The sequence below is a fragment of the Notolabrus celidotus genome, chromosome 17 (assembly GCF_009762535.1).
Source record: "Notolabrus celidotus isolate fNotCel1 chromosome 17, fNotCel1.pri, whole genome shotgun sequence".
NCBI lineage: Eukaryota > Metazoa > Chordata > Actinopteri > Labriformes > Labridae > Notolabrus > Notolabrus celidotus.
In genome coordinates this window covers 20,462,050-20,712,495 of record NC_048288.1, presented here as the reverse complement: position 1 = coordinate 20,712,495, position 250,446 = coordinate 20,462,050, and the positions used below count along the sequence as shown (strand labels likewise).

The window sequence follows — 250,446 nt, the reverse complement described above, 5'->3', positions numbered from 1 at the left end:
TGCACAAGTAGGTTGCTCAGAGATGTGCCTCTGCTTGCAAGTTAGGTGTGACAGTTTCAGCCGTGCCTGCCTATGCAGCTGCTGTGTGCTGCAGTGTATGCACTACAGCAAGAGACACAGAGAAGCTTAGCTCATCTCCATGGTGACAAGTTGAGTGACAGGACATGTGAGCAAGGACGCAATGGAAAATTGCCAGTTTGCTGCAAAGCCCTCCAAAGGGGTGCATCTAGTGCACACTGGTTTTATGATAGCTCATGTGAAAGCACCTGATATATTTTGTATCTTTGATGGCAGCTGTTCTGGCAGCTTGATGTGATTCTTTGTGTTTTGTCACAGTCAGTCAGTAACATGCATGTGGGCAGCTGGGTGAAAAGGGCTGTTTTTTTTTGTGGTGTTCCAGCTCAGGTTGCATGCAGGGCATGCCGGGGCGGCGTGTGGAAGGACAGAACAGTTGCTTCAGCAGGAAAACGGCACATTCTGACTCAGCCAATTCAATTATTTTCTTGTCCAGATGCAGGTGACAGAAGGGTCAAGTTTCAGTCTTATCTCCTTCTCTTTCTCTTCGATAAACTTTCAGCCCGTCCTGGTTAAAGGCAAGGGATGGAACCCAGAGTTTTTACCCCTCCTGTTTAAAACCTGATGAAATAGAAATCACACCTGGATGGCAACAGAACAGAGACTTACTTTGGCTCATCAGTCTTTAGCTTGGGGGAGAACTGTGGGTGGTTCTGTTTTTTCTTCTCGAGTTAAAGACACTGTTAAACATCAGGTGAGATCAGCATTTTATGCTATGGTCTGTCTGTTTAACTATGGTAGCTCATGTGGCTCATGCTAAACTCTTCTCTGCTTTGGCAGTGGAAGGCACATTAATGTCTTTGGCTTGATTGTACCAAGTATGTTTGATCTTTTGTGCCAGTTGCATAGCCAAAGGAAGGATGACTGGATATAAAGGAAACACTTTATTCCCTCAGTCAGTATCAAAAGCCTTTTTTTAGGTAGAGGTAGACAGAAGGTGTGGATGTATTTTATAATGCCTGTCATGTAGTATTGCCCGGCCGTGTTTAAATGCTTGATTCTTATTGGTCAATGCCCCATACTAATATTAACAGTGTTTTATAACTCAACAGGTAAGTATTGCCAGTACCTGATCCCACGTGTCAAATCTAATCAGTCCACGGAAATGAGTCTGGCACATTCCACCTCAGCCTGTTGACAATGTGGCAAAAATGGTTTGTAAACAGCTTGGAGGATAGTTTCAGTTTTACTTACATGTATGTGGACAGCATTACCTTGAGATTTGTGGTTAATGGCCGACCAGTCACCAGCAAAGAGAAGAGAAAGAGAGAAGAAAAACAGAAATTGTGAGGGAGGCTACAAGAGACACGGAGTAGAATGAAAGAGCTGGATGAAGTATAGTGAGCAGGTGATTATAGTGGATCGGAACCTCTTCAGGGTGAGAAAAGACACCTCCTCCTTCACTGTTCATTATCCTGTACATAACTGATTCCTGTTATATCCATAGGCTGTATGAAAAATGGACGTAGAATCAGTGATGTCACCCATCTGTTCCTGAAGAGCTGTTTTGAAGACAATTGTCGGCAGGTACCATATTGGAAATACTGAACACAGCCTAACTTTGTCTTAGCTAGTGTGAGGTAAAGAGGCGGGCTTTTAGCCTTTTCGCTAACACCTAGGTTTCCCACCTGTCAATCAAGTAAGGTATGCCCTTATTTAGGCAAAAATCGTGACTTTAATATCTCCAAAAATAACGAGTTTTGAAAAAAAAAAAACATACAGTGCGTGATGATAGAGAAATTAGCTCTTCAGATCCCACCGTCTTGGCTGTAAACATTTTTGTTATTGCTGTAAAGATCGTCTTTTTTGAATTGGTGTGTATGTGGTTTCCGGTGTTTCTGCAGACAGCCTCAAGCAGACGCTCGATGAACTGCAGTTTTTAGCACTTCCGCATGCTGATGAAAGGTTACAAAAGTGTGTCAATACTTTGGAAAAGCAAAACATGTACACCTAAAGACTGCTTTGTTAAACCTGCAGAAACAAGGTGACTAAAAACTCTGACTGAAGAGCGTTAGTGTTGACCTAGATTTAAATTTTGTATATTGTCAGAAGCTGGACCACTGGCCATGGCCCAGGTTTGACTCATTTGACTGTGTTTTGGATTAGTTGAAGGCAAGCTTCGTTTTACAGTGTTAATCTGTTTCACCGTTGTCACAGTGGAAGTTTAGGGTCAAATTTTCCTAGCAAAGAGCCAGGATAGCTCTCACCTAGTTCTCACCAGTGATTTGTAGACATCTGGAACCTCACAGATGGATTTACTTAAGATGAAGAAAGAAGTGGTAGTACAGGAATTGTAATCATCATTAATTGCAATATTTCTGAACTTATTGACACACAGGTGTTTTTTTTCTCTCCTGAGAATTGTTGTCTTTTTAGAGCCACACTCTCAATGAGTAAAACAGTGCTTTGTCTTTCAGTTTGGTGCTTAATATCCTGGACAGCTGCACCATGAGTCAGTGTTTTTCGTCTCAGTGTTTGAAGATTGTATCAGCACATTATGGAGAAGGATGCAAAGTATTGCTTGACCCTTTGCCTTTATTTTTCACATCAGTCTGGTAACATTCCCATGAAGAAATGAGGTGGAGCACATTAACATCAAAATCACTCCCCAACTTGATCGCCATAAGGAACATCTTAGTGCATGCTTTGCTTCCTGCCAAAAAAGTTCTGATGACTAATCGCTCTATAGGTCTTTTCTTCATTAATGCAAGTATATCATGCTTCTTTGTCTATCAGCCAAGTTAGCCAATAAAAAGACTTCATGTCAATCCAACTCTTTTATCCCACCACAGTAATAATGTCTTTGTAAGAGCCATCTGCTTCCATGCTGTCATGTCACCGTGGGAATTATCATCACTTTGGCTTTTATGCACACATTACTCAGTCACAGCGTCTTATCAGAAATGATTTGATGCTGCTCTTTCTCTTGTTGTTCTTGTAGATTGAATACATTTGAGTTGCCAATTTGGATCAGACAAAGGAAGCAATTTAAAGATGCCTGATGAGTATAAGGACATTTTCTAGAACAAACCATGAAACATCTCCTAAGTCAGTGAATTTGGAATGTAAACATGGTGAACATTTTTTACCTTTTTCTTCTTGAAGTCAACATGGCCAGGAAGAGAACAGTATGAGGTGAAACAAAGGTGATGACCTGTGACCAAAGCATGTAGTTGAAGTCCCATAACAAACTTGTTAACCATTGGGTTACTGAAACTCTGTCGTGGGAATAGTTACTTGTTTTATTTAAATGCAACGACTGATCTAAGCAAATGTATGCTATTGTTGTCTGTATGCATATAATCTGCATAGAGATGATGTGTTAGAGTATGTAAAGAGAAAGCGTCAACCTTCAGTCTAAAAATATGAGTCCAATGCTGAAGTGCTAAAAACTGCAGTTCATCGATGATCCGCTTGAGGCTGGCTCCGGAAGTACCAGAAACCACATACACACAAATTCAAAAAATCCGATCTTTACAGCAGAAATAAACATGTTTACAGCCTGGGACAAAAGACGAGTTTTGTCTGGATAGCTCATTTCTCGATTGGCACACACTGTACGGGGGGTGATTTTTTTTCTAATGCGGCAAACCCGAAGATATTGAGACTATGAGTCTTCCAATGGTAGGCACAGCTGACTTGATTGACAGGCGGGAACACTGTAGCTGTTGGCTAGGAGGCTCAAAGCCCACCTCACAATCATTCGACAGCAGCAATATGGCTGTCTCCGCCGATTGGCCTCAAAACAGCACATCAGGAACAGATGGGTGACATCACGGATACTACGTCCATATTTTATACAGTCTATAGTAAAGTTGTAAAGTCAGACCTTCACAGTATCACAGGTGATATCTTGGTTGTTTCAAAAATGCAATTAAATAGAATATCAATAGCGGTGTGCCTCAAGGTGCCATCCTCGGTCCCTTGTTTTTGTCCACAGATATTCCGCCTACCAGTCAAATAATCCAGAATTATGTCTATTACCGCTCTTATACAGATGACACACTCTTATATGTCCCTCTCCAATCCCGTTACTCCAGCCTTCCAGATAATCTCTTTGCATCCTCAGTGATATTAAATGTTAGATGATCCAAAACGTCCAAAAATGGGATGATGAGGTCGTAGTCTTTGGTACAGCAAATATTATCAGCATGTTTCACAATAAGATTAATTCCCTGAATTTGTCAGGCCGATGTAAATCTTTGAGTCATTTTTATGTGGATTTGTTTTTTGATGCATGGCGTAACAGACGGTTTGTTTCCCAGAATCATCTGAGATGTTATCATTGGAAAAGGAAATTGGACATCTTTCAGGAAAGTACTCAACAGGTGATTGGATAAACCATGTGCATGGTCGTCTGTTATGAACCATCTTCTTTAGATCATGAGCCAAATGTTCTGAATTCATTTCTCTTATGAAAGCCAGTCAAGTGAAATGCAAAAACATATCTTCATTTTAGGAAGACCTCTGTGCTATTCTTTGCTGTTTTTTAAATGTAGAATCACTCTTTAAGTCAAATAAAACCAATGCTATTGCAGCAATTGTTCAACATCTTAATGAGAATGTTTTTTTAAAAAGCCCAAGCTTCTGAAAGTCATTCCATCTAAAGTACACTTATCGCTCAGTTGCTCTGTTGGATGCTGATTGGTCCACAGCACTGTTGTTGAACCAAAGACCACAACTGGAAACCTGGTGAAAATTGATTCTTGCTTGCTTGATTCACATGATCTTGCAGATGTATATGCCTTGTAAGGTACCTAGGGTTCAACTGAAGAATATGCTCCAGTCATGCTTCACTTAGCTCAAGAAAATCTCCCAAATCAGGTCATTCTCAGCTCTTACTGAGTCACACAAAGTCATACATGCTTTGATTTTTTCTAGAATATCTGAAAAGTGTTTTGCACTTTATTCTGGTGTCCAAGTCCCCAGTAAACTGCTGCTGTTACAGTGGGCTGCTCTCAAAAATATATGATATAACATGCAACTCCTTTGCTTGCCAATATGCACTGGCTTCCCATAATGTTCTGCACAGATCTGATATTTTGTGACCTCGTACTATAAATGACTGACCTGGCTTTTCTCTTGATTAGATGAAGGACTTATTTACTTCCTTTATCTGCCACAACTGTGTTCCTGTAATACTCGGAATTTAGTGATACACTCAACTCACAATCAATAGGATGTGATTCACGATGCTGGATTTATGAGAGGATTTTATTAAGGGTGTAAGTAACCCAGTTTATTTTCAAGCTTCACAGAAAAGATTGCCTCTTAAAACTTTTATCTGTGATGTTTTTATTTTTCCTTTTTTTGTTGCCTTTTACATCAAGGTTACTCTAGTTTCTGTCCAGACAACAAACATGCTTTCGTTGTGAAAGGATGCTGGATATGTTCCCACTCAAAATTTGGGAGTAAATGAAAACAGCTCATAAAACAATTAGCAGTAAAAAAAAAATGTGATGCATTAGCTAAGATTGTCCACTAGTTTTGATCAGCTGACTGCAATTTTTGGCCTATTCTTTGAAAGGCCAACCACATTTTGTCTAGTGTTAGAAACAATGGGCATTCATCACCAATGGCAATATCTTCATCTGCAGCCACCATGTCTGTGTGTCTCTTTTTAGCTCCATAATGCCGTTAAACAACGAAAGGGGAAGGTGGTGCCCTCTGCTGTTCAATAATGTTATCACTCTTCATTTTACATCTCACTGATGTGAATCTGTAAGCCTGGTTTATACTTCTGTGTTGACCCAACGCGGACGAGAGCATAGACTGTATATAAAATGGACATCATCTCGCTCGGCTGGAAGTGAAGCTGCCACAAAAACTGCTCCCCGTAGTGGCTGGCTGCAGTATAGGTCAAAAACTCCATCTCCCCATTCATTTGAATGGGACTGCGGTCAAACTTTAAAAAATAAATACACATCGTACGAATGTTTCTCACATCCGTATGCTGTGGTGATATGTAGCTATTATTTGACTGTTTTGTGTTCAAGGCCACTTTTTTCTGAAAAGTTTCTTCATAAGTTATCAGAGATTAAAAAACGGGGTTTTACATCCGGGTTTGCTTTGATTGGCAGCTGCCGTAGAGAGAAACTCCATAGGACCTCGGGATGGTACGCTGTAGGGTGGAGCTTGTTACCGTGGAAACACACAAATTCCCTACTGCGCAGACTCTGTCTGCAGAAGATTTACAAGATGGCAGCTTTCTGGAACGGGATAGTTTGGCTTCAAAACTGTACAATGGGAAAAGGCGGAGCGACGCTGGCCATTATATATACAGTCTATGGACGTGAGCACTGCATGTTTGTGCGTCGTTGTGTCCTCGTCTCTCTGCAGTACTCTGGCGAAACGCTTTAGGGCAGTATGGCCTCTGATAGTTGGGTCGCTTGTCTCTAGTACCCCTACGTTTTCCGCTTGCTTTTTTACCCCTCAATTCTGAGCGTATTATGTTAATTCAGAGCTGATACATGTTGCAGTTTATCACACAGCAATTATTACAAGGAATAATAGAGAGGAGACGTCAGAGGAAAATAAAAGTACAGCTGATTTAAGGCGATTCCGGAAATGCAGGAAATATTGTGGGCCAAATGTCAAGGCTTGCTGTCAATGTCGTTGCGATGTGGTTAAAGGGATATTTCAGTTTTTTTTAAAATGGGGTCGTATGAGTTACATTACACTAGTGCTCCTGTTAGCCAAAATGAGTGCCGGTGAGCTCTTCCCCTTTTAATGAGAAAATTCCCAGAGGACCGGCAGGCAAGCTAAGCTACAATTCTCTGCGGACGAGGCCGCCTATTTCACGTAATTTCGCTAAAGTTAAGAAATTATGGTCCAGGCACTCATCACGGTGCAAATGCATGCACCAGTAGAAAAAATTGAAGCTATTCAGTTTGCCGTCAGAAACCCCCTTTGTTTTGGCACTATTTTCGGACGCACCTCGCAGACCTGTGTTCTTCCACTGCATGAGCATGGATACACGCCGATCAGCTGTTTGGAACTGCTGCACTTTTAGGATCAAAACTGACAAACTACAAAAATGAGTGATTCTGACAGCAATGATGACATGCCGTTTACTGTGGACACAACGATGTAGGCTACGATATAGGCTACTGTTTAGGCTACGGCGTCAATTCGATGTAGAAGTATAAACCAGGCTTAACACTTTTGAATGGTCTCATCTGGTACTGTAACAGCCCCACCAAAGACTATAAAACACAGACCCATCCAGAACAGACGGTTATGTCCATAAGCCTTGATGTGAATAATCTTGGAGTTGTTTGTTTGTGTTGTGTCTGTTTAGTACGGTTTAATTTTGTGCAGGCAGTGTTATGTGAAGAGATGTAATTTCATCTTCATCTGTTATAGAGTAAAAGGCTCAAACTAACAAGCACTCTGTCACAATAAGGAAGGCAATATTGCATTTACACTTGTTTTGGCTGAGTGTTCTCACTGCCTGTGTTAAGACTACAATTCTGATGCTAGTTTCCCATTGTCAGGATGTCAAGAACAAACAATAAAAACAACCGTCTGTTATCATACTTACAGTCCCGATGCGATTACTCAGAAAAGGCAGCGATAACCACAGAATGTGCTTCCTCACCAGCACAGGAATGCAGATGCTGTCTGTGCCAGTGTCAGGCTTTAGAAACCAGGGGCGGGTCCTGTCATGGCAGCTTATAACTCTCAGCTAAAAAAACAAGTCAAATTGTCATGAAGGTGAGGATAAAGCATGGCCTTAATTTCCTCAGACATATTTCCATGCAAAGTTCACCCACTGCTTATAAATGTGATCTTTTTAGCGAGTTTCTGTCCACTCGGGTAAAGGTGCGAAATGCCACGTCAGGGAGGCTCAGTCCCATCGAAGATGCTGATCACACTGGATGGACACTTAAGAAGATCCTTCTGGAAATAGCCATGCCCCTGAGACGCTGAACAGCTGTTCTCACTCTGGATTAAAAGCCCCGTCCCTTTAGGGCTCTTAAGTTCTCTGAGTGTTAAAAACACAAAGATTTAAAGGGTACGCCGTGGCCTTCTTTGTCTTAGCATAATAGACTGTTGTTTCTCTAGCTTTAAGTAGGGATGTCACTCTCTGATAAAAGACTAACCTTGACATGATGTCCGCTTTGTTTTTTGTTGCCTGAATACAGAGCATACTTTTCGGGCATTAAATCACAGCCTGTGGGCGGGAGGTTTGGTTGTGGTGATGCTTGGATTGTTATTTCTTTCATCTTTTCACAAATCTATTAAAGCTGGTGATGAATCATGTAGTTTCTTTCTCAGCACAGTGAATTTATCGTGATTATTGTGCTGAAAAGTCTGTTGATCAAAGTTAAATAGATAGCAAAAACCTCACTGACCTCCTCTAAGAGCTTGATATACTATAGAGCTATCTTTTCAAATACATTAGTGTGTGTTTAATCTCCAGCTCTCTCACTTTTCATCCGTTTTCTGCTGACCTTTTCATATCTTTCCAGCCACGCCATTCACTATATCCGGCTCTAATGTTTCATACTCATGAAAGTGAAAGCGCTCTCTTTGGCCTATTCTTGAGAACTATTTTCTGACTTCTGACATTTTGTTCGCTTGTCAAGCATGTGTGAGAAAGGAGAGTTAACATAAAGGTCGTTTTTGAGAAATGAATGGAGAAGATGTTTGAAAAGACCAAAAAAGGATGAAACATGACATAGATTTACAATAAGAGTGTGTAGCATACTGTATAGTATCCTGTGGATGGGACTAATCCTGGGTGACTCATCATATCTGTCTCACTGAATGGCTCTGCAACATGAAAGTTTGCGTGCCTAATTAATTATCCACCCTCTCATGACTTTTCTGTCTCTTTAGCAGCGGGATGCTAAGGCTATGAAGAGGAACCAGATGTTTTCTTCTTTTTTATTCATTTATTTCTTATTCAAACCCCCCTGATGAGTTACTTCCTGAAGAGGATATGATAAAGTATGTATGCTTATATCAAAACTGCAGTAGAACTGTAGATGTTCTGATGCTAGAATCAGAAGAGGCCTCTATTGCGGCCTCATACACAAGATCAGGTATCAGCAAACATCAGCAGTTATTGATTAGCCCAAAAATAAGTCAATATGTTTCCATCCAAGCCGTCATGAAAAGCTACATGTTACCACCATGGATGTATTTTGGCTGTCTTCTTTAACTGCTGTTTCAGAGCTGCAAAGAAAATCCGCTAAATTAATTTCACTCATGATTACAGCAAAATATGGAGCAACCAAAGAAGGTTAAAATAGTTGGAGCTTTACCCAATTTTGTGGTTTCACACAAACATTATGTTAGGCTCTTACGTATTGCCAGTTCAAGGTGGGATATTTACACACCTGCTACACCTCCTTGGCAATGTGTTATGCATGTCTGCAGAACAACACGGCAAATTTGTCCCACCTCTGATCTACAGTCGGATCCAGTAGCAGAAGTGTAACTGGGGGAAGGCGGTGGTGATGGGTAGCGTTGGAGGCGGAACATCACTTTCCACACTTGTGATTGTGAACATGTCTGACACGAGACTTCCACCAGATCCATGTCCAGACCGTCTCCGATCTGCTGCGGTCCGGCTCTGTGCGCTCTCGTCCGTCAACACCCATCGGTTGCATTTGCGGAACGCAGCACAGAGCAGAACCGCCGGACATCTGGAGTCATGTGACCGAGGTTTTCATGCGGCAATCACTGAATCAGGATTCTCTTCCTCCTCCTCTCCTCGTCTATGTTGTCTTTATGGTCCTCTGAAAACCTCTGACTTCATGACTCCAGGCCTGCCTCCGCTCTAAATGACATTTTGTTTTCATAGTTAAGTTAAAAACAATCTAACAATAACACAGTGTTTTATTCTGAAAATTAACCAGGTTTTCATTTGGTTTTGGTGCCTGACTTCCTGTCCCAGGCTCCATCTGCTCTGTGCTGAATTGATGTGCCATGCCCTGGCATCCAGCAACAATAGAAGTCTTGCATATCTGATCCGTTGCGTTCCGACCTGCCGGATCAGCGATGCAGCTGGAACACAACTGAACGGATCCAGTGGGCGTTAGCAGATTGACTATAATAGAAACCTATCAGATCCGGTGCTGTGACGGACGCGGATCTGTCTGGTGGAAATTGGCCTTAGGTATGTGGAGCTTCTTAGGTGTGTCTACATGCCATGTCTCATACACTAGGACACCAGGATTTTCCCCCAATATAGAGTTCAGTTTGTACATATAAAGGCGTGGAGACTACGAAACTTTGTTATGACACCGACTCTTTGGCAAACACTAGAGAAACTGTATGTCTAACATGAACTGTCCTGGATTCAAGGCTTCTTTTAAGTTTAAAATTCCTTTTTTGTTGTTCCAGAAATTCTCTTTTAGGTCCAACCTAAAAAAAGATACTGACCTGGTAGTTAGAATTAGCAAACACACTGAATAAAGGAGCTCTATGTAAGAGGTTGGTGTCTCTCCATTAGTCTTAAGCAGACAAGAAGGAGAGAGAGTGTTTTTTCATCCTGCTTTGTTTTAACAGTCAAACTGTATCACTCACAGTGAATATTTGTGATGAAAAAAGAAAAGAAAGGCTTTTTCTTAGGCTCACTTTCAATTGCTTTGTCTGACACCAACCTCTTTACAATGGCAGTAAATATACATTATAATATAGGAATTATCAGTCTTGCGGGTTGTTCTGTTCGTTTTATTAGGTTGTAAAGAGGCATCACTGTTACAACCTATTTTCTATTTTACAACCAGCTAAAAGCTCACAGGGGCGTTAGTAATTATTTTAAGTAGTTATACAGCAATGTTATAGCAGGGATGTTCTAAAGAGACTAACTTCCCATTTGTTTGTAACAGATATTCATAGTCCAACTAGCCAACTATTCTAAAGATAAGAAAATAACAGAGAGCAGTCAACGTTGAGCACAATCTATTCCAATTTTCTAGATAAAGCTACTACCAAACTGCACTGTGCTATGATATGCTATTTGTTGTCTAAGCTTGTTTACATCCAGGTTGTAGATCATTATATCATTATAATGTCACAGCAGTGGAGGATGTCAGTGTTGCAGCTTAGACAGAAGATTTGTTCGCCATTGTGCATTGTAAAAGTATTAATAATTGGTTTAATCAACCAGTAATCCTGGTGCTAACTAGGGATGGATACGAATACTCGAGTACTCGGGTACTTTATTGACCCCATTATTCGAGTAGCATTTTGTTACTCGCACACCTGGCAACATAACTTGAACTCATACAGCGTTACATGTGTGACCATGTGCTTTTTGTTTTCGCCTAACTGAATATACTAGGTAGGAAAATAATCAACGGGATATAAACGTATGATTTCTCCGACCATGGCTTCAGCTTTAGTACACACCGAGACAGATTTCAGCAAAAACAACTGTTTTACGGCAGCTACGGCAACTCTCTAGGAACATATTATTCCCCGAAAGCAAAAGCACAACAAATACAGAACCGTCTGCGACACCTGCGACATGTCAGTTACAAAAAGTGATGTCGTGAAATTCGAAAAAAAAAACGATGAAGTTAATGTGCAGTGCAAGATATGTGGCGTAAACTTGCATACCATAGGAATACTAGTTAAATGCTTAACCACATGCGCTTAAAGCACAAGGAGAAAACAGCGGAGACAGGCAGTCTCGCATCACGTCTTTTGCTCGCCCTTTTAACACACGTCGTTGTGACAAAACCAGAGCAGAGAAGATTAGCCTGATAATAACCAAAATGGTAACTGGAGATATGCTCCTATTAAGTTTTGTGGAAGGAGAAGGCTTCAAAGAGCTGATCGAGTTTGTCGAGCTGGAGTACAAGCTTCCATCACAGAGAACAACTACGAGAGTGGAAAAATGGGGGGAAAAATTATTGTGATTACTCCAGTAGTCGTTCATTAGGTAATTTCAGTAATCAAGTACAAGCATTACTGTAAATTCCCATCCCTAGTGCTAACTAGTGAGGATAACAAGGTTTGATTGTTAGTCAACTGAACACACACAGCTGTAATGTTTTAAGCCTGGTACCAGCTGGTTGTCTGTATCAGCTTACATGCAGTTTTAGATTTCAGAAAGAAATGTAGCATGAAGCAGCACATCATCTCAGTGCAGAATTTCATCCCCTTGTATGTGAAGAGTAGAGATAATGAAGTTCACCTGTTCAGCAGCAACAAGTGACACATAGGCCTCTCAGCAGCAGCAGACACTTAAAGCTTCTTGTTGTCTGCTGCAGCTGAGCCACAGCTCGCTCATCGTGTTCATACACACCAAATCATCATCATTCCCACTGCTGCTGTTTTCACGCCTCCGCAACCAGCTCAGGAGTAAACAAACACTTCTGTCTTGTTTATCGCCATCATAATTTTGGAAGGATCCAAGGCCTCATAATACACAGATGGGAATGTACACTCTTAAAAAGACGACTCCCTTCAGGTACCACGGCTCTCTGCACTGTTGTCATTCATCTGCCCTGAGCAGTGGTCTTGAAAAATTTGCACAACTTTATTGGTGATTAGAGACAATCTGGCTGTAGCCTGTGCTGGTGGGATAAAGAGGTGGAATAACATTCTCTGCATGCTTTCCCAAAGCACTAATGATGCGTGATGCTGGCTCCGGTGCCATAGTTTTTTTTTTAAAGGAGTGAAGGGAACAAAAAATGAGCATGGACACACATGAATGAGAAGTCAAATAGTCTCTGCTTTGATGTTGCAGCGAGGTCATGTTCAAAGGAAAATATCAAGCAGCGATGAGGGGGAGCAAATGAGGCAGTGTTTATATGAGGGAGGTCGAGCACTGATGTTAAATGTTAATCACGTCTGTGTCGGTGTGTGGGTACCTGATTATTAGGCTTATCTTGTCTATCTTTAAACTCCATTCTGGAATCATTGCGTCTTTGGCCATCCAGCTGTGATTTAAATGACTTTACAAATCAATCAAAGATCTGGGTCATACCTTTAAGGTTTGTCTAGACAAATAGACACACGCACTTCAACAAAATAAAACTCCTGTATCTGCAGGCCTCATTGTTATGACTGTGAAGACTCTTTAACCAAACTTTTCTGTCAAAAGAAAAAAAAAATCTGACTTGAACTCATTGGCCTTTTTGAACGTTAGAGATGGGTACCAAACTAACATCTGTATAGTACACAAAGACATGTTTCCACCACAACAACAAGGGTCTTAATTAAGTTCTTGGAACATTATCAACACAAAAAAAGATCCTGCTCAGGGGAAATACTTTCCAAAAGATCATTGACTTTTACTCAACTCAACTCAACTCAACTCAACTCAACTCAACTCAACTCAACTCAACTCAACTCAACTTTATTTTCATAGCACCTTTCATACATATAAACATGCAGCCCAAAGTGCTTCACAAAATAACAGAGAGAGAGAAAACAACAGCAATGGTAAAATTATAAAAGGCATGATTATAAATTAAATTCTTAAAAATAAAATCAACACAGTAAAATTAATATTTAAGTAAGAGTGGAAAGAAAAGTGAAACATAAGGTAACGTTGACAAGATCAGATGAATACAAGAAATAAATAGATAAATACATGATTTAAATAAGATAAATAAATGTTAAAGCAATGATAAAAATGATAATAATGTAGTCCAGGGCTAAAAATGAATATGGAGCTTTTGCTACTGAATATATGTGACTGGTTTGTGTTTTTCTCCATTTGATTGAAGGTACCATTTGATAAAACAGCAGTCATAAAGGAGTATAAGTGTTCATCATATCAATGAGGTGGCCGTGGTGCAAATAAAGATGGATGCCACCTGTTCTCTTTGACTTCATTACTTTTGCCATGCCATGTAAGATTAGCAGTGGATAGTTAAGAAAGGGCTTCAGATTGCAGAGGAAATAAATGATAAGTTTTATTTTTTATTTTTATAAAGATCTAAAATTTTTGATCCTTAAAGTTATTAGTGGGACTTTATTTTTAGCTGACGTTGACTAACACAAATTGGCCTCATGGTGAAAACAAGACACTTGACAACAATACAACAGAGACAAAATGTCAAACAGTTACATTTAGGGACTCCGTCCACTAAAGGCGCATCTCAACCAAGAGTTCCGGGGTCTTTTAGCTCTCAGAACTTCTTTCACCGGAACTCTTGGTCGATGTGCCCCCATTGTTGTCTGTGTTTTGACCGCACGTCCCGGGTGGATTGTGCAAATCAGGCCAGTGACGTATGGAAAAAAAATTATATTAAATACTATTTTGAAATCTTAATAAAAACCTAAACTAGTATGCATTTCCAGAATCTCCCTCTCTGTTTCAACAACTGTGTAAACTCGACAAACACCGTTTCGTTAAACCGAAAGTCCCAGGACCTTTGAAAAGTACAACCCCCCAAACAGGGGCTTTTCAGGGGGGAGATTAACTACCCCTGAACTAAATTTAGACCCTGGTTCCTCCAGTCAAAACGCACGTAGTTCAGGGGTAAAGTCCCTAGTTCCGGGGTAAAGTTCCTGCGGTCGAAAAACGCCTTAACAGTAAAGTCTGGTTTAAATTGCAATGTTTGCACTGGAGACACTGAGCGCTATAAATACTAAATTGCGTTGGCTTTATATTGAAAGAACACTGCCAGTGACTAAAAACACTGTTAGTGGACATAGGCCCTAAGTTGTTAAAGATGTGTTTAACTACTGCAGTGACTGCTTGTACACTTGTTTGTGAGTGTGTTAATATAAGGCCTTGTTGGTTTTTGTCCTTACATCAAGCAGTACTTGCTGAAGTATGTGGTTCTTGGACACAAAATCTACATGAACTCAGCCTCCTAAATTATACATTTCAACATAACTGATAAAGAGATAAGAGATACTAAAAAAACACATGTCTGAACACATCATCTCAGTGACACACTGTATATGATAACCCCCCTCTGATGAGCTCACTTAGCTAAAAACAAGCCATCCGAAACCTCTCATTTAACATTCCAAACATTTTGCTTCACTATCTAATTTGATAACTGAGCTTGTGGATGAGAAAAAAAAAAAATCCTATCCCAGTCAATAACCACAAGCCGCTCCTGTCAGTGTGATATATGGGAGGTTTAGTGAGAGGAAACAAGTGGGTGTTTATAAGTGGAATGGACGCCACTGATTGGTTGCGGTCACACTGAGGGGTTGTGGGAGGAAAGAACACATATAGAGATTTCTGAGAAGTTTTATCAAGCACTCTTTCTACCAGAACAGAACACTCATACCGCCATTATCAAGTCCAACTGATTGCAGCTTTTTTTTATTTCTGATGATAAGAGAGAAAATGAGTGTCAGGATAAGCAGTGACCTACTGCTGTATCAGCTAACGTCTTACAAAAAACTTTATCAGCAGCATTTCTTCATGTAGAATAAGGAAGTGAATATAACTAAAGCTGTGTGTGGTGAAGTCTTTGGCACCTTATTTTCAGGTCAAGTCTAGCTAATCCACTTTACTCCCTAGAAGGTCTCTGAAATACCAGCATGCCAGTAAGTGCAGTGCTGGCATCAGCAAGTGACTGTTGATCCTTTGATCTGAACTTTAATCTGAAGACAAAAGTTTTTTTTTTTTTAATTAAGAGCCTTTTCTGTCAAAATGAGCCACCCACCATATTTAAATCCAGTCATACTCCCTTTTAAGGTTAATCTTTTTGAGTTGAAGAAAGAATCAGACACTTAAAGAAGTCTCTTTTTTTTTCAGAAATGTGAAAAAGAAAAATTGAAATCCCTATAAGGTCTTTCTTTATGATTGATTACAATATTCTGTGATTCTCCATCCCTTATTGAGCATATTGTACCTTTCACCTGGGCTTATCAGACCTCCTCCAGCTTCTGTGTTAGATGTGAGACTGTGATACTTAACAATTAACAATCAAATATGATGTGCCGCCCCCTCTGCTATGTATGCAAAGGCGTGTTGATGCAGACTTGGCTGTCAGGCGCGGCTGCGGGGGCCAGCAGTTGTGTAAGAGATTTAATGGCTGAGCCTGGCGGTCTAAAGAGGGGGCAGCAATCATCAGACCTTTTTGGCAAGGTCAGCATGGTCCTCTGTTCTCAGCTCAGGTTCAATCACTCTGTAAGACAAGCGTCAGAGCCCGTGCTGTATGGGATTCCTTTAAAAAAAAGGGCTTTTAATAGATTTTGTGTCGTTAAGATATGCGTCTCTGTGTCGATGTTGGTTCTTTTTAAATATATTATTACTAAATAAGTACAGTACTTGAGTTTAAGATGCAGTAAAATGTTTCGTATCGTATCTCAACTTTGGGGACAAAAAAACTTGGTGTTGGACCACTCATGCGATATTGTCTTTGTCTTACTTTATAAATATAAAAATGAACAGGATCCACGTTTTCCAGACAAAGACTGTATAAAATATGGACGTAGTATCCGTGACGCCACCCATCAGTTCCTGAGTGTTGTTTACAAGCCCATAATCTTAATCTTAATATCTTCTGAACCGTCACGTTGGAAAAAAATTCACCCCCCGTACAGTGTGTGCAGATAGAGAAATTAGCTATAGAGCTAAGACGTTTTTTGAACCAGGCTGTAAACATGTTTATTAATGCTGCAAAGATCGTCTTTTTTGAATTGGTGTCTATGTGGTTTCTGGTGTTTCCGCAGCCAGCCTCAAGCGGATTCTAGATGAATTGCAGTTTATAACACTTCCGCATGGGCTTCATAGTTTGAGACCGGAGGTTGCCGCTTGGCTACACATATCAGTGGTGTGACATCCAGAGGCAGGTGACAGTGTCGCAAGGGGAAGCACCTGCAGTTGTTGTTTCAAACAAAATGATGAGGCTATTGTTAGACCAAACATGTTGAAATATTTCAATTTGTATATATATTCTTACTTAAAAACAATCAAGCGTTAGGCACGAATTGGACGGACCATCAGACCACCGACAACCTTGGAGAAAAAAAGGAAAAAAATCATCCTTACAGTTTTTCGATAAAATGTCAAAATGTAGTTTGTTGAGCTGTGAAAAGAAACTGCTGTGAGCAAAGTTTACACTCAACTTTTTTTTTTCACAATTTCTAAGGAAATATTGCCCTTATGACTTTTTTGACATGGTGCCAATTAATTGGAGGCGGAGTTATGTGCCTCGTGGCTGTCAGCCTCTTCTAGAATTGAGGAGTCCAAAGTCGTGATGTTGTTAAGACTTTCTGACTATTAAACTTTATGAGAACTAAAATAGAAAGATATAAGGTCAATGTATTTGAAAAGTTTTGTTAATAATTAATGTTGTTTACTCACACACAATATTGCTTGAAAGAAAATACACCAGGGGCCTCATGTACAAAGACTTGCGTGGATTTCCTACTGAAACATGGCGTACGCTCAAATCCTGAAAATTTCATACGCACAAAATTATCCAGATGTATGAACCTGTGCAAAAGGATCAACAGCTGTAGAATCGTGCGTATGCCAGCCATGAAGTTGGCGTGAGTTACAGCACATTTCCACCATCATTTCACTCTTGATACATCTGAACTTTGCCACGTTTTTGTGCGTACGCACCCTTTGTACATGAGGCCCCAGGTCTCCCATCCACCTCTGCAAATAAATAGATGATAGACGATAGCCCATTGACTAACTAATCAACCGACCTATTGGAGCTTGTCAGCCCTACTTAACATCTTGCATTGTATTAGATTGCTTATTATCATATGGATAAGTTAATAAATGATAAACCGTTGCATATTTATGTTGCGGTGCAGTTTATAGAATATTTATTCACTTTGCCAGTTCTTAAGCCTTGTAGTGTTCCAAGTCCAAATTCAAGGTTCATGTCCCAAAATGGTCAAAAGAAAGAGGCATTATCAGTGTGTGTTTGATGCCTGCTGTGTCTATCATAGGAACAGCCTCTTCAGTCTTCCTGCTGTTGTGACCTCATTCTGCACAGCTGTACATTTTGGACCACCGTGGTGGAATGTTTACGCAGCACTTATTTTCTCCTTAAGGCCAACTGAGCAATGTGCACCTCTTATAGACCAGACATACCTCTCCAGGGAAAACTTGGGCGTGCATTTGTGCAGGCTGGTGACAGTTTCAGCCAATCAGAGCTTTAATAGTGTAACCACAGAAATCTATGAGGTAATTTAAAAGAGCTGTTCTTCTTTGTTGGTCTATGTAAGGTTTCTGACAAAAGATTATTTATACATCTTTTTTTTTTAAATCTAGCAATCTATAATTTCTTTAATGCAGGTATTGTTAGTCTGTTATTATATTTTCCAATAAGGATTGTTCCTTTGAGAAATCTCTCTTACTTTTTTCTTCTTCAATTAAAAAGAAACAGACAAAAATCAATCCGAACTTCATTTAACACCCCTGTCCTTTTGCACTTTCTTAAATGTAACACTCACTAAGAGTACACTTAGAAGTTCGACCTTCGTATTAGTACCAGCACTGTACCAAAATGACTCTTAACTTCTCTGGAGGAGCTGAAAGGATTATGTGGTATATGAAGAACTGACCTTGATACAACTTCAAAGTGAGAGAAGTAATGTGACTAGAAGGCAAAGCTGCCCTGAGAGTGAGACCCCTGCAGAAAGGATTGTTGATTGTACTTCATTTCTGAATGTTATGAAGCAGAAAGTTGGGTAGCTAAAGTAGTTTTGCATTTGAAGAATTGATAATGAACCCTGTGTATTTAAACAAATTTCTTCACTAGTGTAGTTAACCCTTTATTTTAGCTCAGCGGGGAGACTCCTAGGATTACTTATACTTACATTAAACCAAAGAGAAGATTAAATCACTCTGAATTGACACGTGACATTCGGAAAGAACCAACAACAAAATTAGGTAAACATAGGAACACGTAGTTAACATGAAACTATTAACAGTTTGTTGAAGTTTAATGTTTAAGTAAAGCAAAACTGTACGTAATGAGTCTAAATATCTACAAGTTACCTTATGTTACATTAAGTTACATAACCTACAAGATATTACCATAGACTGTATAAAATATGGACTTAGCATCCGTGAGGTCACCCATCTGTTCCTGAGCGCTGTTTTGAAGCCAATCGACAGCGGCAGCCATATTGGAAATGTGGAAATCAACCAGGCATAATGTGACGTAAAGAGGCGGAGTTTGAGCCTCCTAGCCAACAGCTCTGTGTTTCCGACCAGGAGTCAAGACAGTCATGTCCTTATTTGGGCAAAAACTTGTAATCTTAATATCTTCTGAATCGTCACGTTCAAAAAAATCACCCCCGTACAGTGTGTGCCGATAGAGAAATTAGCTACATAGAGCCAAGACGTTTTTCGAACCAGTCTGTAAACATGTTTATTAATGCTGCAAAGATCGTCTTTTTTGAATTGGTGTCTATGTGGTTTCTGGTGTTTCTGCTGCCAGCCTCGAGCAGATTCTCAATGAACTGCAGTTTATAACACTTCCGTATGGGCTTCATCGTTTGAGACTGGACGTTGCTGCTTGGATGTTACATACTTGACATTAGCTAAATTATCGAGCTAGTTGTTTGACCAATAGACTGTATACACTTATGGAAGACATGACAGCTCCCCAAAAACAAAGCTAAAAGTTTAAGAGCTCCCCCACAATGGCTGGCTTGGATGTAGCTCATAAAGCCAGCCTCCTCCATGTTAACAGATGGGACATGGGTCCAACTCTAAAATTAAAATATACAACAAATCTGTATGGTTAGATCTCATCATGCTGATTTGTGCAATAGAATCGAGTTTTGTTTATAATTAGTTATTTGATGCTAAAAAAAAGAGGTATAATGAACCATTATTGACAGATGCAGCACCCACAGAGTTCACTGGTAGCAAAGGAGTGCAGGAACATTGAGAGACATAACGTGGACAAGAATCATTGACAATCTTATAACACATTATAATACATTTCAAACCAACACAGAGTCTGTTACACCGTGGACTGTTCCAATGGAGCTGTTTTATCTGTCAGTTAGCATGTACGTTTGTTTTATGAGAGGGACTTGATGTCAATACTGAAGCTCAACCAGCCGATCTCTGTTTTGCAAACTGGCTACAGAAGCATCACCAGGTCAATGTGTCAGCGACTACTGCAGGGGGTATTTGGCTTCACTTCTGAACCAGAGTTGAGGACGTGTTGTCCATTTTCATATGCAGTCAGTGGTTTGACCTGTCTCTGCTCCTTCTTCCTGCCTCCACTTACTCTTTATACTCTGCCAGCAAAACTTACACCTTTGCTACGGTCATAACAACTACAGTTTCTAGAGGTCAGAACCAAACTGTGAACTTAGATTAACTTTAAGGCCATAGATTTTTAAGGGCGGTCTGGATTTTAACTTTAAATAGTTTCAAATGTTTTACAGTGTCTGGCAGCTGCTACTTTTCATTATCTACAAACAGCTGCCAGTTATCATCATTTATTTTCCTCCCTCCAGCAGAAAGCTCATTCAGAAGCAGCCAATCATTGAGGTGAAGAGAAGTTAGCACAAACTTTCCACTGACCTTCAGGACCTTTTAGTCCCTCAACCCGTGAGTCACCCGAGCCCCTGCGCCTGCCTTAGAACTTGACACAGAATCGCGCCCGGGAGTTTAATATCACGGGGATTGTGGGTGCTCCTGACTGATAGAGGTTTGGGGTTGGACTTTGATGTTCTTTGTGCCTCTTAATGAGGATCAGACTCCAGGGTTTTTGGCCAAAGCCCGCACCCCGCCCTCTTCTGCTCTTGGAAGAGGGACAGCAGAAATTGAAGGACCACTTTTACCTCCAGAGGAGGATTTTTTCTCCTCCTCTTCTCTTCACTTCAATACAGCTCTCCTCCCTTTTCTTCCTCTTCATTCTTTAATCAGCCTCACTGGCACCCAGAGCGTCCCCATGTCTCAGTGAGAGTTCATACATTCATTATGGAGTTCTTACCCCAGATGAATCAGGCCTCTGAAGTCTTTTCATCAGCACCTCAGGGGAAGCTTAGAGGTGTGCAGAGGGACCAAGAGAACTACACAGTACAGGAAACTCACCCAAGGGGGTCCAGCCAGCCAACTTCAGGCCAAACCTGAACACTGAAATGTGTGTAGACAAAACTGAGATGAGGCAAAGGGTCAGGGCAGATGTCAGACAGGGGGAGGGCCTGTAAACCCCCCTGACCTGAGTTCTGAAATTGAAGGCCAACAAGAAACATATGTGCGCAGGCTCGTGTTAGCTCGCCTTTCCTGCTGAAAAGACATATTGATGAATTAACTCTGGGAAACAAAGACCCACTGTAGTGTCATTTCTCTCCCTGTTGGCGAGGCATAGTGGACTCCCGGTGGATGTGATTGACTCTTGTGAAGTATGAGCTTATGTACTGATGTCAGTCAGTAGATGCTGAAACTTCCTCTACTTAATGATGCTTAGAGAAAACATTTTATTTTCCCCATAGTTGGCTTTATATCAAGTAGATAAATGTCAGATGCTCTGACAATAGAACAAGAGATATTTGGATACCATTTTTCCCTCCCTGACACTCACCCTGATAACTAGACTTCAGTATGGACTAAAAGAAGTTCCTCACTGATACAATAGCGCATAGAAATGTTCATGGTATCCGCTGGAAAAACAATAGATGCTGATATTTTACTCTCTGCTACCACCACACATTTAGTGCTGGTTATTTACACATGATCATTTACCTCAAACTAGCTAATATTTTTGGTTGGTTAATCAAAGCGTTCATTGACTGGTGAACTGATGATAGATACTGAATCTAGGCATTGTTAGAGGCATATCGCTACAAGTAAAAGTATTTTGGGTCGATGCTGGTATCAGTATTAGTTCTTTTGGCTTATAATGAAACTGATACTAAAATCCAAGTCCAAAACTGAGATCAGTATCAGTCTTTAGAGCCGTTACAGATACTGATATTGGTATTAGAAGTCGATACTGATACCAGTATCAGTATTTTGTGGCGATACGGATACCATGATAGTCTTGTCAGAGACCTACATTGATACCAGTATCAGTATTTTGGGCTGATACTGGTATCAGTATCAGTATTTTTGGCCCATTTTAATACCAGTACAGCTATTAGAGGCTGATGCTGATCTACCAGTATCAGTTTTTTGGGCTAATACTTGTGTTAGCATCAGTATTTTTGGCCGATACTGATACCAGATAGCATCGACTCCTCGACTCGACTCGACTGCTGCGCGACATTGCGTTCACGTCATTCTGAACGCGACACATGGAGGCAATGGTGTACTTGCTGCACAGTCTGTGGCTTTTTGTTGCAGACCGAGCGAGAGAGGAAAGCAAAAGAAGAGCAAAAGAGCACTGATGACGTTTTTTAAAAATGGTGGGTTTGATTCCTGTGTTGGGCATCGCGCTCATGACTCTTCGGTGACGACATTCTCTGACCAATCAGTGGCCGGCAACGTCACCTTTTAGTATCTGCTCAGCTTGCTTGGAACCAGAGCAGAGCAGGTACAAAAGTCTGGTATCAGACACGAGGTACTGCACCCGTGGAAACGCAACACAAACTGAGTAGAGTCGAGTCAAGTCGAGTCAAGTCGAGTAGAGTAGGGCTAAGACGGGCCAGTGGAAAAGGGCCATTAGAGGCTGATGCTGGTCACAATATCAGTATTTTGGGCCTCTTGTACCAGTGCCATCATCTGTTTCACATATTTTGGCTGATACTGGTATTGGTATCAAAGGTTAATACTAAAACCAGTATCAGTATTGGAGTACATTGATTACAATACACTCTACCGTCTGTTGTCTATTGGCCTATTACTTCAGACAGCTGCCTGAAGCTTCTGTCTCATTGTCTTTGCCATTTATTACAATTAAATTCAAGTCAATGGTACTTCAAGCAGAGGAACTGGACTGTTAATTGGTGTTATGGCTATAGAGGAAAGCCATAACGATTTAAGCTCATTATTCCTGTAGCAGCATGTGGACCACAGCATAATGAAGAGAAGAGGAGCCAACGAGTCTGACTCTTGTGTCCTGAGACAAAACACTCTACATCTTGCATGAATTGTTTCTCCACCCCTGTCCCTCACTCATATTGTCTTGCGACTCTCCCTGATGTATTATTACGGCAACCCTATTTAAAGCTGCATATTTAGTGCCCTCGTGTGCCCTTTGTGTCTTCATCACTTTGTGTCTCCGCATCAGATGCTTATCTCTGTCCTGTTTTTTGTCCAGGCCCCGGCTCGAGCTGTTGGCTCAGCAGATCTCTGCTGCTGACTGAAGCCTTGTGTGTTTGTGTGTTGGTGCATGTGTGCACATGTGCCTGCCTACTTGCCTTACTGTGTACAGTCTGAGGACTTCCTGTTGCGTTGTGACGTGGATGCTGGTGTTTGCTGCCACTGCAGTTCAGCTGCTGCTTTGTTCCCGCTGTTGCTCAATGATTACTGAGACTTTTGGAACTGTACACACAGAGAGCTTTAAACACACCCTCAATTAGAGCAGAAGTGATACCTTTTTTTTGTTGAGGCTGATACTGAGTGTATTTGAAGTATTTTCCCCTCTGAATCCACAATGTGGGAAGAGACAAAGAGAAAGTCTGAGCTGGAATATTACCTTACTTCTCTTACTGGGTTTATGCACCAGATCAGTGAGTTTGCAAAGGTGCCCAGACATCACTGTATCTGTAGGTGATAATATTGACAAAGAGATATATCAGTCAGGCTATCATTGTACCTTTTCTCTTTTGAGGTGTTGCATACCTCAGTTAATATCAACTCAGCTGTACATTTTAAATCCAGGATGATAGAGACCAGGGCTGTACGATAAATCGATTTAATCGATTAATTCACATTTTTGGTGTCAGGCGATTTAAAAAAAGAAAATCTAGATTTTCTCCGCAACCTCCTCTGCTTGATCTTTTTTCAGCAATAGCATAAAGAATTTAGTTTTCAAGGAGGTTTATTCTAGAAAATACAAGGGGGTTACTTTTATTTTAACTTTTTTAATGTAATTTTGGTTCATTAATGTCACAGTCAAAGAAATGATTATTTTCATGAGATGGAAAATCTCTTTCAGTTGTACTGTAGCTTTGTTTGAAGCTAGACATCTAGCTGAAAGTTATACTGCTTTTATTACTATTTTCAGGAGAAAAACACAAAATCGATTAAGATAGTAAATTGAGTTTTTTGTAAAAAAATCGGGGATTTTATTCCTAGGCCATATCGCCCAGCCCTTATAGAGACTACAAGGAATATGTATTTAAATGTTTTTCCAATTAAAAAAAGACTATTGATGAATGTATAATGATCTTATACTTCAAAATCAATAACAGTACAAGATCAAAAATCTAATTTCAAGTGGCTTAACTGACCTTTTTATGTGTTTGATTCCTTTTTGCGCCCAGCTTTACATCACAGGGCGCTTTCATTTGTTTTAAACTCACTCCCACAAACTTTCTCATGACTAAGAGTTTGAAAAATCATTCACATTCATGTGTCATCTCCCATCCAAGCATCTTTTGGCCTTCTGCCTTGCAGTGGAGAAAAGCAAGACTTGCTCAATGAGGAATGAAAGAATTTCCACATTAATGAAGATGTGTGGACCGCTGCATGGCTGGCTGGCTTAATCTTGCCTGTGCAGACACAGGTTATAAAGATTTACAGATATTTGAAATTAGTTATTGGGTTTAATAGACCCTGTTTAATAGCACGGAAAGCTTCAAGGATGAGGTCATACTTTAAATAAACACATATGGGTTTTTTTTAACAAACCCCGACCCTGTGAATTATAAGTGACATATTTTTGCCACTGCAAAACTCCCGCCATGTGATCCACATAGTTCAACTCCGTCTGCTTTATAGCACGTAATATATTCCTTATGATTGATGCATCTGTGATGTGGAGTGGAATGGTTTCCACCGGTAGAAGTATGCAAATTTATGGGGACGATAATCTGTCATTTGAAAGCTGTCAGCTTGATTTAGAGACTCAGGCCACGAAAACCTCGTACCAAAATCTACTTTCTTGGCAAGCATGTGTACACACAGACATACACACACAGATACATACACAGACACACACACACACAGATTATTCACAATCCCCCCGTGAGTGCTTAGACAAATGGCATTTTCACATGTTAAAGGTCAAAAATGAAATGGCTGGTGTGAGCATAAATTTGGATACTGTGCAGCTTCTCTGGTAGGGAGGGAGTCATCAGTGTTACTGCAGGTTGAAAAAGCACAGAATTGACTGCTGAGGAAGTTATGCTTTACTGCATTTCAGTTCATATCATTTAGGGAGCGGATTCTTCAGCAGCAGCTTTCAGACAGGAGCGTTTCTTTCATAAAAACAGAGAAATTCTCTCTTGCATTTTTTCTGACACTTCCCCCTCTTTCTAACCTTGAAAGTGGGCGAGCCTTTTTTTTCTTTGCATATTCTGCTTATCCTAACTACAGCTGTTTAAGCCCCCCATTCTGAAGTTCATACATATGAAGAGTTCATTTGCAAAAACAGATAACTCAGTTTTTATACATTTTCAAAAAAACACATTTCTTTTTTATGTAGATTCCTAATAAAGTTACGTTTTAAAGATATTTCTGATTAGTAATGTCGTTTTGACTTAGCCAGAGCCACCCAACCTCAGTTGATTGATCATACCAAAAGCTTATAGTAGAAAAAACTAGGGATGCTCGGATCAAGTTTTATGCTGCCGATCCCTATACCGATCAGCCATGAGTGCCGATCACTGCCGATCACCGACACCGATCACGTATTTTCTGTAAATTTTTCAATTTAGTTATGTTGAGCGCTACATGATCTGGGAAAAAGGAACCATAAAATCACCTTAATTTAGAAATAAAAATATGTTTTTACTAACTTCTTCAAGAGAAAAAATACAAGAACCTTATTTTTCGGGTTATTTGCTTAGCCTTCTGACTGTCACGCTCATACGGGCGGGTGTTGCCACCGTGGGCTGTGTTAGCTGCCGTCTGACTGATGCTGCTCCGGCTGTCTTCTTTTCATTCACTGCCGTGAGCCTCAAAAACTCACCATACTCCGCCAAGTGTTTGCTCTTTAAATGTCTTATTAAATTGGTTGTGTTGAAGCTTTTTTTAACGTGCTTCCCCTGCGAGGTATTTTTTCGTTGCATGTGAAAGAAATGTTTTTAAAAACGAAACATAACAGAGTACAGACATTTTATCGTGTATCAAATACTTTGATACACAGAAGTAAGTTTGAATACCTTAAACAAAAGAAGGTATTTTTGTAGAAATATAAGACATCCACTTACTCCACACTTCCTCAAATTTGTCTTTCTGAAGCTTCAAAGAAAAGGTAACCTGTTCCATTTAAAAAATGTCATAAATCATATCATACCAGTCATCGATAGATCGTGGGGCAGGTTTAAGCCATTTTCTGGTTATTGCTTTCCTGGCAGCTATGCTCAGTATTCCAAATAAATAAATATTTTTTTTATTATTGGATGTGTGGAGGTGTCCAACAAAGAGCTGGTCCCAACTAAAAGTCACATTTTGTCATGTTTGTCAAGGTTCCTTTATTGTACACCTTCATGTCTTGTCTTCCCTGTTTTATTTTGAAATCACTAACCCTTGTCTCTGTTTCAGTTGTGTTCCTGTCTGGTCACACCTGCTCCCTGATTGTTTTTCCCCACCTGTTTCCCATCACCCTGGTTACCTCTCGTATTTAACCTCATGTTTCTCACTGTCTCGTTGCCAGTTTGTAGTACCTCACAGCCTTCGTCCCAGCATTCTATCTTCATCAATACATGACATATTCTAGCCGGTTTTGATCTCTGCCTGCCTTTTTCAACCTTGCCTTTTGCCTCACGCCTGTCTGTTACCTTGGCCTGATCTGACTGCCTTCCTGTGTACTGACTCTGCCTGGATTTTGATTAAGCCCTTTGCCTTTTGGAACTCTGGTCTGGTGTGTTGCATTTGTGTCCGCCTTTCTGTGCTCAGGTTCATGACACATTTGTATTAAACACCTCCCTTAGTTCTTTATGTATATCAAAGGTAAAATGTATCTTATCAACAATCTGCTTTGGAAAATATTAACAAAGACATTTTCTGCAATGTGCTGCAAATCACGATTCAAGCATTAAAATTAATTTATGGGATTATTCAATCTGTTTGAATGTTGCTTTTTTTAGTTCATAAAGAGGCAACAGTATCAATTTCAGTCTGTCATAATATCCAGATAAAAACTTCTCACAGGAACTTTATTTTGAAATATTTGCGTAAATAGACAGGTTTTTTTAATACACCATCCATACTTTGATCTTTTTTGTTCATTGTTTTTTTTTCAAAGAGTAAACAAATGAGAAAAGGTTTTAAAAAATTAGTAAAGCGAGCACAGTAGAATCCCCGATTCCAATATCCACAAAGTAAAACAGGCAGAAAAAATGACAAAATGAAATGTATAAAGACCAGAGTTAAATGAAAAGTATACTTATTTAAATACAGCTTTAACTTTGTGAGTTTGTTTCTCTGCATTTTCATTGTGTAACTTCAGTAGTGTAGTATTCAACTACTTTCATCTTTACACTCATGTTTCTCATAGTGCTGCCCCCTAGTGGCTCAAACCACAGACCAGTTTTGCTGCATTGTTCAACACCTATCACATCTGTCAGTACTGTAATGTAAAACCTGCATCTAGACTTGACTTCAGCTCAAAGAAAAGTCACTTTTACTGACCTAATTTAAACCTTATGTTACCTCATATTTCAAAATGAATGTTACTTTATATTTAGAACGTGAGAATATATTTCCCTCCTCTTTTTTTTTTTTAAAGCCAAGAGCAGGACAAGTCCAAGACTGCAGCTGTTCCTGCACAGAAAAACACCACTGCTCCTCTTCCATAATATATGAGTCACTAAAAGGCTTCTGAAGCTCTTCAAGCTGTTTACATGATGCTTGCAACAAGATCTAACAGGTCCTTATGGTGTGGATTTGTGTGTGGCAGCTTGGGTGGGTGCCTAAATGTGCATCAAATGCAGCTCTGTTGAAGAACAGGTGGGAGATAAGATAAAAGAATAACAGAATATTTGATGTTTCATGTTGTAGATTTTACACTAAAAGGTTTGAGTCTTTTGATATGTTCACCTTATTTGTCTCCTGGGCTGATGTAGATATTTGGGCTGTGGACGTGTAGCTTTTTTAAAATTTATATGCGGAAATGAAAACTGCTCAGAACTGCACTTAGAAATAAGACCTCCTTAATTCCTTCAATTCAGTGTTTGACCGATATGTTAATAAGTTCATTTTGTTGTCACATCACATCTGTCTTTTCTGTCTTTCATGTGTTTTCTTGATATAACCTTATTAAAGGGACCAGAGTGTTTGATATGAAAACAAAAACCATTCATTTACATAAAATCCAGACAGTACGATCTTCTTGCTGAACTTGTCTTAGTAGAGACATGTTTTTTCTGTTGAGTTTTCTTGCTCAGAAATGGCATCAATGTGGCTTTTCTTCTCAGAAAGATGCTGCAGTTGCAGAATTACTCCTCTCAGTCTCCTTTTCTATCTCTCTCTCCTCCTTCTCTCTGTTTCCTCCTGCATCCAGCCATCGAACTCAAAATCAATAAGCCATAAAGAGAGTGGAGCAGCTTTTATTTACATCAGTCTGAATGGAGATAGGTGGTTTGTCTCTCCTCATATCCGCTTTATTCACTTCAGCCAGAAGCTTTCAGTTTCCTTCCAATAACACACTTGACAGGCTGTCCAGATAAGAAGCTAAACTCTCTTTAAAATGCTGTGGCATAAAGGAAAGGAAGAGGCTGTGAGCTTAATGTGCATCCACTGCCTCGGGGTAAAAGTGGATGAAAATATCAGTTAAGCGGTAGACGTTTCCAAACTGTGTCTGGGTTTTCAGGCATGTGAATGCTGACATGCCGATGCCCATTGAGGTGAGGAGCAGGAGTGATTCATAAGGCCACAGGGGGGCCCCAGAGACAAATCATACAGAGCAAAAATTCATGATGACAGAGTGTGGGGCGTCATGCAGAATCCCTTCTCACTGTAAGCTGTAAAACAACTCAATGCTCACTCTTTGGTGTTATTATTTTTTCTGTTTACTGCTCCTTATCTTATGAATCAGGAGAACATTTGAGGTAAACATTTTCTATTTCAGCATCTTTTACTGTAATCCTCTTATGGCTTCATGTTAAGAAGGGGTTCTACTTATTTCTCGTGACAGGAGCTCTCCAAAATGAGATGACGTGACTATTGCCTGAAGCAGTTTGCCTTTTTAGAGGCTTTTCCACTGTATGAGCACACTGACTTAAAGAGGATGCTGCATCTAGTATCTATAACCAGTGGTTTTCTGCCTGTTTAATCCTTCAAATACAAATATTTTCCTGTTTTATAATCTCTCCTGGTTTTGATTTCCAACCTCTAATAACAACTTGCCGTTTATAAATATTCCATCACAACTCTCATTTACATCCTTTTACTGTTTCATAGCGCTGCTGCTTGAGATATTACTGTTTGATAAAGCTTAAACATCTGAGATCTGAGCGTCAGTTTGGGCAAAAGGTAAGGTAGATGTTATTGGGTTGATATTTAACTATGAAAAATATAATGTAGCTTAGCATGTGTTGTCTTAATAAGGGTTTAAATCAACAGTTTCATCACAGTACAGTTGATTCTTGGACAATGATAGGATTTGCTGATATCAAAAAGTCTTTCACAATATGATTTGATTCAATCAGGAGCATACAACTGATTTCAGACAGTATTTTGTAACCATCTAAAACAACAAATTACATTTTACCAAAAGAAAAAATAACATTTGATTTGTTTTGATATTTTTATTGCTTAAACATTTCTGACATCTAAAGGAAAAACATTCTTAAAAACAACGACTTGTGTTTCATAGTGAAGTGTTCTTTTACTTTACATGAAAGATTAAATGGCAGATGTTGCATTCAGCGCTTTTGAAGTTTGATGATGAAAAAAAGTTGTTCAGAGTTGTTGAGCAGGTGACTGGACCTTTGGTAATGCTATTGTTAGCATAGGAGTCAAAACCATGTTTTCTATTGAGGTACCCAGCCAGGTTTTTCATCTTTTAATGACATTGTTTGCATATTGCATCAATCAATCAATCAATCAATCAATCAATCAATCAATCAATCAATCCATCCATCCATCCATCCATCCATCCATCCATCCATCCATCCATCCATCCATCCATCCATCCATCCATCCATCCATCCATCCATCCATCCATCCATCCATCCATCCATCCATCCATCCATCCATCCATCCATCCATCCATCCATCCATCCATCCATCCATCCATCCATCCATCCATCCACCCACCCACCCACCCATCCATCCATCCATCCATCCATCCATCCATCCATCCATCCATCCATCCATCCATCCATCCATCCATCCATCCATCCATCCATCCATCCATCCATCCATCCATCCATCCATCCATCCATCAGTCAATCTTGTATAGCGCCAAATCACAACAAACGTTATCTCAAGGTGCTTTTACAAACATAGGAGGTCTAGACCACTCTATGTCAAATTATGAACAGAGACCCAACTTTAAGACAGGGTAAGACTCAGTCTGACCCCACCTTATGCCATCATGCGCATTGCACATAGCAATATTTAGCTAGTTACAGTGGCGAGGAAAAACTTCCTTTTAACAGGTAGAAACCTGCATGTCTGTGTACCCTTCTTCAGTGAAATTCACTTTTAGGACTAACCCCTTGAGTTGAGTCATCTCATTTTTTGAGGGGATCCCTTCTTTTTGCTGAAATATAAAATATTGCCACATGGCTGTTTTTTTTACTGAGAGAGGAGTGGATATATCCTCTCCTGCTTCTTGGCAGCTGTTGGACCTGGGAGTGTTCTCTCAATCTGTAAAAGCTGATTCCCACAGCATACCGAAATCAATAAATGAAGGAATTTCAGCTTGATAGTGTGTCATTTTTTTGCAGACTGAATATGTAAATGCAACGACTCGCCTCAAATCTCAAAGTTGTTATGATGTCCTTCAAATTTCATCATGACACCAAGAGATTTGGAAGTGGAATGGAGCCAACTTTGAAACTTCAAGTCTTGTTGGTGTTTTATTAAAAACTGTTTTGATTCTGCAGACCCACCTGGATCAGTCGTGTTGCTTTAACTGAAAGTTAATGATATTGGCAGAGACACGGGCCTCTGTCCCCTCTGACCTGGATGATTGGCAGCCTCTCTAGCACGATCAGTGCTGCGTTTACTACGACTTAATGCAGCAGATAATGTGACATGCTGGGTGCCTCTTTCCCCAGGGAGCAGCACAGTGTTAAGACTAATTGGTCCGAACTGTCAGAGCATCTCTTTGTCTCATGTAGACTTCTTCTTCTTCTGCCTTTAGGTCACTTTTCTTTAGCAGTCAACAGCTAGGACTACAGAGGGGACTGGAGTGTTTCATATTGGAAAGAAAAAGCACAGTGTGTTGACCAATTTAAGGTCCAGTATGTTCCATACAGAGATTCAGATTCATGAGTCTGTGAACTAGTAAAAAGACTCTGATGAAATATTGATTGTTTGCTAGGGTGAGAAATTGTTATTCTGAGAAACATGAAAGTTGTACTGTCCTCTCACTGAAGGCTTGCCTCTGAAATGCTTTTCTACATAAAATCCACTCAATTCTTTAAAGATGACGCAGCGATTTCCAAAAAATTGTAGATTAAAATATTTTGTAATGGAATTTTCTCCTGCTTTGTAATGCGTCATTGAGGATGATGGTAAAGCCAGAAGAGGGAGAGAGTTGCAATCTCAGAAGTTTTGTTTTTTTCCTAGGCACCCCATCCTGCTGCATTCTGGTCCCAACATGCTCAGCAATATTGTTACGGATTTGTGCATTTCCGTGGAGCTTGTGTGCCTTTCGTATCAGATGCAGCAGCTGATATTGAGTGAATTTTACAGGCAGTAATGACTCATGATATGGTCGGGAGGGAGCGCTGAGATGGAATGTAGGAAAAGAAACAACCAACCCCTCAGGGCTTGGAAAACAGACTCAACCTTAATCCTGAGCAGAGAGGTACACAGCTCACCCATCCCCCCAAATTTCATCCAACCAAACCCACCACCAGCTCTGTAAAAAAATCTTGGCCTTTGGGTTTACTCTGCTACATCAAGAACCAGACACACAGTAAATCTATAATCAATGTTTTTGTAAAATGAACAGATGTATGTGAAAGGGTTTCATAGTTTCAAATTTACTGATAATTTCCAAACTCTTCCAAAGCTTTAGAACATTACTTTGAAGGTTCACTCTCAGCACTCCGCTCAGTGCCAATTCCAGCTGCAGTTTGCATTTTTTGAAAGTGATGAAACTTAGTCAACCCCTCCCTACAGCACCTGCCAATAACCAAAAGATAGACAGGACAAGGTAGGGAATAGCTGATGAGCATAGTACGAGATTTAACAAGGAAATCACATCTGCGGCCAGTATCAACATGTATGCTCATGCTACTTTGTATAAAGTGCTGCAGGAATGATGTTCATTTGCAGAGTAACCTAAAAGTTAGCATCCCTCAGATTCCCTTCCAAAAAAGCTAAATGAGCAACACGTAACAGGACGAATAAAACATCCAATGTGGAAGACGAAGAATTGTCAAGACTGAAAACAGCAAAGATGTCTGCACATTTGCCCGTTTACACCAAGCGACAACCTCCAGTCTAAAAATATGAGTCCAATGCAGAAGTGTTAAAAACTGCAGTTCATCGAGGATCTGCTTGAGGCTGGCTCCGGAAGTACCGGAAACCACATACACACCAATTCAAAAAAGACGATCTTTACAGCAGAAATAAACATGTTTACAGCCTGGTACAAAAGACAAGTGTAGTCTGGATAGCTAATTTCTCAATCGGCACACACTTTACGGGGATGAATTTTTTATAACCCAGCAATTTCGAAGATATTTAGATGGCGAGTCTTCCAATGAGAGGCACAGCTGACTTGATTGACAGGCAGGAACACTGTAGCTGTTGGCTAGGAGGCTGAAAGCCCGCCTCTTTAAGTCACAAGCCCTCGACGGCAGCAATATGGCTGCCACCGTCGATTGGCTTCAAAACAGCGCTCAGGAACAGATGGGTGACGTCATGGATACTACGTCCATATTTCATACAGTCTATGGTTTACATGCAGCATCCATGTAAACGCAGAAACTGTCATCATAGCGCAGGTCTCTGCTGCTTTGTCCGCCATCATGTAGTACACATTACACTGTGGCTCCCGCAGCTCACTTTCTTTGTCATGTGCTGTCTCCTGATACTCCCACCTTCACCCACCACCCCCCTTCATCAAGCAGGGGAGACTTCACACTGTGAGGGACATGTTTGGAAAAGTTTGGGGCATCGCTCCTGACAACTTCAAGACAATTTCGGTACAGAGGTACAGAGATAAAAGAGGCTCACTTTTTCTTCACTCTTGTCTTTTTTCTTCAGCTTGAGTGTCTTCAAGCTCTCATGTGTATTTCAAAGTAATAATGTTGGAAAACCACAGATTTTACAGGAACAGCATACACAACGACTCGCACCTACACTGGCCTCAGCACAGATCATGCAGAAGGTCTCATTTATAACCTTTCCCCCCCTTTTTTTTAATAACAACCCAAAGACATAGAAGTCAGTTAATTAGAGAAATACCACAGAGGCACTCAGACAGCTCTTGCTGAGTCCACCGACCTCCTCAAATATGTCCAGCAGCCCCTCCCCTTCACACTTATGAAGCATGAGAAGCAACAGCAGAAGTTGAGGGGTTTTACTGCACTATTATATTTCCATAACCAGTCATCCCACTGCTTAACTCAAACTTCTCAGACCCAAAATGCCTCCTACCTGCTTGAAAAGTGAAACATTAGTTGGCTCATTGGCATTGGAAACCGCAGTGTTAGACAGCCGTGGTTGGGTGGCAGTTTTGTCACTCAGGTCTTTGTGATCCGAGCCGGTTTCAACTCCAAAGATAATAATCTTTCTCAAGTTTTTTGAAGTTGAAATTTTGCGGTTGCTTTTCCTCCAGTTCTAGTTTGAAATGCAAATTGATTCCATGGCTGCGTAGTGTGTCAACATTGGGGTTTGTTATTCAATACGTAGACGCACTGTATGATCTATCACATTGCACAAAATCACAGGCTTAATTAGGAAACTCAAATTATATCCATCCATAAATGCTATGTTATTTAAAGCCTTTGAACCACGGCTTTTTTTTTTTTCTACTGCACAGTTAGAACTGGCTCCAAGCCTGGGAGTCCACACAGAGGGCTTTCATTTACTCCCAGCACACACACACAAACACACACACAAACACACACAGACGTACACACACCAAAGCCCTACAACCATATGAGAAAGTTGCTATTAACTCACTCAGAAACCTATGTATACGCAGCCTGTTTTCCATGGTCATCCTTTTTTTAGTTTTGATGTAATCCTCAGCCCTACCATGCTGTTAACATAACAGCCAAACTGATGACGCACAAATATAATCTGGCACAATTCTGATATGTAATCTTATGGAAATGTTTCGTCTTTGCTCTTTCCCTCCTTTTAAAAAAATCCATCAGACATGCAGCGTTTCCCCTGAGGTTCTTAACCCCGCCGATTTTGTCAGCAAACTGTTCATCGGCAAAGTATGTAGGTCAATCTGCTTTGCTCTTTATCTAAATCCATACAGATACGCAGAAGTATGATAAATATTTCATATCCATACTATCAGTGATGGCTGTCGGGTGCTCCGAGGGGTTAGTAGGCGAAAAGGCAATCAGGAGAGGAGAGAGAGTGTGGAGGAATTGATCAGCGCTTGGACTGATGTTGCACATTTTTTCCCCCTCCTAATCCCCGTGTAAACTTCTGACATGCACATCATCATGCCATCTACTTTCAAACTCAGCAGTCAATAAAATCTGGCACCTAATCCTCCTCTTTCTATAATGGGACTTTCAACTGGGATGCTTTGTATGAAATCATCCCTGTATAAACCCAAGCCAGTGGTTAGGTCCATGTGGATTGTTGCTCTTTTATAACGCGTTGCCTACCCTGGACACGGTTGATCCTTTTGCTTGCTGTAATCCATTTTCATGTGTTAAGTCAGTGAGCACGCAATAGAATCCCTGCTCTGTATATCACATGTCTGTTTTGCATGCTGCGGCATATTACACAAGTGTCACAGGTTCGGTGCTCAAACTTAAGTGGCCTGTCTGCACGGTGATTACTTTCCAGAGCCAAACAGTGTCAGCAAAATGTGCTTTTCCAGTTCTCACCGCCTTTGAAAAAAGAAAAACCTGGCTAAAACTCTGTAATGGCTCAAAGCTGTTGTTTTTATTGCCCCTTCTCCTTCTTTGTCTGTCCCACCGACGATGATTCATGCTTTATCGTCTGGCGAAGACAACTGTGTGCTGTAGAGGAAATTTCTCTGGGTTTGACAAAGACAAATATTGGAAGTGGCGTGTCAAAAAGAAGAAATAGTTTCATGAAAAAGTTGTTTTTTTTAAGGACAGAGGGTAAGAGGGAAAAAAAAGAAAGAAAAGCTCTGATCTTCTCTTCCATGCTGCGTCTCTCTCAGCCAACTCGGGCTGTATTTTTTTTCTTGTCACAGCTGATGCCTTCGGTGCAGGAGATCAGAACGGCTCCACTGTGCGTCTCTTGTGTACACACACTCACACACACACATGCTGTAACACTCTCCTCCAATGCGCTCTTTAATTCTCTGTAAATTCCAGCAGTGATTGTAGGGGGCTTGGTGTGTTTTGCGGTGCAGTTTTTTTTTTCTTTGCCTCTGGTAGCATGAACATCTCGTTGCATGTGAGGAGAGCAGGCTGTTTGAAGTATAGTGGGACGAGAGACGGACAGAGAGAAAGATGAAAAAAGCGGAAAAGTAGGACGAGGTGAAGCCGGGGATTGTACCAAAGTGTGGCTTTGAGCGTTTGGCGGATGACGTGAAGCGCTACACACACACACACACACATCTGGAACAGCTTGAGCAGCTGCACCTGAAGACAAGGGCTCCTCTACAAAGCTTCTACAGGCACTTTCTCCTTCTCCTTCGTGCCCTTTCTTTTTCTTTTTTCCTTTTTTTTCTTCTTCTTGCTGTCCCTAAATCTTTCTCTCTCTCTGGTCTCCGCCTGCCTGAGCACTGGGATTGTTACCCGCTGAGCATCAGCAAAGAAGAGCGAGTGAACCGGAGCAAAAGGGAAGGCAAGAGGAAGGAGAGAGAAGGCATACGAGGACAGAAACATGGGGAAGAATTACAAGGCATGAGGTAGGAGAGGAGTTGACAACCATATTATGAGTGCAAGTGGCGAAGGGAGGGAGCAGGAGAAATTTACAAGAAATGACAAGGATGGAGAAGTAGAGAGTGTGAAATACGGGGAGGAGAGGCAGAGGAGGGATTAAGAAGCCGGAATGCGCTGACACTGGAGACCTGAGTTTCTGTTTGCTTTTGGCACAGCACGTCCTGTCACTCTACAGGTTTATCTACACATACACCCACTTTACCAGCACACACACACTCACACACACTGTTTGCTTTGGAGGATGATCCCAGGAGGCCACGCCAGGAGAGGAGAACACCTTCCAAGGAGTTATTAACCCCCCTCATCCCTCATCCTCACCCTTTGCTTGCTTCCCAAAAGTGCCCTCCCTCCTCCCCCCTGGCCTGCTCAGCCTACCTGCGCCAGTCACAACACGCTGGAGCTGCAGAGTCACACAGTCACTCACTGAGAGCTCAGTAACCCTGGATCACCCACGGGGGACACAGCTGCACTCACACTGGCTGAGAAAGACTGAGGAGCTTTAACTGACCTGCAGGATGTCTAAAGCCTCCAGGCTGGCTCGCCCACCCTCTCTAGGGGCCGGATCCAAGCTGCCCTCACCAAGGAAGGAATGCCCGGGCACGGCGGCCACGGTGGGTCGAGCCCGGGTGGTCAGCGTGGGGGAGAAGCTGATGAGGGCAGGTAGTGATGGTGTCCTGAGCAGACAAAAGTCTTTACCGGCTGCTGTGCCACAGGACAGAGCACAGAGCGGGACCACGGCTCAGGCTCAGGCCCTAAGCCAGAGTCCAGGTGAGAAGGGCGAGAACATGGAGACGGTCCATTCCAAGAGCAGGATCGGCCCACCTAGAGGCTCTCTGCGCAGTAAGTAAAGCAACAAACTGAGCCTGATTTGTCTCCAGTGCTTCTTGGGATGTGTTTGGATAAACTTTTATCATCAGTCACTGTACATACGTTTGACAGGACACAGACAGATTTGGGATTCCAGTTGTTGATCTGAAGTCTTTTTTTTGTTTGATGTCGTACCTCTTCCATCTTTTTTTATCTCATCATTTTTCGGTCAGCTCAGCATGTAGGGGGATTAAGCTTTCTCTGCCCGTTTTGGATCCCAATCATTGTGATGTGTACTGTATGGATTAGGTCTTCCAGGGTTATCTTGGATCTCCTTCCTCCTCTGGAGCACAGGATTAGATGATGGAGTTAAGCACTTGCAATTAACCAGCATTTCTACCCCAAAAATAGCATTTTGTATAAAAAGGAAGGGTTAGCTCATTTGGCATCACGTACTAGAAAAATCCAGATTTAGCCTTGTTTTTTCTTTTTGCAAAATGCAACGTTTCCCAAAGAGGTTGCAAAGATAAACTGTGGTACATGTGGTTCTTGCTTTCGACTTCATGCCTCAGTGAGTCCAAAACCCAGCTGCACCAAGGCATTTGTCCCATTGACGTGAATAAGGAAGTGGTGTTTGGAAAACAGAGGTATCATTGGTGTGATTGCTGCCTTGCTTGAGGAGAGAGGAAGAACTGCTCATGGGATTTGTCACTTTCCCACTGCCTCTGTCTCTATGGGGGGTAGATTAAGAAATGGAGGCAGAGGGGTTTAGAAAAGTGGTCTTATCATTCCCTTTTGGCCTTCTCACCGCATTCCCAACTCTGCAGGGCGCCGGCTCCCATGGTTTTGTCAGGTCACTGCACTCTCTCAATGAAAAAACTTGACCAAGACTGTAAGAGTACAGTGCATACACTGTTAAGAGTTTGATTGACACATGAGACACGTCTCCCCCTATTTGTTGAAATGCTTCCTGTCAGAAACCCTTGAATCACACTTGACTGTTCAGCTTTTACTCAAAGACATGAGAGTAGAAGTTTTAAAGGGGGGGTTTAAGTGTGTAGATGTAAGGCTGAGTCAAGTAAGAGAGTGGCAGAAAGAGGTCAGGAATGTGAGCAGGGCATGCTGGGAAATCAACAGGTCCTGAGCTGTGTCTGTGAGTGAATCCCTCCCTGCGCTAAAGACAGGTTATGGGTTACAAGGGGGCAGGTTTGTACTGGAAACCAGATGTTCTGTCTGTGTTGCTTCCAGTCTCTTCTTTACACAAATAAAAGCTGTTTCTGCAGAGAAAGATTCACTTGGTGAGGTTTGGGGGTCAGTTTGCCTTCGGTTCATTGAGTTATAAAAGGGAGCTGAAACAACACAGATAGAGTAAAGCAGACTTTCCGTCTAAAGAGATTTGACATGCGGCTTTTATTGAAACAAACATTTCCTTTTTAAAGACACTCAGAGAGATCAAACCCCTCTATTTACAGTCTAAATTTCTGCCATCTTTTGTGTTTTCTTCCTATGTCCTCCCTCGCTCATCACTTTTCTTGCTCACTTCCCTGTCTCTCTTTCTTCTCTCGTCACTTTTGTTCTTCTTTGCATCGTTCTCCTTCTTAAGTTTTCTATTTTCTTCCTGTCCTCCTGCTTGACAGCAGTTGAATCGCTTATTGAAAGATGCCAACGCCACCAGCCGGTACACATTTGCACAAACCCACAAAAAGAGCATCAAATAGAATAAATGAAATGTGTATTCTCGGCATTCCTTGTGTGCGATTCAAGTGTGAGTTTGGAGAGAGCATGAACAAGTTTGCTTCTTGTTATGGACAGTAGCTTTGAAGTTCTGCGTTGAAAAAGAAGAACTTCAGCAGTCCAGTTTTTCTAGGAACTCCCCATACGGTCTAGTTCCACAGCTCTTTGATATATAACACTTGATTTTTACATGCAATGCACGGTTCTCACCGACTTTCTACCTTGTGCGGCTGAAGTATTTGTATTTTAAATAGGCCAGCACCACTAAATGGCTTTTTTTTTGCAGACTAATGGGCAACTCATTATATTTCTTATAAATACAAGCGTGGAAGATGTGGGGGTTCAAACCAGGTGCCAGGTATCCATCTTTCCAGCTAATGCCAGTCACAGGGCATGACGGCAGCTAAAGCACAGGCCCACAGGCTCGGACAGAACCGATGCACACCGCACTGGCAGACGATGAGAGCGTGTGACAGGTGACATTTCACTGTGTGAAAGCTTCAGAGCTGACTGCTGCTCGCCAAAGGGCCCAATTTCAGTGTTAAAGTGGCAGCTTCCACCTGAAAGCAAAATCTTTCTGACATTTTCCATCCACAGAAGATGTAACATGAGTCTCAAGTACAGGTTCAGGTTGAGCTTTCTTTTGATACTATATGACATTGCATCATACCACTGTTGAGCAACATTTTCTAAGCATCCCTCACCCATCTATGATATTCTTTAGTTTATTAAATGTACTTCAAGGCAAGCATGTTGCTATCCAAACATCACACCTATGTTTGTTTTCATGTTCAGACTCCACCCCCTTAAATTATGAAACATGGTGTGATATAATTCACATGCTGGGACATAACAAAAAAAGGAAGAGAATGCACAGATGTGTCTGCCTTAATGTAGCCGAGCGAAGCCCTCGTTACCTAATGGTTATACCAAACCATGTACGTTTTTTTTCTATGTATTTGCACAACGGTGGAAATGGCTTGACGTGTGCACCATTTGATCCCAAAACAAATATCCTTATGGTAACTCACACTGTGTCGCATCATATCCTATTGCACCATATCGTGTCATATCATAGTAGATTGTTATGGAAAGTTTCATCTTGGATTGGGTCGTATCACACTGTATTGTATCCTGTTGTTTTATATCATATTTCATATCATATCCTTTTAAATCATATTGTGTCATTTTGTTTTTTATCATATCATATGAAACCATATCATATGAAATTATATTGAAATGTAACATAAATCCAATTCTATTATACTTCAGTTTGCCCAAACTAGTATCTTAACATATAATATCCTATTATATACAGTTGTGCTCATAAGTTTACATACCCTGGCAGAATTAGTGATTTTTTTGGCCATTTTTCAGAGAATATGAATGATAAGAGGAAGACTGTTTTTTTCACTCATGGTTAGTGGTTGGTTGAAGCAAAATTTTTATCAAACAACTGTGTTTACTCTTTTTATATCATAAAGACAACAGAAACTACCCAAGAAACCATAAATTATGCCAGGGTGTGCAAACTTATGAGCACAACTGTTGTTTTGTATTGCATCTTATTCATTCGCAGTGTTGTATCCTGTCATGTCGTGTCATGTTGTGATGTACCATATCGTATCGCATGCCATATCCTATCCTATAATGTCATATTGTCTGATTTTCTTTTGTCCTTTCATATGATACTGTATCATACAATATCATATCATTATGTATTGTGTGCTGCCTAGGGCTGGGCGATAAAACAATAACGATAATTATCGTGATATTATTTCTCTCAATATAAATATAACAAATGTACGATAAAACGTTGATATATTTAAACCTGTGATTACACCCCCCAACCACTAGATAGGGAGAGTGTCTTAAACGCTAGTTCCCACGAAGCAGCAATCTGGTCTAAAAAAAATGAGTCCAATGCGGAAGTGTTAAAAGCTGCACTTAATCGAGGATCCACTTGAGGCTGGCTCCGGAAGTACCTGAATTCACATACACATGAATGGTAAAAAGACGATCTTTGCAGCAGATATAAACATGTTTACAGCCTGGTACTAACGACTTGTGTAGTCTGGATAGCTCATTTCTCGATGTGCTCTCACTATGAGGGGGGTGAATTTTTTTTCTAACACAGCAATTTCGAAGATATTGAGATTACGAGTCCTCCAATGAGAGGCACAGCTGCCAGCGGGAATGCTGCAGCTGTTGGCTAGGTGGCTCAAACTCCACCTCTTAATGTCACACTGGCTCGACAGAAGCTAGATGGCTGCTGCCGCCGATTGGTCTCAGAACAGCGCTTCAGAAACAGATGGGTGACGTCACGGATACTAAGTCCATATTTTATACAGTCGATGGTTCCCACCTAACATTGAACATAAAAGAAGTCGGCATGGAACAGCCAATCATGTTGCAGGGTTAGAGATAGGCGGGGCTGAAAGAAGTTTGAAGCGAAATCTAAACAGCTGAAACGAGCGACAGCGACACTGAAGAAAACGTAAAACCTACCAGCTCAAAGAAGAGTGAAAACATGCTCGACAAGAAAGGCCGCCAAACTTCATTAGTAAAGATATTTTGGCTGTTTACTAGACTGCTAAATCCAGATACAAGCTAACAAACCATCTGGTTTCTTCAACTTTGACTCAGGAGAAAAAAATCTGCCTTTAAAACGATATGAAAGAATGATTTGATATTTATCATGAAAATTAACGATACCGACTGATATGAAAAATGTTATTGTGATAACATCTTTTTCAATATCGCCCAGCTCTAGATCTGATTTGTTCTGTTAGTATCGTATCATATCGTATCATATTTTAGTCTTTCCTATCTTAAAACCCCTGGTGTAAATGAATGGATGAATGATTTGTTCTAATACTTTTAAATTTGTAAGAAGAAGAACTTGTATTGTGTATATTGTAAGGAGTTACATGTACGAGCTATAATGATTTAACTTTCCATCACTGGAAAGCCAGATGTTTACACCAACATGGACTACATTAAGTTTAACTTGGCAAGTCTAACTAGTCCATGAAAACATCTGAAGAGATTAAGGACTTAACCTTTCTCTGGCTCTTCTATCAGTCTTTGCAATCTTCAGACTCTCTTTGTGTCTAGATCAACATGAGAGTGTTTCACCTCTTTGGTAACCATATGGGCCCTTTGATCCCATGCCCCGTCGTGCAGGGATTTGTTTTCAAGATACTCTTGAGATAAGTCATCGCTCAGATTTTTTGGATGACCTCAGCTTGTGGTGATTGAGAAGGTGAGTCAATAAAAGAAACAGAGAGTTCTTCGAGGGTTCGTTTTCTTCACTCGCCAAACACATGCTCCAACATTTCCTTTGGTTTTGCAAGATTTGTTACCACATCAGCATTTGCAGAGTTGCTTCAACTTGTTTAAAATGTCAGACACGAGTGAGACATTTTAGAGTGTAATTGTACATGTGTACTTCAATCTGTTGACATCCACGTTGAGTGTGTATATGTGAATCACTGGCAAGAGAAGACTTGCATGCTTCTACTTGCTCATTCTATAGTACATTGTGTTTTCCACAAACACTCACTGTTGAGTTCAGAGTAGTCCGTATCTATGACAGACTTTCTCACAGATGCTGCTTTAGTCCTTTTGGGGGAAAAATGTTGAAGAAACAGCTTAGTGTGATTGGAATGAGTTGGCGGATTGGGATGTGATCACCCGTTTCTTTGACACTGAAGCCAAGAGTAGGGATTACATTAATTGCAGCCTCTCATGACTCTTTAAACCCTCTGGTTGTCTCTCTGTTTTGTTTTTTCCTCTGTGACAACTACTGAGCACACTGCAACAGTTATTTGGACTACAAAATATTCTGCTTCCACATCAAATGGATATCAGAAATGCATTTTGATGACCTTTTTATGCACATATCGGTGACAGAATTGGATGGTGTACAAGTTCCCAACGCATTGTGGAGAGTGTTGAATGGTGTTTTTACGCTGCCAAAATGGAATTCGAGAGATTTTCTTTGAAGTACAAAGACTTACCTTTTTGTGTGATCAAGCCCCTGAGTTAGTCTGTGAGGCAGGGGGTTGATTTCCAGCATAACCCTAATTTTGCCTTGAATCCAGCAGTCACAAACTTTGACTATGTATGATTTTCTCACTGTTATTTCATGTTGTTTTGTCCCTTTGTGTATGATTTAGAATAAACGCTGAATACATAACACTTGTTGCAAAAAAAAGAAGAAGAAAAAAATCTCAATAATATTCAAAATCAGGACAGTATTAATGGGAAATACATCAGAGAAGCTAGAGGCAAATATATCCAATGCAAAATACTTCATAATTACTATTACACACCAACAAGGCTCTATAGTATGGGTTTAATCAAAGACAGCATGTGTTGTAAATGTAAAACAGAGCATGGTACATACATGCACGCACTATGGCAATGCCCCATGGTATACCCATTATGGAAGAGTGTTCTGAGATACAGTATATGGATGAATGGTTAGGATGTGAACTGCCCAGGTCACCCCTTGGGGACAGAAGTTTGGTGCCACAGCTGAGTAAATATAGATTTTGAATATTAACAACTGGCTTCATAACCTGTACTAGACTCACTCTAAGATTCTGGAAGGAGACTCAAACTCCTACTCTGAAAATGTGGAGGGAGCAGATGACAGGAATTGCTGCATGTGAGAAGATGTTGGGGAAATTAAACTCCAGAAACGATAAGATTAAAGAACAATGGGACAGCTTCAGTGACTTTAAGATTGGGGGAAGCAACGTTACCCTGTGAAGAATGTATGGTAATAGCCCTTAATATGTGAATGCAAACATAAATATAAATGTAAATGCCCACTGCTTCCTGCCAACCTATTTTATTTATTTATTTATTTATTTATTTAATCATTAGTATTACTTTTTTTGTTTTGTTTTGTTGCATTTATTTAAATATTTACTTATTGTATCTGATGTTGTCATAGTCCAGCATTTGTTATGTCTTTGATGTTTATTATTCTTGTTTAAAAAAAACCCCAAAAACTCAATAAAATTACTAATTATATTAAAAAAAATTAGGACAGTATTTATAATTTGTTTAGTTCTACTCTTTCATCCTGGTATTTGTCATTTGTCAGGTTTTGAAAGTTATTTATTACTCTTCAACTTTTGAAGAAATGTTTCCTTCAAATAGCAAAAAAATAGAAGTAACAATGCACTGATGTTTTCTCGGCTGTGGGAGACAACTCACCTTTGTCTCTGGCTTATCAATAACTACCTGGTGACTGGAGAGAAGACCACTGAGTCATTAAAAAAGAGTAGGTGAGTTAATGGTGTGTTCACAGACCTGGGGCTCTGTGCTCACAAAGTGAGTGGATGTGAGTCATTCCTCAAACACAAACAGACAATAATCGGGCCACTGAGCAAGAAGAAAGAGCTTCAGTTATGTGACTACTCATGAGTGTGTATTGTAAATCCCCCTGATGTGTGTTGTTTTGGGGGGTTGTAGCTTGGGGCAATGTTGCTTCTTCCTGAATCCTAAAGGCTGTGTCGCTTCCAAAGAGAGACAGTGGAGAGGATTGGCATTGTCTGCATGTCAGATTAAGGATAAAACAAAGGCTTTAATCTCTTTAATGCCCACCCTGACTTCAAGTCCCAAGGTTTTCACTTGTTGGAGTCAAGTGATGTCTAAATCTTTTGCGTATTTACTTTCCAGTGAGGCCTGTTAGTTTGGCTCGATTTCACAGCAGTGTCTTCAAAGCTAATACTGCAAATGTGGCATGAAATTCCTTCAAACCAGACATCTCACTTCCAGATTGTGTTTTCAATGTAATACTATGCATGTGCGTTTTTTAGCCCAAAGCAGAAATGTGGTTAATTCACCCAACTGAGCAATATGAGCGGATGCTAGTCCTCCCTCAGGGTTTCCTCTCTAAGAGTTGACAGAGAAACAATATCTACACCTCCTCTCTTACACCCTTCTGACCCCCAGGCAACAATGGGATGTGGTTTGTTTGTGTGTGTGTGTGTGTGTGCGCGCGTGTGTGTGTGTGTGCGTGTGCGTGTGTGTGTGCAATTCTGTGTTGGTTTGTTTGCTGTGTGTGGCCATGAAAGATTGTGCACATAAACTGCTGAATTCTGCCAATTTTTTTCATTCATAACTTTCATCAGTATTAAATTCATATTTAATTTTGCAGCCAGTGACTATCTGTGAGAAGAGATGTTATACCAAGCCAAGTCAGAATTAGAGAAATCGTCAGAAACTGGCTAGTTTATTCTATTAAAAAGATGAAATGATTGATCTCACTCTCCTGTCTTTGAGCTAAATATGGAGCTGAAACCAGTAGTTTGATAGTGTAGCTGGCATAAAGGCCAGCAGCAAGTAAAAATAAATATGTCAGCTCCAATAAAGCTCAAAACTGTTACTCATTCCTCCAATGTATACAAAACACACCAGAAACAAAGAAGTGTGAAAAAAAGACTTTACCTAGAGAAGTGTTTTGTAACTGTTTCTTGGTGACTCAAAATAACTTCATGATTATAGAGCTTAGGGCAGAGGTCTGCTGGCCTAAGTTAGCACAAAGTCATGAAGTAGCAAGGATGAGCAAGCCTAGGTAGGGTTGCCAACCGTCCCGTATTAGCCGGGACATCCCGTATATTGGGCTAAATTGGTTTGTTTCATAAGGGACCTCAATTGTCTCGTGTACTGACTATTAACTCTCGTAAATTCAGCAGACTGCACTCTACAGATCCTAGATCAGATACAACAACAGTGGTAGATCATGTGCCGATCACACCGCCTGTCATCCAATCACAGGCCCCCTCACGTCAGTTGTATACAGCGCAAATGCGCCAAGTCCTGCCAAAAAGTGTGGAGAGGATTTTCTCTCTGATGGCCATTACATGGTCAGACTCAAGAAGCAGATGCAGCACAGAGCTGATCAAAAATTAACTTCAAATATCTGTAAACTGTGACTTGTCATGTAAGGCTGTGCAAAAGGACAAAAGACTGCTTGAGTCGGTCAAGAGCAGCAAAAAGTATCCATGAAAAAAGAACATTTGGGGAGTCATACTCTTCTTTTGCATTTCATTTTTCTTTTGCCTGTTTTTTTATCTAAAGAGCCAAATTGTGGTTTCTTTGAGGTTCATTCATATGAGGTATTCACATAATGATACAGTAAGGATCAAAAGGAATATACACACTTTTTTGCATTTCCAGTTGAATCATCCATCCATCCATCCATTTTCTTCCGCTTATCCGGGGTCGGGTCGCGGGGGTAGCAGTCCAAGCAAATTGACCCAGACATCCCTCTCCCCGGCAACACTTTCCAGCTCCTCCTGGGGAATCCCAAGGCGTTCCTAGACCAGGCGGGAGATATAATCCCTCCACCGCGTTCTGGGTCTACCCCGGGGCCTTCTCCCAGTTGGACGTGCCCGGAACACCTCTAAAGGGAGGCGTCCGGGAGGCATCCTTATCAGATGCCCGAACCACCTCAGCTGACTCCTTTCGACGCGGAGTCAGCTGAGTCAACTTTCCAGTTGAATCAGAATCAGAATATACGCTGAATTCACACATCATGCTCACACCACCATAGCACTGTGCTCCTCTCCCTTATTTAGTAGTGAGAAAGTTGGCAACCATAAGCCTAGATCATCTGCTTTTATCACAAACCCAACTGCCTCTTACATAAATCAAAGACACAACTGAATAATCTTTTGTCTTGTATGTTTATATCTGCGCAAACTATGTAAAATCAAGGTTTAGAGTGTGGTTTGTGGTGTAGCCAAGCTATTTTTAAACTAGCAGCTAAGCTAAGAGACATCCTTGTGCCTTGTCAAAAAGTTGTCTTTGCAGAACAGCAAGTTGTTGTTTTTTTACATTTCAGTACGTATTGAAGAGATACTTTTTGAACTTTACATGTCTTAGTAGATCTGTTTTCAAACTTTTGACAGAACTAGGCTAGCTGTTGTTTTGCTTTCAGCCTTTATGCTAGGCCTCTTTGCCTCCTGGTTATAGCTTTGTACTTAGCGCACAGACATGAGAGTGATGTTCTTCAAATGTTTTACCCACCATGTCCAACCTCTAACTGCAGTTTTGATAGTTTTAACATCATAGCGCTGTAATAACCACTTTCCATTTATTATCAATGTTTATTTTATTAGTTTGTATTTCTGGATCTAAGCCACAATAACATTTTCACTTTCCATCTGGGAACTGATTTTCCTTCCTTGTATTGTCATACTCTGAGAGACTGAGACAAAGCTGAGACAGTGTTTTCTTAACCACAAGCCACATCAGGCATGAAAGAGAGACTGTGAAATCCTGGGTTAGAAAAGTTCAGGACCTTCTGACCTCCGGCTGACACTTTTAGGCTACATATCTTCTTATGAATCATATCTCAGATAAGAAGAGAAATCAATCACAAGCCCCAAAAGTTCTACAAGATTTGAGATAAACCACAGTTTTTAGGGCACTCCCATGTGAGTTCTTTGTGCTTTATATCATCTGTTTAAAAAAGAACACAGACTGCTACCTTCGTTTTACAAGGTAATGTCTCAGTGAGAACCCGGCAGAAGCATTATCAGAGTTTTAAAATCTCTTACAGGGCAGAAAATTGAACTTTCAAGGGTATTTCTTGAAAGAGCTGTGGTTTATGGTCAGGAAAAGGAACTAAAGGAAACCCAGTCTTGTCTCTATTTATTGTTGAAGACAGAAAACACAGTCTGAGTGTTTACTTCTTGGTTAATCCCTGAACTTTGTAAAGGAAAACAAATACATCACATCCCCGTTCTCCAGTAATACATGTTTCCGAACTTCATCCTGTTCTTTTGTTTGCTTCTTTCCAGCAACAGTAAATTTAATGTCCCCAAAATGCCCTGGTCTGTCCCAGGGCCTCAAAACTCACCAAAATGAAACTTGAATTCTTCATTTTTGATCCAGCTGTTAAACTCAACATGCAAGCATACAATGACCGCTTATATCTGATTCTTATCTTGTGGCCAATTTGTCTCAAAAACCCACATTGCCAAGCCTCATTCTTTCTGCTAGAGACCCATTTCCAAGCCACCATCCTGTTTTTAAGTATCATTTTTCGGCCAGAGAAGCCTATTAAATTCTCACTGGCCTTTTCAATGCTGTGATGCAATTACATGCAGAAAATAAAAGACAGGAAATAAGTTCCCAGACGCCAGGAACAGGAGTTTGTGGTTCCAACAGGAGCAACACATTACCCTTGTGTTTTCACCAATGCACCAGCTCGTAAAGATTATTGATGATGTTCAGCACGTGATAGGAGGGCTGAGCAGGATGAGGCAGTATTAAATCTCACTGATGTATTGGTCTTTCTCTGTCTCTGTCTGACCAGGAATAGAGAGAGGAAGACAGATGAGGAGAAGTTAAAAATGTTGCAGAAACACAGACCTCATACGTACTTTGCTTTTGTATTTCTTTGTAATTTTTCACCTCCTTCTTCAGGCTTGCTATTGCAGGTTTGAGATTACATAGACAGGTACAAGTAGAAACGTGTATGTAATGAGGGTGCATGTGGAATGTAATATGGAAAAAAATAATTTTTACCTACAGTTTGTAGTTACCTGTGTTGTTGTTATGGATGTTTATGGACCCTTCAGACATTTTCTGCTCCCCAGCAGCTGCTCGGTTTTTCTCAGTAATGAGTCCTACATTGTTTACCTTACCTGCTGAAATGCTTGCTTAATTAAAGTACCACTGTGAGCGTCTCTTGTTTAGCAGGGCTGCTTCAGGTTTGCAAAACTGACGCACAGAATGGATAAAGCAACAGCTGCTGTGAGGGGAAAAAAAGTCCCTCTCTTTTTCAATGTCTGTCTAAATATGAAACTGATAACTCAGGCATTCCCCTCTGGAGGCGGAGCTTGTCAACTCTGACAGCAGTTGAAAGGGATAAAGAAAGATCTAGACAAAAAAGGGAACGGCTCCGTTTCCCCCACAGTGGTCCATGTTTGTTTTTGCTTTCCCATCAGTAACAGGTTAAGATATATTTCCATTGGGGTGCCATTGGCCTGGCGGTTTAAGCGTACAGTCCATATACAGACGCTATAGTCGCAGTCACTGGTTCATCATGTCTTCCTCCACTCTCTGCTTCCCACATTTCCTTTCTTTCTTCAGCTGTCCTATAAAGAAAGACAGAAATACCCCAAAATATAACTTAGAAAAAAAAAGTTGCCATTGTAAATGGATGGTAAATGGACTTGTACTTATATAGCGCTTCTCCAGTCTTCTGACATCTCAAAGCTCTTTTACACTACTTGTTACATTCACCCATTCACACCCATTCACTCACTGATGGTAGAGGCTGCTATAGTAAGGGACCATCAGTGTTAGCTAATCTCATTCTAAACATTCACACATCTCTGAACAACAGAGGGAGCAGTTAGAGGTGTGTTGGAATTACCTATGGAGAACTATATGGGGAATGGGAGGTTATGCAAACTAGAACCCAGATCAGGGTCCTGCTCACCCTGTCAGAATTCTCATTTTCAAAACCACCCACTCACTATACATTATCCTGCTTATTACCTGGCAACCATATAGGTAAACAAGTCATATAACTATAAAAAAAAAATGGTACCTCCTAATCCACATCTGAAAACGCTTCCATGGCTATTAGTTCATATAACCTCCTTGTGGGACAAATAAAGATTAAACAGAACATTTTTTACAATTTAAAAAAACGGAACATTTCCATTGAAGGTAACATTAAACGATGTGAGCAGGAATATGTTGTTAAATATTTCTGCCAGTGCCGTTGCATAGATTGCAGGACAGGATCTTGCTCCACTTGGTGATCGTTATTCCCCAGATGTAACGTTTTTCAAAGAGCTTCACATAAACAAAGGAAATCATTTGAATGACATTCAGCAACTATGTCTGTCTGTCTGTCTGTCTGTCTGTCTGTCTATCTATCTATCTATCTATCTATCTATCTATCTATCTATCTATCTATCTATCTATCTATCTATCTATCTATCTATCTATCTATCTATCTATCTATCTATCTATCTATCTATCTATCTATCTATCATCAATCAATCAATCAATCAATCAATCAATCAATCAATCAATCAATCAAACCTTTATTTATTTAGATCATTGAGGGGAAACCCTCATTTACAATGATATCGAGTCATTTACCGTGACATTTAAAAACAAACACAAACAACAATGCATCAAGAGTATCAAAGTCATCAAATAGGATAATATTTTTTTGATTTGGATATAAAAACAATTAAAAGATCAAATAAAACAATACAAATAGAAGGAGGTGTGTGGGATTGACTATAAAAGCACAAAAAAGGAAGGGCCAGTGGTTAAAATGATACAATAAATATACACAGGTTAACCTAGCTAAAACAGTTATAGAGCAGGGTTGAAAGGTTAAAAATTAAGATTCTGAATTGTCCAAAAGTTAAAAGTGCATTTAATTCAAGACGCTGCTGCAACTTGTTCCAGGAGTCAGGAGCAGAGAAACAATAATCAGTTTTTCCCAGCTCTGACCGAACTCGAGGAACATGCAAAAGTAGCTGGTTTGAGGTGTGAGTGGAAATTACTACTTCATAAAGTCAGAAAAATTGTCCATTATCAAATATATTTTGTGAAAAACATAATAGGCTGCTGTCGCTGATTGTTTTCTTTGCTTTTGTAGCTCATAAAGAGGCATCAATACTTTATCAGTGTTTCGTAACCCATTAAAAACTCCTTACAGGGGCTTCAGATAAAAAACAACAAAACAGTTGTATTACTGTTTATTTACAGTGAGATCGTATCTATTCTTATCTCAGCCTCAATGAGAGCCTAAAGCCAAAGTGATCACATACATTGGAGTTAATTATCAGACAGAGAATTAGACTGTATATCACAGTGTTGCAAATCAACAGAGCGGCAGCAACACACACACTGCTTTATTTTAGTACAGTACAGTTCTGATATCAGAGGCTGCAGCATCCCACTGGTTTATAACCATGTGTGCTCTCTAACTGTGTCTAAACTAAAAAATAATTGAGTCAATTTAAATGTACCCCAGCAGAACAGACACACATTGTGCAGTAATTGTCATGTGCCTGGCAGCGCCTGCATGTCACAGTTAACATAATGACAGTGAGACACAGAGAACAAGCTGGCTGTGCTCTGCAGCCATTAAGATCACTGTGACCCCTGTGCACCGAAAATCCTGGTTGTTTGTGCAAGAAAATTACAGGACAAATCCCCAACACAGACACATGCTTCTGTCATTTCATCCCAAATTATTTGTCTGACTTTGATGTTTTTCTTTTACCTTTAATTCAGCAGCTAATGCTACTTTAACATCCCCTTTACATCTCTGTTTTTTGAATCAGGCCTTCTTGAACCCTTCAATGGGGCTGAATTATTCTTATGCCTTGTACAAAGAGAGCACACAGTTTACCAAGACAAATTCCTTGTGTGTTCAAGCATACCTGGCCAATAAAGCTGAAACTGAGGATTCACATATTTAACCCTCCTGTTATGTTTGTTTCTCTGGAACAGCAATAATGTTCCTGGGTCAATTTGACCCAGGGCATATTCAATTATACAAAAGTGTCAGAACCCCAAAAGATCCCAATACACATTTGTTAAATCTAATTTTTAACTCCATTACTAACCATTTAAATCAAGATTTAGTCCATTGATGTTCTTTAATTCGCAACTGATCATGGTTCAATCAGGATAACTCACTCGTTTCTCATTTAGATTAATGTTAAAACTTTTTTAATATACATTGGAAAGCCCTTAATTCAAATACAATAGTTTTACATGACATAGATTTTTGTTTATTTTTTGTTATTTTTTTTTTTTTTAATGAAGTGATGTTGCTAAATTAAAAAGACTCCTCTTCTGTCACATGCTGCCCAGATTTTTATGCTGCATTTAGCTGGTTTGGAAGCCATATATTGCCTAAAATAGGCAAGGCAAGGCAACTTCATTTGTATAGCGCATTTCATACACAAGGGCAACTCAATGTGATTTACATTAAAACATTAAAAGCATTGGAAACATTCAGACAAGCACAAAAGAACACAATTAAAATGACAAATATAATAAAACATAGAAAAGAAAAGGAAAATAAGAAATATATTAAAAATAAAATTAAGATTTGCATTTAAAGTGACTTAAAATAAGCTAAGATAGGAAGGCAGTGACAAATAAAAAAGTCTTAATCTTTGATTTAAAAGAGGTGAGAGTTGGAGCAGACCTACAGCTTCAGGGAGTGTGTTCCAGATATGTGGTGCATAATGACTAAACGCTGCTTCACCATGTTTTGTTCTGACTCTAGGGACTGAAAGCAGACCAGTACCTGATGACCTCAGAGGTTGAGGTGGTTCATACAGGAGCAGCAGATCAGCAATGTATTTTGGGCCTAAACCATTCAGGGCTTTATAAACCATCAGCAGGATTTTAAAGTCTATTCTCTGACAGACAGGATGCCAGTGTAGAGATCTAAGAACTGGAGTGATGTGGTCTACTGTTTTGGTCCTTGTTAGGACTCAAGCAGCAGCATTCTGTATGAGCTGCAGTCGTCTGATGGACTTTTTAGGGAGTCCTGTAAAGACCCCGTTACAGTAGTCTAGTCTGCTAAAGATAAATGCATGGACGAGTTTATCTGCATCCTGCTGAGACAAAATAGACTTTAAAAAGGGTCAATTTGACCCGTGACTTAACAGGAGGGTTAAGGTCTTGTTCTCTTGACTGACACTCCTGTGTAATATCTCAAGGAGCAGACCTGTGAAACATAGAGCGTGTGTGCTACAAAACAGTAAGATGAATTCCTGCTGCACTGGACTGTGTTGTGATATAGCAAGCAGAAATAAAACAGACTTCCTGTCCACATATGGAGTCCCTCATCTTAACCTTCTGAGAGTGAGCAGGTTTCCCCACCACCTCGCTTCGTTTCACCTCACAACACTTCAGTCTGTGTCATCAGAGGAAGTGTGGTTACTTTCCTTCTTTTCATATTAGAAAGTTCAATAGCTCCTAGCATGTAGCGCCCCCAGCTGTACAGCTGACAGGATTTCAGTCTGAACTTGTTTCCGTTTGCCCATGGTGGAGTTCCAGTCCTCCATGAAGGTTTATTCCTCTCATGCGGTTTGTCAGAGTTTTGATTTGACGTTTATTCATTTGATCCCTGCTAGCACAGCTTGTTCAATTACACTGTGACTAAAAAACTTCCCTCTTTTTGCCAAGTTTCTCTCCTCCTAAACATGAAACACAGGGATGGGTTTGACAGCCGCCCTGTAACTCTGAGCATCTTTGGTGCATTCTTACAGCATTATACACTATAAAAAATTTAACCAGGGATCAAACACACATTCCTCCCCCCACCCTCTCTCTCTCAATCTCTCGCTCTCTCTCTTAAATCCGGGGATTTTTTTTTTCAAAAGGGGAATAATACGGTTTGGCTGTGTGATGAAGTCATTGGTAAGACATGCAAGCTTTCCAGCTGCAGCTAAAGCTATCAGGGGACTGACGCAGCATTTTAGCTTTGGCTGCAGGGAAAGAATGAGGGGGATTTCTACTAAACTGATGTTAGCTGCTTGAGTTAATGCTTCACAAAAAACTGAGATTTTCTTTGGCTGTAGATTTGTCCAAACTTTTGGGTTGTATTTCCTGTCCCACCATAGTTATGATGATTTTATCACCATAATTAAAACAATAAGGGTGGATTTGTCATCAGTTTTGGTGCAGTGGAAGCTGGGTGGGAGTAAATTTAATAGAGCATTCAGGATACAAAGATTTAATCCCTTATTTCCACACTTTTGATACTGCTCTGACAGCAACCAGAGCCAGTGACAATGCATTTTAAATCAGATTATTTTTATTGTGCAGGAGTCAATTGTTTGCATCTATTATTTGTTGAGTCTGTTTCTCTGCTGCTATTGTCTCCTTGAATTATACCCAACCAAATAATCATTCAGCCATGATCCTTTGCAGCCAATCGCTTTGCAAGACACCCAGCAGGGGAATGAAGATTGGTTGTGATAGGCATCAGAGAGTCTTATCTAACATCCCCGGTTATGTAATGTTTGATTTCTTATGACAAGAGAAACTAGAGAAGAAGACAATGTAAGGCAGAGCAGGCAGGACCCACTGTCGTGTTACACAACCAGGGGGGAAACAACGAGAGAAATCAAATATGATATGTGGAAACGGGGGCAATGTGTATTTTTGGGATGGACTGAAAGCCTTATAGTACTCAGATTTGATATGTTTCATCTGTGTCCCAGCTTGGCAGCATCACAAGTTCACAAATATATCAGCACATGCACAGGTGTATTCAAACCAGGACAGATAATACGCAATACTTTCTGTGTGATGCTGTTTACACCGTGTGGTTGTGTGTCTGTCCCTGTAGGCTTGTTGTTTTTAGAGAACAGATGCTGAGCTGCTGCTCTGATGACCCTACACTGTCCAGCTTTAATCTCTCCTTAAGGCTCCAAAGAGCTGTCCTCTTGATTTGTCCTGACACTGCCTCAAAATGAGGTATCAGTCGCAATGTGCCAGTCAATACACCACTTCAATAGCATAACAAACAAGTCCAAAAAAACAACTGATCTACTGTGTTGCTGTTGTTGGGGGTGAAAAATTGGTCAGGACAAGCAATCAGTGTTTGTCCAACAGTTTTATATTTATTTGTGTATCACGCTGGAGTAGTATCATAAGGTTACTGTGTTTCAGAACTGAGTTATTTTCCTGTCATTTAAACAGAAATGAATAGCCTGACTAGCAGACTTGTCCAAAGACAAGAAAACACACCCAAAACTTGCAGGTAAGTAATGTCAAATTTGTTTGCAGAGAGGGTGACTAACAATAGCAGAGCTTACACCACCAGCCTTGGGAACTTCCTTCCAGGCTAACGTCCACATTATTGTGCTGGTTACGTTATTCTGACAAGTAGTTATATGCCAGTTTGAGCAGCCTACATACATCAACCCAAACCTAAAGCAGGTGTTTTATCAGACGAAATAAAGGGTGATATTTTAGACCTGCATGAAACTTATGGGTTGTGACAAAGCATTGGTATTTGACGCCTTGGGATTGGGAACCAACTTCCTTACTCAAGAGGCTGACTCAGATGCCCTTTTCCACCGTGGCAGTTTCAGGGCCGGTTCGAAGCCGGTGCTCAATTGAGAACCATTTTTTTGTGTTTTGACTGCGAGAGAACCAGCTCCCGGCCAGGAAAACAGGTTCCAGAGCAGCACCAACTCTTTTCTGGTCTAGAACCGCAAACCGCTTACGTCAGGGGCGAGGGGTGAGGGTTGCCGTGATCAAAGACAAACAAGTTTCTGCCATTTTCCTGCAGCGGAAAAATAACAAGACGAGTAGCACAGAAGTGTTGGTAAAGTGGGGCGCTGGTGGCCTAGCAGTCTAAGCGCCCCACATACAGCACACAACGAGGCTACAGTCCTTGTTGCAGGGGTCGCCAGTTAGATTCCCGGCCGGTCGACCATCTCCTGCATGTCTTCCCCTGCTCTCTACTCCCTGCATTTCCTGTCTCTCTTCAGCTGTCCAGTAAAATAAAGGCAAAAAGGCCAAAAAATATAACTTTAAAGAAGTGCTGGTAAAGTTGGATGAGTTCTCTTCGGGACCTTGTGTGATTAGGAAAAGCCAGGAGCAGCACCAGCAAGCATGCCACGTTGTCCACCATTGTTGTTACTGCGAGGGAAAGTTTCTGGTAGCGCTGCACGGAAAAGCAGTCATGTAGAAGTGACGTCATGGCGTAGCTCCTTCCACAGGCTTGAGCGACTGTAAATACAAACAGGTGCCGAGTTGGTTTGCAAGTTGAACCGGCTCCGAAATAGTGCAAGCACCAGCCCGGAACTGGGACCAGGTTTGCGTTGGTCGAAAAGGGGTATGAGAAACCGTGTTGTCTTGAAAGAATGCCATCAAGACACATTATTCAATTGTTGTTAACTACAACAAGAATAATTCAACTTATGCTTTCAATACATCACAGAAAACACATTTAAAGTTTTGGTTTCATATTATTAATGTACTTAATATAAATCATCTTGACTTAAATACATTTTTGGAGATATAAATTAATCGAAAATAATGGAACAGTATCATTTTTCATGAAACACTCATTATTAATAGACAAAAGTGAAAGATATTCAAGGGTAATACTTTTGCACTCAAAGCAGTGTGAGTCCTGTATTGTGAATTTGATGTGCTGCAGATGTATAGATGTCTTCACACTGACCATATGGAGCTGCACAAATGTTGTAAACGTTAAAACAAAGCAGTCTGAAGGGATTTTCTTCTTTTCTTTTACTCTCTTTATTCTCCAGGAGACAGAATCTTAATTGTGATAGGGACCAAATGTTTCCTCGCGCTGCATATTTCATAGCACATTTGTTTGCTGTTATGTGATCCACTGAAATCTTTTGACAGGCAAACAGGGAGCGCGACTCTTGTCAAGTCATGGAGGGTGTGCTAAGTTGCTGATCGAGGCCCATGGTTCACGATGTGACAGCCGGCAGTTAATGTGATGTGCAACCAGCAAACATCAATTATTCAGTGTTGAAACATTTTTCCAGAGTGGCAATAAAGGGTGCTTTTATCGATAGGCAAATTATGTTTAACTTTAGGGCTGCTTTGTCTCTGAATTCCTCACAGACATGTTTTGCATAATAAATGTTTTGCAAAGCAGATGCAGACTCCAGCTAGCTATTAAACAGTTCCTCATAGAGAAAGCATGTTTGTTGGTTTGTCTTTTGTATTACATAAACCAGCTGATAAATAATTAAGCCTCAATATTTTAGGCCATTCTAAATGCATTTTAATACCAATAACTCTTGTATTACACCACAAAGCCTTCAAGTGCACTTATGGGTCAAATGCAATTCAAGCTTAATGTTTTGTTGCAGTCGTGTTTCTATGACGACTAAAAACATGCATTAACAGTCGTTGATTGCAGTGCTGCAGGTTGAATCACTGAAAAGTGGTACATGATAGACGGAGAGTAAAGAGAGGCAGGGATGGAGTGATGGACTCATGTGGAGCCAGGTGAGAGAGAAGAGTCTGACCCAAGCGGCAACCTCCGGTCGAAAAATATGAGTCCAATGAGGAAGTGTTAAAATCTGCAGTTCATCGAGGATCCGCTTGAGGCTGGCCCCGGAAGTACCGGCAACCACATACACACCAATTCAAAAAAGACGATCTTTACAGCAGAAATAAACATGTTTACAGTCTGGTACAAAAGACTAGTGTAGTCTGGATAGCTCGTTTCTCGATCGGCACACACTGTAGGGGGGTTAATTTTTTTCAAACGCTGCAATTTCAAAGATATTGAGATTACAAGTCTTCCAATGAGAGGCACAGCTGACTTCATTGACAGGCGGGAACACTGTAGTTGTTGGCAAGGAGGCTCAAAGCCCAAATCAGTTTTCAGATTTGAGGTCTGAGGGTTCGTATGAAAGTGGTAGACTGGTCCAAAATCAATCCCTCTGCCTCATGTGTTCCAATCATTGTGTGGTAATAGTTTGATCAAAGCTGTCTGGCATTATTATAAATCTACATATCCAGTTATCCACTACGGCAAAAGCTTCTCAATCACTGCAGTCCTTCTAACATCTATTATCTGCTCTTGTCTTCTGCACTGCATTTGTTCACTTCTCTCTTTCTGCCTCATTATGACACTTTCTCAACCCATCCTGTTGTGGCAGATGGATATACACTATAGAGTCTGGTCTTGCTCACGTTTCTGCTGGTTTTAGGGACGCTTTTCCTCACCACTGTTGCCAAATTTTTCAAATGCTTGCTCATGTAGATAATCTAACACAGAGCACAGACTAGACCAGGGGTTCCCAAAGTGTGGGTCGGGATCACCTGGGGGGTCGCGAGACACAAACGGGGGGTCGTGAGATTTCATCCAGAATTATTTTTTTTTTAAGTTATCTAAAAAAAAAAGTACATTTTACCCATCATAATAAAAAATATAAACAAAAATATTAGCTAAAATTGAAATAAGAATAGAAAATGTAATCAGTTTTCTGCCTTTCTTTTTCCCAGATGACTCCTAAGTTTAGGGTTAGTGAACAGTTAATTATCAAAAGCATCAGTAGAAGTAGGTTAATTCATAAAGGCACAGGAAACAGACACGTGTTCATATAGGTAGGCTCATTTTCTGCCGACCAGCTAAATGAAGCTACATTAAATCACTTTGAGGGACAGTTGGGGTCGCGAGTCTTTGGCAACAATATTTTAGGGGTCACTGGCTGAAAAGTTTGGGAACCCCTGGTCTAGACCTTCTCTTTTTGTAGCATCTTGAGCTAGCCTGAGCTATGATTTGGTGCTTTAAAAATCCAAATTGAAGAAGTCTGGCATCAGTAGTTACCACGTGCTAATTCAATGGAATACTTGTCTTTTTATTTTTGGGCTTTTCATGCCCTCTTTTGAGAGAATAGGACAGTGAGAAGAGTCAGAAAGAGGAAAGGCAGAGGGAGGAATGACATGCAGCCACGGGCCGAAAGTGTGGCTACTGCTTTGAAGACTGCCTCTGTACCTTCTGCACACACTTAAACCACTGAGCTAAACCAGCACCCTGACCTTTGTCCTTTAAAGTGAATGTCCGTGGTTTACTCAAAGGGTATCAGTGGCAACCACCAACACTTGGCAGCTCGCAAAAGCAAAGATCGTTTTAACTGAATCCTTAAAAACCACTACATTATTTTAATTTTAAGATTGATTGAATGTGAGTATTCAGGTGCTTGTAGGCCCTGTAATGTCAAAGCATTTCCTCTGCAGTATGTATCCTTTTGTTCCTCCTTAACTCTGTTCTTAGTGTAACTGACAATTTTACTCAAGGGCATCCTGAGAGCAGCAGCCTTTCTCTAATTTACTTTAGTAAAATATGTATTTATTGTTGTTTTCTCTTTAGTTTTACACGATCACAGAATCACAAACCCTCTTTTTTTTTAAACCTCTGTGCGCCTGCAGTCTTTCCAGCTCTTGATCCGTCTCCCAGCCTCTGTTTCATTATTCTCGGATACCTTCACTGGCCCTCTCTTCCAGCCTGTCATGTCTCCTCCTGTACGTCTGAATAAGCCTGATATCAAAACCGATCAGCTCTGACCGGCCTTCACTACGGAACAATAACGTCATCTGTCCAACCACATCTTTGCGGATGCTGCTGCTTGTATTTAGATTGTGTGTGCGCCCACCCAGAGAGCGGCAGTCAGACAGGGAGGCAGACAGAAACATAGTCATGTGACCCTCTGACCCTGTGTGCTGTGTTCTCTGTGAGTTATGTCTCATTGTTCCTTTCTGTCAACGCAGCAGCCGGACTCATAGTGCCACACTCACTCCTCTGGCCCGGGTCACATCTCACACCTCTCACTTCACATTCTTATTACCGCAGGCTGTTATTAATTTATTTAATCAATATCTGCTTAACTCCCCATCCATTGAAATCCATATAAGCAGGCGGATAAACCAAGCTGTTGCTTCACGTTATGAGCATGAGTTAACTTGGATGTGTTTGCTACAGGTTTAACGTGATGTAATATCTGCATAATGTAAGCATGCTCAAAGTCATTCACTCAGATCTTTACATCTTTTCATGCACTTTTCAAATGTCTAATGCTGACTCAGATACCACTCTGGACCAGAAGCTCCATCATGCCCGTTGGCGAAACTCTCCAGCCTCGCTGTTGAAGATTATGAGACTGGCTCTGAAATAAAGAGCAGCAGCTCACCAGGGCTTTGGAGGATCTGAGGCTGAATATATGTAGAAAGCAGTTTGGTCCACGGACTAGAGGGGAATCTGGGTGGACGGAAGCCAAGGCCTCTGGTGCCTTTTTTTATATGCATACTGTATCACCTTGGTTGAGATGCTCTGCAAACCAAATCCTTTGGTGGGCAAGACTCTGACTCGGCAAAAAGACTCTCCAGCAATACTGTACACATCATTATAAATGCACACAATCTCAAAGGTGTCATTTTTATTTCATAAATGTATTTATGTATGTGTCAGAACTTTTTTATACAATAAATCAAAGCTATAATAGAGCAATGTTACAACCCCAATATGACTGCATAGAAAACTAAAGCTATAAAGGCCATGATGTAGGAATTCCAATTTTATTGTTGCAATTATAAAAAGATACAAAGCACAAACAGGTTTTCTATTACTTATTGAAGTAAGTTTTGTATTAATGATAGTAATAGTACAATTGAAAAATAATGATAATATTAGGAGTGTAGTGATTCTTTTTAACAACGATTTGATTCGAATCACAATTTGTGGTTGCCGATACGATTAAAAGACGATATTGGTTCATTTAGAACGATCCAATCTGAAACGATTCAGTGACTGGAAATCGATTCAGTGACTTGAAATCCAAAAATTCAACCAGTGTGACTATGAAATAAATACCTTTATACTGGGCAGTCCTAGATTCCTGTTGTTTCTTGTAAGGGAGTCGGGTATAAATTAATTATAGATATAAACAAACAAGGCCTGAGGCTTCTGCAGAGCTGATGTTACCTTGCGCTGCTGCTGCAGCGGGAACACTGGTAGAGGTGCCTGAACGGTCGGCGTTGTGTGGAATTACATGGCGACTTAGTAGGTGGTTGGATAGGTTGGTTTGTGGTGTTGCCGTGGTACTTTACTTGACCTTTACCTATCCTACAAACAGCGAGCGACTTATTTAGAGCATCTCCGTCTTTGCAAAAGCCAAAGTGTTTCCACACACTGGCCTGTAATCATTATGGTCCAGTGTGTGTCCAGTGTGTGTGGCTTGATCATTTCTCACTCGCAGACTTCTCCTCTTCCATCTGCCATGCTGTTTTGCAGCCTGAGGTCAGGAAGCCTGAATTGAGTAACATTTAACATCTTTATCATTAAAAGTGCAAAAAAACCACATCAATATAAAGTCTGACGTACTTAAATCCAATGCGTCATTTCCTAGTATCGATACAATCGATTTATTACCTTTTAAAACGATGTTAGATCGATACATGTCGTCCAGAAGGCCAACTTGCCGAGCACAGATCGATGTAGTCGGATCGTAGGAATATAAATCTAAATATCGATGTAGTGGTAGAATCGTTACACCCCTCAATAATAGTAATATGATTAATATAAATAATAAATAATATTTTGGGTTTTTTTCAAGCTCAAGATCAACCCTTATTTTTCAACACATAGATACAGTTAGCGTCACATCATATTTGGGGGCGGGGCCAACACATTTGTTGTCAACAAAGATAAACCTATCCCTAAGTCAGAGCCTCAGCAGGGCCACCCCAGACGAATAGGTCTGGCTCCACCCCAGCATGTTTAACTGAGGTATTTTTCTAACAATGGCAAAATTTCAGTTTGATTTTTGTGAATTTCAGCAGGAGCCATTAGCTACAGCTTTATCTTCTTCATCAGAGTTTGCAGAAACAATGCATCACTGGTAAAAGTACTGCAGATTAGATGACACGATTTCATTAACAGATAACAGAGGTTGTCAAAAGCCGGCTTGTATTCTGTGACTCATCTGTTTCCAATTTGGCGTTTGTGCACAGTTCTACTTGTCCACTGTTAGGATTCTTTTAAAGCTGTCTTTGAAACCTGCAGACATTGAATCTCTTCTTCTGAATCTTCTTGGCTTTTGTGTCACAAGAAGCAAAGTGCCTGTCATTTACTCTCTCATAATCCATGCACAGTCGAGCTCAGTCTCTTCCAGGACAAACAGGTGGCTCATTCACTGTTCGACTGCAGAGTTTCTCAGCAGCAGTCTGGCAGCTCAAGCTGAGGCTCCACTCTGAATAGCATCAGGTGTAATCCTCACCTGCTCCCTCACTGTTAAATCCTGAATGTTTTGATTTATTTTGTCTCCCCTCTTCATTTGTTTGGGTCTCTTTTCAGCCGTGGAAGGATTTAGCACTAAGGGATTAAGAAAAGTGGAATCTGTTTAAACTATTCAGGAAAAAAAAGTGATGTTGAGTCGTTTTTTTCTTTCACATCGAATCATGTTTTCAAAATACATTCAAGCACACATGCCTATATAGTTTCACATGGTCCAAAATATTCAAAACCATTCAACTATTGCTTTATTTGCAGTTCATTGCACCTGCCTCCTGTTATCTGCTCCATAAAGGACTCTTTGCTCTGAGTCAACATCTCTCTCTCCTTCTTCATTGCGTGATTAAAGCAACATAAGAAATAGATGCTGATGCACAAAGCCTCTGCGCTGACACACCTGAGTCACAGAGTTTGTTTTTCTCTTTTCACGTAGCTGCTGCTTTGTAGTAACTGCCGCTTTGAAGTGTTGCTGTTTTGTGCATCTGGGCCCCTAAACAATGAACCACAGCAGTGAATGTCCGGGTCATGTCTGTCAGTGTTGGGATTTTCTGTGCTTGTGTGCATAAGAGGAGGGGTCTGTGTGGGGGAAAGTGGCCCTGCCGTTCCAACACATGGTGCCCAGACTAAACAACAAGATGAATGTTTCCTGAATCCAACCTGGCACAGAGACCTTTCAATCTGCCGGGGTGGCTGGATGGATGGAGTGAATATATTTCATTCAGAGAAGAAGAAAAACAGAGACGGAGAAAAGAAGGCGGAAGATGGATCCTGAACAGGATTTAAAGGGAGCACCACACCAATTTTACACATCTGGCTCAGTTTGCTAAACAAGAGCAAAACTATCAGCCAGTGGGATTTCCTTGTTTTGCAGTAGTGGTTGTCTCGAGTTAGACTTGGGGGGGTACGCATTTTATAGCACATATCAAGCTTTACATTCTACCAAGATTGGAAAGGCGTTTTTCGACTGCAGGAACTTTACCCCTGAACTAAGTGCATTTCGACTGGAGGAACCAAGGTCTAAATTTAGTTCAGGGGTAGTTAATCTCCCCTGAAAAGCCCCTGCTTGGGGGTAGTACTTTTCAAAAAGTCCTGGGACTTTCGGCTGAACGTAACAGGGTTTGTGGAGTTTACACAGCTGTTGAAACAGAGGGAGTTCCTGGGAATGCATACTAGTTTCGTTTTTTATTAAGATTTCAAAATATGGGGTGCTGGTGGCCTAGCAGTACAGCGCCCCACGTACAGAGGCTACAGTCCTCGTCGCAGGGGTCGCCGGCTCGATTCCCGGCTGGTCGACCATTTCCTGCATGGTCCATTTCCCCCACTCTCCACTCCCCACATTTCCTGTCTCTCTTCAGCTCTCCTATAAGATAAAGGCAAAAAGGCCAAACATATAACAAAAAAAAAAAAAAAAGATTTCAAAATATTATTTAATATAATTATTTTTTCCATACGTCACTGGCCTGATTTGCACAATCTAACCGGGACTTCAGCCCGGGGTCGAAACGCAGACAACAATGGGGGCACAGGAACCTTTTAGTTCCGGGGAAAGTAGTTCTGGGGGCTAAAAGACACCGGAACTCTTGGTCGAAATGCACCTAAAGATGTGAGTCGTCTGGGTTTTCTACAAACTCTAAGGCTTTATTTTTCACAGTTTGAAAAATAAATCATGTTCCTTTTTAAGTCCCCTCATTTTTTGGGCATCAGGTATCATGAAGCGTAGCAACCCCTTTAATTAACTTTTGGTTTAGCCCAACTGTTTTAGAAGACAAAACAAAGGTGAAAACTGTTTTTCCCCCTGAACATTTTTTTTAAAATGTGACGACATACCAGTTCAGGATCTCCTATATGTTTAACTTGTTTGTGCAGTTCTTGTTGTGCATTTTTGAAGTATGTCTGGCATTTTGAGGGCTGTACTTTTTTGGTTTAACCTACTTATTACTTTGTTGCCCTTGGTAGTTTATTGCTTTATTTCTCATACAAAAAACAACAGCGCATCATGTGCTGTGGGATGTACGCAATACGGTTAAGTGAGCTATTTTACACTTTCATCACAGAAGAAAGAAAAAGAAAACTGTGTTTGTGCAGATATTTGAGCAGTGCAGCTCTGACTACGTAGGCAGAATGACGTCTGGATGCTGACGCAGTTGTTGGATGTCTAATGTAAGAATAAGCAGAACTCTACAAATGTGGCTGCTGAGAGTATGAATCCAGCACATGTAAATATACACTTGTAACTACGATGCAGCACTAACTTGTAAAACTAATCTAGCTACCATAGAGTTTGTGGTGTGACTTTAAGTGTCGCTCTGAGTGTGAGAAGTAAATCATGCTAGTTAGAATTTCTTAGTTTATTCAACATTTAAGTGCTCAATTCAGCATTTTATCCAGTGGACATAATTTCACCTCAATCCAGAACAAGACTTCTGCCTCTTAAACAGCTTTGTGAAAGTCAAACAGATATTTCAAGTTAAACCCCCCTGACAGTCTACATAGTCAGAGGTTTGTTCTAAACTCCTCCAAGGTGTTACAATCCTGTGATGACTGCCCTGTTAACAAGACTAACAAAAGCTCAGTGTGCTGCTGTCAACCTGTCTCCTCCCACACATCACCCTTCACCTTTGCTAGCCCGCACCCCTTCATCACACTTCCAAGCTTTTTACTCCCAAAATCCTGAAAAAAAAATCTGGCCTGCCTGGCTGAGTTCGGCCGGTCGTTAGTGAAATAAGGAATTAGAGGCTGGGGCTTCTGGGAAAAGGAGTTGAGGTAAAAAATCTTTTAGCAGGCTATGGGAAAGTCGCCTTCTTTTGGAGACAGAGCTCCCATTAGACTCTCTAGGGGGCTATGAGGGACCAAGCCCCATTGCGGTTTGTAGCAACAAGCTGTCGGATTTAGAGAGAAAGTTCTGGACACACCCCCGACTCTTACACGACTCCCCCTTTCCCTTTATCCTAAGAGAGCAGGAAGCCCCCATCCATGTGGTTTTCTTCAGCCTACCAGACTTTCTCCCATCCTGGTCGCGCCTTCTTCTTCTTCTGCTCGAGGAGACACAGACTTCGGGTAGCAGCAGAGACTCCCCCCTCGGTCAGAGGGAACACATACACAGACGTCTACATGTGACAAGCCCCCAAAGCCAAACAATAGCTGCTGGCTGTGGTAGAACGGAGAGTGGAGGGGCAACGGCAGTTTCTTGGATGGCCTGATTGGAGCATAAACAGCAGTCCAGGAAGTGCTGAAGTAAGAGAGGGAGGGGGGAGTAGAGAAAGTGTGCAGATCTGCCGGGAGAGAGCAAAAAGTTTTTGGACCCTGACGGCGTAAGCAACAGTGTTTTAGTGAGTTGTGTCATCCTGGTTTCGGGCCACAAGTTGTTGTGTCAGGACTTGCTGTGTTGCGGAGAGGCAGACAGAAAGGTGAGTAGCTGCATCATGAGGACATACACAAATGTGAAGTTTAAAATGCACAGATGCAAGTACAAACAACAAACTCTCCTCTGTCTTCAGATTTATTCCAAAGGAATAATTTTGCATGACGTAGAGTATGCAGCTTTGTTGTTATTACTGCACGCAATGTCAATTTAAATTCCAGGGGCTGTTTTGAATGCTATATTCAGTGTAGTGTTCTCAGTGTGTGTGCTGTTTGCTGATGGTTCCCCTTGCCTCCAAAAGCTGCTTGTTTTGCATAGCTGTGTTTTTGTGGTGCCTTGAACGGCAGCCAGCTATTCAGTGAGAGAAGTAAAAAAGAAAAGGGGGGGGGGGGACTTCTAATGTTTGTGTGGCTGTGTCTAATTAAGCTAATGGGGGAGATGAGTGTTGCGGGTCAGACCAAGAGAGGATTGAACTTGAAAACACCGGTCACTTTCACAAAATCACACTAACTCCCAGACTTTTCCTAATCTCTGTCCAGATAACAGATTCATTCTTCATGAAGGTGAAGGTAGCTGACTCCAGATCAGTTTTACTGTAGATGTAGCCATGTATGGTGCTGCTCACACTCTGGATCAAATGGATTTTTTAATTTACCCACAGGGGAGATGCTGCATACCTTCTCTCAAAGTGAACATCTATGTCAGTTTGCAACTTCAAAGACTCGTCTTCCTCATGTGTCACACGGATTCATAGAGGCAGAGCAGTAACCTGCAGTAAATAGCGATCTCTTATTACAGGAGATAAATGCCTGTAAGTGACTGACATGTCACCACACTGCAAATAAAGTAGCATTTCAAGTACTTTACTGTCTTAACAAGCCTATTTTCCTGTCTGGAGCTCTCTGACACCACTGGAATGGCTTCAGCTCTTTCCACTGTTGAGTAGATTTACATCTGGAAAAGACCGGCCTGACCCTGCATGGAAAGATTACTTTAGAAATAAACTTAATTCACAAAGATTCCTATGTATGATTTGAATCGGAGTTTTAAGAATCATTCAAAGAGAACAGGAAAGGTCTGGGGTCCTTGAAGCTCAAACAAAGTATGATGAAGCTCTTAGGAGGGGAGTGCGTGATTTCAAAAAGACACTGGGGCATAAAAAGTACAAGCCTATAATTAATGGGCAGCTTCATAGTGAAATGCTAGAAACATGAACCCTTGTTACATTGAGATTCTGCCACTGTAAATTAACAACAGCCTGGTATATACTTCTGCCTTGACTCTATGCTATAGTGTCCTACGTTGCACTGCAATATTCCGCCTAAATGCAAGTCGGCATTGCGATTTCAAAGCTAGTTATATTGACAGTTTTCTATTCCTTCCTTCCTTGTTTGTTGACAGGAAACCATGATGACTAAATCAGATCATATTTTATTGGAGTTGGAGCTGATACATGTTGAGCAACAGTTGATCATACTGCATTTATTACAAGTACTAAAAGAGAGGAGAAATGTACTGTCGTTGAATCAGTGTAGGCAGGGTATGCGATACTGTAAATGTTGTGAATGCAGGCGATACAATAACCAGCGGACCAATCACAGGGCTGTTGCAAAGTGTAGTTACATTTTTGAAGCCACATACTTAGTACAAAGTATAAATCATGCTTGAGTCTTTGTACTTACCCTCTTTGAAGCGTGAACCCTCAGTGCTCGGTGGCAGAGACAAAAGTCCCACCTTAAACAGACTATGTAAAAAGGGCTGAAGTTTAAAGCTCCTGAATGAAACTTCCAGTCTGTGTTCAGTTTCGACGCCCCCAGGGGGACATTTTTTTTACATCTTGTAGCTTTTCTGATCTTTTTCTTTACATGTCAAGTAGGGATGGGAATTGATAAGATTTTATCAATGTCAGAACCATTGTCGATTCTGCTTATCAATCCAATTCCTTATCAATTCTCCTAACGATTCCTGAGTGTTTTTTAAGGGGAAAAAAGGTAGTTCTACAGTCTTCCTCACCAAAAGGAACCATTTTATATTTTCCAAAATGATGTCTGCCCAAGACTGAACATTAACATATTCAACTTGAACATACTGAATGATAGGTTGACCTCATTCTCGGCCGCGTGAGTTCGAACATGGCCCCTCAAGTCTGGATGAAAAGACTTTGAATTTGGAGAGGAAAAATGCTTTTCCTCCAGGGGTCATCGTGGAGGTATTTTACCCGCGCTCTGTGCCTCATTTTCGGCTGTGTGAGTCCGGACGTGGCCCCTTGAGTCTGGAGGAAAATACTCGTGGTTGAAGGAGTTCTGCGTCGCAGAGTGTGTGACGTGTGTTGGGAAATTTATCCTTAAGAGGAATCGATAACATTTGAGGTGTACAATTACGATGGAATTGATCAATTGGAACCGGTTCTAAGTCCGATATGTTTTTTGATTCCCACCCCTAATGCCAAGGTAGTTTTTTCTGATAAAAAAAAATGCTGCTTTCTTTTAACAGTCAAATAAGTCACTAATTAGGAATATTTGCTGTTGAAAATGTAAATAAACTGCTCTGACCCTCTCAGCGGTTTCGGGCATCAAAAATATAGCAATTGCTAAACTAAGTGCTTATGGTCTTGTATGCTTTTGTAGGTCAAAAAGAAAAAGAGCCATCAGTATCATTTCAAGTCCATTTTACAACCCGTTAGAACCTCCTCACAGGTTTTCACAATGACATTAACTTTTATAGAGAGCCCCTGACTTAGCATAGTTTCCATAGCACTGTTTTTATTTTTACCAGCCAGGTGTTTAAGGATGGCTGAGATTTGTTTGGTCTCTTTCAGCAATAGGTATATCAACTTCAGCTTCCCCCCGTCGAGAAGGAAGGTAAACAGGTCGGAGGGGTGGGGGAGGGGGGGGCTCCTCGTCAGAAAGACAAATGATCTTGCACCTTTGCACCCCAGCCAGAGCTCCTGAACCTCATCTTTCATTGCTCGTTTTCAGCACTTTGACAGCTCTAGACTGTCTCTCTCAAGTTTTTCACTGCACTCTGCTGATGTAGCAAGCTGTCAATTTGTCACGAGACCAAAGGAAACTGTTATTAACTGTTAGGCAGTGCTTTGGCTGCCAGTTTAATTCAGCCAGGCTATTCGTCTAAGTGCTAGCATATGAGGCCCTGGCAGAGTTTTTACACACAGTAGCTCCTGTCCATATGCCTCCATTTGTCTGACATCATTACAAGAAGCTAAGGTAGCATTTTGACCACTTGATTACCTGGCTGGACCTCTTTCCTACGTCAGTATCCAGATGTAATAGATCAAAATCAATACCTAACCGAGGCCACATGTATTAGCTGATGCAAATCTGCTGCTGTGCTGTTTGATGGCTCAACTGGACTTTGAGCCTCAGTGGAAACACACCTGGACCAGTGGCATTTGGCAGAGCGGTGCAGAGGCCGGGAGGGGCAGGATTGGAGCTGGGATAGCGGGTGTTGGGGAAGGGGGGGTGGGTGCAGGAGGTCTGACCAGGTGTTTCTCCTGAAAGCTGTCTGTGCTGTCATCCCTCATCGGGCCTGAAGCCAGGTCACGCCACGTCTCATTGAGCTTCAGGGTTTTGATCAAACCTCATTACACAGCTTTCATTTCAGCTCTGATTTGTGGCTGAGTTATGGATATGATCAAGCATGCCCCCACAAAGAACTCTGTGAGGTTTTTTTGCCTGTTTGATGCCTTTTATCAAATTCAGACAAAGAAGGAATGTTTAAAGTACATATTAGTAAGTTATAAGTCATATAAATGTAGAGAATGTGACAGATTTTATCACGTCACTTTATCCCCCCCAAAAATAGACTGTGAAAATCTGTAGAGGTACCAGGCCATATTGAGGTACAGGGTAAAAAAATGTTTTGATAACCTGCCTCCCATCAGAAAACAGCTAACATTAGCACTCAGGCACGTCCTAGCTAACATTTACAAGAAACACAAATCAATAGGACAGGCGTGAATTATCTCTAGATGAACTCTAGATTTGTTTGATTCTGAAGTTAAACACTCAGGATGTTTTTAAACTAACTGCTTGATTTTGGCTGTTAGCTGTGTGGTTGTTGACATCATTCATTTTTGCTTGTTGTTAGCTTGCTAAACATTCTATGTTCACAGTAAAAGTAGAACTGGCAGATGCTGTTGGTCTTTCTTTCTTTCTTTCTTTCTTTCTTTCTTTCTTTTTCTATCCTTCTTTCCTTCTTTCTTTCTTTCTTTCTTTCATTCGTTCCTTCTTTCTTTCTTTCTTTCTTTCATTCTTTCTTTCTTTCTTTCTTTTTTTCTATCCTTCTTTCTTTCTCTTTCTTTCTTTCATTCTATCTTTCTTTTTCTTTCTTCCTTTCTTTTTCTATCTTTCTTTTTTCTATCCTTCTTTCTTTCTTTCTTTCTTTTTCTCTCCTTCTTTCTTTCTTTCTTTCTTTCATTCTTTCCTTCTTTCTTTCTTTCTTTCTTTCATTCTTTCTTTCTTTCTTTCTTTTTTTCTATCCTTCTTTCTTTCTCTTTCTTTCTTTCATTCTATCTTTCTTTTTCTTTCTTCCTTTCTTTTTCTTTCTTTCTTTCTTTCTTTCTTTCATTCTTTCTTTCTTCCTTTCTTTCTTTCTTTCTTTTTTCTATCCTTCTTTCTTTCTCTTTCTTTCATTCTATCTTTCTTTTTCTTTCTTCCTTTCTTTTTCTATCTTTCTTTTTTCTATCTTTCTTTCCTTCTTTCTTTCTTTCTATCTATCTTTCTTTCTTCCTTTCTTTCAACTTTTTTCTTTTGATTCTTTCTTTCTTTCTTTTTTCTATCTGTCTTTCTACCTTTCTATCTTTATTTCTTCCTACCTTTCTTTCTTTCTTTTTTCTTTCTTTCTTTCTTGCTTGCTTTCTTTCCTTATTTCCTTCTTTCTTTCTTTCTTTCTTTCTTTCTTTCTTTCTTTCTTTTTTATATCTTCCCTTATTTATTTATTTATTTCCTTCTTTCCTTCATTCTTTCTTTCTTTTTTTCTATCTATCTATCTATCTATCTATCTATCTATCTATCTATCTATCTATCTATCTATCTATCTATCTATCTATCTATCTATCTATCTATCTATCTAACTCTCTATCTATCTATCTATCTATCTATCTATCTGTCTATCTATCTATCTATCTATCTATCTATCTATCTATCTATCTATCTATCTATCTATCTATCTATCTATCTATCTATCTATCTATCTATCTATCTATCTATCTTTCTTTCTTTCTTTCTTTCTTTCTTTCTTTCTTTCTTTCTTTCTTTCTTTCTTTCTTTCTTTCTTTCTTTCTTTCTTTCTCCAAACATTAACAAAGTGTTTTATTATTAAGTATATTTTTCAATAGAAGATAATATAAAAATAATTTATTTTTCAGTATTAATTTTAAGGGTCAATAATGTGCTCAATATCATAGGTCGGCTCACCATTTCATTCAGAATCACCGCCTAGTTCTTCACACCAAAGTTAATCACAAGCTACTTCTTGTTTTTGAGGTTTATGTAAATGCTGACTTCACTTCCCAGGGTCACCCCTTGTCTTTGAGCACAGTTAAGTGTCCTGGGCTTGTATCACATCAAAAGTTGAGTTCAAAAAGCTGTAAGACTTTGCCTAATTATGTTCTCAGTTCGCTGACTGATCTTGTCCTCTAGGAGGACTTTCAGCAGCTTAGACGTGGAGCCGTCTTTGGCCAAAACAGCTTGATTCTGATAGTGATGGGGGTGAGTGCATGCTGTAATCTGACCAAATCATTACAATGTTAATTGCCTAATTCACCTTGTTAATTGACCTCTTCTTGTGTCAAATAAGCTTTCTTGGAAAAGTTAAGGAACTTTTTTTCTAAACTAACCGTAAGAAAGTACAGTATGAAAGACTTTCTATACATATGCATTGTATTTTTGCATTTTTCTTGGATGTAGGTGAAATTACATTTATTTATGTCAAACGTGTAAAGGGAAATGTGATGTACCACCATTAAATGATTCATTAAGGCAATTATTTCTGGTTCAAGTAATAAGGACTAACTGGTGTCAGCTTTCTCAGTTTATCTTGTATCTCTCGCTCCTTTATTTCATATACACAGTTCGTCTGAATGTTAAAGAAGACAGTTAAACCAATAGAAGAAATCACAAGAAGCAAAAAAAAATCTTCAATCAAACATCTTTCTGTCGCTGAAATGATCATCCCTACAGATTAAAATTGTCCACACAGATAAGGCGTGAAAATGCTAATACGTTCCCCCTGATGTTGTCTTGTTTTGTTGCGCTGTTGGTGAGTGCTGAATACTTACAGTGGATCTCACCATTACAACATTAGCTGAGCTTGTTGTTGTTGTTGGCTTTTCTATAACAAGCATAATCCACAGAGAAAAATTGTGTTTCCTGTTGTGATGTCAAACTCTCTGGGAGCAAGTTGAAAATCTGCCAAGACCTAAAATGACATTGTTAGTTGGCCTCGCTGCAAAGAGTGAGCATGTTGGAGAAGTCACAGAAGGTCAACTCAAAAAAGTGGCAGCCTGTAAAAGCTGTGAAAGATCTGATTAAAGTTTCTAAGAGTTTATATTTGATTCAGGAAATATGTCTTCTAGGTCTTCTTCTTGTAAAAATACTGCCCTACTTTCCCGTATTTTCTCAACTCCCTCTTGACGTCTATAAGTTTGACAGACTTCATTGACTCCACCCATTCAGTGAAGTCATTTGTTTGACCATCTCTTCTTTGTCTGGCAGTAATAAGAAGAGGGGGTTAGACAAATGTTCCCCACCCACAGTCTGAGACGAAGGCGGGAGCGATTCTCAACAGACACTGCTCTGACACTCTTCTGTCCCCATTAAACCCCCCCCCACCCCACCCGACTCGTTTCTCCCAGAGTAAACATCCCCCCTCCTCTCCCATCCGTCCACTCCTTCAGGCATTCTGTTGGACGTGGTGCCTCCTTAGAACACTCAAACAACATACCAGGGCTGTTTTTGTGCTGCAACAGACATGCATTGTGTACACGGAAAGAGTTGTGTATCCCTGTCATGCGTCTCTGACCCGCGAGTAGATTCATCAATGAGAAGAACAAAAAGGAGGTCAGAGAGGAGGTGAAAAGTAATAATTAGTCTCTAAGAATCCATAAACGTCCTCATGTTCTGGCCTGTTAAACTAAATTTGCTTACATCATTCTCACTCCTTGAAAGCGTGTAAAGCACTCCAGGTTTTCTGTCCCCTGTTCACTGTTGTTAATTAAGAAATGTCTGAATTTAAGTATTAAAGCTGCTTAATCCCAATAAATATGGATGAGAGTTCTGTCCTGAGTCCCATTTAACAACCTGCTGTGTCATGGCCTTTTCCCTTAGATGTGAGCCTTTTCAACGCTTTTTATCGACCCAACTGACCACTTGCTAATGAGTCATTAACGTGGCATGAGTTTATAATTCTTTCTTCTGTCTTTTAAACTCAATTCACTCTCATTTAGCTGCAGTCAAAGTTATGAAAGTCCCATTTCTGAAAATACTCAGCAAAGCCGGTGACACAGGATGTTTTGCTTAAGCCGGGCTATTCTAGGAACTGCAGCAATACCTGAGCTCTGGAGTTAGAAGTTTTTAGCGGAAACCTGCCTTCTACTTCTACATGGTGTGTTTGGGTCTGTTTAAAGAAGACCTTCCTGCTCTGGCTGATAACTGGACTCAGCCATGTAAATACTAGAGAGGCCTTGCAGGGTGCCTTAAGTGAGCATCAAACAGAACCATTTCAGGCTAAATGTAATGACACAGAGGTACAGAGAGGGAGTTTCTTTCTCTGCACTGTGTATGGCTGTGTGAATCAGGTTTACTTCAAAGACTTTATTTAAGTAGTAGTAGGATTAAAAAACTGTGACTCTTCTTAATTTCAAATCCGTGCTTAGGTTGATGACAGATTTTGTCACATGTCACAGAAACAGCATTTGGTGGTGGTGAAGTTTAGAGGAAGCAGTACAAGTTTCTGACAACTTACCCAGCCTGTCTGTGGCTGTCAGCTACAGATCCCAGTCACTCTAAAAATCTGTAAAGACTCTCCATAAATATACACCTTAGAGGAAGAATAATCTCTAACTTTTGGGAAATTACAATAGTTTTAGGGAGCATCTCTCCAACAGCAGTAAGTAACACATCGGTCAGGGACTATTCTCAGTGGTGAATTGCTGTGCCAGCTGTAACCTATGGTGCTGAATAAGCTCAAACTAAACTTCACTGCCTTTGTTCATTGTATCGGAAGATGACATGATGACAATGTAACGCTTTTGCAGACATTTGGTGAAATTGTTTCCACACATTTTCAGCTTTTCACTTGTCACCAAACTCTGATACATTTATGAGCTTTGGACGTGAATAAAAGTGCAGAGACAGGTGGACTTTGTTGCTTTATCTTCTTTGACATGTTAACAATTGTCAGCAGATCTTAGTCATATGAGACATCTTATGAAATGGTTTGATTTCAGTCAGGTCAAGGCACCCAAAACTCTTTGGTTGTTAAAACAGGAACTTGGGCGCAGACTTAGCCGAATGGTTAAGTTGCGCACCCATGAAGTGGTTGGCCCGAGTTTGAATTCAGCTTTTTAAATGAAAATTAAATTATTCATTAAGGTAATTATTTATGGTTATTTCTATACGTATGCATTGTTCTTGCATTTCTCTTGGATTTGGGTGAAATTACTTTTATTTTATGTCAAACTTGTAAAGGGAAATGTGATGTACCACCATTAAATGATTCATTAAGGCAATTATTTCTGGTTCAAGTAATAAGGAGTATCTGGTGTCAGCTTTCTCAGTTTATCTTGTATCTCTCGCTCCTTTATTTCATATATGCAGTTGGTCTGAATGTTAAAGATGACAGTTAAACCAATAGAAGAAATAACAAGAAGCAAAAAAAGTCTTCAATCAAACATCTTTTTGTCACTGAAATGATCATCCCTTCAGATTGAAATTGTCCACACAGATGTGGCGTGAAAATGTCAATACGTTCCCCTGATGTTGTTTTGTTGCGCTGTTGGTGAATGCTGAACGCTTACAGTGGATTACAACATTAGCTGAGCTCGTTGTTGTTGTTGTTGGCTTTTCTATAACAAGCATAATCCACAGAGAAAAATTGTGTTTCCTGTTGTGATGTCAAACTCTCTGGGAGCAAGTTCCCACATGTCATTACCCCCACTCTCTCTCAGTTTCCTACACTATCCACTGTACTCTCCTCTATAATAAAGGTGCAAAATACCCAAAAATATAACCTAAAAAAAAAAAAAAACAGGAACTAAAGTTCTGTCTAAGAAAACACTCAAAAATTGAGCACAGTTTTTTACCACAGGTTCATAGAGTTTCTGGGTAAACCATGTCAAACTGGTCTGGTAAGCATGGCTAAGGTTAGCAGAGCTAGCACCACCAGCCTTCAGTTGTCCTTACAGGTGAATGTCCATACAGTATGCCTGTGCTGGTTACACATCGCTTAACTGTTTAACCTGACGCAGCATACAAACAACTTAACTCATTTTCTAGATCAAAATACTTCCAAACTGTGCTGCACAACAAGATGCCATCTGTCATCTGTGTTTGTTTACATCCAGGTAGTGGAGCATTATAGCATTATGGCAGTAGTCATTAACCAGAGCTACAGCCCCTGCAAGAGCTAAGAGCTTTACTTTCTTACTGTAATAAAACAGTCATCTCCTGAGTAAAAGATGTTTATACCCCCCATCCTTTCATCTCGGCTACCTTGTAAGTGGACTTTCCTTCTCTTTAGAGAAGTCACATGACAAATTTTCCTCCATTGCATTCATGACAACAATAATACTCAGTCTTTGCTTGAAATAAGTCAGTAGGGGCGACATGGAATAAGACAGCAAAAGCAAAAATACATTGTGACATAACACTAAATGAATTAAAACTTGGTGTGTTTTCTTGGCGTGATTTGATGAGACGAGGATTTTTTTAGCCTCTTTCCTCCACATCTTCTGGGCCCAGACCACACTGCTGTGCCAATGAGTTATTCCGCCTAAGGCTCCACTCACAGTAATGAAAGCCATCTTGTAAAATCTGACATTTTCTATCATGGAAGAAATCTCTTATACCATCCTGCTAAAACTGGGTACTATGAATGGGCTCAGTGGTGTTGCCAGTGTTAATAAAAGCTAAATATGTTCCAAGTGTAAAAAATATTCATGGTATAGTTTAGCTGCCTTCCTGGCTGAAAATCATAACAGGTCTCAGGTATTTTCCATATTACCCAGTCTGGTGACGGGTTCTTGTGAGAATTTAAAGCCTGAAAGCTCCTTTACAACACATGTGGAGAAACTTAATATTTTAAAGCTTGTCTTTACAGATAATATCTGTATTATGGGGCATTCACATGGTTAAGCAGTCTATCATTACATGTTCCATAAATGGGGCAAAACTATGGCCAGTAATTGGTTTGCCTAGATTTTCCATTCCCCCAAAGATCCCACTCTGCTTCTCCCTCAAAATTTAAGGCCGCAGAACATTCCATGAAGTTCTGAACATTTCCAGGATTTCTTATAATGGCAGGAAGACGGGGGAAACAGCCCCTTCTCATTCACCCACACACCCATCACAGATCCGTCTCCTGTGTCCCTTTATCACCTTTTCTTAGCACTTTGTTTCGAAGTTTCCTTCCTGCCAGGTTTTCCTTTCACAAGTGACTGTATCCTCCCCGGCATCACAACAACAATGCCCTGCTTCATTTCAGCTCTCCAAGATCTGAGACCGCTGGAGCCAATGGGCTGCCAGGCACATGCTAAAGCCATTAGGTGGTGGATGACGGTGGTTAGCCACAGAGGCATCACAAAATAACCTTCTCACTGCGTACATAATGAACCTGAGGGAAGGATTGAGGGTCTGTGTCTGTGTGTGTGCACATGTAGCTGTGTTGAAATGTGGCATGTTGCCTGTCCGACCAGAGGACTGCAGATCATAAAGTAGGGACATCAAAAGGATTAATGTGCCTCATATGTTTGGACACAAGGCTGTAAATACCCGAGTAATCGATCACAAGTGGACAGCCAATAGTACAGTAGCACAACAGTAAACACACCTATGGTGCATTGAGAGCCAGTCCCTCAAGCCACATTTGAAGGTGCCCACATTTATATTGCAGTATGTACAAGTAGCTCTAGTTCCTATTCTGGGGCCACCTTTTCTCTGTAGCCAGAGCAGCGATGAGGTCTGATTTAAAGTTTACTGTTCTCTCTGTTTCTGTTTCTCTAGTGTCTGTTGTAAGATTCTATTGGCTCTATTATTTTGAATGTCGCCCATATTAGCTGTCTCTCTAGCCCCTTTCACACATGCAAATCCCATAGACTGTATAAATAATGGACGTAGTATCCGTGACGTCACCCATCTGTTCCTGAGCGCTGTTTTAAAGCCAATCGACAGAGGCAGCCATATTGGAAATGCGGAACTCAACCAGGCATAGTGTGGCGTAAAGGGGCGGAGTTTGAGCCTCCTAGCCAACAGCTTTGTGTTCACGGCCAGGAGTCACGTCAGTCATGTCCTTATTTGGGCAAAAACTCGTAATCTTAATATCTTCTGAACCGTTGTGTTAGAAAAAAATTCACCCCCGTACAGTGTGTGAAATTAGCTACGTAGAGCCAAACCGTTTTTTGAACCAGGCTGTAAACATGTTTATTAATGCTGCTTTTTTAATTGGTGTGTATGTGGTTTCCGGTGTTTCTGCAGCCAGCCTCAAGCGGATTCTCGATGAATTGCAGTTTATAACACTTCCGCATGGGCTTTATACTTTGAGACTGGAGTGTGTGTATGTGCAAACCCAAATGGTTGAATCTACTTATCCTGACTTTATCTGGACTTTTCCCTCTGAGTCTCCTAGAAAAATGTTTGTATAAAGATGGGTGAGCCATTGTGTGGACACAGCACGTAATAGTCTGAAACATTTACCACAAGCTGTGAGTGGGTGGTGTGATGAGGTCATTCGTGTGGAGCACTGTTTTGCTGCTTTACTGCTTTACTGCTTGCCTCAGTTGCATACCTGCTGTTGGTTTTTTTTGTCTTTTAGAAACAAAAGCTTGTATGAGGCTGATGTCGTTGATTGAGACCATGTATTTGAAGATACAGTGGAAATTTCAGATCTGATCCTAAGTGGTCTCTGCAGATGCATTTTAAGACACATGTTAACACCAGGTGAAATCACGGCCATAGATAGAGACAACAATTTAAACTCACATTTCCTCCTATAGAAAGTTAAAAGACGCCATGTAACCTAAAGTAGATGTCTCTTGGAGGAAGACCACTCGTGCCTTGGGAGAAAATTCAAACTCCACACAGAAAAGTTCCATCAGGCCCGCAGATCAAAACCCACAACCGTCATGCTATGAGACACCACTGTACCGCCCACATATTAAGAAATCAGTTCATATCACTGTCTGCTCGAGCTTCCTCTAAATCTGGCTAAATGCTGCTCACTATCTCCTCAGGCAGACAGATCCCAGCCATGGCTGAGGAGGCTTTTTATTATTAGACTCAGACACATCCCATTTGGTCTCTCAGTCAGCCTCAGACAGTTTGATGGAGGACTCTCTGTGGAGCAGGAGAATGACTTAATTACAGTCAGTATCTCCGGCTGAATTTACTGGGAGTGCATTCATAATGTATGTCTTACTTAGCATCAGCGTGCCCCAATTACAGTGGACCAGAAATCGTGACAGAACTATGAGGTTGAGTTTCTAGAGATGTGACGCTAATAAGGCTTTACAGTAAGTATTTGAAAGCAGGGTGTTAATGATGGACTAATTAATCCTATTATCTACTGTTAACATTGCTGTTATGCATCAAATAAAACTTGTTCCAACTGCCAGTCAAGTAGCATTATTATAAACTGGTATTTCTGACCATCTGATGGATGTAAGTTAGAGTTGTTACTTTATTTTTGCTCTGTTTTGGTTTCCACCGCCTCCTCCCAATTTAGTAGATAGGTAGTGGCTAACTGTGTCCATCTTTGTTTGGTGTTTGGAAGGAATGTACTGCAGATTGATCTGCTGAAAAACATTTTCCTACTGTGGCTGAAATAATAAAATGAATAATAATCAGTTCAAATATTACAGTTGCAGGCCTGAAAACCAAAACAATGAACTTAAAGAGATATTTCAGTTTTTTTGAAGTGGGGTCATATGAGTTACATTACACTAGCGCTCCTGCTAGCTACAATGGGTGCCGGTGAGCTCTTCCCCTTTAATGAGAAAATTCCCAGATGAAAAGGCCGGCAAGCTGGCTATTTTCTCTGCGGACGGGGTTGCCTATTTTGCGTAATTTCGCCAAAGTTAACAAAATATGGTCCAGGCACTCATCACGGTGCAAATGCATGTACCAGTAGAAAAAATTGAAGCTATTCAGTTTGCCGTCAGAAACCCCCTTTCTTCCTGCACTATTTTCGGATGCACCTCGCAGACCGGTGTTCTTCCGCTGCATGAGCACAGATACACCCCGATCAGCTGTTTGGATCTGCCTGCACTAGTGTAATGTAACTCATATGACCCCACTTCAAAAAAACTGAAATATCCCTTTAAAGGTGATCAAATGAAACAATGGATTTTAGACTCTGTGATAACTCTCTTTGGATTCTCCTCAACCATGGACTGTATTTAAATGGACGTTGCCATAGGAATAACACCATCTGGTTTGTGTATGGCCTTTCAAAAGTCTTTAAGGTTATCATCATGGTCGTCACCATCTTGAGAGAGTGGTCTATACTTAGGAAAGCTTCTTATTGTTCCAGACAAACAGAACAATTTAAATTTAGTGGAAAGGAGCTTAAGAGGAATGTGTTTTGTTTTGTAGACCCAGTGAATGATTGAATTTGACTTTACTTTTCTGTGTTGAGCTTCAGTTTGTTAGCATGTTGTTGTAAGTCTGAGCCAAAAACTTGCATCTGCATCACCAAGGGGAAAATCTGTTCTTGGTAGCTTTCCAGAGACGACCAAAAGATTCTCTTTGCTCTGGTAAAAAAAAAAAAGTTTCAATGGAGCAGCTGCACACTTCACTCTTGATGACTGCTCTTACTTTGACTGTCAGTTCTCTGACTCCCATTTCTCTAAAGGATGTGAAGGACACACAAGATTTCTCAAACTCTTCCCTTTAAAGAGTCTTTACTGCATTGCAGCTGCTGGTCTGTGTGTTCCCAGCATGTACACAGTTCAGTACAGTATCATTTCCATTGGGGTAATGTGTCACACAGTATGTCGCAGTAAGCTGGATTCTGTGCTGCTTTGATCAGGGTAGAGTCCCCCTCACTAATCCGCTTGAGCTCTGGATGTTTGCCCAGGACACGTATGTACACACACACACAAACACACACGTACACACTTACACAGTCAAACACACACTCACAAACTCTCTCTCTCACAAATTGTGATTAAAAAACAGATGTAAAAGCCGAGCCAAAAAGATGAAATGGTCTAAATAAATCAGATTGTAACAAACTGACATAACACTTGGATGTGGGGCTACACATTTGTGTGTGCATATGTTTCATGTGCCACTTTTTCTAGGTTAGCTGTGTCATTATATTCACTCGTTGTTTTAAATCTACTTTTGCAGAATTGGGCTTTTGCTCTTAATCCATAAAAAGAAACCTACAGTTTAATGACATCATCCCCACCTGGGTTTTTACGTCTTTCCTCACATCGGTCTTGATCACTGCTTAAATTCTAATTACAGCTGCAGGATGCAGACAGGATTAAGAAACATAAATGCTCCCCTTCTGTCATTTTTTTTTTACATGTCTTTCTAGGATTCATTCATAAGCTCCTAATAGCTTTGGGCTTAACAGCAAATCTTGCTAATAAACAGGTGTGAAAAGATTTCTAATCAGGATGCAGCTGATGAGCGGAAAAAAGGGAATGATGAAAAGATGGAGAAGCAGGGAGGAAAGACGAAACAAGAGGAGAAAAGAGAGGAAGGCATGGAAAGAAAAAAAGAGAGTGCTACTTGAGTGTCTGTCATGGCCCAGCCTGCATTACATCACTGAGATGCTTCAGCACTGATGACATCGTCAGGCTGGGAGGGAGACCGGCCCCAGGGATGATGTCATTAATAACCAATCAGAGAACTCCTGGTCAGTGCAGTCTGGCCAGCTCCTGAGGCTGATATAGTGGGATCTCAAAAACATATCTTACCCTCCTCCTGTGGAGCTTTTGTGCTTTTTTTCCTGGAGTTATTTTTAGACTTGTGCTAAAACAAATATTATTCAGACCTGTTCCAGCATCTGTCACACAAAGAGTAAGCCTAGCATTGTAAATATCAGAGAGCTAACATCTGGCTAACATTATGACATATGAAGGAATTGCTGTGTGTCTATCCACATGAGGAGAATTCTTCTTGACAGTGGCTAAAAAGTCTATTACGAGCCAGAGAGACATACCTGCAGGTCTCTTTGAATCTGGTTTGGCAGTTGTATTTGAAGACTGGTGCATTTGCCTTTCTCAGCACTGGTGCAGCCAAGATATTAGTTTAGTGCTCTACAAATTTATTAAGCCGTTAAAAGTTTACTTTTGTCCCCAGTGCTGTTTTGTGTTTAGCTCTAATCTGAAGAACACAAGCATGAGTAGGCAGGAAGAAAGTCATTATAGGTGCTGCCAAGCTGTTAATGCATATATTGTAAACTGTAGAAATCTAACCTGTGACCTTACAAAAAACATATTGAACAGCCATCACTAATCTTTTATATTGCTTAACCACATATGTAAAAAGAGAATACAGACTGTTGAAACATGGACATAGTTTTTGTGACGTCACCCAATGCTTTCTGAAGAGATAGTTTGTCCAATAAGGGCAGGCGGCATGCTGGAAATGCTGACTTATGGCTGATTTATACTTCTGCGTTGAATCAACGGCATAGCCTACTCCGGAGGTCCGCGTAGCTCCTGTACCTACGCAGAGGCCTACGCACGTAGCTGATGTGCACCTCCTCCAAAATGTAACTACCCATAGAATCAGCGTGGACCACAAGCCCTGTGATTGGTCCGCTCGGAGGCATGGTATTTCCCGCATCTACAGCACTTCCGGGATCCCCTCTCATCGGCCGTGTATTTCATCTTCTCCTCTCTATTATTCATGTTATCATGTCTGTATGATAAACAGAAACATGTGTCAGCTGTAGATTAACATGACACGCTCTGAATCGCTGTGGAAAAGTAAACACAGATCATAGCGAGGCCGGAAGCAGGCGACCGGCTATCAGAGAGACCACACTGCTCCTCAAGTGTTTCGGTGGAGAATTGCTGCACGACACGGACACATCGACGCACAAGTATGTGGTGCTCATGTCCGCGTCAGACAGACGTAGATCTGCAGTAATCAGATTTTTTTTCTATCTGTTTTGCAATTGAAAGCCTATTTTACTGCCTTTGTAGCTCTGTTTTGGTCTCCTCCAACTCCTGAGATAAGTAGTTGTTCTTTACAGGTTACTTTTGTTTTCGCTGACTGTCTGTGAGGCAAAGTTATCGTACAGAGCATTGTCACTGAAAACTGCTGCATCTGGAATAAATACTGGCTGTGAGAATGTCCAGTAACACCAAAACAACAAGCTGAAAGACTCTAAATTGTTTTGTCCTACTAGCTGAAGGGAACTGCTGAGTCACTTCCCTTTTTATGCAGCCATATGATCAATTGTTAATATAAAAATATTGATTACAGAGGCTTTAAAGCAGTGACTTTAGATGTCTCTGTAATAAGGTGCCACTGTCTGTTGCATCCCCTCCTAAATCTTTATAATCCAGGCTGTTAAATTACAGTACAGAGTCTAATAACACAGGAAGACAATATGATGCCAGGTTGCTATTTTATGTGCAGAGTAATATCAATCACTGGCACTATTGTGCAGTTAAAATTATACCCACCACGAACTCCTCTGCTATCCACACACCTTGTGACCTGATCTCCACATGGCTGCCCATTACGGCTCCACTGTGGTGAAACTATTAAACTTTACAGGCACTCACTTCTTCTCCCCCTTTCTCATGGGAAAGCTGCAACATTTCAGTCGCTGCAAACTTAATATAATACGGCAAGTGTTGTTTCTTCTCCTGCCGCCCCCCTGAGGTTGATCACCTGAATTCTTGTGATTGAATTCCTCTATGAAAACATTTACGTAAACCTGTTTTTATGTGCGTCTTATGTGGCCTCAAACTATTAAAATTCCCATTTTACATACAGCCTTGAGGGGAGAGAATGCACTTAGCCTGCACTGTTACACTTAATGCACATTTTTGCATTAAAGCTTTCTCATCTCTTGCTCTGAAAAGGTCTGTCCAAGCTGTAGCACATTCACAAACCTCCCAGCTCCCTCCTCTGCACAAAGACTTGAAGCTTTGATACAGTCCACCCTCTGACCCACACATACACACATCTATAGGCACGCGGATAACACACACAGGTTTCACCGATTAGGACCAGGACAGAGGCTCCAGTGTTCAACACCCCCACTCGAAGAGGCCCATTTCACATCCCTTCACCACCTGCATCACTTATCACCTCTCCAAAGCTGGATGGTGCAACCCGTCTTCATCAGCTCTCTGACACACAGATGTGAAGTATAAAAATAATTCATCTTTATTTTGAAGCCTAATGTCACACGGTGAATTAACTGTGTGACAAATGCTGATTTGGAAATACTTGATCTAGTCGCACATTTTCATTTTCACTGCATGCCTGAGCTGTTAGGTATTAATAAGCTTCAAGTTTACGCTGGTTACACTGTGCTAGCATGCAGAGAGGACGAGGAGAGAGGGGGAGATACACAGTGCAGAGTGTAGAGGCAGTGAGGAACACATGATTGACTGGCTGGCAAAAAAAGTCTGGGGCCATAAGCTGCTTATCGCTATGAAGAGAGTCAATTGCAGCGCAATCACTTTTTAATAAACTTGTGAGAGAGCACGCATATTCAAAGACATTTAAATGGAAGCCATGTGCTAGCTGAACGCATAGTTAACCCGCTGCAGCACCAGAGTTGCTTTAATTTTGCTGCAATTTCTCTTCTTCATCTACATCAGTTTAGAAACACGTCTTACCCTGTTTGATTATCACCTGACAAGACACGAAGGTAGTACCCTTTTCTAGGCCTATTTGTACAAGCTAAGCAGTGTTTACTCTAAGTGCCTGTGTTTTTTTTTTGTATGTATGTTGATCTCAGTGCATTTCCGCTGCATGCTCTTGCACTGATTGCATCGATGCAGATAACTTGCCAAACAGATAAGAAAACATCTTAACAGCAGTTTTAAGGAGGCCTGAGATTTTTTTTGCAACATCCTGCAGGCTGATGGACAGTCTGCTGCAGAACTCTGCGAGCAGAACAGATGTCCACAGTGAAATTATGATCACATGGTCAGAGTTCAGCAGAGGGATGATTGTGTCCTCTGCATGCACAGGCTTTGAGGATCAGTTCCCCCTAAGGAAGGAAGGAAGGAATGGCATATTAGGTCCACATTGCCATAATTGCTGAAGTCTGCATGAGGAACATAATGCTCAGTATTTTGTTTGAAGAGTTTTAGAGAGGTGATGATTCAACTTTATAGCCTGGAGGTTGCAGTTTGTGGTGCTGCCGGTTTATATTGCGTGTTGCTCAGTGGTTGTTGTAGCATCATAATTTTTTTTAAACTGTGTTACCAGTGAAGGTGCACTAAATATAGTGAAGTAACTTTCTCAGGAAGAGAGACAAATGGCAGCTTATCAAAACGACAACCTTTACATCATTACATGGGGCAAACCCACTAAAGCGAACTGTTAATGAAAACTGGGGTAAATAAATGCAATAGACTATACTCAGTTATGTTTCAGCTATATAAAAACCCCACAACAACAAAAGATACTTGTATAAAACGGCATCCTCTCAATAATACCATTAATAGCACAATAAATTGCAATTGCGTGTTTGAAAATATACACAACAAGCTTAACAAAGCAGTCATTCACCCAATCCCGACATCCAGCTTAAAGCATATAAGCACTGAACCTTCACAGACTTAAATGGCTGCAAAAGTGCAGTGGATAAGTGTTTGAGTCCGTGAGGGCTTGAGATGGTATAAAAATGAGGAATGTAACACACTTTCATGACATCACAAAAAAACATAGATTTATGTGTCTAACAGTTCAGTGTTCAGGTATTTAAGCAAACGAACAAAAGTCAAAGGGACATCAGTGTTAATCCTTGGTGAATATTTGACTGAAACACAACGTTAAGCAGCTGTGGCTCAGGGGTAGAGTCGGTCATCTTTCAATCAGAACATCAGCGGGTCGATCCTAGGTCTCACATGCCAAAGTGTCCTCGGACAGGACACTGAGCCCCAAACTGCCAACGGTGTGTGAATGTAATAAGTTGATACTGATGGGGGCTTTACATTGCAGGCTCTGTCATCCCTGTGTGAATGTGGTGTGTGTTGAAGTTGAATAAATAACAAAAGACAACTGTCAAAATACCATATTTCATACTTGCTTTGTTTAAATGTTTTTTTCACACTTTATTTAATACTGATTTAAGATACAAAACTTTATTTACAGTGAGGGGCTGAACAACAGTGTCCTTCATGTCACTTAAGGTGTTTTTCGACCGCAGGAACTTTACCCTGGAACTATGGACTTTACCCCTGAACTACATGCGTTTCGACCGGAGGAACCAGGGTCTAAATTTAGTTCAGGGGTAGATAATCTCCCCCTGAAAAGCCCCTGCTTGGTGGATAGTAATTTTCAAAGGTCCTGGGACTTTCGTTTGAACGTAACAGTGTTTGTGGAGTTTACACAGTTGTTGAAACACAGAGGGAGTTCCTGGGAATGCATACTAGTTCAGTTTTTTATTAAGATTTCAAAATATTATTTAATATAATTTTTTTTCTCCATATGTCAATGGCCTGATTTGCACAATCTACCTGGGACTTCAGTTCACGGTCAAAACATAGACAACAATGGGGGCACAGGAACCTTTTAGTTCAGGGTAAAGTAGTTCTGGGGGCGAAAAGACCCTGGAACTCTTGGTCGAAATGCACCTTTAGTTTGCCATGAACTCTGGGCAAGTCACAGTCTGCAGACATGTGGACTCAGAGAAAGTGTGTAAGTCAACATCAGAGGTCTCACACACTTGATGATTTGACAGCGGAACAGCAATAAGTACTCACACACTTACCGGGGAATGTGCATTAAAGTCTGTGAGTGTGGAGTTTGGGATTGGGGAGGTCAGTCCATTACCAAGCATGAAGGACTATCGCTTCACTAGTGTAACAGGAGAAAAACATCCAAATGAAAAAAAGAAAAAAGGCATCGTTTTGGTTTCTTGAAACAGATGAAATGGAACGCAGGTCCAGTCACAATTTTTTGTCACATATGAATCACTCTCTGGGGATGAGGTGTAATCAAATTCAGAGCAATTAAATATTTTCACACCCAGCTCACTTCAGTGTTTAATCCGAGAAGAAAGTTCAGGCTGGATCATATCAGGTCGACCTGCAGTGAGTCTGATCCCACAGTAAAAGTTCATCATCCAAACTCTCTCAGACTCCTCTTCCTGTGGCTCCTGGGTGGATGTCCTCCACCCATTTGCAGCTGTCCTCAACAGATCCCTCTCATTCTCCCTCCCTCCCCCTTAGGACACCTCCGGCCCTCAATGTTGGCCCAGAGACTGTTGTCACGGGAGACCAGCAAACTTCTGAGCCGATGGCTGGGTTGACTTACACCTACTCTGGCTGTGGGTTAATGAAGTGTACACACTGCTGGGGCTCACTGGCAAACACATGTGCATTTGTGTGCACACACACACATAATTGCACACAGACACACTAACAAACACAGCGGCTCATTAAGCAGCACTTAGTGTCCCGGTTAATAAATGACGAGGGAAATATTCTCAAGCTTATTTCCTTGTGCCAGAAGAAGAGGCACACAAACTTTCTCTTGATTTTCTCTTTCACACTCACTCTCTCACACTATATTAACCTTCTGATCATTGCACAACACGCCTGGAGCATGTTCAACAGCACCCCCTGGTGCGACATAAATGCAGTGCATCTTAAAAGGAGCATCAACTTGTTTAGCAGAGCGGAGGCAGTGGGAGGTGATGTGCTTGGGATTGATCGGGTGCTGATGTGTGTCAGAGAGGGATAGCAGTCAGAGACACGCTGTTTGTGCTGATGAGTGCAGACAGCCAATAAACAGAGCTGTTTGTTTGAGTTGTCCTCAGGCTGTCTAAGGGGGGAGATACTCCTCTCTCCACTCTTCTCCACTTGTTTGTTTAGTTTGTTCGGAGGGATGAGGGAGACAGAGGAGAAAGGGAGCAAATTTACTGATTTGCAGAAAAGTTTTCTTTGATTCCAAGCAGGATTTCAAGAACTTATTCCATTCACAAAGACTTGGAAGTCGTAGTCCATTCACTTGGAAGGGTATTAACTTTTCACTTGAGTTAAAGATCTACAAGTCGAACCCACTGAGGAGAAGCAATTCCACTCGGAGGTAAAGCAGCAGTAAAATCAATTTGCCACACTTCATTGAGTGCAGCTTCAGCAAAGAGTCTTACTTAAATATGCCCGCAGTCTACAGGGGGATTGTTATGTACAGTGTTTAACCTTTTATTTTTGCAATGTTAAGCTGCCAAACGATCTGCTGCTCCAGAACTGTTTTGATATCACATCCGCTCACCCCAATGCTGCTGCTATTCTCAGCGCTGACACCCACACTCACACAGCAGACCACATGTCTGTAACTCATATCTTTTGGCCTGCTGCCTGTCAGGTTGGCAACACTGTCTTGTTTATAAGGTTTCACCCGAGCGGAGAGTCTGGACGGGCCTGTGAATCCATCTCACACAAACACACACACACATTCATACTGTACTTGCCACTGATACACACATGCATCTTAATTGTCGGGAGCATTGCAATCAGCGTGTGTACCGCAGAAATATGGGTGTCTGCACGTCTGAGCTGAGACAGATGTTGCAGTGGTTTGAGCTAACAGGGTGGAGACCACTGGTCATTAACAGCAGCATGGCAGCTGGGAGATGTCTCATTAGGGGAGAATAGATAGAACAAACAGAAATACAGTGGGGAAGTAGAGAAAGCAAAATGTGAGTAAAAGAAGAAAATAGCTGAAGGAGGCGAACAACTTTCCAACAGGTCTGGTTCTGCTTGAGATTTCTGCCTAAATAAGACAGTTTTCCTCGACACATGCATGCTCATTGATGGTTCTCTGAAAATAATACTAAGGAGTACTGTGTAGACCTGCTCTGTGTTTAAAGTGTATAAAGATGTTTTAATGAGAATAAGATGTTTCCCTCTGGACCCTGTGGAGGTGGTGGCTGACAGGAGGATGATAGCATAGCTATCTTCTCTGATGGTCAACATGTCATGCCCCCTGCAGGAGACCATAACAACACTGGGTAGCTCGTTCAGTGACAGACTTCTTCACCCGCGGTGTCTCATGGAGAGATATCGCAGGTCTTTTCTTCCTGCAGTGGTCAGACTCTATAACCAATAACAATAACATCACCAAAACGGACTCAAGTGCAATATTTCCCCAATCCAGTTCATCCTTCTCTTCTTACATGTGCAATACGTCTTTCTACCCATCTTCCCAGTTCTGTTCTGTACATTGTTTATACCTAGGCTACAAGTCTGTGCACATTTTCACCAGGTCATTGGTTTTGGAAATATTTGTAAATGTACTTATTTAGTTGTGTATATACGTTGTGTATATATGTTGTAAGATATGCTTATTTGCTTATCTACTTTGCTGCTGTAACACTTAAATTTCCCCGTTGTGGGACGAATAAAGGATATCTTATCCTATCTTATCTTAATTGGGAGGAAAGCAGTGAGGAGACAGCTGAGGAACAATGATTGACTGGAATTTCATTAACAGTTTGGTGGTGTCAATTTTCTTGCTGTACAAGTGAGCATTGTGGACTTGCAGCTCAGTCAGAAAAAATAGTAGGAGTGGGTATTTTTGTCAGAAAAAAAATCTAAATAAATGGGTGAAAGATGTAAAGAATGAGAACTATGGTGAGAATTTCTGTATCTGAAAAGCTAAGAATTTATTTAAACCACTTTCTTGTTTAAAAAGGAACCGTTTGAACCTTGCGCTCTCCAGACATTGTGAAATCCTGACCTGACACTCGTAGAATCAAAACAAAGCAGCACTGATTCACATCCTATTGGAGGGAAGGACTTCAGGGCAAAGGTTGCTCATTCACAATGAGGTATTTGATGTCTGATTTCAGACATTTAGCCTGAGGCTAAATTACAAGTACAATCCTTCCAATTTTAGAAAAGTCATCTATTCTTTTTATCTTTAAAGGAATCCCTTTCACAAATTCTTTGTCCAATTGTGAGCGAAATTCAAAAGTGTCGACATGCCTGAATGTGTTTTTACGACTCTGACATGGAAAGCCTGAAACAAAACCCAGATAGGAAGTCTAATATTTCCTGCATGTGGGTGTTAGCATAATGGTTGTATGTTTGTGTTTGGATTTTTTGTGGAAAATGTGGCCCTGCTGCATTGTGGGGGCTCATTCTAGGGCTGGTGTCAGTTACCTGCGTGGAAAGACCCTTTCTGTCAGATCAGCAGTCAGTAGTGTTGAAATCTGCTCATTTTTTTCCTCTTGCTATGAGAGAAGGGTCACCTACATAGACTCTCACGCGTTAGCCTGCTACTGAAGCCTGGCATGGTCAGTGTGCAGTGCTGGTTGTGGGCGGAAGAAAGTAACGTGATAGTGAAGGGCACAGAATCAGGTGGTGGTCAGCCTGACACAGGAAGTATGACTGGTGGGAGAGGTTCTTTGGCAGTGAGACACAGAGGAGTCCACAGTTTTCAGACTTGTTTGCAAGCTATTATTCTGATTTGGGTCTTAAAAACACACTGGTATTAAATAACTTATTGCTTTCTAACTATAGAAAAAAACATCTTTTGTAGCTGTCTTGGCTGCTCTCTCAGGCTATGCTAACTTAAGCATGCCAGTATGCATGAACTTTCAAATGAAATTCAAGCCACAGCAAGTCCTGCATACTGGTGATAAATAATAATTTGCCACGCCTATTAATTCTGACGTAAGCATGCTAACATTTTCTAACTGGCTGAACTGAAACTAAAACCTTAAGGTAACACTAGACATGAAAATCTTTGCTTTTTAATGCACAAGTCTCTAGTCCCTATTAGCATCTCTTTGAGGCCAGTCTAATTTCAGTATAGTAGCATGCCAAGAGCAGGAGCCTTCAAATGAAATTCACAATGTCACAACCAATTCTTGCATATTTAGGCTAACTAGCAGGTATAGTACTCATCCTAACATTTACCATTATTGCTGAAATGGATATTTTAGCTTAAATGTGATACTGAAATATAGACATTCAAACTTTTTAAGAACAAAGACAGGAGTTTTTAGCAGTTGTAGCAGGTCTTTTAAGGCAATGCTAAAAAAAAATTCTAATGGTATTTAAGAAGTTTTGAGTTTATTCAACATATAAACATTAACACACATACTGAACCTGTACAGACAATACCCCACAATAACACCACCCACCCCCCCCTGACCAAGAGTACACCCTAAATACAGAGCAACGAAGGAGATTCAAGAAGAGGAATAAACAGAATAAACAAATGACAGGCCAACAGATGGTAATGAAAAAATGAATTTTATATATATATATATATATATATATATATATATATATATATATATATATATATATATAAAATAAAAGGAGAGATAACCTTACATTAAGTTGAATATAGAAATTGACCTCTATTGACAAGTAGTAAGACAAAACCCAGATACATTGAGAGAAATTTTAAAAGATATATATAAACAAATAAATAATGCTATGCTAACTTAAGCTAGCTAACATGATTTTAGCAAGAGTCCTCAAATGAAATTCACAACACGTAGAAACCAGTCTTAGCATATATGCTAACTAGAAGGTATAATATTCACCATACTCTCAGTCTTTGTTTGCAGTATTAGCGTGGTAGCATTTGCACACATCTCTTAACTGAACATCACAGTGTGAATATTAAAATAAAATGTAGACTTTTAAATCAGTTAAAAACATTTTAAAGTGAATGCCTAAACTTAATCTAAAGTAAATAGGTATGAATTATTTGAACTACACTCATTTTAAAGATTCAAATCAGGAAAGGGATTTCTGCAATCTATTTGTCACAATATTGAAATGAAAATCACAAATGTAGATAAAAATCCAGGATCACAAAAGGATTTAGTTTTTTTAACTCATGACTTGACAACATATCAATCCAATTTTCTTCAGTCCTTAACATCCAAAGAGGCATGCTGCTAGCATGGATTAGGATCAAGCCCACTGACAGCATTTCAAAACAGTGTCAGTCACAGTAATCGTTTGCATTATTTGGACATACATGGTTATTACACCAGTGTAATAGAAGCCTAATTCTTTCCTGGCATATTTAAATAAGATCCATTTGTTTGCTAGGCTCAGTTCCACATGAAGGGATCATCTGATACCCAGACCCTGATAACTTCTACATAATAAAAATACTGTCACATACTCCACAGTGGTCCAGTGCTGTTATGTGTCCACATTATGAATGGCTCCCTGTGAGCCCTGCTTTTATTGCACACAACAGGGCTTTGTATCTAACTGCATGCTTATGGGACAGTAATGGTAGAGGAGAGTGGGAGTGCGCTCAGGGATACATTCCTCCATAAATAAGTGAGAACCAGAGTGTAACTGTGCACAGCGGGAGGGCCTGCTCCTCGTAAGACCCTGGGTGTTCATGGGCAAGTGTTTCATGTCTTTCAGCTGAGAGCACCATCATTTACTCAACAACGCTGGCAGCTGTGAAAGAGAGAGCGGCATTCTTGAGCTATTGGGGCGAGACACAATTCACTTGCAGGTCCCTTGTGACACTCAGAGAAAGAGGTCATTTTTGGGGCCTGGAATGCTGACAGTAGAAGTGCAGCAAGGCAGGTTGTTCAAAACCACAGGATGTAATTGTTGGTTTGGAGGAGCTGCTTTAATTATAAGTTTGGGTTTGCAAGGCTGACCTGGTGGTTGTGATAATGTGTGTGTCATTGTCAGGAATTTTGACACTGACACTTACTGCTGTGAGAAAGATGAAAAGTGAGAATTTGCAAAGGCATTTCTGCAGGTTTCAAGTTTTTAAAACTTTATTTAACCCTCCTGTTATGTTTGTTTCTCTGGAACAGCAATAATGTTCCTGGATCAATTTGACCCGTGGCATATTCAATTATCCAAAAGTGTCAGATCCCCAAGAAATCCCAATACACATTTTTTTAAATAAAATGTTTAACTCCATTATAATCAATATTTGGTCCATTGGTGTTCTTTAATTCTCAAAGATAATAGTTCAATGAGGATAACTCACTTGTTTTTCATTAAAACTCATGTTAAAACTGTTTTAATGTACATTGGAAAGGCCTCAATATAAATACAATAGTCTTACATGACATAGATTTTTGTTTATTTTATTTTAAATTTTTATATTTTTCATTTTTTGTATGAAGTGATATTGATAAATTAACACGACTCCTCTTCTGTCACATGCTGCCCATATTTTGATGCTGCATTTAGCTGGTTTGGAAGGCATATATTGCTTAAAATAGACTTTAAAAAGGGTCAATTTGACCTGCAACATAACAGGAGGGTTAACAAAGTTGAAATTGGTTCAGAGTTATATATTGCCATCATTAAAAAAAAAGAGTATTCCCTTATTAAACAATGTTCACAATGAAAATTTAAGCAATATATTTGAGTGAAGTAAGTTAGTGTTTCCCTAGCTTCCCTAGTATCCCTAGTTTGCTTCCAGCAATTATAAATGGAAAAATCTATCAGAAGGGGATGAGACAGGTTTTTTTTTTCTATTATGTTATAGCTGTTGCTCTCACCATCTGCTCATATAGCCAATGAGCTGAACACAACATGTCCAGTCCTGTTCTCAAGGGGTTATTGCATATAGTTCTGGAGAATATAGGAAATATCTTTTATACAGGCGCAAATGAGGCAGTTGAGGCAAAGTTTGTGCAACAAAAAATACAACACAGCTTTATAGACAACTCTTCAATTTGAAAATAACCTGTACTTGAAATATGGGGAACTGATGAGGTTAATCACAACAGCTGGAGTAGATAAGTTCTTCTTATTCACATTTACAGCTATAATCATGATCATAAAAGTAACACTGATGTTAATTGCTGTAGCCGTTAGAGGTAGGCAGGTAGGTCCACAGCAGCCGGCTGTCTGTAGCAACACTCCAGAGGATACTACGAGATAAGGGAGCCCAAGAACTCCTCAGAAGATGGTTAGTAATAATACATGAAGATTTGTAGTATGGGACAAGAATGCTCTTTGATACAGATATAGTGATGGACAGGAGCTCAGTGTGCCAGAACCATAGACTGTATAAATAATGGACATAGTATCCGTGACGTCACCCATCTGTTCCTGAAGCAAATCGTCGACTGGAACCATATTGGATATGCTGAAGTCAACCTAAAGAAATTAGCTATCCAGACTACACTTGTTTTTTGTACCAAGCTGTAAACATGTTTATTTCTGCTGTAAAGATAGTCTTTTATGAATTGGTGTGTATGTGGTTTCTGGTACCTCCGGAGCCAGCCTCAAGCGGACACTCGATGAACTGCAGTTTTTAACACTTCCCTATTGGCTTCAATTCTCGCGGCTGGCGGTTGCCACTTGGCCAGAAGTTCCCTTGGCAGTATAAGCCTATAGCAGTAAAACTCAGGTCTGGTCTTAGCCTGAGTAAGCCTAAACTATAAGTTTTATCCAAACAAGTTTTAAGCCTGTTCTTAAAAGTAGAGAGGGTGTCTGCCTCCCAGACCCTGACTGGTACATGATTCCAAAGGGGAGGGGCCTAATAACCAAAGGCTCCACCTCCCATACTACTTCTGGGTACCACAAGAAGCAGGCCTGTATTCTGGGAGTGTAATAGTCTTCTTATGGGCCAATCTTAAGTTCTTTCAATATGATGACGCTTGACCATTGAGAGCTTTGCAGATGAGAAGAACAATTTTATGGGAATGCAGAGAAGCTAACAGAGAGATATATGTTCTCTTTTCTTTGTTCTAGTCAGTGTATAATTGAAAACATGACCCTGTCTATTGACCAGTTTACTGTCTGCCTATTGTGGCTAAGTGCCTGAGCATGTGAGTGGGTGAAAGTAGACAGAAAGTGGGTGGGAGCAGACTTGTCTCCATATGTTAGACATTATCTATCAGCTGCAGCATTGTGTTTGTTCATGCGCACACCACCACCACTTTCAATTACATGGCCCACAAACTAGGGCATTGATCCCCTCACGTTTTCCGGTAAAGGGATGTCAATTTGTGCCTTTTCCTTGCACATTTAGATCAGGTCACTTACATCAGCAGCTGCAAAAGAAAAAGAAAGATCTAAAGCAGACTGAGCAGCACACATCCCCCCTCTCCTCTTGTGTATAAACAGACGTATATCCGTTACAGACGTGTACTCACTGACATGTTTGCACAGTATATGAAGCCGGAGAGCATGTTTGCAGACTGTCAGGCAAATAGGACAGTGTTGCTTCTCATAAAAACCCAAGAGTAGTAGCAAGCACAAAAGACTGTGGTGTCTCCTGTGTGGTTCCTAATTGGAAACAACACTGTGCCCGCAGGAATGGTGCTTGTCTTAGTGTGTGTTGTGTTGATCAGATAACTCGATCACATATTAGTGTGGCTGCCGTGCGCTCAGAGCAGTTTGCATGTGGCTCAGAAGTAGGTTATGACACATTTGGATGCATGCGAGCGTGTTGTGGGCCTCTCTGCGGGGACACAGTTAAACAAGAGACAGATTGCAGAAAAGTCCTGATGGAGAACAGACTGTGTGGTGTGTATATTTGTATGCCTGCAGTTTGATTGACACCTGTTAGTCTCAGAGTGCAGTTTTAAGAGAGGAGTTTTTAGAATTCCCTATATGCTCTCCATCTTTTCTCACACACATTGACATTCAGTGTGTGAGACCACTCCATGCTAGCAGCCGAGCTTTTAGCCCGAGGGTGAGGGGCTAGTCGCTCTGTGTCCTGGAATGCAGTTGACTTTCTAAATCCCCACCAGTCTATCCTGGGGCTGCGGGGCAGGGCCTATCTCAAGCCCCCTTCTTTTTTTTCCACGTGAGCTACGACTGGAATCTCTAAGCAAGCTGATTCACCCGGCCTTACTCTTTCGCCGTCACTGTTTGTGTGTGTGTTTCCCAGTGTGCAATGGAAGAAGAAATAGCAGATGAAGACAAAGATTGCTCACCCGGGGAAGGTAATGAGCTTTCTGACATGCCACACACAAATGTATTCAGATCCTTTTGGAGGTTTGTGTCTATGTTCTGTCTGCTGAGTGTAATTTGGTTAGCAGTGGGGGGAACTGTTTAGGAGTTAAAAATAGGATTGGAAGTACATGAGACTTCTGCTGTGCTGAACTTGAGCAGGGTGGGGGATTGGGCTGATGGTGCTGGTGGTGACGGTGTTCAATCATGACGCACAACCAGTAAGTGCAATTTTGTTGTTTTTTAATTAGATCTGAAAAAAGTAGACAAAACATTGGATTGATAGGCAGGGAAGAGAAGCTTGGAGAAAGGAATTATCAGGAAGGAACAAATGAGTGTTGAATCATCACAGCTACTAGCATGCTTCTTCTCTGTCCCAAGTTGTTGCACTAGTGTAAAAATGAAGCTACCTCTGTCTCAGCCCCAACATGTCTTTGAGAGGAAAACATGAAATTCCTTTTTCATCTGTACCTCACAGCAAGCTTTCAAAGAAAAAGAAAAAGGAGAGCCATATTAAGCCACCCACCAAATAATGGAAAATCACTTGAAATATCCTCCTTCAACTATCGAGGAGCTGAACTCTGTAAGAGGCCCTTTATTTTCTGCCATTACCCTCTGAAAGGTGCACATTATAGCTCTACCTGCCTGTCTGAAAACAAGGCAGCAGATCAGCTCGCTTTATTGGTTCTTTACCCTCTGTTTTCACACTCGAGCAGCTCTCTTTGCCTCTCCACATCCTCCCCTCCTTTCTTTTCCTCTTTCTTGCAGGATCTCCTTGCATAGTTTTCAGATTGACACATCATAATTGTATTCCCCATGCCCTTGTTGGTTTAAGATAAACTTGGAGAGTGCAGCGATGTTCATCTGCCTTAGCAGGCTGTGTTTATAATATTCTAAAATCATCCCTAACATCATTTTTTTGTGGTAGGAAGTATTTTAATGTGATTGTAATGTCTCAGGAGGTGCCCAGCTGTTTCACACAGTCATCAGAAATAGAAAAAGACGTGTCTGCTCTATGTTTTGAAAGAAATAATGATTTTGCAAGGCTCTGGATGTTCTTACAGATGCTCTGGTTATTGTTTCCAAGTTTCTCTGTTTGAATTAATGGAAATCTTTCACTTTTCTCTCAAAGGAAAAGGGCAGAACAGCTGTTTCAGTTCACTGTTTCCATCACCAATATCGTGCCTGTCACTTTAAATTGTGGCTATATTGCTAAAATGTGAAACAGTATAAATATGAAATGAACTTGGGAGGCTGCAAATCAGATAGTGTTTACTTCTGCATGCTCCTGGAGAGAATTTTAACATCCTTTTGCAAATGAAGTCAGGCAGCTTTCTCTTTCCTTTGCTCCCTCCCATTGAGTATGCAAGAGTATTTTTTCCATTTTGGCGTAGTATCAGGTCTCAGATGGTTGAATTCACCCTGACATGCCCTCTGCATGAACTACAGAAGAATAACATACACACACGCACTTGTTGTTGATGTCAAAACAATCAGCACTGCACATGTTGACCCCTTGTCTCTGTGTCCCCTCTGTCCCCTCAGAACAAACAAAAAGCAACCTGAAGGTAACCTCCCCGGAGGACGCCGAGCACGTAGCCCGCAGACAGGCCTCCCCAAATGGGACGCCTCCTTCAAGAGGGGACGCCAAAGGCAGCCGCACCGTCCCTCGAAGACACACGTTAGGGGGTGCCAGAGGCTCCCGAGAGATCCTAGCAATGCAGCCGTCAGACATGGACAAAAAGAGGGAGGCCTTCCTGGAACATCTGAAGCAAAAATACCCCCATCATGCCTCAGCGATCATGGGCCATCAGGAGAGACTGCGAGAGCAGGTCAGTGGGTTTATAGAGTCTTAAGGATGCAATGTTGTTGTTTGTTTCGACCTCTGGTTATTATTTAGATTGTATTGAACAATTACTTTGTTTATTTTATACATTATGACAGCAAATTCATTTTAAAATTGTCCTAAAAATGTCATTTTCTTTGTTTCTTACTTAAAAACACATCCACATGATTTGTATCTGGTAGCATCTGCCTTTATCGTAGGGCTAATACACATTTGTGAAACTTCTTTACACTTACACTACCGGTCAAAAGTTTGGGCACACCTTCTCATTCAATGGTTTTTATTTATTTTAATTATTTTCAACATTGTAGATTAATACTGAAGACATCAAAACTATGAAATAATATGGTTTTGCCATAATATGGATTACAACAGTAGTCAAATAGGGCTATCCATTGTGTACTAACCCTACCTCTGAACAACACAACTGATGGTCTCAAACACATTAAGAAGGCAAGTCATTCTACAAATGAACTCTTGACAAGGCTCATGTTAATTAGAAACCATTCCTGGAGACCACTTCATGAAGCAGACTGAGAGAATACCAAGAGTGTGCAAAGCTGTCATGAAGGAAAAAGGGGGCTACTTTACAGAATCTAAAATATAAAACATATTCTGGTTTGTTTAACACTTTTTTGTTAATTAAATAATTCCATATATGTTCATTCATATTTTTGTCTTTGGTATTAATCTACAGTGTTTCCAATCATTAAAATAAATACAAATCCTTGAATGAGAAGGTGACTCCAAACTTTTGACTGGTAGTGTACTTGCCCAATACCACAGGGTTGATGGACAAAGTTAGCAAGGTGCTTATATAAAAAAAAAGATAAAGAATATACCAGGAATATAGATCAAAATGTATGCTAATGTCACCGTTATTGTTATGAAGGTAGGAAGTCCTTCATGACAGTTATCACTTTACCACACATATTTTCTTTTTAGTTCACTCCTGCCACAGAATGGATGGAAGGACATAGATATATTTATCAGACTTTTATAATACATATGTCATATGCTACAACTTTTTTCTACAAGCTACACATATTAAAGTAAAGTTTAACATTTAAGGAAACGATAAGAGTAAGCTGAGATACATCTCTTTGAAAAATACGTAGCTTGAGCAAGCCAGTTACCAATTCTTGGATATGGCTCCAGCAAATTATTTTTAATGCACTTTATCTGATTTTATTTATTTTTTTAATTAGGATGCAATATATTGAAGAGTGCATTTGCAAAAACAGATAGCTCAGTTTTTATACATTTTCAAAAAACATATTTCTTTTTCATATAGATTTTTTTTTAAATACCTCTAATTAGTAATTAGTCATTTTGACTTAGTCACAGCCACCCAACTTCAGTTGATTGATAATACCTAAAGCTAGTGATAGAAAAAATATGGTTTTGAAACACTTTTTTACATTTTTTAAAAGTGAGTTATCTGTTTTTGCAAATAAACTCTTCAAAGTTAGCTTTTAATGTACTGGTATATGGATTTTGCTACCTTAATGTAGGGCATACCTGCTAGCACTTCCATTTTACCTGGGATTCTCCCATATTTCAAGACCCTCTCGCATCCCCCTCCTGTTTTGTTGTTTTTTTCCAGAGAATTTCACAGCCCTACAATGTTATTATTAAAAACCCATAAAGTTATACGGTTACATATAGTTTGTATTTTTATCTGTAGATACCAAAGTGGCCCGGTTGTCTATTAGTCACTAATAGCTAGCTGTTTTCCACATGTTTACATTTTGGTTCTAAGCTAACAGGCAGCTGGCTCACCACAGTTTTAACACTCATACATGAGAGTGATGTCAATCCTCTCATCCAATTCTTTGTTGAAATCAAACAAGTGCATTTTCAAAAATATTAAACTAATGCTTCAGCAGGACAATAAAGGTAAAACATGGCGGACACCAGCTAATAAATAACACTCATAATAACAAAAAGTGACCCTTTGAGTGCTTTTGTGTCCACCCTTGGAGTTGGAGGTATTTTTATTGTTCCTCCCAGACTCAGGCAACAGTGCTACTCCAAAACAATTTCCTCTTTTTTTTTTTTTTTTTTTGCCGCAGGTTAAATGTGAAGTCTTTCCTATAAATCTGCCTGTCAGGTTTCCCTCCCACAGCGGGTGAGGAACATTGAGGTTTTTGTGAGTAGGTAGATGAAAACATGTGAACCACAAAGTGCTTTAAATTGTCCATGCAGTCTGAAGCTTGCTCTGATCACCATAATTGCACTTTGCTTATAGATTCAGACTGGTTTGTGTAGAATATGTCTCTGTGTTGTTTGTGAGTTTGCACTGATTATAAAGTCTCCTCATGCCTCAGCATTTTTGAAGTATAACGACGGGGGAGGGTGACCCAGAGGGAGCCACTAGGTGGACATTTGGCTCACCTGGTCATTGTCTGTTTGTTTGCTTCGGGTCAGAGGAGATAAAAAGGAGGGGCAAGCTTGCTTTTGTAGCCAAAACAATTGAAGTAATGGTGAGACTGGCACCGAGCCACAGGGGAGCTCCAGGCATTCTGCAGGAGGGATTTTGTGTGCTTTTCTTGGACCAGCCCACACGGCTCTACCTGCATGCAAAGTTAACCCTTTCCTTTTGGTTCTATTTAATCCAGCTCTGTGGTCATGAAGTCTGTGGATTTGCATAGGTAATGTCAGTCAGCAGGGGTTACAGTGTTATGTAACAACAACCCTGTCTACTTGAAGAGTGTAACTTGTTTCATTATGCAATATTTGATTCAACAAGTCCTGAACAGTTAAAGGCAAACAGAGTGCGTGTGCTGTTATTCTTCACTGCAGAGGAGAAGGAGGAAAGAGTTTGTTGTGAAATGTAGGCAGTCAGACAGGTAAGATCGGCTCCGGATTTTGGGGTGGAGTCAGAGTTGCCATAGAGACTCATGATGTCACCGCTGGAGGGGGTTCAGTTTACGTGTAGGTGCCTGCTGGAGCGGACAGGCTGGGAGCTGTGTGTGAGTGCAGGGAAGCTGCTCTGCTGAACAGGCGATGGGTCTGAAGATTGTCTGGAGGCATGGCTGTCTGTACAAGAAGTCCGCGGAGGAATAGAAACTAACTTTTGAAGAAAACACGGAATAAAAGGGGGAAAGAAAGAAGGTAGGAAACTTTCGAAAAATGTGTTGCTCTTCTTAGCAGTCGGTGAACTCCAAGGACTTTTTCATAAAAGCATTAAAAAGCCCACTGATGCATGGACTTTTGCGCTTTTGCGCTTTTGCGTAAAGTAGGTCGACAAAGGGTGTTGGTGCTGCAGGAGACTCGAGTGCAAGCGAGCAGGTTGCAAGGTGCTGCAAAGTTGGCGGAAAGAAAAATCGAAGATCTGAGCGCGGCTGGTTCTTCAGATTGTCGTGCAAAATCACCTGCAGCTACCCGTTGTCCTGAAGAGATGCCAATTATAATATGGAGCTATAATTACAGAGCAAATTATCTGTCATGAATGAAAGATGATAAAAACGTGTCCTGGCTTGCACGAAGATGGTGTTATGATTGGATGCAGATATGCTTGGATGGACATTTCTGGTAAAATAATTTTGCAACGCTGATAGTTGCTGCTTTTAGGCTACTGCACGTTTTTTTGCAACGTCATTACGTAAAGTTATTATTTTTTAAACAAATCTGAAATGTTTTATTTTCCTAATTTCATTATCCATCAAGTTTTTTTTAAATTTTATAATACTCTGTTTTATTGATTTTTCAATTTTATAAACACGAACATTGGAACAAAATAAAACAAAACACATAGAAAACATAAAAAGTCCCACCCCAAACTAACAGAGAGCGCTGCGCTGTACATATACACAAGAAAAATAAGTACATGAAAAGACGACAGGAGACAGGTAAACAAAGAGCACATACAAGAAATAAATGAAAGGGCAAACAGTCCTCATCTTCCAGGCACAGATGATAAGTTATGTCTTCAGCATGAAGGAGTGCAGTGGTTTCCAGATCCTCCAGAACTTGTCTGGTTTTTGATTAAGATCATGAGTCAACTTCTCGAGAGGAATAAGAGCAGAGATCTGTGATATCCACATATCGTCCGTCAAGTTTTTAATACACAATTACTTTTATAATCTCTCTCTTTGTCAATTTGAATGTGTTGTAAATTTTGCAGCTGTGAAACTTAAAGTGCTGCTGAGTTTCTATCTTCCATCCTCTGTCTCCCTCCTGGCATGCATTTAGTAGGCGTCTTGTTTCTTGAGTTATAAGCCTCTATCTTTCCTTTAATAATGTGTCCAGGGCTGCTGTAGTTATCTGGTATAAAATAAATGTGTATAGTTAAGGCCAACTCTCATACTTTTGCAAAATAGGTTATAAAAAGCTGCAAGATGAAGACTCTTTCTTTTTTCCAGTGTATGAACTATAGAAAATAATGTTTTGGGTCATTCCAGGGTCATAGAGAATTCAGTTTGGAACTAAATGTCCTTATTAACAAGGATTATCTGACAGTCCTTTTTCAGTGCTGGAGTTACAGTAAAAAAACACAAACTTTTATTCCAAGTTGGCAGCTTCTACGACGCTTTGAAGTTCTTCTGTTAGTCGCTGAGATGCTAAAATAAGCAGAGACAGATATGATCTGTTGGTGCTGATTGTCAGTTTGTTAAGACGTGACACTTTCAAATTGATTTGGAATGAAACTCCCTCATATGTTATTCAGATTTGTGGAGTGAGATGCGAGTAGTGGCGGCTCTTCTTGAATATATCATGTCAGGGAAGAAGATAGAAGACACTGTCAAAGAACAGACGGGTCTCGGCATGAATTTTCAGGGAAATGAATGAAGCTCTTGTAAGAGAAAAAAAGATGATTGAAAGCTCTTATTTGTCATAATGTAATATAGGATGTCATGTGTGATAATTTAGTGCTAATTTAAGCAGCAGAAAATGGAATGAAAACAAAACAAAAATGACATGCTTATTGAAGTGTTTGTCATTTTGGTGTCCCATGGAGGTATAATTATTCTGCCGTGAGGATAAACAGCAAGAAAACAAGTCGAGCCACTGGAAGTTATGGCAGCTAGTGTGGGAAAAAACTTTCACACAGCGGTGGAGTGCTGACCTTACAGGAAAGGCAACATCAGTGGCAACCGTGCATTCTTCAGATGTGACAAAGAATTGTCTCCGAGGCTTTAGGTTACAATGGCGGAGATTAATCAAGGTCAGACAGAGGTTTGGAAGATGATACCGCTTCAGTTTGAAGAGTGTGATGGGATGACCCCACTCCACCCAGCACACACGCACACACACTGGCACACATGCAGACTTATTCTTGTAAAAGGTACCCCTCAATTCTTCCGTCTGTGATCCTTAAATCCTCGACAAAAGCGAGAGGTTTAATTTCCTCCTCTCCTCATCAGGCCTTGCAAAGACCTGAATCCCACCCAAGGGAGATGAGATAACATCCCATTGGTCTGACTGCCACCCATCCTCTCACCCCTCTTTCTCACCAGAACAAACTGAACCGCTTGAGCGATCACAGAAACACATACGCACACTGACTGACTTCCCTCCTTCCTCCCGTGTGTCAGTGTCTGTGTGTGATGAGCTGTGACTCTGCAAGGCCAACGGTTTCCCCTGCAGAGAGGACGAGCAGCCATGTTAGGACAGCTGTCTGCAGCTGTGGACAGCAGACAGGCAGACAGACAGACAGGTCCACCACTACAAGCTGTGATAATCCTCAGGCTGCTGAATGCACAGATTACAATAATTGTGTCAAAATAGGTAAACTTTTTTCCCATGCAGCTTTTTGACAGATGCTGACAGTTGTGTTCATGCGTAGTTTATAGTTGTGTGTGTGTCTGTGTGCTGTGCTGGACAATGACAATGATGATTGATAACATAAAGACAATCTGAAAACGTTTCACTCAGGTCTTGAATCACTTTGCTGTGTGCAGCTGTATTATCAAAGCAAATACAAATATGTGATTGGGACTTAGTGTTGGCATATACTTAAAAATACAAACTCTGATTGCAGTGGAGGCCAAACAAGCTGACACAGACACCCTTTTTTTTTTTTTTTACAGTAATTTCAATTCAATTCAATTTGCTTTATTGGCATGAACAAAGACATGTTGCCAAAGCATATACGATTCATACACATAATTACGTATATATACATTACACTTTTTATACGCATTAATACACAATGGTGTCATCCATAAAGCATATCTCAATGTCCTCACTTGATGCGGTATGCTCATAAAACCTTCATTTAAAATCAAACACCATGGGATGGTGCGTCCCTCAGGCTGTGACAGGCAGACACATATTTAGCAGCCAGAGGAGCTGCTGACCCTTCCCCCGGGAGAACTGACAGTTTCTCCTCTGGGGTTAATGTTGGAAAGTTTTTTTTTACAGTGCCTATGTATAAAGCCTATTTCACCATTCAACAGGTGAATTGTGTATTGAGAGACGGTACGGCTTGTTCACATGAAATAATTGGTTCTAATTATGCAAGATCTTTGGACTTTTGCATTGCATCTACACTACCGGTCAAAAGTTTTAGAACATCCCAGTTTTTCACGTTTTTTATTGAAAATTATGCAGTTCAATGTCTTATTGTGCTCTGAAATGAAAACATCGAACACATAAACAATTGCATTTCAAAAGTAAATAATAGAATCAATTCGTAAACCAAAATGAAGTCTAAACTTTTGACTCATCGAAGTAGCCACCTTTGACACCTTTTTCTTGCCATTTATTAAACAACACATTACTTTCTGGAGTACAAGACTGTTCAAATATTGCTCACGAGGTCATGGTACTACAGTGTGTTCCAACACTACTTTCATGCAGACAGAGGGAGTTGTAAGTAATTAAGGAAAGCTGGGACACCTGTAAGAATTGGTAGCACTAACTTTCAAGGCTTGACTAACCTCAATTGCTGCAGAACAGCCGTTTCTTGTCCCTGAAAAAGGCCTTTTCGTATAATTTTGAAATGTACATTATTTTTTTCAGTTTTGGGTTATCTTATACTTTTTTTTTTTTTTTTGTACCTCTGGCAGTTCCCCACTTACCTTTGTACCATTTAAAGATATTCAATGGACGTGAGCTGCTTGGATTTCAATAAAAAAGTGGAAAAATTGGGGTGTTCTAAAACTTTTGACCGGTAGTGTATGCTAATGCTAATGTTGCAGTATTAATGAATATGATTGCACATCTCTGCTGACATTCATTTAATCATTCATTGACTCTTTAGATTCTCATAGAATGTGAGGAACTTTGGATTTCTGTTGATTTTGTTTCCATTTTTTAGGTCAGTTCTCTTTCTCTCAACTCTTTCACCCAGTAAGAAACAACAAAGGCTGTTAAAGCAGAGTGCTGTTCATCACTTTGTCTGACACCTGACCTGCCCTGCAGCAGTGGTTATTGACCAAACGATTAATCGACACATGACAATTTTGAGGCATTTTTTTCATGATCTGTTTTGGAGACTTCTCTTTTGTGTTCAAAGAGGCAGATTCTTTTGATTTGTAAGCACAGTGTGATTGTCCTGGTCAGCAGAAAATTCTCTTTATAGCTGATGTTATCAAACATTTCAAAATGTCACTCTAACAGCGATGTGATGACCTTTATTGCTTTATCCATCAAAGCCAGGCTTTAGGTACATGTTTTTCATGCCAAGTTTGGACTTAAACACACATTTAAAGAGTCAGTAGGGAAGACGATATATGATGATGAGTATACAGAAATCACATGTAATGACTTGACTTCCTGGATTAATACGTTTTGAAAAGATGGCACTGGAAAATGATCACATTAGAATAGATCAGTCTTTACGATTAATAGTTGGGCAGCAAGTAAAAGCAGATCAGCGACATAAATAAAGCATGGAAAAATGATGCGTTTAAGGACATTAACATCAATTAGATGGCTGGTTGCACAATATTTGCACCCTCCCATCAATTCATGTCAAACAAACCCACATAAATCGTGCTGATGTGCCATTATAGGCAGTAAATGTGGTGTAAACTCTCCCTCTGTGTCTTTTTGAGCCATTGCAACATTTTGGCCAGTCCCCCACATACTTCTCCCTGTGGGCTTCTGGCCCTGCTTCACTCGTGCTCCTCAGGACCAAGGTCAGCTAGATAACACTGGCACGGAGCATTCATCAACTCCTTGCAGGAGATCTGACTATAAACGGGGAAAGAGAGTACAAAGAGGGAGTTTTTGTGGCGTAATCTTTTTATTTTTCAAATAGAACCCTAAAATAAAAAAAAGGATCATTCATTCCCTGACACACCTTTCAGAGTTTTCTTTCTTTGGAGTATCACAAGATACGATCGAGTAAGCACACGCAAACGTTTACACCCATGGGAGATTTCCACAACACCTCTTTGTCAGAGGCTTTATGCACCTTGTGTGTGAAATCACACAATCAGACACTGTGCAGCAGGTCTGCAGGAATAACATCTGTTTTTAATCATCGCACCTCCTCCACTGACCATCCACTGCTTTTAATAGCATCTGCCACCTCTGCATGAACACGGTGACACAAACAAGAAGCACAAGGTAAATAGCGGGCATGCGCTGACCTCCCGTTGAATGGGTTTTTTTGTGAAGAGGGTTTTGTTTTTGGGGGTGCTGAACCCCAATAGAGGGAACAAGTGGTTAGAGGAATGGCGCCAATGCTGGTCTAATCCAGACTGTTGTGGGGAGGAGGGGGGGTTAAGCCTCTCGGACAGAAGGCCCTGATGGACCTGTCTCTGATCACGGCTGATAATGAGTCGAGCCAGACAGAATTTTACACTCCGTCTCGAGTGCAGTGGCAGAGCGTTAATCAGACCAGCTAATCAGGTCTGAGCTCTTTTTACAGTGTACTCCTCAGCATCATAACAGAGCTGTATTAAACAGGCTTAAGTAACAACAGGGGCCATCTTTAGTTTTTGTGTTGCTCCTCTGGTTTCAGCAGATAGGTAGTCGTTATGAAGATGCTAAAAAAAGTTCAAATTTCATATCAGATTTCAGAGAATGGAGCTGAAATGTGTCCAGCCTGTTTAACCTTATGCCCTTACATTCTTTTGGGGGCAATTAAGACCATTTGCCAAAGAAGCAGATGCAGCCTGAGAAGCTTCTGTTGAGGACTATTAGAATGATTGTCCTCTCAGTAAACTACCAACCAACTGTGCTGTAGTGATACAGAGGAAGCAAAAGGGTAATGAAATACCAGGTTTAAATTCTACACTATGCAGTTCACATATTGGCAGTGGACTGACTCAGCATTTTCTAAACATCAACAGCTTAGAGACTCCTATATCTTCATCCTCTTGTTCAGCATGCAGCTTTTCAAATCCATGTGCTTTGGTATATTAACATAGAAGACCCGTTAGCATCAGTAGTTTAACCACTTTCGTTTTTGGGAATGCAGACCTATGTACAAAGCATGTAGAAAAAACACAACCAAGCTTTGAATAAATGCATTACACCCAAAAAATATGGACGACAGCTTCATTGTCTGCCCCACCTAAAATATGACACCTTCCTTGGGTCATTGACATGACGTGCATATTTTTGTGTCCGAATCCATTATTTTCTTTTTAAATAATTAGTTATTTTTAAGATATACATCATTTGATTCTATAAAACCTGCTTATTTTCAATACAATCTCAGTACATTCAAATATTGAGATTTATTTTATTTTTAAGTATCTTAAACCCTGAAAATGTCAGGTGGCGCAACCGTCCGAGCAAGTGAACTGACTTAAAACACTTTTAAAAAAGTATTTTAAGAATAATAAATTCAAATTAAAACACCATGGCATGATTTTACATATACGAGCTTTGAAAAAAACACAATTTCATAAATATCAATAGTTTAAAGGAACCTTAGTTTATTTAAAAACTTTTGTCCAGCAATTTGCATGTTCTCTCAAATGTAAGAGTGGCACCACCGTACTCATGGACCTTTTATTTTGAAAGGAAGTAGTTATAATGGACTTCAACATATGAAATCATTCAGAGGACCCCAGCTAATTGCCATGGCTGAGTTAAAAGGTTTGTAGATGTCTCTTAAATAATAATAGAAAAGCTTTTATCAGCTCTGAGGTGTACGGTAACACTTTCCATGTCAGGTAGTACAACCAACCTAAAACTGTAAAAAATATATTTTGTACCTGGCCAATAGAATGCAAAAATACTAATATATTGTTAATTAAAAAATATACTCACAAAATGAAAAAGTGTAAAGCACTGTAACCACTCTAAGGGATACTTACTAAAAGTTTTGGTTAGAATAAATGATAGGAAAGTACATGCATTTGGACAAATATCTGGTTGCGCCACCTGATATATTTTGGGTGTTCAAGTTAAGAAAAGGGTAAAAAAAAAAGAGTTTAAACACTTAAAAAAGCTGTTTAACGTACAAGCCTTGTTAGAACACATTATTCCAGACACAAAAATATGCATTGCGACCATTCTGGAAATACTTTAAAAAAACAAAAACTTTTGAGGCTTATTTGTCAATGACCCATTTACTTGTTAGGTTACTCATCATATCTTTGTCACTGGGAGGAATTGTTTTGGCATTCTTTTGTTTTTTGTTGACACCAGGGATTTGTTTTTGTCTTCAAGATGACGCTAAAATTAAGTCATGTTTGTGGCAGTAAGTACATTAATGAAAAGCAAAGCCAATGTTACCAATTGGGTTAGTGCAATGCACATGTAAACATTTGTTTTGATGCTTAATTTCTCTCTCACATAGTTGCATCCAAACTGCCTTCAGTTTAGATTCATCTTTTTTAGACTCATCTATTTTTGATGGATTGGAACCACAGCCACAACTGTTCATAATTTTAATATATTGGCAACAACATTCCAAGCTTTATGACCAATAGAAATGCTGAGCAAGCAAGAGGGCTGTTTCCCCCCTGCTGCCTCTCTCTCTGCACCTTTGCTTTGCAAGTCTTTGCATGCAGTCCAACATCTGGACTCCACCTTGGGCCAAAGGTATGAACCTCACTTCAAAAGGCAAATGCAGAGACCGAAGCACACCAGGATGATCTTACCACTGACAGTACCAGCTCCAGGCATCTGGTTCAGACCCGATTTTGATCTCCTGGGTTTTATTTCCAGTAGGCCCCTCTTTGGTTAAGGATAGAAGGAAGGAGAGTGGGTGTTGGGTAGAGGAAAGCATGGCAGCTACTTGGATAGGAGTCAGAAAAAGTCATGTTTTCAATCTTTAGGGTACATTTTCAACAGATAAAGGGAGTAGGCTGAGTACGCTGAATTTTCCATTGTAAACAACATGACAGAGACGATATGGAACACCTGGACTTATGCATAAGTGCACAGTGGGAACGTATATATTCTGGCTTCAGCAACTAATGGAATCAGTCATAAATTAGATGATTTGACAGAATAGGAGCATGAGCTGCAATTTATCACAGCACCTCCACCTCAGGTTGATGTAATCATTTGTCTCAACTGTAGCTCAAATTTAGCATTTGTTATCTTTCACTGTATAAACTAGGGCAGGGCATTGGCAAGGATCTCACGATGCATCAAGACGATAAGATAAGATACGACAGGACTTGACACGATGCAATATGATAATATTTGATAGGATATGATACGATCGGATAGGATTGGATATGATACAATATGATTGGATAAGAGAGGATAGGATACAAGTACAATATCATACAGTATGATACGATACAATATGATGTGTTGTGAAACCAAACGATAGAAAGGAGAGGAGAGATACGATCGGAATAGTTAGGATTGGAAAGAATAGGTTACGATACGATATGATATGATACAATAGGAGAGGATACAGTATGATCCAACAGTAAAGGATATGATACAGTACGGTGGAAAGTAGTGGAGAGGATATGACTGGACAGGGTAGGGCCATAGACTGTATAAAATATGGACGTAGTGTCCGTGACGTCACCCATCTGTTTCTGAAGCGCTGTTTTGAGGCCAATCGTCGGCGGCAGCTGTCAAGCGATTGTGACGTAAAGAGGTGTGCTTTGAGCCTCCTAGCCAACAGCTACAGTGTTCCCACCTGTCAATCAAGTCAGCTGTGCCTCTCATTGGAAGACTCGTAATCTCAATATCTTCGAAATTGCAGCGTTATAAAAACAACAAAACACTCGTCTTTTGTACCAGGCTGTAAACATGTATTTCTGCTTTAAAGATCTGCTTTTTTGAATTGGTGTATGTGGTTTCTTGTACTTCCGGAGCCAGCCTCAAGTGGATCCTCGATGAACTGCAGTTTTTAGCACTTCCACATTGGGCTCATATTTTTAGACCGGAGGTTGCCGGCCGCTTGAGTAGGACACGATGGAATAGGATAGGATACGATATGAGAGGAAACGATACCACAAGATACGATACGCATCGTGATACTTCGCAATGCTATGTATTTTACTGAAAAGTGGAGTTTAAAAAATGAATGTGTCATTGAGTCAAAACTATTCAACTTAAAACTTATTTAATGTATTGATGCAAGGGGCGGTGAAATCAATGAAGTATCACAAACTTAAGTATCAAGATACATGTATCAATATTTTAGCACAGCCCAAGTGTTTCCATGCAACCCAGCTATTGCTATGTTTAGTTTAGCTTGTGGGTTTATACTTTGCAGTTCAGTGTCACATGGTGGCTGACTTAACAGGTCCTTCAAAAGCCTGAGTGGTTGTTACACCTTAAACACCAACAGGCACTGTTGTTTATTGACAGTAGGAGCTGGTGGAGTGTCACGACTTATCCCATATGGTTGACTGAGTCATCTCGAGCTGAGAGGTCATGACTGTGTGTGAGCTCTGTTTCTTATTGTGTGTTCTAGAGGTTAAAAACAGGTCAGGGTGGTCAGAAGTGGATAATGAGGAAAAAGCATGCAATACCAGGAAGGGAGAGGGGAAAGAAACAATGATGCGTAAGAAAAACAAGCGTGAGTGATAAGCAGAGAGGTCAAGTACAGAATAAACTGTATCTGACAGTGTTTACATGACATGATGTGTTGCAGATCATGTTTTCAGGAAATGCAGGAGCTTAATTAAACTTCAGATTATTACTGATTATTTGTCCTCTTTTTCCACAAACACACAGGCCCATAGATAGAGACACACTTCTCTGGGAGAGCGGGTGTAATAAATCTTGGGCTCAGTAAAGGAGCGTATGTGGTCCTCTGTGACTTGTTAATTAGGCATGAATAGGATAGCCATTATCAGGCAAACGGGCAACCTGACACTTGACAAAACACAGTGATTTAAAAGCAGCTGAATTCATAGCTAGCAAACAAAGCTGCAAAAACAAAGTAAAAGCATCCTGCCTCCTTTCACTGACATTAGATTACATGTGAGCTCATGAGTGTACGGCAGGATGCAGAGGATGCACGACTCTGATTTCTCCGGAGAGAAGAAGGCCGTCTTTGTCTGGGTGACCACATGCTTGAAGCCACACACACACAACCACACACACACACTCTCAGATATACGCCCCAAGAGGCTCAATTAGACCTGGAAGGCCTTTTATTTTACCTCACGAAGGACGCTCTCTGGAGGAAAACCAGGTTCATGTGAGGACGTGTCAAATATACGGGCGTCCTGAAACATGAGCATGGCTTTGTGCAATGAGTCTACATTGATGGATGCCCTCTTTGTGTTTCGCTATGGGGAGATCCTGTGTGTTTGATTAACTAAACACTTATTGAGATATTGTGGGAATCTGTAAGTGTTCCAAGCTGCAATGTGTCTCACTCTCAATGAATTGATACTAAAGAGCGTGTTCGGGCAGATCATAGCTCTGCAGCCCCGTCAGCAAATACTTTGCATGTGTTTGTTTGGAATGAGAGACAGTGAGCAGGATGGGGGGGAGAGACTGTACGTGAGCACAGACTCCTGGGTGTGTGCAAATCATTGAATGCATGACTGGTAAATGATCTGCCAGCTTTGGTCAAGTCTGGACCTTTAATATTATGTAACACTTTGACTTGAAGGCATGACTAAAACCACATGAAGTACCATGTCAGGAAAACATACAGGAAAAACAAACATCTTCTGTAGAGTTCTTAATATTACCCTGAGAAACTTACAGAAGAATACTTTGTAATGATGAATACATAGGCACTCCTGAGAATTGGTGTGTTCTATAGGGATAAGGATGGAAACTGGTTTAAGGCCCAGTTTGGCATTTTCAAAACCCCAAATCAATAACATTGGAGCTTATCATTACTGCCTCATCAGTCCTACATTGTAATGTAATTTTTCAAGTCAAGTCTCTTTATTTAAATCCAATCACCGGTACACAAACATACCCCAATTCCAAAAAGTTAGCACACTGTATAAACATTATTCTGAAATTGTTTAACTATTTGCTCACGCAGTCTCTCACAGAGTGGTCAAACTCTTCCTGTTTGGGAGACACAGCCGCTCTAGTATATTCTTTTCATACCCAGTCATCTTTTCTAACCTGTTGCTAATTAATCTCAGTAGCGGAGAGTTATTCCTCCAGGTGTTTCTTTAAGCATTTAACAACTTCTCCAGAGTTTTGTTGTCCCTGTACCAACTTCTTAGAAACATGCTGTTAGCATAACATTTAAATTTAGCTTTTTAAATTGTTTTTATAAACTATAATGATTTTCAATTTCAACATTTAGTATGTTGTCTCTGCAGGGTTGAAATGATGCAAAATATCAAATTCTGTTTTGATTAACATTTTGAAACAGCGTCACAACTTTTTGGTATTTGGGTTGTTCCTCAATTATCTAATAAAGTTTTCAAATTAAATTGAATTGAACTGCCAGCCATCAAATGTATTAAATATTAACCCTCATGTGATGTTGCGGGTCAAATTACCCCTTTTGAAGTCTATTTTGATTATATATGCCTTCAAAACCAGCTAAATGCAGCAAAAAAATCATGTGACAGAAGAGGTGTAGTGTTCATTTATCAACATCACTTAATAAAAATAGAAAATTCTAAAGGTAAAATAAAATTAACAAAAATCAATGTCATGTAAAACTATTGTATTTATATTTAGTGCTTTCCAATCTAAATAAAAAAAGTGTTAACATAAATTTTAATGAAAAACAAGTGAGTTATCCTCATTGAGTTAAAAATTAGATTTAAAAAAATGTGTATTGGGATTTTTTGGGGTTCTGACACTTTTGGATAGTTAAATATGCCCCGGGTCAAATTGACCCATGAACATTATTGCTGTTCCAGAGAAGCAAACATAACAGAAGGGTTAAAATACACAAAGAAGAGTTTTGATTGTTAGTTGCCTGCAAGGATGGCTGAACGGGACGAGAGATCAGAAGTTTGGCTCCTTTTTACTAAAGGAAAAGATAAAGAGGAAGCAAAATGCAACTGTGGGACAAAACCTCCATGGCCAAGAACATCAGCACTGTGCTTCAAATTAAACCAAAATGCACAACCTTTGGCTGTCTTTGGGGCTGAAAAAACTGAGGCAGTTTTCAAAACTTCCTACTATACTAGCAGTACATTCTGATTTGGCCAAAATTCAGCATGCAGTAAGTAGTATGTATACAAGAGCAAAATCTGCAGTATGCCAAAACTCCCCGGATGTCTACTGATTCAGGGAAATTTCACAGTATGCATCGGACCAGTCTGCGTCGCGTACTGTTTCCCACAATGCACAGCGCTCGTTCCGCTTTTTCTTTTCTCTTCTTTTTTTAACGGGGGGAACTCAGTTTTTGGGTGCTGTGAAATTCCATATAAACTACTTCTTAACTTTTTAAATCACAAGTGGATGCTAAAGAAGCAGTTTCTCTATCAGCTACGCCGTTGTTTACTTCCTCTTTCCGAAACTGGAAATTCAGTAACGTCAGGCCCAGCATACTGCAACACAGATCCAACAGAAAAGTCATACTACATACTAAATTCAAACGCAGTATGTAATAGGCAGTACCTACTGCCTACTATATTAGTAGGTAGTATGTAGCAGGCCATTTCGAAAGCAGCCTAAGTCCACCTGCAGGATAGTCATCTTCCTCCTTCACTAAAACCTCCCATGGAGAGCGCACTCAAAGGGTAAAGCAAGCCCCCTTAGTTAATACTGGTGATCCAGTGTTGTTGCGTTGAGTAAAAGCTAGATAGCTAACTGAACAAGGCGATTGAAGGTTACACTGTAATGAGTTAATGATTGGGTTAGTAAAATGACTAATAGATTAAGGTAAATACAAACGTATCATGATGTACTCACTTATAACATTAAGAAGGTTTTGCCCAGAAATTTAAGTAAGTATAGTTGTTTAAAGGAGGAATTTGTTTACCCGTCCATACATTTTTTTTTTATTAAGGAAGGAATTACGACCTGTTTGATTTCCCAACATGAGCTCTGATCATCTTATAATATATCATTATCATTAAAAATATATAATATATGAAATTAAAAATACAGATGCAAAGATTTTGAAAGAAAATACTTCAATTTATTTCTCAATTACTAAAAACCCTACTAAATAACAAAGAGGTATCGATTGTGTTATCGATAAAGACTTGGATTGTTAAGGAGTCCCAATAATGGTATCACCATTAAAGCAAATTAAAATCTGAATTCCTAGCTAGAGGGTCTGCTGTGCATATCTTGTATAGGTTTTAAGGATCCCTAAGGGTAAAGTTTGGTCTTATCTCCTCGAGACAGAAGTGTCATCTGTCGGTCTTCAGCCACAGCCTCAAGACGAGGATGAGATCCAAGCCAAGATTTCAAATAAGGATTAGCGGCGGAGCTGCTGTTTTAAGATAAACCGTATTTTCTGGAAACTTTAAAGAGTTTTAAACTTTTTTTCAGGGATCTAATTTTCCACTCACGCTGCTGGAACAGTGAGAAATATTTAAACGCCACGAGTCTTGCAGTGATCCTTCACTCTCACACAATCTCTGTCTGGCACAATGATGCACAAAAAGCACACATTACAGACAATGAGTTTCCCTGGGTGTGGATTGTGTATGTGTGTGTGTGTGTATGTGTGTGTGTGCGTTTGTATTGTGCTGTTGAATAGTTTCAGATGTGGGGCGGTGTATATTGCATTGGATGGAAGAGCTGTGAGATAGAGCAGAAAGGAAAGAGAGCCGGGCAGTACAGTTGTGCAGAGCAAGTGCTACAGGGGCTGAAACAACAGAGGAGGAAGAGACCCTGTTTCCTGTAGAGCGGGGAGTTTCCAGTTTCACATGGAAGTCACTTCTGGAAGGAGACTGTCACTTGTGTAATATGGTAAATACAACATGTATGTTTTTTTAAGATGCTGTAGATCACTGTGTAATTTTGGACATGACTACTATGCTTATATGCGTTTTAATTTCCTCCTTTTTTAAGAGTGGTGTGAGAAAACCAGCTGAAGACAGTGTTTTCTCCTCCGCTAACTCCCATTGGCTGATTTATCTGATGGTTATGCAAAGTTGACTCTAGTAACCTCGCTCTTTCGGAGGAGGGCTTGATGTCTGCCGGTGATAACCGTGACCGACTCATGTATGCGTGAGTGGATGAAATCAATTGGACGGCGTAGCTCATTTGTTGGAAATGTCACAAGTGGTGGAAGAGATAGTCATCTTGCCTCCTCTCTGCACCGGTCAACAGGCGCAGCATTGTGTCTTTTCTGATTACGCACTTCATTTGCGGTCTGAGTGACAGATCTGCTTGATTATATTTTACTTGCCAATGTCATATTGTATTAATGAGATGGCAACAGTTCTGTTTCTGTTTATTTCTGGTAACATCTGACTACATACGTGTGCAAAACGGGCTTTAACTGCCATAACTACTGCACACAGTTTCACCCTCGCTGTCAGCTCTGACTGTGTGGATGCTATAAAGTCATCCACTTTCAACACGCCAATTAACAGGCCAGGCCCATCTCTGAAAGGTCATCTGGGGATTTGGATGAAGGGATTAGAAGAGGAATGCATCAGAGGAGGGGAGGCAGAGAGGGATGTGGTGGCAATGAATGGGAATGGATGACTGGGGGGATTTTGGTATAATGTCATTAAGGCTGGGGGAGACAAAGGATGATGGCCCGTCCACAGACAGCATACGGACTGAGTGCTGACTGGTTGATTGACGGGGGCTTTATACTTCAAAGATGAGCAGAACTGCTGTGACAGAGTTTTAGACTCAAACAGGTGTTTTTGATGAGCTCTTGTACATTGGTGCTATCCAATCTCAATGTTCTCTCTTTTATTTTGACATAAGCAAGATCACTTCTGATTTAGTGTTTTCTGATCTGCTGATCGGCAGAAGTTGGCATCGTCACTGTGTATTTGTTCATGAATTCACTTGAGTCTGGCATTTTGACCATCACTGTGTTTTCTTGGTACCCAACATTACCATTTATGTACGTGCTCTAGCTATTACTACCTAGCCATCTTGTTTTACTGAACTCAAGGGACAACTCTTAGACGATGAGGTGGACACATGTTGTTCAGTCTCTATCCTGAATGAAAGTGCAATGTGCAGCAACTTGTAAATCAGCAATACCACGCCCTTAAAGCTGCTGTTGGTAGGAATGGTGTAAAAAAACATTGCTTTTTGTCTGCTAGGTTTGGAGTAAAGGTCATAATTCCCATCCATACTGATCGGTAAGTGGAGTAATTTGAGACGATTGCGAAATCTCTGCATTTTCCAATGCCTTTGTATCAAGCACTGTTATTATTCCCCTCGTTAACGTTATGACGGACCAACCATAGCTAATCTCCTAGCCTCTGTCCTGATTGGTTAAGGGGCGGCCCCTACTACGTCCTCTGATTGGTTATGAGTCCGGCACTATCACGATTGCACTATCCGATCTGTATTGGGGGGCTAAGAGGAAATCTGGTTGGGAGGGAAAGTGTTGACATTCAAAGTCCCTCTCTCTGAACAGATGTTTACTCTGTGACTACCAACAGTAGCTTTAAGTATACCCTTCTTTGTCATCTATTTAACTCCAGATAGAACAATATTTACAAAATAAATATTATGCTACTTTAAAAAAAATCTTAAAACCAGTGATAGACACCATAATCACATTAAGAAAATGTTTATTTAGGACAATAAATCAACTGAACAGAAGGCTCATTTTCTCATCTATTTTCATGCAATCATATTTTTTTCTTCAACCTATGCAGTTGCCCCCTGCTGGCCGTTAGTGAAAATAATTCTGCATTAGCTTCACTTTTGGAAACCAAAAAGCTACCTCCTCTCCTCATAACAGTCTAAGAGTGTGCTCAAGGACAAAAATACTAAAAGCCTCCTTCTTAAGTTTGAAATCTACCACATGAGGCTGTCAGCCTGAGTGCTCTAAGAGGAATAACATGTCAAAAAAAGACAAGTTAAGTAAAGGGTTAGCAGTCTGCAGAGCCACTGTTTGTTTCTGTGTTTCCCACTCAGATCAGTCCAGGTAATTACAGTTAGCTCGATTTCCGCTCCCCAGCCAGAGCCGAGGGCCAAATTAGCATCTTAAGTGGAAAGATGTGCTCAATTCACCGGAGTTTGTGATTAACGCCACACAATCTCCCACCTCCACTCTCGTGTTGACATTCTTCGACAAGACAATAAGGACGGAGTGAATGAAACTTGTTTGTCTGGTTACTTGTGTGTGTATTGTGTACATAAGAAATGGTGTGTGAATGCAGGTTGTTGTAATCAGACTGTTGTTAGAAGTAAATATATCAACATTCGTAAAAGCTGTCTTTGGCTTTCTTGCCTAGCTTTTAAAACTTGCCGTGTGTTGTGTGATGCAGATTCCTCTAAGTGAAAAAGATGACCAGGAGAACGAGCTGTACTTTTAAGTGGAAGCCAGCTTTAACAAACCAGGTGATGATACAGCTAAGTTTGCTGATTTTATAGTAATATAAGCACCAATCAGTGGGCTTTGTGTTGCTTTAGACACGCTGACACGTTTTTTTTAGGCTGCATTTAAATCACAATCAGTCACACAACAGGCTTCTGGTTGAGCTGCCATTATTCTTAACGATTGTGATTCACCTTAATCACGCCATCTCTGCTCAGCATGTCAACATGTCTATCAGGTGCGAGGTCGGGCTGCAGGATACTGCTCATTGAAATCATGCAGCATTGTCCCTTTAGTTTGAAAGGGCCCTGTGATACGCTGAACAAGAGATGGCTAACAATGAAAAGCACTCTGTACATGCATGCTCACCAGGTGTGGATACAGTGGGAAGTGAACTGCTTGCATTGTAAGAGTGCTGAAAAACCTGGAAGCATATATCAAAGTGATGAAGAATTGAACATTACATTCAGGGGGAGGGGGAGGTAGAGCGTACAGCCTAACCTGATGGGGGTGAGCTATAGATATAGGTACATTTTTATCCTACTTTCTCTTTCCTCATCATTTTTCTGTCTCTCTGTTTATATGTGGGTATGATGGGCTAGCATGGAGGGGGTTGTTCCTGGGACAAGGGAACTAAAGGCTGATTTTTTTTCAACTTCTGCGTTGCCCCTACGCAGCAGGGGCTGACGCGGTCATGAGCACCACATACTTGTGCGTCGATGTGTCCGTGTCGCACATAAATTCCCCGCCGAAACACTTGAGGGCAGTGTGGTCTCTCTGATAGCCATGTTATGTTAATCTACAGCTGACACATGTTGCTGTTTATCATACAGACATGATTACATGAAGAATAGAGAGGAGGAGATGAAATACACGGCTGATGTGCGGCTGATGTCCAGGATCCCAGAAGTGCTGTAAATGTGGATAACACAATGCCGGCGAGCGGACCAATCACAGGGCTTGTGGTTTGCGTCGATTCTATGGGTAGTTACATTTAGAGGAGGTGCACGTCAGCTACGTGTGTAGGCCTCTGCGTAGGTACAGGAGCTACAAGGACCCCTGGCGTAGGCTCCACCATAGATTCGATGCAGAAGTATAAATCAGCCTTAACTGCTGAGCCCCCCCAAGGTGTTACAGGCCTAGCTTGACAAACCTGTGACAGGTAGAGCCCACTTGTTACCCCTAATGATTTTTCAATAGAATCACATTATGCCTTGTGTTTACTTCAGAACATATATCTCAGAAACAAACACACACATGTCTGAGCTTTCTGTTTGTGTTTCTTCTTCTGCACACTGTTTGTCAGACCACTGTTGCAGAAATGGTTTCAGGATGTCCTGGGTCCGGGTCAGATTTTCTGGAACAATGGCCTGACTCACTCATGCACACACTCATGTCTCTCTTTGTATCACTCTTTCTCTCCCTTTCTAACACACACATTTAAAGTTCTTCCTTTTTTATCTGCAATCATGGTTGTTTTACCTCGAATTACATATGACACCAACTAAATGTATTAAAGATAAGTATAAAACTTAAGAGACACAATGTAGTGCCCTTTGTGTTTGTTTGCTGCAACAGAGCAGTTTGCACTCCAGAGCACAGAGGAGGCAAATTCAATTAAATTATTTATAGACCTGCTGTAATATACTCGAATCATGGGGAGTATTTGACACGGGTCCTATAATATGAACAACCTTCTGTCATTGGCTATAATATCTCAAAGACAACATTGATTTTCTTACTCTTTGACACATTAAAAACTTATTTCCAGACACAAATTTCTCTTTTCATGACTTTCTAACTTGTCATATTTCTGTATATCAGCTAATGTCATTGTCTCACTTTCACATTCATCATGTCAGAGTCAACTGTCAGAGCAAATGTGGCGTTTAGAGGGAGCCGCTGCTGAAAAGGCAGAATCACAGGCTGTTTGGTTTTGACCGAAGCCGGAGAAAATCACAAGGGAGGAATGTGTACTGTAGGTGTGAGCGGGTTAAGGCAGGTTTTATGGTGCTAATCAGCGGTTAGCCTGCGGTTTTCACATCTGGACTCTGAAGTGGGAAGTGGTTTACCCAAAGACAGGAAGTGGCTTTTGATGCAAGGCATTCTGGCAGCAGTGCACTGACACAAAATGATGATCTTTGCATGCAGGTATGAGAAAGAGGGTGAGGGAAGGACAGTGGAGTTCATCTGAGCTAACTAAGTGTCGACCTTTGGAGGGGACACCTCATTTGTCAGATGTGGGCTAGTGTGGCATGGTTTAACTTAATTACTCCTTCCCACAGGGAGGCAGAAGGTCTCATTTGCAATTTCCTCTGCGTTTTATGTGACTGCTTCCACTATCTATCTTTTTTTCTGTTGGGTGATTCTTCTTAAAGCGGTCACATTGTGTCTATTCAAACAGCATCCTGAAATTTGGCAAAAGTGGAAAGCTTTTAATTGGCATACTTTCAGAAGAACTACAACTTTTAAAAGAAGAAATAGCCCAAACTTCTTCTCAAATTAAACATTTTTACTTCACAAGCAATAAAATACACCTTGTTTTAACTGTATGCCCTTTGACACTACAGATTTATAACCAGCAGCCTAGCTTATGGCGGCTAATGTTAGCACATTTAAGAAAGCTATCAGTGTGTACAGTGTGATTTTTACCTCTCCAAAAAATAGCAAGTCATTGTTGAGCAGTTTAATGATAAAGATAAAAGAGGTTGGCAAAACTTGAGCCCAGAAAGTTAGCTTATTACGGCTAGCTCAGTGTGGCACATACATTTGAGGCTGGGGAATACAGCTAGCCTGGATTTGTCAGTGTATTATTGCAGGGGATCCCAAAGTGTGGGTCGGGACCCCCTGGGGGGTCGTGCGACACAAATGGGGGGTCGTTAGATGTCTTCCAGAATTTTTTTTTCAAGTTATCTAAAAATATTTTCAATTTTAAATATCTTTTTTTAAATGTATCTTGTTTTCTTATGTTTATCTTCCTTTTTATTTGTACTGTTAATTTTTTTTTATCATTTCTTTATTATTATTATTATTTATATAATTTTTTTATTATTTTGTTCTTCTTTGTTGGTTTTGTATAACTTATATATAATTCGTTAACTTGTGGTGAACAAAGAAATACTGAAAAAATGCAATAAAAAAGTTGAATGACAAAAGTTATCTAAAATTAGTACATTTTACTCATTTATAGTAAAAGATATCGACAAAAATAGTAGCTAAACTTTAAATAAAACCTATATTTTGGGGGTCAAGGGCTAAAAAGCTGAAAGGTTTGGGAACCATTGTATTATTGAACCTAACTTTGTGTAAGATAATGTTCTGTGTATTTTTCAAAATCTCACTGTCCTTTTTAGACTCCATTCTATGACATTCAATACTTTGTGAGTGCTAGACTGAACCTCATTATAGTATATTGACTGACATTTGAATCAAATCAATTTTATAAAATAACATTCCACATTGTACAAGTGCCAAAACTACTACCACTACTTTCTTTTTTACAATTATTTACCATCCTTTATTTACTATCTGATGGCTAAAGTAGTAAATGTATTCATAAAGTATGTTTCTTCATGCAATGAAGACACCTATAAAACATGGTAGGTATCATTGCTCTTGTACAAGGAAGTGTTTGAATACAGTTTCTCCGTCCTCCACTTCGGAAATTCAGAATATATTGGATTACACTGCCAAACTCACTCCGACTTAATAACTATGTACAGGTGATGGAGGAAACCAATATGAGTCAACATTCCCAGGGGTGACTCAGTAGCATATGAGAAGATAGAAGAGCAATGTAGGAGGCCTGTTTGACCCACCAGTGATTATATGCTCATAAATCATTCACTGCCCAGGTAACATTACCCAACACATGTGTGGTTTCAGATGGCATGTCAACTCCATGTGACCCTTGTGTGTGAAAAGGTGACTATCGTTATGTATTCATAGTAGAAGGGCACATTTCTCTTCATGTATTTTTAATCTGTGGTCCTGCATGCTGAGTGTATCTTAATGGTATTACAGGAGGTGAGTGATGGCTCAGCAGTTCTACCTGCTGTTAGGTCGTTGTGAAGGTGCATTGCAAAAACTATGGGATGCTTTGCCTCAGCAAATATTACACGGTGAAGATTGAAAATGCTTAAATAATATTGAAATGACAAAAAATGTAATTGTTGGAATAAGTAAGTCGAGAGGTAAACGTTAGACTCAAAACAAGCTTCTAAGAAGATGAGTGAACATGAACTCAACACTCTTTGTTGGTTCTCTTTAAAGCTGTTGAGATTCATTTGTTCCCATGGTTCCTCTGTTTTCTTTCATGACCATTTTCTTTTTTCCATTTCATCTTCTGTTCGCATTTCTGAGCTGTTTGCTTTTGCTTTTCTCCTCTTCTCCTTTTTCTCCCATCAGTCTTTACAGGACATGCTCTCCTCTCTTCACTCTGAGCTTGACATTCAGAGGTACTTGATGAAAATCCAATTGCCCCACAGAGTTAGTCAGCCTTTTTTTGTCTTATCTGCATCATGCCATTGTGTATGTTTGTGTGCCAGAGTGTGTAGCTATTTTTGCATCTTTACTAACATCTGCTGGGTGATCGTTTTCACAACCCTTGCACCCCCATGTCTCTTAGCGTCTGCCCTGTGTGTGCCTGCCAAGAACTCTTGGCTGCAAGGCTAAACCAGTTCTGGCCATGAAAGTCAACTGCACTTAGTTTTAAAAGCGTAATTTCTTTATTTGTCTGTATGTGTGAGAATTCAAAAGAAAGGAGCAAGTGTGCTTGCGGGTGAGCTCAGGATAACCTGGTGGACCTTGTATCTCCAGCTGCGTTTGCTCCCCAGCACATTATATGTCTGCCAGGGAAGAAGAGCATTTCATAAAGGGCCCAGTGTTCACTGACCTCTCTGTTTTCCCTGTGGAACATATCAGCTTACAGCACTGCACAGTAGCTCAATGGGCTCTGTAGCCTTCTCACACATTGTCTTATTGTAGCTTTGGCTCGTGGATGCCACATCATGCTGGTCAGATTACAGATCAGCTAACTGATGTTCAAATTCTGACGACACAACTCTTTATCTTTTATCAGAGCTTAGGAGAAGTTTCTGCACTCACGCTTCTGCTTTAAATCTGTTTAGCGTGTCATCATACAGGGCTGGAAATAATTGAAAACTTTAGTGCCCTTCTAGTATCATTGTCAAAACAGCATCCTCATTCTTGGTAACCTTTAGTAACAAGACATGCTTGTGAGACTATTGTGAATTGCATTAGAAGTGTGAGCATGTATCATTGACACGCAGTGTGACTACTTTTGCATGACTGCAGTGTTTTGGTTTATTTATGAGCTGGAGTCAAGCTCAAAGTCAACATCAAAGGGGCTTGGGATTTTGTAAGTTTGAGATTGAAATAGAGTGGTTTTCTACTACCAGTGTGGTGATACTGGGTTTCCTTACGTGCTCCCAAGTCATATAGCTAGCTGGGAATATTGGATACCATTGCAAAGAAAGCACGTACTGTTTTTTCAAAGAGTTAAAAACTATAATTGTATGTAGTTTATACGGTTATGTTAATTGTTGTGTGGCCTGGCTCAGTAAACTGGACAAAGTTGAGCTGAGCTCCCAGAAACAGACTGAGCTAGCATAAGCATCCTCTGCTAATGTGCTTATTCACTGAATAGTGCATTTGAAACGCCGACTCTAAATATCAGTCAGTTTTTTTGCATTGTAATCGATTTAAATTCCATTTAATTAATAAAACAAACAAACATATGTTGTCTTTAAATTACTGCTGAGTAAACATTGTTTTGCTAGCTGTTTTGAATGTTACACCCTCTGCTAGCACGTTACATGATAATAACCTTAAAGCTAGTTTTTCTTTGCCTCTGTGCAACATTTATTTTTAGTGTAGTCATTTTTTTTATGTGGTGTAATGTAGGCTACTGTTTAAACAAAGAAGGGACAGATTGATTGAACATAGGGTGATATCTGTCCATTGAGAGGTTTACTAACTCATAACTTATCCACATTTTTTTTATCTGAAGCATTTACTGTAATGGAGTTGATACTGGTACTGAAACAGCCATTATTCTATTTTTCTTAACCCTCCTGTTACGTTGCGGGTCAAACTGACCCTTTTTAAAGTCTATTTTAGGCAATGTATACCTTCCAAACCAGCTAAATGCAGCATCCAAATCTGGGCAGCATGTGACAGAAGAGGTGTCGTGTTCATTTATCAACATCACTTCATCAAAATAAAAAAAATCTAGATTTAAAATAAAATAAACAAAAATCTATGTCATGTAAAACTATTGTATTCATATTTAGGGCTTTCCAGTGTATATTAAAAAACGTTTTAACATGAATTTAAATGAAAAATGAGTGCGTTATTCACATTGAACCATGATCTGTGAGGATTAAAGAACACCAATGGACTAAATCTTGATTTAAATGGTTAATAATGGAGTTAAAAATTTGATTTTAAAAAATGTGTTTTGGGAATTTTTTGGGTTTTGACACTTTTGGATAATTGAATATGCCCCGGGTCAAATTGACCCATGAACATTATTGCTGTTCCAGAGAAACAAACATAACAGTAGGGTTAAAAGGATAGTGGTTTTGTATGAGATACTTGTCAGTCGTAAGTGTTTCCCCACAAGGGATCCTGCTCAGCTCAGCCTCTTCATGAAAACAAATCAGAGTGCTAAAACCAAACTCTCTTTTTAAAGAGTATTTTTAACACTCATGTATTTACTATTATGTTTTCATTGTCTCATCCGTAATTTGTTTCGTTTCCATATGTTTCCCCTTCCAGAGCAGAAGCCCAAAGCACGGTCCACAGTCCAGCGTCGGCGACCAGGTGGACCACCTGTCTCTGGCCTCCCTGGAGTCGTTGGACACCATGTCTGAGGCCGACGCGCCCTCTGCATTCACCCGCGGCAGCCGGATTCGTGCAAGCCTGCCTGTGGTGCGGTCAACCAACCAGACAAAGGACCGCTCTCTAGGTACATTTTAGTTAATGACAAGTCAATTTGTCAGAAAAAAAAAGCCTCATCTGAACTTGTTGAACGTTGTTGACCACAAAATATGAGCTGTCAATCAAAGCCCTGTTTTTCTCTCTAAATCCCAAAACTGACAAAATTTCCCACAGAGAAATCCTGATATCTGCTTTATTAAGAACTCATTGAGAATAAGGCCCTATCTCATATCTTTAATTGACTTTATGAATAGACTGAGGTGAAAGTGATTTGACATTAATCCTTTTCGATAACCTACATTTCCCTGCTCTTGTTGTATTATCTCTCCTTAACTTTAAAACCCTCTGAAATAACTCCAAACCAGACCACGATCTCACCGTCTCACCTTGTTTAAGTCTTTCCCTCTCGCTCCATCTATCTTCTCCACATTCTCTCTCCCTTCCTTCCCTTCTCCACCTCACTCGCTGCTCTGTTTTAATTAGAATTAATTTCCTCTGAAGTGAAAGATTAGGGAATCCATCCACAATATGCCATCGTGTTATTGACAGGATTAGAAATGGGTCGTCTTATCAAACACACATGGTGCTTCATTTGCATCCATATGCAGAACTGCAGGAAGTTGTGAAGAATTAGGCTGCAGCATTAGAGTGAGAGTGGTGGAAAAAGTTTAAGAGCGCTCACAAAGTGAAGAGTCTGTATTTTTTCTTTTAAGGAGGATAGTCTTCAAAGGTAGCTCACAGCTCAGCTTGGCATCTGCTTCTGGATAATAGCAAAGCGTCTTAGTGGCACGCCTTTTGACCAAAGTGAAAATGAATGAAACTACGGGGTGCTACTTCTAAACTTTGTGGTGCAAGAAACACATCTTGCTCTGCTTGTGGAGCATAAATGCCAAATGTGTAGAAAAACACCTCTAAAACATGCTTTAGCAAGCATCTGTGCAAACACACTCTGCACGCATACGTGCTCTGTCTCTCTCTTTCTCTCTTTCAAAAACATCAGGACAAAGCATTGTGACAGTGGGGGGTTATGGTGTGATGAAAGGGGAGGAGAGAAAAAGGGGCACCGCTAAACTACAGTGTCCCTCCCACAGACTCTCACACACACATGCACACACACACAAACACCAAGGCACACACTTCACTAGGTCCCAACGGACATTTGGGGCTTCTTTGTAGGGCTTAGTATCTTCTGTGTGTATCATAGGAGTTGCGATTTCTTCCAGAGCCTCATAAGACTCAGCAGAAAACAGGAAATCCCTAAAACTTCAAGTGTGAGTATCAGATTTAATCTAGAATGTTGGATGAAGAGTATTGTGTTTCTTTGCATTTATTCTGTGGTTCTAATAGAGTATATTTCTGCTTTAATGTTGCACTGTAAACCTCCTTAGGTTTTTCATGAATGCAGAGAGATACTTATGCTCATTTTTTACTTTAGTGTCTGGCGAGACAAAATGTGGAAAACTTTTTTGCTGTGCCCATTTGGTCAGGAAACCAGCTTGCCATTTGCTTCCAATCCTGAGAGAAAGCAGGCGCTCAGGAATGCACAGCTCTTTGTTCGGGCCAAACTATTCAACTTTCATGCAGCAAAAAAAAACTGATTTTAAAAATTCAAATCCTCATAATGCACACATTATCAATGGCACTTTTGTCATCAAACCTTTCCTGTTTAATTGCAAACATCTGCATGAAAAACTAGCCAACCGTTACACTAACTGCTCTCAGGGGAAAGATGAAGTTATTCTGCAAATGGGCACTTTGTTAAGTTATTACTACCTCGAAAGCCAGACAGACCCGAAAGCTATGATAGACTCAGCAATTTTATTTCCTGGATTTGCCCTCTGCCTGTCTCTCTCGGTCTCGTGGAGCACGCAAGATCTTGTATACTGTTTCACTCAACATCTGGTAGCTTTTACTGCTTTTTACTCAGTCCTTTTATGGAGTTACGATTACCAAAACCATGCATCTTCCTCTTCAAACTATCTCCTTTTCACCCTTACAAACTTAAAGTGACTCTGACACCAAGGATTTATGTGTGTAACAACAAATCCTCTCCCCATGCGGTGACATTCTCATTAAAATCTGATGAAATATCACATATAAAATAAGAAGAGGAACATAAACTTAAGTAACTGCTTTGTTCTGTTTAATAAAAGTTATATTCTTGCAACAGATGACCCCTATTAAAATCAGTGCTGTTCAAAGCAATGAATCAGAGACCAGAAATAGAAATGTGTTTTTTTTTTCTTTCCTCTGGCATTGTTTACACAAGTGCAGTGTGGGTGTGTCCATAAATTTGTGTGGGAGACATCTGTTTTTCTAAAGCACAGTACAGAAGCCACACCCAGGGTTCAGAGGTTCAGGCTTTGGTCTTTTTGATGCACAGCTTGTGCAGTTCCACCCCGGGCACACAGCCCTGTGGCGATATTCCTGTCCCAACTCACTCTCCTAGGATCAAGTAATCCAGAATATACAGCGTGCTGTTCTCAAACGTGTGACAGAAGCAGGAGTTGATTGGCAGGTTATTTCAAAACAACATGTTTTACAAGCTGACTACTGACAATCAACCTGAAACCACCACACAAAAGTTTGTATGAGTTCAAAAGCTTGGGGAAAAAGGATTCATTGTGATGACGCACTCAAAATAAAAATAACTGGAGGGGCAGTTCACCATCCACATATTCAGGAAGTGAAGATGATTAATGTGTTATATGTTAGCACACATCAAACGCTGAATTTTTGAGACCTAGGCACAAAACAAAGGAAACTGAAGTGGTTTCAGATAAAGTTAACTATTGAGCCGACATGATAGAAGATTTTCTGTCAATACAAACGTTATATGCAACCCCCCTCAAACTTATTGTATTAACACTGTTGGGTGTAAGGAATACAAACAACCTGTGAGATCAATTTAATGTAACTGTAATGTGAATGAATAACAAAAACAGGATCTATGGAATTAAATATGATTTTTTTTTTTTTTTTTGCTTGTTGTGTTTTTATTTATGTATTTATTTTTATTTTTGGGAATTAAGATTACTTATTATTTAAATCACATAATGTACTGATGTATTTAGACCCTTGCACACTCAATAAAAAAAAATAAAAAAAATGTTATATGCTACCATAACCAATTAACTATAATACAGAATATTCACCGTATTATGTTGTCATTTTACTTACATGCGGCTCACTATCTGCTAAGCTGTGATTTTGTGCTTTAAGTTCTTCACACAGTGCTGAAAGTATTAGAAACAAGGGAGTAAGACTGCACCCTTTCAGACAAATTAAAAAAAAAACAGTCAATCTGTCAAGGATACTTTTCTTGGATTTGGGTAGAGTACCTTGCTTTTATCCATCATCTCCTCGGACAGGATTTGGGCTGCTGTAAAGGCTAGCTGGCTAGCTGGCAACTGAGTCTTCTTCTTTTGCCCCTGATGCTTCTGCTTTGTCTGTAAACTATGAACCAATTAACACACAGTATTACTGTATGCTCATTTTTGGCACGATATCAACATATCATTTTATTCACAGTTATTCTCTTTTTATTGAGATATCTTATCATTATTACACTTTACAATACCTCTTCAAAAGATGAATATTTCTTTATTTTTGTAGTAAAACAAAATCCGTATAAAGTAGATAAAAAAAGAAAAAACAACATAAAAAACAACAACCTGATAATAGGATGTAGTTAACACATCTAGTGAGAATTTACCTTTATGAAAATATATCCAAATACCTCAATTATAAAATCAATATTCTTTTTTCAGTGATATAAATCAACTGGCCCTTCTTTAAATTACACTTTAAGGAACAGACATAAGCCAAGAGACAGGACCAGAAGAAAAGTAAATAAATAATATAAGTAAAGTAAATAAGATAAATAAAGATAAATAAAATACAACATAATAATTTAATAAAATAATAATTGTGATGATAATGACAGCGATAATAACATTCACAATACTGACGATATAACATACATTAACAATATGACCATTTCATTTTTTTTAAAGAATGGAATCATCAATACCGGTTATTGCGACAACCCTAATAGTTTTCATTTACCCACATACTGTAAAACCTAGACACAAATACCAGTGTGTGCCTAAACCAGGCCTGTATTGACAGATGGTGACGGTATAGTTTCATTTTTTTTTCGTTGATATCAGATGCTGTGGTTTAACAGTAAAGAATTGAACATGAGTTTAAATATACACTAATTATTAAACTAACTATACGTTATATTGTAGTTAAATATCTTCACTAGTCGAGGCACTAAGCAACCATGGCTAGACATTATGGAAGTGCAGGGTGGAAGCGCAAAAAACTGCAGTTCTCTGAGTGTCCACTTAAAGCTGGCTCTATGAAGCTCATGTCATGTGTTAGACTTCAACATGGCTAAGAGTTATGAAGGGATTTACATGAATAGGGGCGTGATTGATTGAACTGATTGACATGTTGTAGCTGCGTGCCAGGAGGTCAAATGCCTGTCTCAGCTCCACCTCTTTGCCTGTGTCTAGGTCAACTGAAAGTACGGTTGAGCCAGCTTTTTCAACATGGCTGCCGCCGTCATAAGGCTTCAAAAAGCCTCTTCAGAAACCAATGATGTCATTCACTAAGAAAACTTCCATGTTTTAAACAGAGTTTGGTTTACTCTAATAAGAATTGCACACTAAGAGATTGGGCTTAACTTTTATGGGTTGTTCACTTTTAGAAATACTAACTTTGGTTCCTGGATCATTACCAGAGGCAGCAGTTTAAGAGTAAAAGTCTTCCTTTGTTTTGTAATTGACAGGTTTTGCTGCTAAAGCGGATGCATTAAGTGTTGTATTTGCATCAACACTTCTACAAAGCAAGGGGGGGCTGAACTACTCAGATCACACTTAGGAAAAACAAATCTATGAACTGCTGGTCTTTCATGTTGTGATCATCAAATGTCACTCTTAGTCATGGGGAATATTTTCATGCACTAAAGTGAGTTTATGTCTCACTAATGACCCACGCTTCTCTGCTTCTTCTCCCTGTAGGTGTGCTGTATCTGCAGTACGGAGACGATACCAAACAGATCCGCATGCCTAATGAGATCACCAGCATCGACACTGTCAGAGCTCTGTTTGTTAGTGCCTTCCCGCAGATGCTCACCATGAAGATGCTCGAGTCTCCCAGCGTGGCCGTCTACGTCAAAGACGACATGAGGAATATGTACTACGAACTCACTGATGTCAGGTAATTACATTTGTGTGAGATAAACAGAATTCAACACTGGATGGGATGTTTCATGTAAATAGCACAGCTAAGGGTTATAATGCTCCATAGTGTCAGTCTTGTTTCCTTTTTCTCACTCATGTTAAAACTTTGTAGCTTTAAGTTATACGGAGATGAAGCTTTATTGCAAAATACCTCCAATATACCTCAACAAAGTAAGGAGCAGCCTTTTGATGACTTCCGTGCCTGTTGCCCTCCCTCCTGCAGTGAAAGTTTTGACTCCAGAAAGTTTGAGCAATGTCAGGTTTGACTTTTTGCACTTCCCGAGGTCCTTTTATGCTTTTAAGTGTAGTTTCAAAGGTGTCGTGTGCCATGCTGAGAGTATCATTTACAAGCATGGAAACACACATAAACTATCTTGCTGCTTCTTCTTGTTCTTTGCACCTTCCTGGTTTGGTATTCACTGAGATATCTTATCCGAAACGCAGCACATTCTTTGTACACAGATAGCATAAAGCCATTTGTTTTTGTCTTAAGCTGTAGCATTTCTCCAGAGGATAAAGTAACTTTGCCCTGCTGTCGCTGGAGTCCCTGCCCAAGTGTACTGTGTACTTTGTGACTAATTCTTTATCTGGGCTGTAAAAAAAATGCCCCGTGATCTTTTAAGGCTGGTACAGGTAACCAGGGTGCAACACTGAAGTGAGAGAGTGACGGCAGAAAGAAAGGAGGATCTATTCTGCGTTAATGTAGTCGAGCCACATTTCAACACAGTATTAGTCGATGTTTTTATAGACTTAAGAGATTTAGAGGAAATGTCATATACCAGAGGACAGACTGAGCCTCTGTCAGGGTATGTGCCCTTGGCAGGGCTGCTAAAGAGATCCAGGCTCCTCAGGCAGGATCGGCCTCATTCAGATGGTGATATCTGGACTGCTTTTTTACCATTGGGCACCTCTACCCCCTACAGGAGCATCACAGACCACTCCTGCCTGAAGGTCTACCACAAAGACCCAGCACAAGCGTTCAGCCATGGACCAAGACCTGCTAACGGCGATGCCAGGGTGAGTACTTAACCGACACACAGAAGTGAAAATGACGTCAGCAGCTGCTGTGGGACAACCGGGCATGTTGCAGATAGATTATCCCAGCCTCCAATTCATCTCACTCTCACATCCTGTTTGCACTTAAGGGAAGGAATGTCCCCCTGCCTCTTCTTAATCCATTCAAGGGGGTCTCATATTGTTCTCGAAGGAACATTGCCCGCACACTCTGCTGCTGCTTCCTTAAAGGACAATCAGACTTGAATCTCAGGGCTTTTTTATTTGCTCAGTCTTCCCCCAATATCTGCTTTAATCTCTCACACTTGTTCTGAATCCAAGCATGTTTGTTCCCTGCTGATGTAACAAAACTACCCCCCTCCCCCTCCCCAAAGAGCTGTTTCCTCAAATGTTCCTCTTTATATCCTCCACTCTAATCCGTCTGACCCTTTATCTAACCTGCTGCGTCTCTCTGCCTGCTGCAGCACCATTGTGATACTGCAGAAATGTACATTAACCCTACCCATAATCCCATTTTCACATTCTGTGTGTGTCACAGAAATGTAAGGTGAAATTGATAAAGTCTAAAGGAATGACAAGGCGAACATTATGATGGTATAAGAGATCTTGGTTCAGATTATGTCATGACTTAAAGGCTGGCAAAAATCTCTTTCACTCTCAGATGAGTTGCTGCAGCAGCTCTCTGTGACGGGGGTCCTTCAAGGGGAAGTGCACACGAGACATTTCAGAGAAAAGATGGCAAAACAAGATACAAATGAAAAATTGAAATGTCTATTTAATAGTGCAAATAGTTCAAAGGCAAAAGGGTTGCAAACTGGCAGCAGCAAGAGAGCAGAAATTGTGTGCAGGTGTATTTTCAGGCCATTTTTACAACTGTGGAATTTGCTATATCAGCAGGATTGCAAAAACACAACTTTTACCGGTAAACTGAGACACACATTGAGCGAGGCAACTTTACAAGGGCTCTTGTGCAAACATTGTGGAATCTAGGCCTGAGGTAGAGATAGGCGGAGGAGGGTTGTTGTCATGAAGAGGTCAGTAACTGTTTAACCAGTCAGTAATTGACACAGATAGACAGACTGGAGGTGGTTGTAATATGAAGAGGCCAGGCGAGTGAAGATTTAGAGGAAGTTTGCAGCATTTTTCTAAAAGTATTAAAACATTTTTTAACATCAACTTCTGTTTTAAGGCATGTCTTTTTTTCTCGGTTGCTGTAAAACTTGAGCCAAAACTTTTTTGTTTTTCTTCTTCAGAGCAACAAGAAAGACTTTTTTTTTGTCTTGGCAGCCGCTTTAAATAATGACATAGAAACCCTGGCACTGAAACCAAAAGGGCAAATACAACAACCTAATAAGCTGTACACCTGTTCAAACACTTTATCAGGGGGGGTTCTCTTCGCATCTGTTTGGGCTATTCAGTATCCTCTCGCCTTGTTGGAAAACCAGGCCTCGGATCAGATTCACTAAGACATCCACAGCTACTTCTGTTATCGATCGAAGCTCTGTGGCCAAAAAGAGATGTCTCCGGCTCTGTAAACATCTATCTTATTCGTGTCAGACAAATCTTCAAATCAGACAAATCTGCAAATTCACCCATGCGTGACTTGATAAGTAGAATATTCAGCTGACTATTGGAATAAAGAGGCATTTCCTAGAACTGAAATCCACTCTTCAGTCGTGTTTCATCAAATGAAAGAGCAGAGAAACATTTTGAAATATTAATCCACACTCAGGAAAGGGATTGTGCCCAAAGCAGTGCTTTGTATTTATAGAATAGTAAATAGCGGCTGTCAGACGTGATGTTATGTACACACTGCTGGAGAAGGTGTTTTGTCAACAGCTGTAGTCATTGTCTCATCTTTTGTCTTATTTCTTCAGGTTAATCTAATTAATTAAGGTAATTATCCTGAATTGATAATTGAGTATTTGTTTTGTTTTTCTCAGAATTATTATTAGCTGTATTATTATTATGTGCACAGCGGCATAGGACAGCACATCCAGACCAAGACCCAGCTATTGTAGTGGCTGATTTATGCATGTTTGCACACTGCATCATCTCTATCTTTATTGCCTTCCTTTAAAGCTCTAAAGTTCTTAGATTCGGTGTTTCATCTCCAACACAGGAAGAGATTGGGACAACATTATGCACTCTTACCAGACATGCTGCCCTCATTATTTGAATCTTAGGAGCACAAAGTCCAAGTCCACAAGTCAAATTTATACCAAATGTTTTTAACGCGGCCTCCCAGTAGCCTGGCATGCACACACGTGTTCATTTTCTTGACTTAGCTCTTCTGTTTTGTCTCAAAGCTGCAGTTTATTACATTGCTGAGATGAAAACAGAATGTCTTCATAAAGGGAATGTATTTTATGGATATTTTAAGAATGGCTCATGTCCAGGTGGTGTAACATCTGTTTGTGATTGATGAGTTCTATGTTGGAATTGGCAAAGAAATGCAAAAGGGTAGCTCTTTTGTGTGTGTGTCTGGGTGCCTTGGATAGAGAAAGTCATTAGGGTCTGATGATAGTCTACGGTGGCTCCGTGCGTCTTGGGTTTCCTATTATGTGTTTTTGTTGCTGGGAAGACCAGTTGCTGCCATATTTACGGGTTGTGTGTGCTTTCACTGCCAGCAAGCTTCTTTTTTCCCCTTTTGTTATCACAGCCAAGCCTCAGCCCTTTGTTACTGTACACTTTGAGTAGTTGTTTTTTTTCCAGAACTACACGCACACACCTATTCTCACACACACCTTATTATTTCCTTCACTGTATGGAAATCTGTATCTGCACTGGGGGAGAATACAAATAAAGGTTATACTGAAAAAAGCACAGTGCCAAAACCTGCACCTGAAGTTTTTGAAAAAACCCTGCATGAGGTTTCGACTTGTCTTCTTATGTAGGTGTAACCTATGAGTCATACCTTGGAGGAACAATAGGTTGTTTGTCTGACAGGAACTGAGAGTTAGACATGAAGAAAGATAGACTCTGCTCTGAGTGACACTCCTCAGAACACCACATATCCCAGATCAGACCTATACTGACATTTTGATACAATATATTGGTTCTGCTTGTTAACACACAGTATTGTTTACTTAACCTGCATTTGCATCAAGCTTGACATTGAAAAAAAATATCCCATGCAGTGGTCATGTTTGTAGGTTCGAAGCTGGTAATTTTATCATGTTTTCCTTTGCTAATGTTTGTTGTGGAAGTTTTCTGCTACTGGTGAAGAATGAGACTTTTGCTGGCCGACAAGGTTTTATATTTTCTTTGCAAAGAAAAGGTCGATCAACACATGAGAGGTCAGAATGAAGAAAGACCCTGAACATGGGGAGACGTAGCACAGTATGAGAATATAACATTAGCACAACTGGATAAAATGCATTGTGTTAACTTCCTAGAATGTCAGTGGTTCAGAAATGCAACCTTAGCTAATGCTTGCTACAGTTAGCAAGGATGTATTTAATTGAGATCTGTTTTGCTACTTGGGACTTCAACTTTACATTTTAGACTGAAAGGCTATGTTGTTTTTTTTATTGAAAAGTTATATATTCAATGTAGCAAGCCAACTAGCCAAATAAGTATTAGCTAACAAAGCAAAAATGTGATGAGACACTTCTTGTTTATGTTGCGAAACTCCACACAACAGGTGACTTACCTCTGCTGTGAACCTGTAAAACTTCAATCTTCCAAGTTTTCACTTTTCAACCCCTTTTCTCTAAACAAGTCCCTAACTCCTGAAAGCCACTCTAATTAGGTTTGATTTAGTACATTAGCACTCAATGCTGCCTTGATGAGGGGGTCAGGCTTAAAAACAGTGATCCAAATCAGCAGGCTGTTTAAATAGATCTTGTTGCAAATTAACCAACTACCTCTTAGCCCTGGAGGTGTACAAGTTACTCTTTTCTGTGTATAGTAGCCTTGCGAGAAGCTATTTTCTGGCTCCGGAAAATTGCTGACAGCTTTTCTTTTTTTTGTCCTGGAAAAACAACAGTGTAAACTGAGTTAGATGGATGTTTTTGTTTCAAGGGCAACCACATCCAGACAAAAAGGATATACTGAAAATAAACAGTGGCTGGAAAGCTCAAGCAGTCAGAGTATAATGCAGTCTGATTTATTTAACACCCTTAACTGCATATTTTCTGGACTTTGTATGATTTTTTTTCAGTAAAAAAAAAAAACTCTTTTATGTTTGACGCCTCTCTATTTGCTTTTATGTTTTTCCAGATGCACAGTGAGATGGTAAATGCTGCTCGTGATGGCCCGCACCCTCTCAGACAACCCCCCATGGGTCCCCCCCCACACCCTATGCAAGGAGCAATACCCCCATCTCCTCACTCCATGCCCCCATCCCCCTCCAGAATCCCATTTGGCCCACGGCAGGGCTCTTTACCTGCCAACTCCACTATCCCAAGGGAACGGCTGGCTAATGCCAACCCTCCGGCACGCTCCATCTCGCCGTGTCCCAGTGCCATTCTAGAGAGGCGGGACGTCAAACCCGATGAGGACATGGGGGGTAAAAGCCACAGTCTATCCAGGGGAAATGAGGGCTTGTATGCAGACCCTTACTTGCTCCAAGAGGGAAGGATGAACATGGCTGCCCACGGACCACATCCCAATCCTGGGCTTGATGGACCAGAACACATGGGGGGATTTCATCGTGCCTCCATCCGCTCCACAAGCTCTTACGGAGGTCCCAGCCCCACAGACAGTATTGATCACCCCTCACTTTACAGGCAGAAGTCTAGGAACAGCCAGTTGCCTACTTTGGGCTCCAAGACACCTCCCCCATCCCCTCACCGCATGGCTGAGGTTCGCATGATTGACATCCATGGTGGGCCTCCTCATGGCCTTCCACCTCATGGTGTGCCCATGGAGAGAAGCTCACCTGTGCGCCAGTCCTTCAGGAAGGAGGAAATGACAGGGACCAAGCCGAGGAGCAACATGGGATCGCCTATAGTTGCCGAGCTCCAGGGTCACCTCCAGGGTCCCATACCGCCCGCTGGCGACCATCAGACACGGTAAGACAAGCAGCAGGGGACCAATATAGAAAAAGAGATGTTGGGATTGTTAAAATTGGGATTAAGATTTTGCATGGGAGCATGGACTAACTCTGCATCCCAGTTTCACCCTAACAATGAATTGCTGGTTTCCAGTCCCTTGATCTGACACTGTTTCATCATCCATGACTGAAGAAGAATATAACATCTCTCTCACTGTCTTGAGCATCAGTATGTGCACATTAAAAACAGCAGAACAACTCACAGTTTATACATCAGTTTGGTTTGTTTGAACAACCAGTCCTGCTTATCTGACCTTTATTTTCACAGTAAACTTTGGAGCTTACAGTGTTAGTTATTGTAGCGTATTTAAACTCTTACATAGTCACCACCACCGAAACAGGATAATACCTGGAGTCCCTTTAACCCACTGTTTATTTTTCCATTAGTCTGCTACAGTTGTTCTAAAATCAGTCCCTGTGTAGAGTCTATTCAGTTTGGATAATCCATCAGGTGTTTTGGTTCCTGGTTTAGGTTTGCCAACTTTGACCAAGAGCACATAAACATTGAAAGAGAGCAGGGAGACGCTTGCCACTCAGCCTGGCAAGAATGCTTCTCTTAAAAAGGAGGTTAAAGGGGATATAAGCGCACCATGGAAAATAAAGATAATATTGACAAAGTTGTGTAAGGCCCAGTCAGTCAGTCAGACAGATCAGGTTGGACCACCTTGGCAGCTAAAACCCCCCTCTTAAGAAATTCTCTGGGAATGTGGGAAAAGAGGAATTTGACAGGGAAAAGTACTATACCTAACTTTCAAAATAAACGTTGTCCCAACACTCAGCACTCTCTAGCTGTCAAAAGGTTTCTCCATGTTAAATATGCTGTATCACTGAGGTTTGGGTATTGTTGTTTGTTGTGTCTGTCCATTGTCTGTAGAGTTAAAACCACAGTGTGTCCTCAACTGGCCCCACATCCTCCTTCAAGATAAATGATGACATCTGAGAACAAAAGTTGCTCTCCCCTAGGCTCCCCAAGCCATGATATTGTTAAGCTCCACTATTTACCCGTGTGGTGTTGGCCTTCTTACAGCTATGTAATTTTAAGAATTGGCCTTTATTCTCTTCTAAGCGCTGACACACTTTTGTTTTATTAAAAAAAGCAAGACAACTTGAACACCCTGGTTGTAGACCTTAGGGTTCTTTTCTTTGCTTGAGTCATCCATCTTGTTTACTCCATTGAGACTCAAGCTTTTTTTCTTTCTGTGAAAAGACTGAGTCAAGTGCTGCAGCGCTGTTATAACTCATGAGCAATTGATTTGAGTCAATATTTACTCAGGACATAATTGCAAATCATTTACAAAACAATCTCCAGTGTGTAATCCCATAAAATAACAGCAAGATTTATGGTACTGTAATTAAAAACAATCGATTACCCTGTTACAGCCCTCCACTTCTCATTCTGAGCTCATTTTTTGCTCTGGTGGCAGCTTGAACATCCACCAGGCCTCAGTGATGAAAGTAGAATTTTCTGGTGTTTCTGCAGAGTGCGAATGAAGGCTATGGAGCAACAGATTGCCAGCTTGACTGGTCTTGTTCAGCATGCACTTTTAAAGGGGCCAGACACTAGTGGCAGCAAGGAGCCTCCAAGGTAAGCAATCACAGAGGAGGGCAGAGTGAGGCATTAGGGGAAATGGAGTTTCTAATGAAAGGCGAGGGTGAGGAAAGATAAAGTATTCCTTTTGATGTTGACATGTCAGACAGGTTAAATAGCATCCGTAGGTTTGATTGAATCTGATGTTAAAGTAATCTGCTCTCTAGATAAATGGTTTATGTTTATCTGGTTGTATTCCAACTCTTTGCACTTGGATTGTGTCTGTGCAGATTTTGTTAATGTTTGTTAAACTATAAGGTCTCCTTATGCAATGAATGGTATGTTTCTGTGCTATATTGAACACTGATGAAGCTTGTTAACTTCATTAACATCATCTTAATCGCTCTGGTTTGTCAGTCTTTCCCATCATACTTTCTTGTAACGTGTTTGTTGATACTAATACTAACCTTCAAAGTCTAAAGTGCTCCAAAATACTGTTTTTCCATAACCTTAATCCTGCCCTTAACAATTTTTTTTCTGGCTGCAGTGAGAGACCACCGAAGACGTCATCTCCAGCCCACAGCGCCCATAGCTCAGGTTAGTTTCACTGTAATCCTGTTCCATTTCATTACTTCTTCTTTCCCTAGACAAGAGTCTTAGCGCCATAATGTCTTGTGCAGACAAGCCCACACATCAGTGTCAGTCAACAGTCTGCAATGAGCAGCGCTGGAGGGAGGGAAAACAAAGTCAGGCTTCTGCGCTTGTCATCGGTTCATATTTACTTACAGTCTTTTCGCCTCGCGCATCTAGTTTAATCGGAGATAAGAGGCGCGGGCCAGCAGAGCTAACACAAGCAGCACTTCTTAAAACAAGATGCATTTACTTTTCAAGTCTGCCAAGACTATTCACCAATGCAATCTGTGTGGCCGGATCTTGATGTGATAAAAAGATCTATAACCTTACCAGAGGCAGAAAGAGAAAAACAACACTATTCATCTGTCTTGAGAGCTAATCTCTTGATTTGTGACAGATTTCATATGTAGCTTTCAGAGGGATTTACTTGTCATGTAATGCTTCAGTGACTCTTCACAACATCAGAAATGTTACAGCTACATCAAACATGAGAATTTTCACCCGTTTCCCCCAAATGTGTCTTCACTGTCACCGCAATGCCTTCACTTTTTTGACGGACAGTCTGTCCCCAAGGCTGAAAACACCAGCAGCAGTGTACACTGTAACCTGTACTTCAGGTCCAGGCAGCTGTCAGGTAGTGTGTCAGGGCAAGAGTTTGGGGATTATGAAGACAAAAGTTGGTTCTTTGACTGCCTCAACAGAGGGAGAGTCTCTATGTAAAGGGAGCGTAGAGTACAACATACCCTGACCTATTGTGTAACACAGACTGAGACACACTTTTGTTCATATGCTGGGTGTTTCTAAGATAAAGGGACTGATTGACCAAAACTATTTTATTACTTAGCTCCAGTCTTACCAAAGCAAACCATATTTGTTGATGTTTTTGCCCAACTTTGAAGATATTAAACTTGAGGTGTCTTTTGTGATGATGTCTGCATTAAAAAATGAAACGAGAAGACACAAGTTGCCTCTTCAGTAGGGATGCACAATCTGGATTTCTTGTCAGAATAACCAGTGATTATCTGCTCTTGATGGCTGATAAGATAAACAATATTTATTTTACATTTTTGTACTTTCAAATGTGTGGTTGATGCACACCTCAGGACAAGAAAGGCTAAGATTAAGCAAGCAAAGATGCATCAATATTCTTTACTTACCTGTTTTAACTGATATCGATTGTGTTAACATACACACACCAAAAGCTGCTGCTTTGTATTTCTTTAGTTCGCCTCAGTTGCAATGACGTACCTGAGGCACATGTTTTCCAAGTTGTTAACCTGTTATCCTCTGAAACACTGAAAAAACTTCATATTACACGACTGAGGCTATTTTCACTAGTTGATTAATCGATTAACCAGTCTGGCTGATTAATTGAGTAGATTATTGGCTTCTTTTTTTTTTTTTATTATGTTTTGAGGCTTTTTTTGCCTTTATTGGATAGGGATGCTGGAGCGAGAAAGGAAATGTGGGGAGTAAAGAGTGGGGTAAGATATGCAGCAAATGGTAGAGGCAGGGAGTCGAACCTGCGACAGCTGTAACGAGGGCTATGGCCTCTGTATATGGGCCGCACACTCAGACCACTAGGCCAACGTTGCCCTGATTAATGCCATTTTTTTAAATACTCAGCATTGGCTGATGACTGCACTCATGAGGCTGATTTAAAAAAAAATAAGAACATGTGATGTCTGCAGACACTGCAGGTAGCCTCATCCATGTGGCTACTGTAGAGCATTTCAAATATCCCCTGAATGATAGCACATATTCCCCATCCTAAATGACAGCATATCAAATCTAAAACTTAATATAAATTCAGTTATAATTTTTGGAATAGTGGAGTTTAGTATTGCCTCTGACATAAATATCAGTCATGTTCTTAAATCTAAAATAATCCAGTGTATTTATCTATTTCATGACTTAATTAACTGAAACATGTGACTGGCTAAGATAACCATGTATCTTAGTTTGTAATGTGTATGGTGTGATGGATGTTGTTACTTTTAAATTGTTGCTTTTTATCATATGCAGAAAAAACCTCAACAAAATGATATCAGCATATATATTGGCCATCAGCTGACCTGCTTTCTAATTATTGCATCGGCCGTTAAAAAAACGATAGCGGTCGACCACTGATTTTTACTCTTTTGTCAACTTCTTCTTCTCTGCATGTAATTTTGATTTGCATACTGCCACTTAGTTACTGTGTTGGAATATATCGGCTTGTTAATAAGTTATTAGTTAGTTAATAAGTTATTATAAGTTATCAACTCCACTCTCTCTTAGAAGCCATAGATTGGCTTAATTTAATAGACCAACCATTTGTCAAATGAAGCCTGCCTTCCCTCAGATGACCATCTGATGTTTTCTGATGTATGGTTAATAAAATAAGGAAGGGTCATCAAAGTCAAAAACAAGTGCTGGAGTTTTAGAAAGGACTGAATTAGATTATTACTGCTGTCAGCCATTTAGGCACTCTGACCCAAGCAACAAATATAAGCTTGCTTAGTTTCCATGGTTTCTAGCACTTCTCCGTCTCCAGCGGTGACTAAAATGTCAAAATCAGTTGACAGACATTTCAGAGGTGCAGCTAATATGAGTGCCAGTATATAAATGTGCTTTTAGTGCAGGTGAAATGACAGCCGCAGTGTGTTCAGGCAGTCACTGGGAGACGTTAGGGATATGAAGTCAGAGCAGTGTGATTCCACGTAAACTTTTTTCAGCTGTCATGTATAAATTAGGCTACAAGTTAAGAACGGTCAGAAAGGCTGATAGAAACTGAGTTTTGTGGTTTCGTAATGGACATGTGATTAGAACAAACATTTTAAACGTCTAATGAAGGACACCGTTTTCATGTAAAAGCCATAATTTGTCTTATTACTTCATTTATTCAGGCGGTTCCCCCATCATGGCTCCTAAGAGGAGTGCACCACCATCAGACAAGGGCTCAGTTCCTCTCAAAGCCAACCTTCTGCAGTTCAGGAAGAATGTTTCCGACCTCAGGATGCAGCTCCATCAGATGAGACAGCAGCAGGCAAGACCTCACCCTCCTTCTCCTTTTATTTATTTTTCTGTGCTTGCATCTACACCTTTGCATGTCCCGGTTCAGGTCCTTATAGATCTTTTCCCTTATTTGTGCAGCTCCAGAACCAGGAGGCGTTACGGATCCAGCTGAAGCGGGCTGAGCAGGAAATCAGTGTGAAACTTGCAGAGGCTATGCGAGGTCTAGAGGACCCTGTTCAGAGGCAGAGAGCTTTGGTAGAAGAGGACAGGCACAAGTACTTGGGTCTGGAGGAGTGTGTTCTCACACAGCTCAGGTACTACTGCTCAGAAATGCACTTTTCAGCTCCAGGAACAGTGTGATGTAAAGTCTAAAATGTACCTGTTTGATGTTTGTTCTAGATTTGCTTCCTTTCATGAACGTTTTGCACATATTTAAAAGATATTTCAGCACACACCCATGCAGCTGAATTCAAGGTGCTTCCATTAACTCAAAATACCCAAAAGGCCTCATTTTCATCAGCTCACCTGTTCTTTTCACTCCTGGACTCTTTGACAAGCCAACGCCCTCCAAATTACAGCTCACAGGTTTCTACAGGCAAGCAGCGTCTGCCTCTGAGAGACAGCACACTTGAACAAAGGACTCACCTATGGAGCTAAACTTCTCACTACCTTGCTTTATTTTAATTTCCCTGCTTCTGTTTCCAACAGGGAGCGGTAATTGAATGCTTTTATTTGGATGTTTACAAGGAAGGTCAAACAGCGTTGTCTTAATAAACAACCATAGCAGCTCCTGGAGACTGGGTAATGAACAGGCGGAAGTGAGTGGATTTAGATCTCTGTTACCCTTGGTTTCCAGCCAGTAGTGAGTCAGCAAAACACAGCTGCCGGCACTTTAAATAAGTTTTTGTAATTAGGGCTGCTTGGCTTTAAGACCAGTGGGAGAACTTGGTGTGAAAACCGCTGCCCTCTCAGGAGGAGAACTAAATATATCATGGCCTGTTAGGGCATATTTTGATAGATTTGTAACCCTGTTGCAAAAAGAAAGGTTCAGTACTTACGACTATGAATGTGGGACTTTGTGTAGTAGCTGGTTTGTAATCCAAGGACAGCAGGGCTATAAATGCTTGGCAAAGAAAAAAAACATTCAGGGGAGTACTGATGATAGCGTCCACAGAGCAGGAAAACAACACGCAGTGTTTGTCAAAGTAGTGTGCCATGAACTAACTCGCGTGTCTGCTATCATCACAAGGGCTCAAGTGACAGAATAAACAACACAAATAGAAAATAATAAGAAAGAATGTGTCCAATAAATCCACTTTAACATGCAATGACAGAGCTTTAAACTTATGTAGCAACAAGCAAGATATTGCCAAAGTGGTGCGCAACATTTGATGGAGATTGTGCGATGTAGATATGTTATAGAAGTCATGCCTTAAAGTTACACAGCAGCTGTAGAGGCACCCTTCACTGTAAATCGATACGTTTGTTACAGTGTATGTAAGAAAATATGCATGATGAATACAAATCCCTTGAAGGCTGCATCTTCTATAAACAGTGCTGTATATTATGTAGACTTATTATCACTGTTTTTATCCTGAGGAGGCATTATAACACAACAACAAGTCTGTTTTCTTCGTCCTCATCTGGACTTTCCCGTCCGTCCGATTTTCCCACAGCAGAGCATTTAACACGCGGCCTCCTTATTGCCTTTCTCACTCCCTTTAGGGGAGTTCTCCAAAGGAGTGTTTCTCAAGGGTACCTGGCCACAATGAAACACCATTTTAGTCCCTCTCATGCAATCTAACTCTGCACACAATGTTATCATTTGGCACATTTCCCTGCGGAGCTGCCATTTTCCTCAAGCATTTGGATGGTTGCTTTCAATGCAAGGAAGTGTTTTTTATTTTCTCCACAAAAGGCCTTCAGTCAGTGTGTAAACATTTGTCGCTTGGGGATGAAATCTAATGTGGACTTTGCAGTATATTGTGGAAAGAAGAGGAACCCACATAGAGGACATTTGTATGTGAGTGTTAAGCCTGAGTGAAATATGATCTCTTTATGTATTATGTCCTGAAGTCTGATCTCACCTTTGCCCAACCAACACTACTGTGTGATCAATGTGATAAATGATAGCATCCTGCCCCCTGGTGTTTGTACTGAGTAAATAACAGCCACTAAGTAGATATATGTCACTAACATACACAAAGAAATAGTCTCTATAGTTAAGTGAATTACACAAATGAAGAAATGCAATAATTTGAAACATTTGATTATAACTGATATCCTGTGTTCTTTTCATTGTCTGTGCAGCGATCTGGAGCAGTATGTAGGCTCTCTGCAGAAAGAGTCGACAGCAGCACAGAGAGTAGTGACCCTGAAGGACGTGGAGGAGGGAGCAGTGACTCTGAGGAAGGTTGGAGAATCTCTGGCCGGGCTGAAAGGTGAGGAAACGGACACTATTCTCACTGCTGGAAATGAAATAATGTTTTAGTGGTTACAAACCAGTGACAAAAAAAGAGTACTTTCCAGTGGTGATTCTGAGGGATTTTAAAATAATATCAGGATGGTATTACTTTTTTTTTTAAGTTATATTTTTTTGGCACTTTTGCTGTTATTGGATAGGACAGCTGAAGAGAGACAGGAAATGTGGGGAGCAGAGAGTGGGGTAAGACATGCAGGAAATGGCCATGGCTGGGAGTCGAACCCGTGGCCACTGCAACAAGGACTATAGCCTCTGTATATGGGGCACACACTTAGACTTAGACACTAGGCCAATTGTGGCTGTTATTAAATTAAGTTAAATATTGGAGATAAAGTATAACAGATGAGCAAAAATCCTTAAAATATTTATTTATTCATTTATTTTATTATTATTTTTTTATTGATTATTTAAAAGGACTGTGCATATTAATGAACACTTCTGTAAATATGCCAGAGTTAGCCAAAAGGCTAGTTTACATCCGTAGTTGCCAGATGTTTAAAAGGCTCCTTAAAAAGATCAAGATTAAACAAAGATAAAATAGAATAAAATAAGATCAGAATAAGAAGGTAGAGGAGAAACCAAAACACAAACTAACAAACAAACAAAAAAGAGAAGAAAAGAAAAGTACAAATAGCACCATGGGATTAAAAATGACTAAAAGCTACATAAGGAGATGATATGACAGTCTTTGAGAAAGTGTCCATGGACATAAAATACACAGAGCATGACAATCAGGAAACCGTAATAAGGAAATGTTAAAGAAGACACATGCAGACACAACAGGACAACATTTAATAGTGGTGTACACAAAATAGTTTGCTTTGGCTCCATTTCAATGTCAGTGTACGTCATGTTTTTGTGTCAAATGTATGCAAAGATTCATTTAACTAGTTCAAATACTGTTCAAAGCTCTAAACTCTGGTTATGACTTTAATAACCAATTTTGCCAGATTTTAATTACACTGTTTCCGAGGTAGATCTTGAGCTGATAAAGTCAACACATGATAAAACTAAATTAATTTCCCTTCACTATCAGTCAGTCATTTTGCTTATCTGAAACCTTGGATTATCCTTCCTCTGCAGCTTGATAAGCCAGAGTGTTGTGCTCGTGACCTTCCAGGAAACAATATTCTTTCTCAAAGATGATACATTTTTTAGTTTCTGGATGAATGTGTTTTAGAATAATTGTTTCCAAAGCCTTTTGAAGAGCTACAGAGAAGCAAAGCACCTCACTAAGAGAGTAATCCTCTAAACGTTTCGCTGTTGTGATGACTTATTTAAATGCTGCTCTCAGGCTTTTTCACAGGGTCATATATAAGTTAGGCTGCTGTTAAATTAAGTCTCTGTAATCTCTATTAAAACATAGAGATCAATCAACGATACTATCTGCATATTTCCTTGCATCTTCCTCTAGGAGAGTTCCCGGCCCTACAAACCAGAATGCGGGCTGTGCTCAGGGTGGAAGTGGAAGCAGTCAAGTTCCTGAAGGAGGAGCCTCACAAGCTGGACAGCATGCTGAAAAGGGTCAAGAGCCTGACAGACATGCTCAGCGGTCTGAGAAGGTACGGTGGAAAGATGGAGAAAAAAATATGAGTGGAGATAAAAGTATGAATATAGAGGAGAGTCGCTGAAGTACGGGGGCAGAGAGTGAGAGGGGGGACTTGAAGATGAAAACAAAAAGCGCCCCGCAGAGCTCCTCACACGGGTCTATGATGTGGGAGATTGTACTGTTTGATTATACTGGCAGGACTGACTTCTTCCCATCAGAGAGGCCATTCTGTGCAGACGGAGGAGTGTGTTGATGTACTTCCATCGCCTTCACTGAACTGATAAGTGAATTAATTTGGTGAACACTGCGGCACCTCATTTCCATTTTAATATGTCACTGATACCAAAGTCTTGCTTGGGGTTTCGCTCACTCTCTTTCTGTGACAGGGAGTCACCACGTTACAACTCCAATGACACTGGATTCACGCTTTTCGTGGTGCTCTCACGAATGTATCGTTATTGTAGACTTGTTTGGATTCCGCTCAAAGTGCACCGGGCTCTAATGGTTTTTAGTAATGAGGAGGTGTTAGCAAGTTATCAACTACTCATTTTTCAAAGGGTGATGCTAGTGTTGTCATACAGGGTTGTTAGTATTGGTCTTCAGGTGTCACAAAATCTGTTTATTTTTTAATCTCACACTACATACCGCTGCTGTCTGACAGAAACCTTGTATCTCCATATTTCGTTATTTTATTTTATTTTATTTATTTATTTTGGTCACTCTTTGTGCCTCTCAGTGGGCATCCTGGGGCGGCTGTGGCTCAGTGGGTAGAGTCGGTTGTCTATCAATCGGAAAGTTGGCGGTTCGATCCCTCGGCAGTCACATGCCGAAGTGTCCTTGAGCAAGACACTGAACCCCGGATTGCTCCCTCTGTTGTTCAGAGGTGTGTGAATGTGAACAAATGAGATAAGCTAATACTGATGGTCCCTCACTACATAGCAGCCTCTACCATCAGTGAGTGAATGAGTATGAATGGTTGAATGTGACAAGTAGTGTAAAAGCACTTTGAGTGGTCAGACATACTAGTAAAGTGCTATATAAGTACAAGTCCATTTACCATTACAAAATTTCAGCCAATGGGGGCGCCTTTGGCCTTGGGGTCTAAGCGGGACCCATATACAGAGGCTATTGTCCTCGTCGCAGAGGTTGCAGGTTCAATTCCAGCTTTGATCATTTACTCCACTCATGACTCCCCACATTTCCTGTCTCTCTTCAGCTGTCCTATACATTAAAGGCGAAAATGCCCAAAAATATAACTAAAAAAAAAAAAATGAAAATACAAATTCAGCCAATCAAAAGCATTAAAACGAGCATGCGACTGAATCCCGCTTAGTGTTTAGTTTTTTAAAAACACATGTTTTTTTAGTCTCCTGAAAAGCTGTTGTTTTGGAGATATGAGGTTTCAGACTGACAGCAATGAGTCTGACAGCAAGAGGACTATATTTACAAAATGTGATATACCAATCTGTACTTAACTGTAAGGTTTTGCTTTAGAAAAATGATATCATATCTACCCAGTGTTGTAAAAAAAAAAAGTCTCCAATGAAACTGTTTGATTTTTACTGTTTGTATGTGGTTTGTGACACATTCTGTTCCCTCCCTTCTCCAGAGCTGCCTCTGAGAGCCTTCATAAAGGACATGATTCATCTGCTAATGCCCCGGTGGATAACAGCCCTTCAGCAGCAGCTGCTGCAGCAGCCCCTGTAGAAACTCCCCCAGCATCAGCCCAGCCTGGCCCCACATCAGCCACGCCAGAGCCCCAGAGCTCCACCATCAGATCAGAGGTGATGCCCTCCTCTCCAGTGGTCATCCACCATGTCCAGAGCTCCCCGGTCCACATGCAGCAGTCCCAGCAGTCTGCGGCCTTGACAGCTCAGCCCAGTCCTCCGCTCACCCCGAGTCCCATCCCGGGCAAGAGTCAAGGCCGTGAATCACCAAAGGGGGCAGGCTCAGATCCACCAAGCCCTGCACGTCTGAAGAAGACGCATGGGAACTCGTCGAATAGCAGCAATGGCACTGCCAGCCAGGGTCTTGTTATAGAGGAGCTGCAGAACAGCAAGGACAAGAGCAAAAACAGAGCTATATCCATAGAGGTAAGATTGGACACTGTGGAGCTATCTTCTGGTATTAGTTGTTTAACACGCATTTATTTTGAATGCTGTCATTTCATTCTTTAAAACTCTTAAATTTGTTGTCACAAGATTAAAATCCCCTCACTCAGCATCCTCATAATCACTTTCTGCTTTCTTTTTTTGTCAATTCATCCCAGGCAGCAGAAAAGGAATGGGAGGAGAGGAGGATGAACATGGGTCATTATGATGGGAGGGAGTTTGAGAAGATACTGCAGGAGGCCCAGGCCAACATGATGAAGGGCATACCCAGTCTAGAGGTGGAAGAAAACCCTGCAGTGCCCCCTGTGGCCACTGGAGAGCAACCAGACATCAAAAATAACCCTGTAGAGCCACAGCCAGGTACAAATTGAACACTAAGAAGCACAAATAAGGTTGAATCTTTGAAGTGTACCACCTACACATAATCAATGTATTTATTTTCTTGTCAGAAGAGGCCCAGCCTGAGTCTCCCGCTGACAAAGCAGTCAAGAAGGGGCCTGAGAAACTCCCGAAGCCTGTGCTGGAGAAACCTGCCAAACCTGCACTGGAGAGACCCTCCAAGACTGCCACCAAACCAGCTCCCACTGACAGTTTGAACAAACAGGGGTCTGAAAAAGCCAGCAAGTCCCCACCACCTCCTCCACCAAGGAAGACCTTTAACAGCTCAAGCTCAGGCATGACCACCACACGCTCTGGTGAGGTGGTCTACACAAACAGGAAGGAGTCCGTATCGGCTCAGGTTGGTCTGATAAGAGATTTACTGTGTTCACAATGTAGCTGTAGCTTGTCATGTTATTGGGAATTTTTATGTTTTAATATTTTTATTGTAGAAGCATTTGGAGTGTGTTTGTGTGTGTGTCCTTATTCAAAACTTGCAGGAACAAACCAAACATGAAGTTCCTTTAGCCTCTGTGCAAAAAATCAGTGGGCAAAAAAAAGTGACATAATAAATTAATTAAAATTAACTTATTTCGCATCTTTACAAAGACTTAGATAAGGACATGGATATTCATCTTAAGCCTGTGTGCAGAGTACAAAGCAAGAACCTGGAGGCTACTAGCTTAGCCTGGCATGACAAGGACAGAGGCCACCACCTTTATACTCTGCGCTAGCCCTGTTCTGTTGTTAACTAGTGGATTTTTTTAGCACTGATAAATCATAGAATCAATGAAGTGTTATTGCCGATACCTCTTGCCGATACCTCTTACTGAACGATTGTCACCCTCTCCTAAATTCTAACAGGAGGTTGAGGAAGAAGCTCCACCTCCCTCTCCTCAATCCAAGCCCGCCAAGTTTCCCCCAGAAACCAAGCCGAAGCCAGCCACCCCTCCACCTGTTACTGCTTCTGCGACCAGAGAAGAGGAGGATGAAGGGGACAAGATCATGGCAGAGCTTCAGGTTAGATGCATATACACACTCACACACAAACAGATTCTCTCGATGTCGACAAACGTAATCAGCGTCTACTGATTTCTGCATTGCTGGAGTGGGTGACCTATCATTTCTCCTCATGGTGATTGACTTTCTAGCTTTTGGGGTTTACATCTGTCGCAAAGGTGAAGACACACTCAAACTTCTTTCTTCCTCAAAATCCTTTTCCCCCGTTTTCCCTTCACTTTTCCCACTCTTCAGGTTTTCCAGAAGTGCACAGTTAAGGATGTAGGGGTGAAAAATTTGGTAGAACCCACCACTCGAATTGAGCCACAAATCAGAGAGCTCAGACCCGGGGCCTTAGTGCCCCTCAAAGAGAAAAAGGTAAAATATGCACCGCCGTGCAGCTACACAGCTAACTGCCTGCCTCTGCCAACTCTCTGAAACAATCAATGGCTGTGTCTTAACCCTTAAACAACCTCTGCACCCTTGCTTTGGCCCGAGAGAAACCTGTAACAGCTGTCTTCAAAAAGCTCCTTTCCTTGCTGCCTCAGTTTCCTTCCCTCTTGTGATTCTGCTGGATATCACAACTTGATTATTTCAGGATTAAGTCTGCATAAAATGAAGCTTCTGAAAAGATGCTGTGTCTTTTGCGTGTCTGAAATAGACAGTGATGTGTTTTGCCACTGATTTAATTATTTTCTTGTCCTTTCCTTTTAATCAATAAAGACCTGGGCGCTGTATTCCACAGGCAATTCAATCGTCTTCTGTCTTTCTTTAATAACATCGTCTTCATACAAAATCAACAGACCGTATTTCCTTTATGAATGACACCTTAGAAGCTAAAACATGGTTAATGCTTCTTCTTAGACACCTGTTTTTGCAGACTTGGTTCACTAGAGGTCAGTCTGGCTACTTTGCATGCTACTCTCCCCAACTTGTACTTTTCTAAAGAATCACTTTTCTGTTTCCTTTGTCTTTGCACAACTTCACTTCAGTTTGCTTTCCCAGCTTTACACCGAGATAACCGGCACAATCCCATAGTTATCTTTCACAACCAAGGCTAATCAATGTTCACATTTAATGTCAACCAATGTGACTAAATGAATATATATGTTTAAGTGTGATTAATTAAACTGCTTCATGGCAAAGATTTTGGGTCCAGTTTTGTCAGGTATTTGAGCGTAAAGGGTTTGCTAGTACAACCCAAATTCCAAAGATGTTGGGATGTTGTGTTGAAACAGATTTTGTTGGTTTGCAAATCATTCAAACCCTATATTTAGAAGAGGTTCACCCGTCTGTGAGAGACTGCATGAGCTAAGACATCAACATTTTCAGAATAACTTTCCTCAGCGTAACATTGTAAAGAATTTGGGGATTTCAAGATCATTATGTACTGTACATGATCATCAATGCTGATTATACAGGTTTTGGGGCAACAATATGCTGCCCTCCAGATAATACCCTTTTCAGGGAAGACCTTGCATATTTCTGCAAGACAGTGCAAAACGACATTCTGCATGCATTACAACAGCATGGCCCCATAGTTGAAGAGTCCAGGTGCTAAACTGGCCTGCCTGCCTGCAGTCCTGACTTGTCAACCACTGAAAACATTTGGTGCATCATGACACGAATTTCTGACAAAGGAGAAGTTCAATTCTTGTAAAACTGGTCTCCTTGGTTGCCAATTATTTACAGAGTGTCAAACTTTTGTTTAAATGTTTTGCTGACATCAAATTTAAAATGAGAATATATTTTTCATAAAACAATAAAATGTGTCAGTGTCAACATTTGATACGTTGTCTTCACACTATTTCAATCAAACAAAGGGTTTAAATGATTTGCAAATGATTCAAAGTCTGTTTATTAACATTTTACACTGCGTCACAACTTTTTTTTGGAACTGGGGTTGTAACTATTGTAAACAATACAATATTGAACGATATGTTATATTGCAGAAATTGTAGCTCAAAGTTTATAACTGATGTGTAAGTAGTGTGAGAACCTATTTGCATAGTATCCCCTGTGCATACTTTATGAAGAAGACAGGAAACAGGATGTCGAAAGGTTAATAACAAGATTCACCTAAACCTGAAAAACATTTCTGAGAACACAGAGAAATTTCACTGTTGAAAAAAAAGGGTGTAGCCGTTAATATTTAGCTAATACTGCTGCAGTTAACCTGCGCATAGTCTCAGCTTTTAAATGATAACATGAAGTAGATCTCCCTGCATGCATTTGTTAGTACAGCATAAAATATCACAGCAGCATATAAAAGTGATGTCATAGTATGAAGTAGGATAGTATTTGTGCAGTTCACACTGTATGCAGTGTTGATACTGTGCATGCTGCTGTAAAGTGTATATGAATTCATAGTTACTCCAAAGATTCCTTACACACCAGTTGCACAGTAATATTATTCCCTCACACACTGTCCTAGCAGAGCTCAGAGCCCAGTCGTGAGGATAAAGATCCAGACACAGATGAAAATGGGAATACTCCTCTCAGACAGAGCCAGGGGGTACGTATGGCTTTCACTTATGAATATATTTTTTGTCTATATTTCATTAATGTATTACAAGAATTGGAAAGACTGTGATCAGACGTTTCTTCATTTCTCAGGTCATTTATTACGTGACTGGTCAGATCCCCAAAGAGCAGCCACCTTCATCTGGAACAGAGGAAACCCCCGAACACAGAGAACCCACACAGCCTCCATCACAGGTGTCAAATGTCAATGTTAATGACGATTCTTCAAGCCAGCAGCAGCAGCAGCAGCAGGAGCCACCACTGTCTCCACCACCTAAATCCCCTGTAACACCACCGCCTATATCCCCCAAACCTGTGGGACTTAAAGGATTCAAACTTCCAAGGAAACAAGTTAAACGTTCTGAGTCCTTGAAGACCAGCACAGAAATGGAGAAGGGGAAAATCCTGAACAAAATTAATACAGAAAAGAAAATTAAAGCTGTCCAGCAAAATGTTTCTACTATTAAAAATTCAGCACCTGAGCCTGTGGTGACCACGACAACAACGACCGTTAAGGAGTCGCGTAAAAGTTCTGTTGCGCCACCAAATCTGCCTCCTAGTGAGGAGAGTTATCCAAATAAAGATAACATTTTCGAGGATAATGATGAGGCTAGTCTTAGTCCTGACCTACCAGGAGAAGAGCCTCCTCCACCTCCTGACAACATAGCGTTTATGATCACCAACACTAAAGTTCAGGCTCTGTCTTGTGGCGAGTACCAGGAACTGGTCAATGCTAAGAGAGGAAGCGTCCAAACTGTTACTGTGGGTAATGCGTCAAATAGGGGAAACAACACAGAGGATTTCACTGAACAACAGGATAATGGCTTCAACAAAAAGCCAGTCATCATCATTTTTGACGAACCCATGGACATCCGCTCTGCCTACAAGCGCCTGTCCACCATCTTTGAATGTGAAGAGGAACTGGACAGGATGCTGGCAGCAGAGCGCATCGATGAGGAAAGCGAAGAGTCAGACACGGAAAGGAGCAGTGGGCTGCATGTTAAATCTGAAGGGGATGAAGTTGTTGATGGCAAAAAGAGCATCTCTTCACGGGGTAATGTGGACCGTATTAGCTTGTCATCTTCGTCTTCATCGTCAATCTCTGAGCTGACTGATGGTGTGCAAGAGTCAAATGGTGACGCCAAGCAGGATGGTAAGAAGAAGTTCAAGTTTAAGTTCCCCAAGAAACAGCTGGCGGCGCTGACCCAGGCTATCCGGACTGGCACCAAGTCAGGCAAGAAGACTTTACAGGTGGTTGTGTACGAAGACGAGGAGGAGAGTGATGGCACTGTCAGGCAACACAAAGAGGCGAAGAGATTTGAGATCGTGCGATCAAAGTCTTTAGCAGAACCTCCCTCGGAAACAGGCTCGACAGCATCGAAGAAGCAGAACCCCGACTCCATCGGCAGGACCAATGAGATCCGAAAGAACACCTATAAAACTCTAGACAGCCTGGAGCAGACCATCAAGCAGCTGGAGACCACCATCAGTGAGATGGGACCCTGCTCCCCTGGGGAGCCAGCCTCCGTGGAGGAAGCTAAAACAGGCAATGGGAAAAGTTCAGAAGGAGTGGGGCTGAAGAGGTCCTCCTCTCTCCCTACATCCAGAGGGTCAGGCCCTAAGGTACCAAGCAAAAATTCATTGCAGAAGAAGACTAAACCTCAGCTTCTCCCTCGCCCTGTAGTCCTCCCTACTACCACCACCACCACCACCACCACCACCACCACTATTCCCAGTGCCCCCAGCACCGTACAGCAGGTCTCTCTCTAGCTCTTGTTGCCCTGGGAGGCTTTGGGTCCTTCTTTTTTCAGTCTACCTTCACTTCAACCCTAACCACCAAAATTACCAAATCATTAATCCACTCCACAGGTGCTTGGAAATGTTTGAAATGGTGTTTCTCCCTCTGTGAAATCATGGTGACATGATTGGGGATCGGCATTTTATTGGGGTTCCTGGCTACCACATTTCTCCTTAAGTTCACTGCTAAAAACTGAGGTTTTCAGCAAGTGGCAAGCTGATCATCAAAGACACACTCATGATGTCTAAACTGATACCTTCCTTACCCTTGAATGCATGTACTACTGTGTATTGACTTAAAGGTTATGGTCTCACTGGGTGCATGATCTTTCACTGGTGTTGATTTTGAGGTTTTGAATGAAGTTCTCTGTAAGTGCCTTGATTTTTCATACTTCCTATGTGGTGTGTTTTTTTCTTTCTTTTGTTTTATTTCTTGTTCTGTTTTTCGTTTGGATCCCCTTGCAGAACACCAGTGTCGCTTCCCCTACTAGTCGGATGCCCGTCCCTTTGTCTACGAAGTCCAGGCAGTCGCCGAGTACAACAGACAAAGCAGGAAAACCGCAAAAACTGCAGGACGCTCAGAGGCAGTTCCGACAGGTAGTTTTACTGTAGGGCCTTACCAGAGACTAGAGGTAGCAAACATATAGGGAAAACTTGAGGCATGTGTTATTAGCGGGAAAAGACTACCAAAGCTGTGAAATTTTCAGTGTTTTAAAAAAAGTAAAGCCACTGTAGTGGTGACTGGATCTGTTAATGTTTCTCTCGAGTCTGCTCTGATGAGAAGGCATGCTTGACTCTTGACTGTTACCCCATAACATCACTGTACTGTATGCTTCTGCATGTCCACACTGCTCATGGTTTCACTGTGTTGGTGACTAAACAAAACAAAAAAAAAAGAGGGAAAAAAAATGGCAAAGAAAAGTGGAATCCTATCCTGTCATCGTCTGAGTTGTCATCACATCTCCAGTTCCCATCACAGCTGAGCTCCTAAAGAGTGTTGCCAAATCCCCAGGATGCTTACGGCTCTGTCAAAACACAAAAAACCCTAACTGACAACTCGGGCTCGGCTCTTCCTTTCTCACAATGCACCTCTGCTCCAAACCCAACATTACTGCACAGCTTCCTAACCTCACGGTGATATATTTTTTTCCTTACCCTCGAGGCCTCGCAGCGACTCACTATCTTGCAGCATCAGTTTCAGCGGAATACTGCCCCCACATTTTCCCTGTCCGCTCTCACTCTTCAATCTCCTAACCCTGCCATCTAACCCACTTCAGCCTTTGTTTGCATTTCTGCCTTATGAACTTCCCCCCTACATTTCTATGAAAAGGCCCCAACTATCTAAGAGATCTAACAACCCAAAAATAGAGATGCCCTTCCTGCCTGTTGTTGTGCTATCTAACCCATGCAGTGTTCTGTTTCTTGACCTCATTTGTCTCACTTTTCACATAACCAAGTTAAAAACAGAGCTTCTGTAAGTGTTGTTTTTGTGTCTTTTAGTTGTTTCTTAGCAATATTAATGTTTGTGTAGTCATAGTGTGCTTCTATGTGTGTAACTTGTAGTTTGTTTTTTTTAACATCGTCTTACCTTCTATATGTTTTATTTGACCAGATGTCTTTTTGACAACCAGTTTCTGTTTTGGCATCTCTGTTTGCAGGCTAACGGAAGTGCTAAAAGAGTGGGAGGGGATCATAAAACTACTTCCCCTACTATACCCATCTCTAAAATCCCTGCTTTTTATCCTAGCTCTACTAAAGGCAGCTCCCAGTGTGCACAAAACTCAGAAGCTACTAATCCCATTAACCCATCCTCCTCCTCTTCCTCCTCCTCCTCCTCCTCCTCCTCCTCTTCCCCCGTGACAAAGTCCTCTATCCTGTCCTCTCACAGTCCTCGTTCTGGTTCCCTTCCCTCCTCCCACATCCCCTCCCTGTCTAACGGATCCCTCAAACTCCCCGCACCCTCACAGCACACAGGTAAAGCTCTCTCGTTCTCCTCGCAGACTCAGAATGGTCGAGTGCACTCCTCCTCCACCTCTTCATTCTCCTCCTCCTCCTCCTCCTCCTCCTCCTCCCCCTCCCCTCTGTCGCCCACACCTTTGGGCCCAGGCGGAAAGAGCATCCGCACCATACACACCCCCAGCTTCACCAGCTACAGGTCCCACAACGGCAGCAGCGGCAAATCCTGCATCCCAACAGCCACAGCAGCTAAGGACGCTACCTAGCTCCAATATGGCCGCTCAGGCCTTACCCAGTAGCAGGTAGACCAGGTCATGTTCCATGTTGTAAACTCTTGGCTTGTTGTTTATTTTGTCTGTGTGGTTTTTTTTGTAAGTATTACACAATGCACTCTCCTAAATCATGTTTTCTTTGACACTGGCATCTTCACACCAATGCTTCTATCTCCTTTAAGTTGCATTTCCCCAACTTTGAAAACGACATACTTGGATTCTGCTTCTTTCTCGAAGGTGTACCAGATGTTTCTGATAAAATATTTTGTAATGGAACTAAAAAATATTTAGTTTTACCACTTTGTAGTTGAAGTGGAAGTGCTCTCATGGTGTTGAAAATCTATTTTTCTTGCTGTAACTATGAATATAGAGAATATATAGAGTTGATGTACAATCGCAACATACCTTGTAAAAAGTTTGTTTTATTTTTCAAACCAGAGATTGAATAACAATAGTATATTTAATCTTCTATATTTCTTATGTTGCCAGACATCCAACAAAACCCTTGTAAATGCCTTTTCTGAATGTATACAAAATGTATACAGACATTTTAAAGTTAAACTCATTGTTAACCTCTGTTTTCTAAGAGTATTTTCTCATTTTTGACCATATGAACTGCCAATTTCTTTTACAGATGTGGTTTCATGAGTAATACCAGTTTTCTTTTTAGTGTGCCTATTTGCCAAAGTTGTTGTACAATGACTCACTTCAGGCTTAACCCAGTCACAAGATGTAGGGGAATTAACATGCACTCTCTGGACATGGTGTTCGTGGCTGAAGTGGAGTGACCTCAGTGTTCGTACTGCTGGTCTCAATTTAAGTTAACATGTCTTGTTGTCTAAATGTAAACTGTACTAAAAGCAAAGTGATGAATCAGTTCTACCACGTGTACATAGATGCTTCTACTAAGAAAATGAGTAGTTTTTTTTAACATACCAAAGTTTATTTGTATGCATGCCTTTCAAATACTTTTAGGAGAGTGGTGTAAAAGAATGATGTTTGCACAGATAGATTTTGTAAATATCTGGTTTTCTCTCATTTTGTAAAGCTTTAAATCATACTATAACAGAGCAGTGTGCTAAAGACAAAACTGTGTTGGAGTAGCAAAAAATAAAGACTTGCATGCTTGTAATGCATTGGGCTTCCATGGTTTATTTCCTGCCTCAGTGGCTTCCTGTGTTTTTTACCTGTTAGAATGTGTGTGTGTGTGTGTGTGTGTGTGTGTGTGTGTGTGTGTGTGTGTGTGCGTGTGTGCGTGTGTGCGTGTGTGTGCGTGTGGAGCGGGGTTAATACTTGTGGACCAACCATTAATTGGCCACCTTTCTTGTCTTGACTTTCTTGCTTTGGTGATCATTTTGCAAATTCCTCACAAAATACTTGAATATGCTGCTTTGGCTCTTATGTGTAATGTAGAAGTTGTGTATTTGAAGTGACATTTAAACCTCTAGCTAGTCCTTTGTGTGTGTGTGGGTGTGTGTGTGTGTGTGTGAGTGTGAGTGTGTGTGTGTGTGTGTGTGTGTGTGTGTGTGTGTGTGTGTGTGTGTGTGTGTGTGTGTGTGCTTGTTCTCCTGTGTATAAATATGAAATAGAGATGCACAACACATCAGAGCAGTTGACTTCCACTTGATCATCTGATCTCCATTCTGAATACAACTACAGGTAAGAATTAACATAAATATGTGTAATATTAATCATTGCTGACATAAGCTTTTAGATTAATAACTATTCTACATTATGTCTTTTGTCCTGCTTGAGCTTAAACTACAAAGCTGTAATTTAGATGACATTTCAATTTTAGCAGTATCGTTTTTTCTCATAGCTTCGTGACACTGAATTCACCCAAATGGTATATTTTGCAGGTAATCACATCAGTGTAATAAAGGTTTTTATTAAAAAAATTGTAATACATTGTTCATGGTTAAAAAAAAAGAAAGGCTGAAGACGTTTTTTATTTAATTCAAACAAACTTGTCCAGCAAAAACAAAGGCAATATCTGCAGCCGTGTCAGTGTTTCATGTATCTAAAATTGAACTATCTGATAATGTAACTTGTTTTATCCCTTCCAAATTGTGTTTGAATTCAACTGATCAAAATCTCCTGCCTATCTGGTGCCTCTCAAGAGCAGTTCCTCTTTCAAAGAAACCTATCTCCACATGATGCAGCTTGTGGGCTGACACAATCTAACATCATGCGACTCATCTTTTGTATGCTTTCAGTTTTAGAATATTAGTGAATGAATGGATGAGTCAATGAAAGAAACGTATTTCACCCACTGGGCCTTCACTCACAACAGGTTGTTTGTGTCTATGCTGCAACAGGCTGACTGTCTCCACAATACCAATGAACATCTCTGAGGTTGACAGGCTGGACTACCATGACAGTGACTCCCACCTCGAGGACATTGCATTTGCTGCATTTTACATCCTCATTTTCGTCATCGCTGTGCCTGGGAATGCTCTGGCGCTGTGGGCCTTTTTCCACCAGGACAGCACAACACCGTCTAAGGTCTTCCTCAGACACCTGTCTGTAGCAGACATCTCTTATGTCCTCATCTTACCTATGCGCATAGTTTATCATCTGTCGAACAGCCACTGGCCTTTTGGACATGTTGCCTGTCAACTAGCCGGCTTCCTCTTTTACTTAAACCTGTACTGCAGCATGTACTTGATGAGTTTTATCAGTCTGGACAGATTTCTGGCTGTGGTTCTACCTCTAAAATCACACTTAGTTAGGAAAGCTGTGTATGCAAAGGTAGTCGTTGGGATACTTTGGGTGGTAATCATTGTGTCCATGAGTCCTATACTTTTTTCCAAACAGGATCTGACTAACAATTCAACTGGCATTTGCAACAAACTCTACTTAGAAAAGACATCACCAACCGCTTTGGTTTCTACAGTTGTGGCGTTTGTTCTCCCCCTCACCACCATTGTGGTCTCCTACATCCTGATTCTGATGAAACTGAGGTTCATCAGGCAACAGGAAGAACGACCTGTGAAAGATAAAGCAATAAAAATGATCATCCTCATCTTGATAAACTTCCTGCTGGCTTTCGTGCCCTACCATGTAAGCAGGGTGTTATACATCAAAAGTCATATTGGTGATGATATAACTGCTGCAAGTCATGAGTCTCTTAGGTTAGCCAATAAGATCACATCTGCACTGACTTGTGTGAGCTGTGTACTGGATCCTGTGATGTATTTCTTCCTCAACCAAGCATACAGAAACAAACTGTGTCAGCTGTTCTGCAAAAAGAGAAGAGAGAGGATATGATCAATGAGCAATCAACATTGTGCAATAAAATAATGTTTTAAAACAAAGTTGTTTTCTTTTTCTGTCTTTTAATAAAATGATCTGAAACCCTTGGATCAGTGTGTTTTTTGTATAATGAAATAAAACATGTAACTGCAAACTAACCAAAAATTTGCTGCTAATAAATGGAGACTTGCTTTGCATAACCTACTCCTACTGATAAAAAGCATGTGCACACTGATACAATTCTCCTGTGTTTAGATCAAGATTACAGTAAATTTAAAGTATCCACTTAGTACTCTCTGACCTGTATGGCACAAGTTTAAATGGCCTTTTAAATCAATATTTTAAATGAGGACTGACAGTGTTCTTAATTTGTTCAACTTGCAAAAGGCCTCATAGTAGTAACAAGTATAACTTGCAATGATTATCCAGTAATTCCTAAATTCAGACACTTTAGGTTATTTTTGTTTGAAGTGTTTGTATGGAAATTACAGCATTTGATTTCTTTATTTAATGTATTTCTTTCAAAACTTGGATGCCTTTAAAAACTTGTTGCGTGTCACAAGCATTGACAGTATAAATATAATGGAAAAGGATTAGGGCCACTGAAAAAAAATGAAGGTCAATTTTTTTATTATTATTAATATTCTGAGAAAAAAGTTCGAATTCTGAGAAAAAAGTCAGAATTCTGAGATTAAGGAAGTCTGACTTTAATCACAGAATTCTGACTTTAATCTCAGAACTCTGACTTTTTTCTCTGAGTATTAAGAATAAAAAAATTGGACCATAATTTTTTCTTTTTTTTTCAGTGGCCTTAATCCTCTTCCAGAAAATATTTTATATGTTCAGAGTCTAACGTTAAATACCAAACTTCCTAGTACTGTTTCAGTCTGAGGATACAATTTCTACTGTTTATGTGGCAATAATTCTCCACTATAATATCCACACACAATATCAGTTGACCTATTTGTGTTTGCAATTGAAGAGTTCATTAGCAAAAACAGATCACTCACTTTTAAAAAATGTAAGAATTGTTTCAGAACACATTTTTTCTATTAAAAGCTTTAGGTATTATCAATCAATTGAAGTTGGGTGGCTGTGACTAAGTCAAACTGACATTACTAATAAGATGTATCTTATGATATGTAACTTTATAAGACATATATATAAAAAAGAAATATGTGTTTTGAAAATGTATAAAAACGGAGATATTTGTTTTTACAAATGAACTATTATTTCAAAAAGAAATTGACGTTTGCCTTGTTTGTCCTGCGCGGGCACCCGTATCATCGACTTGTTACCACGGCAGCCAGGAAGAAGCTGTGCAGGGAGCGGACCGTGAGTGTGTTCTTGTTTGTCTAACGCGCTTTGTTTACCAACATGAAGACAAAGGGTTGTAGTTGTGACTTCGTCGAGGCTAGAACAAGTATCTGTGTTAGTTTTTCAGTGTGTCAAATTTAAAATGTCGAGACGAACGTGTCAAACAGCGTTTTCTGCAATGTTAGCTAACCCAGCATTTCTCTCTGTACCGTTATTTGTCGGACAGAAGAAATACAGAAACATGAAAACAAAATATACCTCTCTTCATATTAAGGTTTGTAATCTGTTACCGTCGTTAAAACAAATTTAGCTTTGTAGCTGTAAGTACCACGAGCAATGACTAACGTTACTCCAAGCTTTGTTGGGTTTATAATACAGAATAATCATTTATTTTTCATGAACTAATTCGTCATTTTTTGGAGATACATTGGTTATAAACCCAGGAACAACCACTTCACTGGAGTTTGTTAGCTGAGAGTAAAAGTATAAAGGTTTTCGAAAGGCACAGATGTTTTTCAGGCTACTTAAACACACACAGAGATGCCAATCACAATCATACTTCACTGAAAATGACTTTAGGGTTGACATCTTTTTCACTACTAAATAAGGGACAGGTGCACGGTGCTATGGTGGTGTGAGCATGATGTGTGAATTCAGTGTATATTCATATTCTGATTCAACTGGAAATGCAGAAAGTGTGTATATTCCCTTTAATCCTTACTGTATCATTATGTTACCTCATGTGGATCTTTCCTTTTCTTTCTTTCTTTCTTTTTCTTTCTTTCTTTATTTAACAAGGTAAAAGACTCATTGAGATTTAAAACCTATTTTTCAAGAGTGGCCTGGCCAAGACGGCAGCACAAAACAGGTTACAACACACAACAAGCGCACAAAACAACACAAATAAATTCACATGGTTATATGATTACACAGTGCAATCACAAGATCCAATTGAGCTTGTTTCTCTGTCTTTTATGATTGACTTGAATTCCCCCAGAGTTACAAGATGTGTCAGTTTCAAGTCCTTCTGCACAAAATTTAAAAGCCTTTTTGCCCAGTTCAGTTCTGACTCTCGGGACCTGCAACTGTATGATGTCCTGAGACCGTTGGCCATATCGGCTGAGGTTTCTACACATTAAGTAAGGAGAAGTCCAAGAATAGATTTATAAATAAAAATCAGCCAGTGAGAGAGTCTACGACTGTACAAAGATGGGCAGTGTGGGGTGCTGGTGGCCTAGCGGTCTAAGCGCCCCACATACAGATGCTACAGTCCTCGTCGCAGGGCATGCCGGTTCGATTCCCGGCCGGTCGACCATTTCCTGCACGTCTTCACCCGCTCTCTACTCCCCACATTTCCTGTCTCTCTTCAGCTATCCTATCAAATAGAGGCAAAAAGGCCAAAAACATAACTTAAAAAAAAAAGAAGATGGACAGTGTGCAACAGCATATAAGGAACATTGATGTACATGATAGGTGCAACCGGTAATAAAAGGCAAAGCACAGTGACATACAGTATCTAATTTATTTAAAAACTGATGCGTGTGAGGGGGCCTGTGATTGGATGACAGGCGGTGTGATTGGCACATGATCTGCCACTGCCGTTTTATCTGATCTAGGATCTGTAGAGTGCAGTCTGCTATATTTACAAGAGTTAATAGTCAATATACGGGATGTCCCGGCTAATACGGGACAGTTGGCAACCCTAAATGACACCTCCATCTGTTTTGTTTCTGTTCTGACACAGGGAAAGCGATGGGCAACCAAAAAGGCTAAGCACATTATTGCAGCTTAGGCTGTCACTATGGGCACTGCATCTTCTCTGGTCAGCCCAGGAGAGGTGATCGAGGATGGATATGGTGGTGAAGGTGGGGAGGCCTGTGAGATCCCAGTGGAGGTGAAGCCCAAAGCCCGACTCTTGCGCAGCTCCTTCCGCAGAGCACCTCGGGTGATAGGGGCCAGTTTTAAATCCACAGGTTCTGTGGATCTGGAGTATGCAGCTGAATATGAAAGACTCCGCAAAGAGTACGAAATATTCCGTGTCAGCAAGAATAATGAGATCTCGTCCATGCAAAAGAAGGAGGCCAAGCTGGATGAGGAGAACAAGAGGCTGAGAGCTGAGCTACAGGTACTGGTTCAACTGGAGTTTAGTTTACAACATCTAAGGTTTGTGGATGTTCAACAGTTGTTATGAAGTTGCTCTTCTCCACAGGCTCTGCAGAAAACCTATCAGAAGATCCTCAGAGAAAAAGAGAGCGCTCTTGAAGCAAAGTACCAAGCTATGGAGAGGGCTGCCACCTTTGAACATGACCGGGACAAAGTAAAAAGACAGTTTAAGGTAAACTGCAACATGTGTTACTGTGTAGTATTCTCTTGATAGGTCATGATTGCAGTCGTAATCACTCGGCTAACCCGCAGATTTTCCGGGAGACAAAAGAAAAGGAGATTCAGGACCTCCTGCGGGCCAAGAGGGATCTGGAGGCCAAATTACAGCAGTTGCAGGCTCAGGGTATCCAGGTCTATGACCCCAATGACTCTGACTCAGATGACAACCAAACCACAGTTACTGGTGAGATAGAGAAATCAACAATGAAGGGATGTTTCATTCATTCATTATTACTTTTTTCATCAGAATACAAAAGCTGTGGCTTTGTTCCTGAAGCTGAGATCATAAAAAAAATACTTTATCCCTTGTTCACTGGATGTCTCAGCTGCAGGAACACAGTGTGAGTACTGGTCTGGTGGTGTACTGGGAAGTGAGCCCTCTATGGGAAGCATGATGCAGTTGCAGCAGACCTTCAGAGGACCGGAGTTTGCACACAGTTTGATAGATGTGGAGGGACCCTTTGCAAATGTGAGCAGAGGTAAGTAAACATCAAAACAGACATCACAAGATTTTTAAAATTTATTTAGAGTTTTTAAAATCTGCCTTCACTTATCTCTTCATGAGTGTGTCCCAAAACCTTTTCTCTTGTTTATGTGTCTGTGTCAGATGACTGGGATGCTGCAGTGGCCAGTCTGCTTCAGGTCTCCCCTCATGTGCCCCAGGCCTTATGGAGTAACTCAGTTCGCTGCTACCTAATCTTTACCCAGGAGACCAAAGCTGAGCTTGACATCTTTATAAAGGTTGGTTAAATGCACACTCTTGAGTCTTCATAGAGTTTTTGGGGTATAGAAGTGTTCAGCAAAGTTAATACAACAGACACTTCTTGAAGTATTCAACGCAAGACTTTTAAAAAAATCCAAGTGTACATCAGCCATGATTCATTCAAATCTATTGTATTAAATTAATATGTCTATTTAACAACCAGTTAACATCTGTATGGACTTCAGTGAACTTATTGTAGAATAATCAATTTAGGACTGATCATGTTCAAATTGTGATTGAACATTTTTATCTAAAGTAGCTCCTTGCAGTTCTCCAAAATACCCCCAAGGATACCAGGACTCCCACTTAAGAAACATTAGTCATTAGGTAACACTATGTTGGACTTTGTCAAGGAAGGACTTCATGTTTTAGAATGACCAGGTAATAAAGGTGTCTCTCTTGACAGCATAGAGTGTCATGCTTGAAACTAATCAACTTGTGCCCACAAACTGACAGAAATCTGGGTGTCATGATTCATGACCAGCTGACCTTTAAGGTTCATGTGGCCTTGATTGCTCGGTCTTGTCGATATGCCCTCTACAACATCAGGAGGATCAGACCCTACCTGTCGCAACAGGCCACACAACTTCTGGTACAGACCCTGGTGATTTCATGCATTGACTACTGCAACTATCTTCTAGCAGGCCTCCCTGCGTGTACATTTAAACCTCTGCAGATGATCCAGAATGCAGCAGAATGTCTGGTCTTCAACCTGCCCAAAACAGCACATGTCACCCTGCTGTTAATCTCTCTTCACTGGCTTCCAGTGGCAGCTCGAATCAAATTCAAAGCTCTTCTTCTCGCCTACAAAACAGTGACAAAAACGGCTCCTGCCTACCTGGAATCTCTCATCCAGGTCTACACTTCCTCTCGCCCACTACGCTCTGTCTGTGAAAGACGGCTGGTGCTCCCAACCCAGCATGGCTCTAAATCTCGAGTCAGACTCTTCTCCTCTGTTGTTCCCAACTGGTGGAATTAATTACCTCACTCTTTACGATCCGCAGAGTCCCTTTCTACTTTCAAGAGATGTCTGAAGACTCAACTGTTCAGGGAACACTTAGGCACTTAACCTGACCCTTCTCCTCTTTGTCCTCAGGGGTAGAATGAATCAGAAGGTCTAAAACCCAGCTCTTATTGAATCTTTAGCACTGTGGCAACCTTATCTTAAAAAAACAAAAACAAAAAAACAAAAAACCTGGCACTAGATGGCAGAACTTGTGGCCAATCAACTTGAAGCACTTTGTTGCACTTACTAAGGTTTTTCCCTCCAGTCTAAATTCTTGCTTGTGTTGTACTTCGCTTTGGACTAAAGCGTCTGCTAAATTAAATTGTAGAATTGTAGAATCTAAAGCTTCAATGTAGGAGTCTTATGTTACCCTTAATCTACATAAAAAAATGCAGTCATTAGGTTAACTTAAGGCTAGTTTGAATGTCTGACTCTGAGAGAACCTTTGTGCGGTTTCACTGTTGAAGCCTTACCTGGAAAAACTTCAAATACTATCCCTCTCTTACAGAAACACTCTCCTGTGTTACGGAGGTTATGTGAGGGTCTTGGCCACTTCTACCTTAATGTCTGTTTCCCCGAGGAAAATGCCGCCTCGTACTCTGCGGAGCGCAAACAGGAGATAGAAAGAAGCTCTGTGTGTGTGTTGCTTCTCAAATCTACAGTCACGAGGTACAGTATCTCTGATCTCCATGTGTAGCTATGATTGCTGACTATATAATTATACAGTGTCTGATATTGATTGCTCTGTGCAGCTCTGCAGCAGAAGATTGTGAGGAGGCTTTTGTGAAGAATCCAGATGGCCACCCACTGGTGCTCTACCTCAGGACTGAAGAGGGTCACAGTTTAAGCGGACCCACCAGGGAACTGTTAGAAAGCGTTAATGCTGCAGACAAGGCTGCTAAAGTCAAGGTTTGTACGTGCCTATTGAGTGAAGGAGCTATTTTAGAAGGCGTCCAATATGGGATAAAAAAAAAGGGTTTATGTTCATTGAGTTGGTGTTTGTGATTTCTGATCTTTTCTATTTCCTGACATCCAGGTTGTGGATCATAGTGGCTCTGCAGAGGAGGGGGCTGCTCTCATTTATGCTCAGCTGGAGAAAGTCATCAAACAGGTATCTCTCAGCCATATGAGTGTTTGCATTATTCACAGCCTGCAATGTTTAACTCTCCCTTCTCTAACTACCACCATGTAGGAGTTGCTGGGTCTTGAAGTTGCAGATGTTGACTCTAAGGAGTCTGGGATAGAGGAGGGCCGCGAGGAAGACTCTGGAGATGTGCTGTGGGACCTGCACGATGAGCAGGAACAGATTGAATCCTACCAGCAGGCCTGTAGTGGCACAAACTCACAGTTAGGCTTTCAGAAGGTAGATCAGAGACTCACTCTTTTTTACCTTTGTGTTTTTATATAACACTGTTTCCTTCAGTTTCTCTAATTTGTGTTGTATGTGATGCCTTCATCAGTACATAGATCGTTTGAATGACATGATTGCTGCTCCTCCTCCAACTCCTCCTCTACTGGTGTCTGGGGGCCCAGGCTCAGGAAAGTCTCTGCTACTCTCTAAATGGTGAGTTAGTTATAGAGAATGATGTGACCAGTGTGCTCTAATTATTTTAAAGTATTGAAAGACAATTTAGACTTTTGCATTTTGTGACGTTTGGTAGCCTTCCTAATTTTTACTCTCATCCGGTTTAGGATCGAGCAGCAGCAGAAGCAATCTCCCAACACCTTGTTCCTTTATCACTTTGTTGGTCGCCGGCTTTCAACAAGCGCTGAACCCGTTCTCATCATCAAACGCCTCACAGTGAAAGTAAGGGCTCTTTCATACTTCTTGTGCACATGCTCAGTCTTGCTAAATAACTCTGGACATGTTTTTTCTGTTTCTTAACACACAGCTCCTGCAGCACTTCTGGTCCATCTCCGGCTTGTCCATGGAACCCAGTAAGATCTTGGAGGAGTTCCCACGCTGGCTTGAAAGACTTTCAGCACGCCATCAAGGAAACATCATCATCATAATTGACTCCATTGATCAAATACAGGTAACTTTACTGGAAAAAATGCCCCTCCAAAAACAAGAAAAAAAAAATATTTCAATGTACCTTTACCCTGAAATAAGCAAAAAAAAATCTGCCAATAGAACAAGTGAAAATTTGATTGGTAAGATTTCTTAAAATAAGAATATTTAGAAAACAGTGATCTAAAAATTAGCAGGGAAAACTTATTTTAAGCAATATTTTACCAGTATTTGAAAGCTTATGTCTCAGAATAAGACAGGAATGCTAACAATTCATATTTTTTCACTCAACTAAAGATTTTTTCACTAATACATTTCATGTCAACTTCTTCATTTGAGATATATTCACCTTAATTTGAGTTGTATAATAGCAGCACTTCTTTAGGTTTAAGACCATCTTGTACTTGAAATAAGATTACAAACTTTAATTTGAGCATTTTGAGATATAATGTCTTCTCATAGTGAGCTGGATATACTAATATTCAGTCATGTTGGTTTTTAGGATAAGCCAGCTATGCTCAAAAGTAGGTGTTTCATTGTGTGCATGTAGTTTGAGGATGTATATTTTTATCTGATTTAGAAGAAACAGTGCCTGAAAACTGTAACCCACCCTTAAAAACAACAACTTTTCTTTCTTTCATCAATGGAGCTGTTTTCTGATCGATTCTCCAATACAATGCATTTACTTAAATCAAGTAAAGAGTTTGTCTTAAATCAAGATTATCCGTTTTCTACAAATAAGATCTCAGCTTGAAAAATGTATGAAATGTAAAATAAACCATGTTTCTTCTAAATTACAACTCAAAACAAGATAATTTGAAGATTGTTTGACTTAACAAGATATTTATAATGCATTGTCTTAAAACAAGTCCCTCTATCTTGCTTAAATGTTACTTGTTAAGTAAATGTATCTTAAATCAAGTGGGATAAGACATTTTAACTGAAAATGAGATTATTTCACTAGGTAAGATTTTGAGTTTTTGCAGAGTTCTCCCTTCTGGTTGAACCAAAAAAAGGCATATTATGGTTATGTACTGTTTAAAATAATCCCTCTTTCTTTGCATTTTTCTCCTTTCTCTAGCAAGCAGAGAGACACATGAAGTGGCTGATTGACCCTCTCCCTGTTAACGTCAGAGTGGTGGTGTCTGTTAATGTAGAGACATGTCCACAAGCTTGGAGGTGAGAACACACTTGACTTCAATTAAATCAGTTTACCGACTATTGTTTTGAAATGTTACTCCTTAAAACTTCTGTTGTATTACCATTTCAAAACTCCACGATCATATCTGTTTAGGTTGTGGCCCACGCTCCACTTAGACCCCCTGAGCCCCAGAGAGGTCAGGAGCGTTGTCAATACAGAGTGTCAGAGTATGGATCTGAAATTTACAAAGGACCAGGTCAGTAAACATCCAGTTATCCCCCTTTTGAAAAATAATTTTAGAAGAAGTGAAGACATTTTAAGAGATGTTTGTTTTTGGTGAATAGGTAATGCTTTGATGTTTTGTCTTTGTTCCAGGAGAAGAAGCTGGAGAGGCACTGTCGCTCTGCATCCACCTGCAATGCTTTGTATGTCACGCTTTTGGCAAGGATGATTACCAGGTTAGCAAAGTGCTTTTTTGAAACCAGTTTGACTCTTTGAAATTAGTCTCACAGCTTCTTTATTGTCCTATTATCATCACTGTAGCCCTTTAAAATGTGTTTGTGTGTACGTGTTTTATACCATCTTCATGTATACCATCTTCTAAAGGAAAAAAACTTAAACACTTTTTAATGTAATGTAATGTAATGTTCAGAGATAAAGTGATCAGTGTCAAAGTATGGCCTTTAAAGGAGTCAGCATTTTGGTCCTCATCCTTTGTTTCTGTCCACCAGTGCATCGTGTTGGGCGCTGGAGAAGAGCCTGGAGCAGTGTTTGCAGTGTCAGGACACAATGTCCCTCTACCGCCTGGCACTCAAGATGACGTTAACCTCCCTAAAGACGGACAGAGAGCGACACGCTATGAGAGAGGTGACATGTCCCGAAAAAATAACAACTCCTTTCTGTTTTAAGTGTCTGTGTGTCCTGCAAACTTGCTTATGTTCATATCATATTACATATTTTCCAAAACAAGTTCTGTTATCATTTTATACTTTGCATTTTTGTTTGTTTAATAGGCCCTCCTGTTCCCTAACATAACCATCGTGGGAATTCTTCTCTTAAGTTGCAGAACAATATGTCTTTTTTTGTTTCTTTCACAGATACTGTGCCTCGTGTGTGCCAGCCATAATGGAATAAGTGAATCGGAGGTGCAGGATCTTTTCCCAGACGTAGAGCTGCCTGTTCTCTCTTCTCTGTTCCATTGTTTGAACAGACTCTGCATTGTTACACTCCGATGTGGTCTTATTACCTTTCAACACCTGCAGGTAAGTGACCAGAATATTGAAGTGCACACAAAAAAATGCATCAGAGATATTTTTATGTGTCATCCAATGATCCTGTCTGTTTTTTAAGGCTTGGGAATCTGTGAGGTCAGAGTTCCTTGGGGGAGGAAGCAACTCAGCTGCCTACAGAGAGAAACTCATACATTACTTCAGTCAGCAACTCAGGTGCTTCAGACAAGTCATGTTCAGCTCTTAAATCAAAGCTAAATGTTAAATTTTTTTAACTCAAGTCGTCTGGTTTTGTTTCTGTTCAGTCAGGATCGTGTGACTTGGCGTGTTGCAGATGAGCTGCCCTGGCTGCTTCTACAACAGGAGGATAAAACTAAACTACAGCTCAGCCTCCTAAACTTGTTTGTCTCCCAAAACCTCTACAAGAGGTACAAACATGCATACACACAAGTTGGCACAACAAAGCCATATTTACTCAGTCTTACAGGTTTTTTCCTTGACTGTTTTTGTTTCTAGGGGTCACTTCTCTGAGCTGCTAGCCTATTGGCAATATGTGGGCAAAGACAAAAGCTCCATGGCCACCGAGTACTTTGACTCCCTCAAACACTACGAGAAGAGCTGTGAGAGTGAAGACAGCATGACCAAGCTGGCAAACTTGTACGAGACCTTGGGACGTTTCCTTAAAGACCTGGGCCTTCCCAGTCAGGTAGAAAATTCTCCTCATATGTGCTTTGAATTCTGCCAAGAAGAGGATTATTTTAACAACTGCCTATTTGTCTGATTGTGCCCGTCCTTATAGGCTGTTGCCCCTTTACAAAGGTCTCTAGAGATTAGAGAGACAGCCTTGGACCCAGACCATCCCAGCGTGGCTCGCTCCCTCCACCAGCTGGCCGGAGTTTATGTTCAGTGGAAGAAGTACGGTAACGCCGAGCAGCTGTACAAGCAAGCCCTGGAGATAAGTGAGAATGCATATGGAGCCGAGCATGCGAGCGTGGCACGAGAGCTGGAGTCCCTCGCCATGCTCTACCAGAAACAAAACAAGTAAATGATTCTCTCTCGGTGTTGACATGCATTATGTTCATATTATAGTTTATTGGTCTCTCCTTCAAAGCTTTGTGCTAAGCGAGAGTATCCCAGCTGTGTTGATGTCACTGACACTCTGTCAAAGACACTTTTAATGGCTCACCTGGCATTTTTACTATCAGGTACGAACAAGCAGAGAAACTCATGAAGACGTCTGTGAAGATCCGTCAGAAGAATGCCCGCCAGAAAGGTCATATGGTGAGCATATTTCACAGATTCTCACATGTTTAGTCATCCTCACTTCATCAGTCATATTGTTGACATGTCTTTTGTCTTCTCCTTTAAGTATGGCTTCACTTTGCTGAGGCGCAGGGCCCTGCAGCTGGAGGAGCTGACCCTTGGAAAAGACTCAGCGGACTGTGCCAAGACACTTAATGAGCTGGGCGTCTTGTACTACCTCCAAAACAATCTGGAGTAAGGGGCACATGTAACAGCTGGCATGCACACGGGCAGAGACGTTTCAAATATCCCCGAAGTCTTCATTTAATGTCTCCAAAAATGTACAAAAAGTCTAAACATTTGTGCTGAAAATTCCTGTAGGCTTCCAAAATACACCCTTTTTTTCTAAGATTCCAAGGACTCCAAAAATATTCCCAAAATTGCTGAATTATTCTGCAAAATGTTAAAAAAAAAACAAATCCCTAAAACTTAGAAGAAAATCCAGAAAGATTTGGTTTAAAATATCCTCAAATTCCCAGAAATTCTGCAAAATGTTGAAAATGTATTTCCTTCAGAAAATTGTCATTCATTGTACAATTTCAGTTGTGCATCTTTCAAAATAACTGAAAGTGTCACTAAATTTTTGGTTAAAATTTTCCCAAAAATTCTTGTAACTTTCCAAAAAATTGCAAATAAAGTATATAATTTTTCTGCACCTTGATATAGAAATAAATTTTAAAAAAACTTCTCCATTAAAAATGTCTGAAACAATTCAAGAAGTTTCTGAAAATCTCTGCTTAATTCACTCTTGCATTACAGATATTGTCTATATAGCTGTCTTCTTTAAACTGCACTTTCTATTTAATTTGTACCACTATATCTAATGGCCCCTTTTTTCTACCCTCACTAGAGCAGCAAAGATTTTCCTGACTCGCTCTCTGGAGATGCGTCAGCGTGTCCTCGGCCCAGATCACCCAGACTGTGCTCAGTCCCTCAACAACCTTGCTGCCCTGCACACAGAAAGGAGAGAGTATGAGACAGCCGAGGACATGTATGAGAGGGCACTGGACATCCGCAAGAGAGCCTTGTCTCCAGATCACCCCTCTCTGGCATACACACTCAAACACCTGGCCATGCTGTATAAACGCAGAGTGAGACACGTGCTTATTGACACTGAAACTTGAATATTCTGTTCTTTGAAGTAGTCTGTCTGTAACAAAGTTAATTCAGTTTGTTGATGGAGGATGTGTTTGCGTGTTGAACAGGGAAAGCTGGAAAAGGCGGTGCCACTGTATGAGCTGTCTCTAGAGATCAGGGAGAAGAGTTTTGGGCCCAAACACCCCAGTGTGGCCACAGCACTGGTCAACCTGGCTGTGATCTACTGCCAACTTGTGAGAAAGTGTTTGCTTTACTCAGTCTACACCACAAATCACTGACTTGTATATTTGTTTGACTGTTACAAAAGTGTAATTGATTGAGGTGTATTTGTTTGTCTTTGCAGAAGAAGCACAGTGATGCCTTGCCTCTTTATGAACGAGCACTTAAAGTATACGAGGACAGTCTTGGGCGCTCACACCCACGAGTCGGAGAGACCCTGAAAAACTTGGCTGTGCTAAGGTAAAACATTCAAGTTCACATCCAGCTAATTCTATCTCCACTCGTTTTTATATCATCCCTCTGTTTGTATTCCCTTTTGTAAACAGCTATGAAGAAGGTGACTTCGAGAAAGCAGCAGAGCTCTACAAACGTGCAATGGAGATCAAGGAGGCCGAGCCATCGCTGGTGTGCGGGAACGCCCCGTCTCGACACTCCTCCAGCGGGGACACCTTCAGTCTCAGGGGACCTGCTCCCCTCCCACATGCCTCAAGGTGACTCTGATCAGCCAAGCATGAATGAAGGATAGAACACAAACTAGTATTATAAATATTCAACCCAATGGTGCTATCATAAAGGAACCATTGTGGTGCTCAAACTGTGACCGTTGCGATGGAGGTTGTAGGGTTTGGTCAGATATACTGTACCTGCCAGTATGTGTAGAAGTCAGCAGTGTCAGCCTGTGAAACCTGTGTTTTTACAAAGTATTCAAAAGTTTTTCAAACATAAGCATGAGGGATTTACATTTCATAAACCATTAAACTAACAAACACACACTTTCAGTTTTCTCTCCGCTGTATGGCAGGTATTACTTTATGCACTTTTTCAATACTTTAGATAATTGTGAATCATTTGATTTAAAATTAAATTTAAAATTGAGCAACAAGGAAACCCTCTTCAGTAAATGTAAAGGTACAGTGTGTAGAAATGGGAATATTTAGCAACATCTAGCAGTTAGATTATAGATTGAAACGCTCCCTTGCTCACCCCTCCCGAAGTGGCCTTCAAGGATGAGAAGCACCTGTGATGCATGATCGTACATTTGTTAAGCTTTTACCATCAAAAATATCTAACAATACTTATTATTTTGCACACAATAACAACCACTCTCTTCGTCTTCAAGCTGGTGCATTTCACACAGCTGCTCACTTAATACAAAAACACATATGTTACTAGTCTGTCTGTTCTGTGCTGCTGCAGAAACAAGATGGTACAAGATAGGTGCATTTCGACCAAGACTACTTTCCCCAGAACTAAAAGGTTCCTGTGCCCCCATTGTTGTCTGCGTTTCGACCGCGGACTGAAGTCCCAGGTGGATTGTGCAAATCAGGCCAGTGATGTATTTGGAAAAAAATTATATTAAATAATATTTTGAAATCTTAATAAAAAACTAAACTAGTATGCATTCCCAGGAACTCACTCTGTGTTTCAACAACTGTGTAAACTCCACAAACACTGACACGTTCAGCCGAAAGTCCCAGGACCTTTGAAAAGTACTACCCCACAAGCAGGGGCTTTTCAGGGGGGAGATTAACTACCACTGAACTAAATTTAGACCCTGGTTCCCCCAGTTGAAATGCATGTAGTTCAGGGGTAAAGTTCCTGTGGTTGAAAATCGCCTGATGAAGGATTCCATAGAAGGGGACACGCACCTATGTAGATATGAAAGTCTCATTCTAAGCTAACAAAAACAAAATTATTTCTATATTCAGGGGATTATACACGAATTTAAACATACTCATGAATATTATATTCCATTTCTACCAAGTCTTTTCTGCTAAATGCCGCTAAATACTACACACTGCACCTTTAAGAAAGAATCAATTTAGGAATATTTCCACATCTCCGTCTGATCATTGTGTTGTCTTTGCAAAAAATCAGTTTGGATAAAATTCCACATTTTTGATACTCTGAATATTTTAGAGAGCTTCCATCTCTGAAATTAAATGTGCATATTCTAAAAAGCAGGTACATTTATGTGCAATGACGTTTTATTATTGTTTACATGAAGTATGTTCTACCAGTATTAACTATGTGATCAAGAAAGGGAAATGGTAGAGCTCAAGTGATGTGCCCAAAAACAAGCCCCCTTCAATGGCTGATTAAACGTCCCCGTGGTACTGAGTTCATGTTCTGTTTATGCAAACCTGAGCGTCTGTATGCTTAATACTTGGGGGGGGATTAGCCATAGTGGTGCCATTGAAGTGTTAATGTTAAAAGATGATGAAATTATGTTTTTTTTTTTAATCTAACTGAATGTACATGAACCTAAAAGGGACAAATAATACCAAAACCAATCATGTCTTGTGCCAAAAACAGCATATTCAATGTATTTTAATTGTTCTTTTATATTTTGTGTAATCATGTTAAAATGTAAAATATGTACAGGAGGACATCAACAAAAATCACATCAATACATGAAGAAGATTGTATTCCATCTAATAAATATTTTATTGAGACAACGTAAACATTGTGCAGCAGATTTGTTTTGCTTAAAGCCGAGTGACATGAGAGGAAGGGTCGCACATTCACTGACCAAACCGTAGAACATACACACTGTGGTACTTGTTTTGTGATTTCATTCTAGGTTTACATACATTTCATTAGAGACTGTACCAAGTGCTCCACAAGCTCCTTGTACTTCAGCAAATAACACATTTGCTCTTCAGCATTTGTAGTTTGTGTGAAATTCCATCAGCAGCACTTTTAATGGATTTCCAGTCGTCAGCTGTTAGAAGATTTCATTTGGTAGTAGTTTGTTTGATGATAAATTAGCTTTTAACATGAGGATGCTTGTTATCAAATTGAGAGATGGAAGTGAGAAAAAGCAGGTGTTAACTGAACAGGCAGCTTGTTACATCTTTCTCATCTGAGCCATCAGCTCCTCAAGGCTCTGCTCAGTCTCCTCCACAGTCTCCCCAGTTGCTGCAGTCTGGTTCAAATAGGAGAAAACAAAGAATTCAGTTGGATCAATACAACACATAATTGATTTCCTGATTGAACACTGATTTACTATGCCTTTAAGAAATAGAGGTGTTGTGGAAAAAGGTCACAATATGTGTTACTGAACACTAACCTCAGCTGGAATGGTGTAAGCCACGGTGATGCCCTCAGGGAGGTCTGGCACGGTGCCTGATGCAGCCTGTAACTCAGCTTCTGTCACTTCTGATACTACTTCAATACCTGCACAGCACAATTGCATGTTTTAACTGGTGATATAATACAATTTACAATTTAGAAGTCCAGGAAAATAGACACAAATCTGACACTGCTAGTTAATATTGGTTTGTAGCTCACCCCAGTAGTTATCCTCATGGACCACCTCCTCCTCTTCTTCCTGTACAACTTCAACTTTTGGCCTCTCTGCTTCTCTTTTCTAAAAGAGGGTATTAAAACAAATGGACACTTAGCTCTCCTAACTTGTACAGCATTGTATAAAATTCTTAACAGTCATGGACATTTTAGTCCTGCATCCAGCATGCCAACAGACAGTCACCACACACCTTGTACTCCTCCTGTTGTCTCCTGCAGTAGCGGTCATTGCACTGAGGGTTTGCCTTCATAGCCATGCTGGGGAAGAAGTCCTGCATTGCGTTGTAGCCAAGATAATAACTGACTGTGCCAAACTTTAAAAGGTACCTACAAGGAAAGAAATCTATCACTGAAATGTGTGAAACGTCACACCTTTGGGTCTCTATGTGGCTGTGTATCAACTGTTCTTACTTCAGGACATTCTGCACCAGGAGGCCTGCGACCACACCCATTGTTGTTGGTAAGCTGGCAGCACACACCCCCTCTCTTTTCAAGGTCTTCTCATCAATATTGGCTGCAACAACTAGAGGTGGAGCACACTGACAGAGGACATGATAGTTATTATTATGAAACTTCTCTACATTTTTACCACAGGATGAAGTGTTATAGAGTTAAATGTAAACAAAAGATGCCATTTGTTTATGGACACATACAGCAAAACACGCCGTCTCTCCAGGTATGAGGAGCTGGATGTGTCCTGATACAGCGTTCTCACTGACACCTGACTCCATCCAGATCTGACCCAGCTCATTACAACCCTGAGATAAGAAATGCCAAATTGAATACAGTCTGCAAGAGTAACACATGGAAAGAAATGGTAACACAGCTCTGTTTTTGTTACAGTGATGCACTTACTGTGTTAATGGCCATTCTTGCTTCAAAGTTGTCCACACAGCTCAGAACTAAATCCACTGGATTCCCTTCCTCCAAGCCTCCATTACTGAAAACATGCAGAACACTTTGTTTTGAAGGTGAATTGTTAAGGATAAAGGGGGAAAATGTACTAGAAACTTGAGTAGTAATGCCAACCTGATGCGCTCCATGAAATGTGTAAAATTTTGCATTGTTGTGATGTTGTAGTTGTGGACCTCAAATGACACATCTGGGTTAATGTTCCTGTAGAGGAAATGGAGTGACATTTAAGCAAATTAAATCTAGTGTCTTTTTTTCTATTTTGAAGGGATGGTACTTTTGTTCTTGCAAACATCAGTGTACCTGAGTGTGTGTTCTGCTGCTTCCACTTTACTAAGGCCTGCCTGGTGAGGCTGGAAGAACAGTCTGTTCATGTTGGCCAGCTCTACCTTGTCATAGTCAAAGAGGAGCAACTGTGGTGGCAGAAGCATAAAGTAAATGGAGGTAAGCACAGGGAGAAATCAACCACACTGGTATACTGAAATGAAGGAAAAATAAATAAGTTTGTATTACCTTACCAATGCCACATCTAGTGAGCATTTCAGCAGTCACACTGCCAACCCCACCAACACCAACCACAGCCACTGTGAACGTCCGGATTTTCTGTCAAAAGAAAGTGTGATGGTGGTTGTTCATCTTAGATGTGTGTGTGAGTGATGAGGCACTTACACATTCTCAAAGACTGTCATATCATGTCTTTATGTAGCTTTTAGTCATTTTTAATCGTATGGTGCTATTTGTACTTTTCTTTTCTTCTCTTTTTTATTTGTTTGTGTTTTGGTTTCTCCTCTACCTTCTTATTCTGATCTTATTTTACCCTATTTTATCTTTGTTTAATCTTGATCTTTTTAGGGAGCCTTTTAACATCTGGCAAGGGACTACGGATGTAAACTAGCCTTTTGGCTAACTCTGGCATATTTACAGATGTGTTAATTAATATGCATGGTCCTTTTAAATAATGAATAAATAAAAACATAGTGTGTGATAAAGGCTACAAAAATCCCTGACAAGTGCATAAAATGTACAATGGGCAAAATCGAATTTTCAATGCTGGCCTTCAGCCAAACTGTGATATTGATTTGATTTATTTTTAATCAAGAACATGGAATTTTCATATTCTTAAATTAGTAGTAAATGGTCAGATCGATTACTTCTAAGATACCATATGAAGATGTGATGCTTTTACCCAAACAACTATGTCTACATTACAGAATAGCAGTCGTGCTGAGTAATAAAATATTAGAAATTGACATGTTAAACGTAAGATCTTTCCATTCTCTTATGGTACCAGATGTTTGTGCAGCTATAATTTCTGTAACCTCATTATTTAGCACTTCTTTGAAAAACCAATCACCCTAAGGATCATACCTCATAATCATCCACGATGCCCATCCTCTTTAAAGCCATTAGCCGGCTGCAATGAAAACACAGCTGAGATTAGCCTGTGGTCCATGATGTAGAAACATATGGGATGAATGAGTCATAATAAGGCGTCGCCTCTTGGGGCTATAAGAATTCAAGACAAAACATACATAATACATTTAAAAGTAGCATTAAAAACTTACCTGTAAGGATTAGAATCCACAACTTCAGAGCTCATTTTGTCAATTTTGGGTCTGTGGAGTTCCTGATTTTGAGCATCCTCCGCGGCACACTGCTTCTGCTTACACTTTATTAATTCATTCTCCAACTCCCTCACCCGCAGCTTCAGCTCCTCTACCGTCGCCATTCGGTTAATACCACCGCTGAGTAGTTTTATAAGAAATAAAAAAGGAATAAAGCACAAATAAAGAAGCTATATGTGTCGGAATCCGTTCTGAAAGTACACGTCTTCACAACTAAAATCAGCTGTCAGGATATGTGTTCCGGCAAACAATGTCCGTGTAGAAACGAGTACGAATTACTTTGCGTTCCAATGCCACAAGAAAATTGTTATAACTATATTTAGATATGTAAGCCAGTTGCTGAACTTTTCGGACCATTTACCAATTTAGTCGGTTGAATATTAGTGATGTATCTCAAATATATCATGCTTTTTTAGAGTTTTAAGTTTTTTAGGACGTAACGTAGGTGTGCGCAAGCGTAAACGGTCCGACAGCTACACTATCAACAGAGCGAAAGTTATCTCAACAATGCACCTGAGAATGATTAATCCACTCCCGAACTGAGACATGGAAGAGCAAACAACTCCTGTACGACAGCAACATAAATTCAATGTTGACAGACTTCAAAGATATCTGTCTGCCAGGTCACTGGTGTCGAATAATGACGCACTCACTGTCAGGCAGTACAGGTAAGATCATTAAAGCTAGCTAAAGTACAGTTCACAGCAACGTTATATGGGATTTCTTTGGTCAACTTGTATGCAAATGGTGCTTAACTAATTGAAATCATGCTGACAGTTTTCTGACGTCTATCTTTTCAGTTGTGGTCAGTCAAACCCGACTTTTTTAATCCAGACACCCTTAAACAGCTATGTGCTCAGGAAGAAACCTCCAGGTGAGCTGCTGCCAGGGGCACACAAGGTAAGGCTTCACAAGTTAATACTTTCTTTACAGCAGTGAGTGTCGCCATGACAGTTCTCCAGCAGGGGGAGAAATGTCATCAGGTGTGGTTGACTGAGGTATCTGCACGTTAGGCAGTGGTGGACAAAGTTCACAGCTTCATTACTTGAGTCAAAGTACAGATACTCCAAGTCAAATATTACACCAACACAAGTGAAAGTTGCACGTTCAAATTGTTACTTGAGTTAAAGTACTGAAGTACTTGCTTTAAAAAATACTTAAGTATTCAAAGTACTTCTTAAAAAAATCTCAAAATGTTGTATTTTCACAATATATCAGTGCAGTCAAGAATACATAGGGGCAGATAGATATACTTTATTTCAGACCCAGAGTAATATACAAGACTAAAAAATAAGTAAAATACATGTCTAGCAAGAAATAAAAAGATCATATGAAAACAGTTTAAACATTGATTTTGATTAAAACATAAAAAGATATTTGTTCCAATGTTTCCAAAGGCAAGAAAAATTCCTTGTATCACTTAATGTGGGCTGAGTGTGCTCCCTTAAAATTTCATTTTCTGAATCAGCTAAGCGACACATTTATTTATACATCAGATTTCTTAGTACAGCATGAAATGTAGGGACATTGTTTGATACAAACAAGAACTTGCACTAGTCCATCTTAGTTTAAGGAATATTCGATATGCATCATTATATGCTACCTGAAGCTTTTTCATTTTAGCTCTACTGTAACTGCACCACAAATGAACAGTATAAAGAGGAGTACAGTAAGCTCTAAAAAGTTCTGTTTTAAAATTATCTGTGCACATTGTGCAATCAGTTATATTATGTTTATTTAGAAACCATTACTTGAAATCTCTAAAAACTATACCATGGACTAAAAACAGAAACTAAGTTACTCCAAGCACAGACAACTTAGTTTGAAATGTTCATCTGGAATGAAACAAATGTTACGTAGCTCAACACGCTTTCTCAGGTTGGACTGTGAATCTTTGTATGTTTGAGCAGAGTGGGAAACAGGGAGAATATTTCAAACGATAAGTATCACTCTTCATTTCAAAAACCTCTGATATAATATGACCATGGGTGCTCAGGTGGAGAATTATAGCCATCATTACCACCTCTAAATGAACTGCCTGATCTGAGTGAAATTTGCTCTGTGTTTGCTCCACATTCAACTGTTGGATCAGATTTCAGAAAAGAGAAGGAAATTCATGAGCTGACTTCAAAGCAAAAGTAGTGAGTAACTAGAGCACTGATAGAAATGTAGTGGAGTGAAAAGTACAATAATTGTCTTCTAAATGTAGTGGAGTAAAAGTAATAAGTATCCCCCCAAAAAATAATACTCAAGTAAAGTACAGATACTCAAAAAATGTACTGAAGTACAGTAACATAGTACATTTACATTGAAACTGTCCACCACTGACTATGATACAAGCGAACACTGGCAGAAAACCTTATTTGACAGAAGTGCATGCTCATTTTTTAAACCCCACAAAACCCATGCAAAACACTATACATGAATAAATCTGTTTTAATGCTCTGGTAAGGTATTTTAGTAAAAATAACTAGAAAAAACAAATACTTACACCCTTAAAAAATATATAATAATTGCATTCTACTATCACTTAAGTTTTTGCCCATAAACACTAAACCCTATGCTTGTCTGAACTCAAACTTTTACATCTTCAGCAGACCTACTTAGACACCCTTTAAGTCTGTTCTGAGCAGCTCTCTATAGTTTAACAGTAACATATCAGTATCTTGGTGGGAAATTATTTTTAACAAAGTAGGAAGTGTTAAATGTTCAATGATGACATCACATTTTTTTCAGTATTGGTTTGTTGGTTGTAAGAAATGGTGGATCTTACTGACTTTGTTTGGAAGGTGGACAGGGAGTATCGGGTGCAGAAGGCCCTCTTCTCTGCAGGCTTCCCTGTTCCTCAGCCTCTCTTGCACTGCTCTGATGCTGAAGTGATTGGAACAGATTTCTACTTGATGGAACATGTGACGGTAGGTCTGTGCTATCACATCAATATGAAGTCCTTACAATTAAAATGTATTGCACTTCTGCTTGACCTTTACTACACATTGTAACCATAAAAGATGACAATTGGAATCTTGTGTGTCTGCTTTCTGATGAACTGGCATCTACATATGTAGCTATGATCAAATAATGGTCACCCAGAATATGATTTAAAGATATATCATGATAAGATACTTGCTTTTTTGTGCAGGGGCGAGTGTTCAGGGACTTGCGTCTCCCTGGAGTGCATGCAGCAGAGAGAACAGCTCTCTATGTGGCTGCTGTAGAAGTCCTGGCAAAGCTGCACTCGCTGGACCTGGCATCACTGAACCTTGAAGGTTATGGAAAAGGACCAGGCTACTGCAAGAGACAAGTAAGAGAATCAAATAAATCAAAATAATTGATATAAAACTCCTCAGATTTTAGATTTGTGACATTCAGAAGTGTCTCATCTGTCTCTTCAGGTGTCCACCTGGATGAAGCAGTACACCGCAGCCGCCCACAGAGACATTCCAGCCATGAATGAGCTTTCTGATTGGTTGAGGAGTAACCTGCCGGCCAATGATAACGATGTCACGCTTGTACATGGAGACTTCCGATTGGACAATATGATATTCCATCCAACGGAGGTACAACCTATAGAACAACTGTTCTTACATTCCTGCTTCATGTTGCTGCTCAGTGATAGTTCACTAAGTGTGTTGGATGTCCTCAGGCTCGTGTGCTGGCAGTGTTGGACTGGGAGCTGTCAACCACTGGGCAGCCCTTGGCTGATTTAGCTTACTTCCTGATGCCTAAATACCTGCCTAAAGGCTTCGACATAGTCAGCGCTATTGGCAGTTTAACAGGAATAGAAGGTAATAATATGTAAGGGGTCTTAAATAAATTGGCATACTGTGTTCTTTTATGGTTTTCTGTCTGTTCCATTGATTGTTTCATTTAATCTCCTATACAGGTATCCCATCTGTGGATGACCTGATCTCCATTTACTGCCAGTGCCGGGGGATCCCACCAGCTCTACCAGAGTTAAATTTCTACCTGGCCCTGTCTATGTTTAAAATGGCAGGAATCGCACAGGTCTGTCCCTGCCTATGTACAGTGCTCTACCCTCTATTAACCCTGTTTGCGAAACACAACCTTGTTGGGATACCTAAAGTATCTAATCATTGGTGGGTGTGGTCTTGAATACAAATGACTAAGGGAGATTCTAAACTCATGTTTATCTATCCTCCTGAGACCCAGCAATTAATTTTTGTCCTCTGTGGAGGACATGCATTTTAGCCATCCAAGTTAAGCACCATATATGCAGTCTGTAAAAACCCCACTGTCCTGTGAAGAGGACATCCTGGGCCTTCTAATGATGTCTTACTTGTGGGGGTGTGGCCAACAGAGCACATGAACTTTCTTTTCAAAATGGCTGAAAACTCAAATTTCACATTTTATGGCACCAAAGGAGGTGAGGGATCATTTTTTTGCAGATATCATGTTTCTCTTGCACATGATCAAATTGATTCTTCAGTGTAAGATTCTTAACCTCAATTTAGCAAGATTTTACAAATGTACAGTAATTTTAACCCTTTCAAAACACAACTTTTATTCAGTACCCTTTGTAGTGGACAGCAGGACTAAATACATTTGTGTTTAACCAATTTCCCTACTCCAGGAAGCAGAGGGCTGAGTGAGGCTGAGAGGATTTTACATGCACACACACACACACTCACACATGTACACACACACACCAAACATACAAGCACACACACACACTCACACATCCCCATACATGCACACACACACACACACACACAGACACATCAAATCAGTAAAACAATTGATTTAGGTGACTTTCAAGGGTTGAGTATGCATTTTAAAATCATATGTTAATGTTCTGATGTGTTCCCACCATTTAAGTGTTTTAATGTTCATGAAATGACACAACATCTTAACAGAAATACACAAATCCATGAAATAATATAATTACATTCTGTGACTTATCAAGGGCTAATGTCTGCTACAAGGGACAGATGATAAAAATTAAATTAACAACATTATTCAATTTTTTTTTCTGTAATATGTTCCTTTCAACCCCAATACTTCTAGTATCTAGACAAAAAAATAATATCAAAACTTTTTTTCTTCTGGTTCTCAGGGGATCTATGCACGCCACCTCCTGGGTAATGCCAGCGCTCCCAATGCAGCCCAGTTCAGCCACTGTGTGGAGCCAATGGCTAAGTTTGCCCTGCAGCTCACTCAGAGGTTGGTTGCTGTTGTGGTTACTAGAGTTATGTAAGAAAAACTCTGTGGCTGATTATGCTGCTTATGATTTATTTGATCAATGCAGTGACTCAACTCTTCCTATTTAAAGATTCATGTTGTTTGTTTTGGTCTGTGTTGTAAATGGCTGGATGACTCATCTTTATTACTGGTGTAATTCAATCAGTGAGTTGTCACAGACACCTGCTGAGGTTCATGAAAGTCATACACTGATATAATATTCATTTTTGTAAAAAAGCCATAAAAGAGGAGGAGGAAGGAATTTTGTTTTTAAAAAACAAATCATGCTATTTTATTGTTATGGAGGCAATTAAACAGATTAATTCAACTATTCAGTTAAAGTTAAACCAGCAACAGTTGGAATTTGATGTCCTGCTGCTTTTTCCGTCATTCTCTGCTGACTTCTTAAAGTGCGAGTTCTGCTTGTCTTGCCAGGTCCGCCCCAGGTCCAACAGGAGACGCTCTGTTCCTGCAGACATCTGAAGGCCAGGCTGTTCTGCAGCAGGTCAAAGACTTCATGAGACAATACGTGCTTCCTGCTCAGCAGGTCAGTGCCAAGAGCTGCCCACAACACAAGAGGGATTTGTTGGCTCAGTTGGGCTTTAAACTTGCACATGAAAGGATTTGACGGAGCACGTCAGTTCATTCATTCAGTCAGAACACATTCATTCAAGCAAGAAAACAAGGAGTCAATTCAATTACATGATTTGTGTTGCATGCAAAGAAGAAAACCATTGGCTTGGCATCATTTTGTTTATGATTGAGTGGATGATAAGAGATGGCACTGCAAATCTTGTTTGTTGTTTTTGCTGGTAGCGGTGTTGGATTTCTTGTGAAACATGGAACGATTTGTTCCTCCTGCAGAAATACTGCAGACAAAAGAACATTAATACACAGCAGACACATATACATGTTTTGCACTTTAATCAAAAGGAACTGTATTTACATTTGCAATCATTTGTTAATATATCCCCCCACAGGAAGTTGCAGAGTACTATGTCAAACACACTCAATCTCCTCAAAGGTGGCACACCCCTCAAATAATAGAAGATCTAAAGGTTTGTATGAGACAGTTTTGTCATACTTAATGACATTAATTACTTTAAGACATTACTGTAATCCTGCGTCTCCCTGGAGAAAAAAAAAAACACACTGAAAAATAAGACCTCAAATAAATCGTATTCAAATATTGGTCCAGCAGGTCTAAGGGCCTTGTCTATTCAAATCTTAGCTAAAGAGCACCTCCCTCATGACTCAGCCATACTCAGCATTCCATCATGAACAGTTCAAATTCAGGGATTTAAACCAAAGCCATATTTTCCTCCAACTTCTTGATCCCTGCTTGTTTTGCTCCGTATATAATCATTAAATCTGCACATGCATGTACACTCCTCCGTTCTGTATAATAACCTTTTGTATGTGTCTAGGTGAGAGCCAGGGAGGAGGGGCTCTGGAACCTCTTCCTGCCTGCAGTGAGTGGTCTCAGTCAGCTGGACTACGCATACATCGCTGAGGAGACTGGACGCTGCCTCTTTGCACCGGAAGTCTTCAACTGCCAGGCTCCTGGTAAAAAATCTCCCATAGTGACAGATAATCCACAATCATAGTATTGTCCATATGCAACCATGCTTTGGCACCGATTATATATTCTCATGTTTCTTCTGCAAGTGTTGGCCATTCAGCCTTGCTTTAATCATAACAAACATTCATTTTGGAATAAAAACACTTGATTCAAAGCTTCAAAATCCCCCAAACTTGTCTTTTTAAGGTATTTGTTTATAGAATGGAGGATGATTGAAGTCCTGGAGAGCACTTTATTTTCCAAATTTAGCTCATGATATTCTGGAAGACTTAGGGTGTCATGGTGTTTTCTCCACAGACACAGGAAATATGGAAGTTCTGCACATGTTTGGCAGTGAGGAGCAGAAGAAGAAATGGCTGGAGCCCCTTCTCAGAGGAGAGATCCGCTCCTGCTTCTGCATGACAGGTACCTGTGACTGTTTGCTCCTGCAGTGCATACAGAGTAATAAATCAGTGCTGTAAATAAGAGTGTAAGTGGGGTTGTTTTAAAAAGATCATCCTTTTAAAAGTTCTGTTCGTGAGTATTTGTTGTGGTTCTCTGTCAAACCTTCCAGTGATGGTAACACTTAAAGAAGCCAGGTTTCACATTTAATGACTGCTACAGACTCTAATAAGAGGACTGTTCGGAAAATCTTCACGTCAACAGCAGACTGTAGTGCTCTATGAGTAATTCCCTCCCTGTTCTGTCCCATTTGCTTTCCACACTGCCTGGAAACAACGGGCTGCTGTTGCCAGAGGTGATTAGAGTGGGTGTGAACCTCCCTTTGGGGTGCTTGTAAACACAGATGGAGATTCTTTTTGTCACAATCTCAGTTGATTTATTCACCATGAGGTAGAACAGGAACCTCCATGTTGTGATGATTAGGAGTTGCGTGTCTGGATTTTGTTGAAGTGAAGTCTGCTGTTGGGTTTACTTAAAAAAAGACAAAGATGTGAGAGGACTCTTTGTATCCTCACTACAGGCATTTTTCGACCGCAGGAACTTTACCCTGGAACTAGGGACTTTACCCATGAACTACGTGCGCTTCGACGGAGGAACCAGGGTCTAAATATAGTTCAGGGGTAGTTAGTCTCCCCCTGAAAAGCCCCTGCTTTGGCCCCGGGACTTCAGCCCGAGGTCGTAATGCAGACAACAATGGGGGGCACAGGAACCTTTTAGTTCAGGGTAAAGTAGTTCTGGGGGCTAAAAAACCCCGGAACTCTTGGTCGAAATGCACCTTACTCTACTTTTGTTTGAGCTTGAATCCATAAGCTACAGGGCATCAGGAGCTGCGAGTATGAACTGTGTAGTCTCATGCTTATTATCTCTTATGTGGTGTAAAACGTAGATGTTGTGTGTGAGCTCTAATCTGACCTGTGTTTCCATCCTTTAGAGCCGGATGTGGCCTCCAGTGATGCAACCAACATGGAGTGCACTCTTCTCAAGGTTGAGGACTGCTGTGTCATCAATGGCAAGAAGTGGTGGACTAGTGGTAAGTCCATTTCTGTTCAGTCATATGAGGAAAATAGAGCACTCATTTTTGAGTATTCTTCCCCTTATATGATTGAAACTGCCTTTAAGGAATAAACAAACATTTCGTTTCATGTCCTCCTAGTTGAAATTGTGTTAGATACACTGCAAAAAAGGGTAAAAAAAAAAAATTAATTCAAGGTGAAGATTTCTTAAAAGTAGTGAAATTATCTGTCCATGCAGCAAGTTAGAAAATCTTAAAATGAGATTGTTAAATCTAGAAATAAGCAGGCTCTGAAAAGTATTTAAAAATGGTTGAAATAAGTAGAATATGCTGATTTTTAGCTCAAACTACTTGAAAACAAACATCCTACAGCACAGTTATAAGTGAAATATACTGAATATAAGCAAAGAAAATCTCATTTATTTATTTTGTATATTTAATTTGAGCAAATTAAGGCCTGGGGACAAGACGAACATCACCAATTTAAGTAAAAAATGACTCACCATTAGAAAACTATGATTACGCTGTTTCTTGATATAAGCTGGCTCATCTTAAAATAAACTCTAATCCATCTTAAACTAAAACTAAAATCTTTAAACCAGGTCTTATTCTTAGAATATACCTCTTAAATGTTTCTACAGAAACCACAACAGCAAGCTGGATTACTGGATTACATTTAATAGATGTCAGGATTAACAACATATAACATCAATAATTGGCTCAGGGTTGATGCATACTCCAAGACATTTAAAACAGTCTTTAGAGCCAAACCAAAAAAAATATATCACCATACAGCAGAACTATGAGCAATCAATAAGATACAAGCTGATTTGTGTCTTGAATAGATGCCTTATGTGTTATTCTTAAATCAAGCAACTTGAAGTTGTTACTCAATCTTGAAACAAGTTTTATTTTGTTGAGACTTTAGGGGAGACAACCAATATAGCTTATTTATTTAAGTTATATTTTTTGGACTTTTTGCCTTTATTTTATAGGACAGCTGAAGAGAGACAGGAAATGTGGGGAGTAGAGAGTGGGGGAAGACATGCAGAAAATGGTCGACCGACTGGCCGGGAATCGAACCGGCGACCACTGCGACGAGGACTGTAGCCTCTGTACGTGGGGCGCTTAGACCGCTAAGCCTTGTGATCGCCCCAATGTAGCTTATTTTAACAGTCATTCACTCAATTTAAGATTCCCAGACTAATTGAGACAAAAAAGACATGTTCATAATCAATTTAAGGTTCAACCATACATACAAAGACTAAAAACAAGTAAATAACTCTAAAACAAGGTCATTACTCTAACATGTCTCAATCTAAGAATTGAAATCTTGACAAGTGACAAATTATTTGCAGTGTAGTCACCCGAGACGAATCCTCCTCACCAAAAGAATTCTTTTAAAGTAACAAAGCAGGAAAGGTCACGGCCTGTTGTAACCAGAAGAGCTTCTCTCAGAGACACAAAAGTTTATATGTAATCCAAATGTTGCCATGAGGAAGAACAACAGACATAAACACTTGTCCAAAGTGCTATCATATGCAGAAGAAACAAGCATTCGTGACTCACACAATAGGCATTATATGTTTAAAAGACATATCAAAGACATAAAAAGCGTTGATATGACCGTGAATATTCTTGAATCACATGTTTGGCCTTGGCGTGGACGTCTTCTGCGCTCATTACTTCGTCATTGTAAGTGATTCATGATGACAAAGGCAACTTCATGACCTTTGACTAAATGTTTATGTAACTCATGATGTAAACACTCCTGAAACTACCTCATTCCTGACATTATACTGTATGCTCACATTGACTCTGTTCTGAACACTGATCTGTCACCGTGCGTGAGTCCGTTTATAGCTCAGTGCTGTCCATCTCCTCTTTTATTGACACTTTAAATGAATGTGGTTTGCATTATCCTGTTGATTTAACTAAACAATGTAATTTAACAAAGAGACACACTGAGATAAAAGCCACAAAATCTTAAACTAAACCTTTAATGTAATGGATTTAATAGGCCTTAATCAATTAAGTATCAGAATCTCACAGATGTTTTGTTGGTGCTTATCTTGCACCTCCTAAATCTCCATGGAATGAAAAAATGCTCCAGATGTTTCCTCTGAGACAGATGTGGTCTGAGGTTTTGACTTCCAGTGCAAAGGGAAACACTGGTCTCTTGTGCTTGTTGTTTTTTCTGGATATGCACGGAATTCCTTCCTGTTGTTGTAAAGTGAGAGCGCTTTGACTTACCAGAAGAACGCAGAATTTCCACTTCAGCATCCGTGTCAGTCACATATGTCTACACTTAGTCCTCGTTTGTCAGTTCTCTCTTTTCCTTGGCAGTGAAATTTCCATCAGTAGGATGAAAAAAACGTTTTTGTGACAATGTCCGCTGCCAGCTTGAATATGTCTCTCTGTTAGGAAAGAATGCTGACGCCCGTGCACACTCCCTGTGACCCCTGGTTGCTTTTGTAGCAAAGCTTATTTGTCAAAAGTTGAACTTGAAGGGTTTTTCCTGCACTGAGTCACAATTTCTGCAGAAGTTCAACCCCATTTTAATTTACAACAGAAGCAAAGTTAAATAGGAAAATTTGACAATTAAAATTTCTCCAAAATATCAAATGAAAGTGAAAGCCAGCTGAGGGTGTTCCCCAACTCCTCCAAAGATGATCTATGTTTTTGTCTTTCGGTGATATAATCACACAGAATGGTTTTTCAGGAGAAGTTGAAAGTAGAGACTTCCCATCTGTGGTCTTCTTTATGCTGTATTTCATTTACATAATATATCAGAATTTTCAAAATCAGGCTGTGACAGCTTCTTTTGAATGACCACAGCTTGCCACAGAATACTTCATAACATCCCTCAGCTTACATGTGAGCTTTGCTCTTTGAGGATAAAAATGAAAACATAATCCACATGTACGGTAGAATGATGCTATTTCCTCGGTTGCTCTCCTTTTCCTGTAAAGTCGGGTAGCTACAGTAGAAAGAAAAGGGCCTTGAGATGTTGCCAGCTCAGCTCTGTGGTGTGGAAGGCATATTGGACTTCCCCATGGTCATGATAATGTACTACAATTACTCCCAGACCTGCAGTCTGTTACCTTTGAGCCATGGCTGTTTGTATTTGCATACCCACTCACACAAACAGGCGTGTAACATGTGTTTGACATTATATGTACACTGTAAGAAAAGTTAGTTCAACTTAAAATAATTTGTAACTTGGCTGCCTTGAAATGTTAAGTTCAACAAGCCAAGAAATTTAAGTTGTTTCCACTTTTGTCTTAGTTCCTTAAACTTAGTTTTATTAGTTGGGGTGACAAAGACAGTGCTGATAAATTAGTTCTATCAACTTCATACTTTAAGTTTAATCGACACGCCTTTTAGTGAGACCAACAAGCAATTCTAAGTTTTACAAACCTAAATCTTAGTAGAAACAACATGAAAAAACTAATTAGATCAACAAGTTTCTGAAGGTATATTGAGTTGTAAAAACATGAAAATGTAACTTGCCTGAACTAAACATCTTGTTGGATCAATTTATAATTAATACTTCTGCAAACATGTCTAAAATGTTAACTCAACAAAGTGTTTTGTTGAATCAACTTATCTTTTTAAGGCAGCCAGGTCACTTTTTTCCTGACTTTTTCATCATACTTGTAACATTACGTTCATTAAAAAAACAGGTACGTCTTAAAACAACCTAAGCCTCAATTTAAAAAAATAATACTACATAAAAATGATTTCTCAACATGGGACAACATTCAAAATACTTTATTCAATGTCAAAACTGACAATAGTTTTTTTGTATGACTTTGACTTGGCATCAGAATACCATCATGAAAAATAGATTAATATGGCAACTATGTTCAATATTGATACAGAAGTAAACACTTAGCTTATCAAACTGTAATCAGAATAACAGAAGAGTGCTCTCACCATATAAGAACTATGTAGGTATAAAAACAGAAACTAAGTAGTAAAAAAGTCTACAAATATCACACATTGAACATTTCTCTTTTGGTAAACACTTCTGCACTGCATGCAGAAAAGTATTAAAACATTGATCCAAACCGAGTGTCTCTTGCTGCACATGGTATTGTAAAGGTTGGTCACTCCAGTGACTATAAGGGGTTTCCTGTGCATTTGTGCAGGGGCCATACTTATATCTAGTTGTATCAACAAGGAAATCTATGTTACCTGAACTACTCTGGTTGGACTGATTAGTTGGACACTATTTTACTTGATATTTCAAGTAAAACTGACATTTAAGTTGAACTGACTTAAGAAAGTGAGCTGAGGTGACTAAAACCTAAAATCCCCTTTTACAGTGTTAGCAGAATAGAATCCTTATTATAGTTTTATTTCCCTGTAAAGTAGAGAAACAGTCATTCCTCTGTGTCCAGACTGTAGGAGTTGTAGCCTAAACTCTGGTGCATGTATTTTTTTTAGCTTCCACTCATCCAAGCTGTAAGAAATTACAGTGGAAAGAAGATGACTAACAGATACTGCAAATGGAAGGAATTGTAAACAGAGACATTATTTACCTTCATGAGCTCTCTGTTACAGATCTGCTCAGGAGGCGTCACTTGATTGGCTGGGCTTGTCTTCCAGACCTTCCAGAGTGGTTTGATTAAGACAGCTTTGATATGATACTTAAAATGTTAGACCCCTGCTGCTTGCTTCTCTGTTTGTTTGTTTAATCTTTTTCGAACTCACTGTGCAATCAAGCGGCCCCTCCTTTCGTCCCACAGCCACAGGATGGAATAGAATAGGAGGCAGATGATCTTGTAGGAGGCGGCACAGACTGTTGTGTGGGAGAGGTTTGTTGCCAAGAACCACCAAACCACTCAGAGCATTTCAGCTGTGTGAAATTGCGACACGTTGATTATTCAAAATTTTTCTTTTTATTGAACAAAATACATCATCTATACAAAACACTGTGCTTACTAGGTGCATAAAAACGTCCTGTACATAAATATATATGACACTACAATCAGTATTTATGGATATGAAAGTCTATTTTGTGCCTTTAAAATAGTAAATTTTGTACATAAACAAATATTGTATTGTAGGTGCTTAGAGTAAAACAGATACATGGTTTGAGTCTTAGATAGTGAAGGTGCTGGTGTCCTGGTCTTCAGAACCAGACTGTGATTGCGTTTGATTGTGCATATGGAGTGCAATCTCCACTGCAGGCTCCTCTTTAGGGTGTCTGGGGTGTTTCCCAAGTCGCTGTCCAAGGTGCTTGGCGACTTTGAGCACGTGTCCCCTGAAGGAGGATCCGATGAAGGCGTAGAGGAGGGGGTTGATGCAGGCGTGTGCCAGCGCCAGGCTCTCAGTCACCTGAAGGGCACGATCCAGACCTTTGCTGACCTCACAGTCGGTCACCAGCATATAGATGATGTCCATAGCACGGCACAGCTTGACCACATTGTAGGGCAGCTGTGTGAGCAGGAACACAGCCACCACAGCAAGAAGGACCCGCAGAGCACGCCACTTCCTGTCTCTCCTCACCCCAACAGCCTTGCTCAGTGCCCGCCCCACCAGACTGTAGCACACCACCATGACAAAGAAAGGGAGCAGGAACCTCAGGGTGACCTCCAGTAACTCTAGGGCGGCCTTTGCAGGCCGGGCCATGCTGGGCGGGTAGATGGCAGTGCACGCCAGCCTGTGGTGCGAGTGCTTCACTGTGGAGAAGACGAGTTCAGGAAGGCCGAGGAAGCAGGCGACAGCCCACAACACCAAACACACCAGGAGCCACTGCTTCCTTGTTCGGGCTCCGCTCCCTGTTCTGCCTGTCGGGTTATGGGCCACAGCGCGGTAGCGATCCACGCTGATACACGCCAGCAGCAGCATGCCGCAGCTGAAGTTGGTGCTGTAGAGGAAGGAGGTGATCTTGCAGGCCGCCGAGCCCAGCCTCCAGCCATGAACGGCATCAGCCGCCCAGAAAGGCAGGGTGAAGAGGAGCAGCACATCGGAAACGGCCAGGTTGAGGATGCACATATCTGTTAGGGTTCGTAGTCGCACTTTTGACGCGTAGACCACAATAACCAGGGCATTCCCAGCCAGGCCGACCACCAGGGCAATGGCGTAGATGATCGGGAGGAAGACACTTCCAAAGGATCGCACCGCCTCTTTATCACAAACACTGTGTTCAAAGCTGTAATCATAACTGTCATTCAGGCTGGAGTCCTCATCGTCGTAATAGAAGTCATCCATTTCTTTCTGCTGAGGGAAACGGAGAACAAACAAGAGAAGCATTAGTCTTAGTTTGAAATGTGGAAAACAGTTTTAGTGTTGTTTGTTGGTCGTTCTGTGATAAGTGGAATTTATGTGTTTATTTTATAACACGACAAGAGATGGGGCATTTGTTAACCATTAGCTGCTTCCATGCGAAACAGGCAAATAGAGATCAGCGTGCGTCGTGCATGAAAGGAATCCCTCCCGCGTGGTTTCCCTAATGGCTTAAGCCTGTCTGTCTGTCTGGACTGTGTGTGGGCATGATTAACCCCAGTCAACACAAGTCTGACAGAAAACAGGGGGTATGAGACCTGCATAGAAACCTTAGAATTCAGCAGGTTGTTAGTCATTTTTTTAGGGGAAGTGGCAGAACTTGATTCAGGACCGGTTCAGCAGGGGATGGACAAAGTCAAGGAAGCCAGGAAGTGCGGGATGAGGATGACACAAAAGTGCATCTAAGGTCTTTTCCCAGAATCCAATCCAGGATGTTTCTGTTACTATATGAGGCCTGTTTGTGTTCAACAGGACATCCCATTGAAGTCAGACTTTCATCCAGACTACCCTTTGTTGTTGTTAACATCCCCTCCGCTGCTGTTCTCTGCAGACGGTGATGTTCTGTCTTCCGTGGTCAAGTAAACACACCGCTCTGTGTGTGTGAGGGTGTACATAGTTACCGTCACTGGCTCCAGTCAGATTAGATCATTCCTGTTGCTTAGGATGAAGTCTCTTGAGAGTATCTTGATCAAACTGAGGTGGAACTTTGGAGTTGGGAGTTCCCTTGGATATCAACGTCATTGAAATTGTATTTTATTGAGCTTAAGTAAGAATGAAACAGTCTCTGATGTCCAGCAGCAAAACACGTTACGTGATCTATGATTCAACTCCTGGCTGAGGACACAATGTTTGTGCTTGGGATTACTCTGGATATCAGGATCCTTTTGACATCATCCAATCACTGCTATGATGACAACAGTAGTTTTATGGAAAACATCCAGGTGTGTTGTATAAGAAGTCTTTAACCCTGGTATGGGAGGAGGAGGTACTGACACAGATGTTCATTTAACAGACAGAAAAATGTGAAATATTCCAGAGCTGGCAACAGCTGGGCTTCATATGGAAGTGGAGCATGATGGATGTTTATTTTTATGTCTTTAATGTAGTTTTCCACTCCTCCTCACAAGCTATGTACAGAAATAAAATAGCAGTGAGAGGCCAAATGTAAGATGTAGTATAAAGAATTTGCAGTGCTCATCTGGGGCTGAGATTGCCATTTCATTTGGGCTATTAATGCTGTTGTCTTTGCTCAGATTCACAACCTATTTACCTGCTGCTATACACACAATGAAAATAATAATTACTCCTTTAAAGCTCCTATAAGGAACTCTCCATTGATGTTGTTTTTTGTGCACAATGTGGACCAAGCAATACCTCATCTCTCTTTGCTGATCTTGTCCTGAACATACGCAGGTAGTGTTCTCTGATAATAAATCTCTTCCTGTCTTCTTCAAACAGTCAAATCTGATACTCACTGTGAATATTTGTTGGAGGAAAAGTAAAGAAATAAAAAGAGGCAGTTTTTTTTTCCAGTGTGCTCTTAATCATACAGTATTACAGCATCAAAAACTGCAATATAGAAAAGTTCACTCTGGTTATGAAACAAACTGTCATTTAGAGTGATGTCTCTTTTAAATACAAAGTCCGACTGACCATCAGCAAATAAACACTTGACAATTTATCTTAGTATACGCCACATACACATAACAAATATGAATCTTTAAGATAGTACAAACAAGAAACAAGACAAGAATCTACTAAGCAAAATGTACTTGTTAAGTTTCTTGAATAGAGATATTCTTTTAATTATAAATGTGGCTCATATTGAGTTTTTTTTTTTTACAAGACATAATAAAGAAACACTTGCTTAGTTGGGAGTTTTTGCAGTGTAAAAAAAACTCCTCACATGGGCTTTAACTAATGAACAATAAATGAACTGATTGTCCGCTGCAGTATAATAAAGCTTTTTTATTGCTGTTAGCCGATCATAAAAGATGTAAACAAACCTTTTACAGCATCAGAAATCTTGCTTTTTTAATACATTACATCAATTATAATCAACTTTAACCCTCCTGTTATGTTCGTTTCTCTGGAACAGCAATAATGTTCCTGGGTCAATTTGACCCAGGGCATATTTTCAATTATCCAAAAGTGTCAGAACCCCATAAGATCCCAGTAAACATTTATTTTAATCAAATTTTAACTCCATTACTAACCATTTAAATCAAGATTTAGTCCATTGGTGTTCTTTAATTCTCACAGATCATGGTTCAATGAGGATAACTCACTCGATTTTCATTAAAATTCATGTTAAAACTTTTTTTAATGTACATTGGAAAGCCCTAAATATGAATACAATAGTTTTACATGACAAAGATTTTTGTTTATTTTATTTTAAATTTATGAAGTGATGTTGATAAATGAACACGACTCCTCTTCTGTCACATGCTGCCCAGATTTTTATGCTGCATTTAGCTGGTTTGGAAGGCATATATTACCTAAAATAGACTTTAAAAAGGGGTCAGTTTGACCCGCAACATAACAGGAGGGTTAATTTATTTATATTACTGTAGTTTTTTTTGTTGCTTGGTGACCTTTTCATCTACATTTTCACCACACATTGTGCATTAATTTTAATTACTGTAAGAAAGAAAAAAAGAAGAAAAAAGCAGAAGCTGGATTAAATGATAACAATAGTAATTAATGAATAATTGTGTGCCCAAGAAAGAAAACTCTCACTGAGGAAATGAATAAGATCAAAACAAAAACACAGCTGTCTAATTATAGTTTGTTATCATTACCTCACGGTGGTTTGAATAAAGCCATAAAGCGTCCTGAGCAGGACTTTGACTGTTCACCTATCATTACAGTGAACCTGTCACTAACAGTTATTGGAACGAGTTGTGTCTCGTTTCTTCCATTATGGTGTTAGGAACTTTATGTAAGAAACAGTTTGTTTTAAGTTTATTTATTCATTTTAAAAGTAACTGTAGATACTTCAGAATGAACAAAACATGCATAAAAACCAGGAGGTCCAAACAGTACAAATACAAAATAACACTGCCTGCACATAATGTGGTGAAGCAGGTCAAATAAATGACCTTCCAGTGTCAGTTTTACATTCTGCTTGTCATAGATATTCAAAAAAATAAATCTAGAAGTGTTCTATTTTCTTACCGTGTGTCTGCTCCTTTAGTTTGAATAATAAAGTGGATGATGTGTCTCCCTTTGTAATCACACAAACAGTGTGTGTGAATCCAGAGTAGATGAGCTGTATGCAGCACAGGGTTATTATGACTGTCCTCTTCTCCCTCTCCACCCGTCACTCCCTCTCTCTCCCTCCCTCCCTCCCTCCCTCCCTCCCTCCCTCTCTCTCTCTCTCTCTCCCTGCTGAGTCTGTAGGAACACCTCTCTTTGGACACGTAGCTCTCTGAGCACGTGCGTATGTGCGCGTGTGTTTGTGTCTTTAAGAACTCCTTATGTTGCTGGAGAAGGGGATAAATAAAAATTCCTCTGAAGCTAACGTCTTTGTGTAGTGCAAAGACGCATACAAAGAAAGATCCCAGACAAGATGGGAACTTTATCCTCCTCTCTTTATACTGCACAGGGTTTTTTTCCACCTCAGAAAATAAAGGATGGAAGGAGGGTATGAATTAACATCCCATAATACCCTGTTTCCAATGCTCAGTGTTTACTGTGGTTGGCTGGAATGCAGTCATTTCTGGTTTGCTGTAGCGTGTTGTGTTCAGGGACTTAAGCCATGTTTCAGACACTTTTGATTTACACTTTCTATAAATGCTTTTGGTTCCCTCTCTCTTTCTGAAGAATATTACTCTCTTACTTTATTTCCATATAAATTCTTCACCCTCTGATGGTCTATTTTATTTTCTCCTTTCTTTATGTTTCTGTAAAATACTCAATAAAATCAAATAAAGTGAAGGTCTATTACCGTTTCAGATTAAACAAAGAGGAATTCATTTTTGAAGAATGCCACCCTGACATGTGAGATTTATTTTTTTTGTCACTGGATGCCACATTCCCAGAAAAACACATCACAAATCTGGAGAGGTTTGTTTTCATTCCTGTAGTGATTGGACATGTTCAGGCACCACAGCAGGGCTCACCTTGTGCCACAGTCCACAAGACTTATGTGAGAGTTCACAGGGAAGCCCAACCTGCCCCACAGCCTAACAGACTTTTACTGATGTGTTCTGGGTGTGTGTATTTTGGGTGTCAGCTTAGCGTGCTTTGCTGCAGTGCCAGCATAATCACTGAATGTTTGTTTAAATGTTCACAATCAGAGAAGAAGTTCAAATGCTTCCCATCTGATGGCTTGCGATTGAATGTGTGTGTATTTGTTTTGTCATGCACTCATGCTGTGATTCTCTAAACTGTGAATACTGACAGTCACATCTGTGGCTGTCTGGGACCCACATGTACTGCTTAGGGGACAATTTCACCACTCGGACAGACGTATAAACAGGAAGGAGGACCATTGGTCACCCTGTCTTGGCCTTGGGGAATCAAGGACGCATGGGAGACTGTCTGAAAGTTGACTCCTCACACTCTGGGACATTCCAGAGTGCTCTACACTTTCCCATTCTCACTGTGTCAGCTTTAACTATCTTGTCTTATTGCTACTGTATCTTATTGATGTGATATATTGTAAAATCATATGTGACGTTGCCCTCTAGTGGCCGCTTTTACAGACAAGAGAATAATTTTATCCACCAAATAGTCAGATAAATCTTAATGTTCACTCCAACAAATCTACTCTGCAACAAAGTGAATGTTACTAGAATCTCGAAATCAGGAATATCAGGAAGGTTTAGCTGCTACCAATCGGGCCCCCGGCTCCATGCACTTCCTAGTAGGCAACAAACGTTATTTCCCATCCAAGATGGCGCCACGGACGGTCGCCCTGGTACTGCGCTCTCTCGTACTTGTTGCGTTTTTCTCGAAACCCACCATCACAGGACTCAATGACTACAGGCCCGTCGCCCTGACGTCTGTGGTCATGAAGTCCTTCGAGAGACTAGTGTTGAGCCACCTGAAAGACATCACAGGCCCCCTGCTGGACCCCCTGCAGTTTGCCTATCGGGCTAACAGGTCGGTGGAGGATGCAGTCAATATGGGTCTGAACTACATCCTGCATCACCTGGACTCCCCCAGGACCTACGCTAGGATCCTGTTTGTGGACTTCAGCTCTGCGTTCAATACCATCATACCAGACATCCTGCACCAGAAACTCACCCAGCTCACAGTGCCGGCCTCCATCTGTCAGTGGATCACCAACTTCCTGACGGACAGGAGACAGCAGGTGAGGCTGGGGAGCATCAAATCCAGCACCCGGACCATCAGCACTGGCGCCCCACAGGGATGTGTTCTCTCCCCACTGCTCTTCTCCCTCTACACCAATGACTGCACCTCAGGAGACCCCTCGGTGAAACTCCTGAAGTTTGCAGACGACACCACCGTCATCGGTCTCATCCAGGACGGAGACGAGTCTGCTTACAGACAGGAGGTGGAACAGCTGGCCCTCTGGTGTAGTCAGAACCATCTGGAGCTGAACCCGCTCAAGACGGTAGAGATGACAGTGGACTTCAGGAGAAGCCCCCCCCCACTCCCCCCCCTCACCATCCTGAACAGCACTGTGTCTACTGTGGACTCTTTCAGGTTCCTGGGATCCACTATTTCCCGGGACCTGAGGTGGACCTCCCACATAGACACAATCAGAAAAAAGGCCCAGCAGAGGATGTACTTCCTGCGTCAGCTCAGGAAGTTCAACCTGCCCCAGGAGCTGCTGATCATGTTCTACACCTCCATCATCCAGTCTGTTCTGTGTACCTCCATCACTGTCTGGTTTGGCTCTGCAACCAAACTAGACAAACACAGACTGCAGCGGACTATAAGGACTGCAGAGAAAATCATCGGTGTCGACCTGCCCCCCATCCAGGACTTGTACCGGTCCCGGGCCAGGAAACGGGCAGGGAGCATTACCGCTGACCCCTCACACCCTGGACACAAATTCTTCAAACTCCTCCCCTCCGGCAGGCGCTACAGATCACTGTGCGCCAAAACAACCCGCCATAAGAACAGTTTCTTCCCCCAGGCTGTCACTCTGATGAACACTAAACCATAACAGTGTCATACCTGTCAGATAAATACTCTCTGTAAATATACATGTAGATATACAATGCAACAATTCTCAAGCAGAATTCCATATTTCTATTTTTTGTATTATTTAACTTCTATTTTATAATGTAAAACTACCTCTGCAACTCACCACTGCACTTTATCATATTATTTTAGCCTGTACATATTAGTCATGCCTATTTGTTGTTTCTTTGTATTTATAGCTAAGGTTATTGTTATTATATTTTCATTTTATTTTTTATTGTAGTTCTTATTCTTATTCCTATTCTTATGCCTTGTACAAAGAGAGCACAGTTTACCAAAGTCAAATTCCTTGTGTGTTCAAGCATACTTGGCGAATAAAGCTGATTCTGATTCTGATTCTGATTCTGAGTGCGTTGTGAAACGGTCAAGGACAGAGTCAGGCTGAAAACATTTGTTTGTCCTATTGACAGAGTTCATGCGGTCATGAAAACTGGAGGAGTCATGGAATTTTAAAATATCCGTTTCCAGCCCTGAGGAGGTTTTGGAAAGTCATGGAAACTTTCTTTTAAAAAAACCCACCTGTTTAACAGAGTATGCATGGTGGAGGGAAATTTGATCAAGAAGAATATCGGTTACATTTTTTTTTCTCTTTTCAGTCATTGTTCCCTATCAGTGATTCATGTTATTTAAAGCTACAGTTCTCATTGTGCTCCTTGAACAACAAACTATGTCAGCATTACTTAAATAAATGTTTATTTTGTATCAAACCTTGTCATTAATTTGAGTTAGTTCAGTGGTTCATTTTGACATTTGTTATTAAAAATCTTATTTTGTGTTGTTGTTTCCTGCAGGTGCTGGAAATCCCAAATGCAAAGTTGCCATAGTGATGTGCAGGAGCGGCTCTCCAGATGTAAGGAGCAGGTCAGTGCTGAGTGTGACATACATGTATTTGTGCAAGCTTCCTGTCATGCATCAAACTGTTTTAAATGCTGTTTTTGTGATCACAAATTGCACTTTATTTGCAAATTAGTTGCACTTTTAAATGATTGATCGTTTCTACATACTGTCTGTATATACAGTTGTGCTCCTAAGTTTACTTACCCTTGCAGAATTTATGGTTTCTTGGGTAGTTTCTTTTGTCTTTATGATATAAAAAGAGTAAACACAGTTGTTTGATACAAATTGTAAATGAGGTCTTGATCTCAAAGGGTCTCATCTGGTTAAATGAATAAATAAATAAATAAATAAATAAAACTCAGGATATCCATTTTTTAATATAAATTAATTTCTGCTTGATTGTACATCATCTGTGCTAATTTCATCGCCAACATGAACTTAGGTGAGAAACAGGCTTTGCTTCTCAGTAATTACATGCACTTTAACAACTGCACCTGTTCTTTGTGTTTGATCAAATGTTTGTCTGACTAGTCATAGAGAACTGTATCAGTTTAATCCTGTGGCTACAAGGTAACTGGCACTGGTCTGTTTATCCCAGCCGCATCGGTTACAACTACTCCAGAAGTTAATAAAAACAACACTAGAAGCAACCGCACCCATGATATGTAATACACTTTTCTTCTTAGTTTGTCAGCTGTGGGCACACCCAACCCTGTTTGCAAAAAAAAAAGGAGGCAGATAAATAAATCTGCAGATTCTCCTCATCAGTGTGAAAAAACATCTTCACAGTGATTGTGGAATAAAAGATTTTAAACAAAAAGAAAAAATGACATTCTTGTTTCTCAGGCACGGCCAACACAGTATGATCCTCGTCCCCATGGAGACAGCAGGTGTGAAGCTCGTCAGGCCGCTCACTGTGTTTGGACAGGATGGTAGGAAGACTGTCGTCTCACACTTTCATTTCACTTTTCCAGCCTTTCTGACCAGTTCAAACAATGTTCCCACCTTTGTTTCTTTGTGCACAGATGCCATCCACGGTGGACACTTTGAGGTGCACTTTGAAAACGTACGTGTCCCCTCTGCCAACATTATCCTAGGTAAGAGACTTTACTGCGTGTTTTTACTCATTCCGTGTTACTTCCTCATTTGGAGCTACAGCTATAAAGCCATAAAATATATTGTCTTATCATTTCGTTATCGTGTTGGGACATAAAATAATTCAGATTTCCAGGCTAGTAGGTCAGAGATACAACTACCCTCTTCCTTTTGTGTCCCTGTGTGTTTCCAGGAGAGGGCCGGGGGTTTGAGATCGCCCAGGGTCGTCTTGGACCGGGTCGCCTGCACCACTGCATGAGAGCTGTTGGTGCAGCAGAACTCGCGCTAGAGTTGCTCTGCCAGAGGGCTGCATCCAGGAGCACATTCGGAAAGAAGCTGTACCAACATGTAAGTGGACGCTGAACAAAGGTTGCTCTTAGTTTTTAATTACCAGCCTGTCACTTCAGCTTGAAGAGAAGTCTGTCCTGCTGTCGACACCTGGTGGAGAGACTTTTAAATACAGCTTGACTCAGTTTGCTCTCTGTCCTGTGTTTTTGTGCAGGAAGTAGTCGCTCACTGGATCGCAGAGTGTCGTCTCATGATAGAACAGACCCGGTTGCTGACTCTACAGGCTGCTCGTGCTCTGGATACAGTTGGCAGCCGTGCTGCTCGCAAACAGGTGACACTGTCCAGAGTGTTTTGGGGACAGAAACAGCTGGGTTCAAAATTTACATTGATCGAACAAATATATAGACTAGCTATTAATCTGTGCTAGGGATGCAAATTTCAAGTATTTTCCGTGATCGGTCTTTAGAAGTGTTAACGATCAATTATCGATTAAGCATAAAAAAAAGTAAAAAAATTTCTTGTCAAAAACAATGCCAAATACGTTTTTTTCCCCCTGAATCAAATTTTCCTTCACGACAAATGATAGTATTAAATAGCTACAGATCGTATTGAGGCGTATAAAATGTTAAACACGCTGAATATCAACATGTGGAGCAGGCTCATGATCTCCGCTGACACACAGTCATGATAGTGAAGGCTCAGACTTCAACATGTGGATTCACTGCAACAAGAGAACAGAGCAGAATCATGTTTTAGACTCTCAGTGTCCAGTTTTCTGTCTACTCGTTCTTATTGAGAAAAATAAACATGTGTATGTGGTCAGGTGTCAGCCAGGGGCGCAACGGGTCATAATCAGAGGTGCATCTCGCTCAGCTGGAAGTGAAGCTTCCAGGGGAGTATCTGCCCCCTGGTGGCTGGCTGCAGTATAGGTCAAAAAACCTGTCTGGGGGAGCAGTCAAACTTTAAAAAATAAGTACACGTTGAATGTTTCTCACATTCATTTTCTGTGGTGATATGTAGTTAGTATTTGACTGTTTTGTGTCCAAGGCCTCTTTTTTCTGAAAAGTTTATTTTTCGTTAGTTATTAGAGTTTAAAAAAGCGGGGTTTTACTTCCAGGTTTCCTTTGATTCACAGTCGCTGTAGAGGGAAACTTCAAACGACACGCAGCGTCTTGTGTCGCTACGCTGTAGGGCGAAGCTTATTACAGTGGCTTTGCAGGCTCTGGCTGCACAATGGCTGCGCCCAGGAGCAGGATTTTTTGGCTTCAGAACTGTACGAGAAGAGGCGGAGCAACGCTGTCCATTTTTATTTATAGTCTATGGTCATAATCAGTCCGTGGGCGGAGAAAAAAAGCGCTCTTGGAGACCTGTCACTCAGCTGCAGCCCCCAGCTGAACATCTCCGCTGTGAGCAACACCTTCAGTCAACTGATTCACATCCAAACATGCTTTAAACTTAAAACACCTCACTGATAGGAACGAAATGTTAGACCACATGATGTTTGTTCAACGTGATATAAAATCGAAACAAAAAAATGTGTTTGAGTAAGTTCTTGACAATCCATTAAGCCATAGTTGATTAACTGTTGACATCCCTAATCTGTACTGTTACTGTTTTTGCAGTAGGTGCAAAAGACTAGTGCAACACTGTTCTTGTCTTATGAAAAAGTGACTTTTGAATTTCATATTTTAAAAGCAGTTTCAGGTCCATTAACAAATGGAAGTTTACAAGTCTAAATTGAGAATACGGAATCAAATCATATGATGTTTAATGTGATTGCTACCTAACTTCATCATACTTTATCCCGTCTCTTTAATCTTTGTGGTGTGTCCTCAGATTGCCATGATCAAGGTGGCAGCAGCCAGGATGGCCTGTAAGGTGGTGGACATTGCTATACAAGTATATGGAGGTGCAGGTGTGTCAGGAGATGTCCCACTTGCCCAGTTGTAAGTTTCCTTTATTCAACCCACACAGAAATGAGATATAGCATTAAATTATTCTGAACACAAACAAAACTAAAGAGATGATATTTGACCCCAGGGCAGTCAGATCACATGACTCTGTTTTAAGTAGTGATGGTCTTATTGAGCAGGTAGATTCTTTTAAGTATTTGGGTATTCAGATGGATAACTTGTTAAAGTGGAATGTTCATGTTGATTTCTTGTGAGCCAAATTGGCTCAAAGACTGCATTTTCTTTGTAGACTCAGATTGTTTGGTGTAAGTACGAGTGTGATGTTGACCTTCTATAACGCTGTCATGGGAAGTCTGATCAGATATGGGATGGCAGCCTGGTTTGGCCCTCCATCTGTTAAATGTAAATCTAAGATCGAAAAACTTTTAAATGTGCCATGAAAGTGATTTATAAGAAAAATGACCTGTCCTTTCAAACTATCTTTGGAAAAACTGTTGTCAATCAGGCACAAAAAATCTTGAAGGACTCTTCACATGTCCTTTATTAAGAATACGAAATATTGCCCTCTGGAAGACGGTTCAGAGCGAGCAGATATAAAAGTAATCGCTTCAAGCTCTCCTTCCTCCCTACTTCCATCACTCTACTTAACAATCTGCACCAACATAACGCTCTTGTATTAGTAGTGAGGATTCACTTACTCTGCAGTAATGCTCATATGATATTGCTTTTTTTTACTGCCACATTGGTATCTTATTGTTATTGTATGTTGAATGAATGTATTGTTTTTGAGCAGCACTGCACTTATGTCCATGACAAATTCCCCCCCCGGGGACAATAAAGTTTATCTTATCTTAAATTAATGTTCTACCTGATGCTAATAACTGCTGAATTTCTCTTAGGTACTCTTATGTGAGGACTCTACGGATTGCTGATGGACCGGATGAAGTGCATCTTTCTTCAATTGCTGGTTTAGAACTGAGGGACCAGCTGAAAAAAGCACAGGCCAAACTGTAGTGATGTAAAACAAGTCGCCACGAAATTTGCCTTAAGAAAATCTCTTGCAGTTGTCGTGCCTTATCTACTACAAAATCATGTTTCCTTAAAATCTTGCATATCTAACTGCCAAAATCCCCACAGTGTAAATGATTGAACATACTTGTAAATATTGTAATGCAGCTCACTTTGTATAAAAGATTCCATTAAAAGGTTGTGATTTTTCATCATTTAATTTAAAAATGACACTTTCATTTTTATTAGGAATTCCTTTTTAATGTGAACTACAAAAACAGAAAATGACAGCATGAATATGACTTAAGTCATCACACTCAGAACGGGTGTGGTCTACCACATGGATGAATTCCATTGTGAGGTGACGGGGAATCAGGACACACAAGCACATTATTATTTTTTTGTACAATATAAAACAGCAACGGCCCCATCCATTTGATACACCAGATGGAAACCCATGCAGGACCCTTCACTCATCATTGTCTTTACATCAACATGAGGGCAGAGATCTTCAGCTGCCTGATCAGTCAATCATTTTTACAACACGGCGCAGAGAGAGGGAGACCGGGAGGGGAGGGAGAGAAGGCTGGTTTGGAGGTTGAAGAAAAAGACGTGTCAGTGTTTACTCTTCTTTGATTTTTTGTGAGACCGGTGAGGAGACCTTGATTTAGAGCGAGACTTCTTCGTTGATTTCTTGGGCGTCTTGGAGCGTGACCTCCTGGATCTTTTGGGTGTGCGAGGTGAGGGAGATCTGGTGGAGAGAAAAACATTAATTCATTGCAGATGCATTCTTAACCCGAGTGTCTGTAAAGCTGCAGGAGGACTCACTGGGCGGATCGTCTTACCTCTTTGATGACTTCTTGTTGCTGGATCTCGGGGAGTCTTTATGTGTAGCGCGTGAGGATGTGTCTTTAGAGTATGAGCGGTCGGAGCGTTCTGATCTTTCCGAGCGCTCTGAACGGGGTGACGACGACCGGCCTCGTCTGCTGCTACTCCGAGTGGGGCTGGGTGACCCACTGTGACGCCGCTTCCTATCAATTAAAGAGAGGCAGTGGTTTTAAGATTGGGAAAGTAAACAAACCCAGAGTATAAATAAACCTCTGAAAACATGTGTGATAAGTGGACTGCAAATAGGTGATCTCACCTGTCTTTCCTGGTTGGCGTGTCCTCCTCTTTCTCCTTCTTCAAGTCTTTCAACCGTGCCTCAGCTTTCTCCTTCTCTTTCTTCTCTCTCTCTTTCTCCCGCTCAAGTTTCTCCTTTTCTTTTTCCTACAGTCAAAGGAACACAGTCAGTGATCCCATTTCTACACATCTGTATTCAGCGTCACCTGATCTGGAGAGAGCAGCTCACTACCTTTTGTAGCAGTTTGTCCCTGTAGTGCTCCACCTGCTCCTGAAAGCTCTGACCAGGCTTTTTGGGCCTCTTTCCAGACTCCAGCTCATCCTGGAACTTCATGACTTTAACCTGGAACAACATATAGATAAGTTTTTAAATTATGCATTTGAACTGCTCACAGAACACCTGAAATTAAAGTATATATGCTGTGGTTAAGCACCTCTATCTCCCTGAGCTTGGTGCGTTTCTCCTCGTTCATTTCAGACAGCTTGGCCTTGAAATCAGGGTCGTCTCTGACGGGGTTGGAGTAGCTTTGATTTTCATCTGAGCGAGGGCTCCGGTCGTCGTAATCGCTGTCCTCGTCATCCCTGCAGAGTGGAACCCATTATTAACAATGTAAAGGCTGCATTGAAGTATTTGAAGAACAGCACTAAATAGGGGTGGGAATCGAAAACCGGGTCCGACTTAGAACTGATTCCAATTGATCAATTCCATCGGAATTGTACACCTCAAATGTTATCAATTATTCTTAACAATTCATTTCCCAGCACAACGTCACGTCATGGTCCGTTGCATTACATCACACACTGCAACGCAGAACTCCTTCAACCACGAGGAAACATCAAAGTATTTTCCTCCAGGCTCCAGGGGTCATGTCCAGACTCACACGGCCAAAAATGAGGCACCGAGAGCGGGTAAAATACCTCTGTGATGACCCCTGGAGGAAAAGAGTTTTTTCTCTCCAAATTCAAAGTCTTTTCATCCAGACTCCAGGGCCCGCGTCCGGACTCACGCGGCCGAGAATGAGGTCAACCTATTGTTCAGTCTGTTCAAGTTGAATATGTTCATTTTGAGTCTTGTGCAGACATAATTTTGGAAAAAAATAAAATGGTTCCTTTTGGTGCGGAAGACTGTAGAACTACTTTTTTCCCCTCAAAAAAATACCCAGGAATCGTTAGGTGAATTGATAAGGAATTGGATTGGTAAGCAGAATCGAGAATGGCATTGACATTGATCAAATCTTATCAATTCCCACCCCAAGTACTAAACAAATTTAAAAATGTCTCAAATCAAACTCACTTTTTGGCCTCTTCCGGCTGCTCGAACATCTCCCATTTCGATGTAGTCACAGCTAAGGTTTAAACATAAAAAAGGTAAGTGAATTCAATTGAACAGGTAAGAGGGACTATTTTTGTTATTAGAAGAAAGCTTGTAATGTGGGCAACTTGCAGGAGTAGTTTGGCGCCTGACCTTGAGATTCCAACTCGGCCTCATCCACTGCTTCCCATTTGGAGGGAGCAACCTTAAAGGTCGACTCCTTTGACTGATCCACTGGGGGGGAAAAAGATGGAAATGAGAAAGTTAGGCAAAAACCTGACAACACAGGGACTGATATCATCATTAGGGGTGTCATAATACACTGAAGTCACAGTATTACACACATATGAATAGTTACACGTAGATAGTGCCTTTGATTAAATCTTCACCTACCAATTTGAACCATCCCTGATGTGAACTGATACTCAACTGTCTTCTAGCTACCTTTAATCTCTAATCAGCATTAAAACACTTGATACAACAATCCTTTGTCCGCTTGCATCACTCACAAGGGATTCCATCAATGTCTTCTTCCAAAGCCTTAATAGGAACGCCGTCTAGGTCATCCAGAGGGGCTCCATCAATGGGAGCTCCATCAATGTGCCCTGCATCGATTGGCATCCCATCCACATCCTCCAGTGGGGTGCCATCCATGTACTCCCCTATTGGAGCTCCGTCTATGTCCTCTACTAGTTCAGGCTGGGGGGGAGACAGGACATGAAAACTCATGTGAGACTGAACTGAAGGGAGAGGTTTTTGAAAAACTAAGTTATTGTGAAGGATGATTATTTTTTTTACCTCCACAATGACAACAACAGGCTCCTTCTCTGCAGCCAGATTCACTAGACCCAGGAAGATGTTCTGCAGCTTGATGAGGAAGGGGTCTGGGTACACGGCCCAGTCCTCCCAGGCACGGAAACATGACATGACACGTTGCTGCCGAAGAAGAAGAACAAAGACGAGGATGGTCAAATGATATACTTTTGATGACATGCTGATAGTGTTGATTATTATTAAGGATTCTTATGTTTACTATGAAGGGTTTGGCTGTTTGGTACCTTGAAGTTTTCACTTTGAAGGTGGCCCTGTATCGACTTATACGTGTTGTTGAGGTCGGCGAAAATCTGGCAGAGCTTTGCCTCAAAACTGTTTAAGAAGAAAACAAAGTATTGATTTGAGAACAACATTCATAAACTGATGCTGCTGTGTGAAACGATCTCAAACAACATAAAAATACTCACTATTTTCTGTAGTAAGACGCGTTGGAGACTTTGGCTGAAGAGTTGTACAGCACATCAGAAACTAGATATAACCGTGCGATCTGAAATGTAAAAGAAGACATGAATTAGTTCTAAATGTCCTGCCAGCATGTCTTAAGTGACAGGAATTCATGGCTTGTTTCAGGGGTCATCCTGCCTTCTTAGGGAGAGGGGTCTTGAGGATAGAGAGAGACTCTGTGACACACTCCACAATCTCTTCAGCTGCTTCCGCGTGGCTCAAACAAAACAACATGGCTTCTGCTATGTCTCCTCTCCTTGGAGTTAAACCACGCAGCATCTCCTCCAGTTTGTCCCGCTCTCTGTAGAGACAACAGGCATCCGTTAAACAGCTGATGATTCACACACAAGTTAGAGTTTTTGGCTGAAAGCAGGAAAATGTCTTACTCTTCTTTTAAGCAGCCTTTCTTGCTGCCCTCCTCCTCGTCCTCCTCTTCTTCACCGTCATCATAAGGACCATGGAGGTACGGATTAAGAGGAGGTGGGCGCCACAGAGAGCCATTTTTGAACATCCTAAAGTCGTCTGTTCGCCACTTGGCTGGTGCTTCACCCTGAGGGATGAGTCATTGACGGTGAGTAAAGGAATGTGTTCTTCTGCTCACATTCTGCACAATTTAAAAAAAATAAGAGCTCGAACCTGTAGTATGGAGTAGAGCTTCCACCGGTAGTATACATGTGCCGGACTCTGGTTCTCAAATAGAAACCTGGAACGTCACAAAAACATTAACATACACAAATAACTGCAAAACCTGCTAAAAGGGTTAGAGACCCTAAAAGATTAGGGATGCACCGAAAATGGGCCGAAAATGGCCCAAAAGTGCATTTTCGATTTTCGGCCGAAACAGAATGTTGTGATGACACAAGCAAAAAAAACGCGTCTGGATTGCTTTGTACAAAAGCGATTCCTGCAGCGCAGATCACGAGTTCCCTGTGACATTCACTTCACACCAGTGGGTCTTAATAGAGAAAAATTCCCTCTCTGCTTGCCCCCTTTGAGCAGCTAACTAAAGAGATCAGCTCCTCTGATGCATCTGTAGCAGACGTTATTCCTTTAATTGCAGCACTGAAGCGTCTTCTAAGCAGAGAGGTTGAGACAGACCACGGAGTGAAAACAATGAAAAGTACACTCTTAGGGTCTGTCAGCACACGTTTCACTGAGATCTATTCGGATCCTCTACACTTCATCGTGACTGTACTTGATCCGTGTTATAAAGATCGTTACTTGGATGTGGGAATAAGGCAGCGCACACGAGAAATGATCCAGGCTGCGATGGATGTGGACAACCCTCTTGGAGACGGAGAGGCGCACAGCGCAGGAGAAGGAGAACAGAGTGGCCTAGGGGCAGGGGCGTGTCCAGAGCTTTTTGACCTGGGTGGCCCAACTGAGACTCTCACATAGGCAGGGGTGGCCAGTGCATTTACAAATAAATAACATTTACCCTTTCTGTCTTCACAACCTACTTTCATTAAAGCATTAAACAGTTGTTATAACCTTTCTTGACTTTCTTTGAGACTCTAAGTGCTGACGAAATTGATCTTAGTGTGTAATGTGTAGATGTATGTGTATGTGTATATTGTGTAGGTATGTATGTGTATATACAGTATATGTAGGAGTGTTTATGTTTTATTATTATTATTTTTACATGTATGTATGTTTTGTCTTTTGATTTTTGGCAAGTATGTTCTGGTACTGGTAATGAGACGTGGGGGGGAAGGGGAGAAAAACGAAAAAAGTTTGTACGATGAAAATGACTGTTTACTTTTCTTGTAATATATTAATAAAAAAACCTTGATCAAAAAAAAAAAAAACAGTTGTTATATTCCCTTTGACTTAAAAAAAAAACATGACAAAGTGGCATACATCTTCTAAGCTTAATTCTTTAAGGACTTACAAAAGATGTTTTTTCACAGTCACATTTGTGGATAGAGAGCCTAGAAAATGCCTGTGCAACACTAACAGAACATGCATGGCTTCATCTCAAATCCAAGGAGCAAAATGTTGCAACTGTCCCCAGTCTCCCTGCTAATAATTGGCATAATTTATTTAGGTTTTCAGTTTTCTGCCTTGGTTTCCTCATTTTCGGTTTCTGCCAAGAATTTTCATTTCGGTGCATCCCTAGTAAAGATGTAGGATTTTTTGAAGTGCAACTGAACTGACCTGTACATGGGATTGTTGATTTCTCTGTTCATGATCATGGCTTCAAACATTGGGCCTTCACGCACCACAAACTCGATCATTCGGTGGATGAGAGAGAGCAAATTCCTACAAGAAAAACACAGTTAAAGCAAACGGATTCAGACTGGCCGGACCTTTGGCCACTAACAAAAGTCTGTTAGTTTGATTTATGCTTGGTGGTTAGAAACTCAACACAGTTGTCTCCTGATGGGACATAATGCACGCTTCATAGATCAACTCAGTCAGGCCCTGCTGTGGTGATCATATGAATGTGAACGAGTTCCCTGTGAATTGGTGATAAGCCCAGTTTTGATCATCTCTGGTTGAGTCATTACAGGATTGGATGTTCCATCTTTACGGGGAGACAACTGACAGAGCATCATGTGACCAAGCAGAAGTCAAACATAACTGTGACTAAGCCTCTAAGCCAATGTTACACATCAATGCTGGCAAAAATCAAAACTTAAAATGACAACTGATGATGTTTCATTCAAACATACTTATTCATAAAGAACTGATTCTTAAAAAGCTAACATTTAAAGTAAAGATAGATGTTTTAATTGTGCATCAATTCATTCAATTACATGCCTGTCTTTAAAAATCTACAGGTTTGCATTACATAGCACCGTCTGGACCCTTTCTTTGGAATAATCCTACGTTCAAATTTCACAAAAGTGAAGCTGCTGAAGTTGGGAAAGTGAGAGCAAGACACTGGAAAGACACTTTATTGACTGTAAAGTCTATCAGTACAGTGTCTTTTAATTCCCACTCATGTCCTGGCCAATGTGAAGTGAGGAAGAACCAAAGCAGTATAGGATTGTTGGCCTAAGTATAATCTAAACATGTTAAATCTACTGGTGGAATCGGGAATGACTGAATACAGTGCAAATGGGATCACTAAGGTTCTTTCTGTGACAAATTGTTCTGTGGGTAAACATGGTGCAGGCTGCATACAATTCGCCTCAAGTGGCCAACAAGACAAAGGATGTCTTTCATTTGACAACACAGATAACATTTACTTGTATTGGAGCCGATCGTACCAATGACGGGGTAAAATTCTGTATACTTTCCCAATCCATCCCATGAGGCTTTTCAGGTCCCTCGCTGCTGCAGACAGTTCAACTTGTGCTGCTCACCAAGGCCAATGTCAAAGGTCATATATGTGCTACTGCTGGCAGGTTTGGATTGGTTGGCAAGGGGCCAGATTTACTGAGCGCCCGAGAGAGTGACAGAGGCCAAGGGGGAAGACAGTCTGAGTGAGCAATGGTCAGAGAGCGAAATCTGACGACTACAGATCTAGAATTAGCAGACATGTATGTATCAAAGTAACATGTAGGTATAAAGAAGCCCGTTAAATGTTGATGTATGGGGCTGTGATGGACTGAATAATGAGGTGTGGCTCTACAGCACATGTAATAAGCGCTCTAATGATGTGTTTGTTATGTGTTTAAAAGAAATATGAAGTGATGGTGGATTGTGAAAGAGCAAAGAACAAAACAGAAGTCAGTATTCTATCTACTAATGTGATGAAACTGTACAAGTGTCTCAACCATTGCTCAGCCATACTGACCAGCCCCCTGTAGCATGCAGTGATCAACAGATCAATCTTTTAGCTTCATTATGGGATGTTTAGTTTCTAAGTTTGTACACCAATTTTTAAAAAAGAAAAACATGTACCTTTCTGTTGGGATAACCACTTTGACTATGGCTTGCGACAGAGTCTGTATATGAAGTCACATCAGATAATAAACATAGAATGTGAGTATTGTTAAAAGGCAACAGGTGAAAAATATAAAAAATGCATTTCAAAGTGCAAATAGACAACAACTTTCCTTTACTGCTGTCAGTTTTACTACAAGGCCAAACACCCCTGGCACTGTAATCACTACCCATAAACACGTCTGAGCATCTCCCACACACTAACAGTTCATTCAACAGTACACCCACACTTATATACAGTTCAAAGCTGCTTAAATCAACAAGGTAACACTAACACGCACAGTAACTTCTGTAAAATCTGCTCTGCTCTTTACATTCTAACATCTTATCAGCTGATTTATCAAAACACTGCAATAACCCATGACTACATCCTAAGATGACATGCTGAGTTACCTTCTCAAACTCCTCCTTGTTTTTAGGCGGAGGAAGCAGGGGAGCATTGGGGTTCTTTAGCCTCTCCCTGGGCTGTGCGTTGAAAGGTAGACCGGAGGGAGGCGGTGGGAGTGTGTGCTCCATCATGGAAGGAGGGATGTAGATGGGGTGAGGCGGAATGGGGACACCTTTGCCCCATCCTAATTTCATCTCAAAGTTCATTATCATCTTTCCTGCAATGGAAGCAAAAATGAGTCACATGAAAAGGGATGTGGAAAGAAAGCACAGCGGATTAACCCTTAAAGACCCAGATCATTTTTGGGGGTGCCAGACTCTCCTATATCTATTTTGTTTTTCTAATCTATTGAAGCACTCAGCATCAAGTGCCGTACGTCATTTTATTCAGGAGAACCTTCTCTTTCACTGTGCTGCATTTAAAGTACCAGTTTTACACACTGTTCTATCTTTAATTAAGCTGTAACCGAGTTATTTTTAAGTGCATAAGTGAGTCTTATCTGGCATTGTGTATCCACTATTATTGTTTCTTTTACACAATTACTGGGAAATTTAAGTTGTCAGAGAAGTGTGGACACCATAATGGATGAACAAAATCTGATCCATGGTCTATGACCTTAACTTCTTTGGATTCTTATTCCAGGATGTTGTTTTTTTTCTGGACTCAAAACAAACAAAACTGGAAAAACTTTTGTTTTAACTTTTACTAATGTTGCTATGCTGTTGTATCTATCTGTCCATTACTAATAAAGATACATTTTTTTAAATGTACCAGTTTTACATTAGTTTTGTCTGATAATGGATGAAAACACTGAAGTTTTTAAGAAAACATCTGGGAATTTAGGTCTTTTTTCACTGTGAACTCAGACAAAACATCAGGAAGTTTTGTTGTTTCATTAAAAAGTTTTACTTAGGTGTTTTAGATTTCCAAATTAATTTGGGTCACTATCAATCCTTCACTAAGCAAGTGACAGCCATTTATTATAATATTTAAGGCGTTTTTTAGTGGAAAAGGCAGGTCTATTTAAGAACAAGGGCTATTTGTGGCCGCCGGCCGTCTAGGTCTTTGAAGGTTATAATGAAATAAGTATGATTAAAGCTTTGTACCATTCAGGTTCTTTAGTGCTCGCTCAGCATCCCTCCTATTCATGAAAGCCACAAAGCCACAGTTCCTCTCCCGAGCCCTCTCCTCATCCGTCCTTGGCCACATGATCTTCACGCTGGCCAGCGGTCCATAGCGGCCAAACTCTTGACACAGCATCTCCTCATTCATCTATAAAATATCCAATACATACATGGAAAATTAGTTCATTAAGTCAGGGGTGAATGTCTGTCAATCATAACCTTTTAAAATGAAGGCCGCAAGTAGCACTAATCTGAATATACCTGATATAAATAAAGCTTTAGCCTAAGAGACTCAAGTAAACCATCCTGTTTCCCTTTCATACATGTTGGGAAACAAAGTCACCTGTGGGTTGATGTTTCCGAGATACAAGTTAGTAGTGGATGGATCTCCAACGTCATGGGAACCCGGTGCACAGTCGTCCAAAACTGCAGAGACAGAAAAGAGAGAATAATTTTCTTCTGCTGTCTGAAAGGACAACCTACTTTCTTAGCAAGATGAAGATAAATCACAGCCACTTTATTAAGTCAAAATTACCACTGGACGGACGGTTTCTTCTTGAAGAACCATCCGCTAAAAGAAGCAGAAAAGCAGTATAAATTTTGTTTCAGGGATAAAGTGGACAAAGGGGTGAGGGAGTGGGGTACGGCGTGCAGGAGGAGGCCATTTCTGACCGTGTTAGTGAACAGAACGCAGTCATGAAGCTTAGCACTTACATGAACGTCTTCCATCGCTGCCTGAGAGAGGTTCAAAACGGCTAACGCGTCCTTTCATCTTGTGCCTTTCGTCCCTTTCCTCCTGTATTCTGCAGGAAACATCAGTATTTCAAGACTATGCTGTAACACACCATAACACATAGGAGCAACTAAATGACACAACATGAAACTATCAGAGTCCAAGCTTACTGTTTAAGCTCTTCTTTAAAAAGCTCCAAGTTGCTCTTCTTCTTTTCCTTTTCACTAGTTTTCTTCACAGACTGAAACACAGATGTGGAAACTCGTCAACACAGTAAACACATGACATACTGTACTTTATGAGTGACAGGAGAAGCTACTGTTTCATTGTGGTGGTGCTTACATGTCTTTTGTCTAATGCTAAAAACTGAGGCGGGGTTTCCAAAGGCAAGATGCTTTTTGGTTGGTTATCAAAGCGGGACTTGGGCTTGTACAACTTTCCTTTCTTCTCATCAGCTGCTGCCTCCTCTGGAAGGAGAAAGAGGATGTTTAGACTTGACCCATACATGTAAAATCAGTTTCTCACAGACATGGAGTTGTGATGCTGTCAACTCTGCGTATGATACTTTGTAATAGGTGAATGTGAATAATTAATGAGCTCTACCTTTTGTTGCATTTGCAATGCCGCCACGGACAAAAGCCTTCACTTTGCCCTCTCCTCCTTCAAAAGCAGCAAGAAACTCCTCGTAGATCTCTGCTGCTGCCCGCTCATCCTCCTGCACAGAGAAACCAGTGTCAGTGTCAATAAAGGAGTCCATCACATGCAGAGACATCTTTACACAAATAAACACGGGCAATGATTTCAAAAGTAAATCCGATATTAACCTTTTTCTTGATTTCATCTTGTTCCTTCTTGCTTAGGGTCCTCTTTGCCACAGCCATTTTGCCAATGCTGAATGACTTCAGTTTGCTCTCAAGCAGCGCCTGTGCATGTAAACAAAACAGATGGGTTTCAACAGGTTTTACAAATTATGTACTGTACGTTCAGTGGTGGACAGTAATAGAGTAAATTTACTTGAGTACTGTACTTAAGTACATTTTTTGAGTATCTGTACTTTACTTGAGTTTTATTTTTTGGGGATACTTATTACTTTTACTCCACTACATTCAGAAGAGAGTTATTGTACTATTCACTCCACTACATTTCTATCAATGCTCTAGTTACTCACTACTTTTGCTTTGAAGTCAGTTCATGAATTTCCTTCTCTTTTCTGAAATCTGATCCTTGAGACTGTAAAATGTGTTTGTGTTGTTCTGTTTGTCTCAGTGGTTTGGTCATACCTGTATATCGTGCGTCTCCATGGTTGAACGTGGAGCAAACACAGAGCAAATTTCACTCAGATCAGGCAGTTCATTTAGAGGTGGTAATGATGGCTATAATTCTCCACCTGAGCACCCATGACCATATCTTCAGCCCGTGTTAGAGGTTTTTGAAATGAATAATGATACGTATCGTTTGAAATGTTCTCCCTGTTTCCCACTCTGCTCAAACATACAAAAATTCACTGTCCAACCTGAGAAAGCGTGTTGAGGGACATAACATTTGTTTCATTCCAGATGAACATTTCAAACTAAGTTGTTTGTGCTTGGAGTATCTTAGTTTCTGTTTTTATTCCATGGTAGAGTTTTTAGAGATTTCAAGTAATGGTTTCTAGATAAACATGATGTAACTAAATCAACTCCTATGTATTCTTGACTGCACTCATGCTTTGTGAATATACAACGTTTTGGGTTTTTTTTTAAGAAGTTCTTTGAATACTTAAATATTTTTAAAAGCAAGTACTTCAATACTTTAACTCAAGTAATAATCTGACTGAGCAACTTTCACTTGTATTGTAGTAATATTTGACCTGGAGTATCTTTACTTTGACTTAAGTAATGAAGCTGTGTACTTTGTCCACCACTGGTTATGTTTCAGAGCTCCTGTTACCAAACAGTTGTTGACAGCAGCTTGGGTTCGTTAATGTTCAGACACAACGTCACTCATGCGACACTGCTCTGTATGTTGGGTACCCTCATAGTTTGAGATCACCGCCCTGGTCATTGATGGTCATTATTCAGTTGCATGTTACGTTAATTCACTTCTTATTTGCAGTCGGACATTGAGAACTAGCAAACATTGAGCAAAATTAGCCAGAGGCCTCCCCGAGCTAGAACCCGCTGCAGCGCCACCAACTGAATGCATGAAGTTACCATCAGGCCCGAATCCCCACACCATAAATACACTCTTTACATTCAATCAAACATCAAATACACGTCTCATTGGTGACTATAACGCTTTGTATCCCATGTTAAGCTCCACATAACATCACGTTATGGGTCCACCGACTAGCCTAGCTAAATGAGCTAATGTGCTCGAAGGTTAGCTCTAGCGCGTTGGTAGTTAGCTAACACCGTTGCGCACATTCGTTACTTTCGCAAGCTAGAAATATGCAACCAGTCAAGGCTTTTCAGAAGTAGAGTAATCTAAATGGTTTTCATTGCAGCGGATGAGACAAAGCAAATGGAAATACAAAGTGTAAATTCACCTTAGCGCTAGCTTTCTGAGAGCCACCAGGCGCTCGGTCCGCCATCTTTGTGTGGAGCTAATATACAATCGATCATCGATTAGAAGATGGGATAGCGGTAAATGTGAACTCCAGGCTGGTTAATCGATCACCGAGTCAATGAGGGATCAACTTGTTTTATTCTTTTTTCACCCTCCACAGTAAATGATGCGTTCATGGTCACATTTCCTTTTTATGCGATGGAAATAGAAAAATAACTGTGTTGCAACAAGTTGTGAGAGAGACAAAATAAAAACTAAATTCGTCTGTTCAACTTCACCCTCCTGTTATGTTGCTGGTCAAATTGAACCTTTTTGAAGTCTATTTTAGGCAATATATGCCTTCCAAACCAGCTTAATGCAGCATAAAAAACTGGGCAGCATGTGACAGAAGAGGTGTCATGTTAATTTATCAACATCACTTCATAAAAAACAAAAAAATTCAAAATTCAAAATAAAATAAACAAAAATCTTTGTCATGTTAAACTATTATATAGTTTTAACAGTAATTTCAATGAAAAACGAGTGAGTTATCCTCATTGAACCATGATCTGTGAGAATTAAAGAACACCAATGGACTAAATCTTGATTTAAATGGTTAGTAATGGAGTTAAAAATGAGATTTAAAAAAAAAGTGTATTGGGATTGTTTGGGGTTCTGACACTTTTGGATAATTGAATATGCCCTGGGTCAAATTGACCAAGGAACATTATTGCTGTTCCAGAGAGACAAACATAACAGGAGGGACAAAGGCTTTCTTTTTTTTTTTCATAGAAGATAAAAAAGATAAAATAAGATTGTCCTTTATTCGTCCCACAACGGGAAAATTTAAAGTCTTACAGCAGCAAAGTAGATAGTGCAAAACAGTATAAAGTAAACAAGAGCATATAGCCCATAGCAATTATTAAAACGTATTAGCAATTAAAGTTAAGAAGTCAAAATAAGAATATCTTACGACGTATATACACAACTAAATAAGTAGATTTACAGTTATTACAAAAAAAGGTGGAACATAGTAAACAATGTACAGGACAGATCCGAGAAGCTGGGTAGAAAAAACAATAGCCAATACTTTTGCTTGTACAAAATCTATTCACAGTTACTCCAATTTAATGTCTAAATATGTGTGTGTGTGTGTGTGTGTGTGTGTGTGTGTGTGTGTGTGTGTGTGTGTGTGTGTGTGTGTGTGTGTGTGTGAGAGGTTAATGCAAGCTGTTTCGCTTTAAAATTATACAACACAAGTAATCCCCTGTACCGCATAAAATCCAGCAGGTGGTGCTTTCGCTCTCAAGCGCCCTCATGTATGTTACCTGTGCTGCATATTATTCTGACAGCCACAGCCTACGGCATTTCAAACACATATATTAATTATATTTCAGCTGTTGGAAAAATTTAATTCCTGTGGAGGAACAGGCCAAAGTTGTCTTCTGTCACTATGGTCTATCACATCACAGGCACTGAGCTGTATGATCTTGGATGTTTATTAACTCCCTACTAAAGCCTTCAAAGTTGAGATAGCAAACCAGGATTGCCAGGCCATCCATGCATGATTCCTTGTGTCAAGTTAATTCATGCCACCTCCTTCAAGGTTTTCCAGACCAGGTGCATTCTGAAACTAATGCAAGACCTCACCTTCCAGCGCTTCTTTAATCGTTTTTTTTTTTAGGTGTATAGCAGCAGCCTGTGCGCCGTCCCTCCCTCCACGCAGCAGAACAAACGCTGTATTCATCTGCTCCGGCTTGCAGTTACTGAAACTCCCCACAGGAACTACTGGATATACTTTTCCCCACCGTGTGAGCTGCTGGACACAATGCCATTCATGCCACGGGGCGAAAACAGGCGTAACGCGTGCTCCGTGAACCTTACAATGTGGAGAACATGCGGTATTTTTGGCGCATGGAGTCTTCTCTTCTTGACAGATGTCTGTGCGCAGTCTCAGCGGAGGTACATCTTCCTTTCTTGATTTATTTTTTTCCTTTTCAGCAAGGTGTCATCATGTATCTCATGTAGCCTGTGGAGAAGACGCAGCGTCAGTGGAGTGGAGTTTATTGAGAGGAATATTCTGCAGTCTGGACTGCCTCCAGCTAAGACATGTGTCGCATAAAAATAATTATGTGTTAAACCAGCTGCAGATTTAACGATTTTCCATGTAAATAGTTTAAAGAAATCATCACATTTTTTAAATTAGAAATAGAAAACAATCTTCTCCTCTCCCTAGACCAACCTTCACGTGCGGTGGAAACATTACAGGGGACTCTGGAGTCATCGGGAGCCAGGGATACCCAGGAGTTTACCCTCCAAATACCAAATGTCTGTGGAGAATCACAGTGAGTCACATTTTTTTATTCACGTTTTTCTTCCCCTACCAAATCCTAGGTAATAAAAATGATCAAATCTATAAACTGTTAATGAAAAACACATCCAACAGCTGCACACCATGATACTCAGCCACTGGACTCCTAATTTCCTCCTAAAAATAGTAGCCTAAACCACAGCAGGCTCATGGCTCTTTCATTGGCTGCATTTTAAGACTGTGTTTAGATATTTAAGCTGGTTCTGCTACAACAAGGAGAAGTTGCTTGCTCTTGCTCAAAGTCAAACTTTCTGAAAAAGTCTGTCTGCAGTTACATGTTCTGTACATCCTGGGAGTGACACATCAGACTTCATTAAAAGTGTGACATTTCATTGCCTCCAGAAAAGTAATAATTATGTCAAACATTCATTTTATGCCTCTTGTAAATCCCACCCAGGTCCCTGAGGGAAAGGTGGTGGTCCTGTCATTCCGCTTCATTGACTTGGAGAGTGACAACCTGTGCCGCTATGACTATGTGGATGTTTATAGTGGCCATGTCCATGGGCAGAGACTGGGTCGCTTCTGTGGGACATTCAAGCCTGGAGCCCTGGTTTCCACAGGCAACAAGATGCTCATGCAGATGGTATCTGATGCCAACACTGCTGGGAGTGGCTTCCTGGCTGTTTTTTCTGCTGCCCACCCACATGAGAGAGGTAAGAAGACATGAGGAGAAGGGTTGCCCTGGCACGGGATGTAGCTGTGTTGAGAATATCCTGCTACTATCCAAGCATGTAAAATCAGAGCCCCTTTGGGACTTTGTCTGAGCCGTGTGTTTCCCCCATGAACGACTCTTACACTGGCCTGGGAGTGTGTCTGTTTGGTCAAAGGTCAGTGTTTAAAAAGCAAATTAACATGGCTGTTTTGCACAAATTGCTGGCACCACAGTGATAGAAAAGAGAATTAAGTTAATATGGATCCTACTTTGAATGAATGTCAAGGTTTGCAGATATAACCAAATAAAATGTGACATGTTTTTCCTCTGTTTCTGTAAAAACTAGTGACCTTTGGGTGTTTAATTCGTCCAAGACAAGTATTAAAGTTTAAGTTTCCAGCATGTGGACAGAAAGGGAGAAATGTCTTTACACTACTCGCAGCATGATGTGGAATTTCTCACAGGTCAGGAATATAATTTGGAGTTGAGTGAGCCTCTTCTTCTCTGCAGGGTTGCTACATCTCATGTCCTGCTTTTGTGGAATTTTAAATGCTGGTTCTCTGTTTCAAAGCAGGTGACAACAACAATAAGGGACAATGCCTGTTAACTAGCCTGTGTGGCTCTTACACAATGGACATCAGTATATAGACTGTGTCTTCACTGTCTCCCAGGGTTGTCCAAGCACAACCTGTTTTTGTTTTGGTTGGTTGTCTATTTTTGTCACTGCACTAAATTGCACTTTGGACGTCTCTGTGGGAAAGGACACATCAATCTAAGTGTTTACAAAGAAAACGTGCCCCTAAGAGAATCAGCTCCCTCACAGTCACAAACAGCTTGCGCTTGTGTGTTATTGAACTGATGTTTCTCAGATGCTTGACAGAGCCGGAGTGTCTTTTTTTAAACTGCCTAATGAGTGACTTCCTTTTTAGGACATACATAATGACAAGAACACAATGTGGGCACTTATTACAGTAAATGGTTTGGCAGGATCATAAACTGTACTATTCCTTCCTCTAAAATCTGGATCACTCCCTTAGAATGATGTTTTGCAGAATATTTGTAACATTTAATATAAAAGTATTTCTCCACAGGGGACCAGTACTGTGGGGGCAGGTTGGATAAACCCTCTGGGACTTTTAAAACACCTAACTGGCCTGAGAAGGACTACCCAGCAGGTGTTACCTGCTCCTGGCACATAGTGGCACCAAAGAACCAGGTAAGAAACAGTGATATGGATCTAACTGAAAATTGTTTGTTAGCGCCTGTGACTCTGGTAGAGTTGGTTGTCTCTCAATGGAAACAGCCTAGCTACAAAGAGGGGACGTCACGTCATGATTGACAACAGTTGACTCGCACTGTTCTGCTCTACTCTGGGAATCTGTGTTCAGCTCTTGAGTGACCCAGCACTTGGTACTTTGGTAATGCTGATGATGATAATGGAAGGTCTTAAATTGTTTGGTTGCTTCATTGTAGATGTTCCTCATTTTACTAAAAAATAAAAATAAAAAAATCCTTATTTACTTTTGTGCACTGCCTTCACACTGCTTGGCAGTACCTGCATCCAAATGGACTTGAAGCACTTTTTTACTCTTACTGAGCTTGTTTCCTCTTGTCTAGATCTTTGCTTGTGTTGTTGTAATTGACATTGAATCATTATAACATTGTTACTCTGTTGACGAATTCAGCTCCTGCAGCGTACTTTGTCAGATTGGTAGAGTAGAGGAGGATTAGTGATAGAAAATGTATCAAGTGTCTGCTTCAAATCAACACAAGATTCTGTTCTGCTATGGATTATACCCACCTGAAGGATCTTTGATATTTTTATCTGAAAGTTAAATGTGTGTTTTGATTAGCAGGAGGGGTGTGACATCAATCCTGCAGCTCCACCTGTCGGATCACCTCTGCACAAGCCTTGGTACCAAAATAGGTCACCACCGCAATATGTTAGTGCCTGTAGTGGCAGTATTTTGGCTTTCAGCTACCATACATTACTGATGCTCCATGCTAATGCTAAATAGGCCAAGGCGTAATTAATTAGCTGCATTGTTAAGTAAAGCAGCATCACATATGTGACAAGTAAGCAGAAATAAGGAAAAAGTAGCCAAAGATGATCATTCTAAGACACTTCTTTACAAGATTTGCACAAAGAAATCCTGTTAAATTGCCTCCTCCTAGTTGCTAGTCGCATAACAACCTAAAATTTCGTTTTGAATTTTTCAAATCTGACACTGTTCGTGGAGTGTAATGCTGAATTAGAGTGGTGCAAACTCAAGATGGCTAATTGTGCAATGGGTGTGGAACATCCCCACAAATGACAGGGGAACCCTTTAATGAAACACCCTACTCTGACAGTCCTTTTACAAGCTTTGACTTGATTTAAGAGGGTCCTCCTTTTCATTTGTTCTCTGCTCTAGATCATTGAGATCAAGTTTGAGAAGTTTGATGTGGAGAGAGACAACTACTGCCGCTACGACCACGTCTCCATCTTCAACGGGGCGGAAATCAACGACGCCAAAAGAATTGGCAAATACTGCGGAGACAGTCCCCCAGCGTAGGTGATTCTGTCCTGAAGATTTTGTTTTCCCCCCAACAGCCATCTCTTCAAGTTCCTTTAAGTTTGAACTCCGTTTGTTTGCTCTTTGTATTTCTTTTGCAGGCCAGTGTTCTCAGATGGGAACCAGCTCCTAATCCAGTTCTTGTCAGATCTCAGTCTCACGGCAGATGGCTTCATTGGACATTATAAGTTCAGACCAAAGAAATTCCCCACCACGACGATACCACCCACCACGACAACACAGCCAGTCACCACTAGGCCCATACGTAGGTACCAACTTTTATCTAGTAAAACCTTAAAACGGCTTCTTCCATCTGTGTTTGTCCATGGTGCTTTAAAACATACCAGCTTTGGAGAACAGATTCTGTTGCTAAAATGTGGGGTTTATATCTCCCTTAAAACACAAGGGGAGTATGAAATCTGCTTGTGAAAGTGTAAAGACTTAATGACCTCAAGATTTGTCTTCATATTGCCTATGATTAAGAATTCTGAATCAGAGCTGCCTCAGTGCATTCAGAAAGGTACCTAACACAAGTACAATAGATAGTCTATTTACATGAAAGGGTTAGAAACAAAAAAGTTCAAACAAAACTTCCAGATTTGACTGACAGATGTGAAGATGAAGATAAACAGGGATTGATAGTGCTGAAGATGCACATGTTCAAACACAGCATGTCTTGTGCAAACTAAACATAGACTTTTTTTCATGTATATTGTGGGCAAGTGTGTGCACCCGCAGTCGCACCTCACTTTCATACGCAAACTTACAATCCCACACACTGTTTTCCCTCAGCCAAGCCAGGTTATTTTGGCCCGTCACCGCCATGATGTCAGACTGTGACAACACTTTCTGGTCGGCTTATCTTTCCTCACTTCCCTTCTCCGGCAAGAATAATACTTAAACAGTGGACTTTTATTTTCTTAAGTTTTCCTGTATGGACTCTTTACGATGTCTGACTCTAAAACCAGATGTTCCCCTATCACAATAAAGTCTGGATATTTTACACTCGGCACATTGTCTCTTAAAGCTGACAGCCTTCGGTTTGAAGAGCCTCTTGTGTTACTGGGAATATTCTGTAAATAAACCACAGCAGAAACAGATGCAACCGTAAATCAGTGGCTTGAATCACTGGCAGGCAAAATTACAGAGATGGACTTTTCTTGTGTGTGTGTGTCTCTCCACAGCTCTGAAGTACTCTGAGGCTCTGTGCCAGCAGAAATGCAAAAGACGAGGAACACTTGAGAGCAATTACTGCTCCAGCAATTTCGGTAAGAATATCAGCCGTTCATTTTAACAACATAAGTCATAAGTCACTGAAATGTCTCAGCTTTTTTGTGTATAATAGAACACACTTACTGTCATACAAGTTAATCCCAAAAGGACCAAACCGATGCAATACAGGTTGTTTGCAGATTTGCATCAGCAGCCTAACCTCCCCTTTAACCCTCCTGTTATGTTCGTTTCTCTGGAACAGCAATAATGTTCCTGGGTCAACTTGACCTGGGGCATGTTTAATTATCCAAAAGTGTCAGAACCCCAAAAAATCTTAAAATCAAATTTTTAACTCCATTACTAACCATTTAAATCAAGATTTAGTCCATTGGTGTCCATGGTTCAATGAGGATATCTCACTCGTTTTCCATTTAAATTAATATTAAAACTTTTTCTAATGCACATAGGAAAGCCCTAAATATAAATACAATAGTTTAACATGACATAGATTTTTGTTTATTTTATTTTAAATTTTTATTTTTTTATTTTTATGAATTGATTTTGAAATTAACACGACTCCTCCTCACATGCTGCCCAGATTTGTATGCTGCATTTAGCTGGTTTGGAAGGTATATATTACCTAACATAGACTTTAAAAAGGGTCAATTTGACCCGCAACATAACAGGGAGGTTAAAGAAGTTTACAGCCCTCTTCATGTCACTGTCTTTCCTCCTCTGATTTCCCACTGTGCATCTCAAAGACTTCCTTGATAGCCTGTAATGGAAAGGAGGGAGTGTATACAGTAGGACACAGTTGCCTCTAGTGTAAACACACACTCACAAACACACTCTCAGCCCCTGACTGTGAGTAAACTACCGTTAAATGAACGTGTTGATTCAGGCTCGGCCTCCGTTTGCTACTCTCCTGCTCTGTGATGTTTTTCTCTCGGAGATGTTTACCACATGTGGTCGATTGGCATTTCAAAGACTTTGCTTGGATGTGCAGCAGGAACTGAGGAAAGGAAAGCGATGTGTTGTTGTTGCACGTGGAAAAAGTCACGCGTGTGATGTGGTGGCAGAGGTAGCACAAGTCGTTACATCACAGTTTAATGAAGTGGCGAGACAGACTGAAAAAAATGTCCCTCTAAGTTTACACCTCAAGTAGAAACAGTTTGTATTGTTGAATTTAATGGTGTGATAAATGCTCTTTGAATTGTAAAAAATCACTTATGTAACATCAGCATCAGATACAGGCTAACCCTGTCCCCGTCAGGAAATGAAACAGGCTCAATGATAAGTCCAGACATATTGGTACCATCAGTGTAGAGCGTCCAGGTCATGCTGAAGGACACTAGAGTCCCTCTCAGTACACTCGGCTAAATGTCACAGCTAAATGTCAAGTGTTTTCTGCAATGAGCCAACATTAAAACTGTAATTTTAGTGCTTTTTTAGGATTTGGCTAGACTAAACAGGAAACATTTGAAGTTTCACCCTTTAGATTTGTAACATTTTAACAGAGCAAGGCAGAAAAACAGCTGTGAGTGACAGTGGACATTCTGTACTCTGGTAAATTCATCTGTGGATGCCCAGCTTCACTTTTTAACAAACAAACAGTTACGTAGAGTTGCCATCTTTTTTTCCCCCCTCTTTATTAGATGAGATTGTCTGTCATTTTCAGTCACCTCTGCTCCACTTGCATGAGAATGATTTTAGCTGACTGCTGGACAATTACATTATCACAGATTTGGCCACAGAGCCACATCCAGGAATAGTTTCTATTGGAAAATCTAAAGAGAGAAAGAACATTTAGCTCATAAAAATGTCACAGGGTAAGCGGGTCAAAGGGGGAAAGGTGGAAAGCCTGAAAGGAAATGTCAAGTGGCCATGTTGTTACTCTACAGTGACATCTTTACAGACCAGCTGCACTTCACAGACAAGAATTAAAGAGAAGGCACATATTGTTCTCATTTCTCCAAGAGGGTGGCAGTAAAAAAGAGCAGTTTCCCTTATGTTAGATTCCAAACTGTGAAATGTAGGCTCCTGTTATCTAATGATGAATGAAACATGTACTGTGCTTTGTTCACATTGCTAATATTATCTCTGTATTTATAAATTCTTTCAGTTTCACTCAAGTGCTAGATTTGCATGTTTTGTGGCAAAGCTAGCTATATGGCTTTTGCCAGTCAGCTGTTCAAGCCCAAGCTGGAACTATTCAATGGATTGCCTCTGACTTTTTAATAGCCATTTATTATCCTCAGAGGATGAACCAGATAAACATTGGTGACTCTTTACTTGTCCTCTAAGCTGCTAACAGATCACAAAGTTGGGCTTGAATATCCTGACCAACAGTTCAAAGTTTACAAGAACACATTAGTTTGAAATTCATGGTTCCCAGAGGATGAACGATACTGACCGTTGCCTCTTGTGCTTGCATGATTTTCACATTGAAAACCAGTTTTTAATGCCCCATTAATTATTGGATGCATTCATAGACTGTATAAAATATGGATGTAGTATCCGTGACGTCACCCATCTGTTTCTGAAGCCCTGTTTTGAGGCCAATTGGCGGTGACAGCCATATTGCTGCTGTCGAGCAATTGTGACGTAAAGAGGCGGGCTTTGAGGCTCCTAGCCAACAGCTACAGTGTTCCCGCCTGTCAATCAAGTCAGCTGTGCCTCTCATTGGAAGACTCATAATCTTAATATCTTCAAAATTGCAAAAAATTAACTTTCACAGTGTGTGCCGATCGAGACATGAGCTATCCAGACTACACTCGTCTTTTGTACCAGGCTGTAAACATGTTTATTTCTGCTGTAAAGATCGGCTTTTTTCCATTCATGTGTATGTGACTTCTGGTACTTCTGGAGCCAGCCTCAAGCGGATCCTCGATGAACTGCAGTTTTTAGCATTTCTGCATTGGACTCATATTTTTAGACCGGGGGTTGCCGCTTGGATGCATTGCAATGGTATTCAGAGCAGACATTGATGCATTCTCTGAACATGACAGTTCTATTTAACTCAACTACATTTAATGCTAACTGATAACTAGTCAATCTTAGCATGCTATCATGCTAAACCAAAATGGAAATCCTGCAGAGTTATATCATGGTAAACACATCACCACACTGATGTAGATATGGCTGTGCCCAGGTGCAGCCTTGTATTGCTGTTAGCATGGTAGGCCACTCATTTGTTTTTCTGAAGTATCATCATGCTTTGATTGTCACTGTCCCTCGAGGCTTTTCTTCTTATCACAGCTCAGAAACAAAAGTATCCAAAACAGCAATGATTATGGAGAATTCAAAAAGACGACACTAGATATGTTTCTGAGTTCTTGTCAATGTTTATGAGGACTCGGATTAACTACTAAGTGCTGGCAATGACAACTTTGAATTCTAATGAAGGAGATTTTTCTGGCTATGTGATACATTTTGATGGATTCAAAACTTAAAAAATGTCTTATTTACTTTCTGACTTGTGTGTATGTTTCTGTCTCTGACAGTGATAACTGGAACCGTCATTACCGCAGTGATTAAAGGGGGAAGTATGTATGCCACTGTTTCCATCATCAACGTGTACAGAGAGGGCAATCTGGCCATCCAGCAGGCGGGAAAGACCATGAGCACCAAAATCATTATCCTGTGCAAGAAGTGTCCATTTATCAGAAGAGGTGAGTGCTGGATAAATTCAATCAGACACTTTTATGACGTATGGAAACTGTACAGAATTAGAACATGAGGTTTCAGGTTGACTGTTTTGAATAACCTACGGCTCTGAGTTTGCCTCCTTTGCTGTTCCGTCACATGATTGAGCTCTCCTGAAAGTGTGAGGTGAGCGGCAGAACTCACTGTCCAAACAGTCACGTTAAATATGTTTATATGTCTGCATATAAACATATGGATACAGACCTTCCGTGTGGAGTCTCTGATGTATGGCCTCCCTGAATGTCTCTGCCGTTCCGCCACTGCATTCAGGTTTCTTTTTGTGTGTGACCTCACTAGGCTTGAACTACATCTTCATGGGCCAGGTGGATGAGGATGGCCGGGGGAAGATCGCCCCTCAGCACTTTGTTATGGCGTTTAAGACAAAGAACCAGAAAGTACTCAATGTGCTGAAGAATAAGCGCTGCTGAGTTCCTGAAGCTTTGAGGATCTCCACTGGACAGGTGTGTGCCGGAGGCTTGTACGGGGATGGAAAAGATTAAGCCAAAAAAACACAGTCTCCAGCTAAACCACACAAACACATGAAAATGAAACTGAATCTGGCTGTAGAGATGTCGGCACTAAACAAAATCTACATGATTGATTCAGCTAGGGGCAACTCATATTTTTATATTTATTCTTGTTGCAACAAATCCAATATCTTCTGGATAAACAGGGAAGCATTAACTACTCAACTTTGCTTAGTCTGTCTGGCAAACGAAGATTAATCAGTATCAAAGTCAGTTAAAATTTAGCTGAATTCCAGTCATGCACATGGCAGGATTACAACTCTTGGCCAGTCACCTGAATCAAGAGTAAAGATAGCAATTTGTAGAGACAAACATTTTTATCAATGATGTTGTTTAAAATTCTGTGATTGCAATATTAAATTCAAAATTTGTGTCTTGTTAAGACTATTAAGCTCTATTTGATCAGTTGGAATTATTGTGTATAAATTACAGGTAGCCTGATTGATAAAAACAGGTGATTTTTAGCAGCCTGCAGTTATTTTTCTGTTTTAAATACCAGTGGACAAGAGTGGATAAATACAAGTGGTGTTAAAAAAGTGCAATATTTAATACATACATGATTCTTAGTTTAAGATTTGTACTCTGTTTTTTGTGTGAAACAAATAAGGATCTTCCAAGCTTCAGCTCCTGTCTTTAGTTTGTTTACAAAGCATCAGCAGACATTATCTCCATGTTTTGTTTTTAAAGGCAGAGGTATGAAATGAAAAATATTTTCATATGAAAAAGTCTGTGAATATTATTTATATTTTATTGTTGTCATCTGCCAAAATAAAACTCCTTTAAAATTTTCCTGTTGTTTCTTTTTGTAATGGAACTTTTTTTCTGGAAATCAAATAATGGCAATGAATATTTTACTTACTCTGTCGGGACGTCAATGAAGCTCTGCTCTGCTCTGCTCAGGTGTGAATCAGGTGTGTGTAATGTGACTCTCACATGAACCCCACCACCAAACAAGAGGCTGAAAAGTTGACAGTTTCCTGGCTTTAACACCTGAGTGGCCAAAGATCAGCTTCAGAGAGGAAAACAAACGAGTAACTTCAAACCTGAAAAGCAGCGTTTAAATCCAGTTAAATCAGTTTTTATGGCATTAGAGTTAATTTTTCCATAAATCTTTATTTGGCTTTCTGTTGAAAACAATGGCTTTCTTTATTTACAAAAAGGTAAGACAGCTAAATAATACATAGAGGGCCTGAGTCTGGAGGCTTTGTTGGAGAATAAATATTTTGTAGTTAAGTTCCAGATTTAAAATCTGCCTTTGTGACTCAAAAGAGCAGAGTTTTTTTTTGCACATGCTCACTGCATCTCAGATGAATGAGAAGCAGAGGTTTGTCAAGAGAAGAAGGGAAAGAGGAAGAGATATCTAGTCTTTTTTTTAATCTTAGCTCCTTGGGTAGAACATGGCGTATTTGGAGGTCCGGAAGCCCAGCAGGTCCCTCATCTCATTGCGAAATTTGGACAGGTCTTGGCGCAGGTCGTTCAGATTTTCCACCGTGGCCTGATCTGTGCTCTGCATCTTCTGCCGCGTGGAGGTCAGGTAGCGGTGAACCAGGCAGCACATGATCTTTTGGTAGTTTTCATCCCGCTTCTGCTTCAGGTTCTTCCACTCCTGAATGAAAAAGAAAATGAGTCCAGATCAAGACAAAGATATCACACATGACATACAATAAATGTTGATTTTTTTCAAGATAAGGGAAAGGGCTTGAAGGAAATTGTCCAGAAAATGATCAAATTATAGCTATTAACCCATTATTTCTTACCTTAAGGCTGTTTTGTCTTTTCACTTTGCCCTTTGATGTGTGTGAACAGATCCACTTGCTCATGCTGGTCACCAGGTAGCAGACGGTCTTTGGGGAGGGGAGGATGTTAAACGGTGGAGGCAGGGTGCACTTGTCATCAAAGTAGCTAAGCCACAGCTTGGCTCGAGCAAACTTCCACTCCTTATCCTCGTGATTCTACAAGCCGACAAGAACACGGAGAACGCAGGAATGTGAGACTTAACTTTCACACACTGCTTCTCATTTAGAGATGGAATCTTGACAATGCTAGAAATTGTGGAAATCCTTCAGGGGGGCCAGCTTTTTCTGGTCAATGAGTTGTTTTCACTTAGCATAATCAAAATCAAACTGTTGGTTCAAGACAGAAGATAATGTGCGGCCCAGTTCCAAAATAAAAACGTTTTCCCATCTGGGAAACATTTCAGGGTGAGTTGGAGATTCAGAAAAATCTAATCTGAACACTAAATGAAAACTGTTGCTACTCTTTGGTCCAAGTTGAACTCAAATCACCCCTGACAGTAGTACCAAACAAAGACTCTGCACAGAAAATGTTGATACTTACAGCGATTTGTCTGAAGCTCTTGTGGAGCATGGCCACCAGCAGCTTGGTCAGCACTATTACAACCACAATGTTGTAGGTGCCTATGATCATGGCACCCACAAAGGAGCGCAGTTCTTCTGTGTAGCTGATGCGGGTGACGAAAAGTGCAACGTGTGCCAGGGAGAAGATGTACCAGAACAGAGCATAACAGGTCCCCATAAACCTAGAACACACAATAAGCATATTAATGAGCATCTGGGGAAATGTTTTCTTTGGAAAGTTCAGACATTCTGTAATACACAGAGAAATATATAACATGTTACATCTATCATGGTCATCATAACTGTCCAAAATTGACAGACTAAGGTTGGCCCATACGTGTGAAATGCATCGTTGCTCTGCTGCTCACAGAAAATGCCCGTGCAGTCCTTGGTTTGGTTCCTGTCTGGGTCTTTTTGGTCTTTTCCGTACAGCTGGGTGAGTCCGATGGTGAAGGAGAACAAAACCAGCAGGAAGAGGCCCAAAAACTTTCCAAACTCCTGCAGCATCTGACCCATAGAGATCTGGGGAAATATAATTAGTTGTGCGTTAATCCTCTTCTGCTTGATCTGATCTAATCCAACAGACATGGGTGCTTTTTTTCCTGTTTGTCAGTCAGTTCCCTGCCAGGAAATCCTGATTACCAAGGAGGGTAGCTGGGGTCAGATCTGACACCAGACAGGCAGTTTGTCTGGTCCTTACACAATTTGACTGACTCTTTACCAGCTGACAGGTTAATGTTGATTAGGTATATTTGAGATGAAAATCAAATTCACTTTTCAGTTATGTAATTTGGGTGTCTGAGTGATTTAGCCTCAAGTGTTGTTGTAAACTACACACAGTTTATTTTAGGTCATTAAAGTTTTTACTAACTTTTTAATCCATAACAAACAAAGATCAGACAGACAACCGCAAACATAGAAATAAGTCCATACACAGACAGGGCATCCATTCAGCAAAAGTCCATTATATGTAGTGACTGGAATAATACTGTGTTGGAATCTACACAGTGTCTCTATCAGCTTTTATGAGTCCAAAAGCAGTCCCAGGAGGAGGTCCCACCTTCTGTATTCCCTTTTTTAAAAACATTTTTTATTAAGCTTCTCATTTATAAATACATATCTCAGTTGTTGAAACACGGTCAAAATTTTACAGGAATTATTTACAGTTCGGCAAACATAAAATAAAAAAATAAAGAATGTATGGCAACATCTTCAAACACATAAAGAGGAGATTATTGAAAATTAGTGGGGAAAAGTTGCTTCTTGAAAGCAGGCATCAGATATATTTGTCCGTAAACACACAAGCATTAACCTATCACATACTTCTCAATGAATGTATTCATTGACAAAACCAAAATTAACCAAAAGCCGTATTCCCTTTTAATCTGGACTCATAAAATGCCGTCTCTACCATTGCATCAACCCAATCTTTCAAAGTGGGGCTTATGCAAGTCTTACAGTTCTGGATGTGGTGGATGCAGTGATCAAACAAACCATAATAACAGAAGAGGCAATCAGAAATATTTGGTATTAAGATTTATAACCCAGAAGACATAAATCTGGGGTCAAAAGAATTGTGGAGCCAAACCAGCTGCTCAGAACTCCAAGAGCTTTACCCCAGAAATGTGCAACTGAAGAACATTCCCATATAACCATAGACTGTATAAATAATGGATGTAGTATCTGTGACATCACCCATCTGTTCTTGAGAGCTGTTTTGAAGCCAATCGACGGTGGCAGCCATATTGGAAATGCGGAACTCAACCAGGCATAGTGTGACGTAAAGAGGCGGGGTTTGAGCCTCCAAGCCAACAGCTATGCGTTCCAGGAGTCAAGTCAGACATGTCCTTATTTGGGCAAAAACTCGTAATCTTAATATCTTCTGAACCGTTTCATTAGAAAAAAATTCACCCCTGTACAATGTGTGCTGATAGAGATATTAGCTACATAGAGCCAAGCCGTTTTTTGAACCAGGCTGTAAACATGTTTATTAATGCTGCAAAGATCGTCTTCTTTGAATTGGTGTCTATGTGGTTTCCGGTGTTTCTGCAGCCAGCCTCAAGAGGATTCTCGATGAATTGCAGTTTATAACACTTCCACATGGGCTTCATAGTTTGAGACCGGCAGTTGCTGCTTGCATATAACTACATATATTTGATTTTCTTGTAACTCTAGTCTACTGCCTTTGGTAAAAAAACAAACAAAAAAAAACCCATCTGAAATTTGTATAATTAACATGATTTGGGAGACCTCACCAAATAAGACATTGTAATCCTTGTCTTGTCTCCATAATGTACTCAAAATTCAAACAGAACATTTTTTGCTCTTTTGTCTTAGTCTGTGTATTTGTTGCTAGCTAGCTTAGCAGCTCAAAGCTATCAGCTAGCAAACATCCATGTAGCCTAGCAGGCATTGTTTGATGGGTTGGAATTTCTATATTTCCAGTTAAGGTTTAGCTTAGACTAAATTAACACTAACAATTTTAGAATAATATTTCCTACAGGGTAAACAGTATGACATCCCCTTCTCCTTTTATAACTGTACAACATAACACGATATCCAGATTTTATTTTATTCCTTTACTAGATAAGACAACTGAGTCATATGCTCTGTTATTTTGCTACATTTCAAAAGCTTTATTAATTTTATTACCTACTTTATTACTTACTGGACATCTGTCTCCTGCAAGTGTACTACTTCAGTGATGTAGCTTTATTTCTACTTGAGGGAGATGTTTTGGGGTTCCGTCTTTTCCGACCACTTGTAGCTATTTTTCTGTACTTATTTAGCAGGTTTACCTCAAGAAAGTGGAAAAAGCAACATGTCCTGACAGCTGTCACGCGCCAACCCTTCCTGAGGGACGCCAAACAAACACAGGAGAAGCCAAAAAGAGGTTTGGAAGACAGAGAAAGTTCTCTCGGACCATTGGAAACCCAACTATTTATAGTCCTGAGTGGCTTATCTGTTTACTAGGGCCTAAAAATGCTCAAACAAGGTCAGAACATGCTCAGCCTTGCAAAACACAAACACACACACAGTTTCCAGTGTGAGGGATGACTACTCTCCCCGCACCTCAAGGTGAAAGGCGACAGGGCTGTTTGCTCTGAAACCCAGGCAGCTTGTTTGAGGAGAAGGGTTAGTCTATTAGGGTGATTCATTATCTTGTCATGACTAAATCCCTGCAGTGAATTCACTTTGTAAATGTCTGATTTAGGAGCTGAGAGTGCTCCCTGCTTGCCCAGTGTGACAGATAGTCTAACTTAGTTACAGGACAAACAGAGCAGGAATGCAGCAGGGCAGGAACTCTTAACCTGGAGGGGGGTCAGATGAATTAAAGGTACCTTTATGCACACAAACACAACACAATCAAATCAATTAAGAACATGTTATAGATTCATTAGTCAGCACTGTATTGAATGCTACAGTATAAGGTAATATGTTCTTTAGCATTTTATGCCTTTCAATTATTGCAACAGCCGCCCTTTTCCATGCCTACAACACAGATCTCTTGATCAACTTCAGGCTGTAAATAACCCCAGAGACAAAGAGCATGATCACATCACTCCTGTTTGAGCTACTTTACACTGACTCCCAGTATGTTTTAGAATTGATTCTAAGGTTTCACTGATTACTTTCAAAGCTCCTCATGGCCTTTCTCCCTGCTACATATCAGACCTGATAGTGCTGTACAAGCTGAGATGCACATTGAGACCCTCAGGCAGAGGTCTTCTGTGCATTGTAAAAGCCAGAATGAAAACTTAGGGGGAGAGATGATATGCTGTGAGGGTCCAAGGTTCTGGTACAATCGTCCCATAGAGATCAGGAGCTGGGTCATTGATCTCTTATAAGTCTCTACTTTTATCTGCAAGCCTTTCCTGATTTTACTTCAACTTTCATTTTAACATGATTTACTATGTTTGTAAGACCAGCCGATTTGTGCTGCAACAGAGAATCCCTTTTGAAAAGTGAAAAGTTATTATTATTATTATTAATAAAATAAATTACTCATATTGTGTGCCAAAGGACTCCAAGGAGCTCTTGACCTCCGGATTTGCTATATAACTTTAATTTAAACTAATAATGATAATAATAATACATTTTATCTGGAGGCAGAGTTCAGTGAAAGGGAATATGCTAATTTGAAAAGGTGGGTTTTGAGCTGGGATTTGAATGATGTTATGGAGTCTGACTGTCTTATGTGTGGGGGGAGGGAGTTCCAGAGTCTGGGTGCTGAGCAGCTGAAGGCTCGGGCACCCATGGTACTGGGGCGTGACGTTGGGATGGTTAGAAGTCAGGCAGAGGTTGAGTGGAGGGAGCGGGATGGAGTGTATTCATGAAGGAGGTCGTGGAGGTAAGTGGGGGCCAGGTTGTGGAGAGCTTTACAGGTGAGGAGAAGGTTTTTGTAGTGGATGTGGTATTGTACAGGGAGACAGTGAAGGTGGATGAGAACAGGAGTGATGTGGTCAGATGATTTGGTGCAGGTGATGACCCGGGCGGCTGAGTTCTGAATGATTTGAAGTCTGTTGATGAGTTTGGTGGGGAGTCCGGTGAGGAGGGCGTTGCAGTAGTCGATACGGGATGTGACGAATGAGTGGACCAGGATTTCGGTGCTGGGTTGGGACAGTGAAGGGCGGAGTCTGGAGATGTTGCGGAGGTGGAAGAATGCAGTCCGGGTGATGTTTTGAATATGAGGCGCAAATGAGAGGGTTACTTGTATACTGTGTGCTTCTTAATACAAACATATTGGCACAAAGTTCTTCCATAGCAGTTATGGCTTTGGGATGTTAGCTTAAGTTTTCTGTTTTGGGTTGGAATTTTAGCCATATCATCTAATATAACCGCATTTGAGCCAGTTCTCTTGATTTATTGGGATAGTATTACATTTTGCTGTAATAGCTTTTGGTTACTGTACATTATTTTATGGTTGTTACTTGTTTTTCCATTTAATTTGGATGAAGGCAGATGCTTCTCCATGATTTGCGAAATGTTTTTTTAGCTGGAACTATCTGGAATAGACTCAATTCTGTTTCCAATTTGTTTGTAACTTTATCCAAACTGAGTCACTATTTGTAATAGATTGCGTAACAAAAGCATCCACAAATACCAGATGCACAAACTGACAAATCTCTCAGAATTTAACATTTTTATAATGCCAAAGCACTCTTATAATGCAAAAAAAACCTCTTACAACCTGATCTAAATTTGAATGAAGTCTAAAACTGGGGCAAATCTTACATCTTCGTTCTCAAACACACTCATACATGCCTCCATAATTTATGTGGGAGATAAATACTGTTCCTGAGGTTAAGTCTGGGCCATGAGTGAGCTCACTGAACGCTCCCTGGTGATAGCAGACACACACAGGCACACACTCACACTTTCAGTCACTCTTTCCAACCTCAGCAGGGGGCACTACCCGGCAGAAACATGAGCTGGCTCCTTCAGGAACGATGGAATCAGAGGAACTTTCATTACCGCAACCCACACAGCACTGCCTCACTGTCTGCGTGAGCAGGAGCTGGTCTGAGAGCCATCCCGAATGGCATGCTCACAAGTGAGTGGAAATGTGTGGGCACGTGTGTATGAGAGAGGAGGTGTGTCTGACATGTGAGTGTGAGTGTGGCCATGAACACACAGCAGCATCTCTGTCCAAAGCTAATAATTTTTCCATCCTGCCAGGCCAGACAGTGATGTCACAGAGCGATTGAGCAAAAGCAAGAGGACAGAGAAGAAGAGAGGGAGGCAGAAAAATGGAGGAGATTAGAGCAGAAAGCGCTCATTAACAATCTCCGGGGAACCCTCAGTGTTTTATAAGTCAACCGCAAATAGCACCTGGGCTTAATGACAGGAAGGCATCCCTGCAAGCAGACTGACCTCACTGCATACCTTTATGTAATAAAGTCATAAACAAGGGGGAAATGATAATCTGCCAAAACAAAGTCAGAAGTTGGCTTGGCTTCTCAGTCTCTTTCTTCCAGCTGGCTGAGTGATAAACAACATAATGTGGAATGATTTTTCTAGAGTTCTGTCAGGCTCTGTGTTTGATTTTTAAAATTTGATTTATTTTCTGTTATGCAAGAGAAACAACAGTGCAACTATATTGCTAAACATTTCCATAAACTTTAGAGAAACCTAAAAGAAGAGATTCTGAAAACCCATCACGCCTGCTGAATCTGAAGCTGCCAGTAAAGACTGAGGGATAATAAGGCAGATCCAGATAGATTTCTAAAATATATAAATCACACATAAAGGAGGGGATGAGGCCATCATTATGTTGAACATTTGTTATGACAGCAGTTTTGAAGTCTCAAGTTCAGCAGTGGTTTTTTTTGGAACCAGAAGTTACCATATTTTAACATGTGGTTAGGTAGGCTTTCCAGCATCTCTGCCCCGGTTGAGAGGTCACTACATTGAAGTTTCCTTCTGCAGCTAGTGGAGTCCCTCCTCATTGGCATTAAGAAAGAAAGCACTGCTAAGCTTATTACATGCTGGCTTCACTTTTGAAATCAAAAAGCCACACTGCAAATAATTCGACACTTGCCAAGATTTTAATTCTTAGATTGAGACATGTTAGATGAATGACCTTGTTTTTAGAGTTATTCACTTGTTTTTAATCTTTGTATGTCTGAATCTTAAATTGATTATGAACATGTCTTTTTTGTCTCAATTTGTCTGGGAATCTTAAATTGAGTGAATGACTGTTAAAATAAGCTATATTGGTTGTCTCACCTAAAGTCTCATCAAAATAAAACTTGTTTCAAGTTTGAGTCACAACTTCAAGTTGCTTGATTTAAAAACAACACACAAGGCATCTATTCAAGACACAGTTCAGCTTGTATCTTATTGATTGCTCATAGTGCTGCTGTATGGTGATATGTTTGTTTTGGTTTGGCTCTAAAGACTGTTTTAAATGTCTTGAAGTATGCATCAACCCTGAGCCACTATTAATAGTGTTCTTGATGTTATATGTTGTTAATCCTGACATCTATTAAATGTAATCCAGTAATCTGGCTTGCTGTTGTGGTTTTTGTAGAAACATTTCAGGGGTATATTCTAAGAATAAGACCTGGTTTAAAGATTTAAGTTTTGGTTAAGAAGGAATAAGCTTTATTTTAAGATGAGCCAGCTTATATCAAGAAACAGCGTTATCATAGTTATCTAATGGTGAGTCATTTTTTACTTAAATTGGTGTTTTTCTTGCCCCCCGGCCTTAATTTGCTCAAATTAAGGATACAAAATACATAAATGAGATTTTCTTTGCTTATATTCAGTATAATTCACTTATAACTGTGCTGTAGGACGTTTGTTTTCAAGTAGTTTGAGCTAAAATCAGCATATCCTACTTATTTCAACTCTTTTTAATACTTTTCAGAGCCTGCTTATTTCTAGATTTAACAATCTCATTTTAAGATTTCTTATGAAGTAAAATTAACTCGCTGCACAGACAGATAATTTCACTACTTTTAAGACATTTTCACCTTGAATTCAATTTTTTTTACCCTATATTTAAAGGCACTATGAGGAGTTTTTCACCAGCTGAGAAACAGAATGAAACCAACACTGATGCCTCTTTATGACCTTCAAAAGCAAACAAAACCATAAACAACAACACTGATACCTTCTCTGTTGTCATTTTTAATGCCGTAAACCACTCAGAGGGGGTGGGTGTCAGACCACATGATTGACATTTGGTTTTAGAATCACCCTTTTTTGTCTGTTTTCATGGCAAATAATCACATCGAGTGATATATCTGGCTGTTAAAGACAGCAGGGTGAAGTTTTTGTTGAAAACACTACTTTTGCAAGTACAGAACAAGAGATAAGAGGTATCACTTTGTCCACAATGGGGCACCAGAATTGATATAAATCAAAAGTTCCTTACAGCAGCTTTAAGCTACCCTTTTTTGCAGTACATGTTTACTTATTTTGTAAATTCAATGATCTGAATAAAGTGAAATTAAATCCAGAAGAGTAAGAGCTCATATGTTTTCAGTTGCTGCATGTTGTTTCTTGCTCCCCATTCAGCCAAAAAATGCTGTTAGCAACAGATACCACTTACTGTATTTATCACATACTGTGCCAGAATCTGAGATCCAATGAAAATGTGCTGTGGGTGTACAGAGACAGCTCTTTCAGCTTTAACTCGGCATCCTAAACTCAAGTATCCTTGAGTAATCTATTTTGTTTACACCAAAGTGTTCTCGTTCATGCAGATGATGGAAATGATAATGCATATGGTGACAAAGCTGAAAAGCTCTGTGATGTTTTGTTCAGTTCATCATGAGCATATTATTACCGCAGAGCACTTTCATCTGCTGCCTCAGTTCACTGTGCTTAACTTAATGCTCATTATGTTGGCTATGATACTGCTGGGCACAGCTGGTGTGATGTTTAGTGTTGGCTTGTCCTTGAGTGTTCACGCTCCACAGAGAGATAGAGAAAGAGAGAGAGAGAGAGAGAGAGAGAGAGAGAGAGAGAGAGAGAGGGAGAGAGAGAGAGAGGGAGAGAGAGAGAGAGGGAGAGAGGGACAGAGAGGAAGAGAGTGGGTGGTGTTTCTGTGCTGGGTTCAGGGAGAGTGATAGAAAGGAAAGCAGTTTTATAATCATTGCATAAGATTTTTTTCTCATTCAATGTGTTTTTCAAACACATGGATCATTTCCTGACTTCAAAGCTCCACAGGGGTCATGTCTGGCTCTATAGGAAACAATCTCATTAATATTCTCATTGGTTTCTTACCTGTAGAGGCCCCAGTATGGAGCTGGTGGTGTACATGAAGAAGAGTCGCAGATAACTTAACACATTAGCAAAGGCAAACAGGCCCTCCGCCACAAGGATGGGGTGGAAGGCATCCCAATTCTTCCTCTCTTTGTCTGCCACATCCTTGAACTGTGGATTAAAACAGAGTCAGAAACACAGCACTTTTTGGCTTCATTTTTCATGACTTTTCCTAATTTAATGAGGATAACTGGGAAAACGTGAAATTAAATTGTTGATATGTTCCAATTTCCTGTAAAAAAAAATGTATGCATCATGTTCCTTGGGGTCAATTTGACCCAGTTTTAGCTGTATATAACATAAGAAATATCAACATTTTACACACATTTGTTTTGGTTGTATTGGATGATATTGATGTCACTATAACCAAGGACACTTCCGCATGTGACTGAAGGAGCTCGGATCGAACCGTCAACCGTCAGATTGAGATATAATATTTCCTGCCACCATGTCTCTAAAGACATTCAATGATGTGTCCTGTGTCATATGTTTTGATAACATAGAAACAAAGCAGGGCTGATGAGAGCATAACAAACCTGCAGCAGTTTGATGTTCTGTTTCATAATAAAGTCCTTCTAAATGCTTTAAATAGTGTTTATGCTTGAAATATATTTTATTTAAAGGGATATTTAGATAGTCAACAAAGAAACATAAAGTACCTGACATATAAACCTGGGTAACATTCAGTCTCTGGAGGTTTAAATTGCTGGGGTCAAATTGACCCCAAGGATAAAAGATGTTAGTAAAATTTGAGGGTTAACAATATTACTTGAAGATCACTGAAGTTTTTTTGGTACCTACTGACTTCCCTTATATAGAATGGTATATTTTTATTTCGCCCACACTCCGCACACTCAGGTGATTTAATTTGTTTGCTAAAGATGTCTCAAGATTTCTTGGAGGGATATAAAATCTGCGAGATTGGCATCTCCTTCAATCTCTTTTCGTACCTGTTAGGGTGTGAAAAATAACACCTTAAGTTCAGTAACCACCCTGCTGGCTTCAGGATAAGCTAAAGTCTGATTACTCAGAATAACTGAGACACCTGTGTGGGTGCAAGGTGCTAATGAACCTCTAAGTTTGTTTTCTTTTTCCGGAAAGGGAAACACGGTCAAAGCTGTTTGCTTCCAGAATCCAGTGTTGAGCAGTTTTTCAATCCTTTCAAAAAGAATAAATTCAGTTATCCTTTGAATGTGTGAGTACCTTGCTATGAGCAACTATCTTCAGGGCAAATGTAGCAAGATAAAGGGAGTTCATCACAAAGCTCAGCTGGTTTCGAGACTCTTCCAGGAAGTCTTCCAGCCCCTCGTACCACAGACGCTTCACATCCGACCACACCATCCCTACAGAAGAGCAGGAGCTCAGCATCACCGCACACATATAAACACACCCATGGAAAGAAGGTATTCTGATATCATTATCTCTGACATTTTCAGAAGTTTTCCAAATCCAGCCACAAGTCATCCTGCAGAGGGAATTTGGGGAAAACAGGAATGTATGAAACATAAAATGAGAGATTGATGAGCTGAAAATGTGACATCTGTTGGATCCAGTGAGGTGTCGGGGATAAAAAAAATGGGTGTTAGTGTCCAGTTTGTGTCCAAAAAGAATTTAATCAATTCTTCATAGGGATGATCAGATTTAGTCTGAAAGCTTGACTTCAGCTGCAAATACAGAAGCAATTGAATTAGATTGAACATGGTTAATCTGTTCATGGTTTCCATGGTTTTAAAATACAGCAAACAGACCAATAACAAGCTTTGGCACAGACATCCTTTTAGATATTGTTTCATACACTAATTATTTTCACACCTTAATGAATTTATATTGTTTTGCCTGGTTAGTGTGATCTTGGGTTTTCCTCATAGTGTCTGAATTTGAGTTCTAGTACAGAAAACCCTCAGTCATAGACCATCTTTTGACACACATGTATAGCCCAGACTACAGACACACCCCCAGCCTCAGCATCTGATTTCCCCATAATATGAGGCATCTGGCTCAGGGGAGAAGCAGGAAGGAGAGAACTGGAGAAAGATGAGATGAGGGGGGGGGGGCAGTGCGGGAGAGAACAAGAACAATGGGTTCTCAAGAAATGAAAAGCTGCTGTTTCACTTCTCCTTGTCTTTTGACTTTTGACATGCAGATAATCTAGCAGCATAAAATCATCTTCAGTAACTCTGCATGCTTTTTTTTTTTGCAACAAAGACCCTGGTGTGTTAAATCAACACTTGTGCATCACATATTGCAGTGAAGCTCTTTTGCAACAAAGCAGCTCTGAAGAAGAGACAACTGAAGTTATCAAAACTGATCTTTGAACCTTCTCTTTTGCAGTACTTAAGGAATCGTCCCCCCTCTAGTGGGCTATTCCAGCCCAAGCAAAAACCCATTACAATTCTATCTAATGGCTCAACTACTGATCTCACTCGAGCAGTATACAGAATAAATTGCAAATTACCCCGCAACCATCTTTATAATGTTAAGTAATAGACGTCAACTGCTTCCACATCCTTGTATAACCTGTCAGGTGAATTTATAGGAGTGATTTATCAAAGCGATGCTGAAAAAGAGATGAAACCTGGACCAATGAGCTGTGGCTGTGAGGCTTTTTTGTGTCTGCTAGGGAAGGGTATGATACTGCAACCATGAGACAAATATCCGTGTTGAGAAGGAAGGGCCATTAAAGCAATTGAATGATCATGCTAATGGTTTCTTGGCAGAAAGGGAGTGTAGAGAGTTCATACCCCAGAGAGATGGGAGTACATTTTCAGCTATCACTATCCACTCATAGTTTGCACACATATATGTTTGCATGTATGCGGCCCGGTATCTGAAGATACTAGCACTAAGTGGTGCCACAGGGGAGAAAGAAGAAGCTGCGGTTTGTTCTATGCAGCTCAGTAAGAAGTACAACTGACAGATTTAATCCAGTCAGGCTGGGCTTTCTGACGTTCAGTATAGAAACAGATGTTTGTCATGTCATGCCTGATAAAATTATGGATACAGGATACTGGAGTTTGGCCAGAACATATCAGGAATCTCTCATTTTCACTCTGCAATGCAAAGCTACTCTATTAAACTCTGGGGTGTCTGATTTCATTCTTAAACTAATTCTTTGACTGGTTATTTGTGCCCATTAGAAGATGTATTTTTATTTAATTTCAAAGCTGAAATACTATGATAGGAACATATGACTCCCCTCTACAAGCAGCATAAATACATTAGTATGTTGTTTAACTCATGACAGCTGAGTTGAAGTGGTTTAAAAAGTTTACCTATGATCCACAGGATGAGCAGGTAATCTATCATCTCCAGCGCAGGGCCCATGGTGTTTTTCTTGCCCTCGTTGTAGACCAGAGAGTACAGGTTGAGCAGCAGCAGGAATGTGAAGTACGACGCGCTGTGAATGATGAACTTGACAAAGGGAGTGTGGATGATCTGGCCCACGCGGGAGCGCGGCACCAGAAGGTAGCAGACGGAGAGCAGGGGCCAAAGCATGGCCACGCTCAGCACAGTGGCCATCTTCAGACAGGTGTGTTTGCGTCGGTAGCTGGCCGTCTCTCCAAACCAGACGGTGTTGAGGAACTGTTGACAGTTGGACTGAGCGACGAACTGTAAGAGGGGAAATCAGGGTTAGCAAATTGAGCCTGTTCAGTTAAATGAGAATACTGATGCCAGTCTCCTTTCTCTTGTCAAACACAATACAGATACAAGTATGAAGAGATGTTCCAATCTCCTCTTTATTCTGGTGCCTCTAATGCAAACTGTCCAGCACACCACACTATGGTGCAACAGTCTGCCTTTAAAAAGTAGCTGTTATTTTCTTACCCTGAAAGGAAGTGATACTTTTTTTTTTATCATTATTGTACTTCCTGGCTATCGTTTGACCTTTGACCTATAAAACATAAACAAAAGCACAAAAAATAAGATATACTAGCAGACCGCGTCCGTGTACCTTCCGTTCATTCTATTATCAATTATGAAACGCAAAAATTGGAAAAAACTTTTTTCAATATGTAGCAGATTTTAAAACAAACAAACAAACAAAAGCCGTTTTCCATTAATATATTGCATTAAAATTGGATTTTGTGTTGTTTTCCTATTATGGATGTTTATATTCCCTGATTTACACGAGGAATCCAATCTATGTTAATCCAAAATGCAAAAAAATGCTGGGATATCTGTATGATTACATGGTGAAGTTGGGTAAAGTTAGAAAGATATTCACAGATTCGACCTTCTCGGATCAATAACTTGCTAACGAAAGGTGGTAAAAACACAAAATATACCTCTTTCCCATCAGTGTAAGACAGACAACGAGCTACAACGTAATTTTCATCAATATAGGCCGTCTCTCGCGTTGGGCAAATAATATTGGTCTCTATGCGCTGCCGGTGGTGAGGCAAGTTGGCAGGGACCGTCTACAAAGTGTACTGCCGAAAATATACGCTACTAAAAAACAAGCAAGGATCATCACTCCTACACAGTGCAGTGTCCTGAAAATCATTGCTAACCTTAAAGAAAGAAACCTAGCTTTCTTTCACATTGATCGAACAATCATGACCATGTTCTACCATGCTTTTATCGAATCTGTTGTGTCCTTCTCCCTAGTCTCGTGGTTTGGCCAAATCACTCTGAAGGAAAGGAACTCTTTAAACCAGATAGTTAAATGGTCAAGCAAGTTGATTGGTGAGCCACAGGCATCCACAGTTTCCCTGTACACTAACCAGTTACAGCGGATAGCCACCTCTATTTTAAATAATGCCTCACACCCTCTGCACAGTGATTTCCAGCTTCTTCACTCTGGACGACGGTTTTTAGTCCCAAGGTGCAGGACACAGCGTCACAAGAAAAGCTTTGTTCCTGCTGCTGTTACTGAGCTGAACAAGCAATAGCTTTTATTTTCCCACACAGTCAGCCTCCAATCTTATGACTTGAGCCCAGATTGTCTTATTTATCATGTGATTCCATTGTTTTTATTGGTTGACTGTTTTCTGATATGCTTTTTAAAATGGAACCTTTAGCACTTTTATCATTTTATCATTTTATCATGTCTATTCATTTTACCATTTTTAGTGTTAGATTAGTTTTTAGGATATTTTTTGTATGTTTTGCACATTAAGTAGATTGTTCTGTCTGAAGTCTATCTTGTAATTTTGTATCTACCTAACATCTCACTGGCTGCAAAACAAGTTTACCTACGGGTACAAATAAAGTAACCTGAACCTGAACCTGAACCTAATCATGTCCTTCTGATTATACTACAACACTTGGTTTGAGAATACACAGTTTTACAGATTTTTTTTGAATTTTTATTGCCAATAATATTCAATAACTTCACTGTTATACTGTGTAGACTCCTGAAAGTCACTGCAAACCTTAATCATGTCCTTCTGATTATACTACAACACTTCTCAAACCGTGTGTTGTAGTGTTTTGTTTTCCGATTTGCGTTTCAGAATTTGAAATAGAGTGAACGGAAGGTACACGGACCGTTTGGTTAACTGTTGCTCCAGCTGACATTACATTCTATGCTAGCATTGCACTTTTGTTGTTGCTGTTTTCACATGGTAATTTACCAAACGTCTGTTCTTCTAGTTGTCATCAGTGGCCATAATATTTTTTTAAAGGCACTGGAATAAGTGCAACTTTACTAGTTAACCTAGCTTAGCATCAAATCATAAAGATATGAAACAGCTAACCTTGCTTTTTCCATGGCAAAATCTGCCATCAGTTCATCATTACACTGATTTTCATATTAAGTGGTGCTTGTAACATCATAAGACAGATGTGTCACCCTGATGCATTTTATAATATTTAGCTTTAAGCTGACTAAAGTTAACCAGACACAACTTAAAGCTAACTAATAGTAATCTAACTGAAGCCTCAAACACACAGTCATCCATACATACACTTTTAATGACTGTGTTTTTCTGTGATTAAGAGTTAGGTTGTGGGCGTTTTTCTCAGGACTGTGACTAACTTCTGACGTGATCTCAAGATAACAAAGCTGTTTTTCTCATTGTAGGGATTACGCAATCTCACTTTAGGTACCAAAGCAGGTTCTGTCATGTTGATCTGAAAAACATAACTACAGGCTGGTCACTGTGACCTCGATATGCCACGCTGCTGTTGCCCACACTTATCAGATGCATTTAGCACATTTCTATGTTTGATTTGTAATTTTGCAAATCTCGGGTTACACGTTATGATCAGTGGAGATTCTGAGTAGATGAAATGAATGGATGCATGTCCAATTAGGGCTTCCAAATCAGTGTTCCTTCTGTAATAACGTTCCAACTACAAGCCATAAATAAGACTCAGAGAAAAAGGGAGTACGTCTTTGATGTTCAGTCTTAAAAAGGAACCCTTACGGTGTTTTTTCTCCAGCAGGAAACAATGATATTCCCCCAGCTCTACAGTGATGTCTGAGTTTAACACTTCTCACACGGAGCTTTCCAAGCTGTAAAATGCCCCTCAGCCTTAAACCTCCAGCTTTAGTTTGTCTTTGAGTGCTGCTGCCTGGAAGAACTGCTTTATCCTGCCAAGCTCATATTTCACGAAGACAAGCACATGGTGTGCTGAAGCAGATGAGCTTGTCATATCGTACAATAATGACAGATAGTATTTGTAATTTCTCTAAACAAATCTGTGGAAAAACTGTTTCTTTTTCTTCTATTGTATGTTTGAATCTGTGTGTTGTCTCTTCTAATGGGTCAGTTTTTGTTATCTTCAGATGTAAATCAACATTCTTGCCAACTCCTGCATACTCTGTCCATAAGACAGAAATAAATGAATAAAAGATCACTTGTTTATCAAGCAATCAATGAAATGGTGACTATCTCACCTCTTTCTGATTGTACTTGATGGCGAGTTTAAGTCGACTGAGATTCATACGCTCCTCCAGCAAGCCTCTCTTGTCGACGTGATCCTCACTGGATGTGTGGTTGAGAATCACTTCTAGCTCTCGAGAGTTTCGAGCCTGAGCCAGCAGGTCCTTGGCAAACATCTTACACTGCTTTGCCAGCTCCTCATAGTCGTTCCTGGAACAAGGAAATTAGATATAATCACACTACATAATAGATTTGGATTCTTAATCATTACAGACAGAAAAGGAATAGGACTTCAAATCTCACAGTCTGTGCTTCAGTAGATATGTTTGTGGGGGTGCAAATAGAGTCTTATCTTTGGGCATAAGATATTAAATAAATGTGCACTGATATGATTGATTGCAGCCGACGGCACCCATACCTGAACTCTACCTCAACCAGACTGAGCTCCCTGAGGTCTGTACTCAGCTCAAAGGCTCTGAGTATGGGATCTTCCTCTGTCAGCATGATCAGAGAGGGGCTGGCCAGGCAGCGGTAGATGTCCAGGCGGAATCTGACCCAAAAAAAAACAACACATGTAGAAGAGGGACAAAAAACACGTGCACAGGTAAGAGAAAATAGAAATAGAACATTCAGTCCCCTGCTTTGGTTGTTCAAAGGTACCTGCTCTAACCTCTTTGTTTTTTTTGTAGCAGCCAAACTGTACACTGATTCATTTAGCTCACTGTGTGGGAAGCTTCTCCACTCTGCCGAGAGAATAAAAATGCCCAGCTGAGGACATCAGCAAAATCTCATCTAGCTGGCTGAGGATGGCATCAGTAACAAAAATCACTGCTTCCCAAAGAAAATGCTGTTCAAATTAGAGTAGAATCAACTTATGTTTCAGATTACAACTTGAAAAGTAATGTGAATTTGGTATTATTCTACAGCTAGATAAATAGAGCTTAGCAGTAACGAACAACTTCAACAGTCCACAGTGGGCCAACTTTAAACTCTGGATAAAAGCATGAACCAAAAGTAGGTTAATACTAAATCATTTCTTTCCAGGTGCTTAAGGTGATACTCCGAGGCTGATGTTATCATCAAAACAAGGTGCCGCCATGTTTCACACGTACCTTTAAGGAACTCTTTTCCTGACAGACCAACTGATTCATAGCTCCTACATACCAGAGCAAGGCCAAAACAACCGTCAAGAAAATATATAGGCGTCAAGTGGAAAACAAGTGCAACACTAGCCTCCTATTTTAGCTCAACTCTGTGAGGAACTCTTATTTTGTTGTGATTTTGGTTTCCCCTGTGAACAAAGCAATACATCTCAGCTTTTTGCTAATCTTGTTTTGTACAGTACGGGTATTCAGCGTTTTCTGAAAAATCTCATCCAGTCATATCACTCACTGTGAATCTGTGTAACGTAAAATGTAAAAACAAGGCTGTTACTGCAGAGTGCTGTTAGTCGTTCGTCTACCCTGCTGAAGGAATTCCAAGAAAAATGTTTCAAAATGTTTAACCGTCCTGTTATGTTCGTTTCTCAGGGACAGCAATAATGTTCCTGGGTCAACTTGACCCAGGGCATATTCAATGACCCAAAAAAATCCCAATAAACATTTTTTAAATCTCATTATCAACTCCATTACTAACCATTTAAATCAATATTTAGTGCAATGGTGTTCTTTAATTCTCACAGATCATGGTTCAATGAGGATAACTCACTCGTTTTACATTAAAAATGTTAAAACTTTTTTTTAATGTACCTTGAGAAGACCTAAATAAAAATACAATAGTTTTACATGACATAGATTTTTGTTTTTTTTACTTTTTTTTTATGTAGTGATGTTGATAAATTAACACTAGACACCTCTTCTGTCACATGCTGCACAGTTTTTTATGCTGCATTTAGCTGGTTTGGAAGGCATATATTACCTGAGATGGAAGGGACCTCTGAATACCCCTAGCCTTTCATCCACTGTGACATTAGAAATAAGAAATAATACTTTTAACTTTTTTTTTTACTTTGAAATGGGTCAATTTGACCTGTAACATAACAGGAGGGTTAATCAGGATATGAAGTGAATAATCAGCTAATGATTTTGTTTGCTGTTGTGGGTCACAGATGCTTCATGGCCAGCTGAAAACTCCTCACAGGAGCTTTTTAACACAGCTATCTGGGGAAAAGCAGACTATGTGTATACCATTGTAATCTAGGTCAATGAGCTGTACCTGGAGTGTCGTAAGCTGTCCTTCTTGTTTTTAGCATTGCAGAGCGTGCACTCACAGCCGACAGCATGCGGCCTGGGGAGTGAGATGTCCTGTTTCAGCAGCATGGTCAAGATCTCGTAGTTGTTCCTGTGAGCTGCCAGTATGACTGGAGCTACATCCATGGTGGTGGAATACTCAGGGTTCTGTATACGCTGCATGAGTTTCTGACAAAAAAAACAGTAAAATAAAAATCTAAAATATTTCACTGAAATACTAAGAAGTTGTCAGAAATATTGGGTTGTTCTTTGCTGTGTTTTCCTGGACACAGGACCTCTATGCAGTACTGAGAGAAGACTTACAGCAATAGATGGCTTGGAAGCTCGCCTTGGCCTGTGGTTGAGGAGGATGTCCACAGCTCCAACCACCTCAGAGTCAATAGCAACCAACAAGGCATCTGTCGCCTAAAGAAATAATATTTAGAAGATATAAGATAGCAAATCACAACTTCAAACCAAACAACAAAGCAACATCAGAGTGAGTATTTTGTATTCAGTGTTTCATCCCCTGTGTGTTTGTGTGTTTATTACCTGGCAACCATATTCCAAAAGAAGCTGCAGGATGTCGAGGTTCTCGTTCTCTATGGCGATCGTGACGGCATCTCGACCCAGAACGTCCACGCAGTTGAGGTTGAGCTCGCCGTGTCGGTTCTCCTCAAGTAGCTTCTTCACCATGTAGTAGTCACCTGGGAAGCACATTAAAAGACAAAGCAGCACTTCAGGAAATTGTTGCAGCAGTCAGATGTACAAAAAGGTGAATTATGATCTGTGGATGGCGCCATGCAGACACACTAAACTTCAGACTTGATGCAAACACTCTGGCAGGTTCAGGCTCAGCTCCAGCAGTCCTCTTAACCTCTGTAACAATAACATCTCCCTCAAAGGACAGTGTCTGTTGCTGAGCCATGTTTGGAGAGACTTTATATGGTCACAGTGGCAGTTGCAGGCCTGAACAATGTTCACAACTTATCAATGAAACATTCCCCTCCCTTCTGAGATGCCCCTCTGTGATTGTATGTGTGTGTGCACTCTGCATCTTGCATAGTTTCTCTTTGTTTGTATAATGGAGCTATGAAAAGTCTGCAGAACATGGTGAGCAACTTTCATAAAAAGCGGACATGAATTTAAATATATCTAAATCCCTGTGGGCAAATTTCGACAGCAGCCAACATGTAGGCAGCTGTGAGAGGTATTCAGTGGAAAAAATGTGGTATGACTGTACAGTACTCTGCAGCAATGACCCTGCTGGAGATCTATCAAGCTTTTAGTCATTGTACTGTACCCACAAAATAGCTGATATCAGACATAATGCTTTCAGAATTTTAAGCCTGCAGAAGTCCCCTGATTCCAGAATGCACATGTGCCACTGCTAGGACAAAACAAGGAACTTGGATGATAGGAAAAGAGACATAAGAGGGGCAAACCTTTCTCGCATGCCAACAAGAAGAGCTTCTCATCCAGTGTAGTTTCCTCCTTCACCTCCCTCACGTCTTTCAAGGCCAGGAATTTATCCGGAGAGGAGGCGTCTGTGCCCTGGTACAGAGCTGACATTACGACGGAGAGCGAGTACGGCCAAACACTGATGTGCATCCCACTAGGAACAGGCGACCATTACTCAAAAAACCCCTTCATGCAGAGTGACAGTGGTGAAATCCTTATTTTCGTCGTCGTTGTTTTTGTTATTGCTGCGTGTCGCAGCTTAGCAGAGGCTTAAAGTGTCGTCATGGGACTAATTTCATCAAGTGTTGTTATTGACGTCGCATCTCTGCTGCGTCAGTAACCGCGCTCCTACTGCCCAAAATAAACGTCCTTCTTTCGTCTGCCTCGCGCTGAATTACTTTAAAGCTTCAGTTCGTTAAAGTAAAGAGCAATAAAACTACACCGTCATATCCCTCGCGGTGTAAACACGCATCTTCTCGGGCTTCTGAGGATCCTTCTGGTCCTGATGCTGCTGATGAGGCGCCTACTGCGCATGTCTCCTCCTCCACCTGCTCGTGCACTTCGCAGGCGCAGAGCCGCTGTGAAGCTCGTGATTACGTAACACGGCTTTCAGTACAGCTTTGTTCTGACTATCTCACTGTGTGCGTGTAGACAATACAATGATACTGTTCTTTTATCAAAAGAATATATGATGATTGATGCATGCAGAACATTATTATTCCCCTTAAACCCAACTAGCAATGTTTTTTTTCTAAAAACATTATTTCAGAGAATGTTACTGTCATGTTTTCAGTGGGAAGTTTGCTTTGTGTTCAAAGAATGTTCTCAGATAACATTCTCTAAAAACATTAATATAATGTTAAGTGACAACAGTGCTTGAATATGATGCCCTAATGTCCTTGAAACATTCTCAGCAGGAAGTTCTAAATTTGTTCTCAGATAACGTACTCTAAAAACATTCAATAATCTGTGACCCCAAGAATGTTATCAAAACATCCTTTGAGTGTTAAAGATAAAACATTCTGTCTTTGTTCTAAGTAAATATCACCGGAATATTATTAAATAAAACATTTTGTGATTTGAGGCATCATAAACAATGTTGCTTCTTTGTTATTAAGTAATATTATGGGAACATTTTATGGAAAACATTCAATAATCTTTTTCCTAAATAATATTACCAAAACATCCTCTGAATGTCAAAGACAAAATGTTCTTCTTTCATTAAAAGTTAACAAAAAAGGAACAATATTTAAATCGATGACATACTTAAGATGTTCTTTATGGGGCGCCAATTATGAATATAATTGTTAAATATTAAATATAAATGTTAAATGTTGCTCCCGATGCTAAATATTTAGCTGATATGCGGCAGTGTGAATTTGCATATCAGCTAAATATTTAGGATCGCACAGCAATATTTATCATTTAGATTTAACATTTAACATTTAGATTTTGATTTAATATTTGTATTTAGTATTTATATTTAACATTTAGATTTAGATGTAATATTTATATTTATATCTAACATTTAGATTTATATTTAACATTTAGATTTATCGTTGAAAATTTAGATTTAGATTTAGCATTTGACTTAATATATTTTTCACACAAAATTAAATGTGAAGAGGATCGCAAATATTCCTCTGAATGTGATAAAAAAGTGACTTTTAAAAATGCACTCTACATTGTTATGATGTTTTGGAGCTAAATGTTGAGAATTGTTGCTGTTCTTTTCAGTGTGCACAACTTTACAAACAGCGCCCTATATTTCTTTGACTATTCCAACTCAGAACCTTGTCTTGAAACATAATCAGAACTTATAGGTAATGTTGGCCAATGTGGTGGGAACATTCCCTGCTAGCTGGGTACTTACAATTTGACCCTATATTAAAATATTTACATTTATATATGCTGGTATACTATGTCTGCAGGATTACTTGTGCCCATGTTAGTGCATTGACTATCTCCTCCTCTGTGATCATGTTTATGAAATAGATGTGCATGGCTGAAATTCAGCACATAAGAAAAATGGAAAGAGATGGAGACAACTTTCTGGGACTGTATGGTCAGTGCTGTGCAGACTGTGAGAGCGACCATATGGGAGTTATATCAAGCTGTCCCACTGGCACTGAGTCATATGCATGCATATATAATCAGTATGAACAACTCACCCAGACCAGTACATGTCTATAGGAAAAATGCAAGACAAACAGGGAAACTGAAAAGAGGAAGCACTTTAAAATACACTAGGTCTATCATGTTGGGTAAAAAGTAAGCGATGTAATCAAAACTTAAATTCAATTAAATCTAAATAACAAGCTACATTCTATTGTTACTCAGTGGTCACAGGATGTCCTCTTTCTATGTCCTTATCCACCTGAAAAGCCAACACTGAAAATGATCAACCCAGTTTAACCCTCCTGTTATGTTGCAGGGCAAACTGACCCTTTTTAAAGTCTATTTTAAGCAATATATGCCTTCCAAACCAGCTAAATGCAGCATAAAAATCTGGGCAGCATGTGACAGAAGAGGAGTCATGTTCATTTATCAACATCACTTCATAAAAAATAAATAATTCAAAATTTAAAATAAAATAAACAAAAATCAATGTCATGTAAAACTATTGTATTTATATTTAGGGCTTTCCAACGTACATTAAAAAAAGCTTTGACATGAATTTTAATGAAAAACGAGTGAGTTATCCTCATTGAACTATGATCTGTGAGAATTAAAGAACACCAAAGGACCAAATCTTGCTATAAATGGTTAGAAATTGAGTTAAAAATTAGATTAAAAAAAATGTGTATTGGGATTTTTTGGGGTTCTGACACTTTTGGATAATTGAATATGCCCCGGGTCAAATTGACCCAGGAACATTATTGCTGTTCCAGAGAAACAAACATAACAGGAGGGTTAAAAGAACAGGCAAAAACTTATAAAGGTGCATGACAAGTTAAATGCAGCCCTCTGTATTAAACATTCATAGTGCATCTGTAACATTTTATGAGCATATTAATTGACCCGACTTCTAAGCAAATATACTAACAAGTGGAGGAAGGGGTACTGTTGCTGCACCTTGTTATCCAACAGGAGCACCCTAAAGACGCCCCCAGGCAATCACAATAAGGTCAGTTAAAAATAACAAAAGAGAACATGATGCTGAACGTAACAGTGACACATGAAGATTGTTTTTGATGATGATATATCTGTGCAGAAATGGCATGGTGTACATCATTCTTAGATTTGCATTAATTTTACAAAACTGAGGTCATTAAGAAACATTTAAAGGATATTAGATATATTGTCTGTTTATACAAGTATCCTATTAAAACCACATACTTATAAGCTTGGGCATACAACAGAAGCTGCTGTTTAAAATTCCTTTTGTCATCTTTTCACTAAAATATTGTGTCACTGATACAATGGGCCTAAATACTTACAAAATAAAGCACAAAAAACATTGAGGTTCTGGTTATTTAAAAAAAACTGATGTTATGTCAAGATTTTCGGACTTAAAAAAGTAGAGAAAGTCTTTCTTTGTCTGACCTGTTAACACAAGTCTACAGCAGGGGGCAGTATACACAAAGCCATTACACCGTAAACATCCGCAATGGAAGAGTACTACAAACGAGTGCTTGTGGGACAGACAGATCACTGTACAGACTTACAGACCACAAAGAGTAGTTATTCATTGTACAGTCCAATAATCCAAGCCGTATAAGCTCCCATAAAGGCAGTAATAGCACACATAGCTTTACTTCATCTGTAGCAGATGTCTTCTGTGAAAATGAGAAGCTGCACAATAGTAAATCCAGACCCTAGACTAACACTCCACTCATGATGAAGGTGATTTTTGTGGTGCATAATACATACAATGTGTTACACAACGTCATATCAGTATTACCATATGCAACTGATCTGATTGTCATAGGGGGCCAATAGATTTCCCGCCAGGGGTCAAAGGGCCCATCGCCTTTCACTCTGTCTTTTGTTCCATTGAGCTGTGTGGGGCTGTAATCCCTATCTGGCAAGCCTCTTAGTAGAGATGATTTTCAATCTGCAGAGCATGTGGTCTCTCGTGTTCAAACACATGGCTGTACAGTGTCCGAGGACTTGTCATTTCCTGAGAAACAGCTGCCAGATGTCAGATTGCTGCTGATTCTGCCTGAGAGGAGTGCCAGTCACTGGTGCTGACTGGTTGCCAATAGATTCAGTGAGAAAAACACTGCAGTATTCCTTTATTGTTGTAATGCATTTTTTAGTATTTCCTAAAATATTTCATCACAAACAATATCCCTGTGGGGTGCTTAAAGGAATGAGTTCTTTAAAATGTGTGTGTGTGGACTATAACAGGATTTTTACTGTTTATTATTCTTATAGATCTGGGCTACCCTCTTGAGGCTGTATGTGGTAAAACAAAAGCGTTTGATTTGACATATTGATCCCACTCTGTAGTCATATAACTAAGTGAATATAAGATTACAAGGTAAGGATTTCTTTTTTTAAGAAATACAGAAAAGGTTCTGAGGGGCAA

At 40.4% G+C, this 250,446-nt stretch overlaps 9 protein-coding genes across 30 annotated transcripts; 5 read left to right on the top strand and 4 right to left on the bottom strand.

Moving 5' to 3' along the window:
* The first annotated feature begins 36,681 nt into the window (after window positions 1-36,681).
* On the top strand, window positions 36,682-154,580 carry si:ch211-285f17.1 (sickle tail protein homolog). 14 transcript variants are annotated; one of them, XM_034706492.1, is made up of 21 exons: window positions 36,810-37,134; window positions 95,884-96,170; window positions 122,730-122,919; window positions 127,922-128,120; window positions 129,067-129,160; window positions 133,382-134,175; window positions 135,697-135,801; window positions 136,292-136,341; window positions 139,266-139,405; window positions 139,513-139,688; window positions 141,685-141,815; window positions 143,271-143,418; window positions 145,015-145,498; window positions 145,675-145,876; window positions 145,966-146,255; window positions 146,759-146,914; window positions 147,149-147,271; window positions 149,328-149,408; window positions 149,510-149,611; window positions 151,679-151,810; window positions 152,872-154,580. In XM_034706492.1, exons 1-21 carry the CDS (start codon window positions 36,810-36,812, stop codon window positions 153,433-153,435), a joined length of 4,773 nt encoding a protein of 1,590 aa, XP_034562383.1. In that variant the 3' UTR covers window positions 153,436-154,580. The 14 variants fall into 14 exon arrangements, 13 of the variants coding, with proteins under 13 accessions (XP_034562394.1, XP_034562383.1, XP_034562385.1 ...); XM_034706493.1 differs by lacking the exons at window positions 36,810-37,134; window positions 95,884-96,170 and adding exons at window positions 99,112-99,301; window positions 115,879-115,951 and having other exon boundaries at window positions 151,667-151,810; XM_034706494.1 differs by lacking the exons at window positions 36,810-37,134; window positions 135,697-135,801 and adding an exon at window positions 64,626-65,070 and having other exon boundaries at window positions 149,331-149,408; window positions 152,872-154,576.
* Window positions 154,581-155,056: 476 nt separating this feature from the next.
* LOC117829094 (uracil nucleotide/cysteinyl leukotriene receptor) lies at window positions 155,057-156,806 on the top strand. 2 transcript variants are annotated; one of them, XM_034706642.1, is made up of 2 exons: window positions 155,057-155,100; window positions 155,760-156,806. In XM_034706642.1, the coding sequence occupies exon 2, from the start codon at window positions 155,782-155,784 to the stop codon at window positions 156,709-156,711; it is 930 nt and encodes a 309-aa protein (XP_034562533.1). In that variant the 5' UTR covers window positions 155,057-155,100; window positions 155,760-155,781; the 3' UTR covers window positions 156,712-156,806. The 2 variants fall into 2 exon arrangements, with proteins under 2 accessions (XP_034562533.1, XP_034562534.1); XM_034706643.1 differs by having other exon boundaries at window positions 155,063-155,100; window positions 155,735-156,806.
* Window positions 156,807-157,977: 1,171 nt separating this feature from the next.
* On the top strand, window positions 157,978-169,935 carry nphp3 (nephronophthisis 3). 3 transcript variants are annotated; one of them, XM_034706106.1, is made up of 28 exons: window positions 157,978-158,031; window positions 159,758-160,138; window positions 160,223-160,348; window positions 160,429-160,579; window positions 160,722-160,874; window positions 161,003-161,136; window positions 162,673-162,833; window positions 162,917-163,073; window positions 163,201-163,275; window positions 163,357-163,527; window positions 163,625-163,728; window positions 163,857-163,971; window positions 164,057-164,200; window positions 165,257-165,354; window positions 165,470-165,572; window positions 165,692-165,774; window positions 166,048-166,183; window positions 166,414-166,578; window positions 166,667-166,761; window positions 166,851-166,973; window positions 167,062-167,251; window positions 167,345-167,586; window positions 167,751-167,826; window positions 167,915-168,042; window positions 168,698-168,938; window positions 169,053-169,178; window positions 169,289-169,404; window positions 169,491-169,935. In XM_034706106.1, the coding sequence occupies exons 2-28, from the start codon at window positions 159,815-159,817 to the stop codon at window positions 169,657-169,659; spliced, it is 3,906 nt and encodes a 1,301-aa protein (XP_034561997.1). In that variant the 5' UTR covers window positions 157,978-158,031; window positions 159,758-159,814; the 3' UTR covers window positions 169,660-169,935. The 3 variants fall into 3 exon arrangements, with proteins under 3 accessions (XP_034561997.1, XP_034561998.1, XP_034561999.1); XM_034706107.1 differs by having other exon boundaries at window positions 158,017-158,287; XM_034706108.1 differs by lacking the exon at window positions 157,978-158,031 and adding an exon at window positions 158,812-158,881.
* Window positions 169,936-171,588: 1,653 nt separating this feature from the next.
* Window positions 171,589-175,907, bottom strand: uba5 (ubiquitin-like modifier activating enzyme 5). Its single transcript, XM_034706116.1, has 12 exons — window positions 174,951-175,907; window positions 174,754-174,799; window positions 173,899-173,988; window positions 173,689-173,798; window positions 173,503-173,589; window positions 173,329-173,413; window positions 173,127-173,231; window positions 172,885-173,012; window positions 172,665-172,800; window positions 172,459-172,537; window positions 172,238-172,344; window positions 171,589-172,093 (listed from the first exon to the last, which is right to left on the bottom strand). The coding sequence occupies exons 1-12, from the start codon at window positions 175,112-175,114 to the stop codon at window positions 172,016-172,018; spliced, it is 1,215 nt and encodes a 404-aa protein (XP_034562007.1). The 5' UTR covers window positions 175,115-175,907; the 3' UTR covers window positions 171,589-172,015.
* Window positions 175,454-201,077, top strand: acad11 (acyl-CoA dehydrogenase family, member 11). Its single transcript, XM_034706113.1, has 20 exons — window positions 175,454-175,678; window positions 175,811-175,910; window positions 177,800-177,925; window positions 178,150-178,311; window positions 178,403-178,567; window positions 178,654-178,795; window positions 178,894-179,015; window positions 180,085-180,191; window positions 180,645-180,756; window positions 181,190-181,267; window positions 181,637-181,775; window positions 182,089-182,196; window positions 183,164-183,262; window positions 196,513-196,582; window positions 197,405-197,490; window positions 197,584-197,655; window positions 197,847-198,001; window positions 198,156-198,272; window positions 199,778-199,887; window positions 200,754-201,077. The coding sequence occupies exons 1-20, from the start codon at window positions 175,557-175,559 to the stop codon at window positions 200,866-200,868; spliced, it is 2,307 nt and encodes a 768-aa protein (XP_034562004.1). The 5' UTR covers window positions 175,454-175,556; the 3' UTR covers window positions 200,869-201,077.
* Window positions 188,129-192,846, bottom strand: ackr4b (atypical chemokine receptor 4b). Of its 2 annotated transcripts, none has more exons than XM_034706117.1 (2): window positions 192,719-192,846; window positions 188,129-189,475 (listed from the first exon to the last, which is right to left on the bottom strand). In XM_034706117.1, the coding sequence occupies exon 2, from the start codon at window positions 189,464-189,466 to the stop codon at window positions 188,354-188,356; it is 1,113 nt and encodes a 370-aa protein (XP_034562008.1). In that variant the 5' UTR covers window positions 189,467-189,475; window positions 192,719-192,846; the 3' UTR covers window positions 188,129-188,353. The 2 variants fall into 2 exon arrangements, with proteins under 2 accessions (XP_034562008.1, XP_034562009.1); XM_034706118.1 differs by having other exon boundaries at window positions 188,129-189,472; window positions 192,719-192,836.
* u2surp (U2 snRNP-associated SURP domain containing) lies at window positions 201,078-213,368 on the bottom strand. 4 transcript variants are annotated; one of them, XM_034706110.1, is made up of 26 exons: window positions 213,241-213,368; window positions 211,538-211,636; window positions 211,317-211,428; window positions 211,056-211,180; window positions 210,884-210,954; window positions 210,695-210,783; window positions 210,516-210,551; window positions 210,324-210,406; window positions 209,963-210,128; window positions 208,862-209,073; window positions 208,427-208,470; window positions 206,732-206,836; window positions 205,211-205,277; window positions 204,961-205,124; window positions 204,713-204,875; window positions 204,538-204,617; window positions 204,355-204,442; window positions 204,095-204,232; window positions 203,806-203,995; window positions 203,450-203,530; window positions 203,279-203,330; window positions 202,419-202,566; window positions 202,217-202,327; window positions 202,007-202,131; window positions 201,708-201,893; window positions 201,078-201,613 (listed from the first exon to the last, which is right to left on the bottom strand). In XM_034706110.1, the coding sequence occupies exons 1-26, from the start codon at window positions 213,283-213,285 to the stop codon at window positions 201,478-201,480; spliced, it is 2,916 nt and encodes a 971-aa protein (XP_034562001.1). In that variant the 5' UTR covers window positions 213,286-213,368; the 3' UTR covers window positions 201,078-201,477. The 4 variants fall into 4 exon arrangements, with proteins under 4 accessions (XP_034562001.1, XP_034562003.1, XP_034562000.1 ...); XM_034706109.1 differs by having other exon boundaries at window positions 201,102-201,613; window positions 203,429-203,530; XM_034706112.1 differs by lacking the exon at window positions 210,516-210,551.
* Window positions 213,369-214,555: 1,187 nt separating this feature from the next.
* Window positions 214,556-225,050, top strand: pcolce2b (procollagen C-endopeptidase enhancer 2b). Of its 2 annotated transcripts, none has more exons than XM_034706115.1 (10): window positions 214,556-214,845; window positions 214,924-215,201; window positions 215,476-215,584; window positions 216,008-216,263; window positions 217,354-217,478; window positions 218,677-218,813; window positions 218,919-219,082; window positions 220,002-220,085; window positions 223,533-223,700; window positions 224,032-225,050. In XM_034706115.1, the coding sequence occupies exons 1-10, from the start codon at window positions 214,804-214,806 to the stop codon at window positions 224,160-224,162; spliced, it is 1,494 nt and encodes a 497-aa protein (XP_034562006.1). In that variant the 5' UTR covers window positions 214,556-214,803; the 3' UTR covers window positions 224,163-225,050. The 2 variants fall into 2 exon arrangements, with proteins under 2 accessions (XP_034562006.1, XP_034562005.1); XM_034706114.1 differs by having other exon boundaries at window positions 214,556-214,859.
* A 304-nt stretch (window positions 225,051-225,354) lies between these two features.
* On the bottom strand, window positions 225,355-246,425 carry trpc1 (transient receptor potential cation channel, subfamily C, member 1). The gene is made up of 13 exons (XM_034705891.1): window positions 245,897-246,425; window positions 245,004-245,158; window positions 244,776-244,877; window positions 244,438-244,640; window positions 242,642-242,773; window positions 242,238-242,433; window positions 238,666-239,002; window positions 236,597-236,736; window positions 235,355-235,504; window positions 226,956-227,140; window positions 226,599-226,800; window positions 226,019-226,213; window positions 225,355-225,867 (listed from the first exon to the last, which is right to left on the bottom strand). The coding sequence occupies exons 1-13, from the start codon at window positions 246,060-246,062 to the stop codon at window positions 225,640-225,642; spliced, it is 2,391 nt and encodes a 796-aa protein (XP_034561782.1). The 5' UTR covers window positions 246,063-246,425; the 3' UTR covers window positions 225,355-225,639.
* Window positions 246,426-250,446: the final 4,021 nt, after the last annotated feature.

Excerpts from the sequence above, each read along its gene's own strand:
- si:ch211-285f17.1 (XM_034706490.1), top strand. The coding sequence starts at position 122,817 with ATGTCTGAGGCCGACGCGCCCTCTGCATTCACCCGCGGCAGCCGGATT. Across the intron at positions 122,920-127,921 it reads GACAAAGGACCGCTCTCTAG|GTGTGCTGTATCTGCAGTAC; the intron begins GTACATTTTAGT and ends TTCTCCCTGTAG. Across the intron at positions 145,499-145,674 it reads ACAGAGCTATATCCATAGAG|GCAGCAGAAAAGGAATGGGA; the intron begins GTAAGATTGGAC and ends AATTCATCCCAG.
- LOC117829094 (XM_034706642.1), top strand. The coding sequence starts at position 155,782 with ATGAACATCTCTGAGGTTGACAGGCTGGACTACCATGACAGTGACTCC.
- nphp3 (XM_034706106.1), top strand. The coding sequence starts at position 159,815 with ATGGGCACTGCATCTTCTCTGGTCAGCCCAGGAGAGGTGATCGAGGAT. Across the intron at positions 163,276-163,356 it reads TGGAGAAAGTCATCAAACAG|GAGTTGCTGGGTCTTGAAGT; the intron begins GTATCTCTCAGC and ends ACCACCATGTAG. Across the intron at positions 168,043-168,697 it reads TACCTCCAAAACAATCTGGA|AGCAGCAAAGATTTTCCTGA; the intron begins GTAAGGGGCACA and ends TACCCTCACTAG.
- uba5 (XM_034706116.1), bottom strand. The coding sequence starts at position 175,114 with ATGGCGACGGTAGAGGAGCTGAAGCTGCGGGTGAGGGAGTTGGAGAAT. Across the intron at positions 174,800-174,950 it reads GTGGATTCTAATCCTTACAG|CCGGCTAATGGCTTTAAAGA; the intron begins GTAAGTTTTTAA and ends TTTTCATTGCAG. Across the intron at positions 172,345-172,458 it reads CCATGAGGATAACTACTGGG|GTATTGAAGTAGTATCAGAA; the intron begins GTGAGCTACAAA and ends TGTGCTGTGCAG.
- acad11 (XM_034706113.1), top strand. The coding sequence starts at position 175,557 with ATGGAAGAGCAAACAACTCCTGTACGACAGCAACATAAATTCAATGTT. Across the intron at positions 175,911-177,799 it reads TGCTGCCAGGGGCACACAAG|GTGGACAGGGAGTATCGGGT; the intron begins GTAAGGCTTCAC and ends TTTGTTTGGAAG. Across the intron at positions 183,263-196,512 it reads CAAGAAGTGGTGGACTAGTG|GTGCTGGAAATCCCAAATGC; the intron begins GTAAGTCCATTT and ends TGTTTCCTGCAG.
- ackr4b (XM_034706117.1), bottom strand. The coding sequence starts at position 189,466 with ATGGATGACTTCTATTACGACGATGAGGACTCCAGCCTGAATGACAGT.
- u2surp (XM_034706109.1), bottom strand. The coding sequence starts at position 213,285 with ATGGCGGACCGAGCGCCTGGTGGCTCTCAGAAAGCTAGCGCTAAG. Across the intron at positions 203,331-203,428 it reads TCAGGCGCCAAACTACTCCT|CTGTGACTACATCGAAATGG; the intron begins GCAAGTTGCCCA and ends TTTAAACCTTAG. Across the intron at positions 202,567-203,278 it reads CAGCCGGAAGAGGCCAAAAA|GGATGACGAGGACAGCGATT; the intron begins GTGAGTTTGATT and ends TCCACTCTGCAG.
- pcolce2b (XM_034706114.1), top strand. The coding sequence starts at position 214,800 with ATGCATGATTCCTTGTGTCAAGTTAATTCATGCCACCTCCTTCAAGGT. Across the intron at positions 216,264-217,353 it reads TGCCCACCCACATGAGAGAG|GGGACCAGTACTGTGGGGGC; the intron begins GTAAGAAGACAT and ends ATTTCTCCACAG. Across the intron at positions 218,814-218,918 it reads TGCGGAGACAGTCCCCCAGC|GCCAGTGTTCTCAGATGGGA; the intron begins GTAGGTGATTCT and ends TTTCTTTTGCAG.
- trpc1 (XM_034705891.1), bottom strand. The coding sequence starts at position 246,062 with ATGCACATCAGTGTTTGGCCGTACTCGCTCTCCGTCGTAATGTCAGCT. Across the intron at positions 245,159-245,896 it reads CTTGTTGGCATGCGAGAAAG|GTGACTACTACATGGTGAAG; the intron begins GTTTGCCCCTCT and ends TGTGCTTCCCAG. Across the intron at positions 226,214-226,598 it reads AGAGCTTCAGACAAATCGCT|AATCACGAGGATAAGGAGTG; the intron begins GTAAGTATCAAC and ends GTCGGCTTGTAG.